The sequence below is a fragment of the Arvicanthis niloticus genome, chromosome 2 (assembly GCF_011762505.2).
Source record: "Arvicanthis niloticus isolate mArvNil1 chromosome 2, mArvNil1.pat.X, whole genome shotgun sequence".
In the NCBI taxonomy this organism is placed as follows: domain Eukaryota; kingdom Metazoa; phylum Chordata; class Mammalia; order Rodentia; family Muridae; genus Arvicanthis; species Arvicanthis niloticus.
In genome coordinates, this window is record NC_047659.1 from 59,682,956 (window position 1) to 59,968,930 (window position 285,975).

Here is a 285,975-nt window from a genome sequence, read left to right on the forward strand (position 1 = left end):
ACCTTGTCATAAACAAAACCAGAACAAATGAATTTTCTGGGACAGTATGGGCTGAGCTCAGCAATAGTCCTGGTTCATCCAGAAATCTTGCCTTCTTTTTCTTCACCTTCCTCCCACAGGTTCAAAATGGTCTGGCTGTGGTGTGTGTGTGTGTGTGTGTGTGTGTGTGTGTGTGTGTGTGTGTGTAAAATATCTGTGTTTTCTATTTCAGGAGAACGCCAAGATGAAATTCCCTTTACTTCTGGCTCTTCTAATCGGGGGAGCATCAGCTCTTCATCTGAGTGAGTTGTTCATTAGTACCTTAGGTCTTTCTCTCTCTCTCTTGTTCCTGTGTGTAATAGATGAGATCGGAATCACATAGCCTGTACCATCACTTATCATTCCCAATTTCAGAATCCCTGTACACCTGTAGAGCAGGGACTCTGCAAGACTCCCAAGAGCATCTGTTATGTCTGTAGCCTTGACTCTATCATGGTATTTCCAATTTTGTCCTTTCTACTTAATGCTAACATCTTTCACAGTAACAATGGCTTCTTTTTACTTTGAATTTACTGAGCATTTTCTCGGCATGTTATGTCCTTTAATCCCCAAAGTACCCCATGAAGTCCTGGGGGTTGTATATTAAATTCACAAAGAAATCAAGCTGATAGTTGCTGGGTCCAGAACCCAAACCCACAACGACTGGACTCAAAGCTATTGTGTTTAGCTATCTTGACCTCATGTGTGAAATGGGGTGTCTCTTTATGGAGATGTGGTTGTAAGTTTCTTTCTAGACAGGGTTGTGCACACCAGTGTTCAGGGAGTGGGGCAAGAAATGCCCAAGCTCTAGGGAGAGTAGGGGAAGGCATGAAGGAAGTATACTTAAATTTTCTACTTGCCAGGCTCTGAAATGTCTGACTCCAAAAGCCCACTACTGGATGAGAACTTGCTTCAGGAGGCAGAGATATCAAGACAGGAAGTAGAAGAATGTCCTCCTGAGGAAGAGCTGATGCCACTGGAGGAAGAGGAGGAAGAAGAAGGTTCTGGAAGTGAAGGTGGTCCTGGGGATGAGGGTGCTGTCTCAGGTCAGGATATAACAAATGTGGACATTCAGTGCCCCAAGGAAGAAGACACCACGAGTCTGGTGGCTGACTCTGGATGCAAGACCTGTCGCTACCTCCTAGTTAGGAGGGCTGAATGCTTTCCCAAAGCTCAGGTAAGTGGCCTGTGGCTGAGGCTGGAAGCAGGGACAGACAGGAGGCAGGTGGGGAGAGGGTCATGTACTGTACTTTGCTCTACTGTCTTCTAATGGCTGTAGCGAAGGAGGGAGGGGAAAAGAGTGGGAAGGAAGGACAGAGGATGGGAGGGAGGAAGGGAATGGGTTTTGGAGACTCAGAGACCATGTGAATTCCTAGTGGAAGAGGGACACTCTCTTCTTCCTCTTTTGTTTTATTCTGCAGTTAGTTTGCCGGAGATGCTACCGGGGCACCCTCGCCTCCATCCACAGTTTCAGTGTTAACTTTCAAATCCAGTCCTCTCTCAGGGGAATCAACCAGGGTCAAGTCTGGATTGGAGGCAGGATCGTGGGCTGGGTAAGAGGAATACCAGACCTGAAGGGCCCCTTGTGGTCCTATCTAGTATTTACCTTGCTGCAGCTTTGTCTGTATTTCCACTTTAGTATCCCCTAAAGAACTAGGGACAGAAGACCACCCAGGCAAGACATTGAGGTGCCACAAAGGGTTTAGAATCAGATTGGGGTGCAAGTTCCTTCCAGTTTTTCTATCTTTGTGGCCCCGGGGCCTGTGTTGCACATTGTTTCCCTTGCACCATTTTTGGTTTGTGATACAAGGATGATCATGTCACAGAGATGAAGAGAAGGGGGTGGAGATGATCACTGTGGACCATTAGTTCATTTTCCCAGTATCTATCATGGTCCTGTGGTCAAGGACGTCAGAAGGAGTTAACAGGAACAGTGCTGGCTCTGCCTCTTTTCCTTCCCTTATGTATGCCTTTGCTTCCTACCTTCTCTAGGGTCGCTGCAAACGCTTTCAATGGATTGATGGAAGCTCTTGGAATTTTGCATACTGGGCTGCTGGGCAGCCTCGCTGTGGTGGTGGCAGATGTGTGACCCTGTGTACCCAAGGTGAGGCAGGCTAGAGATGAATGAAGGGAAGGCCAGGGAGAGTCAAGAAAGAGTGGCAGGAAACGAGCCTGGCTACTCAGGGAGAATCTTCCTAGGTGAGGTGTAGAGCTGATGGGAACAAGGACCTTCCTGGTATCATGTGAGGGTAGACAAAGGGGCTGAAGCTCTCCTATTCTCTCTTCACAGGAGGCCACTGGCGTCGAGGCCACTGTGGCAAGAGCCGTCCCTTCATCTGTTCGTATTGAGCTGGTCCCAGCTGGGAGTTCAAATTCATCTTTCCCTGGTAACTGCCGCTTTTTTCCTGCCAGATGTCCCCCTTCTTTTGACTCCCTAAAATAAAGCTGCTTTACTTAAACAGACTCCCTTTTCCTGTGAGCATTGGTTGCGCTATCTCATTTTGAGTGTTCTGCCTTCTCATCTCACTCCACTCCATACCTTTTATGAAGGAGCCACAATGTTATCCCTCTTCAAGGAGTGACGGTGCAGTGGGGTCCAAGAAGCATTCTGATAATAGAGAAATGAGTGCAGATGTCTCTTAGGTGCTCACTGAAGACCTAATTACATAGTTTATATGGATCGGATATTGTCAGGACCCCACCCACAGCTTTTAGACATGTGAAGGTTTTGGGTGGCCTCTCACCTACCTGGGTGTTCCCACTGTGTTAGTTGCTTTTCCTGTTGCTGTGACACAACTCAGGGAGACAGCTTATTTGTGTTCACAGGTCAAAAGTACTGTCTATCAGGGAAGTCCTGGTAGGGGGACTCAATGCAGGTGGTTCCGTTGTATTCATACTTAGGAAGCAGAGAGATGAATGTTTGTGTGCAGCTAGCTTCTTCCAAACACAATCCAAGATGCAAACCCAGGGAAAGGTGGGTCTTCCCACCTCACTTAACATAGTCAGGATAGTCCTTCCCAGGCATGCCCAGAGGCTTGTCTCCTAGGTAACTGAAGAGCCCATGAAGTCAACAATAATATTAACTACTACACATATTAAACAGAACAAACACACAGTGTGTACTAGGCACCATTTCTCCGTTATCTATTAAGCTGACTGACATTACAGCATACATTTTATTGGCTGCTTGCCTCTCCCAAGATGAAGTCTCTCTTCTTCTAGCAATGTTTCTGCACTTCCCCAAATTAACTATAGGATGCATACTCAAATCCTTGTCTCAGGCTCTGCTTTGGAGAAAACCCTATACTAAATTCTTTATTATGAGTCAGACCTTCAATGAGGCCTGGAGATATAAGACACAGGTGGTGTGTGTGTGTGTGTGTGTGTGTGTGAGAGAGAGAGAGAGAGAGAGAGAGAGAGAGAGAGAGAGAGAGAGAGAGAGAGAGAGAGAGAATGAACATGTGCTGGTTGTTACCTCTTACTGAGTACTCATGCGCTGTGACGAGTGTCTCACATAGCTCACACTGTGCCACCAATCATTATTATCCCTGCCATGTAGAAACAGACTCAGAAAAGTTATACTTGGATGAAAGACTTGCTCAAGACAGAACATCTAGATGTTCCTGATGCGGAGATTTGACTTTCTTAGCTCAAAGCCTGCTCCTTTATCTATTGTGTTTCCATGCTTGGAAGTCCTGACTGACGTCCCTCACTCTGGACTTCACCTTGAGGCACAAAACTCAACCCATCTGGAGGCAAAGAAGCCCAATTAAAGATGGAGATGGACAACTCTAATATTACCAGGGAGATAAACAGGATGAGAGAACCCCCTTATTTCAGGAATTTTCCAACTCTATCTTGGTCCAGGGTCCTGGGGAGGCAAAAAGATATGCAAGTTTTTGAGTGACTCAGAGAAGGGGAGCTATTTGTTTAAGGTTAGTTCCTCAGCAAGCTGAGGAAGAGACAGCCACATTTTGGTCCATGCAACCATTGTGCCATGTCAGCTGTTGGTTTTACACATGGTAGACTTTGGAAATCTATGCCTTTGGGTCTGTGGTGGGTGCTGTGAGGACATAGCTGAGGTGGAGCTGATCCACTCACGCTCAGGGATGCTGTGGCACAGCACTGCTGTTTTTGTATTAATATTAATAATACAGATGATGAGAGACTGGGACCATAACTTCATGGTAGTACAGCTGCCTAGCATATATGAAATCCTGAGCAGGATTTGAGCATGAAAATAAGTGAACAGCTAAATAAATGCACGAATAAGACAAGACACGCCTCACCATCATTTGCTAGGTATCTATTACATTCTGGACTCCAGACTGAGAGTTAGGGAGACTTTTGTCTTGCTTCTCAGAAATTTCCCTCTTAGTGGGCTTTGTGACTCCTCCTCCATGAAGGTCTCTTTAGAGGATACCAAGGAGAAGGCAGGAGGAACCTCCAGGGGTACTTGCCTATGTTCTGCATATAGGTTTGGCTGTGGTTGTATACATACCATGACTATAGTTTTCCTGCTCCGTTCACTCACAAATGCTTCAGGTGTCCTTCTCTGTAAATAAGCAATAGACTACACTTACTCAAAAGGGCAAGCTCCTACACATTGCTTTGACCTTGTAATTTCATTACTTATCACAATGATGTTAAGAGAATCATTCTTTTGGTACAATGGGGTTGGACTGAGTTTTAGGACAAGATGAAGAACTAGCAACCCACATGAAGAATGAATATATTATTAATACATAATTAATAATGCCTTTTAGAGTAAGGTGGGCCTGAGGATGTAGCATGATTGGTAACGCGCTTGCCTAGCACGCATGAAGCCGTAGGTTCTATTCCCAACACAGGAGGATCAGAACTTTAAGATCATCATCAGCCACATGGTGAGTGTGAGGGCCAGCCTGAGCTACTGAGCTACATAAGATCCTGTTTCAAAAAAAAAAAAAAAGTAAAGTTCATGTAATAAATAAAATAAGTAGACTGGTTTTGTATCCCAAGAGGTAGTTTGTGTGAGCATTTTTTCTTTCTAGCAAGATTTTTTTTTTTTTTTTTGGTTTTTAGAGACAGGGTTTTTCTGTGTAGCCCTGGCTGTCCTGGAACTCACTCTGTAGATCAGGCTGGCCTCGAACTCAGAAATCCACCTGCCTCTGCCTCCCAAGTGCTGGGATTAAAGGCGTGCGCCACCACAGCCCAGCCTCTAGCAAGATGTTAACGAAGTTCTATGCAGCATAGGTCATCCTTTGGGATGGAGTGCCCAGAGCTGCTCCACTACAAAAAGCACGGGACAGGGAAGCCCAGCCTCCTGAACAAGAACAGTTCATCCCCCATTCTCTGACAAGGGCCATGTGAAGCTTGAAGTGCCTCATCTCACAAGGACACCCCAGCTCCACAGGCCAGGTAATTCTCTGATGGCTCTGCCCCAGCTGGTTTCTTTAGAGGAGTGATTCTCAACCTTCCAAATGTTAGGACCCCCTAACATTAATATAGTTCCTCAGATTGCAGTGACCCCCAATCATAAAATTACTCCATTGCTACTTCATAACTGTAATTTTGCTAGTTATAAGCCATAACATAAGTATATGCAGGATATCTGATATGGGACCACTGTGAAAGGTGTATTTCCCCTCCAAAGAAGTTGTGACCCTTAGCTTGAGAACCACTGCTTTAGAGGAGGATCTTGTCACTGTCCTTTTTGCAGGGGTCACCTCTGACCTTGTGATTTCATTACATATTATGACACTGGCTTCTCATCATCATGGGACTCATCCTTTGGGTAAAATGGGGTTGGACTGAGTCTTGGGATAAGAGGTTGATTTAGAAACTCATTTGAACATAAATGAAAGCAGTGGTTCTGAGTCTTGGACGCACTGTGCATTGGATAACTGTCAGGGTGACACACTTGACTGTGAACAAGGACTTTCAAGCTGTGAGAACTGGAACAGTCATTTACTTCTATTATATTATTTTAAAGTAAATTTGTAAACTTAAGATGGCCATACCCAATTTGTAGGATGATTTGTTAGGATTACATATGGAAGTAATGGTTGTAAAAAAAAAATCTTATAAAAACATAGTGCCTGGTCTGGAGTAAAACTTCAAAAATGTTACTTCTGTTTTTCAATTAGAGAGGAGTCCCTGTGAACAGTGGCAAGGTTATTGAAGCATCAGGATGTCTTTTGTCAAGATTTTGAGTGCAAGAAAAACAGGATCCACATAAATGAATGAATGAGTGAATAAATGAATGAATGAATGAATGAATGAATGAATAAGTGGGGCAGGATAAGAGAGGATCCATGAGAAGTTTGCTATGGAGTGGGTGAGGGGCATAGAACCCTGGGCTTAGGCTGGTCTCTGACTTGCCACGGGATTTTAGGCAACTCTTTTAAACCTGTGGGGATTTGTAGCGAGAAGCAACATGTGCAAGGCTTATGGTGGTGCTAGAGAACAGCAATCCATGGGGTTCATCCCAGCCATCCAGTGAAATGTCACCACTGTATGGACCCCAGGGTGAAGGAGAAAATTGACAAGGGTATCTATGCTTTTCCTTTCCTCACTGGGGCAATCTCAAACTTAAAAATTGTAGACCAAGTTTTGAGGGTACTGGAATTGACCAACCTTCCCAGTGTCAGGTAGATAAGCGGGCGGTCTGGTCTGTTGGGTGGAGAGATAAGAGTCAAGACCGTTACTCTGCAATCAGGCCAGGAAGTGACCTCTCAGTTTCTTCTTCAATTGTAGGTCCTTTGGGAGAGCAGAGGAAGACAAGGCATCCAGGCTATTTTGCTCTCTAGATGACCTGTGTCTGCTTTTTTTGGAGGTGTGGGCCAGTCCAAAAGAATATCTCCAAAATGCATCAACCTCACTTCCAACAATCTACAGCTCAACTTGACAGGCAGATGTGGCAAAACCAAGGCTATACACTCACTGTTTTCTCTTTGGCCAACAGTAGATGAACTGGAGCTTGGTTGTTTAAATAAAATTAGTCATTGTGAATATATTTGCATTCAATTTGATTTTAAGAAAGTTTGCATTAAAATATTACTTATATTTAATATTGAAACTTCTAGTGTCTTCTTAAATTTGTGGTCTGAGATTAGCATTGCATTGCTTGATTCTAGTCCTAACCCTGGTGGTATCAGTGGGCTGGTGGGAGGTAGGAAGGGAGGGTAAGGTGATCCACAGATTGATGGAAGATTTAGCGTGAGGTTTTTCATCTCAGTTCCTACTTCTTTGACGTCCCTGGAGGTATGTCTAGAGGTCAGATGAAGTGATAAAGTCTAAGCCAGTGGTCTCTAAACAATCCAAAGAACATTAGGAAATGAAATCTGTGGAAGTGGTTGTGATTGTCTCTGTCTCTGTTTCTCTCTCCCCTCCCCTGCCTCTGTGTGTGTGTGTGTGTGTGTGTGTGTGTGTGTGTGTGTGAACATCAGACATCTAGCGGATATAGATAAACAGTGCTATTAAACTTTAGATAATGCATAAGACAGCCCCCACAACTAATATGTGGTCCTAAGTATTAACAACAAAATGTTGAGAAACAATGCAGATACATAGAAACTGTCTGCATATTGAAGACGAGAACTGGAAAGGGCCTGTTTTGTGAAGAGGAAAGAAGGCAGGGGAGAGGAAAGGAAGAAGGGAGTGGGAGGGAGGAAGCGAGGGAGAGAGGGAGGGAGGGAGAGAGAGAGAGAGAGAATGTTTAAGACTTAGAAATCCCCGCTCCCTGACTTCTTATGAATCGTAGTTAGGGTTTTTATTGCTATAACGAAACACCATGATCAAAAGCAACTTGGAGTGGAATGGCTTATTTCACCCATACTTCCATATAACTGTTCATCACTGAAAGCTGTTAAGGCAAGAACTCAAACAGGGCACGGACCTGGAGGCAGGAGCTGATGCAGAGACTCTGCTTACTGGCTTGCTCTTCACGGCTTGCTCAGCCAACTTTCTTACAGAACCCAGGACCACCAGCCTAGGGGTGGTACCACCCACAATGGGCCCTCCATATCAACCACTACTTAAGAAAATGCCCTGTAATTTTGTCTACAGCCTGATCTTACAGAGACTTTTTTTTCCCAATTGAAGTTCTCTCCTCTCATATGACTCTAGCTTTAGTTTAGTTGACATAGAAACTAGCCAGGACATCAGGTAAGCTTGGCGATCTTTCCTCCTCTGAATCCTATTGTTTATATCTGTGAGGCAGGGAAATCCTATAGTCTCAGTGGGAATAGGTGAAGGTAGGCATTGGGGGATGCTGCTTATGAAGCACTTCATGTGGATGCTCAGGCTCCCCTCCCCCCACTTCCCTCCATGGTTCCTAGCTGCTTCCTGGGATCTGCATATCACGTCCTAGAATGACTTTGGAAGGGTGTTTCCAAATTAAGGGCTATCTTTTAGGATGGATACTTTAGGAACACTAATACTACTAATTACCTCTGGTTGATAGGCATGACGTTACACATGCCTCTGAAATAAACTGATGGACATGGACTTCTATCTAGGGCCACAGGTCCCTGAAAGCAGGGCTCTGCCATGTTAGCAGAGAGCAGGGTCTAGGGTGAGAAAACTGAAGCAATTTTTATCAGTTCCATTATCCCCAACCTTGGCCTGGGGCAATCACCCTGGCCCCTTCCTACTTCCCCAAAAACATAGTATAATAGGGGCTGACTGTGGGGCAGTAGCCACAACCACTGAGAGTGGAGGCCATAGACCCTCGTGAGGTGAGTGTTGTGCTCACACACAGCACAGGCCAGGGTCATGGAGAAAATGGGAGGACACTAGAAAGAAAGCAGCTGGGGGGGAGCTGTTTTTAGGATCACCATAGCTACCATCTTTGTTTCTTCTTTCCCCACATAAGTGAGGTCAGCTCTGGCTTGGGGATGACTTGTCGCTGCAGGTCAAGAACTTGGGTATAATGTGAACTAGGGGACAGCCAGGAAGATCTTAGGAAGAGTGCCCATCCTGCCCACCCCTGATGCCTGTTTCAGACTCCTGGCTAGGGTCTATCTTTAGAAGAGGAGGAGGAGGAAGAAGAAGAGGAGGAAGAGGAGGAGGAAGAGGAGGAGGAAGAGGAGGAGGAAGAGCAGGAGGAGAAAGAAGAGGAGGAGGAAGAAGAGGAGGAGGAAGAGGAGAGACAACAGTAGATCTTTGGCCCTCCCTTTTATCTGGTAGTTAAACAAGTATCATGCCATGTGCTAGAAGCTGTGTTGGACAGAAAAGGACAGCTGTGAGGACGAAGGTGGAATTGCCTCTACTACAGGATCAAGTAGACATGAACCAGCCCCTGATCCTGTCCTTTCTCCTGCTGGGGATGGTTTCTGCTTTTCATCTGGGTAAGTCTTTCCCTTTTATTCTCACATCCATCTTCCTTCTTTTTCCTCTATCTCACTCTCTTGGTCATTGTTGTTGTCATCAGAGAGCCAGGGTTACAGTGTGTTCTTTTCGGGTTGCTCACACATCTCTGGTTAGATAACTTTCAGGCTCAGAACTGGCTTCTTCAGAAGGAAAGAAAAACAAAAGACTTATATATTAAGACGAAGGGCCACTGATGATTGAGGCTTCTCACACTAGGTCTTCCCACCAGTATACATACATGTGGTGTCAGTCAGAGTTCAGACTGTTGTTTACCTATGAGTCTGGTTTAAAATATCTCTTCTTACCTAACCTAGAGGAGTTTCTTCCTATTGGGCGGCCCCAAATTGGCACCCAGGAAAGCTCAAGAGGACTGTTGGAGCTGTCTGAGGTGCTGGAAGAATAGAGCCTCTCAGGTGATGGCAGGTTACCTCTTCTCCCTAGAGACTGCTCACCCTCATCTGGAGACTCCCAAGAGAGAAGAAGACCTGCAGCAGGAAGCAGATGGTTCGCGGAAGCAGTGGAGAGAGTTGGTTCTGACTCAAGAGAGAATGCAGACAGAGGGAGAGGAGATTGAGGGTTCTGAACATCAAGACATCTTTGAGGATGAGGAGGCAATGGAGTCAGATTCATATGCCTTAGATGAGGACTTGGCATGCCCCAGGGAAGAGGACACAGCTCATTTTCATGAAACTCCCGAGTGTAAGAGCTGCCGCTATGTGCTGGTGAGGACTCCCAAGACATTTTATAAGGCTCAGGTAAGAGACAGGAAGACATGGTGAAAAGGTCAAGGGGAAAGAAAGGGACTCGATTAAAACTTCTGTTCTCTATTCATTTAGACTAGTGTTTCTCAAAGCTGCAGAATTGCCTGGATGTCTTCTTAAGATATAGAGTTTGCAGCTCCACTTTCACAGTCTTTGAATCAGGGGGCTTGGGGGTTGTTCTGAGGATTGGCATTTGTAGCAAAGTCCTGGGAATAGAGATCTTCTTGGTCTGAGAACAGTACCTTTAGAGCCATGGATCTGTATAAAAACCACTTTGGTGATAGAAACACTTGTGAGGGGGAATAGAATAAGTGTAAGAGCCAAAGACTGGGGTGGGAATTAGGGAGAAATAGTGTTTTCTGGATATGACAAGAGTGTTGCACTCATGAACCCACAAGATTACACAATCTTGTGCTGTGATTGCTTACACAAAACCTGCACAAGACCAAGCTAGTCAATATTCCAGCATGAGTGTGAGGGGTACACAAGCCTTCATCTCTGGATGAAGAGTTATTGACAATTGATGGCTACTGGGAAAAAGTCAATTTTCTTTAGGGGTGTGGCCACTGGTAGGTTGATTATGGTCATACATGTTTGGGGAACATTAATTAGTCCTTGTGGGGAACATCTTTGCTAAAAAGAGGATATGAAGTTGGGAAGGTGATGTGTGTATGTGTGATTCAGGAGGACCTAGAGGAGGGAGTGGGGAGATGAATGATTGAAACACATTCTATGTATGAATGAGAACTTCACAATAAACAAAATGTTACATCAAAACCATATAAATCATCAAAAATTAACTCCTGTAAGAGGAAATATTTAAAATGACAGACCTACCCTTTTACACTTGTCAATACTTCTGTGTAGCCCACTGTAGGGCTTGTGTGTGTGTGTGTGTGTGTGTGTGTGTGTGTGTGCATGCATGTGCACATGTGCATACTAACTAGGAAATCTCAAGATTTGACAACTGCACTGAAATGAATTTTAAAAGAATAATCTTATCTCTAAAAGGGGAAAGAAAAGAAACCCCTGTATTAAATATCATCTTCTTTCATTGACTATTGACTGTTTTCTGGGCAACTCTGTTTATCTTCCAGAGATCAGGCTTCTCCAAATGAAGACATGTAGTTGTCCCTTAGTCTCTATGGGATTTTGGTACCAGCACCCCCATAGTTGTCACCAATATCTGACTATGTTCAAAGTGCTTACATATAAATGGCATAGCATTTTTAATTTTTATGCTTATTTATTTATTGTATGTTTGTGTAAGGATGCACGCATCATGACATATACATGTGGGCCAGAAGACACCTTTCAGGAGCTTTTTCTCTTCTTCCTCCATGTGGGATCTGGAATCAAACTCATTTACCTACTCACTGAGTTATCTCTCTACCCATCTTCTATTTGTTAAACCATCTCTACATTATTTATAATATCTACTGCAATGTAAATGTAATGAGAATAGTTTTTATACTTTATTATTTGGAAACTAATGTCAAAGGAAAGAGTATTACTCAGAGTCATCATAAGTAAAGAAATATATTTTCAGGGGTGATGGCTACGTGGTAAGTGAGCTTGATCTGCAAGCATGAGGACTTGAGTTCAAATCTCCAGACCCATGGAAAAATCTATGACAGTGCATGCCTGTGACCTCAGCACTGAGAGCAGAGACAGGTAGATCCTGAGAGTTCACTAGCCAGGCAGCCTATCTCAAGCTTCTAGTTCAATGAGAGACCCTGTCTTAATAGAGGACACCCCACCCGACATCCTACTCTGACTTTTGCATGTGTGCAGCAGCACACTCACACGCACACACCACTCCCACAACCTCACATACAAACACACAGGAGATATTTCCAATGGATGGCTGGTTGAGTTAGGTGGGCAAGATAGCCACACAGAGGGAGGGCTCACTGTACGGTAGCATTGGTTTTGTTTTGTTTTGTGGTAAGGGTCAAAAGAGACATTGCATGTGAACCATCATGCTAAACAGTCTGTACATGGTGTTTATAGTTATGAGGATTATTACTTCCTGCAAGGATGTCCTGATCACTGATAAAGAAGCAAAATATAGGCTTGAGGGAAGCAAGTGGATCCTTTATGTTGAGTCTGTGAGTAGTTGTAGGGATACTTCTTGGAGATTCAGGATCTTGAGGCAAAAGAGAGAGAATTCTCTACCCTACTCTTCTCTCTGCAGAGACTCTGCAGGAGATGCTACCGAGGCAACCTTGCTTCCATCCACGGCTACAGTTTCAACTCCCAAGTCCAGAGCTTGGCCAGGAAGATCAACCAGTCCATCATCTGGATTGGAGGCATCCTCAGGGGCTGGGTAAGTTAGGACTCAACTAAGCACAGAAAGTTTTGATTATATTGAGGGATCATTTGTTGGCTCAGTAGTCAAGGTGTCTTTTAAATGATAGGCAAATAGGATGGTGGGAATGGCCTGTATTGTCTTGGGAGAATTGGTTACTCATATCTTTCACTAATTCCATGTTCAAAAACTTCAGGCTTGTGGTTCAAAATTAGCCATGGTAAATTTATACCAATAACATTGGCCATTATTATCACTTAGTTAGCTGTCTCTGTGACAAAATGCTTGAGGGAATCAACTTATAATGAAGAATGACTTATTTTGACATATAGTTGCAGAATCTTCAGTTTACACTCGCTTGCCGATGTTGGTTTGGACTCGACACACAGTATGTCATAGTGGGAGTGTGTGGTTGAAGAGGACTGATTATTCACCTGTGGTGCAGGGAAGCAAAGAAGAAGGGAAAGATCCAGGGCCCTAGTATCCTCTTCAAGAGCATGGCCCAAATGGCCTAACTGTCCCCAAGTAGGGTCTGCCTCTTAAAAGTTTTATCACTTCCCAATTCGACCATGAGTTGGGGGACACAGACACTAGCATATAGTCTTAGAGAGACACTTCAGATCAGAATTAGAGCATGTTACAATAAAGATTCCTTTTTACTTCCCTCTCTTCTCTAGATTTGATGTGTGTTTGTGTGTGTTTGTATGTGCATACGTGTGTGTGTGTTTTCTATGTGTACCTGAATGTGAAGACGATAGACCAATCTCAGGTGTCATTCCTCAGAAGCTGGTTAACTTATTTTTTAAGACCTGGTGCTCTCTGATCAGGTAGGCTGGCTGACCATGAACCCCAAGATATCCTTTTATCTTTCCTTTTCCAACACTGCTACTACAAGTGTGAACCAACATGCTTGGATGTTTAATGTGGGTACTAGAGATTCCCCGGTCCTCAAAGCTGGTTTTTCAGAACATGTGGTCATATAAAACTGAAGTGAGGAAACAGATTCCAAGAGACTGGCTTAGGGCTCATCTCAGTTGTTCACTAGCTGAGGAGCTTTCTCAGCTTTTCTTCAGCTGTAAAATGGGGCTCTACTTCCTTAGGAGTAGGCCCAAGATTGTGGATAAATGAGCCAGCACCGTCAGCATCAACTGGTAGCTTGTTAGAGATGTAGAATCTTGGGCTCCATGCCTGATCTCCTGAATCTGAGCCTGCTTGTTAGTAAGATCCCCACAGTACAGTTGGGGAAGCCTGCCCTACATGGTGTCCAGGAGCATTGGTTGTTTTCCACTACACCCCCTGCAAACCCTGAGGGATGGGTGTGAGAGCATGCATGCAGCTTCCTGGCAGCCAGCCAGTGGGGAAGTCAGCAGTGGCTTGGATTTATCTGCCTCTTTTGGTTCTCTGATCTACTTCCTTTCTTCTCTAGTTCTTCTGGAAGAAGTTTTGCTGGACTGATGGGAGCTGCTGGGATTTTGGATACTGGGCCCCAGGGCAGCCTGGGAACGGGAGAGGACACTGTGTAACTCTGTACACCAAAGGTGAGAGGAATAGGCTCCAGCCAAGGAGATGCATTGATAGAACAGAAGTTTTGCAGCTGTTCCTTTGAGCTGCTTGGACACACCTCTCCAAACCTACTCTCTCCACATGGAGAACTCACACTTTGGTCTGTGGGGAGGGCTGAGGTCTGAGGACTTCTCAGGGCATGCCTTGTAGAGGAGGTAGCTGGGAGACCCTTACCACCTCTGATACGTGGTTGACAAACTTGAATGACTTGTGTGATCAACAGACCAGCAGATATGAATAGAAGGTGTGGATGTAGGAATAAGTGACAGCTGAGACTGTAGTACATCTGTAGTCTTCAGCTACAGATGTGGGGAACAGCATTTGTGACAGATGTGAGGCACTTTAGTGTAGTGGCAGAAACCATGCATCCTGGAGGAAAAGTGCTGTGATTCACATCTCAGCCTAGCTTTCTACCTACCTGCTATGGTATACCAAGTTATTGCCACGAAGTCTGTTTCATCCTCTGAAGGTGATGGTAGCCAAGGAAGGGGACAGAGTGGTATCTGACAAGTGTGGAGTGGAACTCAGTGCAGACCCCAGCTAGTTTATATCACCGTGTTCTCTGCTGCAGGGGGCCATTGGCGAAGAGCTTCATGCAAAAGTCGCCTGCCTTTCATCTGCTCCTTCTAAGATGGATCTAGACCCTACTTGGAACCTCCTGTCTTCACAGCCCTTGGCTACTCATGCCCCCAACCTTTGGCATTCAGTTCTGTCCCCAGTCCCTCCTGGTCATAAAGTCAGGCTTTCCATAGCATCCCCTATGTCTTGTTTCTTCATTGCTTTTTTTTTTTTTTTTTACCCCTGCTTGTTGGGAACATTCTGGAAGTAAAAGATGGTGGTGGGGCTAGGCAGTCTGGTGCAGTTAGGGAGCAGTGACAGAGTTTGGGGCACTGTGTGGTGGCAGCACTGAGTCACCTGGAAGCTGAGCAATGCTCTCTACAGTCCTGTCTTTACTGGACTCAGATTCAACCTTTCTACACAGTGAGAGGAGAGCAGAGAAGATTCCCATCTGGTGGGGAGCTGGTCCCACCTTTGCTTGGCATCAGTATGAGGTGGGGGGGAGTCGAGCGACTTTCCAAGATGGATGTGAAGAGACTTATTCAAGAGCTAGTATGCAATATTGAAATTGAGTATGGACACACCCTGAGGGGATGGGGTGAAAGCTCCCTTTTAGGGAAGCCTGCTCCTTTAGTGCCGTGTTTCTTGGCATCCTGCAATGACTCATTTTCCATTCTCCTATGCCCATCCTGGGAGTCCCGAGAGGGGGGTGGGCTGTCCTCTCCTCCTTTATCCCCCACCCTTTCTGTAGATAGGACACAATCTGTAGATTTTGAGATCTGTTCCCCACCAATCAGGTCAGAACCCAAAGGCAAGCGCCTGGCAAGAGCATAAATCCCATGTTCTATTATCTTGGGCCTCAGCATTCCTTCACCTCACTTTCCCAGACCTGGAGAGACTAAGAGGGAATATCATTGCTACCTTTAACTTTATGGCAGCTGGGACACTGGGCTAGAAGGGTCTTGCAAAAAGGATTTAGAGTAGACAGAACAGGAGGTTCAGTGAGACTGGGTATTAAAGAATATAAAGAGAGCCACAAGTTCATTCTCTCTCTCTCTCTCTCTCTCTCTCTCTCTCTCTCTCTCTCTCTCTCTCTCTCTCTCTGTATGCTTATGGTAAATTTCTGTACAAGTACGAATGCACATGTGCATTTTTGTGTATGCATAGATGTGCATATCTGTGTGTGAACCTACATAGATGTGTGTGAATTGTGTGTTTGTACTGGTGTGCTGTGTGTACATTTTTGAACCTCTGCATATTTATGGATATTTTTTATAGATGTGTTTGTCTGTATGTGCTAGAGTTTGTGTATATCCATTTATGTTTACCTTTGTCTTTAGTCATATGCATGTAGGTGTGTCAGTGTATGACTATGTATAGGTTCATGTTTGTATATGTACCAGATACAACATGGCTTCAGGAGCAAAATCCAGTATTCTACATATTCTCTCTCTAAGGGGTTTGAGGCAACAAGACAGGGATGAGGCACAGTCCTAGACAGTGGGTTGGGGAGAAACAGAATACATAAGCCCTTTGAACGTGGATGTTTTGGGCAATTGATTAATATGCCCTGGAACCTATGACACCCCACTGATGCTGGATCCCAGGGCTGTCTTGGTAGAGGGATCTTGGCCTTAGCTCCTAGTCATGACATAAAATCTGGTCAAGAGGTAGAGCTGCCTAGGAGTGGGGTATCATATAAGTACTGCATTGAACAGTGCACTAAGTGGACCCTTAATTCAATCCTTCTAAAGAGACAGTGGAATTGTAAATGGAGGTGGGAGAATAATCATCGAGGAAGACATTTCAGGGGTATATCAGTCTCCTGATGCTTTTCCCTCCCTCCCTTCCTCCCTCTCTCCCTCCCTCCCTCCCTCCTTTCCTCTCTCCCTCCCTCCCTCCCTCTCCTTTCCCTCCTCCTCTCCCTCCTCCTTCCCTGACAGAATGGCCTCTAACCAAGTAGCCCAGGACCCTAATGTTTAAACCACAGGCAGAGGTGTGCGTCTGTGGTGGGGACAAGCTCCTTGACTAAAGCCTCTTTAGGGCAGACCTGGGCTAGTAAAATGGTCCTCAAATCTCTGGCACTGCTTTTGAGTATCTCACTGTCTTTATGTAGTAATCTTGCTGGCTGTTTAACACCCCTTCCACTCTTGCTTAGCTCTTGATTAAAAGGCAACTAGTCTTGAGAGATGACACCCCCTAGAAGCTATCCCCAGGAGGTTAACTGGTAACTTGCTGAGAACAGGTGTTGTGAGAAGGGACACAGAAAGGAAGGGTGTGGAACTGTCAGGGTATGGTGGGGATCTGGGGGAGAGAAGGGAAGCAGACTGCTGGTCTACTATCTTCTTTTCCTAGAAATTCAAGAGGACAGCGTTGGTATTCCTTCAGCAAGCTGGCTCTGTAATATGTCCCTGCTTCTGCCTAATGCAGGTTTGGGCACCAGATGATTCTTCAGATTCCCCAGCTCTTGGTTTTCCTGCCACCGGGAGTCTGTGTGTCTTATCCTGCCTAGCTGCTTCACTTAGAATTTACTCATTACTGCAGCAAGATACTGCTTAGCCCAGGAAACATACGTAGATAAGTCAACATTGTAAAATGATGATTAAATTAAGTAATGCCTGTCATACACTGAGCCCACAGCCTGCCGAAGGTGATACACTCCACCACTGAATGACAGTGTGTATACTGAGCAATGGAGCCTTGAGAGTGAACACAGAGTCCATCTCTGGTTCCAAGAACTGTCTATTTGTTTTTCTTCCAAACAAGCTTAATAACAAACCACAGAGAGCTCCCCAGGTGTGTCAGGGCCTGTGTGATCAGGTTAGTGATGGCGCTGAGTAAAGCCCAGTGTGTCAGATACAAGCTGGCTGTTGTAATTTCTACTATTAGCTTACATCTAGCACATAGAATGGACTTGGTTCAGACAAGGGTAGTACAACATGGGGTTTACACACTTACTGAAGGCCCAAAAGAGGCTCAGGCACCTGGGGGAGAATTTACCCTAGCCTGGGTACAGGATCCTCTTAGGACACAGTGTCTCCATTTTGTTCTAGAGAGCATCTTGGTGAACTCAACTTTAGCCCGGGGGGTGGGGGGCACTGTAAGCCTCCTTCTTGGAGGCTGTGCTTTTTCCTTTGCTGAGGTCTCTGCTGGAGAGATGAAGCCTGGCCAGGTCTCTGGATACTACTTAGGGCTTGACCCTGGTGCTAGGGAGACAGTACCCCATCACCCATAATGATGAAATTGTGAGCAAGCAGAGGGAAGGAAGGATTGATGAAGCTGGTGGGAGGACTCTTACCCCTTCTCCCCCTGGGGTGGGGATCATTGGGGTTAGGTCTGTGTGAGCACTCCTGTGGTCCTCCTAGACTATCCCTCCCCCACATCTCTCTGTACCTTCCAGTGAGGGGCCAGCCCTCTGCCCACCTGCATGATCATCTCTGCTAAGCTCTCAGCATTGTGTCCATGTTTAAGAGGCAGATTGGCCCTGATGCTAATTAAACTTATACCTCAGGCCCACTCATTTGCATGCACTTTTCTGATACCTAATTATATATTCTTTTTAAAAAGATGCCCCCAGCTGTATGATGGTACTTGCCTATAAATCCCAATATTAGAGAAGAGTTGAGTTGAGGGAGGAGATCTGTAAATTGAAGCCAGCCAGGAATACATAGGGAATGTCTTTACATCAAGACCAACCGACCAACCAACCAACCAACCAACCAACCAACCAAATAAACAAGCCAAACCAAAGAGCCTCTGAAGCTGCTTCTCCCCTAAACCTCCATCTGTCCCTGAGCTTTGCCCTCTACAATTTAGAGCTTCCTCTACATCTCCTGTTTTCTTTAAAAACTCAGAAAGAAGATGGTGTATCTAGGCAATGGAGACAATGTGGACTTGTCTTCTGCTCGTAATGCACAGGGCGCCTCTCTTGTGTCCTCTCTTGGTGCCTCACAATGGACAAGGCAAGCCATTTTTCATTTTTGGCCTCAGGGTTAATAATCCCAGCAATAGGGCTGGACATGATGGTTTCTGAGGTTCCTTTAGCTTCTCACTAATTACCTGTTAGGATCTTATGAAAACAGGCCTGGCTGACCTGCTGAATGCTCACAGGGTATTGGATCTTACTGGGCCTCCCCACTTCTTTTTTTTTTTTTTTTTTTTTTTTTTTTTTTTTTTTTTTTTAACAGTTTCATGGGGCCCCGGCTGGGCTCAAACTTATTGTGTTGCCAAGGATGAACTTGAGCTTTTGATTTTCCATGTTTACCTCCTGAGTGCTGGGATTACAAATGTGCGCCACCATGGCTGGTTTATGAAGTACTACAGGTTGGCCCTAGGGCTAACATGCTAGACACACACTCTACCTCCTCAACTACATCCCCAGCCCTTAACTGTGGCTTTTCCAACAATGCTGTAAACCAGGACAGCTGATGTCCTAGGGCATAATGCTAGGTTTAGAAATTGCCTCTTGTCGGTCATGTAGGTGTGTGTTTTCTGTCTAGATTCTGAAGTGAGGGTCCAGATGTGTGGATGTGTGAGGACCTCATGGAAGAATAAAGGTCTATTCCTCAGCTTGAGCTTGAGATACACGGGGTGAGGCAAGGAAAAACCCACTGACAGTCACACCTCCTATTTCCTTCTGAAGCTGGACTTGGCCACATCAAAAATGAGAGTTTATATTGCATTTCCCTGGGGTCCCCTAAAGTGGGGTCTGCATTCCTGGGAAGGCAGGGAAAGGCAATGGACACAGAAGAGTAGACACCTAGAGAGTTCATTCTTCCATCATGGATGTGGGCAAAGGGGTTAGAGCTGGGTGTAAATCTCACTTCCTAGCTACATGGCCTGGGGCAAATGACTCAGTCTCCCTGGGCCTTTGCTTCTCTTAAAAACAAAAACAAAAAACAAAAAACCCAGAAATCTACCCTATAAGATTATTTTAAGGGTGCAAAGAGATAATGTGTATGGAAGGGCCTGGTACGTGGTAGGCCCTACGGATATAATCTTAGCTACCATTTTCACTATCCTTTGGAAAGGGATGAATGCTGCTGTCCTGGGACGGGGGAAGCAGATGGGAGACATGCATGCAAGGGGTAAAGGCAAGATTCAGGCCCTAGTGGGAAGCATTCCTTGTCTGCTGAACAGTGAGGGCCTAGATACCTGGACATGGTCTTTGGGGTGTACAGCAGAAATAAGAGCCCCTCTTCCCCACCCCCCATCTGCTTAGATAGAGTGGCCTGTTGAAGGTTCTGCAGCCTAAGGGTGAGCATGGGACTCTGGGAAGAGACCCTAGTGACCAATAGAATAGGCTCCCGAGTCTGTGGACTGCTTCTCCACAGTGGCCTGGTCACTGGCGAACACTGGGTTGGTTGAGGCAGTACCCTTCAGTGTTGTCTCAGTCACCTGCAAGCAGAAGGGTTGGCATTGTCATATCTGACACTGGGCAGGAACTTCCAATGTGACCCATTTGACAGAATCAGCAGTAGGGGTGGGGAGCGGCTGGTCATTTATAGAGGTAGAATAAGTCTCTGGGAATCTAGAACTTTGTATGCGCTCTTAGGGCAAACTGTAACCCAGGCCACCACCAGGCAGGATCTGTTCTGCCCTGCAAGTGGACATGTTGACAACAATGACCCACAGAGCTACCCCCTCCCAATAAAGCCCGTGGCTTTGTGCATGCTAGAGAAGCACCAGACCCCTGAGCTACAACCAGCCCCAAATCTCCAGAGGTCATTCTTAGTTGAACCCTCTCTCAGACTCCATAGTGATCTTCTGGACACCCTGGACAGTAAGCCACAAAGAGTCCCCAAGGTCCAGCAGCCCTTCCTGCCCTGCTTTCCCCTCATTTCAGCCTGTTCCCCAACTCACCTCCTCAAACTTCCTGGCTTTGTAGTGATCAGCCCCCTTGAGGAAATTGAGCAGGATGATGTCACAGAGAACAGTCCCCTGGAGGAAGAGGACCAGTGTAAGCTCACACAGTGGCTTGGAGATTGGTGGGGCTCATGTGGCCTCTTCTGTTGCCTAGCTCTTGGCTAGGACTACCTTCAGCAGACAGGTCCCCGAAGATTGTTGGGGGAGGGGGCATGTAGGGGTGGAGTCTTCCAGATGGACCTGACTGTGCAGCTCTTCTCAGAGAAGGCCCAGAAGCTCTGCAGGATCCTCTATGGCCTACCTTTCTAGCTACTGAGAAACATCATTGGATCACAGGCACGGATCATGTGATGGAAGAAGCAGAGGGAGCTGAGGGAGGAGTCCCAGGGAGTGGCCTTTGTCCCCACCTTTCCACCAAGGTTCTATTCCTCACTAAGGCATCCTAGGACTGTGGAAACAAAAAGTCTCTCCCTTCCTTTACGGTAAGAAGCAGGAATGTTTTTACAAGTGGAATTACCTGAAAACAGAAAGGCAGTCTCTGGAGGCCACGAGCTTTGGGAGGGAATGTCGAGAAATGCCCAGACCAGGGTTACTTAGCAGCAGGCATTGGAGGCCAGAGGAAGGGCTTAGGGGAGTTGCTTAGTAGCGCTGTGCGGAGCTGGGCCCCACCCTTCCTGCCCTGTGAGAGCCTGGAAAGACTGATGGTGAACTTACCACTCCCACAGAAGTGAAGGCGGCCACCGAGCTGATGATGGTGGGAATGATGTTGAACTTGCCAGCCTGTATGTACAAAGACCAAGGCATGTAGACACAAGGCACAACAGGAAGGGGTGAGGGCTGAGTCTCAACCTGGACTCCCTGTCAGAGAGGCTGTGGAGCCTGGAGGGGTTCTGGTGGATCAAAGGGTTCTACCCTACATAGTATAGGAAGCTGATGGGGGATGTGGTCAGTTGGCCTGGAAAGCTTCCCTCCCCCCTCCCCCCCCACCCCCCCCCCCGCTCCCCTCATCCGATGGGTCCCAGGACTCACATTCCCGTATACCAGCACATCAAAGCGGATGCCAAAAGCCTTCAGGAGCGTGCGGTACTCACTGCCATTCTCCATCTTGTAGTACTTGGCAAATCTGGAGGCCAGAGGTGAAAATGGATCTGCCTATGGACTCTCCTGCCTGAACTCTTAGGGTTCTTTAGAGCCCCATAGTCATTATCAAGCAACTGATGGTTGGTAAGATGCCTGCCATAATTTTTCCTGGACCAGTATGATGGAGATTTCAACAAGCAGATCCCTGGGCCTTACTGGACTGTACAGAATCAGCATCTTTGTTGGTGAGAACTAAGACTCTCCCTCTTTAAAATAATTTGTCTACATGGCTAGTGTGTGTGTACATGTGGTGTGATTTTATGTAACTGCGGGTGTGGATGTCATGGCCTATGTGTACGTGTAGCTTGAGGTCAACATTAGATATCTTCGGTGATTATTTTCCACTTTATCGTCTGAGACAGTGTTTCTCACTAAACTGGGAGCGCATCAATTGGCTAGGCTGGCTGGTTAATCCCAGAACTCATCAATTGGCTAGGCCGGCTGGTTAAACCCAGAACTCATCAATTGGCTAGACTAGCTGGTTAAAGTGACCCTGGAAACCCCTTAGCTCTACCTTCCTAGCACTGGGATTGTAAAAACATGTGTGGCTTTTTAAAATGTGAGTGCAGGGAGTGGGATTCAGGCCTTGATGCTTGAGCAACACGTACTCTACCCACTGAGCCATCTCTGAAAACCTCTCTCCCCAAGGTTTATGTGTGTAAAAGCTTGGACCACAGCTGACCACAGCTGGCTCCAGGCTTCTGCAGGTCTACTTGCTTGGTATCACAGGACCCAACTTCAACCTACTTGGCTTCAGAACCTGACTCATAGAACCATTCACCAGTAATTTAACCTTCCGGAGACTCAGCGGTTGCATCTTGCTCAGGGTTGCCATGAGAATCAAAAGCACATGTGTCAGTGTTGTAGAACAGTCCTGGGCACTGGAACATTTACTGGTATTGGCCATTGTTATTTGCTGAAGAATTATGTTTACATATAACTGAGAAAAGTGTTTCCTGATCCCTTACCCCATGCTACCTTTGCCTGTGTCCCTTGGTGAAGGGAAACAATTCACTTTTCAGAGGACACTCTGCGAGGTTAAATGACTCACTCAGGATTTCCCATTGGAACTTGGCCCTACATCTGCCCCAGTCCTTTGCCCAGTCCTTTGCTCCTCAGCTTTGGCTGCTGGGTGCCTTAGAATGAGCCAGGGACTTAGAGGGATGATCACATTTCATTCTTCCCGAGGACTCAGGTGGTGCCTGCACAGAAGGGTGGTGTTCACACCCTAGTTTTTGCAAATGCCTATGGCAGGGAAGGGAAATGCCTGTGGCTTGGCAGCTCCTAAGTTCTGAACTTGGGACTGGAATTGCATTGGACTTCTGGACTCTAAATCAAATATGCTCTTCCTATGTGGCTCTGACTACCATGGGCCAGTACCACGGGTCAGGCTCTAACATCAGCACAATATAATCTCTTGGGCAAAATTTCACTACTGTGAAATGGCTTCCTGATGTCAGGATTAAGTAATGTAATGGAAATAAGACTTCCGGAAGGCTAGGCAGTGGTGACGCACACCTTTAGTTCCAGCATTCTGGAGATGGGTGGAACTTTGTGAGATCCAGGCCAGAGCCTCCTCTGCAGAGCTAGTCTCAGGATAGAGAAGGTTACACACAAAAAAATCCCTGTTGCAGAGAGGGGTTGGGGGAGAACAGACAGCCAACAAAAACAAACAAAACAAAAACAATCGTGTAGCAGCATATTTTCCCCACAAGTTGGGAGGAGCTAAGGTGGGAGGACTAAGGAGAGGAAGAGGAGGAGTAAGAAGAGGAGCTAGGAGAGAGAGAGAGAGAGAGAGAGAGAGAGAGAGAGAGAGAGAGAGAGAGAGAGGAACATGGCAGCAGACGTTCTAGTGTCTGTAGCAGTCAAAGGTAGTTGATATATCTAGGTTGGGTATTGGGTTACACTTCTAATTGTGTGGGCATCTTGTTATTGAACATTACCAAATATATAATGTCTTTGGATAATCTAAGCATTAGAGTTTCATTTCTACCGGGCACCGAGTGGATGGCGGGATAGTCTGAGCTCAGCCCAGCCTTGTGGAGACAGCGTGGAAAATTGGCAGGGCCATCTCCCATGCTGGCGTCTTGTGGGTGGCAGGGCTGGTGTCTCTGGCGGCCTGAGCCAGTGGACTGAACCGGTGGGCCTGAGCTGTGGCAGCAGCAGCAGCAAAAACACTCTGCTGCCCATGACCTCAGGCCTAGCCTAGTCAGAACATGGAGGCTCCGTAATACAAGACAGATCGGGTGCCGCCATTTTAAAATATTTCTTCAACACAATCAAACAACAACAAAACAACCAACCAACCAACCAAAGAGTCCTGAAAGTTCTAAGTGTGAAGCCAAAGATGCTCTTGTTCAGTGCTGGGTCTTCCTAGTCAGCACAGATCCCTATGCCCCTGCCTGCTGGTAAAGGTGTGTGTATGGGGTGGGGTCTGAGAACTCAGTCCCTGAATGTGTGCAATGGTGGACGCTGTATCTCTCTCCCATGGTTGTCTACACTTGCAGCTGTACAGATGGAAGACAAAAATGCATAACCCAAGTGGACCAGAGCTGGAGGATGAGAGGTGCGGAAGGAAGGCATGGTGAAATGTCAGCTTCTGCTCTGGCTGACTTTGAGGAGCTCTGTGGTCAGGCAGAAATGAGTCTGGATCCTATAGCCATCACCTGCAAATAGTGTGACCTTTAATGTTTCTTAGTCCTCAGGGTGTCAGCTTCCATGTCTATAAAAATAGGGGCGCTCATGTCCTGACGAAGCTCTGTTGGCAGCAGTGGGTGAATACTCACTGAGAACAACTCTTTGAGGTAAGCACTGTTAAAATCCCACGTCAGTGATTCTGTCTACTGGATACTGTCTTCCTTTGCCCCTTCTCTGCCCAGCTCCCTGCCCAGGGAGCCTTGCTGTTGCTGTCAAGCAGTCTGCTTAGCTTTTGGTCAGGTTCATCCAACAGGAAGTATCAGCAGGAGGGCAGAAAGGACAGAGTGTGTAGTCTGCTTAGCTGCCCACACAGGCCAATGGCTTACAGAACAGTTTCAGCTTCATCTAGATTCTGTGCTTTTCTCTCTTTGCTTGCCTATGCCAGCTCCAGGATAACAGCTTCCACAGGCTGCCAACCTTGGGGTCCTTCACTACGTAGACTCCCCTTGTTCCACATGTACCCTGGTGCAGAGTTCCTTCATGTAATTACACCTTTTGAGGCAGGCCATGTCTCCTTGGGAATAACCTAGCCTATGTGCCCCCATTTTCCAGAGGAGGAAGCTTGGGCCCAGATGCTTCTGTCATGATGAAGAAACAGCACAGGAAAGCTCAGGTAGCAGATTTCTGGCCCTGCCTGTGCCTGGGCAAGCTGTGAGTGCTGAACCTGCCGAGTGGAAATATTCTCAGGGGTGACTGACTCAAAGGTGATCCGTGTGGATTCTGCAGTTGAAGAGGCGGAGTGAGGGAAGGCAGCAGACTCTTCTCCAGAGAGTGAGACCCAGGGGAAAAATAAAAGTGACCCAGTAGGGATGATGAACGAAGTAGAGCCACTGAGCTGGAAGAAAGGAAGGCCTGGAGGTCAAGGAAGGGTGTGAGAAACAAGACCATCTTTAACTCTGGTAAGTTATGCCTGGCCAACTCTGGTAGGTTATGTCTCCTACTGGGTAATGGTGGGAGCATGCTACACAGGTCAAGGCAAAGCAGAATAAATTTAAGTTCACAGCAGCAGGAGGATGACAGAATAGACAGCAGGAAAGAGTCTGTTTATGTCCTGGGTGAGACCCAAGCAAGAACCTGGGACTCCAAGGAGACCTCCAGGGAGATCTTGAAGAAGTTAGGAAAAGAAGTATTTGAAATGGGTAGAAGATTTTACAAACCTGTGGCTTTCAGGCTGGCTTGGGGGTCTGAATAGACCATGACCATCTCAGTACCCACTAAATATAGAGACCCAAAATATATGCAGAATACCTCAGATAACCTCATGAATAATGCACTATTATTGACCCATTTTATAGGTTTGGAGAGAGAAGAGCAGGTGACTCGCTTGAGTCTGATGACTTTTGATTCTCTGACTTCACAACCCAAACTTGGAATCTCTGAACCATCTGTCTTTAGCTAGCTGTTAAGGATACAGGCACCCTGGTGCAAGATCTCAGAACCCTTCTAAATTTTATGTTCTCCTACCGCTGGAGAATTGAAGAACTTTGTCACACAGATGTCAAACTCATGGCAACTGGGCATGGAGGAATCAGATGAATCACAGATATTTGAAGCAGGGCAGGGGTTGGGCCTGTGGTCCTGTGGCCTTCATGCCCAGCCTACGTCTGCATCCATGACAAATGCTCTGACATGGACTCAGAGAACAAGAAGTTGGCATCCTAGGCTCCACTGGTTAAATTTATCCCGGGAAGGAATGTGAAGGGAACAGGGAGAAAAATCAGAGCGAGCTTGGTTTTCTTCCAGCACCTGCCTTCCAAGAGGCAATAAGCGTGGTAAGATCATTACATTGTCTCACCAGCCACCCACCCTCAGGAGGGTTGGCAGGGAAGGCTTCTCTTCTTGCTGGGAGGGGGGAATTGCAGAGCTTATGGAGGAGGGTGTAGGCTACAGACGGGTACAGCCCCGGAGTCCAGACTCTGCTTCAGGGAAGCCAATGGAGATCACAGAAGCCATCACCTCCCTGTGACAGGGGATGGCTCGAGTCATAAGGGCTTGGGGTATCTTCTCTCTTGAGGCACACTTGGACCTTTTTCCCATCCCTTCACACTTAGCTGGTGCCCCATCATTGGCTCTTATAATGGAACGTGGGCAGAAGTGAAGCTTGTTACCTGGTTCAGTGCTGTGTACCTTACCAGGATTGATTAATGCAGCAGTCCTGGAGGAGACTGGATCAAGATGGCAGCGGGCTAGAGCCCAGAATGGCTGCACGGAGCTCTCCAACCTCACTGAGCCACAGTGTTAAGCCACTGATGAGATGAGAAGACTGTTTGTTAAAGCAGTTAGCAATACTTATCCTGCCTGTTACAACCCTCCCACTGGTTTTATCATTGAGAAGACTGAGGCACAACTTGAAGAGCTTTTCCAAAGGACAAAGAAGGAGTTAGAGTCGAGAAAAACTAGATCAAAGTGGTCATTACTAGAAATAAGATCTCTAAAAAGGTCCAAAAACCGATAGCGCCCCTTGGCTCTGCTTAAACTAACATTTTGTCCCTGAGCACATCACTCTGAGACTTACCTTTATGAAAGGGGGAGACGCTGTGGAGGAAATGAGTTAAGAGTTAACTGTTTTATCTTAAGGCCAAGATAAAGACTACTATCACAGGCTGGAGAGATGGCTCAGTGGTAAAGAGCACTGACTACTCTTCCAGAGGTCCTGAGTTCAATTCCTAGCAACCACATGGTGGCTTACAACTGCCTGTCCAATGCCCTCTTCTGGTGTGTCTGAAGATAGCTACAGTATGTTCATATAAATAAAATAAATAAATCTTCAAAAAAGAAAGTCTAAACCATAAAAGTCAATAGTTGGGAGAGCAAAGCTGGAATTCAAATCCAGTCCATCCCAGAGTCCACACTCTTAGCCAGCATTGTGGTTTAAATATGGCTTGTCTTCCCTGAAATGCATGCTGGAACTGAATTTCCATGGCAAGACGTTAAGAAGTCGTATAGGCAGGACTAGGCCCTACCTTCATGAGTCTCTGTTCCTGTGATTAGTGAACTAAAGGCTTGTAGCAAGAGTGGATGTGCTGGGGCTGAGGAGATGGCTCAGCGGTTAGGAGTACTTGCTGATTATGCGGAGAACCCAGGTTTGGTTCCCAGCACCCACATGGTGGCTCACAACTCTCTGTAACTCCAGTTCCAGGAGATCTGACTCCCTCTTCTCACCTCCACAGATTCCAGGCACTCATATGGTGTCATATATATATACATATATATGTATATACATATATATGTATGTACATACACTATATATATACACACTATGCATATATATATGTATATATATACATATGTATATATATAGTGTATGTACATATATGAATATCTATCTATCTACACACACAAAATACTAATAAACATAAAATAGAAATAAATACAACTTAAAAAAAGAAAAGTATGGCCAGGTCTTTAATTATAGTATTCAGGAGGCAGACAGATCTTTGTAAGTTTCAGGCTAGCCTGGTCTACATAGTGAGTTCCAGGACAGCTGGAGCTATATAGAGAGATCCCATCCCAAAACAAACAAACAAACAAATTAAAGAAAAGCCCCCCAAAACAAAAAGCCCCAAACCCAGAAAACACACAAATGAACAAAACAAAAGGGTGGGTGTGCTGTAACAACAGGTCTGGTGGGTCTCTTAAACACTACCTGACTGTCACTGTGATACCCTGCGCTGCCAGCAAGAAGATCATCTCCAGATGAGTCCCTTCTACCGTGGCTCAGAATCCTGAGTTAAAATAAACCTCTTTTCTTTGTCCTTACGAAGCTACAGCATTGTTATCAGCAACAGAAAATAAGGCAGGACAGCCAGAATTGTTCTCCACCCCTCGCTCCCCCTCCTCGGTTTCTCTTAGGTCCATCATGCCTCAGGCCAGTTCTTTCAGTCCTGAAGCTAAAAGGATGGACTGCATTTGCTAGCCTCTGGGTACCTGGTATCACTGAGTAGGGCTAGCATAGGAAGCTCAGGAGAGCCACTCAGGGGGAGGAAGGACCCCAGCCTCTTCATCTGCAAAGGGGAATGCTGACCTCTGCTCCAGCCCATTCTGATACCTCTAGTTTTGAATTTCTTGGCTAGGAAGTGGGGTTGATGACAAGGACACTCACTGCCACCTTGGCCTGGAGTACAGGCCCTCCCAACAGGATCAGCTCTGCTTTCCACCACACACACCCTCCCTGCCATAGCACATCCTGCCTTCCTGCAAGTCCACATAGCCTTTGGAGCTTTGGCTCCTGCTGTTCGCCCTCTTCCTCTCTACCCTGTGAATGCCTATTTATTCATTAGGGCCCAACTTCAGACAACTTGTCATGTTTTCAGTGGACAGGAAATGCTTAGGGTACCTACTATGTGCTAGGCACCACTGACACTCTTAGAGGAAGAGGTGTATCAACCATTCATACCATCCAAAACGGGACAGAGAAAAGCGCTGGGAAGCTGAGGAACACCACTCTAAGAGAACAAACAGTGAAGACTCTTGGCCTAGACTCAGCTTCAGAAGGACATGGTGGTTTGGAGAAGCTGAGTGTGTGACTTGACTGGAGGGTAGAGATGAACTGAAGGGGCTGTGGATAGATCCACCCGCTCTGGCTAGGTAGGACACCTAACTATGTGTACACCTTCCCAGTTTCATTTTCAGTGACTTGATCCTTGTATCTTGACCACAGTGTAGTATCTACACTGCAGACAATGGCATCCTATACCCCAGAGAAGAGGCTTTCCAGTGCAGAGAGCTGTGGCTGTGAAATGCCCCTGCCCTACTTATCTAGGCCCTCTACTACAGAACATGGACTCCGACATAGTCTGTGGGCTGTGAAGCCTATATTACCATCTATGTCTGTCTGATGGTCTGGTGATCACAGTGAAGGACTGAGGAAACACTTGCTGGAAAAGCGAGTTAATTTCTCAGATTCTTAACCCATCAAAGATTAGCTTTCTCAGTGCTAGCCTCTGGGCGTCCTTCTGCTGGCTGGGCTCCTCCAGAGTCTCCTGATTTGGCAGATGGAGCAGGGATGGTGGTAACAGCATGCTGTTTTCTCTCTCAGACAGAAAACATTGAGATCCGATCGGCAGCTGGCTAGGTAGAAAGATAGATGCCACTGGTGGGGGACATATGGGGAGGAATGAGGACATAATGTATGTGGAACACTTACACAAGCTCAGCCCAACCTAGAGGCTTCACTCCCATGACTACCTTTAGCCCTCACAGGGTACTGATGGTGCTAGGCGGCATAGGGACTTACACATAAGATAAGCCTAGGGTCTGAGTCCTTGTTTTACTAATTGACATCCGTTATATGACCTTGAGAATGACCCCCCCAACCTGCCCTGTCTATCTGCATATCAGTTTCCCCATCTGTAGAGACATCAGCATCTAGTGGTTAAGGGGATAAATTAGGGTTGAGATAGGGAAGGAAATACTTCAGCAGGGTTAAGAGAGGGAGAAAGGAGAGATAAATAACACTAAGGATGCAGCTAGAGAGATGGCTCAGTGGGTAAAAGCACCAGCTCTTCTTTCAGAGTTTCTGAGTTCAATCCCCAGCACCCATAGGGTGGCTCATGACCACCAACTATGGGATCTGGTGCCCTCTTCTGTCGTGTAGGTGTAAGTGCAGACAGAGTACTCAAAACAGAAAGAATGTTTTTAAAAGCTATAGGGAAACACATTGTTTTATAAGCTTACTTAAAGATATATAACACTAATAAATATGTTAAATGGAGTGACAATGCTTCTCACAAGATACATAGACTCTCTGATTAAAATCCCAGTGCCAGGTATGAGAAACCTCACTTTGAGTTGCAGGTCAGGAGAGCTCAAGAGGCTCTTGTCATCGCCCTTGGTGTCTTCTAGTGTGAAGACACTAGACTGTGAAAGTAAGACTCTAGTGCGCTTCATACACAGGACTTAGAAGGATTCATCTGGAAGTGACCTGAAGCCTCCTTCCTGAGGACTTGCTCTCATAGTATCTGAAGGTGTTATACAGGCTTCCAAAGAAGAAAGGATCTACCCTTGTAATGCCTATGCGTCACGACAATGACTAGCATAGCAAGATAGCCCTAAAAGAGCAAAAGTGGTACTTATCTCTTGGTGCTAACCAACAGCAGTCTCATTGGACTTAAGGCTTCTTGAACAGGAAAGAACTCGTGAGTCATACTGTAAACCTAGCCAACTACCCACAGCTAGTGAGGTCACAGATTTCAGAGGAGCACCTACAACTGCCACTTTCCTAAGCTGCTATAATTCCTAACTGTATTCTAAGTACTAATCCTTATACTTCAAGATAAGAGTAGCTCTCATCTCTCCTTGAAGCATTTTCTCTTTGCAGCAGTTGGGGACCATTACAGAAAGTCACAACTAGTCAGAATGCAGAGAATGGCTGACTGTGGGGTGCCCAGCCCCAATTGATACATCTACAACACAGCCATTTTGTACACCTAAGGCTCAGAGAACATCATGGAAGAGGGGGGGTGGAAAGATTGTAAGAGCCAGAGGACCTCCTGTGGCTAGATAGCGTTTTTCTAAACAAGACCTGCAGGATGACAACATCAGTTGACATGCCATGTCAATGGGGGAGATTTCGCAAGGCCTTGCTCCGAGATGAAGAGCTACAGGAAATCAATGGCTCAATGACTGCTGAGAGAGGGAGAATCAATTTTCTCCAGGAATTTGTTCTCTGATGTGTGGTTCAATCCTAAATTGTCATTCCTAAACATGTACATAATAAGAGCAACACTAAATAGATTCAGTATGTGTGCGTGTAGCGTGTTTTAGTTTCCCTTCCTTTGTTTGCGTTTGGCACAGGGTCTTGCTATGTAGCATGGCTGACCTGCAACTCTCTCTGTAAACAAAGACTGCCGTGGCCATCTTCGTGCCTCTGCCACCCAAGTGCTGAGATTACAGGCTGTATATCACCATGCCCAGACTCTATCTTTGATTTTGCAAACCACAGAAAAGCACAACTCTTAGGTAAGGGGCATGGTTGAGATCTGAACTCAGGCTGCTCAAATGCAAAGTCTACTAATTCCCTAAACTGGAAACCAAAAGGGAGTTGACTGGAGTCTCGGGAGGCAAGAAGCTTGTTGAGTGGGGGCTTCCAACAGTTATCAAGGAAAACACACCGTGGCTCTGACTTGATGATGCTTAAGTATTAGAGGAGAGACGGTGCTCAAGCAGCTGCCAGTGCTAATCTGAGAAGGGGAAGAGGACGAAGAAGAAGAGAGGACACAAGGCTGTAGCTGTCAGGAATGGGAGACATCACTACCAGGCCTACCTAGAAAGGCTACTGATGCCAGACACTGCAGGGGGCTGCTGTGAAGCACTCCTCTCCTGCCTCTAGAGTGAGTCTCTGCTCTTTGAGGACTGCTCTCTTGCCCTCTGGTTTCTGGAGGTTTGGTTGATGCGAGGCACTGACTGGGGACCAGAAGGCAAGCAGGAGAAAAGGTGGGTATTTATTCTGCTTACTGCCTCCCAGTCCCATCTTGGTTTTGCTAGTAGCTGTGCCTGTTTGTGCCTGTGCGCTTCGTATGCCAGGGGTCCTTGTTCAAATCTACAGACACCCATTCCCCCCCACAGTGACCACACATCTAAGGCGGTAACAGCTCCCAGTTTTCCCACCTATCTTCCTCGGCTCCCACGTTGGTTCCTGGGTCATATATTTCTTCCCAATGTGCTTTCTTACTGAGACCTTCACAGAGACACCTGTTCTGTGACCAGACACAACAACATTCCAACACTGGACCAAATTGAGCCATTCTGAGAGCTGACAGTATGGAGAAGCTTTACACGTGGTCCCTTGTGCCATTAGCAGGAACAGATAAAGGATGAGTAAGTACAAACGTCAATTGCTGTAATAAATCATTTGTCAGAAGTGCTTCTGTGGGGCAGGGTTGAAGCTCCGTCCCAGTGTGACAGGGCTATAAATAACAGTGCACACTTCAGCAGCCCCAGCTTCCAAAGCCCTTCCCTGGCCACACCCCTAGACACCTATGTGTGTTAATTTAGGCTCTCAGAGTTTACAAAGGCTTTACAGCCCATTTTATATAAATGGAAACAGGTTTATAGAGGGGATGAGACTTGCTCTCAATCACACTAAGTGTCCCTGGTTTGAATCCATCCATACTCTAAGCTCTAACTAGTTCACCTTTATTTCATCATGAGGATGATGGTGGTGGTGGTGGTGGTGACGATTATTGTTATTGAAATAGGGCCTCACTATACAGCCTTGCCTGTCCTAGTTGCCTGGAGCTCACTATGTAGCCCAAGATGACGCACAGCTCACAGACATCTGCATGCCTCTGCAGCCTGAGTGCTAGGTTTAAAAGTGATATTGACTGCTGGTTTTTGCTTTGTTAGTCTCCTGTAGTCCAGCCTGGTCTCAAAGTCAATATGTAGCCAAGAATGACCCTGAACTTAGGATCCTCCTGTCTCAGTTTCCCAAATGCTCAGATTACAGGTGTGCACCTCCATGTCTGGGTTTGTTCTGGGTTGGGCATCAGAAACCAGGACTTTATGTATACTAGGCAAACAGTCTTCCACTTACTTATTCTTCGCTTAATTATTCGTAGTCATCTCTCGGTAGTCCCAAAAGCTTGATTCTAGAAGCCTTGTAGACACGAAAACCTATTTTATATACGACTCAAGCCCCTTATATAAAATTGCATAGTGTTTCTTTATAAACTATGCACATTGCTCTGCCTGTGTTAGATCCTCCCTAACTTACAATGAACGCCTAACAAACCGCACATTTTGTGCAAATAGTGGGCCTGCTGTATTGTTTGGGGTATCAGAAGGAAACAAAGCCTGCTCTTCTTTGGGGCAGGTATAATTGCTTCCTTAAATATCTTTGATCTATGTTTGATAGTGTCCACAGATGGAGAACCCACAGCTGAGGAGAGCTGCCTGCATTTTTATGTATAAACAGTTTTGCTATTTGGGTTCAGGTTTATCAGTCCCTTGATCACAGGAACCGGCCTCGGCCTCTTTCAGCTCTCTGTCCACCATGAAGCTCAGCATGTGATAGAACTAGAAGCTGAAAGAAACCTTCAAAGTCATCCCATCATTATCCGTAAGAGTTTTCACTCCTGAGGCCTGAACACTCCCGTGCAAGGAAGCAGGCAGTCAAATTTATCTTTGAGTAGCGCCAGCCATTACAAGGGCTTCCCCATGCTGAGCTGACATTCAGCAGTGTTCGCTGAATGGAGAAGGTTTTTTTTTTTTTTTTTTTAATCACCGTGCACAAATCCCTTGGAAGCACTCATATATCTGTTTAGAAATGATTTGTCCTCCCATAGAGTAGTGGAATCTCCTTCCTAAAGCAGGACCCAAAACTGTTAAACCAGCAGGAAAAACAGTAACAAACATGCGGGATCCGGGTTTGACTTGGGAGGGAAGAGTTGGGCCTGGGATTTGGGTTTCTCTGTGAAGGAGGTGCTGTTCTCAGCAAAGCTTTGCCTGCTGGGAAGTCATTTTGCCAGCTGAAATACACTTTTACAGTTGATTCTGTACTGATAGGAAAATATCTCCTGGCAGTCTCTTTGCATCTGGGACGGGGGCCACATCCTTAGAGCCTGCTGGGACTCCTCCCCTGAGAGACAGGCCCAAAGCCAAGTTTATTTACTTAAGAGTCTAGGGACCTGATTAATTGCAAAAGCAGCCATTTAAAAAGTCTGCTGTTGATTTTTAAAAGCGCATTACTAGCCGGCTGTAGTGGCCCACACCTGTCATCCAGGCATCAGGAAAGTAGGATCACTGTGAGTTAGAAGCTAGCCTGGGTCAAGTAATGAGCTGCAGGCTAGTCTGGGCCACATGGGGAAGCAGAGCATGGGAGGCAACCTTACTGGTCCTATTATCTCACCTGCAGCTGTAAAACCAGGTTGTGAGGCCAGGGGACAGCCTTTGAGTACCTTCTCTGGCACTATATAAGGTATGTGGCCTTGGCCAGATAAATGAAACTCCGAGGCCCAGAGTTCCTCAGAGGTGAAAAGATAACCCCCTTAGCTCCTTGGTCAGCACTCAACAAGTTTTCGATTCTATTAACAACATCAGTTGCTGTGCTGACAGGATGGACACACACATTAGAAAGGACTGTACCCACCCAGGACCACTGGCCATTTCATTGCTATTGCACAATGGTAAGGAGGGAAAGGGATCATGGGAACTGTAAACATACCCCACAGAAGAGGCCTTCCCACAGTATGGTTTTCTGTGAAAATGACTGAAGTGGCTGCCTTTAAAACACATATACTGTGGCGTTTAAAAGGAGGAGGGGAAATCCAGACTGGAGAGAGAGAGAGTGATGAAAGCCAGGGCCCACTTCAGCTCTGTCTCTGTCAGTTGGCCGAGGAGCTTGGTGATCTGTATGCTGTGATATGGAAGCGGAACCAGGCCAAATCTGAGCTTCATGAAAGCTGCTGTGGGTGCGTTTCCAACACAGAATGCCTGCTGGAGACACCTAGCACACGAGGAATATCTAGCAGATGAACAAGTCCCTTTTTTTTTTTTTTTTTTTTTTTTTTGGTCCCAGACACCAAGAGAGGAAATCCAAAAATTGAGCTGCCTTTTAGTAACAATGCTGTCTCAGAGGGGAACTGAGAAATCAGGCATCATTAAAACACTTCTGTTTGTAGATGGAGCTTGGGGACTGTTATGGAAGAATAGGAGGGAAGGATTGTGGACCCCAAACAGGATAGGAACTCCACAGGACTACCAACAGCATCAACTAACCTGGACCCGTGGGGCTCTCAGAGACTGAACCATAGCCAAAGAACATACAGAGGCTGGACCTAGGACTCTCTGCACATATGTAGCAGATGTGCAGCTTGGTCTCCATGTGGGTCCTGAACAACTGGAGCCAAGGCTATCCCAAAAGCTTTTGCCTGTCCATGAGATATGTTCTTCTAGCTGCGGTGCCTTGTCTGGCCTCAGTGGGAAAGGATTCGACAAACCTCACAGAGACTTGATGTACCAGAGTAGGGGTGATATCCAAGGGGGCCCCAACCTCTTAGAGGAGAAGGGGAGGGAGAATGGGGGGAGGATTGTGAGAGGGGGTGACTGGGAAGGGGACAGTGAGTGGGATGTAAAGTGAATAAAAAAAAGATTAACATACTAAAGTTATTTAATAAAGATGGAAATTACACACACACACACACACACACACACACACATATATATATATCTTACAGCTACTACATTTGTGTGTTGTTGGCAAGTCATAATAGTTGAAGACGTTAATAGAAATGAAGACAGACCAGGCCGCTGGCTTTAAGCCTTGGTGAAGGTGGGTTGTTTCTAACAAGTTTCAAAACCTTTCTGCGTGGGAGGGTGTGGTGATCTGTGAATGAGGTCAAAAGCACAGGTGTGAAAGAAAGGGTTTCACAGATTCACTGTTCAAGGCTCTTAATATAAGGACCAGAGGTGAGCTTTTGAGAACTTTGAAGACATAGAATTTTAGGTTGTATATATATAACGTATAAGGGACCGAAAGGACTGACCCGCCCTCATCTAGGATGCTAACTTCTTGTGAGGGTAACAGAACTATATGAGAGAAAAGGAGCCCATGTCACTACTTTCTGTGAGTCTTATAGTTGCAGACAAGTATTTTTTTTAGAGACATGCTAGGGACTGACCTCAGAACCAGGGCCTTGGACATACTAGGAAAGTGATCTACCACTCAGCTACATCTCTAGCCTAAAAAAAGTATCTTTTAAGGAAATTTATATTTGGGGGCTGGAGAGCTGGCTCAGTGGTTAAGAGAACTAACTGGCTGCTGCTCTTCCAGAGGTCCTGAGTTCAATTCCCAGTAACCACATGGTGGCTCACAGGCATCTGCAATAGGATCGGATGCCCTCTTCTGGTGTGTCTGAAAACAGTTACAGTGTACTCATAAAATAAATCTTAAAGAAAAGAAAATATGTATTTGTAGATAAAATGGCTTTTAAGAAATTAATTACTTTTGTCTGTGAGTGCCTGTTCTTTTACTGGGCAATGGTTCACACTTTCAGCAACCTCCACATGGTAGTAGAGGGACTTGGACTGGATCTCACATGTGCCTTCTGGTTCAAGCTTCTCCCTGTCTTGGTGCACTGCTTTGTCTTTGTTCGGGCTGCTGGTGGGGCTTCCCTCTCCTCACATGCCCACATCTCTGTAGCTCCAGCCCATGCTGCCTTCTGCCCTCTGTCCTGCAGACCTATGTCCTATTACTATCCTTGGGCCCCATGATTTCCCTGCACTCTGCCCACACTTTCAAATCAGCCCCTTTAGTAAGCTCTCCTCGAATTACCCAATTTGAGACTGCCATCTGCTTCCTGCTGAGTCCCTGATAGATACGGTGTTATAAATCTGTCATTAAATCATCAATGCCTACAGAGAGAGAGAGAGAGAGAGAGAGAGAGAGAGAGAGGGAGAGGGAGAGGGAGAGGGAGAGGGAGAGGGAGAGGGAGAGGGAGAGAGGGAGAGGGAGAGGGAGAGGGAGAGGGAGAGGGAGAGGGAGAGAGAGAGAGAGAGAGAGAGAGAGAGAGAGAGAGAGAGAGAGAGACTTGCTCAGACTTGCTCTCACTCAGCCTTAAACTGTTCAGTGGCTAACAAACACATGTATGCTCCCACAAGCTCACTATGGTTGCACATTCACAACACTCACAACAATGAACCCAGCTTAAAATCCTGTACTGGTGAATTGAATGTCTACCTGAGCTGCAAGACCCACCTCTCAGTCCTGTGTCTAAGCTACAGGATGCCACCTCCTGGGGTCTTTTATCTGCATTGTTGAACTGCTAGTTTTTATTTTTAGATACAGCTGCACTTTGTCCACCACGAAATCCAGACAATCCTAGCAACTGCACTCTCAATATGCTTGGAAAAAAAGCTTCAAAAACATCATGTTAAGGGATAATATTTACCTATGGAGAATAGATAAACCTAGGAGTGAAAATTCCACCAAATTGCAGGTGGAGACAGAACAAAAGCCTTTAGTGAGCATACACAAATTAATAGAGATGGATAATACAGATGGGTAGAACCAAGCATGTTAGGTAAGGATTGAGGGAGATGCACCCCAAGGCTACTTTGCCAGTAACTGAACCTGACTCATTACAGACAGGCCACCTTATGAAGTATCCCTGTGCTTGGGATTATGTCTTAGGAAGACAGATTGGGGGCATGCATAGAATGACATCTAGGGCTATGCTAAGTTGCTCTCACTATCTTAGACAAATCTCTTCCCCTTCAGAGCTTCTGTTTCCTCTCTGAAAGGGGACAGCTTTGTTTAGATGTGCCCAGTGGATCTTTAACACCTAGACAATCTCAAAGTCAATGATTCTGCAAGCAAAGAGCTGCAGAAATCGGGGAGTAGGGGCATGGAAATGAGCTGCAGACATGATTAGTGATGGAATTGCCGGTCTCTAGCTGCCCCTGGGTATCAGATGTGCTGCTTATAGCAAGGCCAATCTAGTCTGAATAATTCCACTCTCCAGAGTGAATAGCGACAATAGAGTGGAGAGGAGTCTGGCCCCTGTTGAAGAGAGAGACAAATGAACTTGTTTGGGAGGCAAAAGGCCAGGCTGTGAATTGTGCCGCTGGCATCTGCTGGTATTTTCACTTCCCTAGAACTTGGGTTCTTTATTTTTCAGCAGGGTGGAAAGTACCAACTACCCATACATGTCTCACTGAGGATTAACGAGTATGGATGTCCCTAAGCTTTCCTGGCTGTGGTAGATATCAGTCAAGAATATGTATTCATATCCAGGTCTCCAAATGTACTAGATATGTTACACTGGCAGCGAGTGAATGCAATGAGCCCATGCCTTTCCTCATTAGTACAGTGGAAGGATCGTAGCACCTACCTTTGAGAGTGGGTGAGGAGTAATTGGCCAAAGCATACAGGATGCTATGAACATGGGGTAATGAGTGTCAGTCCTACTGATATGTAGCTTTGTGAGATTTAAACAACAGCATAAGATCACTGTGTCACTGAAACCACAATGTGTGCCCTCTTCTCTTATCTGAACATTCAGGAAGATGACTCTCTCTGTGGCCTTTGGCCTTGAGTGTCAACTGCTGTATGAGAGTGGTGGTGGGGACCAGGTGGAGGGATGTGGTAGCACTTAGGCAGAGCGCTGTTAGGCATGGATGCCAGATGTCTCCTGATAGCACTTTTCTTTGAACTCTCAGAGAACATTACCCAGGGTGCAACTGGGTAGTTTTGCCTCCTTTGTACATCTGGCTCTGCTAAGAGAGTAAAGTTATCTGGGGGTCCTCAGAGGAGCCCATACCTCAGGTGGCTCCCCTAAATCTTGAGGGTTATACTGAGAGAGTCCTCAGAGATCATGCTTCTAGTCTTGTCTAAATAAACAATCCAACCTAATTTCTTTGTTTTTAGGCAGGGACTCATAGAGCCCAGGCTCGTCTCCTTATGTAGCCAAGGATGACCTTGAACTGATCTTCTTGCTTCCACTTTCTGAGTGTTGCGGTTACAGGCAAATGCCAGCATTCCTGCCTTTAGGTTTTGTGTGGTTTCTTGAGCTGGCGATGGAACGCTAGGCTTCTTGCATGCTAGGCACACACTCTACCAACTGAGCTACATCTATACCCTCAATCAAAGCTTATTTAGAACTAAGTGTATCTCAGGTCCTATTGTGTCTAGATAGGGCACAGTCACTGCATTATCAACTGGAGATACAGAACTCCAAAGCAGCTCTTTTTCAAATGAAAGGTCCTACTCCAACCTGAATGATACTAGTAGTTGGGGGGTCTTCATCATAGTCATGGTGTTTATAAGCCAAATGAGTCATTTGGAGGACTGAAGGCCTCCTAATGGCCAAAGGGGAGTTATAAGTAGGGAAACTTGTATTTTAGATTGAGAATTTTATTAAAATATATCACTATTTTTAAGCCACCATACAAATATCCTTTGTATTGATCTCAGTGTGATGAACTGACTGAATAAATATGCCAATTTCTTCCAGTGAGCCAAACAGTATTTTTAACCTACTTTAAAATATGTGTTGTTTCCTATGGTTTTTTAAACTCTGGAGTTGATTATGAAAGCAATTTCAGTTTTTAAAAAATTCTTCTTTCCAGAGAACATACATATATATTTTAAACTATCAAATGTAAAACTTAATGAAATGGGCCATTATTTCTTAAAGTTGTGAAGTAAAGTGGAAAAGAAAGTGGGTTATTGTGATGGTTAATCTTGAGTGTCAACTTGGTTAGATCTAAAATGCCCAGGAGACCAACTTACGAGCATGTCTTTGAGACTTTTCCAAAGAGATTTCATTGAGGAATAAAGATCAACCCTGAGTTTGGACAGTAAGTACCAAGCCCTAAAATGATGTAATAAGAGTTTGATGGACTTCTTTGATACCAGGTCTACAGTTAAAGAGAGCAAGCAAGTACAGTGGAAAAGCACGGAGTGTCCAGTGTGATGAAAAAGGAATATAAGCAAGTTTAAAGTTGACGACAAAGTAGGGGTAGAAAAAGCAGCTTTAGTTGTTGAAGAAATCAATACTCTTAAAGAGAAATTGGCACTATGAACTAGGGCAACTAGAAAGGTACCCTGAGGGCAAGACCTCACCCACAGAAAGCCCCAACTTGTGAAATGTAAATTCATTTGAAAAAGGAGGTGGTCTATACTAAGAATGCCACTACCAGAACAGAGGACAGGTATTCCTTGCCCCAAATGGCCACATTGAAAAGTGTTTCCCTAGAGTCTTCCTCAAAGGTCCACAAACGTTGTTGTGACTGTTGTCTAAGGGGTTATGCTACATCTTGATCTGGCAGCAGAACTCAGAGACAATGTCTATGTAGCACTAATTTTTGCAGGCATGAAAGATGCAGGAATTAAGGAGTCACACAAATGAGCACCAAGGTTCTTGAAGCCACTAGTTTCTAGCCAATCAATGTGTAGTTGGGTCAGGTCAGGAAGCATGAAGAGACTGTTGCATGAAGCTGAGAAGGGGAAGAGGCTCCAGGATACTGAAGGTGCCAGGCATGGAGAATGTTTTCTAAGAGAAACTGCAGGCATGAAGTAGAACTAGCCCAAGAAAGAGTCTTTGTGTCCTGTAGACAGCAGAACAAGGACTCTGCAGCTACCCAAGGCACTTACAGCTCAGGTAATGTCACCAAGAGCCCCGGATGCTATACATGGGACTACAGAATTTGGTGTTGCCCTACTGTGATTGAGTCTGGCTTTGGCCTAGTCTTTCCTTGCTTTATTCCCATTCTTCCTTTTTGGAATGAGAATTTCTTTTCATGCCACTGTATATGAAAAGTCAGTGAGTTGTAGGCTTGATTTTTTTTTAAATAGGGGCTCATGGCTAAGAGATGTCCCAAGTCTCCTAAGAGACTCCATTTATATTACTGAAGGTTTGGCACTGTTGAAATATTGAAGACGTATAGAGATGAACTAGATGTATTTTGTATTACAAAATGAATGTGAGATTTTTAGGGATCTGGAGTGAAATGCTATGACTAAAAACAATATGCTTGGGTGTCACCTTGACAGAATGAAGACTTATGATTGTTCATCTCGATTATCAATGTGGCAGGACTTCGATTGACCTAGGAGACAAACTTCTAGCCATGTGTGAGTGGGTGTTTATTTAGGTGGGAAGACACACAAGGAATGTGGTTGCATCATCCCACAGGCTGGAACCTCAAATGAATGAAGGGCAGAAAGTGAGTGGAACATCTCTGCTTCTTGACTGAGGATGTAATGTGACTAGCCACCTTCTGCTCATGCTGCTATGGCTGCCCCACCGAGGTGAACTGTATGCTCAAACTGTGAGCCAAAACAAACAAACAAACAAACAACCCTTCCTACACTAAATTACATTTGCCTGGTATTTTCTCACATGAGCAAAAGGGATACTAATGGGTATATAATGTAACATTGTATCAAGGGAAAGCTTGAGTAAGAGTAAGGGTTCTTTAAATAGGTAACAAATATATTCCTCTATGTATTTTGCCCCCACCACCACTACTAGTTAGTCTTCTTAGCTTTTTAGCATATAACATTGTCTACTTAATCAGGGTCTTTAAGAAGTTTTGGGATTTTTCAGAAACTTAGGAAAGGACTGGGGAGATAACTCGCATGACAAAAGAGCTCAGTGCATAAGCCTGGTGACCTCAGTTCGCATCCCCAAAACATGTTTAAGAGCCAGATGCAGTGGCACAGGCATCTGTTATCCCAGTGTGTCCCTATGACATGTTGGGGAGCAAAGGCAGGAGAATCAGAAGTGTGTAGGCCAGCTATCCTGACACGCAGTAATGACCAGGTGTGATCAAAGAACAGCAAAGTTTGTCCTTTACCTTTTGTACATATGCCACATCATGAGTGTTAGCATGTGTACGAGAGAGAGAGAGAGAGAGAGAGAGAGAGAGAGAGAGAGAGACAGAGAGACAGAGAGACAGAGAGACAGAGCGAGAAAACAAAACTGAAAGCCAAAGCAATTTATGCACTGTCCAGTAGGATGCACAGGCGAACAAGCACTTCACAGATGGACTTATTCAAGGGCTCAGCTATTCCAAACAGTTCACCCTGAGTTCCCCATTTTCCCTTTATCCATTAAAAAAAGTCTCAAAGTAAAAATCCTTTAGGGCACAAAGGCATTTGGAATATCAATCAGAACATATTTAGAAGCTTCCCCTGCCCCAGAAAAGCCCTAAAGAACTAGTGATCGATAGTTGTTGTCTGCGAATCATAGGATTTCCTGATTTTGGAAAGAAATGCCAAGTTACCATTTTGGAAAAAGAAACAAGGCCAGAGTGTGATTACTTTGTTGGAGTAAGAGCCTTAAAAATTCAGGCACAGGACAAGGAATGGGGCTGTCTGGACACAAAAGAGGTACATTGTATCGAAAGCAGGTAAAGAATTACAGAATCAAGTACTCCAGATGACCTTGGCCATCTGGTCTAATGACCTACCTCAGCAGATTTCTTGGTTGGATCTCTTATAAAGACATGAATTCATACCTTGTAGCACAACCCACCCACCAGGAATAGCTGTCAAGAAGTCCTTCCCAAGCTGGAAGCCTGATGGGCATCAAAAGGACATGAGGAATTCCCTTCCATCTGTGCACTTCTGCCTGAGACAAACTTCTCTGGGGCTGCCTGTGGCCTCTGCTCTTGCTTAGATAGTGGAGTTTACCTGAAGTTGTAGCCAGGGGAAACACTGCTTTTCTCAGAAACTCCATCCAGCCGAGTGAAGGAATATTTGGGGATGCACTGGTCCCAGGCCTTATCCAGATCGCACACCCAGCCGATCTTAATTCCCAGAACTCCACCCTGGAAAAAAACCAAAGGGGCCAAATATGAGGTCTCTCTGTGCTGAGGGTTTCTGATGAAGTGATTTCTTTCCCTTCTCTGGGTGGGAGGTGGCAGCAGGGAGGAAAGAGAGTGACTGGTAGAGAGAGTGTCCTTAGGGGAAGAACTTGGAGCCTCAAAGTCCCCAGGATACAACACAGGATTCAGAACACTACTGCAGCTCACTTGCCTGTGGTGTGGTGCTTTTCAGAGACCAAAGGCCTCTTCTGAGGTGAAATGGGATGATGGGAATGGGCAGCTGAGGCTAGGGGAGGTAGAGGCAAGTTCACTGGGGATGGATGGATAGGATTCGGGATCCAGGGATCTGCAGGTCTGGGGTGCTTCCACCAGGTGGCATTGTCTTGCTGCAGATCCTGCCCAGCATCCCAATGGCTTTCCCTGAAGTCTAAGGCAGGGCTGAGCTTTCCAGCTAGGTGGGTCACTGGGAAGGGATAGGTTCTCACCGTACGGGCCAGCTTGGCAAAATCCTGCCCAGCAAACTTAACCACATCCCCTACCCTCAAAATGGGGCAAAATGGAGCCTTTTCAGGGTGGAAGCGGCACTTCTTTATGTCTTTGTCGGTGAGGTTAGGCAGGAGGTTTCCCCTGGAGTGGATAAAGCAGAGTAGTTAGGTCCAAAATTAGAGTAAAGATGGTAATGTCTAAATGCTCTCATCTTCTTGATGCTTCAGGCCCTCCACATCCACGTGGAGGCATCTACCTGCACCATCTCTCAGTCACTTCCCATCTATCTCCCCTCTGTCCCCACATGGTTTTGTAACTCCCATCATGCTCCATCTCATAGTAGGACTATGTATGTCTGTAGCTAGTGTCTCCAAACTACCAGGCTGGGCCTCCTGGTGACCAGAGTCTCTCCTAATTACTTGGTGCATCTCTGCGGTGCCTGACAGGATACCAGGCAGTTGTTGAATGCATGAGTCGATGTAGTGAGAACTTCAGAAATGAAACAAAACAAAAACCCTCCACTTGAGGGTTTGAGGTAGGAAGAAATAGAAGTGGCAACTTCAGACTGCAGGGGGTCCCGGTGTCCACAGCCAGCTTAAGTTGTCTTTCCCCTGCTCCAAGCAGAACTCACATTTGGCCTCAGAGCTCTAAGGCAAGAAAACTAGCAGAGAAATTGGCTATCCGACATCTGGGGTCGAGGTTTATTGAGGGATAGGAGCTCCATGGAAATGGGTAGATGGAGAGAATGTGAGTGACCTCTATGGTGGGGTGAATAAAGGAAGGACCAAAAACTCACTTCTCAAAGTTGAAGAGAGGGAAACGAATGCTGTTCTTGATGAAAATGGTGAAGTTCTCAGCTTCCATCATGATAGGCCTGTGGGGGGAAATGGGGCTTCAGCTCTCCAGAGGAGGGAAGACAGGGCTTTTCTCAGGAATCTTTCTTTATAGGTGCTTCTTGAAAGGAGACATATAATAGATAGATCACAGGCCTGTGGCAGAGAGGGTGAGAGGTGGAGGCAGGGCAGGGGAGCTAGCACTCTGAGATCACATTCCTACCCCTAGACAGAACACTAGTTGGGGACCCATATAACCCTCCATTAGCTTCGGGATGCTCAGAGCCTTACATCTCCACAGTGTCCACCTCGGTGGGGCACCAGCCCTGGATCTCACAGGTCCGGAGGACAGAGCTGTAGTTCACGCAACGGCCAGTGAGGATCCCTGGAGGGCGGGGCTACATGAACAGGTGGCATCCTACCCCTTGACACTCCCATGCCCCTCCTCATCAGAGACCCTGGCAGACAAGCAAGACAAGCTAACCTGCTGCATGCATCATCAGGAGCCCAGAACCCTTCTTTGCCTCTGAGCCTGAGCTATCCCTTCTGCCTGGAATGCTTTTCACGAAGCTCCCTCTATCTAGCCGGCTTCAGATCATGTCTAGGAGGGCTTTGAAGCCACTTCTCTGAAACAGCCTTGCTCCTTTCCCTGCAGCTCCCACAATCCTTTGTGTTTCCTTAATACCACTTGCTACTCTACCCTACCACTGTAGTACTTAGACTAAAGTCCCGGGGAAGGAACCCCACCACCTCCACAGCCCCAGCTGGGTCTGAGCACCCAGCAGTCTTCTGTGACACTGGCAGAAGTCCATAGAGTAGGCTGGCCCCCTTTTCTGAAATGGGCTATCCCCATGGCGAATTCCCTGCCCTTTAGAGTCCCATAAAGGCTTGGGTTTGGGAAAGGAGAGAGGAAAGGGCTGCACTCACCCCCACCCGGGAAGCGCTCAGGCCCACACTGGCTGTCAGACACACAGCGGTACTTCTCCTCATTCTGTGGGGGGACAGGGTCACAGGTGTATGAAGACCCCTCCCTTGGCCCTGGTCAGCCCACTAATTCCCATTGCCTCCCACAAGTTCCCATAGCTGCAGCCCCTAGTGGGTGACAGGTGCAGTCACAGCTCCGAGGCTAGACTATGGGGCTCCGTTCACACCAGTTGCCCTACCGCCAATAGGCTTCCTTGACTTGTTCCACTCACCTCTGGACAGAATCCTTGCATTTGGTTTTCAGTAACGATCATTTTTGTGATGATGACAAAGACAGAGGTGCCCTGGGGAGGAGAAGGGAGAGGAAAAAGCCCAGTCCCAATTTGTGGGGCAGGAAGCTGCTTCCACTCTACAGAACAGGAATCCCTAGGTGGAATGATTTGGCCAAGGTGGCAGGGCTAACAAGGGGCATTTAAAGGAACTTGGCAGCAGGTATCCAATCTGACTCTTTCTAATCACCTGGTGGCCCCTCTTGCTTTAATAAGCACAGGCATGACAGGGTGGTGGTGGTGGGGGGGGGTGGAGTCCAGCTTCTTTATATCCAGTGCTGCATTTTGGAGGGCAGGTTCTTGTTTCTCCAACTGTACTGCTAGTTCGAGACACTTGCCCTTTGTCCCATTCTCCCCAGACATGGGCCTGCACAAGTCCCTGGGGTAGGGCACCATACCTGGGGTGGGGTCACATAATCTGACACATCCATGACTCTGTTGGCATAGCGTCCGAAGCCTTTCACCTTTGTTACCACTGAGGACTCAATGGCGGTGTCCCGCACTTGGTAGGCCTTCTCGTGCAAGAAAACCCACCTGCAACAGAAGAGCAGGGACACACAGAGAGAGAGAGAGAGTTCACAGGCTCATGAGACAGGGGCTGGAAAAACTCTCCTTCCTGCCAACATTAGAGTCATATGGCTGTGCTTGGCAGGGAGATGTGTTGGGATGAGTTCTTGGTTAGTTCAGTGAGTCTTCAAAAGCACCTCCAAGGAACACCCTTGGCCTTGTTTTTCTAATTGCTTCCCTATGAAAACTCTTAATACCCCGGCATGTGCCATGTGGGAAAGGCCGGAAGCTGAGAGTTGGCTTTTTTTTCCGTTTTGAAACAGTGCCTCACTGTGTAGCCCCAGCTGGACTAAAGCACATTTTGTAGACTAAGCTGGCCTTGAACTCACACAGATCTACCCATCTGTGCCTCCCAGGTGCTAGAATTAGAGGCACATGGCACCATGCCAGGCATCAGAAGTTGATATTGAGATAGACACTCCAACTCTATCACTGTCCGTCCAACTTATTTTTGAAACAAGGTCTCACTGAACCTGGTACTCAGTGGCTGGTTAGACTGGCTGGCCAGTCAGCCCTCTGTCATCTACACCTTCCTAAAACTAGGTTACAGGTGTATTCTGTCATGTCAGGCGTTATTTTTTTTTTTTTTAAGATGGCACTGGAGATGCCAGAATGCTCTGTCAATATTGGCCTACAGTCTCTGCCTACTTGTGATTTACACACAAAAAACCAGCAGATTAAAAAAAATGGGGGTGGTTGGGGAGGCCAGGCGGTGGTGGCCCACGCCTTTAATCCTGGTGGGCAGGTGGGTCTCTGAGATGGAAGCCAGCCTGGGCTACAGAGTGAGTTCCAGGGCTACACAGAGAAACCCTGTCTCAAAAAAAAAAAAAAAAAAACTAGTTATTTTTTTTTTCTAAGAAGGAATTTCTACCCCCTTGTGGCCATGACCAAAAGTAATTATTGCTGATAACTAACGAGGTCTCCTCTCTAGCAGACACCAAGGAAAGAGAAGACAGAGAAAGCCTCAGGCCATATCCCAAGCTTTATTCATGCTTGTGCCCCGTGTCAGAGACACAGTGGCCATTCAAGAAAGGAACTGATGAAAGGCCGTGGGAGCAGGGCAGTTGGCAGTCTTCACTGGACCAAGGGTCAACTGAGAAATTAAGAGGGAGAGGGCGTGGGCAGTGCATGCTCAGCCAGGGAGGTGTGTACTGTTGGGAAGGCAGGACACTAATCTTATTCCTTGCACTGTGCTTCCACCTAGTGCCCATTACCTATCTCCTGTAGTTTTTTTTTCTTTTTTTCTTTTTTTTTAATAATTTATTTACTTACTCACTTTACATCTCAATCTTAGCCTTCTCCTCTCTACCCAGTCCCCTTTCAAATAGCTCCTCCCCCTCCCCTTATCCTCTGAGAAAGGGGAGCCCCCTCACCCGCAGGTACCAACCACCCTGGCACATCAAGTCACTGCAAGACTATGCACATCCTCTTGCACTGAGGCCAGACAAAGGCGGTTCAGTTAGGGGAATGGGATCCACAGACAAGCAATAGAGTCAGGGATAGCCCCCACTCCATTTGTTGGGGGATCTGTTTGAAGACCAAGCTGCACATCTGCTACATATGTGCAGGGGGGGGGGGGAGTTGCTCCAGCCCACATAGGCTCTCTGGTTGGTGGTTCAGTCTCTGGAAGCCCCCAAGAGTGCAAGAGTTTGTTGGTCTTCTTGTGGAGTCCCTATCCCCCTTCAGATTCCCCAATCCTTCCCCCAAGTCTTCCACAAGACTTCCTGAACTTTGTCTAATGTTTGGGTGTGGGTCTCTCCATGGGCTGCTGGGTGAAGCTTCTTAGAGCACAGTTATGCTAGGCTCCTGTCTGCAAGCATAAGAGAGTATCATTAATAATGTCAGGGATTGGTTCTTGCTCACGGGATGGGTCTCAAGTTGGGTCAGCCATTGGTTGGCCATTCTCTCAGTCTGCTCCTTCTTTGTCTCTGTTCCATGTTTGTCCCTGTACTTCTTGTAGCAGGACAAGTTTTGGGTTAAAGATTTTGTGGGTGGGCTGATGTCTTTATCCCTTTACTAGGAGTCTTGCCTGGCTACAGGAAGAGGCCACTTCAGGCTCCATAGCCCCCACTGCTAGGAGTCTCAGCTAAAGTCTCCCTCATAGACTCCCTTGAGCCACGATTGGACCAAGTGGATAAGGCAAGACTCCTCCTCTTTCATTCCCTTATGCTTTTTCAGATCCTCCCAGACTTCCCTGCCTGCAGGGAGGGCCTCCTCCTACTGACTCTGCACATCTGTGAAAGACTTTCTCTTTGTGTGGCCACCATAGCCCTCAGAGTTCAAGATACTCAGTCTCTATAACTGTTCCAACTTGACACATGGAGGCATTTGGTCCTGGTGACACACTGGAAGACAAATACAGTTATCATCTTTATTCTATAGGTGAGAAAAATTTATTAAATAGGTTTGGGTAGAAATGAATGTTCTATACAACAAACTAGTAATATAAAATTTTAGCTTTACCAATATCACAATCATTATTATTATTACTATGGCTATTTATTGCAATGTTGAGTATTGGAACCTAGAGCCTCACCAATGCTAGGGAAGCCCTCTATCACTGAGCTACACTCCTAAGCCTTCCTGATCAGAGATACCAGTTTGGGAGAGAGAATTTCTGACAATTGGCAGAATTGAACAGCATACTTTGGAATGGCTGGGTTAGCATTTGCTGCCTCTACCAAGGAATGGGAAACCACATGAGGAGAAGATGACAGAGAGGATCTGAAGCAGTTTTAGCTTACAAGATCCCTTCTGTGGGGATCCCTGGCAGGGCAGCTGCAGAGGCAATACCTGGGCTAGGTTGGCATGAGGCATCTGAAAGGAGGCAGAAAGGATGTCCAGCCCAGGAACTCCTGTCATTGAGTTGGCATCAACTGCTGTTTCAGAAGGTGTTACAAGTGGTGGCTACTATATAGCTGCAAAGACTGGGAAGCTTGCTATTCCATGTTGTGTGTATGCTAAGAGGAGACATTTTTCTTGGGTAGAGGTTAAACTGTATGGCCTTTGATGTCATAAGATATCAGAAGATGCAGGAGGAATCAGCTCCAAGGACACTGATGGAGGTAGAGCCACTTGTAGAAAAGACAAGACTTACTGCAAGCACAGGCTGATCTTTGCATATGCCTCTTTGTTCAGTGAATGGTTCAGTACCATCCTCATAACAGGGCTTCTCTTACTGAAACTCTTGATTCCTTTACAATTAAAGATGTAGAGAAATTTTAATCCAGCAACATGGCTTATCTGGCAAGGGATCATATCCAAAGATATGACCTGGCTGGAATCCAGACACACCCTTAGCACACACCTTTAATGAAGGTAAGGTTAGTTTGTAAAAGGAAGCAGCCATGTTTTGAAAGTAATGTCTAATTGAGGGGCAAAGTGATGAATCAGAGAAAAGATCTGACAGAATGAACCAGAGCTAGGATACGTTCACAGGAGAACAGCAGAGCAAGAGAGGCTACTTAAGAGCAATGGAGGGAGACAAAAAAGGTGGTGGTGGTGGTGGTGGTGGTGGTGGTGGTGGTGGTGGTGGTGGTGGTGGTGTATGGCAGTTTTACAGAAACAGGTTGCAGAGGGAACAAGCTAGACACAGGTGAAGACAAAATGAGCCAGAAGATTAGAACATACTGCCAAAGTTAGTATGAGGCCAGGCAGAGCAATTCAGTTAGAAGCCCAAAGAAACTGGATTAAGTCAGTCAGCTTAGAAGATTAGATTGTAAGGAGGCTAGAAGCTTCTAGGCCTGGTTTAATTAGAACAGAGAAGAAAATGCTCTGGGCTTAGCCCAAGATGTGTATTTGCTGTGTATTTGCACAGCTTGGGTATGGCTCTCGTCTTACCTCTTCATCTGAGGAAATAAAAACGACATTCTCAGAAACTGTCTACTTTTTAATTAGTTATTTTGTGTGTGTGTGTGTGTGTAGATTTGTATGTGGAGATCAGATGACAACTTGTGGGAGCCAGTTCTCTACTTCTATTCTGAGAGTCTTGGCATGGTGGAAGGTAGCTTTACAAATAAGCTCTCTTACTACCCTAACCATCCCTGTACCTTGACCCATGCAACATGTGTTCATCATCCATCTGTCTGTCTGTCTGTCTGTCTGTCTGTCTGTCTGTCTATCTATCTATCTATCTATCTATCTATCTATCTATCTATCTACCTACCTACCTACCTACCTACCTATCTACCTATTTATCTATCTGAGACATGGTCTCTCACTTTTAACTGGAACTTAGCATCTAAACTAGATTGACTAGCCAGCAAATCCCAGAGTGCCACCTGTCTGTTTCTCCAACACTGGGATTAGAAGAATGTGCCACAATGCCAGGGTCTTCTCACACCAGTTCTGGGAATGGAACTCAGGTCCTTGTGCTTGCAAGGTGAGCACTTTGCCCTCCCAGCTATCTCCTCAGCCACTCTGCTTTAACTTATAATTGGCAGCCAGTCATTGTCTGTATCTATGGAGCACAATGTGAATGTTTTAGTGCATATACACATTATAGGATGAGTCTATTAAACTAATTAGCATAACCATCTCCTATTTATCTGCGTCTTTTTGGAGCAACATTCACTTGGATTCTGAAGGCTTTCTTGCATGAGAGAAAGAGGGTGGAGTCACAGATCTGCCAAATGGTTTCAAACCTGTTACCTGCTTTATTGTGGCTGCCTTGCAGCAACTGGCAAGCTGATTAATGTGCCATTAAGCCTTATCCACATGCTTGGAAAATGCTCTTCTGAGCACCACGCCTTTCAGAAGTCTGCAGTGCCGTTTGCTTTACCGCTCACTCTTGCAATAGTTTTCCTTTTTTTTTTTTTTTTTTTTTTTTGAAGGGGAGGAATTTCATTAAGTCTCATTCAGCATGTTATATTCTAACAGAGAAGAAGGCAGCATCTTGTTACAGAATCTGAGGAAGTTATCTGAAAGAACACCATTAGCTCATGGCCTCATGCCCCTCTGGAATGATGGGGAAAGAGGTCTGGGGCCCTGACTCTTTGATTCAGCTAAGATGGCGGCGGCTGCTGAACACTCATCAGAGAGTAGGCCACAGTCCAAATACAGGCTTCTGGAACTCCAGTGTGCCTTGTCCAGTGTGTCTTGATGCAGATGGATATGTTTCTTGCTGTTGAGCTAAAGAAATGGTTCTTTGAGCCCAGTCTCCCGTCTTTAAAGTCAGGGCACATTTGTAGATGCAAAGACCACTCAGAGTGTCATATCATACAAGCAACTCTATGATACTAAGTTGACCCCTTCCATAAAGCCTTAGTGAGATAGCTATATTATGACCATTATATCACATCTGGGGAAACAGGCACAGAAGGGTACGTGGACTTATCCAGAGTCACATGGCTGGGAAGCAGGTTCCAAACAGGACATTCTGCTCTGAATCACTTCCAGCCACCCCACTGTAGGGTCTCTTGCTTTATCTCAGGTCAAGTCCCTGCTTCACTGATAGAAATGCATCCCCTAACTCAGGAAGGTCTCAGGAGGAAGGGGCTTGGGATGGAGAAAAAAATTAACCAGTCTCTTCTTCCTCTTCTTCCTTTAAGACTCCTTGTATGCCCACTAGGGAGGAGAAGCCACATTAGAGCTCTGAGTTAACAAATGGAAGAATTTCAGTGTCCCCATGGGGCCGAGAACGTCATCAGGGTAGCCAGCAGTGGGAGGTGAGGGGTTGCTTCATTTCCAGAACGGAGGGGCTGAGGCCGTCTCTAGAGACTAGGACTTAGATGCAGCAGGACTGAGCCTCTGATTCTTGGCATTTACTCTGCTGCTCTGACTTCTTTTTTTTTCCCTCGCATTTCTGGTTTATTATTTATAGAGCGGAAGGCAGTGGCAGCTCCTTGGCAGGTGGGATGTGCAGGGAAGCGGCCCAAGCAGCATCTCAGCACCCTCCCATCTATCCCCAGGGAGTCAAGGAGGAGGAGGCCAGGGAGTGGGTGTGAAATGTGTGCATTGTGGGTGTCAGAGGGAAGGGGTCTCTTAGGAAGGTGTGAGCAAGAGGGAAAGAAGAAGGCACAACAGGGAGTCTAGGGACAATAATAGTTACCACATATAACTTAACACTACTGAGTCACCTTCTAGGGAAAGGCATTTGACGTATGTATGTCATCTAAGAACACGCTGACAGGAGGTACCCTTATACCCATTTCCTAGATCTTGGGAATTAAGATTCACAGGTCTGTGTCAAGGTGGTGTCAAAGCCGGGATGTTACACTGTGTAGTCTCCTTATCCTGAGGCTGTGGTCTAGGGAGAAAACAGGCAACAATGGGTGTCATCCACCTTTGTACCAGGATGAGGGATTCCAACTGATCCTCCCAGCATGCCACCTAGTGTGCTGACATGGAGCCTCAGGTGCTACCTGGGTGTCAAAAGGATGGTATCCCCAGCCTCTTGTACACCAAAGCTGAGTGGTATGTTGGTGTGAGTGTGTACAAGGAATACTCAGCTCATCTTATACACTTCCTAGGTGAGACTTTGTATCTTGTCTCCCTGGCAGAAAATAACAGGGGAAAGACTCAGGTATTAGTTAAGTGCCAACATCACAACATTAAATATCCTCTCAAGGGGCAGACTGGCCAGTTTGCTCAGTGGGGAAAGGTACTTGTTGCCAAGCTTAAGGACCTGAGTTTCATCTTTGGAACTCACATGATGGAAGGAGAGAACTGATTCCCCGACCCCCACCCCCCACCCCATTGTTCTCTTACCTCTGCACATACCCATGCTCCATGCCCCACCTCACCCAAACGTACAAAATAAAATGTAAAACAGAACAAAACAGCTTTAGAGCTGCAAGCTTTCCTACATCCACTCCTACTCCTCTTAATCCTTGGGCACGTCAGATTGCTCAGATCTCATCACAGTCCTCTTCCTCAGTCTTAGTGGCACAAATAGGTAGGGCAGGGTAAGTAATTTCCTTCTCATTCTTTATGTTCTTGTGGAAACAAAAGCTCTTGGTTCTCAAAGGATGCCAGGTCTGACCTCTGTGCTTCCAGGGAAGCACACTCTATACTCTACACGCTACACTCTAGCCTCTACTCCCATAAACTCTTTTTCTTCTTTCCACAGACCAGGGTCTTTCCCTGCACAGATTTGGGTCCTTTGCCTTAGGTGTTCTTCCATCTGCTCACCTGGTTGCCTCCTACCCACCCTTTAGAACCTGGGTTGAATATTTCAGGAAAACTCACCTCAGTTTCCAGATGAAGCCAAGTGACTCTACAGTGGCAGCTTTTTTGGTGTTGTGTGCATTTCAGACAGCATTGAAACTTTGCGCTTGTTTGTGAGGACCAGTGGATTAATATCAACTTCTTGCTATAGTTACAATATGATACTCACAGGATAAAGAACCTGTCTGCTTCTGCCCATTGCTCTACCCTCAGTGTACAATAATGCTTGACATGACGAGACGCTTGATGCACTTTAGTTAAATTAATCACAATGGCTTCATGGAGTCACATGGTGTTTGGGCTCCTATAAACAGAGATGGGCTTGGGCCAGGGGGCTGGGCTGTTGAGTGTGCTGATGTAACTGCAAAGCGCTGTTCCACAGGGAACTGTCAGGATGGGAGATGGATGGGGTTGCATATCAAGATGCCAAAGAGCCTCTCTCATGTTCCCTTGAGCAGACTGGACTCAAACCCCCAGCACTGGAGGATTCAATCTGATTCTGACGAGGGGAAGCCAAGAGCAGTGCAGGGCTAAGGAGGCTAGTCCAGGAGACGACTGTCTCTGTCTTCCATCAATGTCCTGCCTGGAGCCAGGAAATCGAGGGCAGGTTAGGAATGTGCTGAAAAAGCTTTTGTTTTCATTTGGACCAATATACCATCCTGTGGTTACCAACGATCGAGGCACTGAATATATATATGTGAGCACAGAAGGCTCAAGAACCAACCGGGGCTGTAGGTCAGTTGTCAGAGTGCTTACCTAATAAGCACAAAGCCCTGGGTTCAACCTGCCATAAAATGGATGTGGTGGCCCACACCTGCAATCCCAGCACTAGGAACATTAAGAATTCAAGGTCACCTTCATTTGTGTAGTAAGTTCATAGCCTTGGAAAGATAAGACTGTCTCCAAAAACAAAAACTAACCAAACTAACTAGCTAACCAAAAAGTAAACAGTTTTGAACCAAATTTGGAGAAAGGGATGTGGAACATCTAAACATCTCTCACAAAACTTCAACACAGGAAAATAGTTTCAAGGTCATTTAATCCCATAGCTCGAATTCCTTCTGATGTCCCCACAGTGTTATACCAAAGCCTACAGCTCTCATCAAACCCATGGAGCAAAACTCACTTTGGAAAAAACCACATCTGCCCAACTATCCACACACATCCAAACTCTCCACACCACTCCCACCTTTCAGCTCCAGCCACATACGCACAGGATATATACTCTTTGATTTGTCTGAATTAACTCATGACCTACTCAGTGGCTGTCTTTCATAAACACACTCATTGTCTCAAGGAACAGCAAGCGACCACAGACCCACAAGCCAGGAAAGAAAACCCTTGAGGTTTTTGCCTGCATTTCCTGGTGCCAGCCAGTGTGTAGAAATGACCGCAAGAAGGACAGACCTGTGCCTTCCTCCCAGCCATTGTTTGCCAAAGTCCCTTTGTATGTGTGCACGAGGGCGGTGTTGGGAACCTCGCTGGTCCTTGAACAACCCCTAGCATGAGTCTTATGACACAGGGTGAGGTGAGAATTTATGCTTTTTAACAATGGTTATCATTTCTGCATTCTTGGGGGAGCTCCCCACACTAAGTCAGAAAAGGTACTTTTCTCTTTGGCAGCTCTTTCCTTGAGTGTGTCTGTGCCTCTGACTAGCTTGGGGGGGGGGCAGTTCTCTCTTACCTTCTAACCTTTCATCATCTAGCCCCATGACAGGAAGAAATTCCTACATGTAAATTAAACTCTGCACTCTCCTTTCCTTCCTAGCTGGTTCTTCTTCTACACATCAGCCCATCTCTCCCTGGTTTCCATGCCTTCTTCCTGTGTTCCTTTATCTTTCTGAGACTCTACAGATTCAATGGAGGGGAAGGGGAAAATGCAGGGAGGGGTCTGCCTTGTTTTTTTGGGGGGGGGGTATGGGAAGATGGACCATATGGGTCCTTTCCTGACCAGGGAATAAACCCATATTCTTGGCGCATGTGTCTAGAATCATCTTCCAATCCTGAAAGAATTTCTGGGTAAAATAATGCACCTGAGGATGGGTCTGGATGGGAGTGGCAGAGGCTAATGATGAGGACATGGTTCCCACAAGTCAAAGTGTTGCCCAGAGAAGAAGGTCTAGAAGCTGCAGAACAGTCTTTGGAGAGGGAGGGAAGGACATCAGATAGCCCTTCTGTCCCAGGATCTGAAGGACCATAGACTCACCCCACAAAGTAGGAGATAATCAGCAGCTGGACGGCTCGGTTGATGATCCCAATGGTCCAGCTCTTCACAACCACCGACTTGGTAGTCTCGTAGGTGAAGAAGTCTGATATACAGTTCATACTGAGAAAGTGCTAGCAGCCACTCAGAAGGGCTGTGGATGCAGCCCAAGGAAAGAAAGGACCGCAGGACTGGGAGACAAAGATCAAGAACTGGAGTGGGCTGCTTAATGGGGCTTGAGGAAAAGAGCCAGTTCCTGTAAGCCAGGCATCTGTAGCCCAGTCCTAGTCTCTCGCCTTTACACTCTGGAAGCCAACAGTCCAGGGCCAGGACGGCAGACCACCTTTTTATTCGTTTCCACTCCACTCCCCTGTGATGTCACAGCAGGGGTGGGGTCTCCAATCCTGGGCTCCAGATTGCCCGAGATGCAGCTGGCTAGGGCCCTCTGGGACTTACGTTTCATCTGCACTCTGTCTACTGTTTCTATTCTGTTCTCTTATGCTGCATTTCTATCCCAGCTCACCAGCTGCTTTGTAGTCTCCAAAGCCCCTTGTAACTGCTCATTCTTGAGTTAGCTCATCTGCCTGAGCCAAGAACTCCACTTTGAGTGTCTGCTGATTTCTTTCTAATAGCACAAATAAGGAGAAAGGGTTCTCGGCAGTTCTGTGTCTCCTGGGAGGAAGAGTCACACATTTCTTACCATCTCCTCCTTTCTGCCCTCCAGAATCTCATTATGTTGTCTAGTTAGTCTCAAACTTGTTACGTTGCTGTTTCAAATTCATGATCCTCCTGCCTCAGTCTCCGAGTGTTGTGATTACAGGCTTGTAATACTGCGAAGTGGAAAGTCGCTTCTTTCTAACTCTAGTTGGCAGCAGTAGTTGAAACTCTTCTAGTTGTACAGAAATTACCAAATTCTTTCTCTCTCTTTTTTAAACCTGAAGTTATTCAAATCTTTTGTTAGGGTATGTGCTCCTAAAAGGTTGGGCTATTTCAACTATCTTCAACAGTTTTGTCAAATCCTAGGAATGTGCTGCATTAACAATAGGTTTTCATTATAAAATCTTAAGCCCAGTTTGACTTAGCTAAATAGTGCTACCAACAGCAGTGGTTAAAGCCCCAAGTACTGAATGACAGGAATGCATTTTTATCTATATCATATCTCAGAATTGAGTTAGTAAGTCAGTGCAGTGATTTTCAGGGAAACACTGGGTTTATCCTGTCTTTATGTAGGACATACGTTAGCAATCACTCAGTGATTGCTACCTTGGACCCTCATGCTTACAATGTTAAAGTCTGAATTCTGGGTTTCAGCTTTGATGCCAATGTACTGACACCCGGGGCAAATCTTTTGTGGTCTCATTTTTCTCATCTGTAAAATGAGGAAGGGCGAGATAAACTCAAGCATCTCTTTCAGACCTGGCTTCGGATTTTGCAAGATGCACTCTGGTGCTATGTGAGGCCATCCAGGCTTCTGCCAACACAGGCTGATGTGATTTCAAGTAAGTTCTAGCTCAAAGGTAAATCTGACACCACCACTTGAACTTAATGCAGCCATCTGCTAGGCTCTTCCCGAGAACCCACAAATTAGGGATATGGATGGGATGGTGTTGGGGGTGGAAGGTGAACTCATTTCAGAAAAAAAAATCTGATCTTCTTGCCAGGATACAGCTGGAGAGCAAGCACAATCACCGACACCCGCATTCCCTTTGCAGCTAGTGGGGGCGTCATTTCTGGCTACAGCTCTGGATTTTTCTTGTTCAACAGACTCCTTCCCAAATTATTTCACAGGAGGGAGGGACATGCATGATTCCAACAAACACACAAACCTGAAAGCCTAATAAAACCGCATAATTTCCCTTCGGAATCTAGTCTTTGAAGAGCAGTCTGTAACTTTCTAAAGAGCGTCCCCGTTTTCTAGTCAAGAATTCAGCCGCGTGAGATTCCACAGCAAGACCCTCGCTATAGCGTACGGGGGTGGCGGTGTGGGTGGCGGTGTGGGTGTGTGGGGGGGCGGTTTAACAGACGCTCTAGGCGACGGCCTCGTTGGTCGGCCCGGATGATCCCTTTCTAGCCAGGTTATCCTCTCTATGGTTTGTGCGCGACTTCCGGTGGCGGGACGCGAGACCGCGCACGCGGGAAAAGGTTCCCTGGCATCCCCTTCCCCGTATCCCTACCCCCTCCCCCGCATCCCCCTGCGCCCACCGCCCTCACTGTGTCGTCGCGAGGCTGCAGCTCGAAGAGGTGGGTGGTCGCGATCCCCGGGCCCCGGGTGTGCATGGGCCCCGCTCCCCCGCGGGACGATCGGATGGATCGATCCGCGTTCAAATTCGCGGGCAATGGGCGAATCCATTTTAAAAGAAGGGGGAGAAACGTAGATTCTTGGGGGCCTCGGGGTGGTGGGATCGCTGCGATCAGGACACTAGCTTCTGAGAGGAGTTGAGGTGTGCTCTCTGAGCGGGTCTCAGGTTCCGCCGATTGTTGCCGTGCCTGTCGGTGGAATGTACCGAGAGGGTGTCGGGTTGTGGTTTAAGCGCCACTATAGGCCTGGTTCTGCACCTAGGGTCCTGGGCCTTGGCCTCAGGAGCGCTGCAGAGCCGAGTCAGTAAGATCCCCAGGCAGTAGAGAACTTGAGACATTACCGGCACAGCTATTCATAGGTGAGCAGAGTAAAGTGGCGTCGTTTCTTGCTTATCAGTCTCCTTCCCGAATTAGATTCCCACCCTGCTGAACATCTTCACACCTAACCAGGAATTGGGGCCCAGCATCCAGAGAAGGGTTCGTTTTCTCTGGTGCAGCCTAGGGCTGTGTGCTCAGGCCACCACGGGCAGGTGAACATGGCAGAGACATTGGAGTTCAACGACATCTTCCAGGAGGTGAAAGGGTCCATGGTGAGAATGGCTTGGGCTTTTTACAGGCAGAGAGGGGAAAGAGTTTGTGTCTATTAACAAAAAGCTTAACTCTGTCTACACTTTTGGAAACAATGTATCATTGTATCCACCAAGCGAAAACATCAGCAAAATCTCAAGAGTTACATGATGTCCAGTTTGAAGAGATTGCATGTGTAGGCCTATCCTAAATCCTTGTGCTAAAAACAAACAAACAAAAAAAAAAAAAACCAGGAAACTGGGGCCCTTACAGGGTTTCTGATGCCAGAGTCAAGCTTTCAGTCTAGACTTAATGTCTCTTGTGTCTTTTGACTTGATTTCACCATGACCTGTTGCTTTTCTATTGAAAATCTGGCCATCCTGTATCACCATATGGGTGAGGGGTTGAAAGGACCTGCTACACACTGTATCCTGTTCTGATTTTGGGTCTGTATTTTGGGCAGAATGATGGGAGGCTTCGATTGAGCCGCCAGGGTATCATCTTTAAGAACAGTAAGACCGGCAAAGTGGACAACATCCAGGCTGGGGAGTTGACGGAAGGCATCTGGCGTCGGGTAGCATTAGGCCATGGGCTTAAACTGCTCACGAAGAACGGGCATGTCTACAAGTACGATGGCTTCCGTGAATCGGTGAGCCATCTCGTTCTGTGACCCTCTTGCCTTGTCTTGTTTCTTTTTAATCTTCTAGAGACAGTTGGTGTTCCTCTGATAATAACGTCACTGCTCGTTCAGGTTCCTCAGAGCTTGGTACTTCCCCGATCTCAGAGCTCTAAGATTTTGCTTTTTCCATTTTGAGCTGCTTTTGAGTGACAAACTCAAAAAAGTTTACAACTCTACAGCTCTAAAGTTTAGAAACTCAGGAAGGTGATAACACATATCTGGGGATTTAAGTTTCTTTACTACTCTTAGCCAGAGGCCCAGAGGCCCAGAAACAAAAGGTTTTTGTTGTTGGTATTGGTTTTTTTTGTTTGTTTGTTTGTTTTGTTTTTGTTTGTTTGTTTTTTTGAGACAGGGTTTCTCTGTGTAGCCTGGCTGTCCTGGAACTCACTCTGTAGACCAGGCTGGCCTTGAACTCAGAAATCCGCCTGCCTCTGCCTCCCAAGTGCTGGGATTAAAGGCGTGCGCCACCACCGCCCGGCAATGTTGGTATTGTTAAAAAAATATTTTCATTTGTTAAAAATTATTTTATGTGTATGAGGCTTTGCTAGCATGTGCACCTGTGCACCACGTGCATGTCTGGAGCATACAAAGCTCAGAGGCGGGCATTGGATCAGCTGGAACTAGAATTACAGACAGTTGTGAACCACTGAGGTGCTGAGAATGACTCCAGGATCTTCCGGCAAGAACAAGTACTCCTATCCTCTGGGTCATTAGGTCTCTAGCACTTAAAAGGTTTTAGGCATAAGGTTAGGAGAAGGAAAGAGGCTTGGAAGAAGGACATCCCCGAGAGGAGGGCTGAGGGCATCTAGGTTCTATCAACAGTCTCCAGTAACAAAGTAAAATTGTTTTAAACAGTTTCAGAATTGGTATACTAAGTTAGCTGAGGTTTCTAAGGAGGGTACATTGGTGAACTGAGTTAGAGAATCTCAGGACCTTTGTGTTCAGGCCCAGAGGTTTAACTGGGACTACACTTTCTCTGTTTGATTTACAGGAGTTTGAGAAACTCTCTGACTTCTTCAAAACTCACTATCGCCTTGAGCTAATGGAGAAGGATCTGTGTGTGAAGGGCTGGAACTGGGGAACAGTGAAGTTTGGTGGTGAGTGAGGAAAATGGATGTTTGGGGAGAAGGTGGGGTAAAGAAGGGCCTTGGACGGTACCTTTCTTAACTCTTTCCTTGGTTCCAATTTCTAATTTCAGTTTCTGTGTTTAGCATGAATTTATCCGGCATGTATGGTCCATCAGGCACTGTGCCTGGTTTTGGTATAGTGTGAACAAAGTTCCTCCAGGCCTCTGTCCTTGAGGACCTCAGGGCTGGTGGGAATGCTTCTGCAGACTCTCGGGGAGGAGTTTGTGATTTGACAAGCTCTTTCCTCACAGGACAGCTGCTTTCTTTTGACATTGGTGATCAACCAGTCTTTGAGATACCCCTAAGTAATGTGTCCCAGTGTACAACAGGCAAGAATGAGGTGACCCTGGAATTCCACCAGAATGATGATGCTGAAGTATCTCTCATGGAGGTGCGCTTCTATGTCCCTCCCACACAGGAAGATGGTGTGGACCCTGTGGAGGTAAGACTTCTTCATGTTGGGCTGTGGATGTTCCTGAATAGCCTTTGGCTGGCTGGCTTGGGAGTAGAGGCCCGCTGTTTGAATACCCATGTGTGTTCACAGGCCTTTGCCCAGAATGTTTTGTCAAAGGCAGATGTGATCCAGGCCACTGGAGATGCCATCTGCATCTTCCGGGAGCTGCAGTGTTTGACTCCTCGAGGTCGTTATGATATCCGGATCTACCCTACCTTTCTACACCTGCATGGCAAGACCTTTGACTACAAGATCCCCTATACTACAGTTCTCCGTCTCTTCCTGCTGCCCCACAAGGATCAGAGACAGATGTTCTTTGTGGTGAGTAAAAGCGCCATGGGGTACCTGGTTTTTGCCCAAGTCTTTAGTAGATAAAGGTTACTATTGATGCCTAGAGGTCCTTATTGTTTAGTCACCTGGGTTCAACATAGTCTTGTCCACTTGTCCTTATCAGATCAGCCTGGATCCCCCCATCAAGCAGGGCCAAACTCGGTACCACTTCCTGATCCTCCTCTTCTCCAAGGATGAGGACATCTCCTTGACTCTCAACATGAATGAGTGAGTGTGTCACTGGACTTCCTTCTGGCCATTATTTAAGCAGCAGGCAGGCCTGCCATTGGACTTCATTTTGCTTTGTTTGTAGGGAAGAAGTAGAAAAGCGCTTTGAGGGGCGACTCACCAAGAACATGTCAGGATCTCTCTATGAGATGGTCAGCCGGGTCATGAAAGCACTTGTAAACCGTAAAATCACAGTCCCAGGCAACTTCCAAGGGTAAGAATATGGGCTGAGGTCCTGACCTGCTGAGGACAGGGATGAGGTGGGAAGTATTGTCTTAAAAAAGAAGTCTTTGCTGGGATGGGTACACTCTAGAAGCCTGAGTGCACTTGTGGTGATAGTCAACACTTCTGTCTAAGCACCTTAGTGGGAGTGACTTCTGAGAGCCTGGCATTAGATGTGCCCTTGGGTTCTGCTGTGGCTGGTGCTGACAAGGCTCCCTGCACATCAGGCACTCGGGGGCCCAGTGTATCACCTGCTCCTATAAGGCCAGCTCAGGACTCCTGTACCCCCTGGAGCGGGGCTTCATCTACGTGCACAAGCCCCCTGTGCACATCCGCTTCGATGAGATCTCTTTTGTCAACTTTGCCCGTGGCACCACAACCACTCGCTCCTTCGACTTTGAAATTGAGACCAAGCAAGGCACTCAGTACACCTTCAGCAGCATTGAGAGGTAAGAGCTTCCTCCTGTTCCCTCCTGGCTGTCCTGACCCTAATCCCACATCTACTGGGAAGCTCTGCCTGGCCTGAGTTCTAGCTGACTGTTCTGAGTTGAATTTTTCATTCAGCTTCTCTGAGATCTTGTCCTTTAAGTACTCAGACTCTGGAAACATATCCATCACTTTTTTCTGTCCTTAGAAAAGTTATTTATTTATTATATTATGAAAGCTGTGTGTGGTTCTAGCCCGTTCTTCTTCATTTCCCCTATGGTGGAAATATTATCTTGGAATGAGCTCTGTGCCCAGGAACACAGCAGCTAATGTTTATTGAGTACTCAGCTGTGAGCTAAACATTTTACAAAATCTCCGTGTTTAACCCTCATAACAATCCTGTGAAAGATGAAGTGCAAACCAGTAAAAAGATGAAACTCTCCCCTCCTACAATTCCCGGCTCAGTGCCTATTTGGTGACTAGTTATACTTTCTGTCCAGAACTCTTCAGGGCTGTATCTAACCCACTGATGTCCTGCCTAGTGTAGTCATGATTTCTAGCTCCACCCAGCCTGACAGTATCAGAACGTCGGTTAGCCCTCCTGAGCCGGTCCCAACCATCTGTTAATGCTGTTTGTCCCTCCTCACAGGGAGGAGTATGGAAAGCTGTTCGATTTTGTCAATGCTAAAAAGCTCAACATCAAGAACAGAGGACTGAAAGAGGTATCTGTGGGAAGGATGTGCCTCTCTCCTGTTCTTTCTGTAGAGGAGAAAGGAGCAAAGACTTGGTGGCTTCTTTTTCACTCTTTCTTCTCTTCTTACCTTTATAGAAAAAAGAGGTGCGTGTGGCTCCTTCCCCTTCCTGAGCAGGTTCTCTCTGCATGGCTTTAGATCAGTCTATGCAGCCTCTTAGGAGCCCCTGTGGGGCCAGGAAAGGGTGGGGCTTGGATTAACTCAGTCTAGTAGGCCCTGCATGTTGGCTGTGTGGACATTCCCGCTCATGTACTTCTGGGAGCTGCCGTTCTGATTTCACAGGTGTGGGGAAATGCTTTGAGTGCTGAGAAGTGCTGGCTTGAACATGGTGGCTGACACTCATTTCTTCCCTTGCTAGGGCATTAACCCAGGTTATGACGATTATGCTGACTCTGATGAAGACCAGCATGATGCCTATTTGGAGAGGATGAAGGAGGAGGGCAAGATCCGGGAGGAGAATGCCAATGACAGCAGTGATGACTCGGGAGAAGAAACTGGTGGGCTAGTTTCTGCTGGGGGCTGGGCAGTCAGGCTCTACCTTTGGCCTAGGCTGGTGTCTGGCTAAGGGGTGGGACTTCCACTGGAGTGGAAATTGATGTCATCTGTGTTCTTTCTCAGATGAGTCCTTCAATCCTGGTGAAGAAGAAGAAGATGTGGCAGAGGAGTGAGTGTTGACTGGCCCTCATAGGGATAAGATTATGGCCTATAAACTTAAGGGCTTCTGAATAGTTCTTATGTCCCAGTGTTAGTTAGCCAGTGGTCCAAGATGGAAAAGTGACCTCCAGTGAAGTGATACATGAATGCATTTGTGAAAGCGTCAAGGAATTTATTAGTGCACATCATGCTTTGAAACCAGAGAACTGGGAAGAGAATGGGAATAAGCTAGTGCTTATGTATGGCTAGGGGTTCTCACTTGCAAATGACAGCAGTATCCTTGTGCTTCTGACAGTCACTTAACATTCTGGCTGTCCTTGTAAGAAAGTGGCTCTACAGGGTTGTGTTTTTTTGTTTTGTTTTTTAAGTTTATATAACTGGAGAGTATAGGGATGTAGTTGACTTTAGGCACTACTGGATCTGGGTGCTCAGAAGTTGTAGGGAAAGTTATCTTTTGCTTCTGCTTTTATTCTTAAGAAAGAATGGTCCATGCCCCTCAGAAATGCTAGGCAGGCTTAATGTGGATAGCTTAACACCCAGAAGCACCTGCTGGTGAACAGCAAAGTGAATAGTGTGGTCTCCAGCTGCCCCTTCCTGAACTTGAGACAATACATACATGCAGGGCTCTGATGGACCAGAACCACCCCAAACCCTGCAGCGGGAATGAGTTCTCTCCCTGCAGAAAACTGAAACTTAATCCAGAAAGATTGAGTAGCAAAATCAAAACCAAATTGTGAATATCCTTCAGAAGCCCACTGATTTTGCTCAGAAAGCTTAATGCACAGATGCTTATGAAGTGCCTTGGAAACCTTTCAGCAGTGGGCGGTGTCAGCAGCTGCTCAAAGGAGATGCGTTTTAGTGGACAGAACACCCAGACTCCGACACAGGGACTGGCTTCAGTTGAAGCTGGTTTTCCTCCCTTTTAGGGCTGCCTCTTTATCAGAAAAGATTGTAGTATATACAAAGATGACCACCTGAAATGGTGAAGTAGACTTGGTGTCTTGCAGGCCATCAGGAGACAGTGTTGTACAGTATTGGAGGGTGGAAGTGGAGTAGGATCTGCCTTAGAGCAGAAGAGCCCACTGAAACATTGGCTTTTCACTGATTTATTCAACAAATAACCTTTTGTGGTGGCTGCTCTGAGAAGGGATGTTGAAGCCATCTTAGTGAAGGGCAGGAAGCTGGGGTGGGAGATGGTGGTGGAAGCTGTCCCCAGGACTTACTCCCTTGGCTCTGTCTGGGCAGGTGTCTAGATTCCTTTCCTTCTACCTCTGTATCCTGCCTTCCTCTCCTGAGTCTAAGCCTCCCTTTGGCAGGTTTGACAGCAATGCCTCTGCTAGCTCTTCTAGCAATGAGGGTGACAGTGACCGAGAAGAGAAGAAGCGGAAACAGCTCAAAAGGGCCAAGATGGCCAAGGATCGAAAGAGCCGCAAGAGGTCTTCAGAGGTATTGGGAGAGACTGTGTGTGTGTTTCCATTTTCTATTTCTTTTCTCCTGTTCACTTCGGTAGATGCTGTTGATTGGGCTGCTTTTTGTAGGCTGGTTATGACCTTAGTAGACATTTTTCTTTTTGGTCCTGAGATACTTTATTTCATGAAGATATGGGGTAGGTTTATTTGTTTTTTAATTTTTTGCTTATTAGACTATTTTTAATATTTTTTACAATTTTTTTGTTTGTTTTGTTTTTCGAGACAGGGTTTCTCTGTGTAGCCCTGGCTGTCCTGGAACTCACTCTGTAGACCAGGCTGGCCTTGAACTCAGAAATCCGCCTGCCTCTGCCTCCCAAGTGCTGGGATTAAAGGCATGCGCCACCACCGCCCGGCTATTTTTTACAATTTTATACATATATGTAGTGTACTGTTACTTTCCTCCTTCCCCTTCCCTCAGCTCCATAATTGGTACCTATTTTACTTCTTTTCTGGTGAGTTTAGTAAGGATTGCTTGTGTAGTGGGTAAGCATGGGATGAGGGTTAGTTGTTGAAGCATAAGTAACTTATCAGTGGCTACACCACTGATGACAATGATTCACGTTCTCCTAGCAGCCGCTTACATGTGGCTCCTACCGAGGGAGTCAGCCCTCATGGATGCCTTTCGCATCTCTGGTAGAGTATCAGTAGGCAGTGCCCTTAGCTGTCGAGTGCTCGCAGTCGCAGCCACATTTCTTTGGCCTTGGTGATACAGATGTTCTGTTTAGGACTGAGCCCACAGTTGTTACTTAGTCTCAGCACATGACCAGATGTGAGTCTCTGAATCTGAATTAGGAGATATCCTGCCTCTGCCCCAGGAGATCTCTTTGAGGAGAAAAAAGTTGTCACTTGTGGCTTAGTGCTGTTGCCTGTGTAGCCCAAATCTGTTTGGTTCTTCCTGCTTCTTTTCCTTTCCCAAATAGTTTCTTTGGGGAAGCGTGGGATAGTTGTGGGAGGTTGACGGCTGGTGGCATCTGCTTTCTTCCATAGGTGAAGAAAGGTAAGGATCCAAATGCACCAAAGAGGCCTATGTCCGCCTACATGCTGTGGCTTAATGCCAGCCGAGAGAAGATCAAGTCGGACCATCCTGGCATCAGTATCACAGATCTTTCCAAGAAGGCAGGTGAAATCTGGAAGGGAATGTCCAAAGAGAAGAAAGAGGTGAGTAGCAGTGGGAAGGAGGGGAAGCAAGAATGGCTTTTTAGGGATGTGGGGTGTGCCACTCCTGAACAACTGTAGATGCAGATTTGCTTGCATCAGTCTGAAGGAGTACTTGTGCTTGTGGCAGGAGTGGGACCGCAAGGCTGAGGATGCTAGGAGGGAATATGAAAAAGCCATGAAAGAGTATGAAGGAGGAAGAGGGGACTTGTCTAAAAGGTGAGTGTTGGGTACAAAACGGCTAATAACTGCTTAACGCAGCTTGTGTTTTCCAGGTCAGAGTAGAGGATTATTGTACACATTTTGACAGCAGTTTGAGTAGTGCTTAAGTCCCTGAATGCCACTGTCAAGAATGGGTGATGCACTCAGGTTGGGGGATAAATATGGCCCATTTTCCTAGATCAGTTTTATTTGAAATAACAGAATAGTTCAGAAAAAATATTTTTGAGAAGCCTAATACAAAGTCCACATGAGCTTTTAAGTAAAACAAAAATGTCCGGTAAGTTCTGTATATCAGTTGCTTTAGGCTGTGACCCTGGTTCTTCCGAGTACTTAGGTATGTTCCTGTTCTTTGGGCTGACAGCCGACATTATATTTGTCATGGTGAGACTAGTGTGGCCAGTACTGGGGAAAGTCCTCATTAAAGCTAGGAGAAACGTGGCCTATGTAATAATACAGAGAGCCTAATCACGTAGCTTTTTCATGGTCCTAATTTAGGGACAAGTCTAAGAAGAAAAAGAAAGTAAAAGCAAAGATGGAAAAAAAATCCACTCCCTCCCGGGGCTCATCATCCAAGTCTTCATCCAGACAGTTGAGTGACAGCTTCAAGAGCAAGGAGTTTGTGTCCAGTGACGAGAGTTCTTCAGGGGAGAACAAGAGCAAAAAGAAGAGGAGGCGGAGTGAGGTGCATCAGCAATGTGGGGGTGCTGAGGGGTGTACGTGTCTGGGAGTGGGTAAGGTCCAGTTGTGGTTGGTCTATGAGAGGAATGAGTTAGTGGGGACGTGGACTTCTGAGGTTTGGTGAGTACAGGAATTGTGGGAAGAGCTAGGCAGTAGGAACCCTTCACCTGACTGGGAAGGCAGCTGCTATTCATTTACCCTAAGAGAAACTTTGGTTTTCAGGACTCTGAAGAAGAGGAACTAGCCAGTACCCCTCCAAGCTCAGAGGACTCTGCCTCAGGATCTGATGAGTAAAAGAAGAGAGCTCTTGCCCTTGCCCTCTCATGTCTCCAGGCTCCCTACTCATTTTGGTACCAGTCTCTCACATAGTCCTTGGATTCTGTGCCATCTGAGTAACTGCTCTTGGTGGCTTCCACTTCCCTAAGGCTTTGAGGGAAGCACTTAACCTCCACTGCTTTGCAAGGGAGGCTCCTTGCAATCTGGAGAGACTGGGTAGGAGTGTGCTATCGTCTACTCGCAATGCATTGAAGGATCCAAATCCTCAACCTACTTTCCTACTTTCCTGACTGTAGGGGTAAAGCTGCTTCCCATCCTGTTCAAGTTGCTGCAGCAGGGGTCATGCAAAGTCAGGCCTGTAGCTCCTAATAGGGGCCTATTTCTACTTTTATTTTGTATTTCTGGTCTGTGAAAACAATTTAATAAAGGGAACTGACTTTGGAAACGATGTCCTTACGTCTTCTTTCCCACTTTGCATGTGGTGTTTACCTTTCCTCCTGGCCAGCTGGGAAGCAAGTCTCCAGCTACATCGTGTCCTTCTCAGCTGGACAAGTGTTAGTTTTCACCCTTGTCTGTGGAACTGTGCCACCTGAGAGTCAAGAAATGAGTGCTGATCTGATTAGTAAGCCTCTCATAGCTCCACTCACGCCATTAGCCAATGGTGGGGGCAGCAGCGGTGGCGGCTCTGAGCTTTTTTAATCACCTTATGAGTCAAGGGTCTTACAAGGCTTGAGATAATAGAATGAGGATTGACTTTCTAGTGTAGAGAGTGGAAACCTGAGTCAAGAGGATTGGGGAAATGAGTTGTCTGTATTTGTGAAGTTAAGTATGAGAAGATGCTGGCAAGGAAGGGCTACAAAACTTTGTGTTTGGTAACTGTATCTAAAAGATCATTAAGGAGACATAACAGGAGGGAAAAAACTACCCCACCTGTCACAGTGGCTCTCAATCAGAATTTATCCACGTGGGGTGGTCAGGTCGTTTGCCGCTCACAGAGGATTCAGGTGTAACAGGAAGACTCCAGTCCGCCAACGGTTCCCTTCGTGCTGCCCGCGCTCTATGGTGCTGTAATCAGTGTAGGCTTGGGGAAAGCTGTCCAGGGCGGTTTCCTCTCTAGGCAGTCATCTCGGTGGCGCTGGGGTAATATTGCGTCAGTTTCGCCTAAATCTGAATCAGGACCGGCCCCTCATTTACAAGGTCATGAATAATTATGTGGGATCTGTGCTTGTTTGCGTACGGTGCGCCGGACTCTGCTTCAGCATCGTTCTCCTACTCCGGGTTTCCAACATGAATATTCATGAGCAGCATGGGGCGTGTCTCTGGGCGGGACGAGGGGAGGGGCCTCGGTGCTTGCACTGGCACGGTCCCGCGGTGACGGTGGCGGCGGCGGTCACTGGCGTCGGGGTGCCTCGCTGAGTGGAGCTGGTCCCGGGGAAGCGCGTGAGTGCGCGGCAGGAGGAGGGGGGCGGGGTCTGGGGATGGGGGCGGGGAAGGGCATGGAAAGAACCCGGCGCCTAGCAGCCTGATCCTCAGATTTGGGCGGCAGCGATGGGAGGGGGTCACCAGGAAAGTTTGCGAGGGCCTGGGGCTTTGAGGACGCTCGGGCTCTGCGGAGCTAGCGCGTGTGTGCGGGGGTGGAAGGCGTCCGTGCAGTGAGCCAGAAGAAAGCGGGGAGAGGCTAGGGTGGGGCGGGGCCGGGGGCGGGCGGAGCTGCTCGAGGGACCCCCTCCTTACCCTCACCGGCCCCCTTCCCTGGCTCCTACGGCACGCCCCCATCCACCCCAGGCCGCCCCCACCGAGTCCCCATCGCCAGTCCTCGGTCTGTTCCTTCGCGGGCTGCTTGGCATCTCGCGCAGTCTTCGGCGGCTGCCGCCCCCTCCTTCTCCACCCTCGTCTGCTCCTCCTCTTCGGCTAGCCGCTCGGTGTCCGTAAGCTCCCCACGGAGGCCTTCCAAACAGCCCCTTACCCTGGGCTGTTCCGTCTTCCTGTTAGCCCCCCTCTTCCAACACGTATCCCTCCTGACCGTACTAGCTGAACGTCCAGCAGGAGACCTTTAGGGACGACCCTGCTTGCCCTCAGGCCCTTTTCAGTGCCTGTCCAGGGCCGGAGCTACTTCGCTCCCTTCCATTCTTTGGGTGCTGCTTCTACTCCCAGGGCTGCCTGGTTTGCCTAGACCACTAAGGGTGGGGGAGTTCTTGAGGCATTGCGATTGTGCAGCTTATGGGCATGGCCTTGGTTACCTGGGGCTCCTGGCTGGGGCCTGTCTACTGTAGCCACCTCCCCTGTTGGGGGACTCAGAGCCTGTTTTCGTCTCTGCAGTTCCTTATAACCTCAGAGGTGTCCATCAAGCCCCCAGGTGAGAGGGGTTTTCTCTTCTGGACTAGTTTTCCTCCGTTTCTCACCACCCACATCATATCCCTTGTAACAATGTTCAAGGACAAGGAAGCAATCTTGTTTATATTTTTAATTTTATTTTATTTTTCTGTCATCTCTCCGCCCTCATACGTTATTCACCCACATACAAGGGAAACAGCCCTTGGTAGTTAGCTGATTGACATTGAAGGAGTGGAGTTACTGTCTGTGCCCTCTTTAAGCTGGGACAGGGTCAAGGGGACAGGGACACCTTTCGCAAAGGTTCGGCACCACAGGTTGCTTTTAGAATTGAGAATTGTCTTCTCAGAGCAGCTGGAGTGGGAGGGAACTTTGAGGTTGTAACCCAGTGAGGGTTGGAAAGGGTTGGGTTGCCCTCCAGGGCTGTCTACATTCCACGCGTTTGGCAGCTTCTCCTTGCTCTTGAACCAGAGGAGCAGTGCTCTCTAGTCACCATGCTGCTGAGCCTGAGGGGGTCTTGTGAGTGGGAGGGTGCTTCAGTAGCTGGGTGGGAACTGAGGGGGTGGAAAGCCTGAAGAATTTGGGGTGGGGGACATGAAGGGATGGTCTAGAACTGCAGCCTAGGGTAGGTAGGTGGAGAGGTAGGTAGAGGTGGTAACCAAGGATGATAGCTCACTGGAGACACTGATTGGAGGCACGTTAATAATGGCCAACTGTTACTAATCACTTCCAGGCTTGGTATTTTGCATGCATTGTTTGGCTTGAAACTCATTTAATACCCTATTTTTTAGATAGGGAAACAGCCTTAGATTATTCACACAGCTCTGAAGTGATAGACCCATTTAGTTGTTAAATCTTACAATATCAGATCTAGAGGCTCCCAGCACAGGCTAACTACCATGTGGCTATCATCTGGTTTAATTTCTTCTGAACCCTCAAAACTCCTTCAGGATGCACACACATTCCCATTTCACAGGCTTTGCAGGTCCCTCCCTGACTGCCCTGGAAGGGGGAACCCCAGGGAGTTTTCATCTCAGTTACACCCCCAACCCCCATGCAATCAAGCCCAGTCCGTCCTCCCTGCCCATCCTAGGCCGACTCCTCCTTCCCCTTGGCTAGGCCCTGGAAATCCAGTGGGAGGCCATTGCTATGGTAACAGGACTAGGCCCTGGCTTTACCTCATCAAATTCCAAGCTGAAGCCAAAACGATTGAGAAATTAAAGGGAAAAAAAATGTATTCCAGATGTTTACTTTTTATTTCTTATTTCCCTGTGTTTGGATGAGACAGCTCATGAGTGCTGGAGGGGGCAGGGATGTGGAAGGAGAATGGGGGGGGTGGGGGGGTAGGGAGCCACTCCCAGCCATAGAGGGAGGGAGGAGAATGGGAAGGGGGGGCCGGCTGTGGGGCGGAGCCCCAGGTTGGGGAGGAGCGGGTTTTTCCCGTCTCCCATGAGGTGATTCCAGAGACTTGAGAGTTTCTGGCCTTCTTGCTTTGCTCAGAGTGGACACCTCGAGTGGGGCTCCCTGACTCGAGAGGGTTGCCTCAGGAACTGTAAGTAGGGTATCACAGGAGGGAGCTTGGGGGTGCTGTGGGTGGAGGTGGCCCCCTCACGTGCTAGATCATTGAGGTTCAGAGCCAAGAGTTGGAGAGTTGTGTCAAGAGTTGAGGATGTGGCTGTGGGGACCTTCCCGGCCTCCTCCTGGAGTTCCCTCTTCCTGTCCCACACTGCCTGGGTTAGAAATAGACTTCCTTGGCTAAGCCTGTTGCCTCTCCCAGCTCTTTTCCTTCTCCACCTCTCCCATTTCCTGGGTCTTCAGCCACCCCAGCTCACACTGCTTCCCGTTTCTCAGGCAGGGGGTGCTGTATGTGATGAGAGGATCCACTCTCAGGGAAAGCGCAGCCATGGCTTCCCCACTGCCCCAGGATATGGAGGAGGAGCTGGCGCCCGTTGGCTCAGAGCCAGGTACCAATGGGTGATGGGTGTAGGGTGGGGCAGTGGCTGGGAGGAGGGCGGGGAGGGTAGAGGCTGCACCCCTATTCTGTCCCAGCAGGTAGCTGAGTGACAGTTGAGGTGAGAGGCAGCAAGTCTGAAATGACTGCTGAAGGGTCTTGATGCCTGGTGGGAGTGAGGTGTGGAAATAGAGCCTTTGAGACAGGTCCGGGGAGTCTTTGAGGAGACACTGAGGCACAGAAAGAGAAATGGAGTGCATTTCTCTCTCCCTGTCTAGACTTTTTAAATGCTTAGCTGAATGAGTGGGTGATACAAGATTCTATTATAGAAGGTTGTGGCCGTGAGTAATTCCCAAGGTCTTTTATTTGGCATTACAATGCCTTATATAGAAGGTAGATTTCTGCCCTTGATTTTTTTTTTTCCTTCTTCCTTCCTGTGGCAGATTTACTTCTGTTTGACATAGGTCAATAATAGAAAGTTTGCATACCTGATAACCAACTGAATGACAGAGGTGGCAAGAGGAGAGCAGCAGGGAGACAAGGGAAGCTCAAACTTCACTATGGAAATGTGCTTTAGCGGATTGTATAAAGAAATAGGGCTAAATTGGGAACACAGGCTGACTGCATGGTGGGGCCAAGTAGATGGATATGCTTCTTTGTTCAGTTCACTCATTTGGTAGGAACCTGTGTTAGGAGCGACATAGGATGCTAGAGGAATAAGGTGCCAAAGCACCCAGAGTTTTTACGAAGGGAAGTGGTAAATGTTGTAGGAATTTGGAGAAGGTAGGCTGTATAATGGGATGTGAAAAATCAAGGAAGGCTTCATGGAACAGGTGGTACTGACTTGCACCTAGAACGATGGGTTCTGAAGTTGGAGTGTGGAAGATTTGGTGCAGCAGGAGTCACAAGAATTTATGTTTCGTGGTTCTTCAGACAGTTCCTAATGCATCCTTCCTTCTGAAAGGTGACCCACGAGCCAAGCCCCCTGTCAAGCCCAAGCCCCGGGGCTTGCCCAACAAGCCAGCTCTGCCTGCCAAACCCAGCCTTCTGGTGCCTGTCGGGCCTCGTCCTCCTCGAGGTCCCCTGGCTGAGCTGCCTTCTGCCCGGAAGATGAACATGCTGGCAGGACCTCAGCCCTATGGTGTCAGCAAGCGTCCGCTCCCATTTACACCAAGGCCTACAGCCGAGGCAGCTACCGGAGGAGAAGTTACCCAAGAGTCTGGGAAAGAGGATGCTGGAAAAGAAGACTTGCCCCCTTTAACACCCCCAGCTCGGTGTGCTGCCCTGGGGGGTGTGCGGAAGGCCCCTGCCCCCTTCCGTCCCTCCTCTGAGCGGTTTGCAGCCTGTACAGTAGAAGAAATTTTGGCTAAGATGGAGCAGCCTCGGAAAGAGATCCCTGCCAGCCCTGACCGCCTCTGGGGCTCCCGCCTCACTTTTAACCACGATGGAAGTTCTCGATATGGCTCCAGGACCTGTGGTGCCTCCTGCCCCAGAGAGGAGGATAATAAGACTCCTGCCAAAGGATGGTCCAAGGAGGGGACAGCAGAGATTCCTGCAGAGTGCCAGGAAGAGCATAGTAAGACTCCTGAGGAAAGGTAAGGAAGGGCTAAGAGACTGTATAGGTCCTTGAAGTCTTGAAGGGGCTATGGAACAAGTGAGCTCCAGTCTGGGTTATCATCTTTATTGTCAGGTTACTTACGTGAATACAGGCAAACCCAGGCCAAGTCCCAAAGCATCTCTAGCAAATGGTGGTGGTGCTGCTGCTCTGTGTGTGTGTGTGTGTGTGTGTGTGTGTGTGTGTGTGTGTGCGCGCGCGCGTGCATTATTAGGAATTGAACCCAGGGCCTTGATCATACTGGGTAAGTGCTTTATCATTGAGCTACATCCCCAGCCTACTATAGTTCTCTTTACAGAGTTGATCCATGTTATGCTAGAGAGTCATACTGTTCAGCAGACTAGTTTGTAGTCCATTGTGTACATATCTGTGTTCTTTGGAGGAAGGGACTGTTAAGTCCATTTTAGAGATTGGAAAATCAAGGCTCCAGAGTGACTTCCTAGAGTCTCTCAGTTTAAACCAGATATGTATGATTCTGAAACCTGTGATCTAAACTGCTAGGTCTCACATGCAGAGCACCATGCTGGGGCCCCAGGGAGGGGTATGTTGGAATCTGTAGAGTACAGTCCTCGCCTTTGAGGAGTGTGATGGGGTTCAGCTAATTTCTGCATAGAGATTTCTTCCTTTTGGAGATGTTTTCCTAGATGCACTTCTTACCAATAGCTGGCTTGCCTGTAAGGGAAAGCTGGCTGGGAGGTGCTCCGTGGGTCAGTGGATTCAAGGCCTGGAGGGATGTGAAGGATTTGGCCACCTAAGGCTTTTCAGGGCAAGAGAGCACCAACCTGAAGAATGCAGAGTTAGGCCCAGTGGTTGCCTTTTCTCTACCACTGTGGAGGCCAGGCCCTGCCCTTCCCTACCCTGCCCTACCCTGCCCTACCCTGCCTTACCCTGCCCTACCCTGCCTTACCCTGCCTTACCCTGCCCTACCCTGCCTTACCCTGCCTTACCCTGCCCTACCCTGCCTTACCCTGCCTTACCCTGCCTTACCCTGCCCTACCCTGCCCTACCCTGCCCTACCCTGCCCTACCCTGCCTTACCCTACCCTCCAGCCTGCCTTGTTCTCACTGGAAACACCTGGTGGCTGTGCTGCACCCCCTAGGACCAGGGCTACTGGGAGGGCATCCTCATTCCCACTCTGGATGCCTCTCCATCTACGAAGGGTTCAGTCTTGGAAAATCACCCCCACCCCCATTCCACAACCCTTCAGGAAATATCAGCAGGGCTGCTGGGACCAGTTGCATTCTGGCCAGAGAAGAATTTTAACTCCTCAGGGACTAAGAGAGGAAGACATTATCTTCTTGGGAACCTCTGAGGGACCTGGACACACATAATGCTGTTCTATAAGAGAAGGGGGCGGATTTAACCCTTTGTGTACAGGAAGGGAGTGGGTGTTATGTTCTGGGCATTTGCTCCGTGGGCACAACCTTCCTTATCCCTAGAGCTTCCAGGCCAACTTCAGGAATAAGTCCTGAGGTGTTTAATCTTTGAGTGTTGTTAAACTTGCTTGAGAGGGTTAACTTCCCCTCTTTTCTATTTTGGGACAGACTTCAGCATTCTTTTTGTTTTGTTTTGTTTTTGTTTTTGTTTTTTTGAGACAAAGTTTCTCATGTGTAGAACCATGACTGTCCTGGACCTTGTTCTGTAGACCAGGCTCAAACTCACAGAAACTGGCCTACCCCAGCCTCCCGGTACTAGGATTAAAGGCATGCGTAACTATGCCCCACTTCCCCGCGAGCTTGACTTCTGTCTCTCTTTCTCTCAGGAACCTCACCTCCAGCCTGGCAATGAACGGGGACCTGGCTAAACTGGCTAGCTCTGAACCGCCTACCGATGTGAGTTGTCTTCTGATCGTGAGTACAGTTGTGTAGAGTGGAGTTGGGGCGTCCTCTGAGATCACTTCTTATTCTCTCAGTTTAGAAGGGGGACACTGTGGCCCATGGACTTGCCCAGGGACCTGCTTCCAAGACTCAGATTGATTTTTAACCTCCCAGGCCAGTGTGCCTGGTCATTAAGGTAGCTAAGTATGGTTGGTCGGTATGATTGATTAGGAGCAGCACTTATGATCCGCCTCCCATTGACCAAGCCCCTACTATGTGCTGCTGAGCAGGTCCTTTTGGTAATTCTAGCTAGTAGGCTTTGTCGGCCTCTTTCGAGAATGACAGTATTCAGGCTAAGTAACTCTCTTGATCTGAGGCAGGACCTGAAGTATCTGACTGTTGGGAGGTTGAATTCTCCCTGGCTGTGCCTGGGTTCAGAAAGGGGAAAGTCTGGGCTTCCTATTCATTCTCTCATCTTATGAAACCTAATTTTTTTTGAGCAAACTGTGTCCAAAATGGCCCTCGTTTGGAGAGCCATTGTTAGTCAGAGGCTGTCCCAAGTGCCCTGGAATAGAGAGAGAATAGAGAGAGATGACTCTTATGTATGTGTGTGCTGAATTGGAACACCAGAGAACAAAATACGCATTGCGTCTGCTGTAAGGACCGCACCTTCCAAAGGCAGGCAGGCAGGCCAGACACTAAGATAGACATCCTGTAAACTGGCAGATATATAAGGTGTTGCTGGGAGAATTGGGGAGGTCATGTGCTGAGTGAGGATAGTGGGAAGTCCTCACTATGTAGGTCAGGTAACCAGTGGTGTGGTGCCTGAGGAATAGCATTCTTGGCAGAGGATTCAGCGTGTGCAGAGGCAATGAAGCCAAGAGCTCTAGGGGTGTATTGAGAGGAGGACTAGGTGGTGGTGAGGACCAAGAGGTAATAGTACCAGCTGGTACAGTGGCCTGGAGGCCTCTAAAGACTTTGGCTTGAGCAAGGAGAAGATGCCATTGAACAGTTTGAACAGTTACAGGAGTGGCATCTGATGGCCTAGTTGTAAGGAGACATGTTGCTTCCTAGGTTAAGAAGAGGTAGGGAAGTCAGAATAGCATCAGGGATCAAGAGGATTGTTAGCTGGATCCAGGTGACTTGACAGATGAGGTGGTGGGATCTGGATTGAATTTGTAGGTGATTGGGTGGGGGGGGCATTCACGGTCTCTCCTGAAGTGAAAGGGAGAGAACAAGCAGAATCTAGGAATACCCCCAGACATTTGGTTTCCACAGCCAGAAAGGTGAGGTTCCCACTTACTAAAAGGAGACCTTTAAAGGCAAAGCATAGCTGGGAGACATATGAGGAGTTTGCTTTTGAGTCTGCTGAGTTCCTGATGCTCTGTAGACATCCAAATGGGAATGTCAGCTGGATGATTGGATGGAGTATGACATTTAGGGGAAGCGAGTGTGTCGGAAGGGAAGTCTTAGGACGTTGTCAATGTAGAGATGGTGGCTGAGACTGACTCAGGCCACCAAGGGAGTAGGTGATACACTGGAGGGAAGAGGCCCAAAACACAGCAATGGAGACAGAATAACTCTAGAGCCTGGCCAAGCAAAGAGTGTGCCACTGCAGGAGTGTGCCAGCAGCTGCTGTACTTAGGCTGGGTTGCTTCCTCTGGTTAGCACCAATTGGCTTTAGCTCCAGGAAGGTCCTTGGCAACCTTGGCAAGTAGTTAGGTGGACGGCATGAAGGAGAACGCCTGTTTGGAGTGAGTCTAGGAGAGGTGGGCAAGAGGAGCTGTGTGTAGTGAAGGTGATCAATACTTTTAAGAAACCACATGGTAGCTCGAGAGATGTGAGGCCAGAGTGGGCTCACGCTGTCTGTCTGTCTGTCTCTGTCTGTCTCTGTCTCTGTCTCTCTCTCTCTCTCTCTTTCCCCATCCCCTCCCCCTCTCCCTCTCCCTCTCCCTCTCTCCTGCTTTCTGTTAGACAGGAAAGTAGAGCAGTTGGTGTGCTGTGGGAGGGATCCGGTAGGGAGGGAAAAGTCAGTGATGCAGGAGAGAGAAGGGGGTTGACCTTAGCCTGGAGCAAGGACAGTGCCTGGTCAGGGAAAGGGAACCAAGCCCTTAGGCTTCCAGGCTCCTGGTGGTGTGGATAGGAAAGGTGCAGAGTGTTAGCTTTCTCTTCTGTTCTCAGAGAACCGGAAGCAAGGCCATTAGCTGAAAGAGGGTGGGAAGGAGGTGTTGAAGGTTTGAGGTTTGAGGGGAGGCTTATAAATATGTTGTCTGTGGGGTGAACAGAGTGGGGATGGGGTAGTGTGGGGTGGGATGCAGTAGGTTGGTGAGCACTCTGGAACCAGTTTTTAGATCAGTGATAAATCTGAAAGGGAGACCAAGTATCATTGCTGTGTGTTTTTCTCCAGCCATGTAGCTGCCCAGGTTCTTGAGCTGGCAGACAGCTGCATTTAAATAGCTTGAAACAGCATGATGGATAGAGAGACGGCATCAACGGTTGTGTTGTGTGAAAGGCAACTGTTGATGGCAGTAAAAGAGAGTTGAGGGCTACGAGGGGAGATGGAACTGCGAGGAGGAAGTAGGGTTCCTGACCTTTGCTTCCCAAAGGGGTTGAGGAATGAGAGAGCTGGGAACATAAAAAGAACAAACAGGACAAGTAGGAAGTGGGCTGGGCTGGTGGCCGACTTGAAGTAGAGACTGGAGACAGCGGTGATGAGAGTTACTGGGAAGGACTGGGGCTAAATGAATGACCTCAGAAGAATGCAGGGAACAGAACCAAATGCTAGAGTCGACCGCTCTTGGAACCACTGTGAACTTACGTAAAGTTGATGCTGGGAGGCTTTCGGTGATCCAGGGACTACTGTTTTCAAAGAATAAGTGGCTTTCAGGAGACTGACAGGGATGGGGCATTAATGATACAGTTTAAAGGCACAAGTCTGGGATTATTGCAGAGGAGAATGGAGATTGGGGTTAGGGGCTGGAAAAGAAGTAGAATTCTTTCCCAGATCCAGCAGGTGATGACAGCACTGCAGGCAGTGGCTAGGGGTCATGACCTCAAGTGGTGGGGAGTTCAGAAGTTGGGAAGTTCAGAAGTCAGTGTTCATTCAAATCAAATGAATCCACTTAATGCGTTTGGGGAGAAAGCAGAGTGGAACAGTGCAGGAGAACCAGGGGCCTGGTCCCACCTCTGCGTCCTTCCTTTCCCGATGTCGTCTCCTCTCTCTGTTTCCAGTAACCATAGCAGATTTTTCTTTTTCTATTATACTGGAGGCCAATATGCACAAATCTTTTTTAATCCTTATCTTACTCTGAGGTAGACATTGGTATCAGCCCGAGAGAGTACAGGTGGGAACCCGAGGCCCCTGGAGACCCCGTAGAAATTAGATGTTCAATTTATAGGAGGATTACTAGAAACCATGCCCCTTTCGTGACTCCCCTTATTCTTTGCTTGACTCCACGGCCTCCGTGCTTCCTTGAGGTGTACTGAGAGCTGTGGGCACACAGAGCAAAGGATGGAGATTCTTTCTTCCACTTGATGAACCTAAGAGATGCTCTGGGCTGGGAATGAACTTGTAGTTTTCTGGGGCAAGCTCTTTCCCTTCCATTCATGTACATGGTCAGCAGATTTCCTCCTTGTTCCATTTATAAAGCATAGGTTGCTTGTCGGAGAACTCTAATCTCTTGGAGGAGAGCCTTAAGTGAGCCTTGGGGTTGAGCCACTGAAATAGTGAAAATGTTGCCAAGTGACTAGAACGTGGCACCTTTTCTGGGGCAATGACCTGGTAGAGGAGCCTTGCTTGAATTCACCTCCTGAGCCTTTTTCTGTGTGAGCTTGGACCCAGCTGAGAAATGAGTGACAACTCTTGATCTTTCTCTTGCAGGTTTCCAAAACCCAGGTCACCTCAAGTGCAGATGTTTCAGAACATGGCCATTCTACCAGTCCAGTCCTCCCTGCTAAAGTCTCTGTCCCAGTCTCCGAGTCTCCTGGGCTTTCAAGCCACCAGGGTTCTTCCTGCCATTCTCAACTTTCTGAAACCCAGAGTCCTGAAGCTTCTGAGGCTTCCGTCCGCCTCCCTGTGACTCCAGCGTCCCCCAGTGCAGCCTTGCCCGATGAGCCTCCATGCCATTCCCCTAGCTCAGAGCTACCTGCTGAGGCAGCCCCAGAAACCCTCAGACCCAACAGCTCTCCTGTGGAGACAGTCTCAGGGCACCACAGCCCAGTACAGCCCCCAGTCCTCTTGCCTCAACCCCTGACTGAGGGGGTTGAGTTGCCAGACCTCACACGAACGTTCCCATGTGGGGAGGAGGCTGCAGCCAGGGGTCACACGGAATCCCGTCCCAGCAGCCTGGGTCAGCGCCGTTTCTCAGAAGGTGTGCTTCGGCCACCGAGCCAGGACCAAGAGAAGCTGGGAGGCTCACTGGCTGCTCTGCCCCAAGATCAGGGGAGCCAGTCTGCTCTAGATCGTCCCTTTGGTAGTGGGACAGAGTCTAACTGGAGCTTGTCACAGTCATTTGAGTGGACCTTCCCCACAAGGCCCTCAGGTCTGGGTGTGTGGCGGCTGGATTCCCCACCTCCATCTCCTATTACGGAAGCCAGTGAGGCTGCAGAGGCTGCTGAAGCTGGCAGTTGGGCTGTATCTGACAGGGAAGAAGGAGTGTCCCAGCTGGGACCCAGAACCCCATCAGCTCCAGAGAGCCCAGGAAAGCCTATTTCTGGGGTTCAGGGAAATGATCCAGGCATATCTCTACCCCAGAGAGATGATGGAGAGAGTCAGACTCAGTCCCCAGCTGTTCTTACCCCTACAGTTGAGGGCCCACCTGGAACACCCTTACTGCAGGCAAAGGAGAACTATGAGGACCAGCAGCCACTGGCGGGGCAGGAGTCCCCAATTACTTTGGCCACTAGGGAGGCAGCCCTACCTGTACTAGAGCCAGTGCTGGGACAGCAGCAGCCAACACCCTCTGACCAACCCTGCATCCTCTTCGTTGATGTACCTGATCCCGGGCAGGCCTTGTCTACTGAGGAGGAGGTGGTGACCCTGGGCTGGGCAGACACTACCCAGCCCATGACGGAGGCTCAGGAACCCTGTAGCGTGTCTCCTGAGCCTGCAGGCCCTGAAAGCAGTTCTCGATGGCTGGATGATCTCTTGGCATCACCACCACCCAACTCAGGCAGTGCGCGGCGGGCAGCTGGAGCTGAGCTAAAGGATATACAATCACCAACCACCTGCTCTGAGGTAAGGTGGACACACGGAGGGATAGGGCATCAGGGGTAGGGTTTGGATGGGCTTTATTCTTTTAACATGAACATCACAGAGGGCAAGGCAGCTGTGCACCCACATCTCGTTATCTGCAGTCACTAGCAGAACTGCATAGGATTGTGCTTAGGGTTCAGCTGTTAAGAGTTCTAGTCCTGACACCGGTATTCACTAGCTGAGCAGTCTTAGGAGTGAACCTTAATTGTAACCTTTGCCCTTTCATAAACGTGTGTGCACATGGCGCACACACATATATCGGCCAGATCAACCTCAGGTATCTTATTTTTTTTTTAAAAAAGATTTATTTGGGCAGTGGTGGCACACACCTTTAATCCCAGCACTTGGGAGGCAGAGGGAGGCGGATTTCTGAGTTTGAGGCCAGCCTGGTCTACCGAGTGAGTTCCAGGACAGCCAGGGCTACACAGAGAAACCCTGTCTCGAAAAACCAAAATAAAAAAAATTTATTATTTATTTTTATGTATATTAGTACTGTATCTGCATGTACACTCACATGCCAGAAGAGGGCATCAGATTCCATTACAGACAATTGTGGGAATTAACCTCAGGAACTCTGGAAAAGCAGCCAGCTCCCTTAGCTGCTGAGCCATCTCTCCAGCCCCCAGTCATCTTAGTTTTTAAGACAGGGTCTCATTGTACCTGCAGATAACCCATTTACCTAGACTGGCTGGTTGTCTGAGCTAGCTCCAGGGATCTTACTGTCTCTGCCTCCCCATTATGGGGATTAAAGACACATGCCAAAATCTTTCTGGTACGGGGAGCTGAACTTGAGCGCTGATGCTTGTGCTGTAAGCACCTTCCTTATGTAGCCGTCTCCCCAGCTAGTGAAATGGAGAAAGTGCCTCATGCGATGTACAGAACTGTTATTCCTGGGTATATTATGCAAGGGAACGTTGTGTGGACGTGGAGAGCCTGGGTTCGTCTGCTAGCGTAGGTCTGTAACCTGGGCTCAGTTGGCTCTACTAACTCTCTGACCTGGTGTGAGTCAGATACTTTTCTACCTCTTGCCTCAGTTTCTGTGTCTGTCAAAGGGTGATGACTGTGATGGGCTGTAGCTCAGAGGGTGAGAGGATTAAATGAGCTAGTGCATGTAAAAGTACTGAGGTTAGTGTTGGGCTCATTATAAATGCTTTGTAAGTGTTGGCTTTTACAACTGGAATTCCCGTTGAGTTTCAGAGCTGGTTTGGAGCCCAGTAGCTGAAGCCCAGAGGAAGTGGTGCCTTGTGCAGAGTTACCCAGCGAGTTAGTAGCTGGGCCTAAGCCAGGACCAGCCCAGCCGTCGGCTCTGTGCCCTTTCTCCTACCAGACTGCATTTAAAGGCTAGGATCCAGGTGGCTTTTGAGACATATTTTTTCAGTCCTAGACCGGACTGGTTGGGGGCGGAGCTGGAGGCAAGGAGGAACCCCCTCCCCCCCAAGCCCTCTGGAGTTTGGAGGAGGAGGGAGGAGGAGGAGGAAAGGGTTAACACCACACTGACTCCTGCAGTAGGTGTGTCTGTCCCAGGATGTGGGTGACTCAATTGGCTTCTGGGCGGGGCTGCCAGAACGGGCAACTGCTCCTGGAGTCTGGAGCAAGACCAGGACGGGCAGGAGCCAGAGCCGTCAGACAGGTCCTGGCCAGGGGAGCAGCCCAGCCCCGTGCCGGTACCTGGCTCACCCAGCAGCCCCAGGGTGGTCAGTGGGGAGGTGGGGGCATGGCCTGGCCCGGGGAGAGGGAAGCTAGCATGTCTGTCCTGGAACGGCTCCTGGCCAACGCGGCACTGCGGGACGAGGCTGGCAGGCTCCGAAGCCCTGAGCCCCAAGCCCGTCTGCCCTCTGGCTCTGGGGTGAGTCAGGGAAGTTGGGTGGGGGTGCAGGGAGTCTTGTGCCCTTACTTTCCTGGGCTGGCTGAGGGTGGAGTCTTCCTGGGGAAGGCTGTGCAGAGGGGAAGAGGGCCTGGGTGCTCACTGGTGCTAGAAGAGCTCTGGGTGCTGTCAGTACTTGGCTTGAAAGGTAAATTGTAAGTCAGTTGCCCTTCATTGACACTGTGCCCCCTCCTCTCAGTCCCATAGTTAGGCCTCTCCTTCAGGCAGGATTTCTTTTGGCAGCTAGCCAGGTATTGCCCAAGGGCTGTAAACATGACCATAGGACTGTCCCACTGTGCGTCCATGTGTGCCAGGCTGTTTAAATGGCTCTTGATAGATCATCTCACAAAGGTCCCATGTAGTAGCAATTACCTGTTTAAGAATGAGGATCCTTAGGCCCAGAGTAGTTAAGTGATTTGCTCAAGGTCACACAGCTGAAATCCTGGCAGCGTTCTTCTGCCAGAGTGGGGCTCCAAGCCACTAGGTAGCCATCATTCTCAATTTGGAATGACTCCCACCTGGATTAACTCTAAAATCAATCAATCCTTCCCTCCGTCCCTCTTTATCTTTTGTTTACTTTCCTTATTTTTCTTTTTTTTTTCTTTTCTTTTCTTTTTTTTTTTCCTTTTCTTCTACCCCTGTTTCCCAGGGACTCCTTGGCTGGGCCCAGAAAGACCTGCAGAGTGAATTTGGGGTTGCAGCAGACTCTCACCCCAGCAGTTTTGGTCCTTCCAGCTGGTCTCAAGATGCTTCTCAGAACTACAGCCTTGCGGGCAGGAGCCCCGCTGGAGATGCAGGTCTTGAAAGAGACTGGAGCAGCAAGTGTGGGCAAGGATCCGGGGAGGGGAGCACTAGGGAGTGGGCCAGCAGACACAGCCTTGGCCAAGAGGTGATCGGAATTGGCAGTAGTCAAGATGAGAGCGAAGTGCCTGTCCATGAGCGGGCAGTGGGAAAGCCGGCCCAGCTTGGTACTCAGGGCCTGGAGGCTGATGCACAGGAATGGGGATTCAGAAAGAGAGATTCCCAGGACCCTTACTCCAGCCATGACAAAGAGCTCCAGGACCACGAGTTTGGGAAGCGAGATTCCTTGGGATCTTTCAGGACCCGAGATGCTGGCCTTCAAGACTGGGAGTTTGGGAAGAGAGTGTCTGTAAGCACCAACCAGGATACAGATGAAAACGATCAAGAACTAGGGATGAAGAACCTCTCTGGTGGCTATAGCAGCCAGGATGCTGAAGAGCAGGACCGGGAGTTTGAGAAGCGAGATTCAGTATTCAGCATCCATGCCCAGCAGGACCAGGAGTTTGAGAAGAGTGCTTGGTTAAAGGATTACAGTGGTGGTGGCTCAAGGGCATTCGGCTCACAGGAGAGAGGATTCGGAACACGATCTCTGAGCTCTGGGTTCAGCCCTGAGGAGGCTCAGCAGCAAGATGAGGAGTTTGAGAAGAAGACTTCACTTGGCAAAGACAGGTTTTGTGAGGCCAGCAGGGATGTGGGTCCACTGGAGGGAGGAGCATCTGGGGACCTGCTGAGCCCCAGTGCACCTAATTTGCAAGATGGAGCTGCCAGGCCGAAAGACAACGAAGGCAACTGGCAAGATGGTGACTCCAGTCAGGAGATCACAAGGCTGCAAGGGAGAATGCAGGCAAAAAGTCAGAGCCCTACCAACGTAGACTTGGAAGACAAAGAGAGAGAGCAGCGAGGCTGGGCTGGGGAGTTCAGCCTTGGTGTTGCAGCCCAGTCGGAGGCAGCATTTAGTCCAGGGCGGCAAGACTGGAGCAGAGACTTGTGCATGGAGGCCTCTGAGAGTAGCTATCAGTTTGGCATCATCGGCAATGACAGAGTGAGTGGTTCTGGCCTCAGCCCTTCCAGGAAGAGTGGAGGTGGCCACTTTGTGCCTCCTGGAGAGACAAAGGCCAGGGCTGTGGACTGGACTGACCAGCTAGGTCTCAGGAACTTGGAAGTGTCTAGCTGTATGAGTTCTGAGGGCTCAAGTGAAGCTAGAGAGAATGTTGTGGGACAAATGGGCTGGTCAGACAGCCTGGGCTTGAACAATGGAGATCTGGCCAGGCGTTTGGGCACTGGAGATTCTGAGGAGCCCAGGGGCATGGGAGTTGGGGAGAAGGACTGGACTTCCAACATGGAGGCGAAGAGCAGAGATTCGCCAGGGCAGGGAGAGGTAGGAAGGCATAGCCAGGCCAGAGAGAGTGGTGTGGGGGAGCCCGACTGGTCAGGTGTGGAGGCTGGAGAGTTCCTTAAGTCAAGAGAGCGTGGAGTTGGACAGGCAGATTGGACACCTGATCTTGGATTGAGAAACATGGCACCAGGAGCAGGCTGCAGCCCTGGAGAGCCTAGGGAACTTGGGGTGGGTCAGGTAGACTGGAGTGACAATCTAGGCCTGAGGAATTTGGAGGTGCCCTGTGACCTAGAGTCGGAAGGCTCTCGGGGCTGTGGAGTTGGGCAAATGGACTGGGCCCAGGAATTGGGACTCCGGAACCTTAGGCTCTGTGGGGCCCCAAGTGAAGTTAGGGAATGTGGGGTGGGGAGAGTGGGCCCTGACCTAGAGCTAGATCCCAAGAGTAGTGGCAGTTTGTCCCCTGGTTTGGAGACTGAAGACCCCTTAGAAGCCAGGGAGCTAGGAGTTGGTGAAACAAGTGGGCCAGAGACACAGGGTGAGGACAGCTCGTCACCTTCCTTTGAGACTCCTTCTGAAGACACTGGAATGGATACAGGAGAAGCACCCAGCTTGGGAGCCAGGTAAGGCACTCCATCTTGGGGCTGGGAGGGAGGGGTGGTTGCTCTTTAAATAGGGGACCTCTTTGAGGAGGGAAACCAAGCTCTCTCTGTGGATTCTAGTGTTCATAAAACTCTCTCTCTCGTAAAACAGTCCTTCAGGGCTGTGATTGTTCAGTTCGACATTTTATATTTTATGATGAACTTTGAAACACAAAAATTAAACATATTCTATTTTAGAAGATGAATGTAAAATTTGAGGTACCATTTTGGGCTTTCTCAATGACTTGAGTTATGGCTGTCTAGGGAAGTAGAAGCTGCCACATCTTTTGATTTCTGGCAACTTTCTCTCTTTCTTTCTCTTTCCCTCCCCTCCCTCCCTCTCTTTCTCTGTCTCTGTCTGTGTATGTACAAGTGCACATGAGTGTGCAGGCACATCCACAAGCTTCTGTGCTTGTGGATGGAATGACACTACCTCTGCTGTCATCTCTGTCACAGTCTAGCTTTTTTAGGGGTACATTCTCTTACTACTCTGAAATTTGCTCGGTTGGCAGGCCAAGGAGCCCCAGGGGGAAATCACCTGGTTTCTGCCTCCCCAGTGCTGGGATTACAAGCACATACCACTGTGTCTGGCCTTTTTTTCTCCCTTAAAGCAAAGCAAAAACAAAACAAAACAAAACAAAAAAACCAAGAAAACATGGAAACTGGTCATTGTGCTCAGGTGTTCACTCCTACAAGGGCAGCACTTCACCAAGTGTTGTATCTTCCTAGTACAGTTTCTGATGAGCTCTGTAGGACTCAAGCTCTGATCCAAAATGAGCCCCTGGGGTGCTTTCACAGGTAGTGGAAGGAACCCTGTGGAAACCCAGGTTACCACAGCCTACATTATAGTGACTGACCAAGGGCTTGGGAACTCAGAGGTCTAGCCTGCATTTGTCGTAGTATCCAGAAGAGCAGTGGCTGAGGAATCTGAAGTTGTTGAGAACCAGCCCTGTGACCTTGACCCCCAACCCTTTTTGTATTCTTCCCCCTGGTTGACCTCAGATGCCCTAGGTAGGCCATGCTGGCCTCAAGTTCAAAGAGATCAGCTTGCTTCTGCGTGCTGAGTGCTGGGATTAAAGGCATGCCATTTGGGGAGAAGGGCAGGCTGGTAAGAACCAACCAGTCTGTCTCATGGATGTTCTAAAACTGACCGAGGTGGTTTCATACCTTGTGGAAAGGGTACTTACAAAAAGGCATTGCTTCTCGTTCATTAACATTTCATCCATTGAGATTTGGTTTTCTTTTCTTTGGTGTGGAGAACATTTTACCTTTTTCAGTCCCGTAGTGGGAGCTTCCTCCCATGCATGTGGGAAGGGAAGGAGAGGGAGGTGTTAGAGGGGGGCTGTTGTAAGTGGAAGGGCAGATGGCAGTGGGAGGAGAGCAGGAGGGACCAGGAAGGGGCTAGGGAGGCTCTGGGTGGGGGTTGAGAGAGACATTTGTCGTGGAGGGGGAAGAGGGAGAGAGCATAGTGTTAGGAAGTGAGCTGAGGAAGGGAGTTCTCAGTCTGCTTGTCTGGTTGAGAGGAGGGGTAGGACACGGAGTGGCTGAGATTGCACTGGCGACAGTGGGGGTGGGACTGTGCAGATCTAAGTGTTAGGGGCGGTGTGTGTGTGTGTGTGTGTGTGTGTATGTATGTGTGTGTGTGTGTATGTGTGTGTGTGTGTGTGTGTTTTCCTGTGAGCCTGGACTGGTTGCTGGGTTCTGAGCTTCTTCTGTTTTACCAGTTACCCTGAGAGGCCCAGGGTTCCAGCAGCAGCAGTCCTGGCAAAAGGGAGTACAGGTTCTGTGTCCTCAGTTTTCTTCCTGGGACTCAGCCCTCTCTGCCTGAGTGTTCAGCTGTGCATTTTACTGCATGGATCTTCACAGCTACCCCATGCAGCAGGAGAAGGATTTTGATCCTGTCACCTTGTTGAAGTGGAAAAAAGGCATTTTAAGATGGTAGAGGCTACACTAGACCCTTCTGACATTCTTCTGACTCCCTCTCATCAACTGCTTTCAGGTGTGGCCACTCTATTCAAAGCAGATTACTAAGGAATGGGGAGTCTGCTCTCTGCCCCACTGGGGTTGGCTCTTGAAGAGGGAGATGGGCATTCTCTTCTGTGTTTAGGATGGAGAGAGGGGGCTCCATGCAGGCTTAACAGGACAGTGGCAGCGTGAGGATGGTTTTGATGATGAGGCTGCTGGAGGCTTCCACTAAGCAGCCATGCTGTTTTGCGCACAGCTACCAGCATCCAACACGTGGTCACCTGAGTTTAGAGTTTATCCCAGACACAAGCATTGTATGTAACAGAAAACATGTTTAGTCGACAGCTGGAAGGAAATCACTGTTTGGGAGGGCCTGTGTACATGCCATGTTTTCTGATACATGTCCTTTCTGATACAGCCCCATGTTTGGAAAGAGTTGTGTGCCCTGTGGCCATGCATGTGACTTAGTGTCTACTAGCATTATCTACTACTTGAAGTTGAGCAAAGTTTTCCAGACTTACCTGACTAATGTCTGGGGAGCTGGTGCTATGACCGTCTGACATGGGGAAAGAAATACACTGTGGAATGCTTATCGTTCAAGAAAAATTTGGAGATTTCCTTTGTCTCAGGAAGTCCTTGAGAACGGGTCTGAGTAGTCTGGCTTGGAGCCCATCTGCTAGTCCTGATTGTCTATCCACCTCTGTGACCTCAGGCGAGCGACCTGAAGCATTAGCCTTTTCTCCTCATGGTATCTTTGGTCTTCTCACCTCAGGACCTGTCTTAGGTAAAATGAGAATTTACTCCAAGAACTCTTGGAGTTTGCTTGAAGAAGGTTAACAAATGCAAAGTGATTGATACAAACCCTGCCTCTCCTGTGCTAATTGCTCAAACAAACAAACAAACCAAACCCAAACCCAAACCCAAACCAATAATCTAGTCACCTGTATTTGTATCTGTTTTGCAAGTGTGGATGTGAAGGGTCCATAAAGGGAAGCCCCATGGTGACATTTTTGTCACTGTCCTCATGTTGAACAAGTACATCGTGGATGACAATCATTGGTCAGACTGCTGGCAGGAATAACTATGATAAATGAGTGTGGTGTGGGTGTGTGAGGGTGAGCTTGAGCTGATCCTCTGGATCTAGGGCCATCTCATCCTGGAGAACGTGGCACTTCTGGTCTGCCAGAGCTGGTACAGGATCCTTATTTTCTGGTCTCTTGGTCATTCCTTGCTCCTGCCCTTTGGACCCCACAATGCAAAACCTTCCCAGCCAGTTTGAAATCTTTGTAGGCTCTATGACTCAAAGGTCAGTCAGTCCAGCTACCTCATTTCAGGGATGGAGAAACAGAGGCCCAGAGGGAGAGTGTGGTTTACACAAGGTCCCACTGCTGGTGATTGTGAGTTCCTTTCTGTTCCTGTGGGCTCTAACTGTCTGAGCCCCCTCCATCTCTCTCTGGTGTCTTAGTCCCAGCCCCTGCTCTGATGCTTTCTCATTCCAGGTCTTAGAGTTGGACACACCAGGACGTGCTACAGATCTGTCCCCTGCATTTCCATCAGGAGCAGTAGTGGAGGGTAGTGTTGGGCAGTTTGGGTGGTAGCCACATTGGGTAGTGCATTTGGAGGGTTTAGGTGAGCCATCCTCTCAGGCTAGGAACCTCTGTTGAGGAGGACTATGGTAGCAATTTGTATCTATCAGGTATCAACTGTGTTGTGGGTACATATTTCTGCCATTAAGCCCAGTGAAGTTCTGGGACTTTTCTGACTCCTATTTAACAGATGATGAAGCAGAGGCTCGGACTGGGCATGCGACTTGGGACCAAGGCTGCCATGGGTGCAGGGCAGAGTCTGTGTCTCTGTAGGCCTAGCAGGCTCCGCACCCAGATTCCCGTCCTTCCTGTCCTGCCAGGAAGCCCTTAGGTTGTGGATGACCTGGGCTCCGAAGAAGGAAGGTTTCTCAGATGCAGAAGGCAGAGAGGCCCTTGGGTGGGTGTGCACTGCATTCCCTAGGGCTCCATGTTCCATCCACCCTTAGCGCCCCCTTGACAGAGTTCCTTACTGCCTTCTGCCGGAAGTGGGCTGAGAGTAGATCTCTCACTCTTTTCTCAGTTGGCTCACATTCTCTCAGTGGCTTTGTTGTCCAGGCTGGGTGGGGTACCATTGCTGCCGCCTGGTTAGAGTCACCTCCCTGACTCTAAGCTGGTTTCACGATGAGCTGGCTTTGGCTCCCATCCAGGCTTGCTCTCGAGTCCTTCGTTCTGCTGTACTGTATATCCTCTGCCACCTCCTCCCTCTCTCTGTCCCTCCCATCCTGCTTTAATTTCCATCTATCAGCAGCTTATGGAGGGACAGACTGACACATTTCTCCCTGTCCCAGTCTCAAATTCCTGGTCAAGATTGACTTACCTGCCTGAATCTTTACCTTCCTCAGTATCACCAGCTACTCGGCAGCCGGGCTTCCAGGCATTGCCCGCTAGCCTTCACTACACCTGTATGGGTTAGGGTGTGGCTCTGGGCTGTGCCTGTAGGTGTGGTGATTACCAACACCCATCCACCCCATCCTAGGTGTTCCACAAGTGAGCGTGTTTTAGGGAGTGGCAACTGGACGTGGCGTGAGTGGTGCCCTCCTGGTGTTTATGCCTGCCTCGAGAGAACATTGGGCAAAAGGCACATTGCTGTGCTGAAGTCCAAGGTGACCCTGCCTTCCCATCTTTTGTGTGGTCTCAATCTATGGGGCAGAGATGCCGGGGGCACAAAGACAAAAAGGAGACTTTCTTTGCCCTTGAGGAGCTCCAGACAGGCAATGGAAACAAACACACAGGATGGAAAGCAGTGGGAGCTGGAGGTTAGGGCCCATAGCTCTCAGGGATGAAGGGTTGTGTAAGCTTGGGGAGGGAGCAGGTGGGTCCATTCTTGGCTTATCCCAGGAAGTATGACCAGCACGTGCTCCCAAGTGGAACATGAACTGCAGTAACTTAGGGCAGCAGTAATAAATGCTATTTCTGGGAATGTCCTGAGTGCTGGATGCTATGCCGATGGGCTTAGATTTTTATTTTTTCTTCTCACTAATGACTCTATAGAGGAACACTGGGTATTTACAGGCAGAGGGACTCATGCAAGGGCTTAGGTACAGATACCGTTCCTAACTCAAAAATCCAAAACCCTAAATCTAAAACTTTAAAAAAACATTTCTTCAGATTCACATATTTTTAAATTTCGTGTGTATGGGTGGTTTGCTTGCACATGTATCTGGGTATCGTGTGTATGCATTGTCTGTGGGAGCCAGAAGAGGGTGTCGGATCCCCTGGAACTAGAATTAGAAATGGTTGTTAGCTGTCATGTCATCTCTCCAGCTCCATACAATCGGAAACTTTTTGAGCACAGTATGATATCACATAGAGACTCACACCTGGCCTTGGCCTGCAGGTACAAGGCAGATGAGACATAAAAAATGTTCTCTTTTAGGTTTTGTTCTCTGGGTAGCTTCTTCTGGGGCGAGGGAGACAGCTTCTCCGGGTAGCTTCTTCTGGGGCGAGGGAGACAGCTCAGCCAGGAGAGCGCTTACAGACTTGAGTTGGGTCCCTGGAACCCAGGAGAAAGGCTAGATATGTGATTGTGTGGTAGTCTCACAGCGGCGGGAAGGCAAAGAGGAGAAGGTTTCTGGGACTCCCTGGCCTGCCCACTAAGCTTACTTGAAGAATGTCCCAGGCCAGTGAGAGATCCTATCAAAGGAAAAGGAGCAGGGCTGGTAAAAGAGCCTACTGTCTGTCAGTGCTTCGTTATCCAAGTTTGATCTTTGGGACTCGCAGGATAGAAGAAGAGAAACTGACTCCCAAAAGTTATCCTTGGAGACAGACAGACAGACACCACACACACACACACACACACACACACACACACACACACACACAAGGAGGTAATTCTTTGGCCTCAACATACAGGTTCACATGCACTGACACACAAAGAGATCTTGTTCTATGCTTGTGCAAATATTTTAAAACTTGGAAGAATCCAGACTCTATAAGTAGACCCAAGCATTTTGATAAAAGCTGCCCAGCCTGTAGCACATGATAAAACCTGGACTGGGACCTTCCAAGCAACCAAGCATGCTCAGCCCTTTCTTTGTGTGCTGTATGCTTCAGGGAAGAGAAATGAGGTCTCACAGGTAGGTGAATGACTTTGGTTTCTGGCTTGTCCCTTTTGCAGCCCCAGCAGGTGTCTGGCTCGCTCTCCACCTTCTGGCTCCCAGAGCCTTCTGGAGGGGATAATGACAGCCAGCAGCTCTAAGGGACCTACTCAGAGGGAATCAGCAGCTTCGGGCCTCAGGGTTCTGTTGGAGGAGGAAGGAATTGCCGGTGCTGGCCAAGGGGAGCCCCAGGCGTCGAGCAGAGACCCTTTGCCTTCCTCGAGGCCTCAGCCTGATGGTGAAGCCAGCCAGGTAGAAGAGGTGGATGGCACCTGGAGTCTTACAGGGGGCACTAGGCAAGATGAGCAGGTGTCAGCCCCACCCCCTCGGCGGCCTCCCCGAGGACTTCTGCCCAGCTGCCCCAGTGAGGACTTCTCCTTTATAGAGGTCAGTGGAGAGTGAACTTGTCACGGTGGACGGGCTGTTGGAGGGATCAGGGTATGTGGGTGATGGTGTCAAAGCCCCATTCTCAGAGCTTTCCTGAGCAGTAATGGGAGACAGACACAGGCTGTGGGTTGCCTCTTGACAAGAAACTGCAGCAGTCTTCAGCCCCTGGGATGATGTTGAGGTGCTCCTCTGGGGTTAAGCAGGGCTGTGGGTCAGCAGTAGTAATGTTGTTGCTATTGTTTGGAGCAGGACACTGAGATCCTTGATAGTGCCATGTATCGGAGTCGTGCCAACCTAGGGCGTAAGCGGGGCCACCGGGCCCCAGCCATCCGACCTGGGGGTACCCTCGGATTGTCAGAGACAGCAGACTCGGATACTCGGCTATTCCAAGATTCAACCGGTACGATCGGTGTATTAATTGAATGGAGTCTGTGTCAATGTCTGGCTTGTGTGTGGTAAAGGTGGTGTCTGGCATGTTGCTCAGGTTTGGATACATTTTCCCTAACGTTTGCAGAGCCAAGGACCTCCCGCGTGCCATCTTCAGATGAGGAGGTAGTGGAGGAGCCTCAGAGCCGCCGGACACGGATGTCCTTGGGCACTAAGGGACTGAAAGTCAACCTTTTTCCTGGCCTGAGCCCATCAGCCTTGAAGGTAGCATCTGATCATTCAGCACACACACCCAGCCACCTGGCCTGCCAGCCTTGTGCAGCGTTTCCAGCCATCCATCCATCCATCCATCCATCCATCCACCCACCCACCCACCCACCCACCCACCCATCCATCCATCCATCCATCCATCCATCCATCCATCCATCTCACAGTCCCTTTCTCATCTCTTCTCTTACTGTGCTAAAGAGGGTTCCAGACGGTCCCCTTGTTCCTTGCTCAACTCTATGCAGTGTGCCAAGTTTGATGGAAGAAAGAACAGGGGTGTTCTTTCATCTCAGAGCTCCAGGGTCCTGGGTGGGGGTTGAGGGGTGGGCATAGTCTACACTCATGAGTAGCTCAGGTGAAGGGCGCAGTGTAGGAGTAAAGGGGGACTACATCGATGGGCTGGGCTGTTCAGTGAGAGGAGTTATTTCCTGACCCTGGCTGGGAATGGGAGGTGGCTTGGGTAGGGTTTCTTGTAAGCAGTTTCTCTTAATCTTGAGGTAGGCACAGGAATTAGCTCTGGGGCAGGGACAGAAAAGCAAAAGCATTGGTATGAGAAGTCACCCCTCTGTTCAGTTTTGTTCACTGAATTTTGTTCATCTGACAACTTTCTAATGTGTTCAGGGTGTGTCGATCAGCTCTGAGGGAGACAGATGTTTGACTATCATCTATAGAGGGTTTCAGGTCTGGTTCCGGGGACTGCACACTCTTGTTAAAGGCCTCGTCTTCTGAGTATTGCTGCCTGCTTATCTTTTATATGTTTCCTAGGCCAAGCTACGCTCCCGGAACCGCTCAGCTGAGGAGGGGGAGGTGACAGAGAGCAAATCAAGCCAGAAGGAGTCTTCCGTCCATCGTTCTAAGTCCTGCAAGGTCCCAGGGCTAGGGAAGCCCCTTACATTACCCCCAAAGCCAGAAAAATCCTCAGGGTAAGTTAACATTTCTAGGGATTTTTTTTTTATTTCCAAGGCTTTGGGTATTATCCTCAGGAGAAGAAACCTATTTTATAGAGGTGGAAAACTGAAATTAATTGCTTCATGGTAAGTAGGGGCTTTCAGACCTGCAACTGAACCCCAGGCTGCCTCTTCTGATTGGAGGGTAGATGTTCTTACCTTGTTCAGTTTCTTTAAACTTTGCTTTTGTGACCTTTGTACTTTACCTTCCAGGTCAGAAGGATCATCGCCCAACTGGCTGCAAGCCCTGAAGCTAAAAAAGAAAAAGATCTGATGGGGCCAAGGTAAGGATGTGCTCCTGGGTTTGGGTGAAAGTCGGGCCTGGTGTGGAGAACTTGGGAGGCCCTGTCCTGTGTTCTTTTCCAGCCTTTAGCTCTCCTCTTACTGTGAGAGGCTGGAAGACCAAGGGAGACCTGGTTAGGTCTCTTAGCTCCTCGGAGTTTATTCCTGAGGCTGGTATTTATCCTGGGTCCGAAGAGGGGAAGAGGCTTCCATCCCGGCCTGTATCCTATGTGGTGGACAGTTCTTCAGGTGCTGTGGTTGCCTCTAGTGTGCTCAGCTAGCCTGTGCAGCTTAGAGCTTCTAACTTGAGGTCCTAGCAGGGACTTCCTCAGCACTGGGCTCACATGAGGGAATCAGGATGTCCAGAGGGCAGAGGAAGCAGGAGTCTCATCTCTTCTCTGACCTTTGTCCTCTCTTCCATCCAATTGCAGGTCCTTCCCATCTGGCAGTCTCAGGCAGTGCCATTCCTGTGGGGTCCCCAAGTGAGGAGACAGTTGGAGCCCCACCAGGGCTCAGACTGCAGCCTCCTTTCCCCTCCACTTCTGAGGAGTGTCTGGGAGGCACATTTATGCACTTTGTATCACCGTCCCAACTTCTTGTACCCCTTCTGCCCCAGCCGGATTCCCGTCCCCAGCGGTGGGAGGTCTTGTCTCTTCCCTTTACCCTCTTTGCTTCCATCTTTGACCTCCCTTGGCTTTTCTTTTGATACCAATTTATAGCATTTTTATAAAAGCCTTTGATTTTTGTAATGGGTGGGGCCCCACCCCAAGCCCCACCCCAGGTCTTCCTCTGCCCCGCTAGGTGCCCCACAGAGACCAATGACATTTTACCAGTTGAAACAATGAATAAAGTTTTTTGGGAATTGGTGTTGTCCAGGATTGTGGTGTATGGCGAGGACTCGTGTTCCCCCACTGTGGGACAGCATTTGGAAAATGCGATTTCCCCACTGTGTTAGCTTAGCTTTTCCTTTCTGTGACAAACTACGTGCACAAACACCTCAATGGAGGAAAGATTTACTTTGTCTCATGGCTTCACTCCATCAGGGGTGGGGGTGGGGTATAGGAGTGGGGGGGCGGGGCAGGATAGAACAGAGCAGAGGCATTATGGTGTCTGGGAAGCAGAGAAACCCTTTGTTTTGGGGCTAGTGGGTTTCCTTTTGCTTTTATTCTACCTGCTTCTCAGGATGTTGGGTAGTACTAGGGACATTTGGGCTGAATCTTCCCTTTCTGGAAATGCCTCCTTAGACACTCAGAGATGTATCCTGATAACCTAGGCTCTTCTCCATCCATCGGACTTAGCCAGCATACTCCAGCCACCAGGAGCTTACTCAGATGTCTGTTAGATGTCATTCCGCTTCCACTCTCTGAGTTTAGTGTCTCTTCAGGAGGGTATTCCAGTTTAAACACCACTAGCCTATCTTAGTAGTTTAACACAAAAATTTTTATTTCTTGTTTATGGTACAGTCCTGCGAGGATTGGTAGGATTGGTAGTGGGGTGACTTGTGTTTCAGTCGTTTGGAGTTCAGGGTCCTTCCTGCCAAGCATTCAGAGGAGGGAGCAGGGAGAAAGTCTTATATCACTTTGGGCTGTTGTAACAAAATTCAATATGTCGAGTGGGTTAGAAACAGGAATTTATTTCTGATGGATTTGTCAGCTGGGAAGTCAAATCACAGTGCCGTCAGATTCCATGGCTGATGAGAAGTTAATTCATGGTGTACAGACAGTTCCATTTCCACTGTGTCCGCACACAGTGGAAGTGACCAAGCAGCTCCAGATTTTATAATCTACTGATCTCATGGGTGATGTCTCTACTCTCAGTCACTTCCCAGAAAAGGCCTATTATTCCTCATATCATCCACTTGAGGTTAAGATTGCAACAGTCCAGTGACAAGACATTCCAGACCCACATTCCAGCCATCCGAGATCTTTTCTCAGTATCACTTAATCAGCTATGGATGACAGTTCAAGGTGCTGTGTGCCCGGGAGCACATTGCTTTCCAGCTGTGAACCTACAAAAGCAGACATTTTATATGCGTCCTGATTACACTTACAGGACAGTCAAGAGCTGGACATTCCCAGTCCAAAGGGAGAAGTAAACAAGAAGGTAGGAGTGAAGCATCCTCAGAATGTCTGCAGTCTTTAACCTGGAAAACAATCTTTGTCTCAAGGCCTCTCTGGCTCACTGGAGTAGAGGTCACACCTTTTAGAACTTCTTGGTTGGTGGTCTTGCGCCCAGGATTGATTTTTGTGGCTTTCTTGGCATTATATGCCTATAGCTCACACTGATTATAGGCTAATGGCTCTTCTGTTGTGAGGTCTCGTGGAGCCCATGGCTCCACTGGACGTGGTCCTGGTGGGCTGTCTGATTCTAATTAAGTCTACACCTTCATTGTTTCCCTTCTGGGTCCTGAGACACCTTTGGCCATTCTTTGGCATTCAGGTGAAGGTAACCGTGTCCTGAAGACTTGTTTATCTTGCGTGCCAGCTGAAATGGCACTGTACAGATGCCACTGAAGTTGACCACCTGAACTTTCTGTTGTGAGAGCAGCCTTCATTGTAACAGGGCTCACTGGAGCTGAATCTGAAGAAGCAGGGAATACAGTGCTGAGAAGTGAGTAGAACCCTGGAGAGCAGTCAGTGTGCAGTCACCCTGTGGGTGCTCCTGAACCCTTCCTTTAAAATGGTTTTGTTGCCCAGGGCCTAACATTCCTGGCCTGCAGTGGAAGAGTCAGCCCCTTTCTGAAATGTCACAGGGTAGTTTCCCACTGTCTAGATGAGTAGCACTTGGCTGGTCGATACTAATATCCATATGGGATAATCACCTGACCACACTCTTGGTGTTTCCCCCTAAACACACCATGGTTTTTGTGTGCAATGGCAGTAACAAGGGAGGGTGGGAAAGGCTTCATTTGGCTCCTGGTTTCAGGTCATAGTCTGTCATGCTGCAGAAGGCAAAGCAGAGTGGCATGGCCCATGGTGTCAGGAATGTTTGGTGACAGAGTTCTCATGTAGAATAGACCTGGAAGCAAGGATAGCTAACTTAGGGCCAGGGCCAGCTCCCAGAGCCTCCAAGCTTTCAAAAGAAGCCCACAAGCTGGGGACAGAGTGCTCAAAACTGCATATATGTTTTGGGGTGGGGTGGGGCCGGCACATTTCAGATTAAAACTGTAACATCTGCCTCAAAATCTCATCCTTAAATCCCTTGTATGTTTTACTATAAGAATTAAACAAAAGTCAAGTTCTATCTTCAACTCTTTGCTTAGGGGCTCTTCAGCCAAATTTTGTGTCTTTTCACTTGAGCTTCTGACCAACAGCTGTCAGATGTAGCTCCTACAACTCTCCTCAGGTTTGATTCATTTGCTTGACTGTCTCTCAGAAGTCAGGGAGGCACTTAACTGGTTTATTGTGAAGGATGCTATAAAAACCATCAGTAAAGACGTGTATGGTGTGAGATGCAGAGAAGGCAGGTGAACCTTCTTTGTCCTCTCTGGATCCATCACTGTATTGGCCAGCTTTCTATTGCTATGCCAAGTATCTGAGATTAAAACAACAGAAAAGATTTACTTCGGTTCTTCATATTTAGCCCATGGTTCTGTTGCTTTAGTGCCTGAGGCCAGGTAATAAATATATCATGGTGTGGGTGAGTAGCAGAGAAGAAAAGCCTGTCTTGTGGTCAGGAAGGAGGACGGAAGAGGGGAGAGATACAGACAGAGATACACACACACACACACACACACACACACACACACACACACACACACACGAGGTGCCATAGGTGGTGGTGGAAAATGCACCAGGGACAATACATTCTCTTCAAAGGTTTGAACCTAATTGATCTACTTCCTCCAAATAGGCCCCACCTCCTAAAATTCCTATATCCCATTGAGCTATGGATACATCAATGAATGAATCTATTGATGAGCCTATAGCCTTCATGGTCCAGTCACCTTCAAAAGTCCTGCCTATGAATACTGCAGCATAGGGACCAGTCCTTCAGTGCATGAGCTTTTGGGAGTATATCAGATCCCAACGACAACAGTCATCCTCAGGGAACCTCCATGAGTTCTGCTGTCCGGAATCTCCAAACCCTAGTTTGTCTTTTTATGGAGACTTCACTGTATAGACATGATTGCTAACAGACTGGCTGCAGAAAGCTATCAGAGCGTCCTCTTTGGTGTTCCTTCCTTGAAGGGTAAAGCATAGGACTGCTGGGGTGAAGTCGGTTTTAGGACCTACAATCAGACAAGACAAATCAGATCATACTTTTATAGCCACTGAAAAGCTTGGAAAGGTGAGAATTTCTCCCTAGGGGAGGAAGCTACAAACCAGAAACCAGGGTTGAAAACCAAAATACATATGTCATGTATCACAAGCTGCCATAAGAAATCCTGTGAGCTAGATAGCGTATACACAACAGAGCTCAGTTTGGAAGGATAAAATGCATAAGACAGAGGCACTGAAAGATTTTGTATCTGGGGAAGACCTATTTTGTGGTTCACTTTGCTTTGCCTCACATGAAAGGAACAAGACAGCTGCATTTGGGCCTCCTGGTAGAGCACAGATGCCCTTCAGGAGGGCTCTGTCCCTGTGATCTAATCACCTTTCATAAGGGTCCACCTTCTATTGGCATCAATCACACTGGAGATTTTAATTTTAACATATGAATCTCATTGTAGAGGATGCAAACATTTGGAACTTAGAGACCTAGATTAGACCCTATTGGGCAAGATTCAACTCATGGCTCTTAGGAACTGCAAGGCAGCTGGGAAATGTAGTTTCATTATGTGGCCAAGAGCATGGGCTGGATATTGGTAGAAAGGCATCTATCCTTCTTGCCATAGGATTGGTTCCTGGAATGACAGGCTTTGTCTGTTCTCACCTAAGCCCCTCCTCTGACTCTACACTGTCAGCTCTCTGTCATCTAGATCTCTAGTCTTTTTTAGAGCCAGCTTTACTCCAGTGTGGTACTTTGAGTCTTGTATCTTGAGCATCCCTTGATGATGGACTGAGACCTGTGAACCAAATAAACCCTTCCTGTTCTGAGTTCATGTTCGTCAACGTTTCATCACAGCCATAGAAAGCCAACTAAGACATATGCCTTTATAAACTGTCTCAAATGTTCCTGGATTTCCCTACTTTCAACTTCCTAAAGCAATGGATTTCTTTATTTAAAAAAAAAATTAGTGATGAATTTGTTCATGGCATCTTTTTTTTTTTTCATTTTTTTTAAAATTTTTTATTTAATGTGTGAGTGCTCTGCTGCAGGCCAGAGGAGGGCATTAGGTCCCCTTATAGATGGTTGTGAGCCACTATGTGGGTGCTGGGAATTGAACTCAGGACCTCTGGAAGAACGCCATTGCTCTTAACTGCTGAGCCATCTCTCCAGCCCCAAAAGTAAGGTTTTGTTTTTGTTTTGTTTTGTTTGTTTGTTTTTTGTTTTTTTTGTTTTGTTTTTTTTTTTTTTCATTTTTTTTAAAATTTTTTATTTAATGTGTGAGTGCTCTGCTGCAGGCCAGAGGAGGGCATTAGGTCCCCTTATAGATGGTTGTGAGCCACTATGTGGGTGCTGGGAATTGAACTCAGGACCTCTGGAAGAACGCCATTGCTCTTAACTGCTGAGCCATCTCTCCAGCCCCAAAAGTAAGGTTTTGTTTTTGTTTTGTTTTGTTTGTTTGTTTTTTGTTTTTTTTGTTTTGTTTTTTTTTTTTTTCATTTTTTTTAAAATTTTTTATTTAATGTGTGAGTGCTCTGCTGCAGGCCAGAGGAGGGCATTAGGTCCCCTTATAGATGGTTGTGAGCCACTATGTGGGTGCTGGGAATTGAACTCAGGACCTCTGGAAGAACGCCATTGCTCTTAACTGCTGAGCCATCTCTCCAGCCCCAAAAGTAAGGTTTTGTTTTTGTTTTGTTTTGTTTGTTTGTTTGTTTTTTGTTTTTTTTGTTTTGTTTTTTTTTTTTTTTTTGGAGACAGGGTTTCTCTGTGTAGCCCTGGCTGTCCTGGAACTCACTCTGTAGACCAGGCTGTCTCGAACTCAGAGATCCACCTGCCTCTGCCTCCCAAGTGCTTGGATTAAAGGTGTGTGCCACCACTGCCTTCATGGCATCTTTATAGATATGTATCACTGTGCTTTGTTTTTCTGGGTTCCCCTTCCCTGCCTCCCATCCTTTTTCTTTGCTGCAGCTGTTTCCCATGTTCCTCTAGTTGCTTCACTCTGGCTTTTCTGTTATGTCGTCCATTACTTTACTGTCCATCTCTTTTTTCATCTTAATTCTAATTTCATGACCGGCTGCACATAGATAATGTTGACTGTATATGCTCGTGTGTGTGTGTGTGTGTGTGTGTAGATGCACAAGTGTATATGCATATGGAAGCCAGAGATTAACATCACTGACTCTATCGATTGCTCTCCGTCTTACAAAAGAGACTTGTTAACTTTATATGTATGAAATTTTGCCTGCATGTGTATCTGTGCACCATGTATGTGCACCTGGTGCTGGAGGAGGTCAGAAGAGGATGTTGGATCCCTGGAACTATCATTACAGAATGTTAGGAGCCACTATGTGGGTGCTGGGAATCAAAACCATGTCCTGTGCAAGAGGAAAAAGTGTAAATTGCTGAGTTATCTCTCTAGCCCCTTCGTTATGTTTTGAGACCAGATTTCTAACCAAACTTGGAGCTCACTGATTCAGGGAGGCTAGCAGGCCAATTATTCCAGGGATCCTCCTGTCTGTGTTTCCCAGCACTAGGATTACAGATACATGTTATTGGAATCAGAACTCAGGTTCTCATGCTTGTGTGCTGAAATAATGAACCATCCCTCTAGCATATATACGCATATCATTTTAAATTTAGGTTCTGCATATGTAAGAGAAGATGTGGTATTTGTCTTTCTGAATCTGGCTTATTTCATATAATGCAAGGTTTCCAGTTACATTCCATTTTTTTTTTTTTTTTTTTTGCAAAAGTTATGATTCAGTTTTTCTTTGTGGACTGCATAAAATCCACATTTTTCTAAAGCACCACTCTTTTTCCTCCCCCATCTTGTATGTGTGTTTTGGTGTGTGTATGCATGTTGGGATGTGTGAGGAGGGTGCGTGTGCATATGTGTTGGTACAACATGTGCATATGCTCATAGAGAGGGCTGGGACTGATGTAAAAAATCTTCTTTATTGTCCTTCTACCATATTCTTTGAGGCAAGGTATCTCAATCCATTCCTAAGCTTACAAGCTAGTCTTGGTGGCTTGTAAACCTGTCCAGGGGATCCTGTCTCTGCTTTCCAAGGCTGTAATTACAAACATGACCACCAGGTATTTACCTGTGTTTTGGAGGTCCAAACTTCTGCCCTTTTGGGGGCAAGTACTTTATTCTCTGAACTATCCTCCCAGTCTTTAAAGAATGATTTTTAAATCTTCACTGTATAATACTGTCTTCTGGGGTTCTGATTGAGCATTCCAGAACTGGGAAGTGGTTAAAATGCTTGCCAAGCAAGTTTGAGGATCCTCAGAACCTACTTAAATGTCTGGTGAGTTTGGCATTTCACCTGAAGTTGTAGTCTAGGAAGGTGGAGACAGAATCCATGAGCAAGCTGGCTATACACATGTGCATATGCATCCATACCATACACATACACACACACACACACACACACACACACACACACACACACACACACACAGTGGAAAAAGAACAATGTGCTTTCCTGGGCTCACCCCTAGGATTCCAACATAAGAAGTATGCCTAAGGAATGTGCATTTGGGGAAGTCTCTGAAGTAGAGGAGAAAGGAGAGTGCTGGGCCTCAAAGAGGTTGCCTGGCTGCACTCCTGGGTTGGTGTGTGTCAGGGAGCCTCTGTGCCAGTCCTCCCTAGCATGGCTGAGCCGGCACAAGCTCTGTCCCATTTTCTTCCACCCCCTCCTCTCTGTATGAGCAGGACTGGCAGGCACCCAAGCCAAACACTTAAGACTCATTAGGGGAACAAATGGAGCCTGGGTCGATCCCAGCGCCAGAGTGGGTGCTGGGGGGAAGGCAAGGCAGGAGCCCCTGGAGCAGAGTCTCAAACTTTCTTTCTCTAGCTGGGGAATAATTTAGGGCCTTTGTTAGGAGTCAGGGAGAGGAGATCAGTACACACACAGGGCTGTGGCATAAAGACAGGTATCTGCAATGCTACCAAGAAAATAATGTTGCTGTTTTCATGCAGCCCTTTCTCAAACAGTGCCTGGAGCTCTAAGGAGTGGCCTCAGGGTCATATATACTCATATTGGGAGAGACTTTGGGTCATCAAGCAGGCTGACCAATCAGAGTCAAGGGTGGCTCTGAAGACAATTTTTAGAGAATTGAATGAGTTCCAGAAGTCACTGGACCATTTTGAAGGCAGCAGCTCAGCATGTATTTTTGTTTTTTGTTTTCTTAAAAAAACAATCAGCCTCCTTTTTACCATTTAGAGGCCATTCTTCCTTGAGACTCCTGATGATAACTCAGAGAGGGAACTGGTCCTAATCCCATTACAATTAGAAATGCTTCAAACTTCTCCTCCCTGTCCTCTGCTTCGGAGGCCCATCCTTGCTGGAGAGAAGACCGTGCATGTGGGAACCGGGCTGCAGGATAGTGGAAGATGCTTCCAGAACTGACAGGTGTCTCTGCTGCTCTCTCACACTTCTAAGATCTAGGAATTGCTCTCTGAACAAGCTGGCCTTGGGGACATTTGTGGTGGTAGTGGCAGGGTGTCATGGAAGCCTGAAGGATTGCCACACATTGTGTGTGGCAATTTCCTTTCCCTAGCATCCTGCCTGTGAGACGTGGTTCAGCTATCAACTGTGCTCACACCTTGTTTTTAGAGTTTGTTTAGAAAAGTATGTCCCTCCTCTGAAGAGTTCAGAAGGAGTAATGAACAGATCAAAGTTCACAGCCTTGGGAATCCTCTTGGAGTTCAGCATTGAAATAGGTCTATGCCAGGTGTGGTAGGGCAAGCCTGCGCACTCAGCATTCGGGAGGCAGAAGCTGAAGGATCAGATGTTCAAGGCTAGACATAGTTGACTGAGAGTTTGAGGCCAGTCTGGGCACTGAAGAGATGGCTCAGTGGTTAAGAGTGTTTGCTGCTCAGTCCTGAGGACAATTGTTCAAAACCATGTTGCAGTGTATAGCTATGCATAACATCCACTTAAGAAAGTGAGCTACCTGGCACTGTCTTCCAGTTTTTGCTCCTGCATGGGTATATAAACAGATAAAATCATTTTTTTGTTAAAAATGTATTTATTTTTTATTTAATGTGTATGACCATTTTGCCGGCATGACTGTATGTGTACCGTGTGCATGCCTGGCACTTGTGGAACCTAAAAGAAGGTGCTGGATCCTCTGCAACTGGAATTACAGATGATTGTAAGCTGCCATGTGGGTGTTCAGAATGGAACCTGAGTCCTTTCCAAGAGTAGCAAGGACTCTTCAATGCTGAGGCATCTCTCCAGTCCAATAAAGTAAACCTTTTGTTGGTTTGTTTCATTTTGTATTGTACTGTTATGTTTTTTTCAAGGTAAGATGTCACTATGTAGCTCTGGCTGTCCTGGAACTTACTATATGGACAAAGCTGGCTTTGAACTCACAGAGATTCTCCTACCTCTGCTTCTGGAGTGCTGAGATCAAAGGTGTGCACCACCATACCTAATCCAAGAGAGTAAATCTAGAAAGAAAGAAAGAAAGAAAGAAAGAAAGAAAGAAAGAAAGAAAGAAAGGAAGAAAGAAAGAAAGGAAGGAAGGAAATGAAGGAAGGAAGAAGGAAAGAAAAGAAACAAAGGGAGCTGGAGAGGTAGCTCAGTGGTTAAGAGCACTGGCTGCTCTTCCAGAGGACTGGATTCAATCCTCAGAACCCACATAATGACTTAAGACTGTCTGTGATTCAGTCCCAGGGGATCCAATGAACCCTTCAAGCCTCAATGACCAGTACACACATGTGACATACATAAATACATGTAGTCAAAACATACATATAAAAATAAAGAAAAAAGAAAGGTGTATGATCACATGCACAAGACTTGCACAAGATCAAGCTAGCCCAAAATCCCAGCACAGATGGGGCAGGGCTAGCTGAGTTGCTATTGGCAACAGATGGTTTTTGCAGGAGTAAGAGTCAGTCTGCCTCAAATAGACTATCCATGTTCCAACAGGTAACCCTAATGCCAGGTACCTGATGGCAGCACTGGGTAGACTCAGTAGGTTTGTAAAAAATAGCACATGGAGCTGGGAGGGAAAGTGGTGGTGGTGGGGAATAGAGGAGGGATTGAGAGAATGGGGGTGGATTTAATCAAAAATGTATTTCTATGCATGTGTGAAGTGGTCAAATAATATTAAAAACAGATGAATAAACAAGGTGTGAGAAGAGAGTTAGTTTGGACTATGTGAGGTCTGAAAGGGGTGAGCACATGGATGAGCATCAGCTCATCTTGCCTTTCCTTTTGCTCACATAGTGAGGCCTGAGGACCATGTGCAGCCCTCCTGCCTCCTCGGCTGATGATACCAAGCATGCTGATGCTTGTGGGGGCTGTGAGATGGGATTTTCTTAGGAGCTGATTTAGCTTCTGTTCTGTCTGAGCCAGAAGGGTTGGCTTACCTGTAAAACCCTTTGGCTCTCTCAGCAGCTGTTCTTGCTCCCACCCTTCCCTTCTTATTCAGTGCCCATCACAGGCAGAAAAAATCCTGGCAAGGTTCGTAGGCACCCTGACCCGCCCTGTTGTGGGTGCCAAGCTCTGGTGGCCGGAGCTGTCTGGATGTGGAGTGAGTCTTAATCGAAGCCCAAGGAATGGGTCTAATAATACTTTTTATTTATACAGCACTCTGTCTCCTACGTCCTAACTTCCATTCATTAATTTTTCAAAGCAATATTTATTGACTATTTTTTTCTGGTGATAAACACAGAGCATATTCGTTGTAGACAACTGAGAAAACATGCAGGAGAACTGAGAAAAGATACTTCCTGAGTTGGCGGTGTAGCTCAGTGGGTGGAGTGCTTACCCAACATGCACGAAGCCCTATCCCCAGCATCACATAAATGTAATGAAGTGGTGCACACCGCTTCAAAACTTGGAAGATGGAGGCAGAAAAATCTGGATGTCAAGGTCATCCTTGGCTACATAGCAAATCCGAGGCCCGCCTAGGCTTCATGAGCTAGTATCTCAAGAAAAAGAAGTAAATAATTACATGTGTACTTATTAAAGAGGTTACTGGCTGTAACCTCTCTTTAAAAAGAGAGATACTTTTATTTTAGAATAGATTTCTATTTTCAGAAAAGTTGAAATGACAGTGGAGCATCCCCCATTTTCCTAGTGTTAATATAGTATACTATCATGGTATATTTGTTACAACAAATAAAATATCACCAGCACATCATTGTTAACTGAGGTGAGTAATTTATGTACAGTTCCTTACTTTCTGCCCACTGTTCTTTCAAAAAGAAAGACCTATTTATTTTTATTCTATGTGCAAGGCTGTTCTGCCTGCATGTGTGTATGTACCCTTGGAAGTCAGAAGAAGGCATCAGATTTCCCCCAGGGCTAGAAATACTGATGACTGTGAAACATCAGGTGGATGCTGGGAGCTGAACTGGGAGGGCAGCCAGTGCTCTTAGCTACTGAGACCTCTCTCCAGCCCTACCTAATGTCCTTTAAAAAACAGTTTCAGGATCCCATCTAAGATAGCACATTAGATTAGATGTCATGTCTTCTTAGGCCTGACTCTGACAGGTCCTCAGACTTTCCTTGTCTTTGATGACCTGGGTGCAATTGTAGAATGTTTTATTTGAGTTTGTCAGAGATTTTTCTCCTGATTAGACTGGGGTCATGAGTCTTTGGAGTCAGATGCAAGTTGACATTCTTGTATCTTTCACATCAAAGGCACCTGCTATCATAGTGATTTATCAGTTGACTTTATTTACTTTGACCAGATGGCCTGTGGACCCGTGGGTTGCTTGCTAATGTTTTCCACTGTGAAGTTATTCTTCCTGTCCCATTCCGTGTGTGTGTGTGTGTGTGTGTGTGTGTGTGTGTGTGTGAGAGAGAGAGAGAGAGAGAGAGAGAGAGAGAGAGAGAGAGAGAGAGACAGAGAGAGACAGAGACAGAGAGAGACAGAGAGACAGAGACAGAGAGACAGAGAGAGGCAGACAGAGAGACAGAGAAACAGAGAGACAGAGAGTCTCATGTATCCTAGGTTGGTCTCAAACTTGTTACATAACAGAGGATGACCTGAACTTCTGACCCTTCACCTCTCAAATGCTTGGATTACAGATGTTTGCTAGCCAGTTCTTTGGATCAAACCCATCACCCCCATGAGTACTAGGCAAGCACTGTATCAACTGAGCTTGGCAACAGGGACCTTTACCTGCTGAGCCATCTGTACTCTGCTGGCCCAACACTGTACTCTGTGGGATGAAGTTATGAAGGACTAATATTTTCATGCATTTACTTTCAGTTTGAACTTACTCTCTACCCACACCATTCTCCAAAGGAACAACATTCCACCACATACCTGTTCACCTCAACATCTATTCATTTTGCCAGTTGCTTGGACCTGGGTCTTAATCCTTTAATCTTATTTCTGGTGGTTACTTTGAAGCGATACCTACAGCCATTCTAAATGAGTCTATGCTTAGCTTTCCTTACAAAAAACAAAGTTACCCAACACTTTCCAGGTCCCAGGCTATTTTCTGTGTGTTTCCTTTCTTTCCATACCTTATGCAGTTACACATGACCCCAGGATGGATGTAATAAACACTTCTGCCTTCAGGTTGTGGTTGACAGCTGTGATGTGTGTAGTGAAGTCAGTTGCACTGTCTGCTGGACTTCAACCCTTGGCCTGTAATCCCAGAGTTTCGCACCAAAGCACACTTCAGCAGACAGGTTCAGAGAATCCTAGAGAAGAACAGTTCCAAGTACAGATGAAGCTTTGGGTAAGCTTAGTCAAGTCTCCATGGTTTTCTGACCCATTCAACTGGGACGATGACTTTCCCTCCTCCTAAGGCTGTTCGGAGGCTCACTGGCTCAGTGCAAGTCAGGATGAGGAATGCTATTATTATGCTATTTTTTCATTTGCACTTCTACGCAGTAATCTATCCACCATCTGTGTGTGCTCCCAGGAGCAGTACCACTTGTTCTCAAGCTGTAGAAGTTCTTAGCCTTTTTTTTTTTTTTTAAAGTATGCGTGTATGTGTGTGTCATAGGTTCTTCTGACAAGCTGATAAAATAAAATACCATAAGAAGGATGGCTACCCAGGAAGAGGAAGGTGATCAGTAGGTATGAGAGGGGGACAGAAAGTGTAAAGGATGTGTAAATATGGTCAAAATACATTATATCCCTTATGAAAACGTCATAAGGAAATCCATTATTGTGAATAATATGTATATGTTAACAGAACTTTAACAAATCAATTGTGCTGGGCGGTGGTGCCGCACGCCTTTAATCCCAGCACTTGGGAGGCAGAGACAGGTGGATTTCTGAGTTTGAGGCCAGTCTGGTCTACAGAGTGAGTTCCAGGACAGCCAGGACCACACAGAGAAACCCTGTCTCTAAAAACAAAAACAAAAACAAAACCCCCCAAAAAACAACAACAACAAAAAAACCCACCAAATTAATTGTACTGAAAAAGTTCTCAAAATATTAAAGAAATACATTTGTGATATAGTAGTGTATCCCTGTGCTCATTTTATGAATTTATTCAACAATCAAATCTAGGGCAAGTGAGACAGCTCAGAAGTGTAAACCCGAGACCTGAGTTTCATCTGAATCCACATAAAGGCAAACAGAGAGAGGTAACTCCATGAGTTGTCTTCTCTCCTCCTCACGTGTGCTGTGGCACAGGTGCTCCCTTCCACGGCACATACAAGCACACACATGTACACAATAATAAGACCAAGCAAAACAAAACGAAGATCTAGAAATTGTAACTTTGAGATAATAATGATGTTTTGAGAACTGCACGATGACCATAGCAAGCTACCTGCTATTATCTTGTTGTTTCAGATTTATTTATTTTACATGTGTGAGTGTTTTGTCTCCGAGAATGCATATGTACCACATGCAAATCTTGTGCCCACAGAGCTAAGAAGAGGATGTTGGATCTGTAGGACTGGAATTTTGCACAGTTGTGAGCTGTTATTTGGGCGCCAGGAACTGAACTTGGGTTCTCTGCAAGAGCAGCAAGGGTTCTTGCCAAGCTTCCATTTTTAAGTTTTTAAAAACCTATGATGTTTTTGCTATTTCATATATGTATGTAATTTATTTTGGTCATTTTTTTTTTTTACCTCCATTGTCCTTTCTCATCCTTCTCACTCCTGACAAACTCCATCCTTTTGTTTGTTTGTAGACAGGATGTGTCTGTGTAGCCCTAGCTGTCTTGGAACTTGAGATGTAGACCAGGCTGGCTTTGAACTCACTGATATCCGCCTGCCTCTGAAGTATGTGTCACTATGCCCACAGCCCGGGGGAGGGGGACTTGTTTTTTGAAACATGGTTTTACTATATAGTCCAGGTCAGCTTAAAACTCACTCTCTTCCTGTCTCAGCTGGTCAAATGCTAGGGCAGAGGCCAGTCTGGTGCTCAGCCTGTTACTCATAATGAGAAAGGACTGGGCCCTCCCGATTTCATAAGTGTCTTGTTGGCTACGTGTATGTTGAAAAGAAATGCTAAATTCCAGAAAGAGATGAGTGAATCTTTTATAGCCCCACTCTTGGCTGAATTTTTTAACATAGACTCCAGATAAAGAACGGAGCCGGGGAACCCTTGGGATCTTTTCCAGCTCTATGATTCTGAGTCTGACCTTGAGGAGGCCCGTGCATGATGAGAAGGACGCTGTGCTCTTCGGATGGTGGCCTAGGACACGCTTACAGAAGACCCTTTCAGCCACTGATTATTCTTCCCGCAGGGCAGCTGGGTTCCCAGGTCTAATAGAAGCACTGGGCCTCCTCTGAGAGCCTTCGCCCTGCTGATCAATAGCTGCTGTGGTAGATCTATTGACCCAGACCTTTGTTTTCCGGAAACAGCTCTTTCTCTTGTTAACCCCAGCCAGCCTGGCAACGGACAAAATGGCTTCTGAGAGAGAGGGGAGTAACATTCCATAGAAGAGGAGCCATCAATGCCAGACAGACCCTTTCATCTGAATGCCAGCCTCATTTCTTCAGTGAAAAGGCCCAAGCTGTAAACTAGGCCTTGCCAGACTCCGATATTGCTGTTCTTATTGCTCTCTAGAGTTCCAGAGGAGTCTAGCCCTTCCTCGATACACAGGTAGAATTTTTTCCCCAAGATTCAGCATTCCTTCTTCCCAACTCTCCTCTAGAGCTCCAGTGCCTAAGGACACATATGCTCTCTCTCTCTCTTTCTCTGTCCCTCCTTCCCTCTGTTCCTTCTTCCCTTCTTTCCTCCTTTCCCTTTCTTCTTTCCTTCATATCTTCCTTTCTTTTCTCTCTCCCTCCATCTCTTCCTCCCTTCTTTCGTCTCTCCCATTTTCCTATCTTCCTTTTTTTCTCCCTCCCCCGTTCCCCCCTTGCCTTCCTTTACCACTTCCTTTCTTTTCAGAGACATGTCATTGTATAGCCCACACTGGCCTCAGATTATGGATCCCTCTGCCTCAGCTTTATGCCGATGATACAGGCATGCCACATCACTATACAAGCTCACTTCTAAGGATTTGTAGATTGTTTAGGGATTGCTTTACCCAGAGTGAGAGGCAGGGAAGCTGTTGACTCAAGGTTTGTGGGTACAGATGGTGGAAAGGTGGTAAGGGCTTCCCCCAAGTCTGCAATGTTCAGTGCCTGGCATCCTGCATTGCTGCCATCACAGGCAACCCACATCTCTGGTTAAACACTGCTCTTCCTGGGGCTTCTGCTTTGTAATAGACACTCTCTAGGGCATTGCTAATTCTCCTGACCCTCTAGAATGGTCTTAGAATTTGCATAGGAAGATGAATATACCAAAAAGTGTGCTATGGGGTCTAATGTAGGAAACCCTGCAGGGAGAAGCTGATATTCTCATCAGACTCCCAAGTTCAATCCAATCCAACATTTGTTTTATTATTTCAACAATTATTCATCCTTGGGCGATGGTGAAGAGCCAGATACAACCCAGTCTCAAGGGTCAAAGTTGATTAAGAAAGGCTACAGGAGATAAACAAGAATATGTCATAGAGCTTTAGGATGGCAACAGATGTATAATAGTCTGCTTGTCCCTGGTTTCAATTTCTGTATGTTTATTTATCTGTAGTTGATTGTGGTCTAAAAGTAGTAAATGGTAGATTCTAGAAATAAATAGTTCATATGCATTAAATTTCACACTGTTCTGAGTAGCAGTATGAAATCTTGTGCTGTTCTATTCTGTCTTGTCTGGAACAGAATCATCTCCTGGTTCAGTGTATATACACTGTATAGACTACTCACCTCATAATTGTGTTCAAGTAACCTTTAATTTTACTTAATAACTCAGAGTACAAGACTGGTGATGCTGACAGGTTAGATATGTCAAAGAGGCTGGGAAATGATTTCCTTAGGTTTGGACATCATAAGAAGGTAGGTGAGTAGAGGCAATGAAGTATTTTGAGGGAGGAAAACTATATCTTTTATTACCGGTTGCTATCAACAATCCATATCAACTTATTGCTATTAACTTCTTACTACAAATGACCTGTAAACTAAATTCTCTTGTACATATATGGAAAATACAGAGTTCAATAGTGTTTGTAGTTTCAGGCATCCACTAGGGGCCTTGGAGTTTGTCCCCATGAATTAGGGGTTGAGGGGATGGCTGGACCATGGAAGGCTCATCAAATCAACTGTCTGACTTATGGAGCTTGAGGTGCTTGCCACTAATGAGTAAACAAGGAAGGCCTAGAATGTAGAGCTAGTTATTACATCAGAGGAGAATGGGGGAAAGAGCTCCCTGAGGGAATTCAGTTTATACAAAGGTTGGGTGTAAAAATGTGTAACTCTCAGAAGAGATAAAATGTGCAGACTTAACAGAAACTAAGTTCCTTGGTGACTCTGGAGATTAAGAGTTCAAGATCAAGGTGTTTGTAGGTTGCATTTCTTCTGAGACCTCTCCCCTTGGCTTCCAGATTGGGTGGGGGTGGTTCTCATTGTGCCTGGTGTGTCTCTGTATGCGTGTGTGTGTGTGTGTGTGTGTGTGTGTGTGCGCGCGCGAGCGCGCGCGTAAGCATCCTTAGTGTCTCTTTGTCCAAATTTCCTGTTGAATCTGACACCAGTTAGATTGGAGGAGTGCCTTTTCTAGCAGCCTTGTTTAATGGAATCATGGCTTTAAAGGCCTTGTCTTCAAATCTAGTCACATGCTCAAGGACTAGGGGCTGCAACATAGAAATTTTAGAGACCCCAACTGAGCTCTAGCAAGGTCACTATGGAAAAGGAGAAAGTGGATCTAGGCGGTAGTGACTGGGTGGAGTTAGATGAGGGAATGCCTCAGCTATCAGGATTGGGTTTCCCACGTTAGGATTTAAATGTGCTTGCTGCTGGCTTTGGCCTGGGAAAGCTCATTGGGAAAGCAAACTTCCTGTCCCCCATGCTCTGGCCACTCTGGGAGGCGTACAATCTTTCAAGCCTATGGCCACTGGTACTGGTCATTGGAGCCACACCCCAAGGAAGGGTCAGTTTTGGCCCTCTGCCTGGGCTGTATGGGATCCTTGCCCAGCTGGGTGGGTCTTGGAATCTTATCAGAAAGTTTCCAGAAACTCACACTTAACAGACGTGACTACACAAAGCCCATGCTGAGCACAGTTTCATGGGTGTAGAGGGGAAGAGGAAAACTGAGCATCGCCTTCTGCCTTTAGTAAACTCCCCATGTCTCAGAAGGTCCACGGCCAGTGCTGCTGCCCTGCGTTCCCACTGACCTCCCTCTGACCCATTGCTTACTGTTTTCCTCCTCCAGAATGAGGGTGAGCCTAACACAACTACAGGCCTGGCCCTTCAGGGGTCTGAAACCCAGAGGAAGTGGGGGTGGGGAGGGGCCATTTCCATTCTGGATAGAGGCACCCAAATTGCATCTTTCAGCCAGAGGGAGGCGGCTTGGAAATCTGCTTTCCTAAGGCGTGTAAGGCTGGTGGGGGAGGGCAAGAGTGGACCAAGAGTCATGTTGTTTTTTTTTTTTTTTTTTTTTTTTTAAGTAGAAAGTAGTTTTCTTAGCTCTTTGAGACTGTTGTACAATGTGCTTTAATCATTTAACATCCTTTTTATTTGCTTGTTTATTCACTTATTCTTTCACAATTTCCTACGTAATAATATACTTTGATCACATTCCTCCTCCGAGTATCTTCTCTTAACTCTCTCTCCCTTTTATTTTCTCTGTAGAAGAGCCTTGAACACTAGGCCTGTGCTCTGTCATTGCGCTGGGTCCCCAGCCCTTTCAAAAGCATCTGTATTTGAAGTATAAGGTGCAATGGCTGCTGCATGCGTTTCAGTTCAGAGCTTGATTAATTCTTCATGTATCATAAATATAGTAGGGAAGCCACCATTGCATGAAGTTCAGAGAAGACTAGCAGCTCACAAGCTCCTGTTTTGCCTTTGAACCTCAGGGGGGCAGCTTCTGTCTTTCTATGGATACTGAGAAAAGAAATCAATTGTTGTATACTCTTTCACTTCTCCTTTTTTTGTTTTTTGGTTTTTTTGTTTTGTTTTGTTTTTCGAGGCAGGGTTTCTCTGGCTGTCCTGGAACTCACTCTGTAGACCAGGCTGGCCTCGAAATCTGCCTGCCTCTGCCTCCCAAGTGCTGGGATTAAAGGTGTGCTCCACCACTGCCTGGCAACTCTTTCACTTCTCAATTTTTGTTTTAAGGTGCTCAGGATCAGTGTTAGGGTCTTAATTGCAAACTTAAATGCTGATGGTATCTGGATGTGGAGCCTTTCAGAGGTGATACTATGAAGGAGTACCTGAAAATATTGATACATTTGAAGGAAGCTTTGTCTCATGAGTGCTTTGTCTCAGCATATGATGCTATGCACCATGTAAAGATGTACCTTGTAAAGGCCCTTATCAGAAGCTGGTACCCCACTCTTGGATTTCCCAGGCCTCTGAAGTAGGAGATAAATTGTAAGGAACCGAAGAAGGCCTGAGAAACAGATGTCTTGGGTGAATATGTATTGTTGACATGACGCAGGCACAGCCATGACAAAGACAAAGATTCAAACCCATGGGAGATTGCCAAAGCCATTTCCCATATGGGCCAGGCTAAGATGGACGGTGAAAGGTTTCATAGAGATCTGAGTGCAAATACTACCAAGTGCAGCTTCCTTTCCTTCAGGGTGTTTCCATCTTGAGGCTGCTCATCTTCCAGTTTGAGGTGGAAGTAGCTGCATCTTATCAGAGTGAACACAGCCTTCCTGACTCCAGCTCTTTTGTTCAAGTGTCTCTCCTTTCTTCATTTCCTTACTGCCCCATAGTCAGAGTTCCAGGACCTAAGCCCTGTGGGTGGCAGTACTAAATAAACCTCTTCTTTTAATAGAAGCTATCCACTCTATGATATTCAGGCATGGTAACAGACAACAGAGCAAGAAAGCTACCATCCGAGAGCCCTTAGTATCCCTTAGGTTTTCATACTGTGAGATCAACTGCCTAGACATGTCAGTCATACACAGAAGCTTTGTAAGTCTTACTCTCTGGGGCTCCTAGAATATTCTCAGATAAGCCCAGATGACCTCAACCCTAGATTCAAACCATTCTTGGTTGTAGGCTTAGATTTTTCAAAACCTACTTTAGTAAGGGCTTTCAAATGCTTTGATCTCCCTCTAGTTCACCATCCAAGGGTAGGGGAGAAGAGATGGTAAACAGGACAAGGGGATGTGGACCTGTTTAGAAGTACTTCTTTGGGGGCTATATTAATCTCTATTTGTCAGGATACCAGCAGTTCAGCTTAGTAGTGTCATGACACTAACAGTCCTGTTCAAAAGTATAACCAAACATGAATCAGCAATGGTGGCAAGATCCAGCAGAAACCACCTGGCCGCCACCAAATTGGCATGAGTTAGCAGGAGCAGGCAGGACCAGCCAGAATGTCGGGAATTTTCTGCTGTACTTCTTTCAAAGATCTAGGAAGACTTGAGGCCAATGGAGAGTTGAACCATTAGCTATGCAAGCACCCCAGTCGCTGTTCAATCCTACTTAGGCTCTCCAAGCATCACGTGTCTTCTCATGGGTCTTGCCTCAGCAAAACATCACGTGAGTTTGCTTTGGCAAGGCATCTGGTGAGTCTGTGTCACATGACACAACTAGAAATCTCCACTTTACTTGGTTCCTGACATGATGGAGCAGAGACACATCATCCTTCTGGCTATATCATTCTTCTCTGTCCAAACTTCTGACCCACAGGATGCAGGTACAGAGTACAATGGCTACCGTAACTTGCTAAAATTTGGGGTAACATATGATGTAAGTATAAAAGGGTAGAAAGAGGATAGCTTCTAGAAGGGCCACTTTAATCTTCCTACTGGTAGACAAATGGAAAAACCTAAAACAAAACCAAAATTGCTTTCTTGACTGTTCTGTCTACTTGCCTCACCCTCTGACCATCCCTTAGAGGATCTAATTCCTTTTAGACCTGGTATCCACCTTCCTGTGCTCTGTTTTTGTCAACTCTACCCGAACTAGTAAGAGGAAGCTTCAATTGAGGTACTGCCTTAACCAGACTGGCCCATGGGCATGTCTCTGGGGGAATTTTCTTGATTAATGATTAATGCAGAAGGGCCCAGTCCAGCATAGGTGGTGTCATGCCTGGGCAGAGGGTCCTAAGTTGTATACAAAGCAGGCTGAGCAAGCCATGGGGAACAAACCAGAAAGCAGTGTTCCTCCATGGTCTCTGCTTAGGTTTCTGCCTTGAGTGCCTGCCTTGGCTCCCTGGATGACGTGTTATGACAGATAAACCCTTTCCTCTCCAATTTGGTTTTGGTTAGTGCTTCATCATAGCGAGAGAGCGAGGAGCTAGAATACCTCTGTTCTCATGGTCCTGGAAGCAGAAGGCATCACTTACAAGTCTTTGCCTTCTTAACAGAGCTCCTGAAGGGAGGGCACCTGGGGAGCAGAGTAGGTACATAGTGCTGGAAGGCTGACCCTCAGAGACAACCTTTCCTCTTGGTCACAAGATGTCCTTTCTGTAGTGCCTTGACAGAGTTCTTTTCTGAGGGCCCAGTTCTGTGTTCACTTCCTTTCCTGTATTACGAGATGCTATCTTCACTCTATAGATATGGTATAATGTGACACGTAAATGATGATTGCTATAGTGGCCTTTTGATTGCTATGTGACAATAGAGGTTGTCCGGCTTCCCTGAGCTTCAGTTCTCTTAGTCTTAAAAACAATGAACAGCCCGGGGTGTGTCTCGGGCTGCAGTGAAGATGCTCAGAGAGAATTGCTTATTTGCTTAGTGGCGGTGCAGCCATTATTAACATGCCGACTAAGCAAAACAAAAACAGAGAGTGGAGTTGGGGTATCAGCTTGCATGATTGACATCATTATTGATTTTTAAAATGTGTGTGTGTATTTTGTGTGTGGTATTGTCCCTCAATGTCATTCACATTATATTTTTCTGATTTTTACCTGAATCTTGCGATTCAGCTAAGCTGGAAACTGAGCCCCAGGAACCCACCTGTTCTCTCCTCTCCAGCACCGTAATGACAAGTATGTGCCACCACACCTGCTCTTTTTATGCAGGTTCAGGGGAATTGAACTCAGGCCCTTATGCTTACCTGGCAAGCACTTCACCAAGAGAACCACTTCCCCAGGCTATTTGTTTGTTTTCACAGAAAGTCTGGGGTCAGAAAGCTGGTAGAAGAAAGACAAGTAGTGCCAATTTGTGTCTGTCTATCACTGAGGTGCATGTCGCCTTCGCTTTGTCTGTCATTTGAGCAGGTGCTCATGGTTCTGAATGAATGGCCTTGAAGGTTGCCTGGATTCACAATCGTTCCTCAGGCTTTGTAGTTGTTTCTCTCACCTTGCGACAGACAGAGTGTGGATCCACTGTAGCACCACCTCCACCCTCACTGAGTCTGGATGTGTTAGTGATGACCAGGGAACAGCTGCAGCCCTGAAGGGCCGTTGGACACTGGAGGCTGCAGAACAGTGCGGCTGGCCTGCCTTCCAAAGGGCACAGCTTAGAGGCCTTTTTTTCTGTGATCCCTGTGGGTGGGGAGAGAGGGACTTGCAAACTGCTCTTTTTTTCAAACTGGTAATGGGAAGAAGGATTTGATTTATTTTATCTTTTTTTTTTTTTTTAAACTTTGTTGAGATGGAATTAATGTGTTGAGATAGAATAAAGCACCCATTGAAAGTGTGTAATTTGGTGGCGTTTGGTATATTCTCAAAGTGGTACAGCTGTCATTACAGGCAATTTTAGCACATCTTTATCATCTCATAAAGGTATTTTATACCTCTTAGCCATAATCTTCTCCCCACTCCAATCTTGTCTTCAGCCCTAATGCTATAGCCTTGTCAATTCTAGGCATTTCATATACCCAGAATTTAGTAATATTTTTTAGTGAGTTGCTTGTGCTTTTAATGCAATGTTTTTAAAAAATTTTAACTACATAAAAAAATTTAAAACCACTTTATTTATTTATTTATTTATTTATTTATTTATTTATTTATTATTGTATCTGTGTTTATATTTGTGGGTATGTACATGCCACAGTGCACATGTGGAGGTCAGAGGACAATTTTCAGGAGTTTGTTCTCTTCTTCCACCATGAAGTTCTCCGGGATTGAACTCAGGCTGTCAGGCCTGGCAGCAAGTGCCTTTACCTGTTGAGCCATCTCCTCAGTCCTCATTCTAAGTTTTATTCATGTTACCATATGTGTTAGTGTTTCACTACTTCTTCTAGGATGAAGGTAAAAGATACTGAAGGACTTGCTCATGATGGGTGGTGAGGACTCCAAGCTACACCCTAACCATTAAAATATGTTACTTTGAGATGGTCTTGCTTAGTGTTCCAGGCAGGCCTTAAATTTTCAGTCCTTTACCTTTGACTCCTGAGTAGCATTTGCTGTCACTCTTGGTGACTTCATGCCTTATATGCCAAAACCAGCCTATACTGTGACTACAATATGCTCTCTTTAGTGGGGATTTGAGCTGATTTCACCTTTGGGCTGTTAGGAACAATGCCTTTCTGTTGGAAACACTGGTGTATGCTTTTAACCCCAGCATTCAGGAGGCAGAGCTCCAGGCCAGATGGATTTAAGTTTCAGGACAGCCAAGGCTACATAGAGAGTCCCTGTCTTAAAAACCAACCAATCAACCAACCAATCAATCAATCAATCAACCAACCAACCAACCAACCAACCAACCAAAGAATAATGCTTTTTTAAACCTTTGTGTATATCCTTATGTGGGCATAGGTGTCTTTTAGGCAATGTACCTGGGAATAGAATCGTCAGGCCATATAAGCCTCTACGTTTAGTCCCTTGAGGGACTGCCAGGCTATTTTCCAGCACGACTTTCCTGTCTCTACCAGCAGTATAGTGGTCAGAGTCCCTGCATCTGGCGTGTCTATGGTTTCATGTGTTTCCCCAGTGGCTAAGGATGCAGACCACCTTCTGATTGTATGTTTGCCTTTTGTATACCTTCTTTAAAAACTTTTTAAAAGATGCATCTATTTTTATGTCTGTAGGTGTTTTGCCTACGTGTAGGTATATGTACATGCTCATGCCGTGGATTTTCCATGGAACTGGAATTACAAATGGTTGTTAGCTACCAGTTGGGTGCTGGGACTTGAACTCAGGTCCTCTGCAGGACCAGCAAGTGTGTGTGTGTGTGTGTGTGTTTCTCTCTATGTCTGAGTTACTTTTCTAATGCTGTGATAAAATACCATAACCAAAACAACCTATAAAAAATAAAAGTATTTCATTTGGAGGCTGTGGTTTCAGAGGGTTAGAATCCATGACTATTATGGTGGGAAGCATGGCAGCAAGCAGGCAGGTGTAGGTAATGGAGCAGTGGCTCAGAGCTCATATCCAGATCCATAGGTATGAGGTAGGAAGGTAACTGGAATGGCTTGGGCTTTTGAAACCTCAAAGCCTGCTCCCAGTGAAACACTTCCTCTAACAAGGTCACACCTTCTAATTCTTCCCTAACAGTTACACCAACCTGGGACCGAGTATTCAGACATGTGAGCCTATGAGGGCCGTTCTCATTCAAAGCACCACAGTGTGTTAAATAGCCTTGCCAGTCCTGGAACTCATTGTGTAGACCAGTCAGGCCCTGAGTTCACTGAGATTCCCTTGCCTCTGTCTCTCGATGGAGTTCTGAGATTCAAAGTGTGCGAGACCGCACCTGGTGAGAGTAGCAAGTGCCATCTGGCCAGCTTCCTGATACACCTTTGGAGAAACAACGACTCATATTCTTTGTTGCGTTTTCCTCTATTGTGAATTGTAAATTCTTTACAACCTCCCCCACACCGTCCCTCAGGTTGGTTTACTTTTAAGGCTGTTTAGAAAAGGCTATTGCTGAACTTCCTGGTTCCTGTGTTTACTGACTGGAGAACTGGCAGAAGATAAACATTGGCTGGTCCATGGGCACAGCCCACACTCTGAGGAGGCGACTGCTCACGTGCAGTCCTGGTGCTAGTGAGACAGGGCCCTCCAGTTCTCCTCCGAAATTCTTCTCCCTAGCTTTCCCTATGTGAGAAGGGCTGGCTCAGGGTGCAGAGTACAGGGGCTTGTCAGGATCATCTGTGGGATTCTTCCCACCCTCTCATGACTCACCTACCTCTGAGAATTGGCTATTTTTTTCTATTCCTCCCCTCTACTCTCCCCTACCCTCCCGTCCCCTCCCCTCCTTTTCCTTTTTCCTGTTTCTTCTGAAAATTATCTTAAGAGACACTTCTGAGGGTAGCTCCTGTGTGGTGCCAGGGCACCTGGTGGCCAGAAAACTGAGAGGGAGGGGTGGGGGTGGGGCAGTGCGGTCTGTGCTGATTCTCAGGCAAAGGAAGGGACATTGCCTTCTCACAGGCAGTGAAGCGGGTGAAGTGGCCAGGCTGTTCTCTGACCAGGCTGTTCTCTGACTTAGGCTACAGTGTAACCCTGTGAGGTAAGATCACACCCTAGGGAGGAAGGAAGAAGGGACAGTGGCCTCTTTCTGTCTCCAACAAGGATCTTGGCGACATCATTCAATGTTTATTAACCTCTAATGTTGAGCCAGGCATAAAGCGAAGCGTTTTGTATTCCTTATCCATTTAAATCCCGGCCGTAACTTTAAGGGTTAGCCAGTGATTCCTTAACGTCTCCAAAAAGGAAAGTGAGTCGGGATGAATAAACACGCCAGCTCCCACCCAGCATGCAGGTGGCAGAGCTGTCTGATTAGAATGTCTGTACTCTTAAACTCCTTTTTGATGCACAGAACACCCAAGTGCTGGAACCCAAAGCCTACACATGCTTGTTGCACACTGTGAATTTCCATCAGAATTTGCATGGGAGGTAGAATTTACCTGCAGAAGAAAGAGCCCTGAGCATGGATTAGAAACTGGTACTGAGAGCTGGGGAGACAGCTCAGTGGGTTAAGGGGTCATTGCAGGAGAATCTATACAGAAGCCAGGCACAGGAGAGTGTGTCTGGAGTTTCAGCATTCATACGGGGTGATGGGTAGAAGATTTCTAAAGCCCATGGGCCAGCTCACCTAAGGAGGGCAGTGGCAAATGACAAGAAATCCTTCCTTAAACAAGGTAGAAAGCAAGGCAGGGACTGACATCTGAGGTTGTCCTCTCATTTCCACACATGTGGGGGTGGCATGTGAATACCTGTAGTCACATGCACAAGAGCAAATGCTTACACGCCAGTCATCAAAAATTAAATAAACAAACCACTGGGAAGTGCCCAGACTGCACGGGTTTTGTGTGACGCTAGTCGGTTACATCATCCTTCTCGAAGTTTCTGTCCCATACAATGGAGATAACATGCTTAAGTCACAGGGTTATTGTGAGGTCGCAGTCAAGATTGTGACTGGGAGTATGCTTTGTCAACTACAGCGTTTTGAAAAGTCAGAGGTTGTTATTCTTGATACATTGTTCACTTGACTCAGGTCACATCCTGTCAGTAACAGTCCCAAATCTAGATGATAGGCGGTCTAAGTCTTAGCCAATGAGCTCAGTGCTGGCCCCTTCTCCTGAGCAATCCTCAAAACAACAAAGTGGGGCTGCCCAAGCCCTGGGTTTAGAGATAACTTTAAACAATGGATTTCTTTTATGTATTTATTTCTTTGTATATATGTATGTGTGTGTATATGGGTGTGAGTGACTGGATCTGCTGGTGCATGTGGAGGCGGATGTTTGGCCTCTTTCTCAGTTGCTTCTCTACTACATTTTTCTGAAATAGGGTCTTTTTAACGGAAACTGGAGCTCACTTCTTTCACCTTGTCCTCTGGCTAGCCATCCCCTGGTATCCTTCTAATTCTAGCCCACTCCCCTGAATGCTGGGGAAACAGGTGAATGTTGCCATACCTGGGTTTTTTAAATGTGGGTACTGGGGATCTGAACTCAGGTCCTCATGCTTTTGTGGTAACAATTTACAGATTCTGTAGCTTTGTTGTTGTTTATTTGTTTATTGTTTTTTTGAGACAGGGTTTCTCTGTGTAGCCCTGACTGTCCTGGAACTCACTCTGTAGACCAGGCTGGCCTCGAACTCTCAGGCACTGGGGATGTAGTAATTACCACAAGCTCCTGTGGTCCTTGACCTTTGGGAGCTGATAGTCTGGTGGTTTCAGGGGGCATCGGCCTTCTCAGAATGACCTGTGGGAAACAAGACAGACCCATGACACTACAGCTCAAATGATGGAGTAACCAGACTTGGCTTTGGGGGTCCGGGGAGACCTTTTTGAGGATGAACTGCTTCAGCTGACGTGGGAAAGCTCAGCAAGATAAAGTGGGCCAGGTGGGATGATGTGGTGGTGGGAAGCATCCGTGGTTGAGGGGGTCTGATGCTGCAAAAGTTCTATGGTGAGGGACCACGGGTGTGAGAAGCGCAGAGGAGATCCATGTGTGTGAAGCACAGAGGAGGGAGTGGGCAACAAGCTGAGGCAGGAAGAAGCATCACCCTTTGAAGGCCGCTGCTTTCTTACATATTTTTGGGTTTTGTATTGATTACTTTTGTGCCATTGTGACCAAAATACCTGACATAAATGATTTAATGGAAGAAGTTTGTTTGTTTGTTTTGTTTTTGTTTTTGTTTTTCCTTCACAAATTCTGAGGGTACTGTTCATGGTCACTTGGTATCATTGATAGAATGTAGAATGTCATGGGAGTGGAGTATGTGAGTGTGTGTTCAAATCATGGCAGAAAGGAGAGAGAGAGGGAGGGAGGTTGCGTGAGTGAGCGAGCGAGCGCTGGGATGATTTCATTGAGACTCACCACTAGTAACCCTGGTCGTTGACTCTGCTTCCTAAAGGGTTCACAACCTCTTAAAAATAATGTTATCAGTTAAAGACCAAAATATAACACATTAGTCTGTGGGGCACATTTCATATTCAAACCACAATAACTGTGTCGTTGAGGTGGCATCTGGGAGGATTTGTGAATGGACAATAGAATAGAAACAGGAAACAGTGTGTGTAAAGAAGGGAGTTAAGAAGGGACATGTGCACTGGGCTGAGTATACCTGGAGAGGTCAGCCCTAGCCAGCTCATAGTTCTGGTTGTCCCAGCCAAGAATGGAGACATTCTCTTGCTGGTTCTTGTCCCATCCTTAGCCTAATTAAATCTGTGTTCTTAAAACCTGTGGCTGGAGAGATGGATGGCTCAGTGGTCAAGAATGCTTACTGCTCCATCATAGGAACAGAATTCAGACACACGTACCCACACTGGGAGGCTCACAGAGTAAAGAGGCTCCTCACTTTACACATGCTGCGTCCTGTTCCTATCCTGTTGTCCATTCACAAATCCTTTCAAATCCCAACTCAAAGACAAAACCATTGTGCTTTGAGTCCAGCTGTAATAGTGCCAACACTCTCTTCTGGCCTCTGTGGGTACCACCCACACAGACACGAACAAGCAACATGCACACATACATCACACACACACACACATCACACACACACACACACACACACACACACACTCCGCACACTCACACTTAAACTCACACACACCACCTCTCTCTCTCTGTCTGTGTTTCTTTAATCTTAAGCCACCATCGCCCTCAAAGCTCCTCTTCCTCCAAGTAATATTTAATATTTCTGCTATTGGTGAAAAACTAGTTAATTTCAAACTGAATGGCTTAAATCCATAATGGTTTGTCACGAATTCTTCAAGATTCTGTGTAAATGTAGTGGAAGGTCCAAGACAGCTTGAGTGATGCCTTTGGCACCTTGATGCTCTTCCATCTGCCCCATCCTCTCGAGGATCCAAGACCAAGATTTATGCTACACTGTGACATTTGATGAACGTCTTCACTTCATGTTTCATAGGTTCAGTGGGAATGAGATTGTGTGCATTGTATGTGTGTGTAAGGGGGGGAGGGAGAGAGAGAGAGAGAGAGAGAGAGGAATTGAGAATTTTTTCTATGTGGAAAAAAGATGTTACAGGTTTTATATCACCATCAAACTCACAGAATGAGTCACCCTGTTGTTTAACTGAGCGGCGCTCATGTCCTTGATGTCGTAGCTCACTCGTCTCACTCCAGATGCCTTTAAAATCACTCAGAATGTCATCTTCCTCATCCACGAAACAGGACTATGACTCTCTCTTGGCAGGCTTATGGGGACAGTACAGTCAGTAAACTATAAACTATGACTAATAATCTCCATCTCTCCTTGGACACAGATGATGGACATAGAAAGAGGTCCTGGGAACACAGGTGATGGTGGGATAGAGGGAGAGAGGAAGGGCGGGGCCTGGGAACAGGTGATGGAGGGATGGAGGGAGAGAGGGAAGGGTGGGGCCTGGGAACACAGGTGATGGAGGGATGGAGGGAGAGAGGAAGGGCGGGACCTGGGAACACAGGTGATGGAGGGATGGAGGGAGAGAGGGAAGGGCGGGACCTGGGAACAGAGGGACTCTGGTCCTCCTGGTTTCTTCACATATACTGGTATGCAGGTGGGTGATGAGTGCTCCACCTTTATCATCACAAAAATGGGAATAGTGAAGCTGAAAAGAGGGCTTAATGGTTAGAGCATCCTGGGCTTGGTTCCTGGCACCAATGTGGAGGCTTATAACCACCTGCAACTCTAGTTTCAATGGATCTGAAGCCTTCTTCTGACTGTCAAGGCACACATGTGATATACATTCGTGTGCACACACACACACACACACACACACACACACACACACACGTTTAGTTGGTGTTTTATTGCTGTAAAGAGATACCATGACCAGGGCACCTTTCATAAAGAAAAACGTTTAACTGGGATTGGCTTCAGAAGTTTAGTTCATTATCATCATTGTGGTGTGTTGGCAGGCCTAGTGCTGCAGAAAGAGGTGAGGATTCTACATCTTGATCCACAGGCAGCAGAGGCAACTGCCACCCTAGGCCTAGCTTGACCATATGAGGTTTGAAAGCTTTCCTGTACAGTGACACACTTCCTCCAACAAGGCCACACCTCGTAATAGCATCATTGCCTATGGGGCAAGCATTCACACACATGAGTCTATGGCAGCCATTCCTATTCCTCGTTAAGGGCTTCTACCGTTTACCTGTGTTCTTCTCAAATTCTTTGATAGTGTTATGTATGTCCTTCTTAAAGTCCTCTATCATCATCATTAGAAGTGATTTTAAATCTGAATCTTGCTTTCCTAGTGATATGGGGAATTCAGGACTTTCTAGTGTGGGAGAACTAGGTTCTAATGATGCCAAGTACCCTGGATTGCTGATGCTTATGTTCTTGCGCTTGCCTTTCGCCATCTGTATCTCCTTAGTGCTACCTGCCCTGTCTCTGACTGGAGCCTGTCTTTCCTATTATTTTGGTTGTATCAGAACTGTGTGGGGTGGGTGTTACTACTGGGGTTAGAGCTGCCACCCGGGATCTGCTCAGTGTTTGGGCCCAGACAGGAAGGAACCAGAGCTCCGGGCCAGGAGTGACTTCCTAGGTCCCAGTGGGTCCCAGTTACTCCCTGTCTGGGGCGGGCGATGCTGTCTGCTTACCTAAGATACTGCCTAGGTTAGAGCTCCTGGGAGGCCTGCTTCCTTTGGGTTCTGTGAGATTGGGGGCAGAGCTGCCTCCCGGGATCTGCTCAGTGCTCAGGCCCAGACCGGAAGGCCAGCCAATCCTATTCAAACCATCACCACCACTACCACTACAACCACCATCCACCCACACAGGAGAGCAAAATACTCATACACATCAAAATTAACAACTAAGAAACTGAAGTGGAACTGGTAAGTACACTTGTCTCATTGGGTTGTCTTGAGATGAAAAATGCGTTTTGTTGAGCAAGTTCTGCAGGGCTGGAATTGCTTCCCTTTTAGAGAATCACTCATTGTGTGTATTTATGTGAGGGTGAGTGCTTGTGTATGTCTCTCTCTCTCTCTCTCTCTCTCTCTCTCTCTCTCTCTCTCTCTCTCTCTGTGTGTGTGTGTGTGTGCACGCCTGACACAATGTGTTGAGATCAGAGAACAACCTCGGGTGTCAGTCCACACCTTTCACCTTGTTTGAGTCAGGCTCTCTTTGCTGTTTGCTGCTGTGTAACGCACACTCACTGGCCTAGGAACCTCCAGAGATCTCTGCCACTCATCTTGCAGCTGAAGGAGTTACAGATGATTGTCAGCTGCCATGTGGGTGATGGGAATTGAACCCAGTTTTATTCATTGTGTGTATGTGCGTGCGTGTGTGTGTGTGTGTGTTACAAGTATATACAGGATTCTTATGTGTGTGCACATGCAACTAGAAGTCTGAGGTTTATGTTAGGAAGTGTCTCACTTCATGCCTCCACCGTATCCTTTGAGTCATTAACTGGGACTCAACAGCAGGTTAGGGACCTCAGTCTCTTTGCCTCCCCAGCACCGAGATTACAGGTATGCACCTCCACACCTGGCTTTTCATGAGTGCTGGTGTTCCAAGCTCAGGTCCTCATGCTTATGTCACAAGACATTTACGGACAGAGACTTCTTCCCAGAAACTCTGGTTTAACATGAATTGATCAAGATTCAGCTTTTGTTTTGGTGGTGGGAGTTTATCCCAGGGCCTGGAGCATGCTAAAGCATATGATATGCCATGAAGCAACATTCTCAACATTGAATTAGTTAAAATTAAAATGTCTGTATGTGTTTGTGTCTACCATGTTGAATGGAAATAGTACTGGGTTTTATTGCTGCCTCATTAAAGTTGAGTTTTAGACAATATCAAAGATGAGGAGACGAGGCAATCTTCAAATCGCCACATCTCCCGGAGACAAAGCTGGTACCCCGACTCAGTGCTTGGGTGTCAGCTCCGTGTTTCACAGTCTTGTCTCTTCCCTGATGAGCTGACAAAGATTGGGCCATAGCTGCACTTTCCTGAGATGTGACAAAAAGTGGGTTTCCCTATGACAGGAGGAGGTGGGCCTCTTACTTTCCTGATGGAAGGTCAAGCATCCCCCTTCTAGTCTCTCCTCCCCATCCCCTTGGCCTGACAAGCACCCAATTTCATCCCCATTTCTGCTTTCCCAGATAGGCAAAGAGAAGCTGAGGCAGGAGCTGTACCAACTGCCTGCATCGTCCCTGAGCTGGAAGCCAGGCTGGCTGGTGCTCAAGGTTTAATTAGCTGAAATAACTGCACATAATCATCTTTAAAATGATAGTGGTTAAAGCCCAGGCCTCAGCGTGGATGATTATTCAATCGCCCTGCATGAGCATTCCTTTGCCAGCTCAGCTGTGCCAATGAGGCTGCTAGCCTGTGTGCATGGCTCCAGTGTGCCCTACTGAAGCACCTCTCCTGCCGTTCTCACTCCATGCGATGGAGGAGGCAAAGCAGAGTGTGTGTGGCTTAGCCCTGCCTTTCTCCAAGGACAGAGATCACACCTCTCAAAAGGAGAGTGTTTGGGGATGGGGGTGGGGTCTGTCAGAGGTTCTGTAATACTATCAGAGTAGCAATCAGAGTGTCCCCATGAAGATCACAGACAAGGAGACACTGGCCCTAGCTGATGAATGACTATAGCCCAGCCTTTTATATCTGAAGGTCTGTTTCTTTGTTTGGAAAATGGAGGGCACTCACTTTAATTTCAAAAAATCTATTTTCTGTGTCTGGGTGTTTTGTTATCATGTATGTTTGTGCATCATGCCTGGTGCCTGAGGAGGCCAGAAGAGGGCACTGAAGAGCTTAGAATTAGAGTTACAGACAGTTGTTAGCTGTCATGTAGGTCTGGGGGACCTTAATCTAGGTCTCTGCAAGAGCAGCTAGTGCTCATAACTGCTTAGCTTTTCCGCCATGGAAAGGGAAGAAGTCTCACTTTTAAACGTGTCCTGGAGAGTATTTTGTTATTTACAATTATTATTTACAATTTTACACATGAATGCTTTACTTTCTGGCAACTCTCACACTCACCTCCCTACCACCCTGATACACACTCCCCACAAATCTCTGTTACATTCGTGTCTATTCGTTTTGTTCTGTGTCTCACCAAGATTAATCCAGGCCATCTGTGTGACTATAGGTCTGGAGCTATGCATTTAAGCTTGTTGGTCTCATAGAAGGTATACAACTAAAGAAAGTGATCCCCCTTCTTCCAGAATCTATTAATAGCCAATAGTCAGAATTAAAGGGTAATGCCCCATAAGCTCCTCCTCCTTCCTTGACTTATTCTTGATAGGGTTTGTCTTTTTTAGGTCCAGAGAATATAGCTACAGTTGATGTGGCATTTAAATATTAATTAATTAATTACAGTACTGGGGACTGAGTCTAGAGCCCAGTCATGCTAGGCAAAGAGCCTAAGTTCTACCCTTTGTCCCTGTACAAGCGACACTTGGGCCATGGGCTTGGAACACAGCTAGTTCTCTTCATCTTCCTTGTTTTCCCTTTTCTCTTTTGCCAGGTCTTTGGAAACCTTGATAGTGCAGAATGTGAGAAAAGAACTCAGTCAGGAGGTTCAAAGGAGCTGATGACCCAGAAATAGCTGTGTCCCCCAGAGTCACCAAGACTTCCTCCGAGAGATGCAGTATTTAGAGGATGTGTGGAAAATGGAAGAAGAGGCAGGGATCAGGTTCCCTCAAGGGCAGACCATGTATATTCTCCCCGAGAAATGCAAGCAAGGGAGAGTCCTCCAAAGCTACCGACTAATTTGCACAGGACAGTGAAACTGTGAGATGGAAGGACAGGAAACTGCTATTTTCCAACATTGAAGTCGGAGAAATGTAAGCAAGACTCATAATTATAAATACAGCCATTGGGTTTAACTTTATTAACTAGTTTATCTGCATTAAGTGACATGCTGCTCCTATGGAAGGGCTCATTCAATGACAAAAAATATTTTAATTCAGGAGAGAGGCTAACCAAACAGGATGTCACTCATTGACAAGTGATTTATAAAAAAAAAAAATTCACACATACATACACATTGGCAAACATGTAAGTGTATAAGCACATATGTATGCACAAAGGCATATGAATACACATATATACATGTACACACACACACACACACACATACACATACATACACACACACACACATACACATACACACACACACACACACACACACACATACACACACACACACACACACACACACACACACACACACACACACACAACACATTTGAGAACCTTTAAGAAACTATAAATTGCTTAGGAGTACATAAGTGCTCAAACTGAAGAATTTATTTTACATTTTAACCTAGACCCCATTTGCCATCAGACTTTTGCAGCATCGAGTCTTTCATAGGAAATAAAAAAAGACAAAAGAAAAATGATTGTAGGACTGGAAGGAGGGAGAGGGCGCTCCACTGACAGTAAATGGATCGAGCGGTGAACTAGGGGAGGTGTGTGGTTTTGACATCTGTCTAGAAGGCAATAGCAGCTGGGATAGGCAGATAGAGGACAGACCAGTGCAGACAGAAACAGCGCCACCTAGGTACGGGAGGACTCTAAAACAGAACAGGGTGGGGAGATTTCTCTGTCTAGTCAATTCAGTCTCTGTGACAGCAGACGTCAGCGGTTACTGGATGAGATAATGACTGAATCAGGGAAGGCTCCATAGCTCAGTGGGTCAGTGGTGAAAGTAAGAGCACCTGACGTCTGCCTGGACCCACGCCTGGCTACAGGGGCTTCAGGACTTCAGTCACCTTCTCAAAGCCACTAATTATTGGTGTGTGTGTGTGTGTGTGTGTGTGTGTGTGTGTGTGTGTGTGTGTGTGATAGGGTCTCACTATGTAGCCTTGGCAGGCATAAAATTCACTATGTAGCCAAGACTGGTCTTGTAAAGATCTGCTTGCCTCTGCTTCCTGAGAGCTGGGACTAATGGTGTATGCCACGATCCTCAGCAAGCCACCAAATATTTTTTAAATTTAATTTTAAAAATAGAAAATAAACCTATTTTCATAAAATATATATTATACAAAATATCATCGTCCTTATCTCTTCCTAGATCCTTGCCACCTACCCTCTCTCCCAATTTTATATCTTCTTTCTCTTTCTCTCTCACTCTCTTAAGAAGCTGTTGTGTAGAAAAAACAAGAATAAAACAAGATGAACAAACTAACAAACAGAAAAGAAAAATTAAAAAGGGAAAAATGAAACAAAGAAAGAACATGAGAAACACATATGTGGGCAGACAAAAAGAAGCACTTAAGCTGTATCGGTGCGAGTGTGTGTGCATGTGCACACACACACAAGACCAATAAAAACAAAATGGGGAACCATGATATACAAGCAAAAGACCAGTTAAAAACAAAACAAAACAAAACAACAACAACAACAACAAAACCCCCAAAACGATTGAGTTTATTTTGTGTTGACCATCTATGGCTGGGAGTGGGGCTTGTCTCTAAGTGTGACATATATCCAGTGAGATTCTATTGGGAAAAAATATTTCCCTTTGGCAGTGGTTGTTAATTGAAGATAGTTTCTTAGTTGGGGATGAAACCTTGTGTCCACCTCCCCTCTCAGTGCTGGGGCCCCATCTGGGTTGGATCTGTGCAAGCCCTAGCCAGCTGTGACAGTCTCTGAGAGTTCACATCAGTTCAGGAGTATCAGGAAGACACTATCTCCTTGGTGTTATCCATCCCCTCTGGTTCTTAAAGTTTTTCCACCTCCTCTTGCAGAGTTGAGTCTTGAGGGTTTGAGGAAGACATTCCATTTATTATTGAATGATTCAAGGCTTCTCACTCTCTGTACATCGTCCAGTTGTGGTCTTTGTGTTAGTTCCCATCTACTGCAGGAGAAAGCTTCTCTGAGTAAGGCCAAGTGAGAAACTGATCTATGTGTATAGCAGAATGTCATTTGGAATAATATTGCTATGTTCCTTTAGCAGAACAAAGGTATTTGGGTTTACCCTGGATCCATGGCCTATCTAATCTAGGTTCTCGGCCACCTAAACACCATCCGGCATGTGTTCTTTATCATGAAATGGGCCTTAAATCTAATCAGAGTGTATGGTTTCTCTCCACAATGTTTGTGGTACTATCACACCAGTATATTATACAGGCAGGTCACCATTGTAGACTAAAGAGTTTGTAGCTGTGATGTAGTGACTTTCTCCTCTGGTAGTGTGCAGAGTATCTTCCAGTACCACAAACACTAATCAGTAGAGTCGAAGGCTCTAGGTGGGCACCGGCTTGGTTTTTCCATGTTCAGTGAGGTATACGGGTGTTGTTTTCAGCAATAGGGCCTTACCAGTTTGTGGAGAGCAACCAATAGACTTATGTCTGAATTTTTATGTGGGGGAACTGAACTCAGGTCATCAAGTTTGTGTGGTCAGTAGTTTAGTGAGTAATGTCTTTGCCCCTTGGTACTCTTATTTTGATGAGATGTTTTCATCTTATTTTAGAATGAATGATTCCTGGTATCCTGTGAATGGGTGGTATCATTTATTTTTTTAATAAGATGCATTTACTTTATTTATTGTATGCACCTGTGCCTCCATGAGTTTTTATATGCACTACATGCATGCAGATACTCCAGAGGCCAGAAGGTACCAGATGGCCTGGAACTGGAATGACACTGGCAGTATAAGCCATCTGAAGAGGGCACTGTGAACTGAACATAGGTGGTACACAACTTTAATCCCAGCACTCAGGAGGCAGAGGCAGGTGGATTTTTCTGTCTGTGTATTTTTGTTACCCTAATTGGGCTACCTTGTCTGGCCTCAGTGGGAGAGGATGTCCATGGTCCTATAGATACTTGAAATGCATGGGTGGGGTGATATTCAGGGTGGGGGCCTTCCCCTTCTTAGAGGAGAGGGGGATGGAGGATGGGGGAGGATCTGTGGGGGGATTGGGAAAGGGGGAAGATATTGGGATCTAAAATGAATAAATCTCTCTCTTCCACAAGACTCTAGGTCCCATGAAGGCAGAGGTCTTGGTGGTGTTTTGACACCACTGGGCTTAAGCTAGAGACTTCCAAAGAGGAGAAACAGGCAGCACTGCTCACTGAATGGCAGGTGCCTGGAACTCGAGCTCTCCGTGATTGATGATTATCTCTGTTTGCCTCTGATTATCTCTGTCAGCACAGAGTGTGCTGAAGTTCTTATCGGAGTGGCCACAGTCAACGAAATAGGATACTACCATCTTAGTCTCTCCTCTCCTCCCTGTCCTTGTCAAGTTCCCGTATAGTGTTTACTTTTTCCAGAGTAAAGACTGGTATATCTTTGAATAAACACTGTCTCCCTGCATATATATTACTTAGACTAACTCAACACAGACACACCTTTAAAAATGCTAAAATTAGTAGGTACAGCACAAAAGACTCCAACACAAAGTACATGGATATAAAAAGGTAACCTCAGATAAAGGGCTTAGGAACCTAGGCCAAAGTGCTTAAGAACAGCTTTGTAAAAAAGTGCATTTAAAGATTATTTATTTATTTATTTTAAGCTCTCATACATGTGTATATTGTAAACTGGGCAGGCTTTGCAGAAGTGGAAGCAGAGTGCTAGTCTTAGAAGCAACCACAAGGGGGTGCTGTGAGCCCAGCGATGAGATTCTCGCCTTTGTGACTTCATGTTTTTTTTTTTCTCATTTTTTCATGTCATCTTTTTCTCACCAATTATCAGTTTAGTAGAGCAATTTCTCAGTCTCTTCTAGCCCATAATTTTCCTTAGTCAAGCAGTTTCAGTTTTCCTTTCTTGTGTCATCTTTGCAGAGTGACACGCTTAAGGAAGAGTCATGCATAAGGCTGAGGTTAATTCAACGCCTCCTGGTTTTATGCCTGTACTACCCAAAGAGAAAATAGTACAAGATTATTCCTTTTCTCTGTCAAAGTCATAACATAATAATGTGTCGTGACAGTGTGCTGTAACTACATTTCAAGAAAGAATAAGTACGTCAAAACCATGAATGGGGTGGAGGGGTGTGAGATTCTGTTTTGGGGGTCACTGGGACCTATGCTGGGACCTGGAACCTGTTCACCCTCAAAACCATCAGCTGATTTGCTTGTAGGTAAATCTCCTTTTTAAAGGGCTCGCTCAGTTCAAAAGCTACAAGATAGTGGGGTTAGCAGTTCCAGAGACCTGAGGTCCTTCAGGAAGAGAAGATGTCAGTAGTAGCAGTATTCTGGGCCTTATCTAGACAGGTCTGAATCCCTGAGGCAGGTTTCCGAGGCAGTGCTGCAAACTTGCACTGGGGAAAGGATGAGGCTGAATATCTGGACATGGCCACTAGAGGTCAGCATCACCAAGCAGTCAGAGGCACTGAAGATGCTCCCCAGGCTCTGTAGGGTGTTGTAGCAGAGCCCATCCAGGCCCACTGCCTTATTCTGTCTGATCAACCACAGCAGCCCTGAGGAGTATGGGCATAATGTAGCACTAGTATCCTGCCTTTTTGGCAAGATACATTGTAATTGGGTACCTGTGGTCTTGGAAGTGCCTGGGAATTGATGATGGGCAACTCACAAACAGAGCCTTCAGATATGCAGGGATAATTGACACAGAGTGATGGGTCAGCCTCCGGCTTGCTAATAAAGCTGTGGGTAGAGCTGGGTATAGTATTGCATACTTGTAATCCCAGGACTCTGGAGGTTGAGGCAAAAGGATCACTTCAGATTCATGGCTAGCCTTGGCTATGTAATGAGCTTGTCACAAACAAACAAATGAACAAACAAACAAACAAACAAAAGAAACAGCAAACAAGCAAAGAAGCAACAACAGCACAGTCATGGACAGACAGATGATACCTCTTTGTTTGTGTTACTTTAATTTAATTTTATTTTTGAGACAGTTTTCTCTTGTAGCCCAGGCTGGGCTTGAACTCTTGATCTTACTGCCTAAGTGCTGGGTTCTAGGCATGTGCCGCCATGCCTGGCCAAGGATGAAATATTTTGTGCAGAAGGAAATTAGGATGAAAAGTATCATTAAAAAAGGAAAAGCGGGATTTAAAAAATACTGTTGCTTTGTGAGTTGCTTCAGACCAAGAACTATCCAGCTCGACCGTTGTGACTGCAGACCTTGGGACCAATAGTCCCCGACTGAAATCCCATTCAGGTACTTGGAAGCGGAGGGACTTAGGCACGCTTCCTAATCTCTGTTCCCCAGTTTGTGAAGTTATAACTTGGGAAGACGATCATTTCAAAATCATTACCGACGCTCCCACAGGGTCGCTGTGAGGATTAAGTAAAATCACCGCAGCAGGAAGCATTGGCTGTGTGCTCACTCCACTCAGGCGGCAGACTTAAGTCCTCAGTTTTAGCATTTCATAATTCTGACAACCAGTATGTTCCATCTTGCAGCTGCTTAAACTGAGGTGTGGCTACATCGACGCACCTGAGTATGAACTAGTCGATTTCCTCTCCAGAGCCTGCTGCTTAGCTGCTTTAATTATCACTCTGTTTTCATTGAACAAACATTCAACAGCAGGCTGGGGAGATGGCCTGGTAGGTAATGTGCTTTCTGTGCTAGCCTTGGAACTTGAGTTCTGACCCCCAGGCACCCTTGTAAAAACCAGGTTTAGGGTGCAAGCCTGGCAGTCTGGTGCTGATGGCTGTAGAGGGAAGTATTAGAAATGATTGTCTGGCTGGCTCCCAGCTTAGCCACCATGTTCCCGCTCTAAGCCCATTTTGTCTCAGAAAGTTCCCTGGCAGGGCTGGAGGTCCCGAGCTGGTTCCACCAGGCTACTCTCTCTAGCTTGCCCCCATAGTGACCAGTCCCTCTGCTTCCAGCTCCAATTCGCTCGTCCCTGGAGCCTCTAGTTCCTTCACAGCCATAACCAGCCAGTTGTTGTTGGACCACCTTCCAGCAACCCAGTAAATCAAAACTCTAGATGCTTAAAGTTAACCAATGGATTTATATATATCAATAAAATCTCAATACACAAGATACCCGCACAATTTAGAAAATTATCCCAATTTTCCTAACCTTTAGATTTCATATCTACCTATTTACTTGAAACCACGTGGGCCTACGTTCACTGCCTTTTCGCCTTCCTCACGCTCCCCACCTCACTCTCAGAGTCTGTGTCTCTGCCACCCTTAGCTCCACCTCCTTTTTCCATATCTAATCATAGGCCTCCCGATGCAAATAGATTGGATAGAGAAATTTCTGCCCCAGATGGTGGGGAAGAGACAATGTGGGTCTAGGTGGCTTTCAAGCCAGACAGCTTAGTCAAAATGGCAAGCTCCAGGTTCAGTGAGAGTTTCTGTCTAAAAAAAGTAACATGAATAATCTCACTTTATATTTTTCCAGTATACCATCCAGAGATTTTTCCCACATATTTCATTTTCTTTACAGCTGAATACGATTCTGTGGTGTATATATCTGTACCATATTTTCATATTCAATAATTTGTGGATGGAACCTAGGCTGACTCCATTTTCTAGCTATAGTAAATAGGTACTCACAAATAAGTGTCTCTGTGGTGGGATATGCCCAGGAATGGAATATCTGGGTCACGTTTTAGTTCTAACTCTACCATTTTGAGGAACCTTTCATGGTACTACCCATAATGCTACCCCAGTTTACATTCCTACCAGCAGTGAATAAGTAGTGTTCTTTCTCCACAGCCTGCCCAACACTTATTGTTAGCTTTCTTGTTAATAGTCATTATGCCTGGGGTGAGGTGGCACCTTAACTTAGCTTTAATTTGCATTTCCCTGACTACTAGGGTTGTTGAACACTTTTACAAATACTTCTTGGCTGAGTTTCTTCTTTTGAGACCTGCCTGTTCATTTCACTAGACTATTTGTGCTTGGCAGTTTTGATTAGTTTGGTACTAAAATTTTACACTTCTTGTAAATTCTAGATATTAAACCCCTGTCTAAAGTACAGTTGTCAGATGTCTCCCATTCTGTAGACTATCTTTAAAATGAAAGATGATGTTTAATATCTTATGCTAATTAAAAATAAAAAATAAAACAGTAAGTTGGAGGAGCAGCCAAGAATGAGGTTGGGACACTATCTTCTGGCTTCCACATGCCCCTGCATGTCTGAGTACATTGATACACCAACACACCTGTAATTGTTACTACAATTATTAACTATTATTGTAATGGGGTGATCCATGGCCTGATCTTCATGTTTCTATTATGTAGTTACAAACTGTATTAGTCTTGCAATGTTTAAATTTGCATTTTATGTGTATGTATGTATGCCTGAATATATGATGTGCACCACAAGCATACAGGTGTCTGTGGAGGCTAGAAGAGATATTAGGTTCCCTGGAGTTGAAATTACAGTTGTACGTATCACCAGGTAGGCACTGGGAACTAATACTGGATCCTTTGCAAGAACAGCAGGGGTTCTTGACCACTGAGGCCTCTCTCCAGCCCAGATACCCTTTAACTGTTTTGCTGTGAGCTCTGGGGAGTTTGTCTTCATCCAGTCTTTTCATCTTGCACACAGTATGTGGAGGAGAAAGCAGACCCCGTCTATCTCTGAGACTTCTTGCAAATATTCTTCAGTAAGGCTGCAGCCACTCACTTCCAGGTGCACAAGCAGCTGGGTTGGAAAAATACTTCCTTGGAAACATAGTACTCAGTTTGTTGGAAGTCGAAGTCAAGATCTTTATCTTTAAAAAATATTATTTTAAAAATTATGTGTATGTATCTGCATGTGAGTGCAGATGACCCACAGAGGCAGGAGGTGTTAAATTCCCATGGGACTGGAATTCTAGCATGTTGTGAGCCACCCTACATGGATCCTGGGAACTGAACCCATCTTCTCTGCAAGGGCAGTAAGTACTCTTAGCCACTGAACCATCTTTCTAGTTCCCGGAAGTTAAGGTCTTTCCACTACTCAGAAGCGACATGATCCTGAGCCAGTGATGTTCTCAGTTTACCAATCTCTAAAGTACATGTAACTTTTTAGCATTTAATATTTACTTATTTTTTACCGTAATATATATATATGTGTGTGTGTGTGTGTGTGTGTGTGTGTTTTGCCTGCACGTATGTGCATTTTTCCTGCACATATGCACACATGGGCATTCAGTGAGCAAGAGGAGGGAGTCAGGATCCTGGCCTAGAGCTATAGATACCTGTGCGCCACCATATGAGTGCTGGGAATTGAACCCAGTTCTCTGGAAGAACAGCCAGTGCTCTTAACAGCTTAGCCATCTCTCCAGCTTCACTTTATAGTGTTTAAAAGACAGATTTATCTGGGAGCTAGTTCGGTTGGTATGTGCTCTCTGTGTAAGTATGAAGACCTGCACAGAGAAACGAGCCACGGACATGTGGCCCAGCAAACAGTATGAGTTGTGAGTGTAAAATACATGCTAAGTGTCAAGGACACCAAGTAAGAAAAGGAATGTAACCATGCCCCATCAGACGTGTTTTCACAGGCTCCTTGTAAAAATAATAATCAGAATAAATAAAACATAAAAATAAGGTTCACTTTTTTTTTCTATTTTCATCATTGGTGAGAGCACATGTTAAATATTTCAGGCATGGTGCTGCACCTTTGCTGAGGAGGTAGAGAAAGGTAGATCTTTGAGGCTCCTTAGACAGCTTAGCTGGATAAGTAAGGTCTAGGCTAGTGACAGATACTGGTTTGTTTTTTTTTTTTTTTTTTTTTTTTTTAAAGCATTCACAAGTTGGATAATATCTTGAACCTCAAGGTTTGCCATCTGGCCTTCATGTACATTTATTTGCACAAATGTGCCCTTGAACCCACATTTGCAGCTACATGCACACACATATACGCACACACGTGCACCCACACACTCACACATAACACAAAACAAATTAGACTGAAAAAAAAATAAGTGACTGATAATAAACTTAGTGTACCAGGATGCAAGACTTGGCCATCCCCAGTAGCGGCACTCTGGCTTAGAGAGGGAAGACATCACTTCTCTCTGATTCAGCTTCATGACAAATTACCCATGATTCCAAGATCCAAACTGCATCCTTTCCTTCATATTGGTTTCGTTCTGGAAAACTGTTCATCTTTGTTACAAGTCCCTTCCTTCTAAGCTACCACCAGAGACTGAAGCTGACATCTGATCCTTTATCTCATCTTTGTCCAATAGGAATATTACACAGGCCATACAACTGAGTCTACATATGCTCTCGCTGATGAGGAAAGTAGAAAAAAGAAGTGAACCTTATTTTTATGTTTTATTTATTCTGATTATTATTATTTTTACAAGGAACCTGTGAAAACACGTCTGATGAGGCATGGTCACATTCCTTTTCTTACTTGGTGTCCTTGACACTTAGCATGTATTTTATACTCACAACTCACACTATCTGCTGGGCCACATTTCCGTGGCTCGTTTCTCTGTGCAGTGAGAGCTACAGTGCAGGGATAAGCTGCATCTTATATGGGTTGAAATGATCAACTTTTCGGCCTTATCTAACTTTATACCCATACTCATTAGCATATATATTGGTTATATAAAGTTAGGAATTTCACACTGATATTTCTGTATGCCGGGCTGTAGCTTGCGTGTGGGCGTGGGTCCTGTTGGGCTGTGTTGTGGATCCCGTGTGTCTGTCATGGCTAAGAGAGGCAGAAGCGCGCTGGAATTTGACTGAGTTCACTCCATGTGGCGCTGGGCGGATGCTGGGCTATGAGAAGCCACCGAGCTGCTCTGTGCATGGGGAGATCTCAGTCTAAGACCGGAGGGGGCAGAGCTCTCCGGTTGGGGGTCTCCGAGCCCAGGTGGCAAGCCGGAGACCTGTGGTCTTGGCCCTTGGGCTCCCAGACGCAGCTGGAAGGCCACAGGAGGACCAAGACTGGGAGCACATGGGCTGGACCGGCCGGCAGCCGAGAGGGGTGAAAGGGAGAAGCTCCGGCAGTGTCCCTCGGGGTAGAGGCTTGGTCACGGTGACTCTCTTGGCTGGGTCATGGCTGGCTTGGCTAGCTTGCTTGAGTTAGCAGGCCTCCGTGGCAGGAACATAGAGAAATCCTCCAGGCTGGAGATTAGGCAGCAGAGGCTCATTAGTTGAAGGCCCCCTCCATGGTTCTCCATGGCAGGCCCCAATGACACGAGGAAGTCTATGGTTTTAAAAGCTTTATTGTCATGGCGGAAAGTGGATGAAGCTGTACCCTGTATCCTCAGGGTGAGCCTGAGGTTAAATACCATTTGTAAGGGGGAGGGTCTGGGAAGGAATGTTTAACTGGCTGTGCCCTCTGGCCTTTAGGTACTTCATTAATATGAAGATCTCTTGAGGCTCTGTGGCCTGTAGTCATGCCCTCTACCTGTGGAGGGGGCTGGTAGGGGTATTGCCCTACGTGACTGAAAGGCGCAGATCAATGGAAGTCTTTGGCCTCATGTCAGGAGTGTGGAGTCTGGGAGCGTGGTGAAATGCATGCTGTCCCTTGCAGGGATACCTGTTGGGTCTCTGGCCATCTGTAGCCAGTGCTTGACCAGAAACCATGCTATCCTTTCACGGTCCCACATCTGTATGTGCATACAGTGTCCTAATGAACTTTGACCCCAATCGGCCCTTTTTGGTCTTTCTCATCCTCAATCTTCCTCATCCTTTATGCTTTCACATCCCTAATGTTTTTTTCTCTCTCCCTTCCAAGCCCTGCTCCATGCCTGAATCTCACACATGGGAGAAAACACCATGTTTGTCTTCATGGAATTGGCTTATTATTCTCGACAGGATGACGTCAAGTTCCACTCACTAAGCTTTAAAAAACATCATTTTATTCTTTATGGTTAAATAAGATTTAATTGCCGATATATACCGCATTTCTTTAGTCATCAGCTGTTGATGTGCACCTGTCTGACTCTATACCTTGCTGATTTTGAGTTTGGAAACATGGCTTTGACTAGCTGCAGTCCTGTGACATTTTAAGCTCTTTCTTCTGTGTCCCTGTAACTTGGCCCAGAAGGCCATCAGCCATTTTCTGAACAGGTAATGCTTTACCTCACGTTCTCACCGACTCCTGTCACCAGTGTCAGGTGACAGAGATAGACACGCAGTCTCTAAAATGACGTCCACCTTATAGATGAGGAAACTGAGTCTTGCAATGGTTAGATTTTCAAGACTTCAAGTAGCAGCAAGGGCTCCAACTCCTTTGCTTTGAACGATGCTTTACTGATGGTGACCCCGTGGGAGGTGCAGGGCTGCCCAGACTAGAATAAGAATGTGCTGTCAAGGTCAAGAGTGAGCATCTGGTCAATTGAAGTACCCATGTGGTCCTAAGGCACCCTTCAGGATGAAGTAGAGGTTTCTGCTCTCCATGGAAGTGGGAAAGGCAGGGTGAAGATGCTTTGTGTAGCTTTGAGAATGTAGCCTGCTCTCTTTTCCTCAGGGAGACAGAGCAGATACTGTTGTCACTAGCGCCTGCAGGCTGGGACTTCCTCCTGTAGCCTTACAAGGCTAGCCTTCCCCCAGGCCCAGTCCCCTTGTACAGTGCCCGGGGCCTGATTGCGTTGGTCTTCTCCCCTGGAGGACCAGCCCCACATCCTCCCATTGTCAGAGCTGATATAGTCCCTCATTAATTTAGACTCGTGTAAATATTTTTGGAAGCATTGCTTTGCTGTCCTGAAGGTTGGTAGGGCTGAGTGTGAGCTGGCTGGGGTCTCACCCGCCTCTTCCTGACCTCCTTCCTGCTTCTGTTGTTTCCTGCCCTCTGCCTCTTGCTGGAGTCCATCATCACAACTAGACAAAGGCCACGGAGCTGTGGGGAGAAAGCTTCCTCTGTAGGGGTTCTTGGGGGCCTGGGAGGGGCAGAGTGGGTGGTCCAGGGACAACTGGGCAAAGCCCTTTCCTTCCCTGGACCCTGCCTTCCTCCCCAGTGAAACCCAATGTGTGGAATAGCTTAGTAGACTCAACCTTTCACCATCAAAGGCCAGTTTGCTTGCTTTCCTGTTCTTCCCTGGTGAGCTCCCTTCAGGGAAGAATTCTGTTTGTCTAACCCACACCATTTATTAAATAATAATGATTCTGTCTTCTCAGTTTTTATTCAAGAAAGGCCTGCTGAGCAGCACGGGAGGAACCAGAGCCACCACATGGATTTGCTAAAACCCAGGCTTGAGCTGCTGGTGTGTGGCATTTAGAGGTTTATCTTGTGACTGTGCCATTTCCAAAAGATTTGATACAATGCTGGTGCTGGCCTCATGCTGTCACTCAACTTAGGAACCAAAAGCCTCAATGGATTTAGGCATCTTTCCTGTTCCAGGTCCCAGGAGCTCAATCTCTATCCACACCATTCGGAGGAAGGCCCTGATCCCTCCCAAGGTTATACACATGGTGGTTATCTGATTCACGTGGGTTTGTTAGAGTTGTCATGGATGGGGTTCTGTGTCAGGAGAGACTTCCAGATTCCTGTGGATCCCATTCTAATCCATCAGACAGGGCTTGGTGCCATGTTTGTAATCTGATCCTGCATTTAGTGCAGGAGAGATCAGTTCACTGTTCCCTTTTGACCTCATTGGAAAGAAAGCCACTTGGTCAGCCGCTGTTGGAGCTGTTGCTACAGTTCCCAGAATCATAGAAAAATAGGTCCAGTGTGTCTTCATGTACAGATAGAGAAACTTGTTGGTGGGGGTAGGGGTGAGAGGTGTGGGGGGTGGGAGTGATTGAGGGGCTTGTTTGGGCTACAAAGACAGCTGACCATTCAAGCTTCAGACAAAGCAAGCTCATCATTCAGGCTTCAGCTAGGATGCCAGAGACCCCCACAGACTATGCTTGCTCAAACTACAAGCTTTCATTTACTCTCTGCACTATTACCCCAGCTTAACTCTCTTTCTGTTGTTTATCAGGTCCCCAGTGCTCTGCCTTCGCTCACCAATCACTTCCTCACCCCTAGCAAGTGCAGGGGATCAGAGACACAACCTTAATTATTTACATTATGTGCTCAGTCAACAAACACTTGCAGAGTGAGTGGATGAATAGCCAGGAGGGGATTGGAACTCATATCCCTGGGTCTCAGGCTGCTGCATTATTTCTATCCTTCCTGTCCAGGGTGCTCAAGGCACCTAGAGAGTTTGAAATAGGGTCATGAAGTTGGAAGTAGTACCAAATGGTGGAATGAGTTAGGGCAGGGGCAGTAGCAGGGACGTCAGAGCGGGGTGGAGTGGAGTAGGGGGAGATTTGGCTTTAATCGCTAAAGATGACCATTTGGTTTTGGTCAGATAAGGAGTAGGGCTGGGGTGGTACTGCAGTGCGGTGTCTGAAGACAATCACAGTTCGGAAGCTGGAGCCTGGAGCGAGGCAGGTAGCTAAATTTCAGCTACATCCCTGTTCCTACCTATCTCCCCTCCAATCCCCAGCTTCTTCAGATGACAAATCAGCTGTTAGGGACACAGCTGTGGCTGCCTCTTGGTGGGGAGGGGGACAGAGAGAGGAAGAGGGAGAGGGAGAGGGAGAGGGAGAGGGAGAGGGAGAGGGAGAGGGAGAGGGAGAGGGAGAGCAAGGGAGCGCTGGGGACAAGCCTGTTACCCTGGGTGAGTTTCCAAGCTGCAGAGTTCAAAGCAGACCTGTGAAGTCAGGGGCAGAGGGAGAGCTAGGAGGGGAGGAGGTGAGAAGTCAGTGAGGGGCAGGGAAAGGCTACACTTCTACTTTGATGTCCCAACACAGAGCTCGAGCCAGGTCTGGGTGGTGTCCCCGCAGATGGTTTTAGCTTTCCTCCTCAACTCAAAGCTTTAGAGAGAGCCAATTAACCACACTTTCCTGTCCTTTAGGCAGGATGTTTATCTAGTCCTCTGAAACTATGACATAGCTGTGTGAGTCCAGGGCATACTCTTACCTCACTGTATATAAGAAAGCATATTCCCCTACACATGTAAATACATATACCCATTTATTTCACATGCAAGCAAGGCACACCCTTGCACACATAGTGCCCATCATAGCTGCAGTCTGTTCACCAAGTATCCCTAGACTTCACATCTAAGTGGCCTGACATCGAGTATAAAGCCTGCTCTCATTATGTGCCCATCACAGACAAAGCTGTCTTTGTTTTCGAGATAAGGAGTCCGCCTGTGGGCAAGGTTGGGGAAGACTTCTGAACCCAGCTCTAGAATTTTCACTCTGCCAGCAATTTTGTCTCTTCTCAAACAGCATGGAACAGGTCCAAGACACTTTTCTGCCAGAAACTGTTTATCTCTGACTTGTCACAATACCTGGCAGAAATTACCTAGGAGAGAGAAGTTCCCTAGGAAACCTGCCTGTTCCTCTTCTAGGCCAACCAGCCCTGGAGACTCTGGCTAACAACCCTGCCTTACTTAGCCTTACTCTGCTTTACCACATGGCTGCAAGTAGATTACTTTGGATGAGTTTTGCAAAAAGTTGCCCATGCTATTACAGTAGAATGGTCCTGAGGTAAAGACCTAAGTTATCGCCAGCTCTCTAAGCACACCTCTAATGATTTCATTCAACAACCATTTATTAGGGGCAAAACAGAGAGGTTGGATACAGACAGATATCAGTCCCAGGGCTGGGGTATGTGTAGCCTCTGAGTCTTGGGGCACATTAGGCTGGTCTGTATCCTCAGTTCTGTTTACCAATCTCACATCTTCTGTGATGGATAGTGTGGTGGCAGACAGCACCAAGTTGGGTGAGGAGTGAGCCTGGCTGTCAATGTTGGGATCACTCAGGCCATCTGGCTCCAGCTTGCTCTAGGCTGGAGTCTGGATCTTATCAGCATCCCACCATTCCAGGCATAGATCACTGACCCCTTGTCCCATCCAGGCTCCCAATTCCCTTCCTTTTCAATTGAGACAGAGAATTAAGGAAATGCATCCATATTTTCTCCTATGGAGAACTCTGGGTTTGCACCTGGCTTGGAATCCAGGCAGGACAGCTGGGGGAGATAGACAGGAAGTCGATTTCAAGGATATTGAAGCTTTCATGTTTCCTTCCCTCTGTGTCCTCAGTTACCCAGGGTTGCTTCTAGATCTTTCTGGAAGCGAAAAAGAAAAAGAAAAGAAAAGAAAAGAAAAGAAAAGAAAAGAAAAGTGTGTGATGTCAGCATTAGTGTCTGTCATGGAATGGCTACAGCACAAGTGTTTACTGTCTATACTCATCTGGAGAAAATTACCCCCTGCCAACTATGTGGTCCCTTCTGATAGGCAAAGGGATCTGCAGAGGCTGACAGTTAACCATTTCTACTCCACCACACTGTCATTCTGCCACCTGTTCAGAAGAGGCAAGTGGGCTTGCATACTCTCAGGTTGATGAAGCCCCAGCTCCAGGCAGAATTGAGTGTGATGACTACTGTTCTGTAGAAGGACAAAGTTCTAGAGGCAGAACCATGTTATCTTTTCAATTAGCACAGCCAACCATCTGGCAGTGGTAGATACATAAATCACAGCTCTCCTAGCATTCTCCCGTATCTGTATAATGTTTAACATGTGACAGTTCCATTTTTTAAAGGGCTGAAGGACTTTATTTAGTGGTTGAGAGAACAAGTTACTGTATCTATCTTATGTCTCAGTTTTCTCATCTTTCAGCTGAGGCTAAATAAGAGTTTAAGGTCTGTCTCTCTCTCTCTCTCTCTCTCTCTCTCTCTCTCTCTCTCTCTGTGTGTGTGTGTGTGTGTGTGTGTGTGTGTGTGTGTTTATGATGTGTGTGTGCAGGTGTACTCACCTGTGCATATGAAAGCCAGAGTTAGTTATTAGGATGTTAGTCTCAATGGTTTCTCTATTTCTTGATTAGGGTCTGTCATTGAACTTGGACTTGATTGCCTTGGCTAAGCTGGCTCCCTGTCTCTGCTCTTATACTGGATTACAGATGCATGCCATCTTTCCTACTTTTATGTGTGTACTGGGTATATGATCTCAGGTCCTCATGCCATCTCCTTGCCTCTTCCTCACATTGTTTTACTGATTGACAGAGACAGTAAAACATACAGAAGGATGCCTGACACTCAGTATGTGAACAATGTATAGTGCTCAAGAAACCCAGACAGTGGCTCTTAGGAACTTTCTCATCTTTCTTTCCACCCATCTTTTCTGCATTCCTCCCTTATATCCTAAGACTTTCACCGTGGTTATTATTATTATTTTTTGTTCTTTGCATTTTCTGGTTTCCTTGTCTGTATATCCTCTGTTTCTTCTACTTCCTGTTCTCAGGAAGCTCTTCCTGTTCAAAACCTACCAACTGGAGATGCTACAATCTGCTTTACTTACCTCGGTTTATATTTTGATATGGGTGTTAATGCCTTGAACTCATTTCTGCCTCAAACTTTGTTTCTGCCTCTCAGTTGTTGGGATTATAGGCTTGTACTAACTTGCCTGGTATCTAGAATACATTTCTTTTTAAAATGGAATTAATTCCTCATGTTAATCAATCTGATATTTTCTCATGAGCATTCAGAATTAGACATTGTCTTGAAAAATCTTGAGGTATGGGAATGCTGGTCCACATTTCTGCATAGCAACCAGAGACCAGAACTGAGGAGGCCTTCTGTCTTATTTGAGACAAAGTCTCATTGTATTGCTTAGGTTGTCCCCAAACTTTTGGATGCAAGTGATCCTCCAACCTCAGCCTTTAATGTAGCTGGTACTACATGTACTGTGCCTGTCCTTTGATAGACAAACTCTACTTAGTCACAGTCTCTGACTCCCTGTTATCACAAACTGGCCGCTTTGCCTGAATACATGCTTAACTTATCCATGCAGGTATCTGGATTTGTCTACTTGAAGATTCCTGGGGATCTTTACTGACAAACCCTCCTTCCATGAAGTGGTTATCAGCTCTGTAAGCCTTTGCCTTGGATAACTAAGGCTCACCTAGTTTGGGCCCATATCATTCTGCCCCAACATTTCCCCTCCCTCTCTCCCACTCCTCTCTTCCTTCCTCTTCCTTCCTTTCCTCCTTTCTGTCTTCCAACCCCAGGCCCCAATGGGGAGGTGGGGAGTGGAGTGGGGCATGAATCCAGGGCTTCACATTTTACTATTAAGCTAAGCTTGTAATCTTCTTGCCCAAATTCAGGTAGCTTCCCTCACTTTTGGGAGGTGAAATAAAAAGAATGCACTTAAAAAAAAAAAAAAAGAAGATGAAGAAGAAGAAGAAGAAGAAGAAGAAGAAGAAGAAGAAGAAAGAAAGAAAGAAAGAAAGAAAGAAAGGAAGAAAGAAAGAAAAGAAAAAAAAGAAAAGAAAATCTTATCTTGTGCATCCTTCCTCTTCCTGCAGAGGCTCCAGGAACTGGGCCAGATGGGAGGGTGACTACAACATCTGTTGGGGGGGGGGTGCTTCTTTTTCTGCATCCTCCTCTAACTTAACTTCCTGACCCTATGTGGTCTTAGGAAACCTCTTGGCCCATGGGTACTGGTAAGAACCTGAGAAACTTAAGTTCATACTCTAACCACATAGTAATTCAGACATTTATTCTTCTCCTTGTCTTCCTCCTTTTCCTAATTTGTCCATTTACTTATTTACTCGCCAATCAGAGATCCCTGAAGACACACTAGAACTGTGTTCTATATGTGCTTAGAGAAAAAGAAAAGTAAACAATCAACCATAACAAAATTTACCCGGTGATCTTTGTCTTGAACCACTTATCTTAAGCCTCAGTTTCCCCATAGATTTAATGAGGTGGATAGAAGATATTTTGTTTCTTTCATCCTGTGACTCTGCCAACCAACTTTCTAACACTACTACCTGCAAACTACAAACCCTGGTCTGCCAGCAGCTTATGAACTATAAGGAAATTTCATAGTGGTTTTGTCTGCAAAATGCCAAAGTTCTCAGAAACAGGTTTGAAGCCAATGTGTAGAGAGGAAGGAACAAAGTGCAGGGAATCCCAGGGTCTCATCTGGGTGGGGGTGGGGTGGGAGTGCAGGGTCAGCAGGGATCATCCAGATGCTGGGACACTCCTGTGAAATATCACACCCTCTCTGCCCGGTGCTTGTCCTGGATTCAGGTCAAACTGGATTTCAATCTGCATAATTTGTCCCATTTAGAAGGGTTGGGAGAGGGTGAGAACAGGAGGGTGAAGACTGAGGAGGGGGATAGATACCCCTCCCCCGCTAAAAGGCAGGCATGAAGTGGTGGCCAGAGGAAACCAGAGTGAAGAGTCTGGAGTGAAGGCTGGTAGCAGCTAGAGAGAGGAGGTGGGACCAGGAGGAGCAGCAGGCTTGCAAAGCACAGATAATTGTCAGCCCAGCCCAGTAGGGGTCAATTTAGTCTACTTACCCGGTGGCAAGAAGAAAAAAAAAAGTGGGCAGTGACTTAAAGATCTTAAGACTCACTAGAGAGGGAGGGGTTAGCCTGGGGGTGGGAGGAGGGAGTGCTGAGTTTAGGAGGAGACAGAGACTCAGGAGGGTGCAAGGAAGTGTCTTAGCAGAGCTGGGCTAGGACGGGAAGGTAGAGGGGAGCCGCCTGAGAAGCACGCCCTGCAGGGTCTGAGCTCCCAGAGGGGCTAGTTCTGCATGCCGGGAAGGGCTCTAAGCACCTTCAGACCTCTTACTCTGAGGTTCAAGCCAAACCTTCACGGTGCTTGCTGAGTTGGTGACCTAACTCTGGAACTGGTGTACCTGGGACTCGCTGCCCAGCTCCATTCACCACCATGGAAGATGATGGTTACAACTACTATGGGGCTGACAACCAGTCTGAATGTGACTACGCAGACTGGACGCCCTCTGGAGCTCTCATCCCCGCCATCTACATTCTGGTTTTCCTTCTAGGCACCACGGGCAATGGCCTGGTGCTCTGGACCGTGTTTCGGAGCAGCCGCGAAAAGAGACGCTCAGCTGACATCTTCATTGCCAGCCTGGCAGTGGCTGACTTGACCTTTGTGGTGACTTTGCCACTGTGGGCCACTTATACCTACCGGGAGTTTGACTGGCCTTTTGGAACCTTCTCTTGCAAGCTCAGCAGCTACCTCATCTTTGTCAACATGTACGCCAGTGTCTTTTGCCTCACCGGCCTCAGCTTTGACCGGTACCTGGCCATTGTCAGGCCAGTGGCCAATGCTCGATTAAGGTTGCGAGTCAGCGGGGCCGTGGCCACAGCAGTCCTGTGGGTGCTGGCTGCCCTTCTAGCGGTGCCTGTCATGGTGTTCCGTTCCACAGACATCCCAGAAAACGGCACCAAGATCCAGTGCTACATGGACTACTCTATGGTGGCCACTTCAAACTCAGAGTGGGCCTGGGAGGTGGGCCTTGGAGTGTCCTCCACTGCTGTGGGCTTTGTGGTGCCCTTCACCATCATGCTGACATGTTATTTCTTCATTGCCCAAACCATTGCTGGCCATTTCCGAAAGGAGCGCATTGAGGGCCTGCGGAAGAGGCGCCGGCTGCTCAGCATCATCGTGGTGCTGGTGGTGACCTTTGCCCTGTGCTGGATGCCTTACCACCTGGTGAAGACTCTCTACATGCTGGGCAATTTGCTGCACTGGCCTTGTGACTTTGACAGCTTCCTCATGAATGTCTTTCCCTATTGCACCTGTATCAGTTACGTCAACAGCTGCCTCAACCCTTTCCTCTATGCCTTCTTCGACCCCCGATTTCGTCAAGCCTGCACCTCCATGCTCTGCTGTGATCAGAGCCGGTGCAGAGGCACCCCTCACAGCAGCAGTGCCGAGAAGTCAGCCAGTTATTCTTCTGGGCACAGTCAGGGCCCTGGCCCCAACATGGGAAAGGGGGGAGAGCAGATGCACGAGAAATCAATTCCTTATAGTCAAGAAACCCTTGTGGACTAGGGCTGAGACCAGAGGGAAGCTTGGTGCCTCAGGTCTCACCCAAACTTTAGCCTTACGCTCTGAGAACCAGGTAGCATGGCTGTACCTTCTCCCTGACTCCTCACTCTGTTCTCTGCCCACCTCCGAGCTCTGCCTTGCCCCTCTCTTCTCAGACGTTTGTGGTTTAGTGCAAACAGCTCAGCTCTACAATATTTCTGAGGTTGACCTTGCACAAGTCTCTTAACTTCTTTAAACTTCAGTTTCTTTGTTTGTAATAAGTGGAGGTAGGTTATATGGACCCTGAAGTGTTGAAGTGTGAGTCCTGACGGATTTGCTTCTTTTGGCTGCCCCCTCCCCCCAGGTCTCTGTCCCCCCCACCCCAGGTCTCTGTCCCCCCCCAGGTCTCTGTCCCCCCCCCAGTTCTCTGTCCCCCCCCCCGCCCCGTCTCTAGCCCCTCCTTTTTGTTTCCTCTGCTGCAGAAATTGTTTCTGTCAACTACTCACTTCCTAGATCTAACCCTTTCTCTTCTAGTCGGTTTCTCCCAGTCAAACATTTCTGCCTGTACCCCAGCGCCTTCTTCCCTGCTGGGCTCTGAAGGGTTAAGACTTCTGAACCTTGAAGGGTAACTTATCCTTTGAGTTTTTATCCTGTTTTCTGAGAGTCAGAGGGTGGCTGTATATAGGCAAAGAATTAGTGCTCTGGTCCCCAAAGCTGGGAGCTCTGGACCTTTCCAAAAAGTTGGATCAGTTCATTGTTGGTCCAGACACTAGGGCTAGACGGATTTTTTGAATAGAGATTTCTCTTTGACAGAGTCTCTGTGATGCTTAGTGGAGAACGCATCCTACCAATAACCCAGTATCCTTCCCATCATTTTTTAAAAATTGTCTGTGAGGATTGCAAGGCAACAGGGCTGAAGAAGCTGTGGATTGTCCCGTCCCTATGAAGGGGAAGTTGGAAAGGGAAAAACAGAGAAAGGGTCAGAGGGGAATCTGTGTTCAGTCTGTATGCTGCTTGCTTCCTCTCCCCCAATGCTCATCTTTCCACCTCCTACAGAACTGTGAACTGTAGAGCAGATCTTTCTCCTGTCTCCTCCCCCACCCCACTGTATCTATAGGTTTTGGTGCTACTTGGAACCAAGAGTTGTTAGATAAGGCTATTTGCTTTTTGTCTATATGGGTATATATACCGCCCCCCCCCACACAAGAGTATCACATAAACTTCATTGATGAAGGACTGGGGTGACCCCCCCACTCACTTTCCCCTGTGCTTCTGTAGGTCTCACAATCCACTTGGGAAAGAATGGACATATGGAGGACATAGGGAGTGTAGAATAGATATGGGTCCACCCCCACTGGATTTGGGGAACTCCGACGGCTGGTCCGTATTTCCGTATTTAGGAAAGAGGTGTATGTTTGTGCTAGGCTTTCTGTAGGGAGCTGTTTCCTCAGTAGCATCTGGTCCTAAGGCTGGAGAAGTCTGGAGCTGGGCCCCAGTTCCTCTTCCAGTTCCACAGTGGAAAGTCCAGACTTACAGACTGTAGCACGGCCCTTCTCGCGCCCTCCCTGCCTCTGACTTATTTCTCACCCCTCTCACTCTCTTCAGGGGTTTGTAGTCCTCTTCCTAAGGACGTTTGTTCTCCTTTCCATCAGGACTGAGCCTCTTGGCTTCTCTGGCTCCTTTAGCAGGGAGTAATGTTGGAAAAGTGGGACTGGAGCCGCTGTGTGGGTCTTAAGGACAGAATTAATAGTGGGGCCTTTGTAAGCTGGAAATGGGTGTGCGTATTCCGGGTTTTGTTCTTGGAGAGCTCTGGAAACCGAGGACAAGACATATGCCATGGAAACAGGAAGAGCCTGGCTCGATGCAGTTGGACCATCACCGGCAGAGATCCTGCTCCTGGGGCAGAAAAGGGGATTGTGATGGTGGGGGATGGAGAAAACAGCTTTTTTTAGCTGAGCTCTGCATGTCTCAGGCCAGAAACTTTCACACAGCTACTTTCTCTGCCAGGCCATCCTCAAAGCAGCCAGAACAAGCTGCAGGAGGCTTCTGGGAGACAGGAAACTCAACCATGGCATGGGACAGATAGCAGAGGAGGCAGCCTCTTTTCCCCACCCCCACCCCTTCTTCAGAATGCGCTTTTTTTTTTTTTCTGATCTTGTTAGTCACTGTGGTTCATCAAATAAAATTGTTTTGTGTAGCTGTTGTATCCAAAGCCTCCTCATTTGAAAGTACCTTGAGAGAAGTGTGAGAACCTGCAGTTGTGACTATTTCAGTAGAGGTGAGAGGGTGTATGGGAGGGGGGGCATCAGTGGGAGCCAAAGAGGGAGAATCTTCTGGAAAACCTGAAACGGGGCTGAAAGGAGAAACAGGCACCAGACAAGTGTAAAGATGGGTCTGGGAATGGACAGGGCATTGTAAGCCTCCTGCCGTGAAAACCACAGAACAATGGACACACATTTTGGAGAATACAGCACAGGTATATCTGGGGTAAAACAATATCAGTTACTTACTTCTCTCTGTCCATTAACTCATCTATCCTTCCCCACCTCCCTTTATCACTGTCTCCTACTGACTCAACCATTCACCTCTGTTAATTCGTTATCACTTGCTGATTGATTGCTTCACTCATCACCACAGTTTCTTTAAGTCAGATATTTGAAGCTCTGTTCTCCAATGGGAGCCACTCTGATAATCTTGAAAATGCCCGTTCCTGGATGTCACTCCAGACCTATGGAGTCAGAATCTCCTAGATCCATTCTAGGTGTTTACAGGTGCTAAAAACAGCCCAGGTGGTTCAGAGGGAAGGCGAGGCCTAAGGATACCTCATCTAGCTATAGTCTTCCTGAATTAAAGCAGGCACACAGACAAGAGAGTTGGGATCAAGAAAGATGACAATCTATTTGGAAGAGGCTGGACTGATCTTTGTGGAGGAAATATTAGGTTTAGATGTTCTTCAAAGAAGGCCTCTCTGGGGCCAATAATTTTGCAGATGACATAAAAACAGTCACCAGAGAGGGGAGGTGGGGGGAGGGGAGACTAATTGTAGCAGGAACTCATATTTATCCAGTTTTACAAGTGTGCTAAAAATTTTCCAGGCATTGTCTTGCAACCTTCCTCTGAGAGGGGCACTGTGCCACACTTTGCTGATAAGAAATCTGAGACACAGAGATTAGCAGTATCTCCTGACCACAGACTGCTGTGGGAAAGAGCTAGGCCTAGTGTCATGAATCTAACTCCAAAGCCCATAGTCTTGACCATGGGATGCTGTTGCCTCCCCCAAAGTACAGATGAGGCAGCACCAGATGGTTGGGAAGGAAAATGTAATCTCATCTGCAAGATGCCAGGTACACATGGAGACCAGGCAGGATAGGAAGTGCCAGGGAAGGGTGGGGATGCTCGAGACAGACAGATGGGGAGAGATAGAGAGACAGAGACAGGATATGCAAAAGAGATGGTAACAGACAGAACAAGGAGAGAGAGAGAGAGAGAGAGAGAGAGAGAGAGAGAGAGAGAGAGAGAGAGAGGAGAAAGGAGGAGAGGGACAGAGAGGTCACAGGGAGAGGAAGGCATACAGAAGTAGGGACAGGGTACAATGGGGACAATGATCCCCTTTTCTTCTTCAAAGAGAAAAGCTATCAGGAATTTATGACTATAACAAGGAGCTGGGTTTTTTCTTTTCTTTTTCATATTAATACTATTAAAAAGTCTCCTGAGAAATTTGTTAAGTTGCCCAGAATATTATAAAATTATGAAGTACTTAATGGTTTAGTTGTTCACACCTTACTTCGTTTATATACCAAGTGCTGGATAGGATCAGGGGACAGACTTCTGGGGCTCACAGGTTGCTGGTGGAGACAGTGCCAGAAAAGATGACAGCCAGAGGGTCAGCTCTGAGAGAGGGAAGGCTTGCAGTGCTCTGGGGATCCATCCTGGGGCTGCAGAATGAGAGATGTCCGAGCATGCCGGGAACCTGGTTTGTGGAGTGTGGTTGGTGAGCTGTTAATGAATATTTGGGCAGAGGAAATTCCCAGGGATAATGTAGAACACAGGCCCTCTGAGGAGCTGGAAAGGGCCTGCATCCTGACTTCATGTATGACCCCTCCAAGTTTGGGAGGTTGGCTGGTCAGAGAAAAACTTGTCTGATTTTCAAAGCATGGATGCCAGAAAGACTGGGAGCTAGGGCTAAAATATGGGTCCTTATATAAATTGGGGATGGAGAACAAACATTTAAAATTTTTTGTTTTATTGACTTGAGGCTTTGTGTGTCAGATATGAGCTGTCTTTCTCTGGTCATCTACCAGGGTACATTAACCAAGAACTGAGGAATTCTGGGCCATCTTATTCTGGTAATGTTGAAAAAAGAGTTCAAGAGGAGGCAGATGGCTTTGTTAAAAACCTCACCTCTGGAAGCCGGGGTGAAATCCCCCATAAAGATCTAGATTAGCTGGCTGCTCTATCTAAGTGCCGGTGAGTTGACAGCTTGTAAGTCTTGATCCAAAGGGTATAGTATAGTTTTTCAAAGAGGACTTTGAAACATTGAGTAGAATCTCATGATTCCTATGTAAAGTTAGAGTGTTAAAATGTTAGAGCCTTAGCTAGGTGTGGTGGCATATGCTTTTTATTCTGGCACCTGGGAGGCAGAGGCAGGTGGATGTAGGTGAAGGCCATTCTTGTCTACATAGTGAGTTCTAGGTCAACCCAGGGCTAAATAGTGAGACCTTGTCTTAAAAATAATTGACAGTACACACGTACACACACACACACACACACACACACACACACACACAGACACACACACAGACACACGTGTATATACAAATTTTACACACATATATATATATACATATATATATATAAAACTATGGCAACATAGAATGGACTGAAAACATGTATATACGTATAAATAAATGTATTTATTATAGTATAGTATATTTATTATAGTATATTTATTATAGTATAGTATATATATTTATTATAGTATAGTATATATAAATATATACATATTTTTAGTTCATTCTGTATTGCTATAGTAAAACACTCTAAGCTGCTTAATTTGTAAAGGAAATAGACTTGTATAGATAGATCATGGTTGTGGAGGCCCAAGAATATGATGCTGGCATTTACTTGTCTTTTTGTGAAACATTTAGTTGGTCTTTTTGTGAATTGTTTTATCAGTTCATAGTGGCGAAATAGAAGAGGGATATCTCATATTAAGAAAGGTCAAAATACAAGGAGTACCCTTTCTATATATCAACCCACTTTCCTAGTAACCAGTCTAATTCTACAAGATAGAAGTTGCTCTTCTTATTAATATAAAAGTGAGATTAATATTTTTACTCTCATAGGCATTGCACCTGTATAACACATTTAGGAATACAAGGCTTAGACCCAATCCTTCTTTAACTTTTCTAACTGATTTGAGATGGTTAGCCTGTGAGTTAAGGGCCTATAACAAATTCATGGCTTTGAATTTATTATTAGGGTGTTTTCTATATTTTATTTAGAAATAGCTGAGAGGAATTAACCTACAACAGTCCAGATTGCCTTACATGGATAGTTGTTTTCAAAACATCAGAAGTCCATAGAATTGACATTACAAACATTTCTGTATCAATGTTCATTTTGATTAGAGACCTGTCTGCTCCTGACAGCTTCCTGTCTTGGATTCTAAGAAGAAATTGAGCATCTTTGGAGTTACTCCAGTTGTGGTGAGATATCCACTAGGCAAGAATTGCCTCTTTCCATCTACAGACAAATCACTGTCCAGAAAAGGACACACTTGTAGAATAGTTGACTGATTATATCTGCCAAGACAGAGTAATCAGCCCTTAATAATTCTGCATCACTGGCCGAGCAGTGGTGGCACACACCTTTAATCCCAGCACTTGGGAGGCAGAGGCAGGCGGATTTCTGAGTTCGAGGCCAGCCTGGTCTACAGAGTGAGTTCCAGGACAGCCAGGGCTATACAGAGAAACCCTGTCTTGAAAAACAAAAAAAACAAAACAAAAAAAAAACCCCAAAAAAACCAAAAAACAAACAAACAACCCCCCCCAAAAAAACCAAACCAAACCAAACCAAACAAACAAACAAAAACTGCATCACTAGGTCTGTCAGATGATCCTGGGCCAGAAGGCTGAAGATCAGATGCGCCATCGTTTTGTAGTATAGGGACTGTCCAGTTGTTCAGTGGTCTCTATATATTGCCTAAGTTTTAGAAGCTATACTTTGTGCTTCCCATAATTTCAGTTAACTCACTCATTCTGGATTTCTGACGGGGTTGAAGACTTAAAGTCTTATAGCCAATCCCGGCTATTTACTTTGAGATAAAAGATTTGAGAGGATGGTTTTCAGATGACATTCATTCTAAAGCCAAGAAAAAAGCCAGGTTCAGAACCAAGTCTTTTATTTAGGAGAGATGACAGAGGTTCTGCTTAGTCAACAAAATGATGGACTGGGTATTAGGTCTATCTTGCACCTTACTGACATAAATTGGCATAGTTATGCTCTAACTGTATTTTGAGAGAAAAGTTTTATTTTAACAGGAAGGGTGATATGTAGGAGGAGCTAAGGTGGGAGGAGTAAGGAGAAGAAGAGGAGGAGTAAAAAGAGGAGGAGGAGAGGAGGAGCTAGGTGATGAAAGAGAGAGACAGAGAGAGAGAGAGAGGGAGAGAGAGAGGAGAGAGAGAGGAGAGAGAGGAGAGAGAGAGAGAGAGAGAGAGAGAGAGAGAGAGAGAGAGAGAGAGAGAGAGATGTCTCTGCCAGTCAAAGATAGTTGGTATATCTAGATTGGGTATTGGGTTACACTTCTGATTGTATGGGCATCTTGTTATTGAGCATTACCAAACTTATAAAGCCTTTGATTAACATTAAAAAAAATTGTATAAAAGCAAAAAGGAGAAGGCGGGATGGGATAGGGTTTTCTAGGGAGGGGAAATGGGGAAAGGGGATGGCATCTGAAATGTAAATATCCAATAAAAAATAAATTAAAAAAAAAGTTGCTCCCAGAAAACCTAGTCCAGTCTCAAGGGATCTTACCTAATTTCTTGAAAAAGATACTCGCCCATTCATAATGGTAATGCTCCTATGAACTTCTCAAAGACTCAATGTAAGCTTTGCCAGGAATCAAGTATGTTTAAACCCTATTATAGCACATTCATTCAAGACATCTTTATCTAGGACTGGCTTAAGAGATAAGGATAAGTGGTCAACCAGGCATCACCCTGATCTGTGGAACAATTTGAAAGGCTGTTTGCTTTCATTTTCTTTATTGACAGATAGGTGACTTAAGGCCCATCGAGAGAGAAAGGAGAATAATTTACACATGATCCCACTGTGGGAAAGTGGCAAGGCTGTGATTAGAACTCAGGTTTTTTGCTGTTAGGCAAGAGCATGTTCAGGCTTGTGAAGGAGATCTTTTTTTTTTAAACAATACATAAAGCAAGTGAAGTCAGACCAAAGATGAACTCCTGCCTGGGATGGGAGAGATGCTCGCTGGTTATCTAAAGTTTTGTTAAATCTTTTGTTTGAGAAGAGCTTCAGATTCACAGGATAACTGCTGATTTAGTACAGAGAGCTCTTGTACATTACACACCCAATTTCCCTTATAATTAATGTCTTACATTAGCATGATATACTTGTCATAGTTAATGAACCATGTTGGTACATTACTGTTAATTAATGCTCATTCTTCACTTAGGTTTTCTTACTTAAGAAAGGAAAAAAGAAGGGAGGAAAAAAAAATCAAACCAAAAAACCAACCCAACCTTAATGTACTTTTCCAGTTCTAGAATCTGAAGTGGCAATTCAGTCATCATATCGTTTAAGGTTCTTGTAGATCTGGAAGCTTCTCAGATACTGTATTTGATGCCTTTAAGAAATACTGGTCAGGTATTTTGTTCTATGGCTCTTTGTAAAGCAAATACCTTTTTAAAATCTCCATTTGCTAGGCATATGCTAGGTGATGAGTAAAAAATCACTGAATAATACTCAAACCATTCATGCTCTTTTTGGAGTTTGTAAAAGACTAATAATGGGTAGTCAGTGTCACTGCAGGAAAATCACAGGATGCTGTGGAGGCAAACATGTCTTCTCTCTCTCCCAGGGAGGACTTACAAGTTAGAGCTAACATACTGGCTGAAACATGTGTCTACTCAGCTCCACTAGGGTTTAAGTGTCTGGCACGCTTTCTCCTCTAATTCACCACTTTAAGACTCATTTTGTTGCCTAAATAAATGCAAACAGGAGTATGGGAGACAAAAAAAAAAATACTAGTATCTGATGGACACCTCACCCTATTGTCTCATACTGTGTCACTCAAGTGTGTGACACACCTCATGATTGTGTGTCTACCTGAAGCTGCTTTTAGATGTGCCATGGATTTCTTAAACCTGGTCGACACTTCCCATTCAAGCAGAATGCTACTTCTCAGCCCACATGCCCTGGGTATTAGGGAGAAGTCTCTAGGAGAGGCCTGCTTTTATAAAAGCTCCACATCCTTGACCATCCCATCTGCCCCATGGACAGCTGCTCTGGAGCAGGACCGTGTTTACAGATATTTGCTTTCCCACGTTCTGGGATGTAATAGGCACACACAGGCAATTTGCTTAAACAAGTGAACGGCTGGAATGAGAGGTGAGAAGAATTGCTAGTAAAAATTGTTTTTTATTTACAGCAGACAAGTCAATTTTTTTCCCCAAAGAAGCCAGGGAAATAAGGTAAATCAGGAGCCAGGAGAGAAGCAGGGGAATTGGAAACTGGACCTAATTAAACCAAATGGTTTTGTGTCTTGCAGCTGCTCCTGGGTAACACATGATTAGAACAAAGTTGGGTCATGGAGCTGGGGCACTTCTGGTAATTTCCTCTTTATCAATTATTTAAGATTTTCACTCATATAAACATGCATATGTAAATCTGTAAATACATGCATACATATACATTGCACATTGAGCATTTTCCCCCTCAGTTCTCCATTGTTCCTTTGATTGCCTCCCCCTAGTCTCTTTCTGACCCCCTAGACAGTTTTACTTTTATCTTTATGCCAAGTGTACATACACAATCTTATGTGTGTATGTAAAATCCAGGCTATCAGGGAAGCTATCATCTTCGTCTTTCTGGTTTAACTCCCTGAGTATGATTACCCCCAGTGGCCATTTTCTTGCAATCAACATAACTTCTTCTTTGTGGCTGAAAATAATCCTTTGTGTGTCTATATCATACTTTCCTATCCATTCTTCTGTTGCTGGTTCCATAGTTTAGCTGTTGCATGTAGTGCTGCAATAACCTTGATGTGTAAGTGTTTCTGTTACACACAGGACAAACTGTTTTTAGAGAAACCGCCATACTGTCTATATTCTATAGTGGTTGGACTAGTTTACATTCTTACTAGCAGTATATGAGGGTTTATTTTTGTCTCCATCCTCAACAGCATTTGTTACTACTTTTTTTAATGACTATCATTTTCACTATTTCAATATAGCCTTGGTTTCCGTTTCTTTGATGGCTAGTGAAGTTGAACATCTTTCTGAATCCTTACTTCTGAACTCTGTATACCATGGCTTCATAGCGATTAGTTCAGGGTTAATGCTGAAGATTGTATTTTCAAGTCTATTTGATTGGATGAGTGATTGCAAGGCTGGCTGGCTTCCTATCAGTGGCAGCTGGAGCCGGTACTGAGTCAGCCAAGCTGCTGGGAATCCATGTATAGCCACCTTCATAGCGGAAGAACTGCTCTGATGGAGGGGATGTACTGATTGAATGTAAAACAAAATCTTGGACTTCCTCTTCTACAAAACACTCAAGGAAAACCTTCTCTTCCCGTCACTGAAAAATCTGTGTCAGGGTTAAGGGCATTCAAGAAAATTTGGCAATCTTTCTTCTGACTCACAAGTATATCTACAAATTCAAAAGGTCTTCCTGTGTGATGGGGATGAACAGCCTCAGCCGATGACATGGATTGAGACTTTGCCTTAGTTGGCTTCAATCTGGTAGACTGAGGACTTTAGTAGCAGGACTCAATGACCTAGAGTCTAGAGATTGATATCCTAAGGTCTTACGATTGAAGAACATGGAAGTAACCTTTGCTCTTAGGAAAATGGACACACCAATATGGTGGCTAGATGGTTTCCGGCTGGAGACCTGGAAGCCCTCAAGTATTGCTGGGATCCAGCTGGCACTGAGCTCTGTATTGTGGGTGCTGTCAGGCTTTTCAGGGACCCTGGAAGATGGTGATTGTTTGCTGTGATAATAACAAGTTATTTTTATGCTTGAGAAAAGCCACACAGCTTTTACCAAAGGGATGATACAGGCTAGGAAAGGAAGTTGTCTCAGCTATGACCATGCCAGAAGTGATGAAAGAACAATGAGCTGAAACCACAGCATTATGGGACTGGAAGGGATCGCTCCAAGCCTCCTATCTCAATAGAGGAATCAGTGAAGCCCTAGCAGGACAACTATTTGATGAATGAGATTGCTAAGTAGTGTCTGGGATGTCAGGTTGCCTCTTTTCTGTGAAATAGACTGCTTTGGAAGAAATACTCCAAGATAGGTGGCCAACATGGTTTTGATGCTTACAGTTTGTGTTGGAACAACTTAATTTGTCTTCGTAAAAACATGAAATTTGTGTATCTCTTGTGTATTGTGTTAAGAGAGATTAAACTTGAATCTCAGTTCAGCTTTTATTGGGCTGTTTCATCTAGATCATTGATTTCCAAAGTTTTGTGTATGCAGAAGAATCATCAGCAAGTGCTATTAAAATACAGAACACAACTCAATAGATGTGGAGAGTATCTGAAACACCCTCTTTCATTTTTGTTTGCGTGGTCTATAGCTATGCATGTGTATAGATACTCATGTACTTGGAGGCCTGAAGTTGATGTCAAGAATCATCATGGATCACTGTTCAACCATATTTACTGAGGTAGGATCTCTTAGTTAAACCCAGAGCCTGACTGACAATATGACTAGGCTTCTTAGCCAGCTTGCTCTGGGGACCCTTTGTTCCACCTTCCAAGGCTAGAATAACAGGTGGGTTGCCACACTTACCCTGCTTTTATGTGGATCTCCAGAGATCCAGAATTCTAGTCTCATGATTACATGGCAAACTCTTAAGTCACTGAGCCATATCCTTAGCCCTTGAACATTTTATTTCTAAAGAAATTTTATCCATGGTAGAAGCTATTAGTCCTTGGACAACACTCAAAAGATCAAGGAATCAGAGCTCAACACCCATTATCTCCTGTAAAATAGAATAGTAAAAGGAGTTACCTCACAGGATTGTTATGAAGGTCACACAAGGTAATGTTTGCAGTGGCAAGCAGTCTCCTTCACATTAGAGGTAATCAATAGGTTTTAATTTTCTTCCGTTGTTCTCCCCTTGCCTCTCATGTTACAAGGGAAAGTGACTTGATGTACTCCTTTGCACTGTAGAAGGCTTGGAAGACCTCCGCATTTGAAAAAAGGGCATGTGACAGAAAGAAATGCTCAACTTAGGAAATGTGACATTGGCTTTTAATACTTCTTGAATTTAAAATAATTTTTTTATTGTGGTGATAACAAAATAAAGCTAGAAACATTTGACAGAAGTTTGCATATAAATTAATCTGGTCAAAAGTTTGTTGAAAAAAAAAGATCAAAAATAGTGTGCTACATAAATAGTTTTATATTTTAAAAATTCATAGCCTTTCAGATTTGTGTGGGTCTTAGTGTTACTGATTCAGGGAGGCAGGGTAGAAAAAATGTTTGAAATAATTCCAAACTGAAGATCCAGAGAAAAGATTCCTTTCTCAGCACTGCTTTAACTGTCTCCTAGAAAGCTATGAGATCTGCCTCAGTTTCCCATGTATAATATGAAGAGATTGAACAAGATTGGAGGATTACCACTTCCTATTAACTTATCAACAGAGCATGTCTCTTTAGCCAGTGTTTTGAAGGTTCTAGTCTATGACCGATTGCCCTACTTTCTCTGGGCAGGGTATGGTGGAAGGAACATGTGATAGAGAAAAACCACTTAAATCATGGTCAGGAATTAAGGTTCCTTAGTTCCCTTCAATGATACCCCCCCCAGTGTCTTAAATCCCTCTTTCCTAAGTGTTACACTACCCCCCAACAGTGCTACCTGGGTCATCAAGCTTTTAACTCATGGGCAATGGGGAGACACTCAAGATCCAAACTCCAGAAGGTGGAGATAGTCTTTCTCATCTGATGATAGTTCTAGACATGAGTATCTTCCAGAGAGCTGCATTCTGGGCAACTGAACTGGCAAATGTAATTATGAATGACCACTCTTATAGACTGGCATTCTGTGGTACAGAGAATCATTAATGATGAAATCTGAGGCCTTAGAGTTGATGGTGTCTCTTGAAAGATGACCAGGATTTTGGCAAGTTGAATGAGGATCTGGGTGGTAGGAGGCATCCAGACTGACGAGATAGTATGAAGACAGGCAAGAGTGTTGGAAAGGACACAGGGACTGTGAAGAATAGGATAGTTTGTGCTTAAGGTATACCTGCAAGAACGTTAGGTTTTAGACCATTGCAATGGTTCATTCATTACATCTATGAAGTTATTCTGAGAAATCACTTTATGTCATTCACTAGCTATTGAGATTATAATGGAGGTTAAGATAGACCTGGCATGTATGAAACCTAATATTTTCCTAGGAATAGATAATAGGCACATACATAAATGAAGAAATTGGACATCCTGATTTGAAAATGCTATGAAAGAAATAATATTCAAGGTGGAAAATAACACTGAGGGTACATTCAGATTAGGTAGTCCTGCAAGAGCATCTGGGGATATGACCTTAAAGGTTAGAGTGGGCCTGCTATCTGACATGCTGGCTAAGAGAGCAAATGCAGACACTGAAGCAGAAAAGATGTTAGTAGGTTCTAAAGTTAGGACAACTGGAAAGCTAATGGACAGGAAGCCAGGGGGAGGGTGGCATGAAACAAAGTTAGAGAGACAGGTGAGGGCAGGATCACAGGAAACTTTGAAGGCTATGGCAAGTGGAGAAGCTTATTCTAAGGGCAATGAGAAGCTGTCTCACAGGCCTTTGTAAAGAGACTGAATGGAAATGAAGCAGGAGGAAAGTAGAAGCACCAGATGGATGCTACTTCAGAGGCCAGGATGAGCTTGAAGGTGGGTCATGTAAGGGACATCCACAGAGCCCAAGAAGAGAGACAGATTTGAGTCATATTTTTTGATGCAGAACATGTAGTTACTTCTGATGGCTGGGATGCAGGCATATGTGAAATTTATCCAAGGTTTCAGGCTTGAATAACTTGGTAGAAATTGGTATCCATTAGTGAGATGGGTGTGGAGGAAGACTAGGAGAGCGGGTCTGAGAGTGAAAGACAGTGAGAGGGAGGGATGGGGGTGGGGAGAAGCATCCTGAAGGGTGTCTGGACTGGTAATAAAAATCTGAGCATTGTGGAGATAGGGCAGTGAAAAGTGCTAGTGTTGGGTTATTTGAAAATAAGCCAAAAAGCTCTTCCTGGGACTGTGCCACGGACGTCCTTGGTAATCTGGATCAGGGTAGTTACAGCATTGTATTGTTAGAAGGCACATAGAATGGTGTTGGTGGTCTGTAGAGAGAATGGTTGTGGAAACTCTAAGTTTTGGCAGGAAGGGTAGGAAAATGAGCAGTAGGCAAGAAAGTATGTGTGATAAAGGGAAAACTTAAAAACACTAGAAATGCAAAGGCAGATCTATACTAGGAGTGACCTGGGAAAGACCCACCCTACAAACCATAATGAGAGGAACAGGATTATTGAGGGTGATGGTAAAGAGATAATCGGAGGAGAATGGAAGCCATTGTGCATTCCCGACAATAGTTGTGGAACACAGGACCACTGTGAGGATGTAGACTTAGTTAGTGGTACTGGTAAAGAGGACAGCAGCAGAGGGGCACTTGCTGGTGAAGAAGAGGAGGTCATCAGGGATGGGGGGACAAAGAAAGGGTATTGGGTGAATGCGATGGAAATATATTACATACACATGTGAAAGTGTCCTAATGAAACCGGTATTTGATATAATTAATGTATGTGAAAATAACTAGAAGCTCAATACAAAAAAAAAAAAAAAAAAAAAAGAGAAAAATATGACTTTTTGTCTGTTTGTTTGTTTTTGTTTGAGACAAAGTAGCCTTGGCTGTCCTGGAACTTGCTCTTTAGATCAGCCTGGCCTCCAACTCAGAGATCCAACTACTTCTGCCTCTTGGGTGCTGGTATTAAAGGTGTGTACCACCACTGCCTTCCTCGAGACTTCTAATTCTTAAATGAGTTATAATACAAGACCAGCTGTGAACATGGTGAAGTGAGGAGCATGTAGAAAGCTTTGTGGGAATAAATTTTATCCTGGACAATGAAAAAAAAAAAACCCAAAATTTCCAAGAGACGATTTCCCCACATGAGATTGGTGTCCACGAGTTAAAAAATGAAATCACTTAGCCAGGTTGTGTGGGTTTTCTCTGGCAGCATTTAGCTGTAGTGTGATAGGCCTAGAGATGGGGCTGAGCAAATGTTGGAGTTTTCCAAGGTGACTGTGGCAGAGGAGAGAGACTAGAGAATGTTGAGGCAGCTCGCAGAGAGCCATTAAAACGTTTTGCAATGTGTGTAAGGAAGGCAATGTGTGTAAGGAAGGGAGCAGAAGACAGAAGGTCAGTGTGTGATAGGATCAGTGGGTGGTCAAGATAAAGTAAGAAATGGGGGAGGGACCAAGAGTGGAGGACAAAGACAAGGACAGAGCAACAGAGATTCTGGTCCTGTTGTAGTTTACAGTGGTACTGCTGAGTGGGAGACTGTATTGGTCTGAGAAAAGAGGTAGTTGAATGGGAGACATCAAACCAGACTGTGTGTCTGGATGAGTTGCACACACAGATACACAGACGTTTTGAGTTACTGCTAGAAGTGGGCAACAACTATGACTATAACCAGGGGCTAATGTCTTCAGAGCAGTAGAGATGATGGGGTGGGGCAAAGGCCTCCAGCAAGGAGTTGGGCAGACAACAGCTGTGAGTAGGGATGTGACAGGTCTGTTGTAAATGGGGACCCAATTACCTTCCTCTTGGTAGAAACAGGTCCTTCCAGTTTCCCAGGATGCAATATGGAAGTCATGGGCTGGGTTTGACTTACTCTTTAGTTGTGTAGCTTTTGCTTGGAGCATAGCAGAAATATCATATCAATATCTTTAGAGGCTGAGGGAAGACAGGGAAACTGAGGCCCAGAGAAGGGAAAATAACTCAAATGCATAGGGGGCTGGTGGCAACGTTGCAACTAACTCCTGTTTTCTTGACTCAGTGCTTTCAGTTGCACCCTGTAATGGAAGTGGTATTCTGGCAAAGTTTCAAAAATTACAAATTCAAAAATATGTTGTCCCTCAAAGTCATTTCTGTGGGAGGTGACAGACTTCTTTCTAGTGATGCTGCCATTGTTCCAGCCATTTCTGGAAACTCCTTCAGAGAAGTGATCTTTGGAGCCAGCTTCTGAGTCACAAGGACAGCCTACTTGCACTGTCAAGACTTATCGAATGCAGGGGTGGGAAGCGTCTCTTTCTCCAGTGCTGGGTCACAAGAGCACAGAGTGTAACCAAGGAAACAGACACCAGGGGTCTTACTGCAAGACAAATTATTCTCTATCAGTGTGTCCCAGACCTATGAAGACCCAGTCTACTGGGTGGTGGTGGTGGTGATGAGATGTTCCTGTGAGTTTAGTCTGTTCAAGTTTATTTTTGCTATGCTAGCAAGCAGATTTATATCCTTCTTGCATTTTAAACGAAGTCAACAGAACTTCCCCATTATTTATGCAGAAAACGAATGTGACAGAGGATGTCAGGTAGCTCACAGTCTCTAGAGTAATTCTTGAATGATCTGACTGGAATAGAGACATCTCCCTTGTGTTGTGAAGTCCTGGCTGGGATGGGATCCCCATATCCGCCACCATTGCTCTCTCTGAGACTTCAGACATTTAGTGTTCTTCCCCTCTGCTACATAGTTCCTCTGTTCTGCAGTTGAGGAGTTGTGTTCTCCAGTTTCTTTCAAAGTGAATTCTCATGTGTGCATGAATGACAGAGCAGAGTCTCTCAATGGGAGGATGGGAAAGGGCATACCAGTGTGTAACTTGAGAGGTTATGCTTATGTTGTGGGAAGAAGCATATGTCTTTAATCCCAGCACTTTAATCCCAGAGGCAAGGGCAGGTGGATCTCTGGGAATTTGAACTTACTTTCCACAGCAAATTCCAGGCCAGCCAAGAATGTTTAAAAATGAAATAAAATATCTCACATTTTATTTCTTTATTGTGCATGTGGCATATGTGCATGCATGCGTGTGTGCATGTGTGTGTGTGTGTGTGTGTGTGTCTGTGTGTACGGTCACACATATTTACAACACACAAGAACCATAGCACAAGCATGGAGGCCAGATAGCAAGTTGCAGGAGTCAGTTCTCTCCTTCCACCATGTGGGTCCCAGGGACCAAATTCGGGTTGCCAAGCTTGGCAGCAAGTGCCTTTACCTTCTGAGCCATCTCCTTGACTTTTTTTTTTCCAGACTTATGCCTATAGGTTGGAGGAAGCTGCTTCTTGTTGTGTAGTTGTGAGTGGGTTAGAGTCCTTTTTGGATATAGTCCTTATATCTAGTGATATACTTTCATAAAGCATTATCTCCACTTAAGAGATCACAGCATACTTAGGCTTTACAAATGGATGCTTTAAGGTGACACAGAAAGTTATTTCTGTGGGTACCTAGAAACAGATGTCTTTCAAGATCAAAGCTCTTCCCAGAGCATGTGTGTCTATAATGAAAGTGAAGACATTGCCAATGCTAGTCTTCTATGATCCAGAACCATTTCCTTTTAGTTTACACAATACACAAAAAGAAGCTCCAACGGTCCTCTGTGTTTAAGGGAAGCAGTCATCCAGGGCTTACTTGGTGTTGAGGGCCAGATTTGAATCTCAGCTTTAGGGGGAAATGGAATTAGCAGATGACTAAAATATACACTTTGCCTACAAGAATCTCAGTAAGAGATACAGGTCTGTGTTCGTGGAGTACAAGGAACAGGGGAAAAGAACCTTAGAATTTTAAAACCTTATGATCACGTCTTAGGCATTGTGCACAGGCTTTCTCATTAGTAAAGGATCATATGAAAGCTCATGTGGTTGCTTGAAAAGGCCAGTGTGAAGCAGTGGTACAGCTGGTACCTAGAGCATCAGTGGCATTACATGCCACAAGAGCTGTGCTCCCGACACCACACACTCACTATAAGGTGGGCTGGTAGACAATTCTCCTAGATAACAGACATGTCAGATGGAGGTAGAAGAGGATGCCTCAGGTGTTAGAAACAAGATCATTAAAACTATAGTATATTGAGCCTTTTGAGTGAGCCTGTGGTTGGAGATGTGAAAGTAGTGGGGAGGAGGCTGTCAGGGTGCATTGTTGGGGAAGAACTGAGGGGCTTCATGAGCTATACTCAAGCTCTGAACCTTCCATGTTCTCAAAGGCTGGATGGCTGGTGAGGTGTTTTAGAGTAGTGGTTATTCTGGAAATATAAAAGCAGTTGCTTTTTGAGTGATGGGAAGTTTTTGATCTGGAACTGCTCTGGACTTTGGAGCTCCCCACAAATATACTTTGAGAGAAGATGGGCGAGCTGCTTCTTCTACATTCAGCCTGAGGATATACATGGTTAGATACGCAGCAAAACTTAACACCATTACTATTTTAAATAAAAGCCATAGTAATTCCATCTGTTGAACATCTGCTTTTCTCACACACTGCCAGCCCCAAGCCCTCTGAAAAATGTTAAAGAAAAACCATTTTGAAGGCAAAACAGAAGCTCCCCAAATGTTAGAAATATTGTTTGAAGTCATGAGCCATTATCTGGCCTTGGATACAAAGTTACTTTGTCTTATTGTAAAATCTATATTGATTGCACATGCCACATTACTGTATCTCACTGGATTGTCTCTAATTTACTTGCAACTTGGGCCATGAAAATCCTCTATTTATATATCTCTGTATATCTTTCACTGAATCTCAATCCATCATGTATGTATATATGTATAAATATTATCTATATCATTTATCAACTATAAATCTATTATCTCTCTATATCATCTATCTATCATCTATCTATCCATCTATTCTATTAATATATTACTATGTAGATACATTAGTTACTTTCCTTCTTGCTTTGATAAAGTATCTGACAAAAACAACTGGAGGATGGAAGGATTTCTTTAGGTTCACAGTTCAAAGGTACAGTAAGTCCATCATAGTGGGGAAATCATGGCTGCAAGACCACAAAGTAGCTGCTTACATTATGTCTGCAATCAGGAAGCAGAGAGTAAAGAATGCTAGTGTTCAGCTAACTTTGTCCTTTTCAGTCTGGAACTCCAAATGTTGGAATGGTACCTACCACATCTGGAATCTGTCTTCTGACTTCCTAAACCCAAATATACAAACTTCCTCCAAGACATGCCTTTGGGTGACTCTAGATCCTGTTGACAAAAAGTACTGCAATTAAAGCCCCCTAGCATTGTCCTTGTTTGTATATCCATATGTCTATCTAATAGCATGCCAAAACATTTTCTAGTATCTGGGAACCTCTTGTCTTCCTGTCTCCAAATCTCTGTCAGACCCTAGTTATTCTTCTTTCTGAATGGGAAGCTGAAATATGCCTAATTATTGCCATCAAAAGTGTTTTTGGGTGAGATGTTCTGCCAGCAAACCTCAGTCATGCACAGAGAAGAACAGATGCCCCCTCAGCTTGGGACTCAGAAGATAGACTCCTTCAGAATAATGAAGCTGGGCAGCTGACTTAAAAGACATGAGAGAGTGTTTTCAGATCTGGTCTCTTATTACAGATTTCTTTAATCCCCCAGATAGTCTAGAAATCTCTCTATCTCTAATGTATTGTACAATGGTGTACTTGGACACATATAGTGTTAGATTCGGATAAACTCAGTTGGAATGTTAGGCTGTTCTCACCAGTGCTTGGAATGTCTGGTGAACTGTTAAGTGCCTCTGAGCTCCTATTGTTGGCCAAGAAGTTATAGTTATTATACTTACAAGCTTGAGAGGGTGAAATGAAGCTTCTGTAAAATATTGGGCACATGGATGCTTCTCTTTAAACTTGTATTTCCTGGGGTGAAAATGAATTAAGCCTTGGTAGTTATTTTGAAAAGATACATGGACTTAAATCATAATGACACTTTCTATGGCCTAAAATATGTGCAGAAGTGTAGCATAGAAGGGAAAAAGAATGAAGAGGACTTATCAGAAGTAAAGGACAGTGGCTTTGTACATTTTAGGGGAGGTGGGGTCAAGTCCCACCACCACAGCAGCTACAGGAAGGTAAGGGTTGGCTCTCCATGCTGTGTCTGGAAAAGGAGGAATTGAAATCTTTCTTAATACATCCCGTAAAAGGAAAAATGCTCTCCACAGGGGTGACGACTTTATTTGGGTTTCTTGGGGGTAGGAGTCAGCTCACAAGGAACTCCTGGCAGGAAGCTGTTGGTGGCTCCTGGCCAGGCCGGTGCAGCCCTCTGACCTTTTCTCTGGTCTTCAGGAACTTCTGTTTCCCTGGGAGGAGGAAGGCGGGAGGGAGGAGAGGAGGAGCAACTTTAATTTTCCAGAAAAAAATGGCATTCAGGGAACCAAGGTGAGCAGGAAAGCCCCAGGGGTTGTGAGGGCTCTTGGTGGTGTTTGCGGCTCAGCTCAGTGCCTTTTGTTGTTGTTGTTGTTTTTTGTTTTTAAAGAATTACTTATTTTATGTATGCAAGCACACTATAGCTATCTATCTTTAGACAACAGAAGAGGGCATCAGATCCCATTATAGATGATTGTGAACCTCCATGTGGTTTTGGGGAATTGAACTCAAGACCTCTGGAAGAACAGTCAGTGCATCTTTCCAGCTCCTTTTACCCTCTGTTCTTTTGTGCAACTTGAAGTAATTGAGTAATGAAGAATCTTTGAGTGTCTTCCCCCCATTTTACTTTATGCGGCAAACCCCTCAAAAAGAGCAAGTTGGTTTCTCAGAACCAGTAGGTTTTTTTTTTTTTTTTAATCACCTTTCTTTGCTCTCTGATATTCTTTTACGATCCATTTACTTTAGTCTCAGATGGGGTTACTAATAACAACACAAGTCACAGTGGTAGCTAAATGCTGGGTAAGATAGATACTTCTTAGGTCAGAATATTTCATTGGTTTTACCTATGCAGGTACTATTGTGATTAGCTCCATTTCATGGATGAAAAAAATTGAAGGATCAGAAAGATGAATTACAAATTAAGCAGTTGCTTGAAAGTAGTTAGGATTTGAATGTGGGTAGATGGGACGCATGACCTGATAATTTCTTTATAGCTGGATGGCAGTAATGGTGTTTTCTTCTTGTCTTTGTGTCTTCAAGACTGGTGTACAACAGTCAAATTGCTTAGCAGACTTGTTTTTCCCTTTTATATTCCTGTGGGATTTTGTGTGGACATATTTATGAGTATGTGTGTATGTGTGAGTAGATTTGTGGAGGCCAGAGATGAACGGCCAGCATCTTCCTCTCCACCTATTTTTTTTTAATTGATTAACTTATTTCTTTTTTTCTCACATATTATATAGCAACTGCAGTTTCCCCTCCACCCTCTTCTCCTCTCTCTCTCTGAGATCCACTCCTCTTCCATTTCCCTTCAGAAAAAAAGCAGGTCTCCCAGGGATATGAGCCAAATATGGTATAGCAAGTTACAATAAGACTAGGGACAGACCCTCATATCAAAGGCGGATGAGGCAACCCATAGGAGAAAAAGGTCTCAAAGTCCTCAAAGGCAAAAAAGTCAGAGACAGCTCTCACTTCCATCGTTAGGAGTCACACGACGAGACTAACTGGGTCATCTCCCCATCCTTAGAGTGTCTGCTTTTCTGATTTTTTATCTTTTTATTTTTTTGATTTTCATTTGTCAGCTCTGGTTGGGTCTTAGATCTGAGAATCCGTATGTACTCAGTACTCAACTGATTGGTTCAAAAATTAATTTTGATGAATATATAGAAATTGGTTATAGACTCTTGGCATGAATATATACCTTTCTTGCCCTACAAAATATGACCAGATATGGTCATTTTACCTTTTTCCAGTACACTAAAGAGACCTGCAGGACTGAACCAGTTTGTGTCAGGCAGTATAGTATTTGCCGTCTCACAGTCACTGCAGTTACCTTGGGGGAGTCGCTGTATTATTACATATTATGTATTATGATGACTGCATAACAGACGGAATTTATAGTTGCTATCATTGAATGTCAGATTAGGCAGTTGGAGAGTTACAACCTGAGACCCCTATGTCAAGTTAACTTTCAGGTAGGATAACCTTTATTAAAGGAGAAATAGGTTTGCACTGCATTCTCCATGCTGGGGTGAGATTTGGTGGTAGAAGAGCATGGTCTCCTTATTTCTTACTAGAGATAAACAATGAATCAGACTTTGTAGGGATCTGGAAGGCATCGATTCAATGGGCTTGAGCTGATGAGCCTCTGTGTTTCCCCACTAAGGACCTCAGAAATATCTGGTCTACCCAGCCCTGTGGATTGGGAACTAATCCCTAGCTTACTTTATTTGCTAAAACATTAGGTTGAAACCACAGAATTACCCACAAGCAATCTAGGCTTCCTGCAGTGGCTGGCAGGAGCCACCTGGAATGCTTGTGCCTTGCTCTGCAAGAAGGGCTGCCTTCCTAGGTTCACCTGTGAGAACTTTTTGAAATATTACTACAACTTGGAGGATTTTTCTCCAAACTGAATCCACTGCTAAGGGTTTATGTCTCTAAGCTGGGACTCATCAGATTGAGGGACGGGTGTCTCTTTCCATTCCACTTATCACCTGTCCTCTGTCTTCACACAGGATTGATGGCTTCTGCTGTGGTCTCCTGGGGAAGGCTCCGATGGCCTTCCAGCCTTCAGCATTTGTAACTCTGCTGTCACCAAGTGTTATAGAGGTGAGAGGCAAGTTTTTAATGTTATTCTTGAGACAAGCGGCTGGAGAGACAAGGTGTTGGGGGGAAGCAGGCTGCTAAGGGGCAACAGCTCCCAAAGGTCAGAAGGGTATTTATACTCTGAGAACTATCAGGGGCTGTTGTAAGTGCAGAATCATGTTTGTTACGGAAGAGTTGCTTTCATAATGGATGGTTCCCAGCTGCTGCACCAGGGAAGGTGGGGCTTGGAAGCTTGTATGTATGTGTGTGTGTGTGTCTACATGACTATGTTTAACTGTACATGTGTATTAGATATGTACATGTTTCTGTGTAGGTGTATGTATTACACATGAAGGAATAAGTGTATATGTGTAAATGTGTGTGAATATGTATGCATGGATGTTTTTGTATGTGGTTATATGAGTGTGTATGTAAGCATGGGTTTTGTGCGTGTGTTCCTTTAGGGCTTCTAGGTCATATTTGGCTTAACTCTGCAAAGCCCTTTAGAAGTGGAAATCAGAAAACTCAGCTCATCCTTCCCCTAAAACAGATCCAGGCATGAGGGTCAAAACATTCTTCGGCCATTTTCTCACTTTCATACAGCCTCTTCCATCTCATATATAGTAACACAACGTTGCTGTGAGAGACCTCTGGCTGCTAAGTCTTCTGGTTCCCATGGAAACCATAAGGCCCACTGGAAGCAGGAGGGAGAAGAGGTCAGGAGAGAGAGCTGGAAGCAGCAGCCTTCCTGGGAGGAGGTGGTGGGAGTCTTCATCTCCCACAAAGAGGCAGAATAAAGTCTTGGGGGGAGGGGCAGGAGAAGTGTCACCAAGGAAGAGATTTATTAGCCTTTCCCCTGGCCCTCTGAATTGATTACTGAATAATAAAGTCCCAGGGAATGGAGGGGCAGGCTGAAGGACCAGGACAAAAATGAACGAGTTTATTCTTTCCCAGAGTCATTGCCTGTACAGTCACCTGAGTTATCCACGACTGCCACTCAAGGCACCCAAACAGAGCCTGCTCCTGGATTTTCTCCCTGACAGCCCTGCAGGAGACTGCCAGTCTTGTTTATCTAAGTTGCTCTAGAGCAACTACCTTATTTAGTCAGCATCTCCCATGGTTGAGCTGTATACATTGGACAAGTGTGTATCCTGACTCCAGTACATACAGCTCAACCCCTGCTGCACACTCAGTCCCCACAGCCTGGTGACTTCACTTTCTGTATGGCTTGTATCCTTTTCCAGTTATCGACTGAAGATACTATGATGTTTACCCAGGGCACACTCATTACTAAGATCTTCAGAGGATGAATATAGTTCCCTGGCTTACAAGTGTGTAATATCTGGTTTCTCTGAACATCTGTGTCTGTAGTTAATCATGGTCTTTTTGTTTATAAAATGCAGGCTTTTTTCCCATCCCCTTGGAAAGGGCACACGGCTCTGGTAAACAGTAAGACTCATCAGTAATTCAGATCCTATTATGAATGTTTGCATGCAAGGTATCATTTGAAGCAAAATATAATTTGGCTCTGTGGCTTGGCTCTGTGTCTATTGCTTCTGAACTTGATCAAGACATTTCAACTCTCCGAATTCCGGTTTCCTCACATGGAAATAAGAATCATAAATATCATAATAGTCTCCTCATTAGTTTGTTTCAAAGATCATAAGCACTGTTAGTCTGAACAATGCTTTGAAATCTGGGTTGGAATAATATGAGTTATTGTCACTGTTCTTTAACAGCAGACAGGTGTTTTACACTGTTATTTATGTCACATGGATCTATTCATGGATTTCAATTCATGAAGCCAAAAACCTCACATTTGCTTGAATCCAGGTAGAGGTGTAAGGCCCACAATGATCTTTAGTATATTTAGAGGGATTTTCTTAGGCAACAAATCCAGAGGTCAGTTGTCGCAGACTAAGATGTTTCGATTATTGAGAGAAACTTAGGAGAAGGATATAGGAAAGCTTCAGAAATTTTAGAGAGAGGAGGCTAGGACAATGGTTCCGTTGGTAAAAGTGCTTGCCACACAAGCACGAAGGCTTGAATTTGGATCCCCAACACCGATGTAAAATCCAAATGCCCGTGCTTGTAATCTCAGAGCTGGGAGGCAGAGATTGGGAGCTCTTATAAAGATCCTTGGCTGGCCAACCTTGCTGAACTGGTGAGCTCCAGGATCCATGAGAGATCCACTCTCAAAGAGATAAGATAGTGTGGAAGATAAGCGATGCCAAAATCTGGGCTTCTGCAAATACATTTGTGTGCACGTATACATGTTCTATCTCTCTCTCTCTCTCTCTCTCTCTCTCTCTCTCTCTCTCTCTCTCTCTCTCTCACACACACACACACACACACACACACACACATGCACTCACGTGTATACATAAATAATATTAGAGTGTGAATATAGAGAAGCTCAAGCTTGGGCATTTGTTGCCTGTTGGAGGCCTTTGCTTAGCAATCACTCTCTGGCTTCGTTTTCACACCCATCCTATCAGGTAGGTACCCCAGTTTAAGGGTGAAGCCACGATACTTAAAGATTTGCCTTGCCAAGACTCAGGACCATCTCCCATCTCTGTGGCTCTGTTTTTTTCCTTTCTGTTCTTGGTCTGGCCTCTGAGGTCTCATTGCCTCAAAGCTGAAGTTAGATGACCTTTGACAGTCCTGCTGAGTGGTCCTGGGGGAGAGAAAAACAATAGCAGTGGTAGCTATAGGGAAACATTTGGTTGGACATCACAGCTTGCCATCCAAAAGTGAACTCGCATCAGGGAGATGAAACCCAATAGATAGAGCTTCCTGTGTTATTGTCAGGGTGGTCTGTTCCAGGCAAGACTGCCTGTCTGTTTAACTAACAAACATCCTACACCAGGATGGGCAATGTGGAGAAGCCAGGGAATGTGGAGGGGGAGGGGAAAACCCCTGGCTACTGGGACAGCTGGCCTCCTTGGCCCCTCTCCTTCCCTCCCAGGGCTTCCAGGTTTACAGGGGGCAGGGGTGAGTTTGATTAAGAACCTTCTGTCAGGACATGTCTACCAGGTGCCTAGTGACCTCTGAGGCAGTTTAATGTCCAGTAACACAATGTCTGTCATAACCTCTGCCCTGTCTGTATGGTTGGAGGATAGAGCTTATTTTGAAGAGGAAGTCATCTTTTAAATAGAAACTGGCCACCTTGGCCTGCCCCTCTGGCTTTTCCTGCCACTTCAAGGCTCTTGTTGGAAGTCTGGAGATATGTGTTTTCCTTCTTCAGTTGAGCCAAGAAAGGGGCCAAGAAAGGTGGGGGCTTTACCAAATGGAGCGTACCACTGGGAACAGTTGTCTTAGATTCCATGAAAACATTTTGATGTCCTAGGAAATGGTTCATAGAGATTATCCCCTTTTATGAAGGAAGATCTCTCCTGTTTTCTTATTTTTTTCTGTGATCATGTGTGTGTGGGGTGTGTGTGTGTGTGTGTATGTGTGTGTGTGTGTATGTGTGCCACTGAAAAAGTTTGGAGGACATCCCTAATGTTGGCTATCACCTTTGATATTGTTTGAGACAGGGCTTTTGTTGTTCACGATAGGTTAGCTGGCCCATGAGCTCCTGCAGATTCTCACATGCTTGTCTCCCATTTTGTCACTAGTATGTTGGGATTACAAATGTATGCTTCCATGTTTGGGTTTTATATCGGGTCTGGAGATCTGAACTCAGATCCTCAGCCTTCTGTAGAAAGCACTTCACTCACTCAGTCATCTCCCTAGCATATGACCCTCTTGTTTTTGTTCTCCTGCTTGTTATCTGCACACACTTTGAGGTAGTCTGTGCTGGTTATTCATCACACATGGCCACACAAAGCTACATGCTTATTGTATCAGTGGAAATAAGCATTTCAGTTCATCAGCTCCACTGGCTGTATGTGGTGGCTAGGGCCCACCACACTGGACAGTGTTGATATAGGGTTTAGGGCTGTGGCCACAAGGCCCTGGTGACTACAACATTCTTAGAAGGTAAGCTTTATTTTGTGTTGTAACTTAGGAAAACAGAAATTCAACAAAAAGTAGAGTGCTTGTCTATTCCCATCTCCATGAGTCTAAGTGACGGCACTGGTCTTTTCATATCTGGCCTGGGTGTTTAGAGGGGGAAGAGTTGCTGTGCTCACTTCAAACCATTAAGTGTGTGAGCTGAGCAAGCTTCCAGACTTCTTAAATGTAAAAGTTCTTAATTTAATTTATTTATTTACCATGTGAGCATGTGTGTGGCAGCACATGTGTGTGAGTGTAAGAGGACAATTTGAGTCAGTTCTCTCCTTCCACTATGTGAGTTCTGAGGATTGAACTGAGGTCATTAGACTTGGTGGCAAGTGCCTGTCCCTTCTGAGTCATCTCACTAAAACCTTTTACAGTTGAGTTCACTTATAAAATGGGAACTATAACAGTATCTACATATGATGCATGTTGTAGTGGTTGATTGGGATAACACAGGTAAAGAATTCTGATGTCCTTCAACAGAGGAATGGATACTGAAAATGTGGTACATTTACACAATGGAATATTACTCAGCTATTAAAAACAATGAATTCAAGAAATTCTTAGGTAAATTGGTGGAACTAGAAAATATCATCCTGAGTGAGGTAACCCAATCACAAAAGAACACACATGGTATGCACTCACTGATAATTGGATATTAGCCCCAAAGCTGGCAATATCCAAGATACAACTCACAGACCACATGAAGCTCATGAACAAGGAAGACCAAGTGTGGGTGCTTTGGCCCTTCCTAGAAGGGGTAACAAAATACTCATGGGAGCAAATATGAAGACAAAGCATGGGGCAGAAACTGAAGGAGCGGTCATTCAGAGACGGCTCCACCTGGGTATTCATCCCTTGTGCAGTCACCAAAGGTAGACACTGATGTGGATGCCAGGAAGTGCATGCTGACAGGAGGCTGATATAGCTGTCTCTTTAGAGGTCTGCCAGAGCCTGAAATATACAGAGGCAGATGCTCACAGCTAACCATTGAGCTGATCATGGGGTTTAAAATGGAGGAGTGAGAAAGAAGACTGAAGGAGCTGAAAGGGTTTTTGACCCTATGAGGAGATCAACAATACCAACCAACCAGAGCTCCCAGGGTCTAAACTACCAGCCTGGGAGCACTTAAGGAGGGACCCATGGCCCCAGGTGTATATGTAGGGGAGAATGACAGTGTCAGGCATAGGTGGGTGAGGAAGTCCTTGGTCCAGTGAAGGCTGGACACCCCAGTGTGGGGGAAATCATGGGTGGGGAAGTGGGAATGAGAGGGTGGGTGGGGGCATATCTTCATAGAAGCAGGTGGAGGGGGGATGGGATAGGGGGTTCCTGAATGGGGAGGGGGAAAGGGGATTACATCTGAAATGTAAATAAAATATCCAATAAAAAATTTAAAAAAGAGAGAATTCTATATCATTTTATAGGCACCAGGTAAATGTGTGATAAGTTTGCAAAGAAAACAGGCAAAAAATAGAGCTATGAATGGAGATCTACATTCTACCTTTATCCTGAGACACTTCTCTCTGTCCATCTGTCTTTGCTTTCTCCTGAGATCCAGATATATAGCTTCTGTTCCTCAGGGAGTATGGATCTAAATGCTGGCTGTATGAGAGTTTGTGGGCCAGAGGGACTCAGCAGCCAGCTTGCCTCAGGTCTAATGTGTTAGAGGGCTGCAAACACAGCTCCAGTAAAAGTAACAAAGGACAGTAGTAGAAATGACAATAGTTCAGCTGCCAATCTGAGAGTAAACTTCAGGTACCATGCTAAGTGCTTCACATAACAATTTGCTTAGTTGTCTCAGCAAACCAACGAGGAAGATGTTAGTCCTTTTCCCTCTTCCTCTACCAAGAAATACAAAGTAATAGAAATCAGAGTTGCTGCGTAGTGGTGCTACACACCTTTCACCTGCCTACAGGCAGGCAGATCGTTTTGAGTTCAAGGCCTGCCTGGTCTACAGAGTTCCAGAGAGAAACCGTGTTTCAACCACTCCAAAAAGAATCCTAGAGTTGTTATAATATATATCTATCTGTGGTTTTATAAGCAGTAATTATTACCAAAACTTGAGGTTTGAACCCTGGATTCATGCCCTAAGACTGTCACTCTAGATTGTTACATAAACAAAGCAAGCAAGCAAACTAGCCGTGGAATAGAAGCAGGATTCCTTGTACGCTTCACAGAATTAGGCAATTCCCCTTATATGGAAACAATTAGATTTCAGGCCCTTGGAGGATATCGCTGTGATCTAGCTGTAAGAGTTGAATGAGTTGTTGGAGAAGCTTGGTATGTTAAACATCTTAATTTTTTTTTTAAATTTTTTATGTGTATTTGTGTGCCCCCAGCATTCGTGTTTATGCAACGGAACCCACAAAGGCCAGAAGGAAGCATTAGATAGATCTCTTGGAACTGGAGTACGGATGGTTGTGTGCTACCATGTGGGTGCTGGAAACTGAACCTGGGTTCTCTCTCTGCAAGAGCCCCCAGTGCTAAGCCATCTCTCCAGTCCCAAACCATGGTTGTTTGAATCTCACGTTTCTTTTCTGCCAGGTATAACATCTCCTAAGAACTTCAACCTGTTATTTCTAGTTTTGATTATCCCCACTCTTTACCTGCCTTGTCCCATGAGTGACAAGGGCTGGACTGCCTCTTTCTACATGAGTAGAAATCCTGGGATTTGGTTAAGGCTTGAACAAACACAAGATGGGAGTTATTTCACCTCTCATCTAGTGCTAATTATTTCCCAGGGTTGAGGGAAGAGCCTGTGACCTCGAGATTCCCTTTAGGGAGATTCTGGCTACTGGGAAGTCTATTTCGTCTTAGTTTGCTGCATTTCTCTATGAGCATTGGAGGAGAACAAGCTCATGGCTGAGGGAGGCAGCAAGGGGGAAAGAATGCTCGAGTCAGACAGATGTGCATGTGAATCCCTTTCTGTTTTCTTTGGGATGTGTGACATTAGGCACATTTAAGAAAACAACTCCCTTCTTCTTCTTCTTCTTCTTCTTCTTCTTCTTCTTCTTCTTCTTCTTCTTCTTCTTCTTCTTCTTCTTCTTCTTCTTCTTCTTCTTCTTCCTATTACTATTGAGACAGGATCTTTCTGTGTCCTAGGCTGGCCTTAAACTCACAATCCTCTTTCCTTGACTTCCCGAGTGCTGGGATTATAGTACTCAACTCAGCTACTAGGGCCTACATTTTCACCTCTCTAAATCTTGGCTTGCTCTATTGTAAAAGTAAGAAAAATAATGAGTCCGACCTTACATGATGACTCTGATGGTTGAGTTTAGCCAGTGGCTGTCAGTGCCCAGATGCACAGGGGCATTCAAATGGGAGCCATCTATGATCACAATTGTCAGTCAGCCTGAAAAGTGTAAAAACCTAGGGTTGAAGGGAGAACTGTCTCCATCCTTCTGGAGGTGTTCCAGGTCCCCTTTCTCTCAGTTTTATTAGGAACAGAGGAAAAGGCGTGTTGGTCCCGGAGAAAGGACAGAAGTCCTTTAATGAGCTCAGGAAAGACCATCTCCTGACAATAAGCCCTAGAGTCTGCAATAGCATCCTGTCAGAGGCAGCAACAGGATATATGTTGAGGGTGGCAACCCTACTGCACATGTGGCAGCCCTACTGCACAGCTTCCTGCCCATCTACACCCTAGCCTATGAGCTTCATAAAGTAGTTGCCAGAAATCAGAGGGAGATGAAGACTTCCCCTCCACAGGGATCCCAAACTGATAGTGAGGCTGGAGTCTGGGCATCCTTGTACCATTTAGCCTTCTTCATGAGCTGCTTCTACAACCGTTGTCCCTGCTTTAAGTACAGATGTCTGTTGGGCCAATGTTCATCAGCCTCTGATGTTATGAAGTTAAGAAGCAGAGGGGTAGTTCATACTTGCCAATCAATGCTTTACCAATAGCATGGCTAAAGGTTCCCTGATTTCTGGTAGCAGAGCTTTCCAGTAGAAACACAGTAATAAAGAAGAGAGGAAATTCTAGTCTAGGCGAGTTCACAGTTTTGTGGACTGGTCTGAAGGAATGCTGAGCTTAGTGCATATATAGCCCAGGATGTATTGGATGTTGTATGGGACAGGAAGATTAGCAGGGAAGACTTTATAGAGAAAGAAGATGGGTAATCACAGTGGAAGGATGAGCAGGAGTTGACTAGCCAGGGAGGTAGGGAACGTCTTTCGGGTGAGAAGTGGTAAGAGTGTGGTTAGAGTTGGAATGTGCTAAGTTGGGAGCTATGGCTCAGAGCTCTGTGGTCTGTGTCTGCAGAGGAAACCAGTGCCTGGGGTTTTGGAGAACACACCCAGAAGGATGCACTTATCTCAAGGGTAGAGTGCAGGCACTGAAGCCCTTTAATCAGAAAAACAACACAGCCCAATCTGTGGTTTAAATCTTGGCCTGATTCCTTGCTTCTATAAACCTCCACAAGGACCTTGTCTGTCCCCAAGTTTAGAGAATTCCAAGGACCACATGGTGATCTGGAAAGTCACTTCTACCCTCTGGAAATCAGGTTGTACAAAAATATGGAAGCAGATAAAGCCTAAAAACCTTTTCACTACCTATAAACGGCTTATTGTGTGGGGTTGACAGATTGAATGATAGCATGGTGATAGGATGCTTGAGTCTTAGAAAATGCTTAGGTGGAATGAGGGATGGGAGAAGGACCATAATGAATTTCTCATCAATTTTGCTGATGTATAAGATCAGCCTTACAGCTGATAAGCAAAGGACATAACAAGCTATGTCTCCTTTTCTCTGGGAGCATCCAGGAATCTTATTTTTCGGATTCTCCTTAAAGAGGTGATTAATGTTCCCATAGGCCTTTGGAGGTCCTGGTCCTGAGAGTCATTTTGAGGTCCATCCCTTGAAGGCAGAGGGAAAGATGTTGACTGGGTTAAATTTCTGGTGTTGCCAGTGAACCATGTATCTATGACTTTGGGGGAATATGTAATTTCTCCTCTGTGGAATTTAGTCTTCTCACCTCTAAAGTGAGTTTTTTCCAAGTGACTGTTGTTTTCAAGGCATTGGGTACTCATGATAGAGGATAAAGGTCTGGGAAGATGGCTTAGTCAGTAAGCTACTTACTATGCAAACATGAGAACATGAATCCTATCTCCAGCACACTGATAAAAATCAATCAATCAAACTATCAACTGATCAATTGATCAATCAATTAATCAATCAATTAATCAATCAAATAAACAAGGCCCAATGGCTCACACCTATACTTCCAGTGATGGAGAGGTGGAGACACAAAAATTACTAGCCAGTAGGGATTAGCTGAGTTGGTTCAGTGATAGAAACCTGTTTCAAAAAGTAAAGTAGAGAGCAATCAAGGAGGACACCCAAATATTGACCTCTGCTTCACCAGTGCACATGTATGATTGTGCATGTACACACACACACACACACAAACACACACACACACACACACACACACACACACACACACACAAACACACACACACACGCTCCCTGAGATATAAGACTAGGTCACTTTGGTTGAGCAGCCTACAGCCTGGTTGGGGAGACAGATTCAGAAACATAAGCACTTAGTGTTTTGGACTGAGCACAGTGCTATGGGGTACTTGGGGTGGGGATGTAGAGGCATAAAGACAGAGCCTTAAGTATGGCCAAAGAGATGCAGATATACTTCCTGAGGGAGGAGGCTGCTAAGCACTGTAGCCATCAGTGGACTCAGGGTTGGGCTGGGGAGAGCAGGCACATCATAGCTTTCTCATCATCTTGTCTTTCCATGAATAAATACAGTCTCACCTCAATCTCCAGTCTGATGCTATTGGAGCCATTGCTCTGTGCTGCCCACTCGTTGGGAAGGCAGCCAGCTCCCAAAGGTGTCAGGTTGAACTTCTATGTATTCTCTGCTGGAATGAACCTTGAGGACAGCCCACAGTTGACTTTGCATCTCAAGCTTGCTCTAGGCACAGTTCTCCAGCATCCAGCAGAACTTCTCTTGGGATGCCTCAAAGGCATAGATCAGAGTATTCTGAGCCTCTGTGTCTGCCTGAGTTCATTTTAGGAGATGCTATGCTCATCCTAGGGACTTCCTAAGGGCAGAGCATCCATCTCCACCTATTCATCTTGGAAGCATTGACAGAGGGTAGACAGCAAGGTGAGCAGGAGCGGCGGAAAAAACAGTACTCTCCCCCACAGACTGCATATCAGACAGGAGCAGAGCAGCAGTGCTCTGTAGGAGAGACAAAAGTCTGGCTGGAGAGTGTAGCCAGGGAGCTCAGCTAGCTGGGCACATTCCAGAGAGGATTTTTGAGCAGGAATGTAGGAGGCAAGATTCAAGAAAAGGAGGAAATGTGCTTGGTTAAGAATGGGATGGGGGAGAGAGAGAGAGAGAGAGAGAGAGAGAGAGAGAGAGAGAGAGAGAGAGCAGATCAGTGTACCGGACTTATGAAACAGTGTGAGAAGAGAGCCAGGTGGCTGTGCGCAGACATGGAGGGTGGTGAGACACAGAGCAGGGTTCTTTATCCTAAACGAGATGAGAACCTACACCAGTGGGCTAATGATCAGAACTTATGAATACATATAAGTCTCTCTCTCTCTCTCTCTCTCTCTCTCTCTCTCTCTCTCTCTCTCTGTATGTGTGTGTGTGTGTGTGTGTATGTGGCAGGTACACATATATGTACTTGTATGGGAGCACTGTATGGCAGCCTGGGAGCAGCCTGAGGTGTCATTCAGGTGCTGTCAATCTTGTTTGTTGAGACAGACAGGGACACTCACTGCCTGGGAACTCACTTATTAGGTTAAATTGGTTGTCTAGTGAGCCCCAGTGATCTTTCTGTGTCTCAACATGCCTAGTGATGAGGTTAAAAGTACACACACCATACATAAGCTTTCATTTTAAAATTATATATATATATTTATGTGCATGGGTGCAAGCATATACGTATGTGTATGTGTAAAATATGTCACAGTGTAAGTGTAGAAGTCAGAGAACAACTTCAGGGATCAGTTCTCTTTCCACCATGCTCATAGTCCCAGGGATAGAACTCTGGTCATCAGGTTGGGCAGTAAGTACCTTTACCCCAGAACTGTCACAGAACTATGCTGCTGGCTCCTGACTCCTCCTCCTCCTCCTCCTCCTCCTCCTCCTCCTCCTCCTCCTCCTCCTCCTCCTCCTCCTCCTCCTCCTCCTCCTCCTCCTCCTCCTCCTCCTCCTCCTCTTCTTCTTCTTCTTCTTCTTCTTCTTCTTCTTCTTCTTCTTCTTCTTCTTTGTTTTTAAATATGGGTTCTGGGGAATTGAACCTAGGTCCTCATGCTTATAGATTAAACCCTTTACTGACTGAACTGTCTCCCAGCCGCAGCACATGTTTAGAAACAAAACAACCAATACTCTGGATGCCTCTGGGATAATGGATGAGGCACGAGATAACGCATATTGATGGACATATTAGGAGGCAACTGTTATCACTCAGGAGGGAGATCAACATGGATCTAGCTAACAGGTGGTGCTGTAGGTGCTGAGATGGGGTCATGTTTTAAAAGAAGAGGATTTGGTCATTGAGTACCTACAGGAGATAAGGGAGAGAGCGTGCCAAGGATATTTCCTGATTTCTGTGGAGGTCTCAGAGATCATCTATTTTCCCTCCCACGGATCTAACTACACAAGGAGACTGAGACCCAGAAATAAGGAGGGACTTTCCCATGCTGGCAGAGCGAGGCCAGTATTTAAGCCAAGTCCTCTTGTGTCCATCCTGTTCCTTTACAGTAGGATTCTACAGTCATAAGAGCAAAAGAAGGAAGTAACCTTAGAAACCATCCAGCTTAATTCCTACATTATTTTATAGATAAGGAAGCCAAAGGGAAAAGCTTTAGCAGTCTGGCCAAAGGCCACCCAGGGAGTTAATTAATTAATGAGAGAAATAGTTTAAGTATATATAAACATGGCTGTGTTGACCCTTAGATAGTGAGACATGTTGTTTGCTCAGGAGGGAGATAACTTGGCAGAGGTCCCTCCAAATGGTTTCCCAAGCATCAATACCCTGGCTGGATAACTTCTTTCTGGGCCTGTTGCCTGGGGTTAGGGAATCCAGATGTCTGGGACCACAAAAGCCAGATGGATTTTTCCCATGCCATGGATTCCCACTGCTTGGGCTCTGTAGATCAACAGTGATGTTGTAAGGGGTGTAGGTGACTGCGAAGGATGTCAGTTTGTTTTCTCGGTGAGTTCTTTGGCTACTTGAGTTTACTATTGAGAAGGTTTTTCTTTCTTTCTTTCTTTCTTTCTTTCTTTCTTTCTTTCTTTCTTTCTTTCTTTCTTTTAGTATCCTTCTCGCTTGGGCAGAGCCCTGCAGCTAAAGCTGGTACTTAACAGTTGTTATCTTGTGTTAAACACAGGGATAGCATTCTTTAGAGTTAAATGTTGTGACAGGGTATGACAGATGTTATTAAATATTGTACTGTTTGCAGATGTGAATGGTCCCTTGGGAAGGTGATAGTTTGCAGACCAATATGCTAGAATTTTTGTTCTCTCTTTTTTTTTTCTTCCTTTCTTTCTTTGGAGAAAAACAGGCAGAACACTTGAAATTAAGATTGTGTTAGAAAAATTTTAAATATATATTTTTGGTGGCCTAGCTTTGTCCCCTTGAAAATTCAAATTTCTGCAGAGCTGGCCTCTTGATCTTTCTCAGGAATATTCATGAAGGGGGTGGGGGAGATAACAGCTTTTGAGGTGGCTCAGGTGGTTTGAAAGAAGGGTATGGAGTCTTTGAAATCATGCTGTCTCAGAGATGGGCTGGAGCACGGCTGTGTCCTGACTTTACCACTCCATGTCTGTGTGACATTGATGAGCTCTCTGAAAAGAATCAGTCTTTTTTTTCTTTTTGTTGTTGTTGCTGTTGTTGTTGAATGGGAATGAGGATTTTAGTCTCATGGTACCATTGTGAATATGAAGCCAGACAATTGAGACAAAGCACCTAACATCTTGTCTAACCTAGAAACAAAAAGTGTTCAGCAAATTTAAATTGTTATTATCTCTTACTTCAGGACTCTCAAATCAAGCAAGACTGAGTCAGATTGATTGAAATTAATGGAACTTTCCTTTTTAGCTCTGGCTACTTCTAGGTGCCTCTTGGGGTTCACTGTCATGGAAACGGGTTGGTGGACTGGTGTGGAAGTTGATAGGGGAAACTAAATAGCCAGAACACTGCCTGGCCCTGCTGGCGCCAGAACCAGAGTGATGTCTGATTAATGCTTGCCTGATCTCATTGGCTTTATTTCAGGTCACCCTGGAGAAGATTCTTGCTCAGGGACAGATGGAACCTCACTCATTGGGATGAGCCAGGACCCTGGTCAGTGGGCACAGTTACAGGTGCCGAGGAGTCTTAGAACTATCCAAGCAGAACAGAGCTAAAAGGGACCCTGTAGTTTGGTTATTCTGGTAACTTCTCTTTATGGCTGACTAAAGATCAAAATGGGTAATGAATGTCTACCGTGTGCCCAACAAAGTATGAAAATCTTTCCCCAAAAGGAAATCCCCTATGGAATATGTGTAATTATCCTCATCAAGGAGGTAAAGCTGGGTGGGGATGGGGTAGCAGAAGACATGAAATCTGATTACAGAATGCAGCTAGTGTTTGCATCCTAGACTTCCCCTTTCTTATTTCTACTCTCTCTCACTGTTCACTCACATGCTGTGGTTTAGGTTTAAATATGTCTCTCAAGGACTCCACAGGAAGACCAACAGAGACAACTAATCTGGACCCTTGGGGGCTCCCAGAGACTGAACCATCAACTGAAGAATGAGCATGGCATGGACCTACCTCCCACCCCTGCTCATATACAGCAGATGTGCTGCTTAGTCTTCAACAACTGGAGTGGGAGCTGTCCCTGAATCTGTTGCCTGACTGTGGATCCCATTCCCTTAACTGAGTTGTTCTGTGGGAGAGGTTGCACTAAGTTCTAGACCTAGTGCCTGGGTAGGGTAGGGTGGTGTTGGTGGTGTTAGTAGTACTACCTTGGTGGTGAGGGGTCTCCCTTCTCAGAGGAGAAGAGAGGGAGATTTTGGGGGGAGGACCTGTGTAAGATAAGGACTGGGAGGAAAGGGGGGGCTGATTGATACTGAGATATAAAGTGAATAAATACATTAATAAAAAGAAATAATAGGGCACAAGTTTAAAAAAAAAAAAAACTGTCCCTCATAGCTTATGGGATAGTAATAATCTCCAGTGCAGAAATTTCAAGGATTAAAACCTTTAAGAATTCTAGAGTGGGTCCTTCCAGTTTGTGTCAGTGCCCTGCATACCTTGGGCTCCAACACTGTACCCAATCCCATAACACCTACCCAGAGGACACTGCACTCCCAGGAGCTCTAACATACCCAGGACCATAGTGAGGAGGCCACAAACACTTGCCTCAAACCAGGAGTAATTGGGACCCCTGGGGACCCAGGGACACAGGAACCCCTGCCCAGCCAGTGGCATGGGTTCCTTCCTGTCTGTGCCTGTGCCCTGAGCAGACCTTAGGTGCCAGTGCTGCACCCAATCCCACAATACCTAGAGGAAGCTGGACTCTAACATGCCCAGAAATATAGGATCATAGGATCACAGGATCTCAGGAGCTTGTTCACATGAGGATTTCAGGATCCCAGAGGCAGCCTGACTGCTAGGAGCTCTTGCAACCAGGAGCTCAGGATCACAGGATCACAGAGATAGTTGGACTCTGAGGAGTTCTGATACAACCAAGATAACAGGAAAGACAGGCTCCAGTCAGAGACAGTGAGTACAAGTGCAACTAGAGTTAACCAGATGGCAAAAGGCAAGGGCAAAAACATAAGCAACAGAAACCAAGGTTACCTGGCATCATCAGAATCCAGTTTTCCCACCATAGCAAGTCCTAAATACCTCATCACACTGGAAAAGCAGACTCAGATTTATCATCACTTCTCATGATCATGATAGAGGACTTTAGGAAAGACACAAATAACTTCCTTAAAGAAATACAGGAGAACACAGGTAAACAGGTAGAAGCCCTTAAAAAGGAAACACAAAAATCACTTAAAGAATTACAAGAAAACATAACCAAACAGGTGAAGGAATTGAACAAAACCATCCAGGATCTAAAAATGAAAGTAGAAACAATAAAGAAAACACAAAGGGAGACTACCCTGGAGAAAGAAACCTAGGAAAGAGATCAGGAGTCATAGACGCAAGCATCACCAACAGAATACAAGAGATAGAAGTGAGAATCTTAGGTGCAGAAGATACCATTGAAAACATTGACACAACTGACAAAAAAATGCAAAATGCAAAAAGCTCCTAACCCCAAACATCCAGGAAATCCAGGACGTAATGGGAAGACCAAACATAAGGATAATAGGTATAGATGAGAGTGAAGATTCCCAACTTACAGGGCCAATAAATATCTTCAATAAAATTATAGAAGAAAACTTCCCTAACCTAAAGAAAGAGATGCCGACGAACATACAAGAAGCCTACAGAACTCCAAATAGACTAGACTAGAAAAGAAATTCCTCCTGTCACATAATAATCAAAACATCAAATGTACAAAACAAAGAATGTTAAAAGAATTAAGGGGAAAAGGTCAAGTAACATATAAAGGCAGACTTACCAGAATTACGCCAGACTTCTCACCAGAGACTATAAAAGCCAGAAGATCCTGGACAGATGTCATACAGACCCTAAGAGAACACACATGCCAGCCCAGGCTACTATATGCAGCAAAACTCTCAATTACCATAGATGGAGAAACCAAGATATTCCACGACAAAACCAAATTTACACAATATCTTTCCATAAATCCAGCAAAAATATTTTTTGATAAATCCTACAAAGGATAATAGATGGAAAACTCCAATACAAAGAGGTAAACTACACCCTATAAAAGCAAGAAAGTAATCTTCTTCCACCAACCCTCCAAAAAGATAGCCACACAAACATAATTCTACTTCTAAAAACAAAAGTAACAGGAAGCAACAATACTTTTCTTTAATATCTCTTAACATCAATGGACTCAATTCCTCAATAAAAAGACATAGATTAACAGACTGTATATGTAAACAGGACCCAGCATTTTGCTGCATACAGGAAACGCACCTCAGTGACAAAGACATACACTACCTCAGAGTAAAAGGCTGGAAAACAATTTTCCAAGCAAATGGTCCCAAGAAACAAGCTGGAGTAGCCATTCTAATATCAAATAAAATTGACTTTTCAACCGAAAGTTATCAAAATAGATAAGGAAGGACACTTTATACTTGTCAAAGAAAAAATCTTCCAAGATGAACTCTCAATTCTGACCATCTATGCTCCAAATGCAAGGGCACCCACATTCATAAAAGAAACTTTACTAAAGCTCAAAGCATACATTGCACCTCACACAATAATAGTGGGAGACTTCAACACCCCACTCTCAGCAATAAACAGATCGTGGAAACAGAAACTAAACAGAGACACAGTGAAACTAAGAGAAGTTAACAACCAAATGGATTTAACAGATATCAATAGAACATTTTATCCTAAAACAAAAGAATATACCTTCTTCTCAGCACCTCATGGTACCTTCTCCAAAATAGACCTTATAATTGGTCACAAAACAGGCCTCAACAGATACATGAAGATTGAAATAATCCCATGCATTCTATCAGATCACCATGGACTAAGGCTGGTCTCCAATAACAACCAAAACAACAGAAATCTCATATACACAAGGAAGCTGAACAATGCTCTACTCAATGATAACTTGGTCAAGGAAGACATATAAAAGAGATGAAAGACTTTTTAGAATTTACTGAAAATAAAGGCACATCATACCCAAAATTCCTGTGATTCAGGGTCTCCAAATTAATATAGACTATTGCCATTCCTCTTGTTGTCCACCAGAAATAGATGATAAAGTCTTATTGCTGAAGATACAACATATCCTGGTTGCAAGATATAGAGGAACCCAGCTGGAGCTGAGCTGGAGGTTTTCCTTCCTGCTGGGTAGCTCTCTCACTGCAGGAGAACGCTCTGTAGACTGCTTAAAGAGATAAGGCATCCGTGACCTTACCCAGATGTGAACCCTAGTAACTACAATGCTAATCTGCCAGGCAAGAGGTGCCCACTGGTGAAATAGTGGCACAACTTTTAAAAGAGTTATTTATTTATGTATGTATTTATTTATTTATTTATTTACATCCTAAGTGCTGCCACACTTCTGGGTCCTCCCTCACAGACACATTCTCCCTCTCCTCCTCCCCTTCTCTTCTGAGAGGATGGGGTACCCCCAAGTATCCCCCCACCTTGTTGCATCAAGTGTCTGTGGCATAACTATTATAGTGAACTCAGCTACTCAGGTTGGACTTGAGGCCTATTTTGGAGGAGGAATACATGCTTAGTACTGTAAACTTTGTCAACAGACAGACAGACAGACAGACAGACAGACAGACAAAATAACCTATGACTGGAGCGGCCTTAGACCCTAGGAGGGACTTGACTACTGTGGTTTAGCTAAATTGACACAACACCAAACTGCAATCTATTTTTCTGTCTATACCCACAGATAATTGCTACTTTCAGCCTTAATAAAGAGAAGCTTCTCTTTGCAGTAAATGGTGGCAAATCCAGAGACTCATGGCTATCAAAGATGCTTAGAATAAATGATGGTTTGATGCTCAGCCCTAAACAGGATGCTTATTTTACTTCTTCTAAAGCTCAGAAATCATTTTGAAAGAGGAATAGAGGGAACAATGAAAAGAAGCAGAAACAGAAGCAGAAGCAGAAGCAGAAGCAGAAGCAGAAGCAGAAGCAGAAGCAGAAGCAGAAGCAGAAGCAGAAGCAAAAGCAGAGGAGGAGAAAGAGGAGGAGGAAGATCAAGAGAAGAGATGCAATCTTCAGGGCACAGCACAGTCTTTACAAACATGATCTCACAGCAGATGCAGTTGCCAGCATTCAGTTTTCACAAGTCTGAGCTCATTAACAGTGAATCATGGATAGGTAGAAGCTCATGGGTCCAACTCTTCTCCACTGAACTTTTGGCAACTGCAGGGTTCTAGGAGAGGCACAGTCATTGCTTTCAGTGTGCACTAACTGGTAAGCCCTTCAGCTTCAAACGCACAGCACCAAACCTGTGGCTATATAGGCAGACCTGGTGAAATCAGATGGATCATCTGTGGATGGAGAGGAGAATCCACTACCATTGTGTTACTAAAATGATGTAGTATCCCACTACCCTCTAAATACTCATCCTTCGTCAATTGATTAGTACAACTCTCACTCTTCACTAGAGAAGGCTATTTTTAGAAGGTAGGGAGGTTGTTACAGAGAACCACAAGCAGGTCAAAGTGTACAGAATAAGTGACCATAAAGGGACCATCCTCATATAGAACAGCTATAATGCATCTCCTTCACCCAAGGCTTGAAAACATCGTCGATGAGGGGCAGAAAGATTGCAAGAGGTAGAGGACCAGGAGGACTGCTGTGAAGTCCTGTCTTCTATACATAATGAAGATGTTGCACCTACAGACTCTCAATAACTATAGTGGACTGCATAGGACTTGAACAAAATCACACTAGTCAACATTCATGCACAGATGGGGAAAAGGCTCTCAAGGCTTCATTACTATTCTAGACACACACACACACACACACACACACACACACACACACACAGACACACACACACACGAGAAAAGAAGATGGTGTGGATTTGAGAGCAAGATGTGCCTGTTACATGTAGAGATATGGAGGAAGAAAAAAGGAGTCATGATGCATTGTGCTCATAAAGGAAATTCTGAAAAAAACAGGGGGCCATGAACGTGTGGAGGACCTCTAGGGAGGGGGGATGGATAAAAAGGCTGGGAAGGAGATGCAGAATCCATAGAACTGTCAAGAAACAGAGGAACCTAGAGTTAACTGTCCTCTGAGAGGCTCCACCCAGCAGCTGACTGAAACATATGCAGAGAACCACAGCTCAGGAAGTCTTGTGGAAGAGCTGGCAGAAGGATTGAGGAACCTGAAGGCTACAGGAACTCAACAGGAAGACCAACAAAGTCAACTAACCTGAACCCTTGGTGTTCTCAGAGACTGAAGTACCAACCAAAAAGCATACATGGGCTGGACCTAGCCCCCCTAATATATGTAGCAGATGTGCAGCTTGATCTTCATATGGGTCCCCCAACAACTGGAGCAAGGGATCTCCTTAAAGCTGTTGCCTGTTTGTGGAATACGTTACCCTAACTGGGCTGGCTTGTCTGGCCTCAGTGGGAGTGGATGTGGCTAACCCTGCAGAGACTTGATTTGCCTGGGTCGAGGGGGGATACTCTCTCAGAGGAAAAGGGAGAGGTGTGTGTGAAGAGGGTAAAGCCAGGTAGAGCAGTGATCAGGATGTAAAGTAAATAATTAAATGAATAAACAAGATAAGTTTCTCTCCTTGTTCACTCTTTCATATTATTCTTTTTGCCCCTCATCTTTGTATCTCTGCATTTGATGACTCAATGAGAAATCCCTTACCAAATACTAAGCTCTGGTTATTTTGCTCCCTTGCCTTTAAATGTATGAAAAACACTTTTCTGTTCATTATAAATTACCTCGTCTTAGTTCTGTTATACCAGCAGCACAAAATGGACTAAGACACTGGCTCTCTGGAGCTTTTTGTGTTATCCTCTGTTCTATTCCTCCTGCTTGGTGTCGCAGTCTAACAGTGCCTCATTATAAACATGCTGAATAAATGAATTGCTATATATAATCATGGCACCATTTCTGAAGGTATGATTTGTTTTGTTTTTGTTTCCCAGGACAGGATTTCTTTGTGTAGCTCTGGATGTCCTGGGACTCACTCTGTAGACCAGAGCTTGAACATACAGAAATCTACCTCTGCCTCCCAAGTGCTGCAATTAAAGTCATGCACCACCACAGCCAGTTGAAGTTTAAAGATGGGGCAGAGAAGTGTGTGTGTGTGTGTGCTTATGCACACGCAGGCATGCACACATACACACACACACACTTGAGCGTATGTATGTATGTATTTATTTCTGTATGTATGACATATCTATCAGATGCTAAGAATGGGAAAGAACTAAGCCTCAATAGATACAGCCCTCACTTACATTTTAGATCCTCCACAGCAGGCTCTTCTCTGCAAATATCTTTGTTCTAGTTATCTGGATTCCACTCTGAACAGACACTATTCCACCCCATGTATGCCTTCTCTTGGACTTTTCACCTACTTGGAATTGGCCCATTTCCATTCTCTTTAAAAAGATCACATTCATCTTCAGATAATTCCATTTCCACCAAGTTTTCCTTGTTGCTTTTAAAAAATTATATACTGCCGGCGGTGGGGGAGCAATCTGGATGCAAAGTGAATAAAGAGATGAACTAATGAAAAAAAGTACCATAATATTCTATAAAATTTTAAGACACGTAAATCTGTTTCTTATGCCCTTTATTGCTTCTTCATTATGATCTGTCTTCTGTGACAATGGTTCTTTGGTAGTAGATCATGAGCAATTGGATGGTCCTGACCCTACCTTATCTTGCCATCATCTGGGGCGTGTAGCAAATCAGCACCTGGTAATCATCATGCACATTATTGGAACTGGATGGTATGGTCTTGTTGTGGGGAATAAAAAGTTGGTACTGAGTTGAATTCTTTGAGAAGTCAGTACAGAAGAAGTAGGGATGAGGGACTGGATCTTCATTTGCTTTTTTTATTTCAGTGTAGACTGACAGCATCCTTTTCCAGCGATGACTTATGACCTCAACTGACCTTCACTAGGTCTGTTTTCTCATTCTCTTGGATCGGGCTGAGAAAAACAGGAAGAATCATTAAGAGACAGAGACTTCAGAGCCAGCAAAATCATTACTGATTCCTTTTACAGACACCAAAAGCTTTGTTTATACAGTATGACAAAGGAGTGGGCCTTTCCTGCTGGCCTTAGGGAGACGCCTCTATCGGCCTCTTGGATTCATACCAGGTGTCACACCCATCCCCTTCTCAGACTTTCTCCTCTGTTTTGCAGTCTCTACCATCACATATACTGTAAAATGCAAAAGTTGGAGGATTCATTGATTGTATCCAGCCTTTCTTCCTGAGAGATAGCTAATATCTTCTTATCGTATGCTCCACGTACCAGTGATGCTGGAGGTCTGTCAAGAGTGCAACTTCCAGGTGTTTCCTGGCCTTCTGCTTAGAACACACACTGTAACAAGATCCCCAAGGAGGTACTATACTTGTAGAAGAGTGAGAGATTCTGCTGTGATCCACTTAAGTTATTTTCTTAATTAAGTGGGTACATATAAAACCTCCAGAGAGGTAAATTAACTTGTGAATTGGTGGCAGGATACATGTTGTTTATTAGACACTTGTAGGAAACGACATGCATGGCCCTGTGGATGCCGTTCTAAGTTGGAACATCAGGTTTCTTTGGTCTTCAGTCATTCAAGTGACTAAACATGGTGGACTTGCTTCACACCAGTCTCTCAGCAAACATTTGTTGAACAAATAAATCTTTTGAATTATGACCTAGGGCTTCTTCTACAACACTGTAGCTGGCTCCTGTAACTACCAGCACTCTTTAGTATCACAAAGTACTTTCAGAAAGAGTAGGCGGTGTCCTCATTTTTTGTGCCAATCTTTGGCAGCAGAATCCCAAGACCCAATGAAGTAGGGCTCATACAATTGTAATTTGTCCGTCATACATGGTACAAGAGGAACTTTTCTGCCCTCAAATTCTCTGTGTAGCTATGGGTGCCTTTGAACTTCTGAGTCTCCTGTCTCTACCTTCTGAGTGCTAAGGGTCATAGGCATGTGCTGCCATGCCTAGTTTCATGCAGTGCTGGGAATGAACCTAGGGCTTCAGGATGTATCAATTGAGTGATATCTCCAGTGCATGCATGGGCTGCACATCTTTGATGTGACACTACAGGACATAAACAGGTAAACACACACACACACACACACACACACACACACACACACACACAGAGAGAGAGAGAGAGAGAGAGAGAGAGAGAGAGAGAGAGAGAGAGAGAGAGAGACTAACCAACAAAAATGCAGTGCCCACTTCTAGCTCACCAAAAGTCTAGTGAGAATTTTCATGTTGTTGGCTAGTGATTCCATTCTGTCTAGACTGGTTTCGTTGTTGCTCTTATGCTCTGAGATCTGGTTTTGCCCATGTCTTTTCCTTCTCTGAAGGTGTTTGTTATTGATTGACCATCTGCTTAAAGGAAACTTTAGCTAGTCCTCTTATCCTAAGGAAGACTTTACTTCTTTCTGTCCATCAAGGCTGTGGCTGGGTAGTTCCATTGCATTCTTCTGTGTGTAACTTACTGGCTCAGTGTCATTCTTATGCCTCCATGGGCTGCTGCCTTATGTCCAGCAGTTTATAATCTCTGGCAGCTCAATAGCTTCCACTGTTGTGAGGGTGAGAGACTTCTTTCATTTCATGGAAGAAGTCACATATTACTCTGGGCCCAAATTGAAAATGACTTTTCCTCTGGGAAAAATGCCTGTGTGATAAATTTCTGCTATAATGCTATTTTGCACAGTTGCTGGAGATGCCAGGACTTTTCAAGACCAGTGCGACAAGAGCTGTCATTCTCTCATCTTTGTTAATTTTGTTGTCCTTGCCAAACAAGGTCTTTTAACAATAGTTGCAATATTTCGCACAGGACTTTCTTAAGGCAAAGGAAAATTTAGACAGATTCCCAGCAGCAGCTCTTGGAAGACAGAAGCAGGACTTAAGATCGCACCATTTCCCTGCATAGGCCAACTTGACTAATTTATAATTCTGAATCACAATGAAAACGGAAGCTAGTCTTGCATTGAATTTTTACTAAGTGTCAGGCACTATTCTAAGCCCATTAGCATGGATTATTTCTTGTATTACTGCCGTAATGCTATCAGGTAGGTCATGTTTTCCTGCCATTGTGATATCAAATAATTTAATTATCACTGGTAGGGGATGGACTTAAATTTCTGTGGTTATATTCCAGAGGGAGGGCAGTTGCCTTTTACAGAGCTTCTGTCTAGAGTAGGATAGTCATTCTAGATTTTAATCTTACGTCCCTGTATACTTTATGTTCCCACGAAGTCGTTTTCTTACAGATTAGTATTTAAATTTTGTATTGCGGCTGAACAAATTGCCAAAACCACAGAGACTTGATTAAGCACGGAAGAAACGATTGTCACTGTAGCTTTGGTGGACAGTTCTTTGGCTGATGATTACTTTTAGGTTCTTGTGTTAGATGAGGTTAGAGGGTGGATGGGTCTAGAATGTTCAAACTGTATCTATGAATGTATCTGGTGCCTTCAGGTGGTGGGAGAAAGTTGGTCTTAGCTGGCACATTTGAAGGGCTGATACTTTTTACCTCTTCATGTGGATCACCTATGTGGACTTGCATGTGAACGAAAAACTTACTGTATCAGAGGTGGGCTGGGGAAATGACTCCATCTGTAAAGGGCTTGTTGTGTAAACATGTGAACCTGGGTTTGATTACAGCAATGAGATGACAGAGAAACACAGATCTCTACGGCTCCCTGGAGAGTTAGCCTTGCCTAATTGGTGAGCTCCTGGACAGGAAGAGACCTTACCTCCAAAACAAAGGTGGGCAGTTTCAAAGAATACCACCCTAGAGTTGGTCTCTAGCCTTCACATACAAACACAGGTTCACTTCTGTGTGTATACACGCAGACATGCACAACAAATACACAGATCTCCCTGTAGGGGAGGGAGGAGAGAGAGAGATATGGGATGGAGGGGGGTGGAGAAATGATGTGATAGATGAGATCAGGGCTCTCAAGAGCACACAGCAGAAGCTGTGCCAGCTGTGCTTTGGGCCAGGTCTAGAACTGTCTCAGCCCTTTCTATCCTTTAGTTTAAGTTGATCTATAGGACCAGCCCAATGCAATTGACACGGATACTTGAAGCACAACTGTTAAGTCCCAGACTGGGGGTGAGGGTGGGGGTGGGGTGGGAAATAGGTCACCTATCTGGAAAAGGAAAGTATTTTTAGGACACTGGATGTGAAAGGCAGATGAAGCTCAAGCCCTGGCTTTCACACATTCCATCTCTTTGGTGTTAGGCAAGTTAAACATCTTTCAGCTTCTAATCGGTTCCCAGAAAAAGAGGGATGATCCTACCAGCCACTGTTGCTCATTGAATATCACTCCGTGCTAGGCATTGTTTTATTTTTCTCTTGTCAGTGGCTTCATGTACACTTCCCAGAGGACCTATGAAGTCTTTACCATATCCTATTAAATTTATAAGTGGTCAAACTCAGGGCACATAGGATGACATCTCCTGTTCAAAGTCACATTTCTGGCAAGTGGCAGTGCTGGAACTTGAACCCTGGCAGTATGGCCTAGTGCACACCCTTCATTAAGCTCTGCATTTATCAGTAGTATGTGTCCCCCCATGATGGTTGTAAAATATCAGTGAGATATTGTAAGTAAGGTACTTAATGTTGTGTGTGTGTGGTACAAAAATTACAGTGGCTTTGTGTATTTACAAAGTTATCATCCCGAGAGGACCAACTCACCAAAATCCCTGTCTCTCCTTAATATTCATGAGGACAGGAAATTTGTTCCCATTTTTCTTTATGTGGTTGGTTCAAGATGATATTTCTACTTCAAACACAACCGGGCCTATTTCAGTTATTGTGTATCTCCTGGGTTTTCTTCCTTGTCTACAGCTGAGGGATGTTATGCCTTCCTTCACAGATCAGCTGTGGGTTGATACTCTGCCTGTGGCACGTCACTGTTGCTTTTTGTTATAAATGCCCGTCCTCAGAGCTGCAGTGTTAGGTTAATGTCCACTGAAACACCAGAATGAAATTGTACTGTGTTTAAATCAAGGCTGCATGGTTTTTGTTTTTGTTTTTTTCTTTTTTTTTTTCCTACCTCAATCTCTGAGTGCCCAGGTTTGGGCTGTTTCCTGACATTATGCATTTGTTTGTATAATCTGCTTCCTTTCTCCCCACTTCCAACTTACTCATTGGGATTGTTGACTATCTACTGGTCCCATTTTTAAAAATAGAATTAAGCTATCTTTTCATTATTTGGTTTTCATTATTTGCTGAGTATGATTGTAGCTGAAGTAAAGACAAAGAAACATTGGGAGGTATTTTTGATTATTCGTATGTGTTCGCTTTCTCAATATCTGGTGCCTCAAAATCCCATTGTTTCCCCCTCAAAATGTATCCCCAAAGTCCCCCATTCGCATCAACCCCTGCATCCTTTCAGAAAACATTCCCCCTGGATTCACACTGGAGGTTCCCTTGGCATTCCAGCTCATATTTCTCCTCACCTTTGGAATATTTTCTGTTAAGCATCCAGAGAAAAACAAAACAAAAAAAAACCCCAAACAAACAAAAACAAAAACAAACAAACAAACAAAAAGGGACATGATCATGCTGATAAACTTCCAGTGCTTTCCATTTCGACTTACATAAAATATAATGCCAGCCTAGAGCTTACATTGTCCTACTCAAAGGAGACTTTCTCCTTCAAGCTCACCCCAACTCTTTCCCCTTTTCCGCAGCACGTGTCATATGGGATTGGTATTATTTTTTTTCTGATCCACCCCCATTACCTACTCTTTTATCCCAATCTGGTATAAAGAGTTGGTGTGGAAGGACAGCGACATTATCATGTTGATTACCAGAAACCCCACCCTGGCATATGGAGGGTACAAGCAATTTACTTGGATGAATGAAGGCAACATATTACCTTTCATAGGGGAATCAAACCCTTGGCCAGATTTAGTTTTGTTTTGTCAAGTCTTTAAATTGATTTGGGTTTTAATGTACATATAGAAAAATGTTGATTTTGGTATAGAAACAGGGTCCTTAATGTCACAAATATCAGCCACTTTGGTATAGGACTTCATGTTGTGTCCTCTTGAATGTTTCTATGAACTAAATGTAAAGTGACAGTGACTCATGTGGATACTCTTTTTCCTGCAACCCTGTCACAGTGGCATTCATTAAAAAAAAAAAATTGCCTTACTTCCTGACATAGTAACACACACCCATAATTCCAGCATTTGAGAGGCAGAGGCAGGAAGATCACAGAAAGTTTGATGCGAGTTTGGTCTACACAGCAAATTCTAGGCCAGCTAGGGCTATATAGCAAGATGCTGTCTCAAACAAAAGCAAAATCTCTTTTTGATCTTTGTTGTCTAAGTCTAGTGAGTTGAAAGTAAGGGTCAGCAATACTTCCCCCTACAAGCCACCTTCTAATCTCCACCTATTGTTAGTTACTCCAGTACAGACCCATCCCTGTGGTGGACCTTCCTTCTTCTTCTCCCTCTCTCTCCTCCCTCTCTGCTCCCTCTCTCCTCCCTCCCTCCCTCCCTCCCTCCCTCCCTCCCTCCCTCCCTCCCTCCCTCCCACTTTTCCCCTCTGCCTCTCCCTTTCCCTCTCCCCCCTCCCCCTCCCTCTCCCTCTCTATCTTCTTTCCCTCTTCCCTGCCCCTTTCTCAGATTAGTATATGTGTGTGAGTCAGTTCCCTTCTTCCACCATGTGGGTTATTCACAAACTCAGGTTATCAGACTTGGAGACAAGCATCCTTACCCTCTAAACCATCTTTCAGCCCTCTGGTATCTTTTCTGCAACTTCAAGGGCACAGGTTCACCCTGTAGCTTGGCAGTCCTTCCTTTCTTACTTTCCTACTTCTCATCACGACCGAGTTCAACAAGCTATTTGTCATCTTCACAAAGTTGCATGTTGTACAATTCCACGTGGATTCAGATCAAATGGATCCAAATTTGGTTTTAAAAATGGTTTAATTAGTTTTCAAGCAGCTTAAACTACACAACTAAAATGTTCTGAATCAAATGGAGAGATAAGTGTGAGAAAGTAAAGCAAAACAAAACAAAACCTTCCCAAACAAACAAACAAACAACCCACAAAAAAACCTAAGGGATTGGAAATGCAGAAAAGTTGGCTGTTTCTAGAACTATATGAGATCAAAACTAGCAGATACTCAGGACAAGTTAGCCAATTAGAAAGGACAGGAATGGGGGTGCTCTATTCCCAACTATTGCTTCAGATACTTGTAGTGTTGACAGTCAGAGGAGGGAGACAAGAGAGGACAGTAAAAACATCAAGGTGGGCCTGAAAACGCCTTTTGGAAAGACCTTTATGCCTGTGTTGAAACAGAACTTAAGAAGAAAAATAAGCAGAGTAAAATTTACTAACATGTTAAGACAAGTAAATTGCTAAGGAAGCACAAACCTGGTTTCAAAAAATATTTTAACTACGGAGGCCTAAAAATGAATCTCTGGCTGTAATGCTTTGCATCAGCAGGAGGCTGGCTGTAAATGGAGTGACCTCAGGCCTTTAAGCTGCTTCCCCAGTGGGATCCCCCAATTGCAACAGACCTAAAGATGCTGTGTGGCCCCTGTGTTCCAACTCTGTTTTAATTTGCAGTTATTCTGTTCCTATGTTGCCAGTGTGTTGAGTGTATGTCAAGTGGGAGGGCTTGGGCAGTGACAAATAACCTTCCTTTGTTGTTCATAGGTCACTGGATCACCAGGATGTTTGACGGAGAGAAGATGATCATTGTTGCTCTGCTTTAAGCTGGGTATATTGTGTAAAGGACACTGAAATAGGCATTTGGTGACTGCAGACAATGTTAGAAACTGGCAATGCTGAGTAAAGTCTTTTCTTTGCCTTCTAGATGCATAGAAGTCCATATCCTTGAAGTAAGTCAGTAGACTGTGTTTGGATGACTAACAATGGTTGGAATTGTTAATAGTTTCAGCTCTGACTTTCCACATTTCCCTGGAGATCTTCCATAAGGCAGAGGATTTGGTAAAAGTATCAAAAAATGGGATACCCACAAGAGGGAAGGATTCTGGGTCTCTGAATGGTTATGTGGAACAGAGACTTTGACACGCTTTGAAATACCATGAGTAAGAAATGTGTCTACTGTGTTAAATGCTTTAGTAAACAAATGATTATTTTGTTGAGATTTTGGGAATTACCTGTTGTATACCTTATAGCCTGCCTGGAAAAATACATTTATTAAAGCGTAGGATGTTAGTTGTTTTATTCATCATACTTTATATTACATTTATCTATCATCTATCTTATCTATCAATCTATCTATCCATCTATGTATCCACTATCTCTCTCTCTTTGCATTCTCTCTCTCTCTCTCTCTCTCTCTCTGTGTGTGTGTGTGTGTGTGTGTGAGAGAGAGAGAGAGAGAGAGAGAAAGAGAGAGAGAGAGAGAGAGAGAGAGAGAGAGAGAGAGAGAGAGAGAAAGAGAGAGAGAGTCAAAGGACAGTTTGTGGAAGTTAGTTCTCTCCTCCTATCATTATGTAGGTTCTTAGGGATCAAGCTCAGGTCCTCAGACTTAATGGCAAGCACCTTTAACTGCTAAGTCATCTTACTTGTCTATGCTCTTCAATTTTCTTTCACCCTGTAGAGTTGTTATTCTCTAGCTTCATGCTTCTCATCTATAGACTCAACTGACTAAGGATCAAAAATATTAAAATCTCTGTTGCTTCTATACTGAATACTGTATAGATTTTCCTATGGTTCTATGAACAATACTTCATAGTGACTATTTATGCAGAGTTTATACTGTATTAGGCTTTAGAGGCAATCTAGAGATGACTTAAGGTATAAAGGAAGGATGTATATAAGGGATTCAATAACCATGAGATTTGCTATGCAAGAGTGGGCATCTGGACTTGATCCTTCATGCATACCAAGACAACAGCAACAACAGGGGACTTTTGTGACTGAAAGCTTACTTCTGATTAAGACAGAAACTCCTTAAAATTCTTCTGTTTTTCTTATCCTAGGAAGTCAGTAGTCATGTGCAATATGTTACTCTCTAAACCCGGATCTACTCATGCAAGTTACATATGCTATGTGAATATTAATATGCTACATCAGTCTCCTTATATATAATGTTGTTAAGATAATAGAACTTAGCTTTTTCTTTATTTTGTTTTGAGACAGGATCTTGTTATGTAGCTTAGACTGTCCTCGAACTCATGACCATGAGTGTTGAGATTACAGTTGTGTACCACTGTACTTAGCTTTTATCCTGGGTTTTTGAGAATCAAATGAATGAATCCACATATAGTGCTTTGCATAGCAGCTGTCACAGAGTCAATTTACCTGTATATCCAAGTTCCCATCTTTTTTATCCATGTTGTTGGCATGGGCCATCTCCCTAGCACATGCTTCTCAGGGAGGCTAATTAGGCAAGTACTCCCACTTGCCTTGGCATGTTTTATGGATGACCCAAACTGCAAACACCAACATGTCTAAAACATATGCTGTCTGCTTTGTTTAATTTCAGATACCAAAATATGCCTACACATAGGGGTATGTGCATAAAAAAATGCATGTACTTTTTTTTTTGGCTTGGTAGAAATAGGCTTCTGTGATGTGTCTTTTCCTCCTCCCACACATGCCCCTCCATGGCTGGCACATCTCCTAATTATTCCCATCGACTCCCTCCCCATAGACCTTTTGTGTGTATATTTTGGCACACATTCTTTTGGTTCTGCTTAGCTCCCTTCTATCTCTCCTCCCCCCCCCCCATTCTCTTCACAACTCTTTAGAAAAATTCGTTAAACTATACACTTTTTTATTATTAATGTGCATTTATGAAAAATTCTTCACAGTTACAAAAGTGCATGGTTATAAAATAATTTCCATACAAAGGTTGGCATCTTCCCAACTCCTCCCTAACCCTCCCACCACATCAGGGCTTAGGAAAACTGAGAGGTCTATGGACCCAGCTCCCAACCAGTGCCGAGATTTACAAAAGTTTTCTGGGTTTTGCCTCCTTTACTTCCTTTTGCCTCCTTCTGGAGTATACAAAACAAGACAAGGTTCCCCAGCTTTGAGGAATGAACAAGATATCTTTTTGTGCTCTTCTATAACTGGAAAGAATGGCAGCATATATATATGAACGGAGACAATGGAGCCATTGGCCTTAAAGGTTGCAATGAAATACATGTCCTGATCTCTTCAAATACATTACATCAAACCTTTAACCGAGACCATGGAAACTCCATAGCATCTCTGGGTAACCTATTTCTTCATGTTTCTATTGGAATACTGGTGAAAATGGAAAGGGAGTTGGTATCCTGAGGATAACCAGAGAGGCATGGTCCAGAACAGTGTGGTGCAGATGTGGGATCTTTTCTCAAGAAGAATTTTATTGGCTAGCCCTTGGCCACCATAATCTTGTTGGTTAGTTATGACCTGATATCTTCAGACACAGCATAAAGAAAACCTCTGTGAGGGGTAAAAGTCTCTAGGGGACAGAGGAGAACAGAGGGAAATAGGGAGGAGCCAGGTTCTCATTAGATTGTTTCTACTATAGTATTGGCTCTTTTCATATTTCCTGAGCAGCTAGACAAATGGGTAGGGTTCATGTTTGTGTACCAACTTGATAGCTGAGTGTACTGTGTCAGAGTTTGAACCCAAGTTCCAGAGGAATATTCTCCAAGTCAGCAGATAGCCAACACAAACGAACCATAGGTACACATATGGACAAACAAATGATCCCACATTTGCCAGTGTGGAAAAAAACTGAACAAAACTTCATGGGGACATCATAATGGGCTTGTCATTACCAGGATATGTAAACATTTGCCTTAAGGATTATTAGACTATTTCTAGACACTTAGTTCTGACAGCCTGAACAGGATGGTGGTAGTATTATAATTCCACGTTAGTGTGGAGGCTGAATGTCTCTCTTCTTGTGCCTTAGTTAACTGGGGACCTTTTAGAAGCTGAAGAAACATTGTCTTGATATATCTTGCTTAGAAGTCTTTGCCATTAATGGAGATCAAATTGTGCCACTCAAAAGAACATTTGATCTCAAGAGGCATTTGGTGTCTTGTCTGGTTCTAATTCTATGTAAAACAGTAGTATATCTTAAAATATAGTAACTATAATTCAGTAAACAGTAGTGTTCAGGAGATTACTATAAGTGAGCATGGTGTTCTTCTATGGAGAGTTAAATGATTTTTATCAGAAATACTATTTCTATAAGTTCCTTTCCAAAACACTTTATGCAATAAGCTTAGCTTGTGGATAATAGCTGAAGTCTACCATTGTTGGCCACAGTTGAGTGGTCAGGAAGAGCAGGGCATAGTTCTATGTCATATTTCATGGGAGCAGAGCTCTGGCCTAGGCATTAAAAGCAAGAGTGAGGGGAGAAGCTTCCAGGTTCTCTTTTGGTTGATTAGATCAATGCAGATGACTTAGAATATGATATGTTCTCCTTCTCCATGCATTTTAGGGCAGCTGGGTGGGGGAGCGGATGGTGGATGCTTGCTAGGGTTGGAGCCAAGATAGAAAGCTCTTGTTTTCATTTTTTTACCCAAGCCAGTTTTGCTAACAGAACTGGACCTACTCAGATGGGTCTCCCCATCTCCTGTACAGGGGTCCTCACCTATCATTTTCTCAGATCCTTCAGTTTCTCTTGCAACACAACACAGTAGGAGGTACATCTCCTGTTTTCCAAAGATCTGATTGAGAAAGAAAAAGACAGTCATCATAGCCACCATTCTAATGATGTGCTCATACTGTTAAAGAGGCATCTTCTGTTTAGATATCACTTGTGGTGCTTTTGTTTTAGAGACTGAAGTTGCCCCACTGGGAGCACAATCTGGGCACAGCTGGGCTTTACTGCCTTTTAATGTTTTTTTTTTTTTTGTGATTATTATTGTTATAATGAGTGCTGAATTCTAGAGTCCTGCTATGCAAGCTTCGAGAACATTCTCTTTCACCAGGTGCCTGAGGAAGCACTGGAAAGAGAACCATGACCGAACCGAGTCCAGCCTTAGGCTGAAGGCATACCCAACCTTTAGCCTCTGTTTTTTCATCTGTAAAACAGCATTTTGATTTGTTCCTCACACAGGAGATGAATACAAAAGAAGCATCCTAGACTTTCCAGTGCCCAGGGAGACAGGGAAGATCACGATGAAGCAGGTGACATGGATGAGGAAGATGAAGATGATGACAAAGACGGTGAGCATCGTGTTTCCCACAGAGTCCTTAGTGTCTGACTGATTAGATATAAATTTCCTCAATGGAGTCACCTGTCATACTCTTTGTTTATACAGATAATTTGGGTAAGTGCCCCGGCTCTCCGCAATGAATTCAACTGGAAAGTGGGAATGACAAAAACTCCTTGGCTGTGAGAATGGCAAGAGATGAATCAGAAAATAGAACCACGCCCAGAGGAGTGCCTGGTCCTTATCAGCAACTTCATTAGCATGGCTTGAACTTGAACTTATGTAGCTTTAGAAAGAATTGTGGTGAAGGATACTGATTTTATTTTGATCAAGACATAGCATGCTACCTTATCTTTTCTGAGCCTGATGACCTCATCTGCCAAATGGGAACAATAAATCCCTCTGAAAGGCTGTTGTAAGTGTGAAAGGAAACTGTTGAGGAGGGAGCTTATCACACTGCCTGACACTGGCAAGAATCTGCAATTAATAGCTATTCTTCCTTTATGCTCAATCGAGTGAGTTACTAAGGAGAGAAGACATACCATCCTGTGGGTATGAATGTGGTGGCTTTGTCCCCCTGCCCGGGACACTCTCATGCTAGGATCTGTACCCTACAGTGCACTTTCCTGGTGAGTTCCTTTGGTGTGAGCACCATGGAAAGAACAGTCACATAAATTGGGGTCCCAGGGTGCCAGGACTTTTGCTGCCTTATTGTGAGGCATCCTGCCTTTTCTTTGAAGATAAGGCTTGAGTCAGAAGCAGAGACAGGGACAGGAGGAAGGGTGCTGAGGGTGATTACCTCACAATTAGACTGTAATTGGGGCAGTATAGGGAAGTCACTAGGAGGTCCTTTCACTCCGAAGCTGCTAGTGGGAGAAGGTCAAGGTGTCTGGCATGGAGGCTATCTCACTCCTGGTGGAGGCTATCTCACTCCTGGAGGGCAGTAGCAGGCAGCAGTGGGAACTGAAAACCTGGGTGTCAGGGGAAAGCTTTGCTTTGCACATATCTTCTCTTTCCACATACCTCACATACCACAAGGAACAGTGTGCTGCTCTCAACACAACCTGCACACTTTGTTCTATCATTTGCTATGTTTCCTCCTTCCCTATCTACTTAGCAGATAATTCCTGCAATTCTTCTTGAACTTTGTGAGGCACAGATGATGGACCCTCCAACTTGTGTTCCATTACTGTGTGCTCAGAGCACTGGCATTTTGTCATAAAAGGATGTTTTGGAATTGCTTTTCTTTATTAGAAGTAAGTACCTCAAGGGCAGGGACCGAATTGAATTTGTCTTTCATTCCTAGTTGCTAGCACAGTGCCTGGCTCAAAGTGGATAGATGCCCATACAAAGTTAGCTTTCCAACCTTGTTTGAGCTATGATGGAGGTGGCCAGGACACCGTGATACAAGGTGTCCAGTGGTCAGAAGCAGTGGCAGCAGCATGGAGGGATGAGAGGCACCTGTGTCAAATCTCTTCTTCTTCATTGGCCTTGCTCCAACGGTGACAGCAGTTGGCCGTGATGCCCAAGAGGAAGTTGGTGGCTACAGAAGCGATGGAAACCACAAAGCCCACAAATGCGATGAAGAGGTAATCATCCAGGGTCAGAGTCAGGTGGCAGGCCTTGAAGCTCTCTTCAGTGAGTGAAAAGAGGGGCGCACCCTCAACTTCAGGGGGACCCCGACACTCAGCCAGCTGAGAATCTGCAACGCAGAACAGGGATAGGGTGAGACTCCTGTGGGAGAGAAGTGATGGAAAAACTTCCTACTACCCCGCTTCCAGAGAATAGCTGAGTCTCTTCCATGTGCCTCAAATATACTTACCATCAATAACCCTCAAAGTTTTTTCCCTAGTTTTATAGATGTGATAAATTACTATTCCTGGAGTTTAGCATCTGTGAAAAGTCTTATAGCTACTTCCAGTGGTGGATCTAGAACTTTCGTGAGACATGAAGGCTGGAGTCTGGACATGTTACTCTCTGCTTCATACATTCTTTTGACTTCTCATTTTTTTTTTTTTTTTTTTCAGAGAGGAAGCCAACAACCCCTTTAGGGTGACAAGGACACTTTTCCAGTCCTTTATTTTGCTTTTTTATTCTGCTCCAGAGACACATGTCTCTATCATTTCTCCATGGCCCCATGCTTGTCTCTTCTTAGGAAGTACCTCTGTATTTGCCCCTTGTGATAGTTTCTAATCTATCTCCCTGTGTAGCCCACTCTCGCACTTCCTTTGTGACATTATCCAATGCAACCTGCTTAGTGATGCCTTCCCTTGGGAAAACCCCATGCCTGCTTCTCTTACAGACCCTATCACAACAATTCTGCTTTATTTTTCCCTGTGGTGTCCTTGCCTGACAGTTTTATTACTGTCTTTCTTCTCTTGAAGATAAGCTTCTCCCACAGTACTAGAACAGCATCCCTTCATAGTAAGTACTCAGTGAATCTTTCTTAAATAAATGAGGGACTTCACCTAACTCATGTGTTTTTTTCCAGATATATAGACTACAATGTCAACAGTGTAGCCTCTGGAACTACTGTATCACCTGAGTGTGAATCTCTCCTAATTCTCATCAGTTGTGTGATTGTGGATATTTAGTCCCTCTGTATCTTGCTTTTTGTTTCTTGTTTTAATCTGTCAAGTGGCAATAATCATAATATCTGCTTTCTGGAACTGTGACCAGGATTCAGAGAGTTAAAGCACACAATCGTTTCTGATGCATAATAAGCATTAGGTGAATGCACACCTTTTATAATGATCATAGTTGGGTCTCTCAAGTGTCAACTGGAGGGGTCTTATTCTATATACAGACATCTGAGGGAAGAAGCTGCTCCTTTAGTGGCATGGCTTTTCTTCCCAGCATTGTGGAATTGTCCTTCAGGATTACTTCAGTAAATGCTTAATGGTTATCAGTGGTCTAATCTTAGTCTTAGAAGTAAAGTATGGCATCTGGGGGTGGTTCCACCTAGAAACCTGGGCAGTAGCTTCAGGAGTAATGCCATATGCCCTTGCCCTTGGTAAGGATGTAAATATGAATCGAGCTCTAACCTTCAGCAAATCCTGTTTATTTTTTCCTTTCTGTCTCTCATGTGTCACCTTTATAAGAAGGGAAGAATCCAATCTAAATTTTCCAAGCAAGTCATCATGAGGCCTTAAAATTACAGTGTACAAAATATAGCCTGTGTCAATGCTATCTGTTAATTATGCATTTTTCTTTTTTTAGGGCAAAGAACAAAGTGATGAGTTTAGACTGATCCTTTTGGATGTTGGATATGCATACATATTACCATCTTTAGATGTGTGTGTGTGTGTGTGTGTGTGTGTGTGTGTGTTCATTCATGTTGTGGATAAGGATGTGATTATCTCCAAGTCATGGGTTGAGTCAATCCTAGTAGGCTGTTTGCATGGGACCTGACTAGGTCCAGGTCATGTACAGAGTTGACTCACAAGAAGGTCTCTGTTGGAAACTAGAAGACAATTAACTTCCAGAGTTGATTGTTTATAAAGTTTCAGTGGGACAATGCATATCAGCTAGAGGAGGCTGAGAGTACACAGCTACCATACAGGACTGGAAGCTATGGGCTGACAAAGTTCTATTTGAGTCAAGAGACCAATCTTGAAATCAGATTGTATCCCAGGAGCTCTCTCAAGCCTACATTTGAATCCTGCCTCTCAGCATAGATAATAGGAGATTCTCACACGGAGAAAAGAAAGAAAGTGATACAAAATTGTCTAGAGGGGTGACATCATCCAGTTCTACCTGTTGTGGCAAGATTTGGTCTCCAAGCTGAACCATAACAATTCCTCTGTGGAAAAGAATAGGGGCCTGAGGACAGTTCTCTGGAGCTCAAGTACCTCACCTGCAGTGATGTCTGAGGCTGCACTGATGAGACCTGAGGTTCTTCTCCTGTCTCCTGGAGGTTTGGTCCCTTGCCTGCATTGCTGTATGAGCCATCACGTATGGGGCCTCTCTCTTCTGCTAAGAGCTCAGGTCCCTTGCCTGAATTGATGTATATAATTCCTACCATGATAGGAAATGACCCCATGTCCTCCCTAAGGCAGCCAGACCCTCTGTGGGGGGTAGCAAGGGTATCAGAGATCTCTGCAGAAGAGGCATCCCTACAGTGAGGGCTTAGTATCCCAGAAGGCTCTTTCTGTCAATAGTGACAAGAAGGAGGGAGGCACAGCTTGCAGAGACATTGAGTTGGTAGGGAGATGGCTCTATGCAGCCTCTCCATCCTAGCCCCCACCATCACCCCATCTCAGCCTCCAGCTATTTTGGTACTGGAGAACTTCCTCCCACAGCTCTGTGGAAACACTGAAATCGTGACCCACAGCCCCCCTAAGTTATTTTGGTCCTGGACTCCCCACTCAGTCCTCTCCCTCTTGCCTCATTCAGCACTGTTTAAGCCCCCTAAGCATGCTAAACTTTAAGTTGTAGGGAATCCCTGGGATGGGACTCCAGCAACTCCTACTGTTCTGACACCAGGGGCTTAGGCCAAAGCTTGATGCTAAACCAAAAGTGAATTGGTGGTTGGGGCTATGGTTAAACTTTATTGCCTATAGGCTAAGCTTTAGTAACACTGGGTGAGAGCAGGGTCCATCAAACCTTCATGACACTGGCTCTTTAAGGACTCAGTCTACTCTGCTTGGGATTCCCCAGTTTAACTGTCTCATTTCAGCCCCTTTCCCCAGATACAACCCCCCATGCATAAACCTTGAAGATTCTGCTAAGGCTGCCTGGCCAGCTCAGAGTTTGACTTATGTAGTTCAGGATCTTATTCTTGACACTGTGGCCAGAGAACAGCCAGACTGCCAGGATTTGAATCTTTACTCCAACACCGGGTAGCTGTGTAATTTTGACCAAGCTACTAGATTTTCCTATACTTCTGTTTCCTCCTCATCAGGGTTCTTATGAGGATAAGAGGAGCCGACACATGAAATATGCTTAGAATAAGGACTGGCACATAGTAAGTACTAAAATAAATAGGATTAGTCATGATTGTTTCTTTGAGTTTTCTCAGCACTGACAAGAGTTAGAGTAGAGTAGAAGTCAAATGAACTGTGTTTTTATCTCCGGCTCTGCCAGTTTCTAAGGGAACGACTCTGGGGAAGCCTTCTTAGTGGTTCTATTTCTCAGCCTTTTCACCTGTAAAATGGGGACAATAAAAATGAGGACTCATTGAGATAATGTATGCCAAGGTACTCAGCACACCGCAGTTCAACAAATACCACCAACAGCTTCCACCACTCTGCTTGTGCGTCTTCCTCTCTATCACCATAAGTACCATACAGGTAAGGTACGTCTGATTCTTTAGCAAATCAACTTCTTTAGTGTGTGCCTTGTATATTCAACAAATACTTGTTGAATAAGAGATGGCACATAGTATTACCACTATTATTATTATTAATTATTATTAATTTTTGGAGGTATTACTTCTGGAAACCTTCTGCCTAGTGACCTGTCCAGTCATCTCTCTTACCCGCTGTACAGCGCTGTATCCGATTCCGCAGCCACTTCAGCAAGGGCTCCATGGTGCAGCCACATACCCATGGGTTACCCCCGATCTGTAGGGTCACCAGCCCCGGGAGGCCCTCAAGGGCTTCAAGGCTCAGAAAAGCCAGGCCTCCATAGCTGAGGTCCAGGTCTCTGAGTTGCACGAGGCCTTGGAAGGCCTGGGGATGCACCCTCCGCAGCCAGGGGTTGTGGCTCAGGTCGATATGTACCAGTCCGTGAGCCTCCCGGAACATGTCAGCAGGCACGTGGCTGAGGTTGTTGTAGCTCAGGTCCAGGTGTGCTAAGCGCTTGGCATGAAGAAAGAGGCCAGGGGGGAGCTCCATCAAGGAGTTGTTTCGTAAATCCAGCACGCGGAGTTCCATGTAGCATGTGAGATAGCCTGGCGGCACGGCTGCAATGCGATTGTGGGCTAGGCTGAGGTTGCGGGTGTCCATTGGCAGGTCCGGGGGTACGGAGAACAGCCGCTGGTTGCTGCAGTCCACTACTTGGTTACGGCATGTACAAAGGACTGGGCAACTGGTACCCGCATCAGAGTGCATCACCCCAGCTGCCAAGAGGAAGAAGACCAGCAACAAGGCTGAGTGGGGAGGCCCAGGCCAGGGAAGCTGGGCCCAAGTGTCACCCATCTTTGGCAGCTGGCAGCAGCAGTGCTGTAGGGAGCCCATGCTAGCAGTGTCCCTAGGTCCAACAGTCAAGGTACAGGGATGCTGCTACATTAGAGGCCTGAGCCTGGAAGGTGGAGCTTCTGAGAGAGTGCTATCATGGTGCAACACTTCCTTGGGAGCCTCTAAACACCCAAGGACTTCCTAAGATCCATAGGATGGCCCTTTGTAGAGCCTGGGGAGCAAGAATCCAGTTGAGGTACCCCAGGGTCTGAAAGGATGATCAAAGCTTAAGAAAAGAGGGGAATAAGGATGGAGCTGGAACAGCTGTCAGCAGGTCCTGGAAGGGTCCCTGCAGATCTTTTGTGCTTTGGTCACCCATGCCTGCTGGATGCTTCCTCTTGTGCTGTGTCTGACAGGTGGGGCAGAGGAGGATGTGAGGGAGATGAAAGGTGCCCTTTAAAGGTCCTGGCACTTCATCTAAGAAAACTTAAGCCCTGTCCTAGGTCTGGGACTGATTAGGAAGTCAGAACGGCACCTTGATCTCCAGCATTCAAGGTCCCAGAGGCCATTTTTTCTGGTGGCCCAGTAGGCATGAGTTCACAAAAGACCTGGGGCCAGAGATTTAGGATGGAGAAGTATGTTCCCATGGGCCTCCCGAAAGCCTGACTATTCAGTCTCAGTGGCCTCTGGAATCTCAAGGAATGCTCTTTGCTTCCCAGAGGGGGGTGAGTCCCAAGTGACATCCACTGTCTGGACCACTGAATCTGGAAAATGCCATGAGTCTGGAGGCACAGGTAGGGGTCAGTTAGAAAAGCATCATCTATGTCTTCAAAGCTGTCACCATGCTTAGCTGTGCACTCAGCAGGCAGAGGCAGAAGTCACTCTGTCAACAAGAAAAGCATTCAGGCAGAGAAATACAGTGTCCCTACATCCCTGTCCCCTTGCTAAGTTCCTTTGTCTTACCTCACTCCTCCTTACTTCTCTCTTCTTTCTTCTTTGAACCTTATCTGTCCCCAACCACAAAGTTCTTTGCTTACTATCTTTCAAATGAGGACTACAGTGAGCTCAGAGCCCAGTCTACAGCCACCTACTCACTCTATCTACCTGACCTGAAATCCTTCTCCTAGGTTTCTGTCCGGAGTTGGGTGCATTTTCTTCTATTGCTCATAGCTCCACCCTTGTGAGCACCAAATACCCGACCCTGAGCAACTCCCCAAGAAAAACATGCATCCAAATTCTAGCAGTTTGTACACCTCTCTTTTCCACTTTCAGCATCCCCCTACCCCCACCCCACCCCGTCTCTATCTTACACACACACACACACACACACACACACACACACACACACACACACACACTTTCACTGCCCCTCCCTCAGCTTCTTTCTACACACTCCCTACCCCAGTGTGCCCCAGCATCTTGTACACCATGGCATAGCCCTAACCACAGCATCCTTTTATCTTCTACTCTCCAGCTCCCAGCCTCCCGCTTAAGCCCCCACACACACACACACACTTGGTCTGGCAAAGAGATGGAGAACCTCATCCCACCCAGGGCCTCACCCCGCTGCTCATCCCTCACTCTCTGTGGCTTCAGCTTTTCTTTTACTCACCTGCTGTCCTCACTTACCCCCACCCCTTTATCCAGTCACTCGGTCATTTTCCCACCCAGTTCCCCACTGCTTCGTAACCTCAGTCTCACCCACTGGCAAATCACCCCGGCATCCCCTTATCCAGACTAATTTTTCTCAGCTTCGGGGTCTTCTGCTATACTCCCACGGGCCCTCAGGAGACTACTCACTCTGTTCCAAGGACACAGACATCAATCTGCCGCAGACGAACGGCTCTGCCTCCCTCATCCTGGAATCCCCCGCTCCTTTGCTTGCTAGCTTCCGAACAGATTGCCTATCCGGCTCTTCCCCTCCCCCGACTCTCCTCTTCCATGTCTCCTGGATCCCAGGCCAGCATCTTCTGCGGTTTCCTGTCCTGTGGTCCCTGTGCCCCTTCTTTTACGCTGAAAGGAAATTTGAGAGAGGATGCTTAGAAAGTTCACAGAATCTGAATGCCTCTTGGGAAACTCAGCTGGTGCCGAGGCTGCCTTGGTGTGTGGCTTCCGCCAGAGCCAGGTCTTTCCCTCCCTCCTCCTCCTCCCTCTCTCTCTTTCTCCCCCTCCCTCTATCCCTCTCCCCTCCTCTCTCTCTTTCACTCCCCCTTTTTTCCTCGAGGGCCAGGTAATGACGTTTCACTGTCTCTTAGCAACTGCCTCCACATCTCTGAGCAACAGGGGAACTGGCTATAGACCCCACCAAGATGAGAAGAGAGAATGAAGTACTCCTGGTGAATTTGCAGCCACCCTCAGAGTCTTAGTGGGTAGGGAAAGAGGAAGAAAGGAGAGGAGGTTAGGCAACCCCAGAACAGGCATTAGGGGAGAGGAGCAGGCAAGGGAGAGAAGGCAAGAGGGCTCACCTGGAAAGGTTTGAGTAGATAGAGCATTGGTCTGAAATCTTAGAACACGGAGATTTTAAGTGCATCCGATCCCACAGAGATAGAAGAGAGGGCGTAAAATGGAGGGAGGAATTTAATGGGGTGGTAAAAATCAAAATAGATGAGAGCAATGAAGGCAAGCATAAGGATGGTCAGAGGAAAGAAACATGGTTGATTCTCAGTGTCTGGTCATCTGATGGGCAAACATTTTCTGTTTAGCTGCTTTGACATCTGTTTCCAGGTCAGAGCACCAAGTGATTGGATGAAGCTTGCTTATTAGGAAGAATTACAGGTGAATTATTTCCTCTGCTCCTTGTTTCTGAGCCCTTACCCCGTGAGTTATCTGGGGCTAGGAGATTCAGTTGGAGTATCATTTGAGCGTAGAGCCCTTGGGATGCAAAGAAGCAATTGCCTAGTTCAGGTGAGGGTACCTGGACCACTGTAGACACTTGATTATATCCTTAGGGAATGGAAGTGACCAGCAAAGTATCATAGTCCTGGGTTGGGGTGATGGCTCATTGGGTAAAAGTCCTGCAGTACAAACACAAAACTGGGATCTTGAGCCTCAGCACCGTGTCGTGTCGCTGCCTGGCACTTGTGGCAGCCTCCCTGTAATCCTAGTGCATGGAACATAGAGACGAGATCCCCACAGCCAGCTAACTAGAAAGACTAGATGATTTTGGGAGCTCTGGGTTTAAACAAGAGATCTTGACTCAGTGTGCAAGATGGAGAATTATTGAGACACCTCTGGCTTCCACATGCATGTGAACACATGAACATGCACACACGCACACACATACACACACATCTATGATCAAAAAATACGACGCTTCTTTCTTCTTTCTAAGGGCTCTAGGAATCCCTTTTGTTCTGCTCCCTTTAAGATTCTCATTCTGTTGAGTTCATATGAAAGTGAAATTTCACACCATCTCTTGTCTTGAGCAAGTCTCTTGTTCAGTGGGTCATAATTTGCAAATTGTCTTGGCAAGTTGGTTTGATTAAATAGCTGGTTTCGCTTTCCCTTCTTCCCTTCCTTTACCCTCTCCTCCCCTTCCTCTCTCTTTCTCTCTTCTTCTCCTCCTTTCCATTCTCCTCTCCTTCCCTTTTCTCTCTTCTCTTTCCTCTCATCAGGTGTCTTGCTATGCAGTCCAGGCTGGCCCTGAATTCTTAATCTTTTTGCCTCTGTAGTGCTGATGCATTACAACAACCACACTTGCTTTTTTTCCCCTCTTTTTTTGTACATTTGCCATTTGCTAAATAATTCACCAGATGGTAGGTTTATAGCTTAGGAGAATCATATAGGAACGGGGAGATGGCTCTCTTGGTAAAGCTCTTTCTGTACAAGTATAGAGGCCTGAGTTCTACCCTTAGCATCCAAGTAAAATGCTTGGTGTAGCGCGGCAAGTGTGTAATCCCAGTGCTAGCTCAAAATACTCCCAAGAATAAATGACACCCAAGGTTGAGCTCTGACTTGTACACAAAATGTACCTGTGCACTTGCTCAAGCACACACACACACACACACACACACACACACACACACACACACACACAAGCAGACACACAGATGGATAGAGACAACCCCTTAGAGGTCTGACACTGCCTCTATGCTTTCAGTCTGCTGACCTGGATGGAGCTTCTTGTATCTAAAGGGTATCTTATGTTTTGTGGGGAGGGGGGAACAAAATGATGCTATAGAGAAGAAATGTGAATTTACACAGGTGCTGGGCATTTATGAAGTTCTGTAGGTCACTGACTTCATCTTGTTTACCAGAACTCCCCTTTAAATATGCTTATAGAAGATCAGCTTCCCAGCTCTCTCTCTCTTACAGTGCAGCGTTTCACCTTTCATAGTGTCTAGTGCAGAGCAACACGGCAACCCATTTGCATAAACTTCTCTATGCTGAATGAGGTTATCAGCTCCTCCATGCTTAAAGGAGTGGTGGCGGTTGTTAAATCTCATCTTTAATGTTAGAAATAAAATACTGATCTTATTTTATTTTAGTTTTGATTTTTCAAGATAGGTTTTCTATTTGTAGTCCTGGCTGTCCTAGAACTTGATCTGTAGACCAGCTTGGCCTTAACTCAGAAATCTGCCTGCCTCTGCCTCCTGAGTGCTGGGATTAAAAGCGTGCACTACCACCACCCAGCTAAAATACTGGTCTTAACCCAATAGTAATTGAGGATGGTTTACCTCTGGATAGCAAAGCGAGCATTGGTTTTCATTAATTGAAAAATGCTTGGAGACAGATTCGCACTGGGAAGAATCTTGAAATGTAACTATGAAAGGTAGAAAAGGGTATTCGCAGCTGAACATTTAGTGTTGGCTGAAAATAAGACAAGAAATTTAGAATTTTCTTCCTTTGCATGATCTGAAATTTGCAGTTACAGCAAGAACTAATGTGGTTAAGGGAAAAATATAGTGAGTTTCCTTAAGAGGTAGAGGTCGGGAAGAAGGCTCAATGAATAAAGCTTGCTCTAATGAAAGCCTGAGTTTGGATTCTCAGCACCCATGTAACAGATGAGGTTCATGTTTGTAACCCCAGTGCTGGGTTGGCGATATTGATAGAAACAAGCAGCTCCTGGGGATCCTCTGACCAGCCAGTTTGTTCAAGTCAGTAAGCTCCAGGTGCAGGGAGAGACCTTGCCTCAAAAAATAAGGTGGTAAATAATAGAGAAGACACCTGATCATGATCTCTGTCTTCCATACGAACATACATGGGAGAGTACACTCACGGGGGCACATATGCGTACAACACACACACACACACACACACACACACACACACACACACACACACACAAAACCTAGGCAGTTGGAAACTTCAGTTTTGTACTTGTGGACTAGAATAATAATGACACCTGAGCCCCAGGGCATCTCACAGGTATGCTGTATTAATAAAGCATTTAAATAGCATGTAACACTACAGATAGGTTTGTCAGGTGAACAAATTAAAAAAAAACCAGTGAACCATTGCTGAATAGTTATGCAGAAAGGAAAACATTAATTTGCATGGAAGTAGGAGACAAAGGAAAACAGTTAGGTTGGCTGACGAGTCAAATATATGCTTATGCAAGGTAAGCCTCAAGATTTACAAGAAACCTCCATTAGCGAACATGATGGCAGCATGTAATCTATCTTTTGTAAATGTGAAGTTCAATGAAGTAGAAATATTTTAAGTGTCTTTTTACTTTTAATCATTTTTGACTCATTAAGAGATTCTGAGAATCCTAAATTGGTGTTTTGTGGCACACAATGTACCGTAGGGGGGAACATGCTTGTTCTCAAATAAGCTTAAGAAACAGTGCCTTCAGTAGTTCTCTGCTGTATATGTGTTAGGTGCCTTGAACCAGTTCCTGTCTGCTGCCTGGTTGGTGGCTCAGTGTCTGAGAGATCTCAGGGGTCTGGATTAGTTGAGACTGCTGGTTTTCTTATGGGGTTGCCCTCCTCCTCAGCTTCTTCCAGCCTTTCCCTAATTCAGCCACAGGGGCCTGACTTCAGTCCAATGGTTGGGTGTAAGTATCTGCATCAGTCTCAGTCATCTGCGTGTTGGGCCTCTCAGAGGACAGCCATGCTAGACTCCTGTCTGTAAGCACCTAGCTCTTATCAGGCCTTAGAGCCTCCCCTTGAGATGGATTCCAAGTTGGACCTGTCACTGGACTGCCTTTCCCTCAGTCTCTTCTCCATTTTTGTCCCTGCAGTTCTTTTAGACAGGAACAATTCTGGGTCAGAATTTTTGACTGCCTGGTCTGGCCTCCACTCTTAATTTTTTTCCCCCTGTCAATCCTTCTTTCTCTCCTAAAAGTCCCTTTCCACATATGAGTTGTACTGTTTTGTGTGGGGCCCACAGAAGTTTAACCCAGGGCTATCCTCATGACCATGAGTGTGAATCTACTCATTGGAACCTGTTGCATTCACCAGAGGGTGCACAACTGACAATGACTCCCCAAGTACTTAATCAATGGCCAAAAGGCCTCATGAGCCCTTTCCCCTCCACACGGACTGAAATGAGAGTCTTCCATGAAGAAATAACAAATCCATATAGAGACACTGTGCTGGGTGGTTACCTGTTTCTTCCGGCAAAGCAACAATCTTTTACACAACAAACAGTGGGGGTTCAATTAGCACAACAGTGAATCATGACATCAGATCTTTTCAGGCTTTCTTTCAAGTTGTAGAGATTCTGGACTGCCAAGAATTTCATCTACCCATGGGGTATAACGCAACCGACAGTGTTGGCTGAGCACGTATGAACCCCTGGATTTGGTCCCTATCATCTCATACTGGGCATGGAAGTATTTGTCTGTATTCCTAATACTCAGGAGGTAAAGGCAAGGTCATCATCACTTAAAGTCCATACCACATGAGACCTTTTCTGGGAAAAAAAAAAGTCTTATTCTATTGTGAAAATATGTAGAAATCAGGCAGGGAGCTGTAGAAAACGAAATAAATTGAAAGTCATTTTCATTATTCTGATTTCTTGAATGCATGGCAAATTAGTTGTAATAATGACAGAAAACTTTTCAACAGATGAGAATTAATTTAATATACCACGTCCAAAATTTGTTCAGCCAAAATTATGACACGTTAGGTTAATCATGACAGGGAAGAAAATGGAGAGCTGATTTCTTGTATTGCTGGAAAGGTTTAAAAATAGGAAAACTGGCTGTTGCTAGATTATCATAACCTAATGAAGCGTTTAGCAGGAACTGGGGACTGGAAATGGAAGGCATCTGGGGAAAACCCAGCCAAGAACGCACAGCTGAAGTTATTAAGACAATGGTGACGATGACAATATTGGGACACACTTAGAGTAATGACAGGAGATTTGCTTAACTAAAAGGTTGAAGTGCAGACTGCACACCAAGAACTTCTCAGCAGTATTCTTCAATATGACTGCTTGGAGAAAACCAGCCACAGACATACCACGCTTCAGCAAGTGGTACAACCGCCAGGCAGAGTATGAAAGATGAAAAACAAGCCAACAGTGCCGAACACAATCTCAGAATAAGAAACGCTACTGAGACACCAGTTTCATGCTTCATTTCCCCCCCTCTATACAGGGGAGACAACAAAAGCAGAAGCCAGGAGGAGAAGGAGCTGTACATTAATCCCAGTGAGAGGAGACATCATCTTGTGCATTGAGGAAATAGTGTCATTAGGAACAAGATTGCATTTGTCAAATGTACAGCATTGAAAGTCAAGGCTTTACAGAAGGAGCTGTGATAAAACAAAAGAGAATGGAGAGAAACGTGATGGAAAATGGATTTTAGGCAAAAGTACTTGAAACGACACATACAAAAATATATTGAGAAGTGCCGCAAATGTATTTTTTTTTTTAAACAAATAGATGCAACAAACACTTTGCTCTGTTGTAGATCCAGAAAGTAGTACACACTACACACAGTACTATTTTCTATCCTTATGGTGGGGAGAATCATACCCGCGCATCTGTAACCTTTTAGGGCACACGGGGCTTTGTAAATGTGCTTACATGAAGGTAGGAGGATTGTTCTGGATGATCCATGTAAGCATCAGCAAAGGAAGAAAGAGGTAGAAGGGTCAAAGGAGGAAAGGGAAGGGTGAAGCTGGAGATCGGAAACATCATACCTTTTGATTTGAAGATAGAGAAAGAGAGCAGGAACCAAGAGATACAAGTGGTCACTAGAGGCTGAAGAGAACCACAAAATAAAGTCTTTTCAGATATCCCAGAATATAGTCCTGGTGTCCCACCAGAGGCTCTGATTTCTAGAACTGTGAGAAAATAATATTACTTTTTAAAGCCATTAATTTTTTTTTAAGTACTTTGTCACAATAGCCATAGAAAACTGACACAGTCCTGAGAATGTCTACTGTCTGGGTGGGGTGTGTGGGGTGTGTGAATATGGTAGGATGTTGCTCCTGTGATTAAATCAGCTGACTTCATGCTAGGCACAGGGGGATGGTAGGGACCAGGGAGATTGCTCAGTCTATAAAGTACCTGCCACACAAGCATAAGAATCTGGCTTCAGATTCCCATTACCTTTGTAAAATGTCAGGTATTGGGAAGGTTGAGACAGGCAGGTCCCTGGGACTCAATGACCAATCAATCCAACCTCATTGGAGAGCTTCAGGGTCAGTGAGAGACCTCTAAAAATAGAGTGTAGTGAGGTCAAGGAAAGCACCCAACATTTACTTTTGGCCTCTACACACACACACACACACACACACACACACACACACACACACACACTTTCTTCTCCTCACTTAGTCACCCCATATTAACACCATCTGATGTTGCGGCCCACTCTCTGACCCACGCTTTGGAGCTACTGTGTTGCAGACCATTCTGCCTCACGCTTGGGGGCCAAAATGTCCCGGCCTGCTCTGTTGCTCCGGTCCGAGGGTCAGGGCCTAGCAAGAGACTGAAGAATGGAGACAAGACAGGGTGTGTGATCAAGTCCAGCTTCTCGTTTATTGTCTCTCTTCATGTCTCTCTTATTGTCTCGCTTCTCTCTTATTGACTCCCCTTATTGTCTCTCCTTTTCTCTTATTGTCTCTCTCTCTTATTGAAGGGAAGACCAGGGTATTTATACACTTTGTCACATGCCTTGTAGGCGAGTGGATACCACGTGCCTTGCAGGTGTGGATATGACTTATGCCTTATAGGTGTGTATAGCGTGGCTAGCACGTGCACCATGTGCCTTGCAGGCGTGGATACCACGTGTGCCTTGTAGCTGGGGGCACTAAACAGCAAAACAAGATATGAGGGATAAACAAGATATTTATCAGAAGGTGCTCAGCTGTTGTAGGCTGTTGAAAACCAAGTCTCTATCAGGGTATATGGCTTGAGATGGCTGCAAAGCTGATAGCCGCTTTCTGTTAAAAGTTGGCTCCCGAACTCCCTTTGCCAAACATTAATAGTCATTAGCTCTTTTGAAGGGGTGTGGTCTCATGGGCATCTCCCCAGTCTCTGATGAAAAGATGAGATTATGCATGAGCAAGTATCCAGTGTGGCTGTGTGTTTATAGTTGCAAAGACCATGTCCTATCTGGATGGCCACATTTCATGGCACTCCTTCCCATCCTGTCTTAAATGCTTTCTGCCCTCTCTTGTGAGCGAGCATCTTGGTTATTTGAAAGAAACACCAGTAGAAGATTAGTTGTGTCCATTGAGCGAGACTGAACAAAAATATGGAGAATCACATTGATGAAGCAGCATCAAGTGACAATCAATTACTCAGCTTGCCACTCACTGGCTCTGTGCTCTCAAACTGGGACTTGTCCTCTCAGTGTTCAGTTTTTTTCACCTCTAAAATGAGGTTAGGCTTGGCATGTATCACATATGATTGCTGGAAGAGCCTGGAAAGGCAACACCTGGTTCTCTGTTCTTTAGAAAAGTTGAATGAAACACTCCTTTGAGTTTTGCAAGTATCATTTTATGGAATTGAACTGGGGGCTTCTGTTGCTGATTTCTTAGAACCTCTTGCTTCATCTTGGGAGGTAGCAGAAAACAATTGTAGGCTACATCACCATATAGTGGTTATAAGTAAAGGCTTTGGAATAATAATGGTGATGATGAGAATGATAATGATGATGATAATGCCTGACTCAGGGTTATTAACTAAATGAACCACAAAACACTTAGCATGGTGTCAGGGACTCAGTTAAATCTCAACAGACCTTGGTTACTAGCATCATTGTTATTATTTGGAGAGGAAGTTAGTAGAGGTGAACAGGGAATCACAGTCCAAATGACTGCTTTGTTTTTTTATTTGTGACCAATTTCCAGTTTCCTTCTTTGGCTCCTAGATTTGGACTCCAGTTTTTCAGCTTTGTTGTTGTTGTGTGTGTATGCATGTGTGATATATGTATACATGTGCATGGTATGTGTTGGAAAGCCAGAGATAGATAACTATCTGACTCTATCACTCCTCATCTCAGTTTTTGAGACCTTGTCATCCAAAAACCTAGAGTTCAGCAACGTGGCTAGACTGGCTGGCCAGCAAGTCCTAGAGATCCTCCTGTCTCCCTCCCCAGCACTGGGATTATGGGTTTGCACTGTTGCTCCCTGCTTCTCATGTGTTGGAGATGTGAACTGAAGTCTTATGTTCGGGGCAAGCACTTTACCACTTAACTATCGTCTCAGTCCAGTTGTTGATCTTGGTGTTTTTTTTTTTTTTTTTTTTTTTTTTTTTTTTTTTTTTGACATTTTCTTCTGCTCCTGCTTTGGCAGTTCTCTAAGCTAATCCTTTGGCATCAGATGTTGGCATTCTCTACAATTCCTGTCCACCTGAGTGCAGGTGTGTGATTGTGGGCATGCATACATATGCACTGTGAATGTACATGCATGATTGTAAATCAGTGTCCATAGGTTTGTGTGCATTGTATACTCTGGATGTGTGTACAAAAGAGTACAGGGAAGGTGGGCATGAACTGTCTTGGAAGCATGCACAATTCATTTCATGTTTACCTATCTCAAGGAAAGGGACCTTTATACACAATGTGGTAAGTATCTCTGCTCACCAATCCCTGCCTCTATCCCCACGAAGAAAGGCTAGATGGGAAGTGAGAAGTAGCTAGAGGGTAGGTACTTTCACTGCCAAGAATTCTTTTGGTCAAATCTTCCCTGGAGTCACTTTCACTATCTTGTACACCCCAGGCAGCTCTGAGACTTAGAAATGTTCCCAGAGACACAAAATTGAGTTGGTAAGTGTTTCTCTGAGAAATTAATTTTACTAACACAGAAGTAAGACACTATTCTCAATGTGATTGCCTGTTTATCTGCCACTGTTCTAGACTATGAGTAATCTGTGGGAAGGTATAGGGGGTTTTCTTTCTATTTTTCTCTCTCCCTGGTTTAACACACAGTAACTATACAACTGTCTCCAGACATTCGCTGCAGTAATGGGTGAAATCCATTTTGAGCATCAGGCCAGCTGTATTTGCTTGTGTCTCCACTTAGAAAGCCTCAGGAGATGTAGTGGCCAAAAGTTTATGTAGTGATACTACTGTTGTCCACTGGTGGACAAGACAAACAGATCTCATTACTTCTAGAAGGAAGAGAGATGGATTGAAGGGATAAACAAAGAGATAGGATAATAGGATGTAGAAATGACAGACTCCATCACTCTACTACCCTGTAGAAGGAGGTTATCTTTGTTCTGGAAGAGACAGACTGGGGCCAGAAGAAAGAGACTGACTATTCCTTAGCTGACCATGTAAGACTACTATGGGCATGGAAAGAAATCAGTATATACATAGACACTTTTTAGGAAGGGTAGCTTGCTTCATCTACTTATTGAGTGTCTTGCAGGTACTAGATGTGGAACATCAAATGCTGTAGTACAGCCAACTTTGATTAGCTTTGAGTGCTGTGTGTATCTGTGTTTAGATTGGTCAGTTTCCAGGAAGCCCAGTTAATTATTTTGGCCGCATATCCTCTTTAGTGGTTAAACCAAACAAATTGCTGTTTGCTTCAGTCTTGGTTGGAAGACGCAGATAATAAACATACAGAGAAATACACAATGATTTGATGAATAAGTGCTGTGGATAAAAACAAATCAAATCAAGGCATAGGAATGGAGGATAAGTCATACAGCCTGATAATCTGTAGCTCCTAAGAGGCAGAACCAGCATTTGTTAAATTGGAGAGCTGACTGATTGACGTGCTTGATCTGTGACCAAGAGACTGTGGAGCTTCTGGCCATGAATCTCATTTTCATTCCAACTAAGGGGGTGCTAGAAAAAGAGACCTTTTCATCAGTTAGTCACATGTTTACGAGCCCTTGCTATTCATCAGGAACCATGCTGAGCGCTGGAGATGCAGCAGACAGTAAAGCAGACAGGCTACTGTTCTGGGAGGCTGGAAGCAAAGAAGACAGAGCTGAAACACTTGAAAAGGTACAATGTGCTTCAAAGGGAGAATGCAGGATGGGAGAGGAGGCAAAAAAGCAGGGCTATCCTAAAAGAAATGAGGTCAATTTACCAAAGACTTTTGTGTATTCCCACGCTCATTGCAGCGCTAGTTACAAAGCCAGGATTTGAAATACACATAAGTGTCCACTGAATGGGTAAATGTAACACATGCATGCACACACTGGAATATTATCATTGGCAGCATCATGGAAGATCCTGAAGGACAGTATGATAAATAAAAAAAAGACACAGAGAAAGGCAGATGGCACATGGTCTGAGCTCTGTGTGGAATATATAAATGCTAGGCTAATAGGAGCATAGAATGTTAGTTGCCAGGGACTGGGCAGGATGGTGGATTGGAAGATGTTGGCCAAAGCATACAAAATTTCAGTTAGTACTAATAAATTCTGGAGGACTATTGTACTGTGCAGCAATTAAGTAAAATTGCCAAGAAATTAGATCTTAGATGATCTTTATAAAAAATTGGATGTCTTGTAATAGATACATTAACAAGCTTTACTTGATAATTTGATGACAAAGCACCATGTTAAACACATTGTTTTAAAAAAAACAATGACATGGTTATCACACCCACAAAGTCACAGCAGCTGTGATTACTTGCACAAGACCTGCACAAGATCAAGCCAACCAAATTTAGGCATTGATGGTGAAGGTACCCTTCAGGTTCTGGCAATTATTGAAGAGCTATTTGCAGAAGGGAAGGGGGAATCATTCATTTTTGAGGGTTTGGCCACTGATAGTTTTCCTATGACCCAGTGGATGGCCCATAACCATGTACATAGGATAATATTAATTAGACTTAAGTAGACTGTCAAAAAAGAAAAGAAAAAAGGTGGAGATAAGAAGTTGGGAGGGAGGTGTGTTAGAGGGATATAGAAAGATTTGGCAAGGAAAATGAGTGGCAGAGATGATACTTCATGGTATCCATGAATGAAATTCCAAAAGAATGAAGCAAAAAAGGACTATTCTCAGCTGGGTGCTGGGGAATATATTTGTGAGGAAAGGTGTTGTTCCAAACTTCTTTTCTTGCCCTGGGAGCTGGTATTGGTAATAAGTTTGCTGATTTTGCTGATCAACCCCTCCTGTTTGGTTCCCTCCATTTGCCTTCCTCTGTGTATGTCTGCAGAGACTGAGTCCTTCCCAGCTATCTTGCATCTATTATTTTGATGCTGTTCAGGGTGCTTTTAGTCTATCTACTCCACAGTCCAGACCCAGGAGCTATTTCTATGGCCACTGACTCTTGAGTTATGCACATGACCCATTCATTCAAGGTGAACATATTCTCTCGGGCAACCTGAGAAGTGTGAGAAAGGGATAGTGGGAGGGAGGCATGCCAGCTCCTGCCTAGGAGTTTTCTGGGAAAAGAAAGCTTTGGTTTCTAAGGAAGAGGGGATGAGAAGCAGGAATCCAGAAGTGTAGCATCCTTCTGGACCTGTTTATAGGACAACTGTCAATTAGATGTTGCCAACCTGAGATTTTTCTAAAAATACCCTGGGACCGAGTGGCATGCTTACTTCCAGGACCCTTTATTATCTCTCATCTGCCCACATGGAGAAACGTGTGCTGACCCTATTTTGAATAGGGTACTGAAAGCTGTAACAACCAAAATGACTTATTCTTGTCTGCATTTGTGACACCCCTACCATTAAGTTCTTCCTTTTATTACAATTATTGCTCTCACCCAGGCCTTGCTGCATTGGAACTACAAGAACAGACTTAAAGCTATAAATGGTAGGGATGGAACACTGGGGTCAGGCTTTTGAGTATAGCCAGGCTCCGGTTCTGGTCATGTTCCTTGAGTCCTGATTCACCATGGTGTGATGAGGAACAGCATCCCATGCTCCCATTATCATGGTCAGCCATGATGGACTGTATCTTCCAGGATCCAAGGATAAATTCTTCCTCCAATAAGTTGCTTCTGTCTGGTATTTTGCCACAAGAAGACAAAATGTAACCCAGTTTTTCTAATAGGAATTCCACTGGGATATTTAAGACAACCCAACCTAGCTGCCAAGACTATTTCTGTACCAAACCTCATAGGCTCTTGTGTAGCACAACTCCTTTCCATATGTAAATACACAGCCTTTCTCCACATCTTTGGAGACCAGGCCTCTGGTTCTTTGCTCTTGAGGACATTAAGGCACAGCTAACATTTTAAAACATTTTTCATGCCAAGCATGAGACTAAGTGCTATGCAGAAACTATGGACTATTTTATTTAATCTTACAGTACTCCTATAAAGAATGTTTCTATTTCATCTTTCCAGATTATAAGTTAAAATGTTAATTTATTTTAAAATTTAGTTTTAAGCATGTGGATGGGGGGGCGGTGTTGTGGACAGGGTATGTAAGCACACATGTACATGGAGGCCAGGAGAGGGCATTGAGCCTTTGGAGCTAGAGTTACAAGAGGTTGTGAGTTACCTGTTATGGGTGTGAGGAATAGAGTTTCCATCATCTCTAAGAGCAGTATGCACTCTTACCTATTGTGCTCCAGCCCTTAAATCTTTCTCTCTCCTTCTTGGCTAAGAGAAAGGATTGCTGAGACTACTGTGGCTGAGAACAGAGATATTAACATGATCTCATTGTAGCAGCTTGTACAGAAGATGTTAAGAATACCACAGAAAGCTCTAGCTCTTTTTCTTTCTGGCATGAACATGGGTCAATCTCCTAACCTCTCTGAGCCTTGGCATCCTCCTGTGGAAATGAAAGCATTTTCTTCCTCAGTGAATTTCTAAGAACATCTTATGGTTTTGAGCACATATCTTGTTAAATTTCTTTTTTGGATCATAAGCAAGACATGTTGACTTCCCTCTTTGAAGGCTTCTAGGTCTGGTCATAATACCAGAGGCTCTAAGGACTGAAGGAACAAGCGGAGGTAGATGTAGAAGGTTCTGAGATAGCTTTGCTCTAACTAACTGTTCACTCAGTTGCCATTTCCCCCACAGAACTTTCTTTGTACCTGACCCTGGGTTCTTCAGTGCTGGGAGGAAAAAGGCCTTTTGTTTTCCCTGATAGGAGTTTGTGGTTTTAGGTGAGGAGACATGACTAATGTCAACTCAGAATGATCAGACATGCAATTCAACTTAGCACTGTCTGAAAATGGAGTTTGGCAAAAACAAAAGTGATGAAGAGATGAATGAGATCTGGGAAGGTCTCCTGGCAAAAGTAGGCTAAAGGGGCTGAGAGTAGCAGGAGGTGTGGTAGAGTCAGTGATGACACTGTCCATCAGTCTGTGCTGTGCAGACATTATCATCATCATGGTACTCAATGACACCGAGAGCTTACAGTATCTTAGACATGGAACCAAATTCACCGTCAGTCCCAACCCACTGCGGATGACATCATCATACCTCATTTCTCCAGATGGAAAACAGGCAAATGGAAACTCATGTGTCTTAAGTTAAAATCAAGGGCAGAGATAGTTTATAATTCTGGTTTATTTGATATATGTAGAGTCTATGCCTTAGTCACAAAACCAGTGTATGAACTTCTATTGTCTACCCAGACAGACAAGGTATGGACAGTAGGAAGAAGGCTGAGACTTGTTAAGAGCAGAGAAGAAGGGAGTTTTTTTCTTAAGTGCTTTTTTGTTTTGATGTCTCTCTGGAAAGAATTTTGAGGCAAAGATATTTTTGCCCAAGTAAGAGACAACTACCCTGGAGGAAGGACCAAGATATAGGAATAGAAAGGGTAGATTCTTTGGGTTAACTCAAGTTCTGTCCAGAAAGAGAGTGGGGACATCAAGGCTATACTGTACAGTTCTCAGTGTAGTATTTGAGGATAGGAAATGGGAAATCATGCCTGAGGCTCTAGCATGGTCTTTATTGGGAAATTTGAGCACAAAGATCTTGACTTGATCCATCCAGCGAAACATGCTTCAAAAAGTAGACAACAATGGGACTGAGACTGAGAATCAGATCACATTCTAGTACTCAACAGCCAGGTGAAAGAGTTCTGACACCAAGTCAGGTGACACCAAGGTCTCCTTCAAGTTTTCTGTGGAACACTGGGGGCAAACCATATCTTCCCTCTGCCTTCAGCTTCTCTATCTAATAACATGGGTGTTTGGACCAGATGAGTGCTAAGTAGGTGTCAAGTTTCAGTAAGGATGATGACTAAGCATTTGCCAAGATTGGAGATGCTATTTAGAAATTTTTGTTTCTGTAATGGGGTAGTTATCTTTGGCCTGACTGCTTAGCTTAAAGTCTTCAGCAGCAGACTCAACATTAATTAGTTAGGACCTAGAAGGAGGTTGGAGACATCCTTCCTGCCCTAGAGGAGGGACTGTCAGGGCTGGTGTGATGGAGCAGTCGCTGCCTGCATCCCAGAATAGCTGCAGCCTCCTGGCATCTGCCATCCTGGCTGCAAACTCCCATCCCATTGGCTGATGCCTCTCTATGCCATCTGCCAGGTGATGCTTTCCAGGTTTTTGTGGCACCCGCTAAGCAGTCCTGTGTATGCTATAGCATGCTTTCTGGCTTTTTATCTCCAAGTGGCTAGGACCATAATAGCAGCTCTTGTCTGCTTCCCTCACTTCACCTCATGGTGGCTGAGGACAGAATAGTCACCCGAGACAGTGACAAGGAGCTCAAAGTTGATGTCAAGGGTTACAAATTCTTTTTACTGGATAGGCACAAGTCTGTGCATTTCTCTTGACTTTGATATCATCACCCAAAAATTAAATTCTAGTTGAGCTATTATTCTGCTGTCTTTTCTGTGTGGAGACAAATTAGGTCTTAACATTTGACTCATTTTCACTCATACAGCTGAGGTGGAGCATGTCCTATCCCAGCTCCAGCTGGGCATGTTAAGGTGTACCACTAAAAACACTTCCTCTCATGGTGGTGATGCTTTAGATGGACCAGTTGGATTATTTCTCTGAGCATATTCTCATTGGAGAGACTGGGAAATGTCCTTCAGTGAGTCATGAAAATGACAAATGCGTCTTCTGTTTTGGTAGGTTGGAATTGAATGAAGCAGAGACAAAAACCAGAGACAAAGACCAGAGGGAACAGTCTTGATGATATTGAGTGCTGTCTCTCACACTGTTCCCCAGTCCTCTTCTTTCTACAGCTCCATCTTCAAGCAGAGTGGAGAGTAAAGGGTAGCAAGAGGTGAGACACACTTCACAGTTTTAGTTTTAGTGATCAGGGAAAGCTTTTACTTAGTGTAATCTTAGGATTGAATAAAGCAAGAAGGTGATTTGGGCAAATACATAGTCTGGAGAGAGAGGGAGTAGAAAGTTCAAAGCTCTTCAGGTAAGAGGTATCTGGTATCTTTAAGGAATAGTAAGTGTATCTAGTATGGATGGGAAGTCAGATGGTAACTTAGGACTCCTCTTTTGGGTGTTCAAACTGTGGTTACTTTTTTCTTGCCTGCACCAGGGTAGAGGTGGTATGTAAGCTACAGTTTCATAGTGTTTGGTGGTTGTAAATTGAGGGGCCAGAAATGTCACAGGTCATCATTGAGGCCCATTCTATAGCTGACTCTCTCTGTCTATTCCCAAGAGACAGACTTTCCCTTGAGTATGTTTTCTCTGATAACTCCGTAGAATCTGTCAAAACTACTTCTAAAGGGCTCCAGAGGACAAGACAATTCTCTGTAGACAGAAAAGCTTCAATGGAATGGATTTTTTTCATTACAATTGCTGAGGTGTGACATTCCATGAACACATGCCAATTTGTTCACTGTGTATTTGTTCCTTTCTTCATTCATTTAACAAGAATTTATTGAGTGTCTGATATCTGCTAAGGTATACAGAAAGGCACTGAATCTACAAAGATGAGTCAGCTGTAGTTTCTGTTGTCAAGGCTCTCAGCCTGGGGTGGGTGTGGAGGAGGCAGCAGTGTAAATAGACAATTAGAGAAAGCCATGGCAGGTACTGAACTGAACAAAGTAGGAACTTAGTGCTATCTCAGAAGCCCCCTGGAGGGCTGGTTTTGTGAAGAACCAGGGTGGTCTATTCAAAGGACATGACTTCCAAGCCAGACTCTGAAGATCAAGGGAAGTTTGACAGTGGGGACAAGTATGGAAGAAAAGCATATGTTAAGAACATGCCATCACCAGAAAAGATGGATTAGGAAGTTATGAATAGTTCCAGATTGCGTGTTCAACCTGTGGCTTGTGGGCCTCATGCACCCCAGGGTAACAATGAGTATCCAACACAAAACTTAAAACATTGTGAAATGTACGTCTGTGTGTTTGTGTGTAAGTATACATGTACAAGTGAACATGTGTGTGCGTGTTTTGTGTGTGTGTGTGTGTGTGTGTGTGTAGGTTAGAGAACATTTGTCAGGCACTGTTCACCTTTTATTTTGAGACAGGCTTTCTCAATGGTCTGGAACTCCCCAAATAGGCTAGGCTAGCTAGTTATTAGACCCCAGAGATCTGCTTGTCTCCGCGTCTTCAGTGCTGGGATTACAAACATATGGCTCCATCCAACCGACTTTATATTTTGAGGACCAAACTTAACTCCCTTTTCTTGTAAGGCAAGCACTCTACCCAACTGAGCCTTCACTTCAGCTTTCTTATAATATTTTTTTGTCCTAACTTAGTTATGCAGTTCCAGAGTGTAAACCTTGTAGATGAAAAAGGCATTATCATAAAGTTGCCAGGCTCAACATGTCTATGAGGGCTTTTCTGACTTCTCAGATAAAAGAGAGGAAGAAGGTTGAGGGCTACCTAGAAAGCATTTGGTGTTTTGACTTTGTTGTGTTGATTTCAAGAATCACTGGGGAACCTCTAAGACAGCAATCAGTGGAACAGATTATATTATAAATAATATAGTAGAGGTAATGTAATAATGGGGGCTGACCTGAAGAGTGAATGCTTAGTTGTTTAGATTGATGCAGGATTACACACCCAGTTACAGGTCCCAGGCAGGTGGCACAGGAGACAAGGTCATAGGTCTTGCTATGTCCTTACTCAAAGGAGGGCAAAGGCTATTCCATCCAGGCAACTGTTGTCCCAGTGGAAGCTTGGGTGTATGGGTGCCACCACAGCTCCTGAGTTTTCAAGAGCAGCTGGAAATCCAGGTCCTTATGTAAAAAAAAAAATCTCACCATTTTTAAATACTGGCACGTAATTTAAATTCTACAAAATGCTATGTAGGCCAAGTGTAACACATCTACCAGGCTCATCTGCCTGTGGGCCACTGCTTTGTAACTTCTAAGTTGAGGAAAGAGTTTTTCTTTCTTCAAAAGAGAGAACAAAGTGGATTTAGGTCTCAGGATTCATGGCTGTCTGTCACCCTACTCTGAGCAAAATCCTAATCATTACTTACGGGTTTGTAATTCTGTGGATGCTTTCTCTGTTATTCTGCTTCTTACCGTTCTCCATCTTTCCTAAGCTTTCATCATTTTTCTTTGTGTTTGTGTCTTCTATATCATTTACACATCTTGATATCTAAGAAAGAACAGAAAACAAATGGAATGAAATTAGAACAGGAGAAAAGCCAAGGCCAGAAAAAAACCACAGAACTTAGAGTACAGACTTGAGAGGAGAAATGGGCTAGCTTCGCAGTTCAGGTTCTCAAGGTCTGGAGTTGTTGTGTGACAGGAATGACCTGGGGATGGAGAGAAGCAGACTGGATCTGACTGGAAGGTGACACCCAAGAAAAGAGAAGATCCAAGGCTCAACGCTGAGTTTCCACAGGTTTTAACTTTTACTCGAGATGTGGACTATTTTGAGTCTGTAACTACATCTATCTTGAGCTATTGCTGATGTATCAAGATTATTGAACCCAAGACCCAAAGAGTGCTATCTATCTATCTATCTATCTATCTATCTATCTATCTATCTATCTATCATCTACCCATCCATCCATCTATGCATCTATCTATCCAGATTTGAAACTTTCTTCAAGGGTTTGATCCTTGGAGAATTGAAATCTAGAGCAACTGGCAGTTACCACAATGTCCTGTCAGGGGAGTCAGAAGTGTCAGAGTTAGAGAGAAGTCAGGCTCAGCACTTGAATTGCTGATCAAATGGTGCCTACGGTTGGTTGGCCTTAATTATTTATATTTTTTGTTAGGTAGTTTTGTGATTTTCTTCCTTTAAACTAGTTTATGTTTTCTTTCATCAGTTGTGACCAAAGGGAGCCTTTCAACATCAAGGAAGGCATGAGGATTCCTTCCATGAATAGTCTTGATAGGTAAAGCATCTCAATATGTATTCCTTCCATTGTCCAAGTCTTCTGTGAAGGTGGTAAAGCAGGTATTCTTACTCCATCACCTAGGGAAGGCACTGGGGGATTAATTAGGCTGGTGTCCAGAGGAAGACAGAGTCAAATGTCAGGATAAAAATCCTTTTCTTTTGAGTCTGGTTCCAGAGTTTCTTCTCACCGATAATGTACTAAATTAAACTTCAATAATGTTGAATTAAATTACTCTAAAGTACCCCTGGAAATAGACTCTTGGAGTCATAATCATGCAGGGTAATTACAAAATAACTTTCTTCTCATTATTTCCCCACTTACATACCTCCAAGGGAAGACACGGTGACAAATGTCAGAGTTGAGACAATTTAGATAATTATTTGGATGTCTGGCTAATGGATTCCTTTTCTCATAGTTACTACAACCTGACTGCTTTTAATATTTGTGTGACAATCAACAAAAAATGGAGACTGTTCATTTCATGTCCCCACATAAGTAACATTTGTTAGTAAAGAATTATAAGGCCAGGGAGATGGTCCAATGGGTAAAGGTGCTTGCTGACAAGCTTGTAACCTGGGTTTGATCATAGAAATCTCTATATAAAAAAAACCCAAGGTTCAGAGGCATAAGTCTGTAATCCCAGTAAGATGTGAGAAAAGAGAGGAATAGCACAAAAGTGCTCAGACCAGCTAACCTGAAGTATGTAGTATAGCAGCTAAAATGATAAGAGCTCTTGTCTCACCAAGGTGGGAAGTGAGAACAATTCTAAAGAGTTGTTCTCTGATCTACACATAGCCACTGTGGTGTGCACAAGCCTACACAGACACCCACCCACCCACCTACATACACACATATACACCCTCACCACATCACCCACATACATATACACACATACACATGTATACACAAACACACAAACACATACACACATGTGTGCACACACATACACATAAGTAAATAAAAAAAACCAATTATTGAGGACCTTCCTCATGCTACTCCATATTCATGGAATGATTTTCTCATTACACCCAATTGTTGAGGGCCTTCCTTATGCTAGTTCATATTTCTAGAGTGATTTTTCTCATTACACCCATCTCATGCCTGCTCTTTTGGGTCTTGGGTTTGATAATATTGATGCAGTATAGTCTCACTCCATAAGAAATAATTTTTAGCCTTCTAATATCCTCAGTTTTATGCACCTAAGGATGTGTTCTAGTTTTCACAGTTCTCACCACTAAAAATTTTCTTAAATGTCCTTTATTAAATTATTTATAATTTAATTAATTACAAAATAAAAATTATTTACAAATAAATAAGTATAACTGTACAGGCCTCATTTCTGTATCTCTGACACCTAGTTCAGTGCCTGGTGTTTTCTCAGTAAATATTTGGTTCTCAATAAGTATTTGGTGATTGAGTCGATGGCTTAAAGATTGGCTTATCCAAGGGTGTCTTAGAAAAGGTGGTCCCTGAACCAGGATGAACATACAGAGGAATCAAAGCTGGAGAGTTCAGTTTGGTGGTGTCTGAAGTAAGGATGGATTAGGCAGAGGGAGGTTAATTCTGAGAACATGAGCATTTTCAGAAACACAACACTGGGCAGGAGAATAAGAACGACAAATACCAAACCCATGGGGCTTAGAGGAAAAACTGGAAGACAAGGCAGGAAGCATGGGTGGCTACAGCTAAGAAGGGAGCTGAAGAGGAGCAACATTCTAAAGCCAGTCCATGGTGGGGCTCCCGGAGAAGAGGCAGGGTCAGCTCCAGTTTTCTGAACCTCTGTGAGGGGCACCTGATTCACACTTAGCTTACTTTTCAAATTATTTTTACTCTGATTGCAGCCGTTGGCAGGTTTCCAAGTGGCAGTGTGATTCTTGTTTTCTGACTGCAATTCTCACCTCTCCAGGTTAGCAGGCACAGGAGTCCTCTGACCTTGCTGGTGGAAGTGGCACCTCTCATTTTAGCACCGTTTGTAAATGTCAGCTGAGATGCTTCACGCTCTCTCCACTGAGTCTTTAGGAATAGTCATGGGATCTGGGGCTGGGAAGATGGTTCAGGGGGTAAAAGTGCTCACTCCGCAAACTTGCGAACACGAGGATCTGAGTTTAGACCCATCCACCCTCTGTCCCCAGTACTCAATGTGGAAGCTGAACATGACAGCTTGCACTTGTCACAGTTATTGGTTTGGGGTGCTTATATTGGGCTCAGCATATCCTAGTTTTTTATACATGGTTCTTTTATTTAATCTTCCCTTGAATCCTATCAGGTCTTTAATATTGGCTCCATCTTACAGGTGAGACAATTGAGACTCAGAGAGGTATGACAGCTTCCCGAAGTCACCATGGAATATATATCATGGAGATGGGTATGCAACTGAGGTAGAGCTTTCTTTGTGCCCATTGAGTAGGTGGGGGGCACTGAGCCATTCAAGGTACTTGATGGAGACTTTGTCACTGTAATAGGCTAATGAATCTCTGGTCCTGTACCTAAATGCTGGAGAGAGACTGAAAAACAAGTTTGTAGTTAATGCAGCTCAGGGTTGCTGGTGGGGGCAAAGAACTTCCACTCAATGGTTTATCTTTTTAAAGGAAAAAGGAGAGTGTTTCTCTTCTGAATATTAAAACAAAATTTAAGCCAGGAGGAGAAAATACTATTTTAAACAAGATTTAGCAAGGCTATTTGTAATTTTCCACCGAGAACAATGTTTTTGTGTTTTATTGAAAATTAAGCGGGGGGGCAGGGGGATATCCTCTGTGACTAGGTTGAGGGATTTCTGGTATTCACCGCAGGGCTGCCTGCTCTCCCTAATAACATCCCAGCTCCTGCCAGGGCAGATGAAGGGCAATCAATGAAGCAGCCAGAGAACAGCGTGAATCAGGAGCAGATGAAAGCTTCCCTCCCAGGCTCTTTTCTGAAAGGAAATGCATCTAGACCACATAAAACAACATCCGAGGAAGCTGTGGACTTGCACTGGTTGAGGCTGCGCCCATCACCTCCCACTCCTTGAGCTCCATTCGGCTAGTCTGACGTCACAGTGAGGACGATGGGGAGGTGAGACACAGTCTGGTTCAGTGATTTCTTCTGTCCCCATCCATCTTCTCTGTTATAGGAAACAGTGGTTTAGAAGCAGGAACCCACTTTGCATGCGGGAGCCTGGTTTCCATCATTCCTGATGTCCTGCATCCTTTGGCCATCCTTACTTCCGTGTGGGGAGGCTTGACAGTCTCATTTCTGTCTCATCTGCTCTGCTCATGCTGTTTGTTTCCTTTAAGCTGCTAGAACTCTGCACCACAGAAAATCAGGTTCATAGCACCACATGACCCACTCCTGGATTTCCCCTTTGCCCTTCATTTCCCCGCTTCTGGTGCTGTTGACTGTGCTCTGCTGCTTCCCCAAGAATAGCTCTCTAATAGGGATACGTAGAGGCCTTTAAGAGGTGATCTCTCAGATGTGGTTTCCTCAGCTTGGTTTTTCAGACCTTTTGAATGGCTCCTGTTAACGGAGCATCTATCCTGTTGGAGTGAAGGCCTTTTGGTAGGGAACTATTTAACCCACAAACCTGTTCTGTTCTGTAGTACCCTGCACTTTTTATCTAGCAGTACTTACTAAACTTGTAAATATTGGCTTGATATTTATTAGTTCTAATATTCTGTGTTTTTGTTTTTGGCAGTACTGGGAGTGTGGACCTATGGCCTCATTTGCACAAGGCAAGCATTCTTCCACTAAAATACAGTATCAATTCTTATTCCCAATCCACTGAAACAACCAAAGGAATAAGAATGAAAACATATATCTACTGCTTTCACAGTGTGTACTAGGCTCTATACATCCAATTGAATCTAAAACCAATGCTATGAAATAGGTGGTATCACTTCTTTGAATTTAAAGGTGAGGCACGAGGAGGTCAGGGTAAGAGCTGTAAACAGTGAGGACAAGTAGAAGGCCAGGGTTGGATATCAGAACAGACTGGATGGGTAGATAGATGGTCCTTCCATTCTCCCTTTCTTTTTTGAGGCAGGGTATCACTATTTAGCACAGAATTTCTTGAATCATGTGATCCTCTTATCAAACTCACTTTCCAATCTTCCCAGGTCTGACCCTCCCACCCTTGTGAACTCCTCCATGCCCCTGAAAAAAACAAACAAACAGAAAAAAAGACCAATTTGTGTTACCCATATATTCACTAGAACATGATCAAATTCCCAGTGGGCAAACCCTTAAAGAAAACTGAGTCCTCTCCAAACACCCACCCCAGCACATCCCCGCCAGAAGCCACGGAAGAATTTTACAGTAGTAAGAACTCTTGGGTCAGCCGCTTGGGCATTTGTCTGTGGCTTGGTCTGAATGTTGGAGAGGGGACTTAAGCCTCATGTGGAGCATAGACAAGGTGGGCTTTAAGCTCTCTTCCAACTGAAAAAGTGTGGGTTGCTTTATAAATCTTAAAGAAACTAATAAAGCCTTTTGCAAACACACAGCAGCCCAGCCTTAGTGTGCTGTTCTTATTAAAAGCAGTCGAGTGGATGTTCATGTTGGAGCAATAAATGCCAACCTCAGTAAGACCTTAAGCCCCCTGGGGATTAGTATCAGTGTTCAATCATCTAGGATTTGTATTAACAACCACTGGTATTTATGGAGTGCTTACTATTTACCAACCAGGCCCGTAAATTCTATGCATGCATAAACTCAATTCTCATAACAAACCTGCACGATCATAATATATTAGTCAGGTAAAGTTACAATGGCAAACTAGTCCAAGTTCTCAGTAGCTTAGCACAATCAAAGGTTCATAGATTCTCTCTCTCTGAGTTTCACATGATGCACCCCAGTCCCCCTCATCTTCCTGTTCCCTCATATCTGCTCCTTGCCCTTGCAACCTCCTCCCCAAAATAATACACACACACACACACACACACACACACACACACACACACACACAAACACACACATATGCATAAACACAAAACCAAAGCATGGAAACATCTCATTATGGAAGCTACAGTACATCACCGTGTGTCCCACAGTGTATCCCTCTGTCCATACGTCTTCACTTGTCACTGTGTGTCCCACAGTGCATCCCTCTGTCCATACATTTTCACTTGTACATATTCATTGCAAAGAGTCATTGGTCTGGTTCAAGATCTCTGGCTTCTGTGACAGGACTTCTCCCAGTTATCCTGTCCTTGCCCTGTCTCTGGAACAGCAGGACTGGCCCTTTCACTTGTCCCAGCTGTTCTCAGATTTTGGGTGGGTCAGTTCAGAGCCCGGGATCTGGGCCTTGGTGGTAGCTGAGCTGGTCAGTTCACTGCCTCTCCCTTATGTTCCCCCAGAAGGGCAAGCTTTTTAGCACTTCTCCAGCTAGGCCACCCAATGGCGACATCAGCAAGAAGCACGGTCAGCTCTCCTGCTCTCACACCATCGGGGCTGGCTCATTTGCACCCATGCCTACAGAGCCAGCTCAGCTATGCTGCCCATTTGAGATGTGGAGTTCACTCCTCTAAGTGCTGCAGCCTGTGAGGGGCTGGGCCTGTTCACCTGAGTACTATAACCAGTGAGGGGTCAGGGCTAGGTCTCCTGTTTTCATGCCTTTGGTGCCAGCAAGGTGGGGAGGACAGTACCTTCATGCTCTTGCCACCTCATGGCAGGTGAGTGGCGGATGAGAAGTGGGGCTCTCTCATACTCTCACTGTTGGGGCCAGCTCACCTGAGCCCTCTCCACTAGGGCCAGCTCTACTGTGCTGTCCAGGTGAGATTCAGGGCCTGCTCTCCCAAGTGCTGCTGCTGGTGAGGGGCAGGGCTAGCTCTCTCAGCTCATGATCCTGTGGGCAACTGTTCTGACTGCTAGACGTGGCGAGGGGTCGGGGAGGGGCATCACTTGTGTTCCTGTGCCATCCCACGGCAGATGAATCGTGGGGTCAGCTGTCTCACATTCAACGCCCTCTGGGTGGCTCACATCTTCCCACCATCAGGGCCATCCACTGTGCTGTCTGGGTGAGAGATGGGGTCATCTCTCCAGAGAGCTGCATCTAGTGAGGGGTGGGGCCAGTTATGCACAGCCCCTGGACCTCCAGGTGGTTCCACCAAGGACATTCCCATGTTCTCTAGTGGTAATGCCAACCTTGGACATCAAAACTGACCCATGCCACTGTGTGTGTAGCCACAAATTCAGACATGGCCCTCAGGGGCTTCATCTTGGGCAGGGATCTCACCATTGTCTCAGGTGACAAGGCTGGCCATTCACAACAGGCTGCTCCTCTCCACCCTGGAGTCTTCAGTTCCATCTTTCTTCATAATGCTGGAGCCGCTCTACTTCTCTTTCTCTCCCATCTGACTACCACATCCTCACATATGGTGGTGGCTCAGCTGCAGGCTGACTATGTGGCTATGGGACCCCAGGTGACATCCTCCGTCCACACTGGGTGGCGTGATGGCAAGCAGATGTCTATGGCCCACTTGTGCCGTGCCTTGGAGGGTATGTCTGTGGGAGGCATGGCGGTTCTCAGGTCTTTGTCTTCCTCCTTTCAAGCTGTGCTGCTTGGATTTAATTTGATTTGATTTGATTTTTATGCATCCTAGGCATAAAACAGCTTTGGTCACCAAGCCAGGCATCCAGCTAGAGTGAACAAAGGACGACCGTCTGCTCTGCTCCTGATTGATATAAGAACAACACCAACAGGGTGTCTCTTTGCCCATTGCTGGAGGACAAAGCTTTTTTCTTTTCTTTCTTTCTTTCTTTTTTTTAAAGTGCAAAATGGTTGGGTTTTTTATTTATTCATTTTTAACCCTTTCTGCCTGAAATATGAGAAAGATAATGGCAGAAGGTCCTGGTTGGAGCACAGGGCTCGTATGTGATAGCCCAATGGGAACAGAGAGCTTGCCATAAAGTAAGTGTTGAATAAAAGGTAATTGTAACGGTAATGATGCTCATGGAAGCCGTGGGCAACTTTCCTAACTTCTAGACGTGGTAAGGAGGTGGGAGATGCCCACCTCTGCCTTAGAAATGATAGGCAGGAGCCCAGATGTGGGATGGGTCAAGAAGGAGGATTTTACACCATTATACCAGCTAAACTCTTTGTGCTCAGATTTCTTCATGCCTCTATCAAGAAGTTCAGTTTAAAACCGGGCGGTGGTGGCGCACACCTTTAATCCCAGCACTTGGGAGGCAGAGGCAGGTGGATTTCTGAGTTCGAGGCCAGCCTGGTCTACAGAGTGAGTTCCAGGACAGCCAGGGCTACACAGAGAAACCCTGACTCAAAAAACAAAAACAAAAAAGAAGTTCAGTTTAGAATAAATTGTGAGGTCTTTGTCAACAGCATGCATTCCAGTCTCTTCATTGAGGTCAATGTAGCTTGGCATTCTGGTTCTTCCTTTAGATCATTTATCCATATCTTTACATGTCTGTCTGTCTAGCTGTGCTGGGGCTGGAAACATTTCCAAGTCCTTGACTCCTGGCCACCTTTTCTGGCCTTTGCCAGAGCTTGGAGCTGTGTGATTTAGTAGGGTGTGTGCTGTCTCATCGGCTTTCTCTGAACGTAAGCATCTGTCAGACAGCCTCTTCAGTTCATGTGCCTTGTGTCATCTGTTAAGACAGGTAGCCTTTACTTACTAGTTTTCATGCATTCAAGTTAAGTCTTCCTTCCCTTCTCCACACTACCTGGGTCTGTATGGACGAAGGATATGAGAGATGGGGAAGGCATGCATATTTATTCAGAAACAATTTTACAGAAGGATTGCAGACTTCTTCTGTGGTCAGACTGACTCTGCTGTTTCTTGATAAGTGATACTGGCCAAATTACTCATATTTCAGTTTTCTTATCTGTAAAGTGGGGATAATAAAATTACTGAATTCAGAGGATCAAGAGGATTAAATGAAACAATCCTCATAGACTGAGAAGAGCAGTAGCCATTATTTTAGGTATAACAACAAAACCACTTATCATCATTATCCCAACCCAAATCAGTCACTGAAATGTCTGATTTCACCCTACTGTGCATCACCAAGGATCCCTTTGATGCAAAGCTTGGAAAGAGTGACTGATTTTTCTCTGCATTCTCATATATCTGCAGAAGGGTACTTTTAAAGAGGCATTACTGAAAAACATAGCAGGTGGCCAGATGGTAATGACTGAAAACAAGGTCCCTTCTGTGTAGAAGAACAACTGAGTGGCATTCGGGTATATAATAGATAAAATGCACATAGACATCATATGTGATCCAAGTGGAAGGAGAGCAACCTGGACTCTTGCCAGAAGGTGTGAGATTAGGGAAGAGAGCAGAACCAGACGATTGAAGGATGTTTTGCTTCCCAACTGTCACATCTGGGAGTTTAGCATCCTAGCCGTCACATCTGGGAGTTTAGCATTATCTTTTTCTTCCAAGACTGTCCTTCAGAGGACAGAGAGGAGGAGGACACCTTCTGATATATTCTTGTGATTTACTCTCCTAAGGGTATCACCCATTGTTTACTGAATCACAGCCATTACAGAAAATATCATAATGACTCTGGTCCCTGTGAAAAAGGACATTGTCTTGGTGCTGGCACTTTTTACTGGAGAACACTTTATTTCTACTTTTTCCTGAGAAGATAAGGTAGAGCTAGTGGTATGGTTTTCATTTCTCAATTGCTTAGAAATCATTCTTTTCCCAGAATTGTCCTCCAGATCTTCATGGTAAGTTAATCTTCTGGTGTCTGTGTCTGGCTCGATGGATGAGCAATTTCTAGTGTTTCTCTTCTGTTTCTGAGGAACACAATGAAGAACTGCTGCCTTCCTTTCCCAAAAGTGGGCACATATTTAAATCCAACAGATACTTCTGTAGGGCTTTCAACACTAAACCTGTGCCTGGAGGTGTGGGCACAGTTAGAGAGATAGTGGAAGACTGAATTGGAGTTATGGACAAGCACAGGCTTGGTTTTAACCACCGAGGCTGCTTCTACTTTGACTCTCAATCCAGATAATACATAAGTATGAGAGGTGCTGAGGGGAAGGGTGGAGGAGAGGCTATCACAGAGTGCAGATCTCTCCAGAACCTAGTGTTTAGATCCTTGCTTGAATTGGTCCATAAATTCCAACATTTTAGCACCCAGATCTGACCCCTTATAACGATTCTTGCTCCCAAAATGGCTTCTAGATCTTTTGTTGGAAGATGGACTTTGATTTGGGAATCAGGAAATCAAGTCTCCACGGTAGAGCCTGTGGGAGAGGGGCTTAGAACTGGGGTTTACCTGGCTTCAGGCTATCTCAGCTTAGGTCACCTGAGTTCAAGTCCTCTTGTCCTACTTTGTGAAGGCCACCAAGCTGTGATTAGAAAATGGGAAGAACCTGCACAAGACACAATTTCAGTTGATACCAGGAAACACTGGTCAGCAGACTGAAAGCCAATACTGAAAGAAGGATTACCAGAAGGAACTGTATGTCTTAATCACATGATAATACAAGCATGAGCTCAGAGGTGCCACACAGAACCTTCCAGTAAATAGGGAGAAACATATTTCTTTCCCTTTAAGCACCCAATTCATGGCTTCTGCTCATAAAATGCTGGCTTCAGTCAAAGGATTTGACTTCAGTTAGATTTAGTGTTGGGAAAGGTAATATTTAGCCCACTATCCATTGTCCAGGCATCTATTTACAGGAGAAAAGAAAGATAACCATGGCTTCTTTATGGCATTCACAAACATTTCTTTCATCACCTAAATCATCCTGGACTCTCTTACCAGTCTGAGTCATGCTGCTAATAGAATTGGAGGGGCGAAATGATCCAATCCAGGTTCTGCAGGAATTTCTCATGGGGATTTTTCAAGGCTGGCAGTGAGCTGACCATGTCTAGCCGGGGATCCAGAGCATTTCAAGCATGTCTTCCCATGTGGCATTATCTACGCCTTCTCTTTTCTGTTTCCGTTATTTGTGGTTTGGCCAGCTGAGCTCAAGGGAAGACCCTGTAACCTTTTTCAGCAAAGATTTACCTGAGCTGAGGCCACTGTCTTTAAGACGGAACCCTTCTAAAAGAGCCAATCTTAGCCCCAGCTACCAATTCCTGTTAATTCTGTTTATATTTGAGTCTCCAGACTACTACTAAGAGAAGAGAGTAGATATTTGAGAGGTCATCCATGAGGAACCTGTCCACAAAGTGGGCAGTTAGCATCCTGTCTCTGGAGAATTGGTACTTAAAGTAGTGGCGAATTAGTTAAACCACTTGCTTTGGCTCCCAGAGGTTCACACACATGATGCATCCACCCAAGAGCTCGGGATTCTTGAATGGAAGACACACACACACACACACACACACACACACACACACACACACACACCCCACATATGCCAGTTAATTTTGCTATGCTCTGACTACCTCAATGACTGGGCACTTCTAAACATCCCTGTGGCTAGCAAACACTCCCCTCTAGCATTCATGAGTTAACATCTTTTAAAATCTGTATATCACCTCTGCTACCCCAGACTCAATCAGGGAAGTGGCTCCTAGGCCAGTTTCCCAGATTCTTACTTGCTGTTGGGCCTTTAACTTTCAATCTTTCATCATCATAGTGTTTCTCCTTCTCTTCCCCCCTCTCTCTTGGTCCCTTGCCCGTGTAATCTAAAAGTTTCTCCCAGTCTCTCTGCCCAGCCATGGCTCTACAGCAATTCTTTATTACCAATTGAAGCCAGCTGAGGGTAGGGACCCTCAGGTCTGAAAGTGCCACTTTTGGAAGCTGAATAAGACAAAGCATTAGAACCAATTCCCAACAGCTTAATGCTTAGACTTAACTGATTTTTGAACCCAGAGGTTATATAGAACTGGAAGTGGAACTCCTGATGTGTTACAAAGATGTGTATATGTGTAATGCAACTCCCTGAACTTCTTAGATCCTGGTTAATGAGGCAGAAAGGTATGGGCAGTATGACTGAAGGAGGAGGAGAGATACACACACATACCACATACACACACACACACATGGTGGGGGTTTCTTCATTGCTTTATATGTCCCTTGGTGGCTTAGTGTTGTAAATAATTAGGAGATATTAGAGGTAACTAAATTATAGACTCAGATTGTTACTCATATCATACCTCTGTCTTTTAATACCAAACCTATGAGCAAAGGAACAAGTCAAATCTCAGCACACCATTTATTAAAGAGAATTTAAAAGCTATTATTATTGTTGTTTTTTAAAATGATTTCATAGGTTAACATGAGAATAACTTAAGGAATATGAAAGTTAGCTTGCTAAAGTCCTGTTTTCTTTCTTCCCCAATCTTTCCATTCATTTCCTTTTCTTGTTTTTTTTTTTTTTTTTTTTTTTTTTTTTTTTTTTTTCTTCGTTGCAATCAGAGATTCAGGACGAAGGGTTTGCTTTCTGAGATGCTTGGCTAACAATGTTTCTTCTCTAGTCTTTTGAGATATGAACTTGCTCTGAAAATTCATTTGCTAATTGGCTTTCCTGGAGTTGATTTGACTCTTTCCAGAGCTCCTATCTCACCTACCTTCCTCTTGGGCATGACAAAACTAAGACCTTATAGTCTTATTCCTCTTCTAGGGAGTTGCAGTGAGGGGGACAGACGCTGGTGTCCTGCAGGTGTTGACTGAGCCCAGGGAACTCCCATCCCGCGCACTCAGGCATTGACACTACTCCTGCAGGATAGCTTGGATCTCCCTTCTCTTTCCTTCCTCCACGATGTGCCTCCTCCCCCCACCCCCCACCCCCCCCAATCTAGGAGGAACTGAAGCAGGGCACTTGAAAAGCTTTTCAGAAGGCCCCATTAGTGAATTCCTATGTTTTCTCACTGGAACAGTTGGGACCTTCTGATCTCCATATGCAAAGAGGCTGGTAACACTAAATCAGCAGCTCTCAGGTCAGTAAAAATAGATCAGTTGCTCCCTCCCTCCCTCTCTCTCTGACTCCCTCCCTTCTTCCCTTCCTCAGAACTGCTACTGTCTCCATGTTTTTGTTTTGTTTTTGTCTTCCTGTTCCTTGAGCCCATGTCCCTCTCTATGTCCTTCCCTCCTTGCCTTTTTCTTCCCTTCCGCTCTCTTTACCCCCTCCACCCCATGGCCTCCCCGTTTCCTGTTTTTTCCCACATTTCCTTTGTGCCTTCTTGCTCTTGCTGCCTTCCAGATCAGGATGTGGGTGGAACCATGGATGTTGCTCACCAAAGTCTGGAAGCACAACATACTGATATCTGCAGGAATCCAGAGGTGCTTTGGTTACTTGGTTCCTATGTTAGGGCATCAGGAAGGCAGGAAAGCTCATGGCTTTGCTAGGGGCTGACCTTGGGCAGGCAATTCTACCCACAGAAAGATCAACATTAGATGGTTGCTAGGAACATATGAAGTAATGCGGATGTCTATTTCAGAGAAATTGAATTGGCCAACAATTACCAGCCATTATTCTCAAAGATAACTACAGTATAGTCCCAAGGCAAGGCCCAGGCATAGATGAGTGAACAGGCTTGGAGCTGTCTGGGAAATGCTATTTTAATTGATTGCGTATGACAACCAGAGATGACAGGTTTGGGGGGAGGGTGCTACTGGGTAAACACAAACTCCTGGCTCTGTATTTTCATAGCTGTATAGCTCAGGTCTTATCAAAGGCATTTCCAGACCTCAGGGTCTCCATCTGCAAACTGTCATGGAGAAGTACTGACTTGATAGTACAGGCTTGAGGCTTCCCTGCAGTGATCACACACAAGGTGGAGCACAGAGGCCCACTGCATCAACAATGTATAGTTTTGTGCTGTGTGATGGTCCTGTAGAAAGCATCTGTCACTAGAACAGTGTTTCCCACTCTTTCTTATTATTATCTTGCAGGCTCATTTCTCCACACTTCTCCTCAGTCTCCTCCACTCCATGGATTATGTTTTTTTATTACATTATTTATTTTCTGTGCATATGAGACGTGTGTGTGTGTATGTATGCCATAGTATATGGAGAACAACCTTGGTTATCTCCTTCTACCATGTGGGGTTTGGTATCAAATTCAAATCACCAGGCTTGACCTGTGCTTTATTTTCTGTGCTTTTGATATAAAATGAATAAGATAATTTATCCATCAAGAACTGGCTGTCCCTTTGGGGACAATCGTGTCCACTGAGAACAATAGTCCACACTAATGTTCTCTCTCTCTCTCTCTCTCTCTCTTCTCTCTCTCTCTCCTCTCTCTTCTCTCTCTCTCCCTTCCTCCCTCCCTTCCTTCCTTCCTTCCTTCCTTCCTTCCTTCCTTCCTTCCTTCCTTTCTCTTTTTCTTTCTTTCCTTCCTTCTTTCCTGCCTCTCTCCCTCCTTCCCTTTTTCCTTACTCCCTCACCTTTCTCTTTCTTTTCTTTCCATTTTCTTTGTTAGTGTGGAACAAAGAATCTCCCTAAGCCCTGAGCAGAGCTGGTTTAATGGGGTTCAGATATCATGGTGCATCTGTGACAGGGTGACTCAGTACCATTGCTCTGGCTATGTCCTATTTGCTTTGATTCTTTAGCTGACGAATTCAAATCTGGCTTCATTGGGGGGGGGGCTGATTAAAATAAATTTATTTATATTTATTTATTCATGAGAAAGACCATGAAGTTGGGGGGGGGGGATCTAAGAGGTGATTGGAGAAGGAAAAGAACATGATCCTAACTAATAAAATTATCAAAGAACAAATAAAAATAAAAAGTTCAATGTTCTCAAAAAAAGAGAAATACTGTAATTTTCAGGGTTTTATTTGAGGTAACATTAATAGGGCATAGGGACTACAGAATCCTTTGGGAAGATCTTTTTCTGGTTAGGAGCAAGGCTAATCCTTGTATGGTAATGATGGTCAGTAACATTTCTTTCTTTCCCTGGACTAAGGAATTCTGTTTACATTGCAAGCCTCTGAGGCAGATACCATCCTCACCTCTGCTCTACAGTCAGTAAGGCTTAGGGTATTTAAATAACTTCTTTACAGTTGTGTAGGCAGTGAGTACATTGTCTGGAATTGGAACTCAGGGCTCTAGACTCACATTGAAGTAGACTGCCTCCTAACAGTAACACAAGAGAAGCTCTTTTAAATGTCAGAACTATAGTACTATCATATGACCCAGCTATAACTCTCCCGAGCACACACCCAAAGAACTCTGTTTCCTAACACAGAGATACTGTCATCTCTGTATTTACTGTTGCTCTATTCACAGTATTGGGAAAAGGAAAGCAGTGGATGGGTGAGTAGTCAAAATAGCGTACGTATACATCATGGAATTTTATTTTAGCTGTAAAGAAAAATGGAATCATGAAATTTGCCGAGAAATGGGTGGATCTGGAAAGTATAATATTAATCAAGGCAGTTCAGACTCATAGAGACAAAATCAAATATTGTCTCTCATATGCAGATCCTGGCTGTGTTGCTTGTGTATATGTATGGCAGTGGTGTGAGTACAGGTGTAGGCTATGGATCTGGAAGGAGACAATGAGAGCAGAAAAATGGGGTTGGGCAATGAGGGAAGGCAGCGGAACACAGGTGACATGAAAACAGAAAAGAGCAAGCCTTATGCATGGGAGAGCGTAAGAAGGGGTCAGGAGGACGAGAGAGAAGAAAGATGGAGGAGAACCGACACACAAAATGTTGCTTGAAAATGCTGCAATGAAACCTAGTATTGTGCATGCTAATTAAAGCCTAAGGACTAGCAAGCTGAGTCAGCAAGTAAAGGGGCTCACCATGTAAGCCTGATAACTCCTGTAGAGCAGGAAGGAGAAACATGACTCCACAAAGTCACCCTTGTTCTCCACAAGCACGCTGTGGCACATGTGACACCCCCACTCCTCCACAAATCATGTTTCTATGTAATAAGAAATTAAAACAAGTCAAATCGAAAAGAAAGTCCCCATTGGTTAAACTAAAGCAAATGCCTGTGGTGGCATGGCTGATGTGTTGTGGGAAATCAGAGCCTGGAAGGGAAAGACTGGCATTGGGAAGGCCCGGAAGGATGCCAGGATGGGGCAGAGGGACATAGGGTCAGGGGAGAGGTGACAGCCTGAGAAAAGACACACAATTGGGAAATGTCAGAAATCTTCCTTAGAGTCAGAAGGTCACAGAGGGCCTCCTGCGGGGCAGTGCTACCAATAAACTAAACTGTGCCCTGGTTTGTGGCACAATCATAACAATTAGCAGCGAGGGCTCGATGGATGGCTGTAAATGGACATTTGAATGGCTGGTGGCCACTTTGATTCCAGAGTCTGTCAGTGTTGGGGTTGTGGACAATCTAGAAAAAATGAGTCCATTTCAAAGGCTGACTTGTGCATCATTAGATGTGAGTATTTAGTACCATTTCTGCCTTCTTTCTACCCATGGGGAAGGACTCAAAATGTGTCCTGGCATTGCTAGATGACTCCTGAGTGGTGCCAAACCAGCCTTGCTAATGAACAAAATGGGGAAGCAGGAAAGTCAGCTTCTCACTCTCCTGAGTTAACGTCATGTGACTTTTGGCAAAATATTTCCTGCCTCCAAGCCTGGGTTTTCTTGTTCAAAATGTGAGGCAGCCATAGGCTCCCTCACTCAGGAAGCTGAGGCACAAGGATTATGAGTTTAAGACCAGTCTGTGCTGTATACTGAGATATATCTTTAAAGAAAAGTGGCCAGGCTACAGTTGGTTGGATAAAGGTCCCTAAGGACCTTTTAAATTTAGCTACTCAGCATTGGCTCCAGAAGTGTAGCCATCACCTCCTGCTGCCTGTTGCTCCTGCATTATGCAGTGAGGATGACACCCATACCTCCTGCTGGGAAAGCTGGCAGCAGCTGGCTCTGTGCTGAGCCCAGGGCTAATCTACTGCCTTCCAGAGCAGGTGTGTGAAGGGTCCTTGGTGTCACTTTGCACAGCAACACCCAGGTGACATCTTTAATTATAGTCATGGAGAGTAGAGCTCGGGAGGTGGCAATGAGCAGTTCTTGGGTGTGAGAAAGTGATTAACACCAGGACTTCGGCCAAGTGGAGCCACTGAAGTCATTTCCTGAGGTCCCAGTGGAAAGTTTGGCCTTCCTATTTCCTTAGAGGACTCCGTTCTCGGCTCCCTTTGTCTTGGGGACAAAGCAGATGTTCTAGAGAAGGGGATGGTTGTTGTTGGCAAGAGCAACAAGTAGGGTTGCTGCTACTTTGCTGTGTGGGAAAAGAGGGACTGCTGGGGTAGACTTTGCTATTTTGCAAAAAAGAATTAGAAACTATGAGGGTGATGGAGAGCAGAGTGGGAGTTCATAGGGACCTCTGTGATACACTCCTGTCTGTCATACACCACTCTTTGAGGCAGGTATTCTTAAGCTTGGTTTTACAGATGAGCATTAGAGTGAGGAAAGCCATTCGCTTGGTGATGTCTGTCTCTTAGTCTGTCTCAACAGTCAGAGGGAGGATGGGGTAGATTCCAAATTCTATGCTCTGATTTGTTTGTGAAGTCAGGGTTTGATTCTAAGAAATCCTTCTTCTGATTCTGAAGTCTGACACTCTGTCCTCCAGCCTGTCCATCAGAGCCTGGAATGCAAGCTCTGAGGTTTTGCTGTCTTGTTTTCTCTTGTTTTGCTTGTCTTGTTTTGCTGTCTTCTCTATCCAGAAGTAGGAGGAAACAATAGTGCTCTCTTCTCTCTCTCTCTCTCTCTCTCTCTCTCTCTCTCTCTCTCTCTCTCTCTCTCTCTCTCTCTCCCCTCTCTTTGTGTGTGTCTGTTTCTGTGTCTGTGTGTCTCTGTGTGTGTGTCTGCGTGTCTTTCTCTGAGTATCTGTGTGTCTGTGTGTAGGAGATAACATGATAAGAAGACAGTGATGGAGAGGATAGTGTAGGATAAGAAGCTGGAGAGCCAAAAGGAAGCAGACACAGGTTAGTGGGGTTGGGGGAAGGGAAGGTGAGATAAGGAATAGAAAGAAGAAAAGGGTTTTGGGAGCTGGAAGCTGGGTAATGGAGAAGAGGAACATAGGGTAGATAAAGGGAAGAGGCTTAGGCATTAAACAGAGATGTAGATAAGAAGACAGTGGGAGAGAGACAGACAGACACTCACACACAGATAGACAGAGAGACACATACAGATAGACCAGATAGACACACATAGAGAGGGAGGGGAGAGGGGGGAGAGAGATGAGAGAGAGAGGAGAGACAGGAGAGAGAGGGAGGGGAGAGAGAGGGGAGAGAGGGGAGAGAGAGGGAAGAGAGGGGAAAGAGATAGGGAAGAGAGAGGAGAGGAGAGAGAGGGGAAAGAGGGGAAAGACAGGGAAGAGATGGGAGAGAGAGGGAAGAGAGAGTGGGGAGAGAGAGTGGGAGAGAGGGGAGAGGATAAGATAGGGGGGATAGGAGGAGAGGGGGAGAGAGGAGAAGAAGAGGGATAGGGGGGAGAGAGGAGGAGAAGAGGGACAGGGGAGAGAGGGGGGAGGGGGGAGGGGGGAGGGGGGAATTTGGTTGGTTAGAGTTACTGTTTCCAGACAGCTGAGCCTTTTAAAGAACCTGAGACACCATCTTGATTTCTACTGTTAAAATGAATCCCGCGGCTCTACTCTGGCAAGAGAACCTTTCAAGGCTGTGGTACCCCACGAATAAGGGGGCTGGTCTTATTCCCTCCTGCATCCCCTGTTTACAGGAAAGATTTGACCCACTCCCTCCTTCTTTTTCATTTTATTCTTCAACAATTTTATTGAAAAATTTTGTTTCAAGCAAAAAGGAAACCAGGGCAATGGAGGAGCCTAGCAAGAGGGGGTGGAAAGGGCCAACGGGAAGGATTGGGAGCAGGTGTATATGACCCAAGTGCAAAAAGTTACATGTGTGAAACCGGACATTCTGTACGATGCATACATATCAGCTTAAAAGACTGCTTTTTAATTTGCAGATACAGTAAATGTTGCTATTTGTTTAAGAGGTGGAGACTAAAGATTCATAACCAAATATGTAAACGAAGTGCTTTGACACGGATACTACTCTTATAAGGAAAACAGAGTTGGGTACCATGTCAGATAGGTGAAATTTTTTTCCAGGTTGACTAGTTAAAGAAGGCTTTTGCAAGGATGTGACCATTTAGCATGAGACCTGAAAATGGGCAGGAAGTGGTCATATGACTTTCTGAGCGAGACCACCATAGATAGGCAGAAAGACTGGGACCCTCAGAAGACCTGAGGTAGGAGTGTGAGCATGGCTTGTAGAAGTGCAATATGTCAATGAGATTGGAGAAGTCGAGGGGCCACAGTTTACAGGCCCTTGGAGTTCAGATTTTGTATATAATAAGCATGCAGAGAAAGTTGGTGGAAACTTTGAGGATCAAGGAGCGTCTTGTCAGGTGGAGGCTGTGGAGCCTAGTAGAAAAAACAATGGGCTGGTCAGAAGGCACGTTGCACCTCTGATTGATGTGTTTTGACCTGTTTATTGTCAGTTCCTTTCTCTGAGCTTCTGTAATAGTTGTCTGTGAACCGAAGTCATAAGATTCAGAAATCTTGAAGGCCCACTTGGCTTTAAAGTTCCATGGACATTCGAGCAAAGTCAATGGCGGCTACCTCACAGGCTCCTAGACTTCATCTTTCTTTCCTGGTTTCATTGTTTAGGTACCAACAGCTCAGATCTCGACTCTGGCACTCAATTGGTTCATACCATTGAGTGAGGGTCTCAAACTCTTTGAATTTCAACCTCCTTGTCAATAATAATGTTTACCTCATGAGGATATATTTTGAGGGAGGAAATGAGTTAACTATGTAAAAGATTTAACTCAACTTCTATGAACAATTAGCTACTTAAACCAGTTCTAAATATTTACTATGAGGTTAGATCTGTCACCAGAGCATGGGTGACAATGTCCACCCACTGACTGATCACTTCTGCTTCAGACCTAATGTCCTCCTGCTGGACCCTCCAAATAAACATAAACACAAACTCACTCCCTGTTCCCTAACCCCTTTCCTTCCGCTCAGGTTCCTTATCTTGATTCATGGGACCATGATATTCTCTGACCCTAAATGCCAATCTCAGGATTATCTTGGACTCATTTTCCACATCCAATCACTCATCAAACCTTATCATTAAACTACTGTGGTCTCATCCATCTGTCCGTTTTCATTCTGTTCTGTCTTTCCTTATCCTTCACTTAGGCTAATCTTTGAACTGGTCCCTGTGCTGTTTCTTCCTTCTCCCCCATCTATTTTATGCATTATCACCACTTTCCAAACACTGTTGCAATCAAAGTGACTCTTGCAAAGTCACTTTTCAGCTTAGATGTCTCACTATCCACTCTAGGCCACCAGATAAAGCTCATCATCCCAGGTTCCTTTCAACAATTTTCAAAGATTGATTTGACCTACTTTTCTAGGGTCTTCCATTTCCCTGCACTAAATTTTAATAACACTTGACTTCTCAACCTTCCTGACTGTGAGTCGTTTCTAAAGAATTTTGTTTTAAGGTTTTCCATATACTTAGAGTCTATCAATACTTCACTGTGGCTAATTCAAGGTTATCTAAACTAAGAATGTGGACTGCAAACTGCACTACTCCATGGAGCCTCACCAGATGTCTTTGCTCTGCCAACGTGTTGGATCCCACTTAGACATCACTCTACTCTATTATCTTTTTATACAAGGCACCGGCAAGTTTTTCTGAATTCCTGTGCAATGTTCTTTCCTAATATATTTATTGATTCCTGGAGGATGGGGACTAAGTTTTGGCCATCTTTTTATTGTTGACCAGAGTTAGTAAATAGCTTAAGAAGTCTAAAAAGCCTCATAAACTTCATAGAGCCAAAACCACTCCCTGGTTCCATATTCACTGATATCTTACTCCCTGATACATACTACTCATTTCTCCTTCCCCCTCTCCCTTCTTGGTAAAGTATCGTCATCAATCCAGATGCTCGAGACCCAGACAACAGATGTTAGTGGAAAGACCATTGTTCACACTCTTTCTCTTATTGTTCAGTTAGTACATATTATTTTGAATAATTCTCTTCTCTGTGCTTCAGCCATTGTTATTTGTGAGTTGGATTACTGAGACCCAGTGATCTTGAAAGTACAAAAGTCCAGGATCATCCTTGATTCTTCTTCATTTCCCAACACAGTCCAGTCCAGTTCATTGCCGGGTTAGCTCGACCTCTAGAATTCATCATAAATTTGTCTTCCTTTCTTCACATAACGTGACTTTCAGGAAGCCTCCTTAACCTCTGCTCTTATTGCCCCTAGTCTCCTACCTAACGGGAAAATCCTCTTTTAAAATGTTCATCACACTTTATTACAAAGTAAATTAAGACCCATCAGAGGCTTCCTGTCATAAGGAATAGCATGTTTGGTTTATAGATCCTCCTCAGTGTCTGTCTCTTGTTCTAATGTGATATGTGCCACTATTGATTATTGTTTGTTCCTGTGTTTGTGATGAGTAAACATCACTTGCTTCTTTCAAGATTCGCCTGTCTCTGAATTCAGTTCTTTGACTATGACTAGGTGTGGATTTCCTTGTGTTTATCGTATTTGGCACTAGTTGAGGGATTTTTAACCTATCACTTCTTAAAACATGTTTTTTTTTTTTTTATTTGCTTCTTTATCTCCTTATAGATTTCACTTTACCTTTAATGGAGAATAGCCCTGCTGTGTTGTGATATCTTAGTACATGCTCTGATGGTTCATGTAATGGTTGATGTTGCCAACTTGGAAGGATTCAGAATCTTTTATGAGATGACCCATTTTGGCATTTCTGTGAGGGATTTTTTGCAGATTGGTTAATTGAAACAGGAAGCTCCATGCTACCATCCTGTGAGTTGGTGTTCTAGAGCAAATAAAAAGGAGAAAATGAGTTGAACACCAGCACGCTTCTCTTTGCTTTCTGACTGGATACAGTATGGTTTATCACCATGACGTCTCTGCCACAGTTGATTTTTATTTCGAAACTGTGTGCCACAGTAAACTCTTTCTTCCTTAAGTTGCTTCTGGTCAGCTATTTGGTCATAGGAATAAGAGAAGTAATTAATATATGCTCTGTAAGCAGTTTAACTAGTGTGACCAAATCTTGATTAACCATTTCCCTTTCACCCCCAGTAATGAAGGGAGATCAGTAAGCTTCATTGGGAGGGCCAGGACACAGGCTCTTATGCTTCTTGTTGACTTTCAGGAGAAGGTCATGGGCTTGGTCTCATTGTCTTTTGACCTTGATCTCCTTCCTAAGAGTGGCTGACTTAGGTGAGTGTCTCCTAAATCGCTGACTGTATTTAAGAGGAAGCTCTTTAATACTGAAGTAATGAATGGCCTGAGTAGCCTGCTATCTAGGCCTCCTGATTGGTTGGTGGTAGAGCTAGGCACACAGGGTGTGCCTAACACCACACTGGCTAACCTGGCTTTTGTGTGCCATTGCTGTCTGCCCACAGATCTGACCTATGTGAGATTGTGCAGCTGCTGGAGAGGTTCCTGTTGCCCACTGTTGACAGAAGGTTGGGATGCTTGATGATGCCTCTGATGGGTTAAACATCATTCTTTGAAGAAGGTGATCATGTATAAATAAATAAATAAATAAATAAATAAGTAAATAAATAAATAAATAAATCTTTCTGTTATAAATTAAGAGGAAGTTATGCTGGGTCATTTGGGACTCTAGTGGTCAGTGCTTTTATAAGAAGGGGGAAGTTTGGCTAGAAAACAGAGGGAAGATGACTGAAGACATGGTGTGGGGGAAGAGAACATGGGATGGAGGTGATGAACTTACAAAGCACTGTGAGGATTGCCTGCAGCTATAGAAGCTAAAAGGCAAGGAAGGCGTCTCCCCTTTAGTAGTCTTAAGACAGAGCACCAACCTACGAACCCATGGCCTCCATTTTGTAATAGCATACAGAATGGTGAAACTATAGATTTCTAATTTTTAAAGACCATCCCGTGTACGGTACTTTCTATGTACAGTGTATATCAACTGTAAGAAATAAATACAGCATCATACAACTCTCTGAACTTTTAAACTCCAGAATATTATTGGTTTTAAAAATAATTTCCAGCTCATCATTGGGCTTCTTTATTTGTCTGATCATTGTCATCATTTTTTCTTCATTCTTTAAACATTGTTTCTTGTAGGTCTTTGAATATACTTTTTTATTTGAATAATGCTTGGCCATTAAATCCAACATTTGCATCCATTCAGAGGTCATGCCTATGGAATTATTTCTGTCCTGATTATAGATCATCCTTTCTTCTTCCTCCTTCCCCTTCCTCTTCCTCTTCTTTTTTCTTCTTTCTACCTCCTTATTTCTCTATATTTTCTTTCTTTCTTTTTTTTTAAAAAGCTATATTTTATGTATATGAGTACACCATAGCTATTTCAGACATACCGGAAGAGGGCATTGGATTCCATTACAGATGGTTGTGAGCCACCATGTGGTTGCTGGGAATTTGAACTCAGAGCCTGTGCAAGAGCAGTCAGTGCTCTTATCTGCTGAGCTATCTCTCCAGTCTTATATCTTCTTTTTTGAGGCAGGATCTTATGTATCCTAGACTGACCTTGAACTCTCTATATAGTCAAGTATGACCTCAGCTTTCTGGTCCTCCTGCTTCCATCTTCCAAGTTCTGGTAATAGAGACAAGCATCACCTTGCCTCATTTATGGTTTGCACAGTGCTGGAAATTGAACCTAGGGCTTCAAGCATGCCAGGCAATGTACTAATTGAGCTCTGTGTCTAGCCTGTGCTTTCCTATTTTTGCATGCTTCATAATTTCTTATGGATGAGACTTGGATGATTTAGGTTATATACTGTAGCAATGCTGGATTTTGATCTCTTTCCAGTTTTTTTTTGCTGCTCTTTTTTTGTTTAGTCACTGATCTGGATTCAGCCTGTGGGTACTATATCCTGGTAGTATATGGCTGCTGACATGGCTTTCTGGTTGTTAAATGTCTTTTTTTTTTTTTTAAATTTAAGCTTGGCTCCTCTACTTCTTCCAAGTTCAATGGTCAGCTAGTGTGTGGTCATGAGTGTTGTTGTTGCCTGCTGCCACATTTTATTATTAAATGGACAGAGGTGTATTATTTACAATATGTTAGAAGGCACAGGACACATGACTAAAATCATGGCATCACCAAGGGTGTGACCTTTGGAGACTCCACTGTAAGAATGCATGTCTTTGATCTTCCAGTTTATATGGGAGCTCTAGCCCTTCACCACACTGGCCTGCTTCCCCCATTTTCACATCCAGCAGAGAAGGTCAAATCCTTCTCCTAGCATCTCTCCTTGACTCAGCTGAAAACATTCTGTTCATTTAGGGAATCATGTAATTAGATCAAGCCTGCCTAGATGAACTATCTTCTCTCCATTTCAAGGCTCTTAACTTTAGTCGCATCTGCAAAGCTCCTTTTGCCATGGTAACATGTGCTAGGATTAAGATCTGGACCTCTTGGTGAAGTGGGTAGGTGAGGAGGACATTTTTCTGCTGACCACCTATCTCAGGACAGTAAGGCAGTTCTGTCAGCTCTGTGAGGGCTATCTAAATTTAGGCAGTTTCAAGTCTTGTATCTTCTCTGTTTGTGTTTCAGTGTCCTGGCTAGCCACGGCTATGTGAAAGTTTTTGTCAAGCCTCTTTAAGACACTTTTATCTCTTGGTTTATTATTGGTAATAATATGATTCTATTAACTTTCAGATTAGTCCTTCAATCAGTCAGGATTGCAATCTCGGGTTGGCAGAACTGATGCTTTCCTCGTGTTTTCATGCCTCTGTCGTTGTTCATGTTACTGTAGATATTGTGGGCATGCACTAAAAAATTCCATCCCCAAGCTCTGAGTCACCTCCAGCAGTGAAGTTGCTAGTTCTCATGTCCAGTCCCACTGGCGTAGAACCACATTGCGGCCCAGGCTGGATGGAGTCCAGGAGGTGACGAAACCAGTTCTCAGCCTCAAGCTCAAACACCACAAACTCACGCAGTTCTTTTCTAAATTTTACTAGTTATTCTGCTTGTTGTGTGTCTTTGGCTGGTTTCCAGAGCTCTCCAATGGTTGTTTTGACAACTCTGTTTTTTGGGATTTATGATTGCTTTTGGGAGAGGATTTATTGCTCTTTCCCTCTGCCTTCAGAAAAGCCTACTACTCTCTACAAGGTCTAGTCCACTTGTGTTTAGAATGATTAATGATTCTGGTGAGGCTGCATTTGGGCCGTATATGCAGATCTTTAGCATGGACGATAGGTGGTAGAAGGTAGTGTCTGAAGGTTTTCTGAAATAGGCTGTCTCAGGTGTAGGACAGTATTGTCACAGAGAAAAGGGATGGGCAGAGATAAAGGAGAGCAGAGAGTAAGAACTAGTAAGTGGGTACAGGTGAAGGTGGGTAGTAAGTGTTTTAAGTGCTCACACTACCGTCTACCCCCTACCATCTATGCAAGGACTATGCAAGGATTTTCTTAGAGTTTTGCTTGCCCAGGTGTTTTTTTTTTTTTTTTTTTTTTTTTTTTTTTTTTTTTTTTTTTTTTTTTTTTTTATAAGAAAAAAACTTATAAGGAGGACTGGACTGATGCATTAGGTTACTTTTTAGGGGCAGCCTTTCACAAGAGAAACATTTCTGGTAATACGCTGGGACCTCTTCTCTCCTGTGTTTGTTCTCCAGGTCTATTTTCCTCATTTGCTCCCATCCTCTGGTTCCAGGTGGCTTGGCTGAGGGTTTGATTGTGGGCCCACGCTGCCTCCTTGTGCTCAGGTCGTGCATAGCACTAGCGTGTTTGCTTCCCCGGTGGTGGAGAGCTCCGAGAACTGGGCTCGGAAACATGGTTCTTATCACTGTATTAGGTCTTTTCTTTATTCGGGCAGGCTGGCTTTCTTTATAATGGTGAACACTCACACTATTCAACAAATAGAGACACACTGAGGACCTGCTTCCACCAGCCTCATGGTCTGCAAGACAAGGGATGCCTACAGGGTACCCTGACTCCATATAGTGGCACCCCATTCCTTAAGTTTATTATCATCATCATCATCATCATCTTACTAAGGGAAGTGATCTTTTAAAAAATTGTCTATCTTCCTTTATAACTTTAATGAGAGTTTTGAATTAATTTCTGAGTCCATGAAAGCATTTACCATGGGCTGATCAGGCCTATGAAGATGATTTCGATATTGTCTCTAGCTTGTAGAAGCTGTCTCTAATGTTCACAACTCTGGACACTGGAGACGTAGTCCAACCACCCATTTAGGAAATGCTGTACCACTGAGCTATGCCCCTTGTCCTTTATGGTCCATCTAGGTGTGGTTATGACTTGTTTTCCACTTTCTGTTCTTGGCATTTTCCCTGTATCCATCCACTGATTTGGTCAGAAAGCATTCCAAATCCCTGTATTTATTTTCTATCCCTACAAAATGCTTCCCCCCTCTCATTTGTTTGTTTCTTTGTTTGTTTCTTTGTTTCTTTCTTTTACTTAATGTGAGTGGAGAGGTTGGGGCACTTGCCTTGTATGTATAGAAGCTAGGGGACAGTTTGCATGAAACATTTCTCTTCTTCTACCAAGTGGACCTAAGGGATTGAGCTAAGGTCATTAGGATTGGCAGAATTGATACAGCACTTTTACTAGAAGAGCTACCTATGTATCTAGTCCTGGAAAAAATGTTCCCTATTCCTGTGTTCTGGTACATGTCAATACTTCCTGAGAGCTTCTGCAACCATGTCCATTTTTTTTTTTTTCAGCAAGTCTTCCCCAAGCCTGACTTGTTCTCATGATTTGTGCACATCTTGCTCATGTTTGTGGCTCTAGCAGCTGACATAGTGGCTTGCTTGTCATACTGGAGACTCTCAGGGATTTGTTTGTGGGTGAAGTGCTAAGCAACCCAGGTCTATGATTTGGAAGTGGCTAAGAAGAAAGCTGGAAAGTGAGTTGAAGAGGTGGGACTTTAGAGACAGGGAGTCAGCAAATCAACAGCTCTGTGAAGTACCTTAAAGCCTGGGTTCACTTTCCGTCCCTCACCTACACCAAGGTCTTCCCACTCCTTCCTTTTGACTAACGGGATGTTTTCCTCCTGCTTGGGCTCTCCTTCTTAGTTCATGCCCACTCCTATTCTCAGCCTGGGGTTGGTGTTGGAAGCCAGTGTTATTGATCATGGTGAATCCCTGAGTATTATCTTCTTGGGGTTCAAATACTTCAGGTTCAGATAAAAGATCCACAATTTATTTTTGGTTCAAAGTCTTAAACACACATATTCACCCCTCAGAGCCCAAGTTTCCTTGATTTTTAAATCAACATGGTAATTTTTTTCTCTTTGTACTCAGTCTGCCTGTGTGAAAATCACATCTGATTGGCAGTCGCAAAGAGCTTCATGGTAATGCAGTAGATGATTGCCATTATCATGATAATAGGTAAAAATCAGATGCATGGCATATTGCCATTGTTCTCTGCATGCTTTCATGAAAGCTGAGACTTAAAGAAGGGTAGACTCAATGGATCTGAGAAATATCACATTGGTAAATGTGCTGAATCAACCAGAAGAAGTAAACAGATAGTCAGGACTTCTCAAACCACACATTCCTATAATAGAACAGTGTGGGCTAGTTTCTGAATCCATGAGATTTTTTTTTTCTAGTTTCTCACATCCTATGTCACCCTGAAGGCTGCGTAGCATAGTAGTTAAAATTCTGAGGTTCAGGGATTCGAGAGATGGCACAGTGCTTGCCGTGCAAGCATGAGAAGTGGAGTTCAACTTCCCACAACTCATGCAAAATCCTAAGAGGGCAAGGTGGCCCACCATCTTGGGAAAGAGAATAGGGATCACAGAATAAGCTGGATATTGAGACTAGCCCACTAGGCATATCAACCAGCTCTGTGGTTGATTAACAGGTCTTGCCTCAGTGAATAAAGTGGAAGAGTAATTGAGGATGATTCTGGATGTCAACCATGGACATCCATATGTACACACACACACACACACACACACACACACTGACACATAGACAAGTGCACTCAGGCATGAAAATGGAAGAAGGAAAAAGGAAAGCATGGGGTTCAGAGTCAAATAAGAGTTGCTTAAGCAGTAGCTTAGTCTCGGTGAGCCTCGTTTTGTTAAAATGGGAATGATGATAATGGTCCTTATCTAAGGAGCATGCTTCTACTCAGCACAGCAGCCTTGGGAGGCACTCTGAACAGTGGCTGGTGTACAGTAAATGTCAGCTTTGATCAGATATGCTCACTTCCTGCTCGTAAAGGTTGGCTGTTTTGCTTTTGTTCCCCTTTCAAATAAGATAACGAGGGCTGAGTAATGACCTGGTAGAAGGTGAGATAATACATCTAATGAAAAATTGGCTGGGAACCAAGGACAGACAGGAACTCAGCAGCTCTCGGTCAGTTCACTCATTTTAAAAAGTGGAAAGAAAATATTTTCCCCAAGGTTGCATAACAAATCCAGTTCAGTGTATTGACTTTTCCCCCCTTTTGAAAAATGCCTATTATATACCAAGCATTATTCACATTTCTGTGAATAAGTGGGTGAATGAGAAATAGTTTTGGCTTATGCAGGAGATTTTCCAAAGTGTAACAGATGCAAACTGAAGTTACTGTGGCTAGAATTTAATCTAGAAAACCCCAGGTTGAATAAAATAAAGAAATGTACTTTTTTGTGATGTTGAGACTTGAACCCAGTCCTTTGTTTAGGGTGGGCAAACACTTAGGGATAAGGATGTTCACTGAGCTAGCTACATCTTTAGCCTTAAAGAAGCCTTTTTGCCTTGTGCTTTGCTCCATCTCAAGAGGGAGGTTTCCTTGCATACAAAGAAGAGGCTTCTGTTTCTGTTTCCTTGTGGTTCATCTTGTAGGGTTTGTATTCTATGGCATAGTCAATAAAAATATGAGCATGGTTTTAAGTTCATAGGCTTAGTGAGCAGGAGATACATGGAAACACATTAACAAGAAGTTCACCTGAGATGAGGCAGAAATGGAATACAGACTGGAGATCAGATGGATTTAGTGTTGAGACTAGCCCATCGGCATATCAACCAGCTCTGTGTTTGATTAACAGGTCTTGCCTCAGTGAATAAGGTCTGAATAGTTGAGGATGATTCTGGAAGCCAACCATGGACATTCATATGCATGCACACATATGTATATGCCCACACATAGACAAATGTGCACAGACATGTTAGCCTTCTTCTCGCTATCCAGTATTTTTACACAGATGCAATGTCTTTCCAAGGAACACCGAGACACTGATTTAACCAATGCCTAAGGGCATAGGACAACAACTGGACTGAGGGAGCTAAAGTTTAGTCACGAGCCTGCTTGCCCAGTGTGTTTTTTGCTTGTTATACTGTCTCAACTCATGCAATTCTTGTATCAACCCTTTGAGGCAGTAATATTGTTCTCCCCCATTTCTCCTATGAGAAAACGGACATGAGCAGTTCAGTAAGTTGTCCAAAGGTCATTTAGCAAGTAAACAGAGGAGGTAAACTTTGAATCTGAGCAACAGGATCCTGTCTGGGCTTGGGGCCATCTCTAGCCTTGCTTTGGATGTGACGTGTATCTGTTTTTGCCGGTATCCTGTGTACAGGCAAAGAAAAGACCTTACTACTCAGGAAGTTGTGCTTTTTGGTCACTTTGATCTGCTGTTGCCATCACAGTGGGATGGGGGGATAGAGCTTGGCATGCACAGGGCTACTGTTTGCATGGGCCACCATGTGTGGGGATTGCCATGGCTGCCCCTCACTAAGGATTTGCTCAGATATTACCTTCTTTCTGTTAGGAGCATCTCTGTACTCACTTCATTGTTTCTGCCACCTCAGGTGCTTCCTGTGTTGTGTCTCCTTTCTAAGATACTGACATAGGTCTAAGATGTTACTTGACTAACCACAATTGTTTGGCGTGGGGCAGTTCTTATTCTTATGAACATATTTCCCACCCCAGAGCTTTGCTCAGTTACTATAGTCAAGTGAAAAATATGACTGAACTCAACACCACTTATCAGTGCTGGCAACCTTTCAGATGTCAATATCATATATACATATATACACACACACACATATATATGATATCTATATATCTATATATCTATATATATAATATACATATATATTATATATATTACATACATATATGATTGTCATTGTATTGTATTGTTATTGTATTGTATTATACATTGTAAATATATATACGATTGTTATTGCTCAGTAAATGTATCTGTGTTCCCATCATTCCTGCATATGAAAAAAAATGGTTTTTCCTTACCTCTTTTGTAATAGATATGAACCTTTAAGCTGCACTGGGAATGAAAGGTGAGTCAAAGGATTGTGAGTATGATGTCACATGCCACACATGTTCTCCGCCATGATGCTGACAGAGTGCCAGACAGTGACCTCCCACAGCCTGCACCTGGTTGTCTCCCACTGTCCTGACCTTATAGCATAGGTGGGCAGTGAACTTTGTTTCTACAGCACAATTCCCCTAATACAGACTGGTAACTACTGAGACAATCCTATGTGATGGTCTTGAAAAATAGAATGCCACTCTGGTCAAGGCGTAAGAGAGGAACAGGAAGGAAGTCTGAGCTTCAGCTGGAAGCAAAGTCCCGCTGTGTTCAGTTCAGGATCAGATGCTGGGAATGACAGAGGCGTAAAAGTGGTGTAGTATTGGGCACCGCAGTGGCGCTCCATAGAACTGGAAGGGCCTTTGATCTACAAGCTCTGCCAAGGGAGAAGATGGATGGGGAATGTGCAGGGTGATGTTCAGAACAGACTAATGTATTCTAGCCTGCTCACACATTTCCCCCCCCTTTTGTCCACACATTAAAAATATTGGCACTAAACTAATTGCCATTATTTAAAAGTCCAGGGCTGGGGCTACAGCTCAGTGAATAAAGTATTTACTGTACAAGTGGGTGGGCACCAGAGTTTGGATCCCCAGCATCCGTGTGAAATCTGGGTAGACATGGTGGCCCATCTGTAATCCTGGCACTTGGGAGGCAGAGACATGAGATCCCTAGGACAAGATGCCTAGCTAGCCTAGCCAGAATGGGTGAGCTCTGAGTCAGGTCAGAGAGACTCTGCCTCAATAAATAAAGTGAGCAGTGAATCAAGGAAATAGCCAGTGTCATCTTCAGGCCTTTACAATTGGGCACATTTGCCATTTGCATAAACTTGCATAATAGGCCCAGATTTCTGAGTTTTCTGGTTAAATCCTAAGATGGAGTGATCTTAAGACACTCCCTCTTTAGATGGCAGATGTGCTATATATATGTCCCATCAGTCAGTTTGGCCTGTGTTTGTTTGTTTGCTTGCTTGATAGCTGTCTAATATTGGAGTTATCAGACTGGAGACTTCTACGAGATTTGAATGTGGGCAGTCTGATCGCATCTCACCTTACAATGATTGAAAGATTAAATCTTCCTAAGTGCAATTAAGCATTGCACTTTCTGGCTCATTTTGATAGTAACTGTTTTTCTCCAGTACTAGTCAGTTTCAGGGTCCCAGAAGAACAAAGACACGTGTAAGCGTTTGTAGCACTTTGTAGCACATGAGACAAAAATGAATCTGGGTCAAAACCAGGAAAATTTCAAAGGCAAAGTGGCTTCGGCCAGAGAGACTGGGGAAGCCTTGGTTCTGCTCTGTTTGCAGATTGGGCCTTTCTTGGTTGGTTTCTGTAAAATGGGCCAAATCTAGAGAAGATAAAGGTCTGGAGGCGGCTGCAAGAGAAAGTGGAAAGTGGGCAGAGAGGACTGCTGGAGAGGTCTGAGCATGGAGGAGAAAGTTATATAAGGCTTCAGAGAAGGGTGGAGAGATTGTTCCTGCTCTGCACATGAAAGAAGGTGAGGAACAAACACCGGGAGAACAAAGGCAGCAGAGGAAACCCAGGCGCACCAGCAGATAAGTCAGGGGAGGAAGACAAAGGGAGCTAAATTTAAATGGGAGAGAAAAGATGCCTCAGCGGGGCCAGGAGCAGTCTATAAATACCTTGAAGGCAACGAGCTCCAGAGAGAAAGGAAGAATTATTCACTGTCTTCCCAGATGTAGGACAGAGACTGGGGCCAGAAGGAAGCTGAGCTGGCGTCAGGTCGCTGGCCCCAGGAGAATAAAGTGATGTTTGTAAGAGTGGTCAGGACCATGTGGTGAGTGGAGGAGGCTCCCGCCTCCGGCTGGCTGCTTATTGTGGGATTGCCTCCAACCAGCGGAGCTTCAGGACCCAGAAGTCCCTTGCATATGGCTTCTCTGCTATTACGGAGTTCAGCTGGAAGGAAGGAATCGCCTGTGCCGTGGGTGCAGAGGCCGATGGGCATCTTTCCAAGCCTTTCATGTCTTTCCCTTCTATCTTCCTTTTAAAATAAGTGCTGTTTGCCAAACAAAGGCTGGTGTGAGAAGCAAACAAAATTTTCTGTGTAAAGGGGTGTCGGCAGCTATGACAGTAGTGTCTGTAAACCTCCTTGCCTTTGTTTACCTAGAATCTCTGGTAGCTGGCAGGGGAAAATCAGAGGGTATCAAGAGCTCTTCACTGACCTGGCTGACTGTACTGTTCATCTCTGGCTTTGTTTTGCAACTGCATTTACCTAGGGTTCTAGAAATGATAGGATTGATTGGTGACATTTTGTGACAGGGCACCAAAACGACTGCCAAGCAACAGTGAATGTCTCAGGACCCGTCAGCCCAGATGAGATCACCCCAAATGAGGGCAATTACCCTGTGATGGGAACCGAGGCTGCTCCCAGAACAGCAGCAATCAACTCAGGGAACCAGATTGCTCTCCCTCTCAAGTGATTAAAGTAATGAGACCATCTCTAGAGCCAGAGCTGAGATGAACAGTCAGACCACTGGTCCAAGCCGCACTCCTGCCAGCTGTATAAATCTCATTTTCTCCTTACTTTGTTTCCCTGTCCATTGAAGCTACAAAATTCTGTTTATCCCTTTAGGGGCAGAGCTAGTGTCAGTGAACCCCTTCATCTGTCTTTCCTATGAATTCATATAAGTCTTCTCTGGGTGCCACAGAGTCAGCAGCTAAGCTATGACTACCCTAGGAACAGAGGCACACATCACTGAGTATCAGTGTGGAAATAGGAGCAGCACACAGTGCCTTAGGGAACTTCGCCCAGTCAGGTGGAGAACATGGCAGGGTTTACAGGGGTGGTTATGCAGGTCTTACTGGCTTTGTTAATAGAGGGCTTGCTCCAGTGAAGAGCATGGAGTTGGGGAATCACACAGTGATCTTTTCATTAGGTCAGTGGCCTAAGCAGCACATTGCCATGTGTGTGTGTGTATGTGTGTGTGTGTCTATGTATGTATGTATGTATGTATGTATGTATGTATGTATGTGTATGTGTGAGAGAGAGACAGGCAGAGAGAGACAGAGAAATACACAGAGAAAAACATGCAAGAGAGAGATAGAGGTAGAGAGAGAGAGAGAGAGAGAGAGAGAGAGAGAGAGAAGAGAAGAGAAGAGAAGAGAAGAGAAGAGAAGAGAAGAGAAGAGAAGATCAATTCCCCAGGACTGACCGACCTTGAGGCTGAGTGGATACTGATGGGAGAAGATGTTAATTAGCTGAGGATAAATGTCCATGAAACTGTTGCTCCCTCTGTGAAAGATAACATACCACTCCTTCCTCTATTTCTCCTGGGGAGAAAACATTATCCATGGGGTCCAGCTTTCATAATTAAGGATGAGGGCCGGATGCCTCCCTTCATCTATTTTTACCTGTGTATTGTGTTTAAGAAGTGGAGTGGGCAGGATAGAGCAATGCCAGCACTGAAGCGTCTCTGAAATTTCATGGTGGAAGAAAACTTTCCAGGAGTCTTGCTGCAGGCAGCTTTTGAGGTCTCACTTCCGTCAAGCACCCCGAGAGCAGCAGTATTTCTGCCTTGTAGTTCTCATCCACACAGGAGGACATAGGCTCTACAGTGTTTTTACAGTTATCTTTTCTTGCTTCTTCAGTTATAGCCCATTAGACAAGAAGTTGTGTGATGGTTTGTATGTGCTGGGCCCAGGGAATGGCATTATTAGAAGGTATGGCCCTGTTGGAGTAGGTGCATCACTGTGGGTGTGGGCTTTAAGACCCTCATCCTAGCTACCTGGAAGCCAGTGTTCTGCTAGCAGCCTTCAGATAAAGATGTAGAACTCTCAGCTCCTCCTGTACCATGCCTGCCTGGATGCTGCCATGTTCCAGCATTGATGATAATGGACTGAACCTCTGACTCTGTGATCCAGCCCCAATTAAATGTTGCTCTTTATAAGAGTTGTCTTGTGTCTGTTCACAACAGCAAAACCCTAAGACAAATGGACATCCCACTTAGGAAAACCACCCAATTATACCTCTCCTAAAAGTTTCAGAATTAGCTTATATAGACAAACCTGTTTAGCTTCCTGTGGACTTTTGGCCCACATACTACAGACACTATGGAAGTGATATCTAAGGACAAGTCACCTTGGGCCCATGGTCCACAGTGTGTGTATGTGCAAAGAATATGTAGAGAATGAGGAAAGTTCTTTTACTGAGAGAATGGATTAGAAACAAATCAAATGATTTTGTAATGAAAGAGTGAGAAATGCGAAGAGAAGGAAAACAGAGGCTGGGGGAAGGGGATCACAGAAGAATGGTATGTTTTTGCACTGTAGAAAACAGTGCCAGTGTATAATTTTATCTTGGCTGAGAACACAGTGGTCTCTTCTACATGAAGGCAGGGGGCGGCAGGTTTACCAGCTGGACAAGGGAACCCATCGCTAATCACCAGATTTATTGCTCATCAGACTTTCCAAAACCATTTCACTATATTGGATTTAAGGACTTTTAGGAGATGGTGAAAAGATAGAACTCAAATTGAAACATTTTATGACCTTCAGGACTTCCTAGCTACCTGCAAATATTTATGTTTCCTCTGACAAAAAGTAAATAAAACTAGGTTTCACACACTGACCTCATCTTACTGTGGCTTTGGCTCAGCTACTGAAACTCCTTAAGTGCTGCTATTTCTTTAAATGAGACTAAAGACAGCTCTCTACCAGTGTTAAGAAAAGCAAGTGGGTGCTTCATTTTGTACTGTCTATACTTAGAGAACATTTTACTTCTGATACTAGATGTGTTGTTTTTATCCCCACACCAGCCAGTTTTCCAACTCTCCAGATACCAGTAAGGCATCCCACATTAATTTCTGACACTTTGGAACTGAGTTTTAGAACATTCAATCACCCAAGCCTGCCTCTACTTTGGACAACATCCCCAAACCTGGGCTTTCTACCCTGTTACATGCTAGAAGGAGCCTCATGCAATTCTTCTTCGACTTGCTAATTTTTTTAAAAAATGTGTGTTTCAGAGCTCAGGGATTCACATTATTGGTTTATCATAAAGATTTGATCAAGGATATGGACAAACAACCAAATGAAGGTTTAACTGTGGCCAGGTCGGAGAGCCTGAGGACAGGATTGTGTTGTTGTTGTTTTGTGGTGCCTTCCCAGTGTGTGAACACATTTACTAGTCCTGAAGTTGTTCAGTTTTGTTCAGTACCTCCAGGTACTATGTGGGGGCATCATCATCACACAGGCAAAGTCAACTGTTAACTCTCTAACCTCTCTCTGCTTCCTTAGAGTTTGGGACATGGGATTGGCGGGTCTAAGTTTTAGGATTGATTTGATCTTTCTAATGATCAACCCTTGTTCAAAAAGCCAAGAACTGTCCATTATAATAAAAGATATTCCTATCGACCTTGAAATTTAGAAGCTTTATGTAAGGAAACTGGGTAATGGTCAAACACTAGAAAAAAAAAGATGCTTCCAGGACCTATACTGTTTAAGGGATTATAACAGATTTCAGGATCTTTGTGAAAAAAATAGGGAATGGAATACATGTTAGTCTCTCATAGTATCGTACTACTTCATAAAAATGTGGTGGGTGATGTTTAAGCTTGTTTATCTCATCTCGATTGTGGCCAGCAGTCTTCAGAACATGACTTCCAGGAAGTCTAAGGGCTGCAAAGGATCATGGGCCAGACCTACTAGCATGCCTTTAGCTATAGCAGCAGACGGCTCTTCTCCTGGCTTAAATAAAAAGGAAATTTTTTTTATCTGCCATCACTGCAAGGCCTAAAGTGGGAAGTGCTGCAGATTTGCCCAAGATAGCAGTGTGAAGTGTCATCACTCATCTTTCCTCTTTGCCTCTGTTAGGGAATTGTCAGCTTTCACGCTGGCTTCCTGCTAGGTCACAAAATAGCTGTAGACGTTTCAGGTGTCCTATCTAGACAGAAATTCTTATGGGAATCAGAGACCATATTTGCTATGCCTCTCCACCAAGAGTAAGAAAACTTCCCAGGAGCCACCACAAGGTTTGTCTCATTCCTTCTGGTCTGAATTTGGTCACAAGCATGTTCCCTAAATAATCACTAGTAAGAATGGGCTGTACCAGCTGCTTGGGTTATTTACACTGTTTGGTGAGCCCAGGTAAGATCACTTTCCGCTGTCACACACAGATTTTTTACATAAAAGTAAGCTACAATTAATAAGAAAGTAAAGGGAAATGGACATTAAGTTGGCAACCAATACTTTGTAATTCAGGTTATTTCCCTGAATTAGTTTTCTAGCAGCACCATAATAAAGCACTAGAGACCAGTGACTTAAAGGACAGAAATGTAAGCTTTTACCATTCTGGAGACTAAAAATCTAACATGAAGGTGTTTGGTGGGTTTGGTTTCTTCTGAGGCTTTTCTCCTTGGCTTGCAAATGGTTGTCTTCTTGCTGTATTCTTGCATGGTCACAACTCTGTATTTCATGTATCCTAATTAGTCTTTAAAACAAGCATGAATGACTTTGGGTTTTGTCCCCTAAAGAGCTCATTCAACCTTATTGTCTTTTATGAAAACATTTTTATTATTGTTTGGCAATCTTGCTTGCATAATGAGTTTTAGCACCTTGGAGTCCCATTTCCCCATACTCTTCTTGCTAAAACTCCTCTTCCCAATGAGTCCAACTCCTACCTCCATGCTGCCTTCTTATGAACCACCACCTACTTTAAGTCTTTTGCCCTAGAAGAAATGGGAGGTTATTTCCTGGAGCAAGAACAACTTATAGTCAATGGCTATACCATGGAATAAAGTGACACTCCTTCAACCACAGTTAACTGTCAATAGTCCCCTAGAAAGAAGTTGAGTCTCATGGGCCACTGCTCCATTTATGATGAATAACAAGGAGGTAAATCTTGTGCAGAGATCCACAGTGAGTTCATGAGTAAAACAGAGGGTCCACAAAGTATACATTCACTATCCACCTTCTGACTCTTACATTTTTTCCTGCCATTTTCTTCTGTACTATTTCCCATGTCTTAGAGTGGGTGAAACAGCTGCCTCATTTTGGGTTGAGCATACCACAACCATTTATTCTCTGTACTTTAGCCAGTTATGGGGTTCCAGCACTAAACATTGCCAGATGTAGTAATGTTATGCCTGCTTTGTGAACCCCAAAAGACCACCAAGGAGCCAATTCCAATGCAATCACACTAGGGTTTTTATTTAAGCTCAAGATTGGGCTACACTGGCGTCTCTGATGCAGCAGGATGGGAGGGTGAAGCCTTGAACCCAGTTTTAGGCAAACATTTATAGAGGTAAGCAAACAAGTAAGGGGGTTTTTAGCCTGGCACATATCTGACTGGGGGACTATTATGAAATTTTGTTGTCCTTTAAAATGGTGCTGGGAGCCAAACCATAAACTTCTGCTTTCCTTCTGTTGTTGGGAGGCTGAGTGCCAGGGGTAGGCTTGTAACCTGGAAACTGGATGCTGGATGCTGCCTTGTTGGTTAACTTGAGTTTAACCTTAGGTCAGGTTCTCTAAGATGGAGTTTGAACCCAAGATCTGGTCCCTCAGTAAGAAGCTTCTCTAATGAAGGCTGCATGCAGCACTAATCTGTGGGTATAAACACGATCATTTAGAAAGCAGTTTGACAGTATGATTTAACAAAACAATGGTAGCAGGCTCCTGGATAGGGACTATGACTTCCCTAGCCATGAGCTCTTGACCAGGTTTACAGAACCAGGTCCAAAATACCCTCCTGTGACATGGGGCCTCAAGTCAAAGCAGAAAGTAGTTGGTTTTCCCCATATCTGTCATGCCACTGTTGCACTGGGGTCATACCTTACCTGTTAGGTCATTACTGGAGAGAAAGAGAGAGAGAGAGAGAGAGAGAGAGAGAGAGAGAGAGAGAGAGAGAGAGAGAGAACTGCTGAAGAACTCAATGTATTTATATACATTATAGGACAGAGAAAAATCAAGTTGCAGCTGAGCTGGAAGCTTCTTCTGTATTCAATAGTTTTCATTTCTAAGCTGCTTTATTACTTTATTACTCTTTAAAAGGTCCTGTTTCTAAAAATGCAAAGCATATTTTCAGGTATAGGGACTAGGATTTTACTGTATTTTTTTTTTACATTTATTTGTTTATGTACTTATTCACTTTATATCTTGATCATAGCTCCCACTCCCTCCTCTCCTCCCAGTCCCACTGTCACAAACTCCTCTCTTCATTACCACCTCTCCCTCTCCTCAGAGAAGGAGAAGCCCCCCTCCCACCCAGCCCTGGGACAACAAGCTGTAGCAGGACTAGACTCATCTTCTCCTACTAAGGTCTGACAAGGCAGTCTGGCTAAGGTAAGGGTATCCAATGGCAGGCAACAGAGTCAGAGACAGCTTCCACTCCAATTATTAGGGGGAGGGGGGATCTTTAGGATATGTCAGAGACCTGGGATAAGGGGAGGCCACAGGGTGTCTATGGGGGTGAGTCTCCTAGCAGTGGGGGATATGGATCCTGATTTATTTTGCCAGCTGGTGTGGCAAACTAGATACTTAAACTCTTACTTGATCCAAACTATAGTCTTAGTTATCCATTAGATTTCAGAGTTCTTTCTGTGAAATCCCTTCCTTTGGTATTTCTTTTAAACATGTAGGTTGGTGGCTGATGTGGTTGTGAGTGTGTGTGTGTGTGTGTGTGTGTGTTTGTGTGTATGTGTGTCTGTGTGTATGTGTGTGTATGCTGTATCTCCCCTGTACGAGGGAAAGTCTCTCACATAATACCAGGGGCAGATCTATATTCTATTACTGTTTCCTTAATAACAGCATAATTTGATTTCTCTGATATGACTTTATAGTATGCTTATGTAGTGAAAGATAAGAAACCCATAGAGGTCAACTGATTGGATCTAGGTGACAGTGCTGGTTAGTGACTTTGATGGTTTGTATATGCTGGGCCCAGGGAGTGGTACTATTAGGAGGTATGACTTTGTTGGAGTAGGGGTGGTCTTGTTGGATTAGGTATATCATTGTAGGTGTGGGTTTTAATACCCTTGTCTTAGCTGTCTGGAAGCCAGTCTTCTCCTAGTGACCTTCAGATGAAGATGTAGAACTCTCAGGTCCTCCTGCCTCATGCCTATCAGGATACTACCATGCTCCCCACCTTGATGACAATGGACTGAACCTCTGAACCTATAAGCCAGCTCGAATTAAATGCTATCCTTATAAGACTTTCTTTGGTCATGGTGTTTGTTCACAGCAGTAAAACCCTAAGACAGTGACTAAGGCTGTTCTTCTGACTCTTGGTCAAGTGTGGTCTCCTCAGTACAAGGGCAAATGACAGTGCACAACCCCATTGATGAGCATTTTTAAAAAGTCTTTTCTCAACCCATCTAAGAAATAATTTAATAGAAAACCTGTCGGGAGCAACCTTGTTTATACACTGAAGGCCTAAATCAGCTATAGGCCTAAGTCAGCCATACATGCCTGCTAACACAAAGTGTTGGTCTCTGTGGAAAAACACTGACCCTAGAACAAATAGCTATAGACTTTGTGGACTAGTAGCCTTGGTGGAAAACTACCAGCCTGGATAAGAACAAGTAGTCATAGGTCTTGTGGATAGGTAGCCTGGATGGAAAGTGTCAGCTTGGATAGGAACAAATGAATCATAGACAGAGTCATAGTGACCTGTTCCCCATTTCTTCACCCAGCCAAAACCCTGTTCTGGAAGATATCTGCACTCCTCCTGAGAACACCTATGCTCCTGCGTTATCCCCTTCCCCATATCCTGCCTCTATGTGTATATAACCCCTGTGTGAAAAAAAAATAGCAGTTTGATTAGACTATAGACAAGCCGCTGTTCTTTGCATCTCCTGTCCTCCAGTTCTCTCTTCCAGGTCCTCTGGAACCCAGGTCAATGCCCCATGGGACTGGGACAAAAACCTAATATATTACATGGATTTTATTCTCTACTTTACAATTTAAAAAATTATTCACTCATTTTACATCCCAATATCAGTACCCTCTGTCTTCCAAGTAGCCCCTCACACAGATCTTCCCCCCATTCCTCTCTCCCTTTCTCCTTTGAGAAGGGGGAGCCCTTTTAGGAATTAACATATCAAGTCACTGCAGGACTAGGTTCATCCTTTCCCACTGAGGCCAGAAAAGGCACTCAGTCAGGGGAACAAGATCCACAGGGAAGTAACTGACTCAGGGATAGCCCCCACTCCAGTTGTTGGGAAACACACTTGAAGACCAAACTGTGCCTCTGATACATTTGTGCAGGGGGCAGAGGTCCAGCCTGTGCTTATTCTTTGGTTTGTTATGATTCAGTCTCTAAGAGACCTCTAAGGTCCAGGTTAGTTGACTCTGTTGGTCTTCCTGTGGTGTCCCTGCAATCTGAGCTAAAGCACACACACCTTCTAGACACAGCAGACTTACACAGTCTTCCACAGTTTAGACAATCATTTTTTCAGCTTTTTATGCTATTGTTGGAAACCTTAAGAATTAAGCCTGTATTTGCCATGTACTGACAAGCTTAATTTCTAGCTGATGAAGTCTTGGTGGGAGGCACATGTTGCTTTGCCACACAGGAGACTAGGCTGGTAGTCTAGGCATGTTGGTTGATTTGTGTTTTGAGTCTGTTGCTTTGCTTGGAAGATGTCCATCAGATCTTAGAGAATGTCTCTACTCTAAGGAAGTGTCACCTGGCATGAGAATTAACACTTTCCCACAAGGGAAGAATGTGGTCTGGAACTTCTAACAACTCCCAACAGTGGCTTTATCTGCTTGGTTAAAATGGCTTAAGTTAAACAGTTGTATAGTCTGGAATTAGAAGTCCTAAGCAGGGTTAAACATCCTTTCACTCTATTCCTGTGCTTAGGCATACAATACTAATGCTTTTGTGGGTGTATCAATAAAGGGGAACACAAACTGCAGCATTTTTGAAAATGATCATAGAGTTCTTTCATGTACTTTTAGAAATGTGAAGTTGGAGCTTCACACTGCTCAGTGATAAAGGTGACTTTAAAGGCTGTGGCTGTTGTGGTCCAGTCTAGCTGCTCTGAATGGCACAGTAACTGAAAGACAAGTCTAAACTCTTATAAATCCATGAACTCCATTAGGGTTTCCACTCTCCTGATCTTATCTAATCTGAATTGTTTCTCAAAAATCTCACTTCAACTAACATTAACATATAAATTTGGGGATTCAGATTTCAGCACAGGGGTGCCTCAAGGGATGCCTTCAAGCTATAACATCTATACCAACGAACACTTGGCCTTACGGAAACATAATCAGGAAAATTTGCTGAACAGAGACCTGTGATGTATCAGAGAAATGCTAGGGTCTGGCAACTAAGGGAACAACAGAATGACTTTATGAGTCGCCTACCTACAAGCAGTGTTTATATTCCCATTGTTTGCAGACTGGTCCTGAGAGTACAATGCCCAGCCTAAATACTTGTAAGTGACTAAGATCAGACATTTAGTACCAGCCTCCTTCTCTTCTCATGTCCCGTCGTCACCACCTTTGTCACAAGCTCTCTGCTTCCTGACTGGCCAAGTTGGAATAAATAGTTCTGCAAGCTCACATCACTGAAGATGGCACTCTGTTTGTCATGGCTTTCTTGTTTGAAACCCCTTAAGCCATGAGCCAAAAATAGTTCCTTCAGTCTGTTAATTTTTTTTTCTGTTAGGTATTTAGTTGCTGTTACAGCAGTGAAAAAACCTGGGTAAACTTTCCAAACTTCCTCCAAACTTTTGTTTTCTTCCCTGTGAGAGGGGATAGCAATAACTTCTTCAGAAACTTTCAAACACCATATACAAAGCATTTGAAATGTGACCTGGGACAACTTAGTATAAGTAATGTTCAGACTCTGTAGACACTAACTATAAAATTTTTGAATGAGTTAATAAGGAAAGAAAAGAAGGCATTGTAGGGGCAAACCTAGATTTTAGTGGTCAGTGATGTATCATGCCTAAAGATCTCAGGATGGAGAGGCAGAGGTGCTGAATTGAAGTACCAATGCCATTATTTCTCAGTGTGTGGTTTTTGACTCCTTGCTTAGATATGAAGGCCAAAAAATAAATACAAATAAATATAGAGAATGTTGACGTGAGCACTTACAGTCACCAGTTACTACTCTTGAGAAAGTACAGGGATGGTGTTGAAAAAGTTATTGTTAGTAGTATTCCTGTGTAGGGAGTGATTCTGATGCTAAGGTTCCCCAATTGGTTCTTAATCGGTCAATTAAGATACCAGGGACCAATTGCTTGGTGGAAGGAAAGAGGTGGGACTTCTGGAGCCATGCAGGTAGGCTAAGGGATGCAGGGGAAGAAAAGAGATTTCGCCATGCTTTGGAGGGAGAAAAGGTGACCGGTCATGTGAGATCTCCGGCTAGTGGCCATAGCCAGGTTTCCCAGGTAGGAGATTAGAAACATGACTAAAGCTGAGGGCAGTTTTGTGTTGCTGAACAAGGAGAAGGTAACTGACCAAGTAAAGCTGAGGGCAGATTTAGGATACTGAGCTAAGAGTATTGGGAATATCACCTTAGCCATGGGAGATGAGGGAGATTAGAAGTGCCCAGCAAGTGAGCTAATAAGGCAGGTTGAAAAATGAGCTAATATGTGTGTATCTTTCATCTGCAGATCCAAGGGAACCTGGGCAGGGCTGGCAGTACAGTCTGCCCAGAGCTTAAAGTGGGGTAGCAAAAACTACACACTACAGTCCTGACCTCTTAGCATTTGAAAAGAGAAGAGTACAGGAACTGGATAAAATTATACAAACAAATTAGTTCAAGAGTACAAAGCTTTGGTTCCTTTTCTGTGTTTGTGGGTTTCTTTTTTCTTATGATATAAAGTTTCTTCTATTATAATTTCATACATGTATATAGTGCATTCTAGTTACCTCACCCCACTGTTTCCAGTTTTCCTTATTAATCCTTGTTTCCTTACCAGATACATCTGTGTCATTATGTTTTATCTTGTGTCCCACTGAATATAACTAGAGCCGTCTATGTGACCATTGGTTACAAACTATCCATTAGCTCCTGGAGGGCTCACATGAGGTGGAGGGCTCACATGAAGGAACACAAGTGAAGATAATTGCAATCTTTCCCCCAGAATCCACTAGTAGTCAATGATTTAGTGATTTGGGGTATGATACTGTGAGTCCCTCCTCAATCTATGCTTGCCTGATGACAGGTCCATTTTATGCTGGCTCAACACAGACAAAATTCATAGCTCTTGAGACCATGATAGTAATGGTGGTGTCATGCCAAGAATACAGCATTTCACAGCCCCTTTCTTCATATCCTGACTCCTACACTTTACACTCCTTTCCTGTGACATTCCCTGAGTCTCAAAGAGTGTAGTATAAATGGGCTGAGAACTCAACTGTCACTTATTCTTGGGAAGGTACAAGTCTCTGATTTTATTGCACTTCATTGTAAAGGGAAGCTTCTCTGGGAAAAGCTGGGTGTAGAATTTGTCTATGGGTATATAAAAACAAGCATTTAGAAAGCAATTTTATGTCGTGTCTCTTAAACTAAAGGACAGTTATGTTTACTTCTAAGACCTAAGGGTTCTTCAGCTATGTTTTTTTTAAATGGGTCTACAATAATAGTCTTGGATGTCTGTGACTTGGTCTGAAAATTCAGTCATAGAAGGATGGTTATGGCTATAACAGACTTGCCACTATTGCACCAGTGGGTGCATCTTGCTTGGTAGGTTAGTATTGTGTGAATTAATGTTTATTATGAACATTCCAGTTACTCTAAATTATATTCAGATTTATAGCAGGGATCTCAGGATAAGACTTTTCTAAGACCATAAGAATAAGAGAGTCTAGCTAGCACAGTCTTTCAACTCTTATCTTTGGTATGGTATATGATAAGAAGAAAAGTCCCCTTGCTTTCATTCTTTCTCTTCATTGAATTCCTGTGAAGATATTTAAATGATGAGGATGCTGAGGCTCCTAGCACACAACAATTACTTAAGACAATTTAGCTACAGGTCTACAGGCTAAAGAACACCCTAACCTCTGAGTCCAGTGCTAAAGTCTCTCTATTCCCATCCATTGATTAGCCATATGGAAAGGGGAAGAACCATGAAATTTTGGTATCATTTCTTCCCTGAAATAAAACACAGTCTAATACCTTAGTATTAGTATTACCTTGTTATCTCCTGGGAAGAACTGACTTTCTCAAAGTTTTTGATTTCTGTTATATGATATATGGGTTACCACAGTCTATAAGGCAGCTGTACTTAATGTAGGGCTGATCAATTCTAAAGCAATTGAAAAGGCAAGTATCTCTCTCTGGAAAAAGACAATTGTCTGTTATTGAATTTTTTGATCCTCAAGACATCATTTTCCTTCCGTTAGCAAATGATGAATTGTCCAAGTACAAATTCTGTTCCGAGGTAAGCTTATGTCATGGTTGACGCTCCATACAACTCAATGTAATATAGAATTGGCCTAGGATTTATTTATTTATTTTATTTATAGAATCGGCCTAGGATTTATTTATTTATTTATTTTATTTCAGGGAAGAAATGATACCAAAATTTCATGGTTCTTCCCCTCTCCATATGGCTAATCAATGGATGGGAATAGAGAGACTTTAGCACTGGACTCAGAGGTTAGGGTGTTCTTTAGCCTGTAGACCTGTAGCTAAATTGTCTTAAGTAATTGTTGTGTGCTGGGAGCCTCAGCATCCTCATCACTTAAATATCTTCACAGGAATTCAATGAAGAGAGAGAATGAAAGCAAGGGGACTTTTCTTCTTATCATATACCAATGTAATATAGAATTATGATGAGTATTTTGTGTGCATGCTATATTCCATTGTATATGTTTTATTTTTTTCTAGTTAAAAATTAGAATTGTTTAGCTTAAGTTCTAGGTACTATGTGAAAGAAAAAGTAACAACTTATAAAGTTTTTGTTTCTAGTTGGGCCCAAATAGTGGATACTTCCCCAAATGAGGCATGTGTTCTTTACTTTGACAGAATCCACTGCATATACACTAATAACACTTCCATTTCACTGATGATTTGATGGATGTTTGTTTTGTAATTCTTGCAATAAGTTGGAATAGCACTTGCCGTGGAAAGGGAGACTAGAGAACTGGTTTTGATGTTAGAAAGCTACAATGATGTTGGGTAAACCTCTGAAGCCCATTAGATTTCATTGATGGAAAAGAATTATCATCTCACCACGTGAAGGTATCTGGAACAGCCTTATTAATCAAATCAATTATTCATATTTATTAAATATATACCTCATGCTTGTTGATGCATATGCTAGTGGCTCAGATAGATATCATATGCTTTCTTAGTTACTGGAGAGAGAAACAATATGCTTTTTTTAAGTTAAAAACTACAGGGTATGTAGAGGATACCTTTTAGGGTTATGTTATCCAGTCTAGAGCTCAAGGGAGTCTTTCAGGATGAAAGAAAGTATTGAGACTTGAAGAATGAATAGTGACTTGTGGGTAAAGAAAGAAAAACAACATACCAGTCAGAAAGAACAACAAATTATATGAATTAAAATGGAGAAAGCAAGGCATATCTGGGAAATTTAAATTAATATAGCTAGAAATAAGGGGGAGGGGAGTAAAAAAATTGGAGCTGGAGATACAAAGAGAGACCACCTTATAAAGACACGTAGAAAGCTCATGAGGTGAAGAATTACATTAAGGACTTTTCGTTCTGGAGGTTCAAACTAATTTATTTTGAGTCTGTCTTGTCAGCTATTCAAGGAGAATCAGAAATGATAGTAGAAGCTCATCCAAAATACTACGAGGGGCGTGTGGTAAGATTCAGAGATAGCATAACAATCAAAATCATATGACACTGGCACAAAACAGACATGTAGACTAGTGAAATAAAATTGAAGACCCAGACAGAAGCAAATGTAACTTCAGTGACTTAATGTTTGATAAAGATACCAAAAACATAAGCTGTATAAAAGAAGGCATCTTCAACAAATGCTGCTGAGAAAATTGGATGTCCATATGCAGAAGAATGAAACTAGGCTCATATATATTATCTTGCAAAAAACTAGCTCCAGATGGCTAGAGACCTAAACCTGAAGCCTCAAATACTGAAACTGCTAGAAAGAAAACATAGGTAGTGCCCTAAATGATGTGGGTATAGGAAAGGATTTCCTAAACAGGACTCTGTTTGCCCAAGAATTAAGGTCAACCATTGACAAGTGGGTTGTCATAAAACTAAAATATTTCAGCATAGCTAAAGAAACAATCATCTGGGTGAAGAGAAAACCCACAGAGTAGCAGAGAATTTTTGTCAGCTATATATCTGACAGAGGATTGCAGATATATAAAAAAATAAAAAACAAAACAAAACACCAAACCAAAACCAAACCATAGAGTAAAAAGCAAGCAAGCAAACAAACCAAAACCCCAAACCTCAGAAACCAAAACTCATTCTAAGAATGAGTCTGGGACATGAAAAGTTCTCAAAGGAAGGAAAAAAAAGGGATTTTTTTTTTGGGGGGAAACATTATATATTATTTATATTATTTTCCAGTACCACATGGCTTGGGTGTGGTGGCACGTATCTGTAATCACAGTATTCAGGAGGTAGAGACAGGAGAATAAGGATCCAAGGTCATCTTTAGTTACCTAGTTTGAAGCTATCCTGGGTTACATGAGACTCTGTCTCCAAGAAGCAAGGAAGCAACCACTCAAGCACACGTTAATAATATATTTAATAGGATAAGTTACATTTAAAATAGAAAACAAAACCACCTGGGTGAGCTCCTTTTGTGTAAGGTGGCTTGGCTGCACTATATGGTGCCATTTGGCTGAACCGCTTGGGTCAGGACATCTGAGAAATTAATCAGCTTCCAAATAGGTTTCCCAGAAATTATTTCCTAGCAAACTTGTATTAGTAACTATAGAAAATGTTGCCTAGGCGACTTTTAAACACAAAGATAGTAGCAGAGAAATCGTTACTCAGGGCTCTTAAAGAGACTTGATTAATGTCCCTGAAAATCTAGGCCTCATCATAGTGTAATGCAGACATTAAGTCTTACCAGTTTCCAGTTGAAGTTTTGTTAAGTCTCCACTGATTTCCAGTTGAAGTTTTGAAGATAATTGAGTGAAGAAACTTTCATAGTACACTCTAGTTATTTTGAAGAACTTTTAAAAGAATCAGAACTTATCTTACTATGGTAATTGCTCATGTGGATATGAATAGAAAAATCTCTCTGTTTTTTGGTGTGTGTATGTGACACAATTTCTCTCTCTCTCTCTCTCTCTCTCTCTCTCTCTCTCTCTCTCTCTCTCTCTCTGTGTGTGTGTGTATGAATGTGTGTACATCTGACTGGGGGCAACCTGCTACCCCTGTCCTTTGCTATGGGGAAATGAATATGCTCACTTCTTCCTTCATTAATGTCAGTCTTTGGCTCCCTTCCAATCTGACTGCTTGGTTTAAAATGCAGCAGAGTATGAGGCATGCCTTCCCACACATTCTAAAAATTCCTGTTTAAAAGGATTATCTATACTGTACTGCATAAAGTAAAAAAAAAAATAGCACCCATTTCTGTTTTCCTGGACTATCCAGATTGATTGTAAGTGGTTAAGCTGCTCAGGCTGGGTTAGTTTGGGTGAACTGTTCTCAAAATGTGGCCAGAGAGGCTCATGATAATGCACTGTGTAGGTCTCTATTGGCTTTCTCTGTAGGTAGGTATTCATATATTAGATGCTCTCTTTTAAAAATAGGCTCTCCCTCCCCCGAGGAAAAGTAGAACCAAATAAATACACCCAACAACATACATCAGACATCTACTATACGCTACTGTATGTGTAAAAAATGGTAAATTGTAATGAACACTAAGGAAAAGCCACACCTCATCCCTCAGAAGCCATCAACTGTCAATAACTTCTACTAAGCCGCTCTCACATCCATGCTGGAATATTGATTGGCTTGATCTTGTGCAGGTCTTGTGCAGGCAACCACTGCTGTTATGATTTCGTGAGTTCGACAGCCCTGCCATGTCTCAAAGACCTTGTTTTGCCTCAGTTTTGTCTTATTTCTGTCTTTTAAATCCTTCTACTCTTCTGCAGTATCCCCTGAGACTCTTCAGGAGGGTCTATAAAGCAGATGTCTCATTTATGGTTGAACACTACACAAACACTTCTTCTCTGCATTTGGACTAGTTGTGAGTCTCTGTATTAGCCCATGTCCACTGCATAAAGAATATTTAAAAATTGTTTATTGTAAAATACATTTAAAAATGTAGGTTACAGTTTTTTATATCTTCTTTTATTGAAAATAGATTTCTTAATCCAATATATTCCAATATACTTTCACCTCCCTCAACTCCTCCCAGACCCTCCACACTTCATCTCCTACCCAAATCCATACCCCCTTTCTCTTTCATTAAAAAACGAACAAACAACTAAAAATAACAATAAAATAAAATGAGACAAAACAAAACAAACCAGAATAAGAAGCCATAAAGAAAACAACAACAACAAAAGAGAGCCAAAGAAAAAGCACAAAAACATGTCTAGATGTGGAGACACACATTTGTACACATAGAAATCCAATAAAACCACAAAACTGAAAGGCTAAAAACACCAAAAAGCCCCGACAAAGCCTTATGAAACAAAGAATCAAAAAAGCCTTATGAATCAAAAAATGTCAGTGAGTTCCTTTTATTTTGCCATCTGTTGCATCTATGGGTCTATGGGGCCTGCCCTTTATAGTGGTTTGTAGACCCAGTGAGAGAAAACCAACTTCTTTCCCTTCCAGCCCCATGAGTAGTCAGTGGGGGTAAAGGCTCTAGGTAGTCACCAGCTTGATTTCTCCATGTTCAGTGAGGTGTGTAAGTATTGTCTTCAATAAAAGGACCTTATCATCAGTTTGTGGAGAGCAATCAATAGTCTTACATAAAGAAGATTGTAAAAAAAGTGCAATACATTTTTGTCTTTTTTTTCTTTTCTTTTTTTTGTTTTGTTTTGTTTTGTTTTGTTTTGTTTTTTTGAGACAAGGTTTCTCTGTGTAGTCCTGGCTGGCCTGGAACTTACTCTGTAGACCAGGCTGGCCTCAAACTCAGAAATCCGCCTGCCTCTGCCTCTCAAGTGCTGGGATTAAAGACATGCACCACCACTGCCTGGCACAATACATTTTTCTATGTCTAAATACAGGAAAATTAAAAGCAAAGTAACTTAAAATATATTTTTAAGCTCTGGCACAGTTTTGTTAAAGGAAAACCTTCCTGGGTTACTTCTCAGCAGTCTGTTCTGGCATGCTTCTCATAGTATGAGAATCAGCTGGGTCAATGATAGCCAGTGTGCATACTCTGTAGTATTTTCTGAATGCTGTACCCAATTCAATATTACTGCCACTGTAATGATGGACACCAGTTTTAGCCAACATGGCATAGTATTCTCTTTCAGATTTCCTCAAAGGTGGGCAGTTGTTTGTGAGGATAACCAATTTTGCTTTGCTTTGACTGTTCATATTCAGAGTCTGTATCTCAGCATGTGCTTTCCACTTTTCTCCACTAAGCTGGAGTCTAGAGACTTTTTCATCTTCTTTACAGCCACCATTTTCTTGTCTTAGGTGTGGGACAATCCGCAACCAAGATGAGCTAGCAAGATGGCCCAGGAGTGAGAGTTTAAAAATATATTCAACAGTTAAATGTAAAAGCATGGCCTCTGTGTCTAGACACATTATCATGTTTCTGTGTACTGACTACCTCCAAAGGCAGCTCAACATTATATTCATGTAATAGAGATGCAAGTACATCCAGAGTGTGGATAATTTCTCCAAATGATGAAAATTTCTTTGTAAATTCCCTAGCCAAACAAGACATATTTTTTTCCTCCACCTACATGGAAGTTATATTCCATGTAATTCAGTTTATAGTAAAATTGTAAAAAAAAAGCACCTGTTTATTCTAAAACAACTTTCATACTTGTAATGATAATGGCAAAATGATAAAGTTTTAATTTCTGTGATATTAAGGTACATTTAAAAATTTACAGGGGAGGTTCACTATTTTTGCCTGTGAGAGATCATGTTATAGTTTTGCTGACGGTTGTCACCTAAATAGAGGTAGTGACAACTGATAGTAGTGTGTCCTTCATAAGTTTTTTTTTTAAACAGTCCCCAGGGAGCTGGGAATGGAGGCATATGCCTATAACCTTAGCTGAGTCAGGAGGATCATAAATCAAGAATGGACTGGGTACACCAAAAGTTCAAGGTAATAATGAGCTATATATCAAGATGCTGTTTCAAGAAAAGAAAACCTCAGGAGTCTTTACTACCAAATTATAAACAAAGATAAAGAGATTAAAATAAGAAAAATTCAATAAAGCTTTCTTAAAGAGCCCCAAGTATGTTTTGGAAGGTAGATAAACAAATGAGCTGTGGAATTCTGTGACGGGCTGGTAGAGTGATAGTTACTGCAGGAGAGCAACCCAGCTCTTCCTGTGCCTAGAAACTCAAGAGATGGGGGAAGGATGAGAAGAAAAGGTAGAATGGGCAAGGCAGTCCTACTCTCCAAGATTCCAGAGTTTTGAAGCTCTCTATCATTCTAGCAGTGAAGAAACTCACTCATTTGCACATATAAAAGCATCACTAGACACTGTAGTGTGGAAGTGAATTAGAGTACTGCTGGTGACTAAGGTGTGTCACACACGGTGTACCACAGCACTGCTTGAGAACTTATCAGAAATACAACTTTTTGGACTCAATCTTGGACATACTTATGTTTACTGTATGTCTGTCATGGTGCCTTTAAGCTAGTAACAAGCCATAGCCATTTATTTCTTATGGTTTTGGATGTCAAGAAGTGCAAGTTCAAGGTACTATCAGATGGTGGCTAGCCAGAACCACGTTGTGGTTTATGTAAATGAGAAATGCTCACACGGGAGAAGGGATTCTCTTTTACAAGGCACTGATTCCATTCACAAAGACAGAGTCCTTACAGCTTAATTAACTTGTCTTACCCTAGTGCTTTATTATTGGAGGTTAGACTGCACAGTTGAGTTTTAGGAAGAGACAATCCTAGAAACCTTAGCAATCTATCGTGAAGAAGTGAAAAACTTTACTGTGATGCTCATCAAAACATCCCAAGCACCTGGTCCTATGCCTGTTCTGTTTTTTTTTTTCTGCTCAGTAAGTCTGTAATGAGTGTTAAATGGGCAGCCAAAAGCTTATGAATGACCAACCTGGATTCTGAGCCCAGAACCGACATTAATAAATCCCAACAGTGTCTTTATTAGGACTGTGCTGAGTTCAGCAACAGTACTTAACATTTACAAATTAAACGACTATATTTCGACTATATTTGCTTTAATACATCATTTTATTTTAAAATGTGCCCTTATATTTAAAAATTACATTTGTTGATTGGCTGATTGTGTAGGGGGAAGTGGTACACTTGCCACAATGTGTATATCGAGGTCAGAGGAAAACTTGCAAAAGTTTTTTCCACCATGTGCGTTCCAGGGATCAAACTCAGGACACCAGGCTTGCCTTTTATCTACTGAGCCATGTTGCCTTTCCTGATATGATATTTTAGTACATTCCATTGTGATATCAGAAGAGATAATGACCATGAAGAAGAATACGTTTTAGGTTAGAATTCAGTGTAATGGGCTTGCTCATGACATTTTCATACATATGTGTCATTACACTGTGTTCTCATCCATCCCACTTTCCCACTGCCTCCCCCCTGGCTGCTGTATCCTTCTGGCTGATTATCCTCTTCTTTGCTTTTGTGTAATATGTATTCAATTATCCTTGTTTCCCTCCTGAAAAAGTATTTTGAATATAGTAAAAGTGCCTACAGCTGCTAGTGCTGGGGACAGAAAATGTGGTACATTTACACAATGGAGTACTGCTCAGCTATTTAAAACAATGACTTCATGAAATTCTTAGGCAAATGGAAGGAACTAGAAAATATCATCCAGAGTGAGGTAATCCAGTCACAAAAGAACACACATGGTATGCACTCACTGATAAGTGAATATTATGAAAAAAGCTTGGAATACCCAAGATACAACTCACAGACCACATGAAGCTCAAGAAGAAGGAAGACCAAAGTGTGGATGCTTCAGTACTATTTAGAAGGAGGAACAAAATAATCTTAAGATGTAGAGGGAGAGAGGGACCTGAGAGAGAGGGGGAGGGAAAAGAGGAGGGGCAGGATCGGGTATGGGAGGAGATGGAGAGGGTCAAGAAATTGAATGGAGGTGTGTGTGTGTGTGTGTGTGTGTGTGTGTGTGTGTGTGTGCAGTGGAGGATGGGGAACTGGGGTTAACTACTAGATAGTCTCAGATGCCAGTAAAGCAAGAGGCTCCCAACAGGGATGACATTAGCTGAAATACCCAACAAAGGGGGGAGAGAACATGTAAAAACCATATCCAGAAGTTAGGCACAGTCTCTGGTTGACCTATTGATGGGGCCACCCACTCATTTAAAAAATATTAACCTAGAATTGCTCCTGTCTAAAGGAAATGCAGGGACAAAGAGTGGAACAGAGACTGAAAGAAAGTCCATCCAGAGACTGCCCCACCTAGGGATCCATCCCATCTGCGGACAACAAACCCAGACACTTGCTGATGCCAAGAAGTGCTTTCTGACAGGAGCTGATATAGCTGTCCCCTGAGAGGCTCTGCCAGAACCTAACCAACACAGATGCAGATGCTTGCATCCAACCATCAAACTAAGCATGGCGACCCCAATGGAAGAGTTAGGGAAAGGACTGAAGGAGCTGAAGGGATTTCGACCCCATAAGAAGAACAACAATATCAACCAACCAGATGCTCCCAGAGCTCCCAGCGACTAAACCACCAACCAAAAAGTACACATGGAGGGATCCATGGCTCCAGCTGCATATGTAGCAGGAGTGGGTGGGGGGAGCACCCTCATAGAAGCAGGGGGATGGGGATGGGGATGGGATAGGGGGTTTGCAGAGGAGAAACCAAGAAGGGAAGTAACATTTGAAATGTAAATAAATAAAATAACCAATAAAACAATGAGACAAAAAGATGTTCAAGGACATCTTTAGCTAGATAGTGAATTCAAGTCTAGCTTTGAATGTATGAGATCATGTTAAGAATACATGAAGTACATGAAATAATATGCATTTATTAAACTTAAAGGGTCTGCACCTGACTGTAAATCTCATCTACCATTTCGGGTATAATGCATTGCTTGTGGAGGCCTGGCCACTCTAACAGTCTTTGGACTATGGCAGAGCTTGCAGAAATGAGAGTGATTTATAGGATGATCGCTTTTGGGCTTTCTTGTGATTAATAAAGAAGCTAAGCACGCTGCTCTCATTCCATCTGCTGGCATAAGTGGTTGTTTCAAAAGTGCAAACTTAATTTTATCTCCAGGAAAGACATATCCACATACGCAGAGAAAAAAACTTCAGAGAAGACTAAAGGTTAAGTGCATCCATTTAATACGACAGTCCCTAAAAGTACGGGTTTCTCTAATGAAGTGATTACCTATGAATTCAAGGCTTCTACCTAGTCCTTCTGAGCTGGGAGGATCATTAGAGGTGATGTATTTCCATTAGGTGGAAGTTTAATTGCTTCAACAAAGAGACCCCAGAATGCAATCCTCACCTTTCCTTTCAGGGTGAGGATTAGACTTGCTTTATGCCACCAGTTAAGCACTCCAGTGAGCTCTTGCATCCTGATGAGTGTCCTAATTACCTACATGGCTCAGTTGGTAGAAAAGGAGTAGAGAGGAAAACGGAAAATGCGTATCTCTGGTTTTGATGGCTACAGCACAGAATGCATGTTCATGAACCACATACCATGACTAAAAACCTGGGTGCATAGACACCCAAGGCAACTTTGTGTTTTTTACAGAAGAAGGAGAAAGCACTCTTCTTCTTCTTTTTTTTTTGAACAATCAACAGTCTGTGTCACATGATCCTATACTTCTCTTTAAAAAGTGGAAGAAGTAAGGACTGTGGAGGTAGCTCAGTCTGCAAAGTACTTGTGTGAGGATCAGCCCTGGTATCCTTGTGAAAAAGCTAAGGATTGTGGTGTGAGTGTATAATTATCAATGCTGGGGGAAGTAGAAACAGGGGTGTCCCTGGGCTCCCTGGCTATCCAGCCTAGCTTAATTGATGAGTTCCGGGCTAAGTAAGAGACTTAATAAACCATGGTTGATGGCCTTTTCCCTCTCACATCCACATGAATGTGCATACATATGCATATGCACCTACACACAGATGTGCAAACCACACACACTTGTGAACATGTGTACTCTCCCCAATAAAAAGGAACAGATAAAAGCCCATAGAACAAAATGACTCACCTCTACCACCATGTCATCTGATAGATATCAAAGTTACTCAGTTTATCATCCAGCTCTCCCAGCATCCTCTCAGTCGTTATCAACTGAATGCTACACATTGCTCCTAGCCAGGAGGTGAGATAGACAAGCCTACTGTACTCAAAGATTTTATCCTCAAGCCAGAGGAGGCAGAATAAACAAATGAAGGAAATACAGTAATTTCAATATCACAAAAAAAGGCCAATGAGAAAGTAACAGAGAGGTGTTCATAGGGACTTCCAGGCTTTTACTCTTTGCCTCCCTCGTCCTTCTGGGTCTTCTGTTAATCTGAGGTTCAGCAGAGTACCTAAGGAAGAAGAATCAGCTATCCATAAAACATTACACCAAGTCTAATCAACCACATGCTTTTTTTTTTTCTCTATGTTTAGCAAGGCCTGAATGGCTGTGACTGCTAATGGAAACTAGCAACTTTCAGTATCAGAATTTTGAATTTGTCCCAAATGAACATTGCTGGCAAACAACCAGTGATTATCAGGTGTCTGATGTGACAAGATTTTGATGTCTTAATTTAGTTCCTAGTGGGAGGATTACATGTCACACAAACTGCCTAGTGTCACAAGGAGAAAAAAGAGCTGTGTATAGAGGCAGAAGCTGTAGAAGTACAGAAGCTCAGGAGGCAGATAGATGACCCTGTAGACTGTGCTGGGCACTAAGGGTAAGCGCTATAGCAAAAAGCTAAAGCTTATCATCTGAAGGAAGGCAGGCTCCTTATCGCTAAACACAGCCCAAATTCTCTAATTGCCTTAGAGAAATGCTTTTTATTATAAAGGAACATCTGAAACTCGAGTCATCCACTCAATTAATGAATATCATTTAGCTGGGCAGTGGTAGCGCATGCCTTTAATCTCAGCACTTGGGAGGCAGAGGCAGGCGGATTTCTGAGTTCAAGGCCAGCCTGGTCTACAGAGTGAGTTCCAGGACAGCCAAGGCTACACAGCGAAACCCTGTCTTGAAAAACAAACAAACAAACAAAAAAATCATTTAGGGCAGTGGATTTCAATCTTCCTAATGATGTAACCATTTAATACAGTTCTTCATGTTGTAGGTACCCCCAACCATAACATTATTTTTGTTGCTAGTTCATAACTACAATTTTGATAATGTTATGAATCATAATGTGAATATCTATGCAAGATGTCTAATATGTAACCCCTGTGAAAGGGTCTTTCTACCCCCAAGGGGTTACAACCCACAGGTTGAGAACTGCTGACTGAGGGGGAGAGCAAATTATATAAACGGTTCATTTAGAACTGAGAATTCCATAATGTCTTATTTTCTGCATTTTAACCAGTTGTGAAACTTTGCATTAATCACCATGTGCTTCAAAGAGAAGCATCTCTAAGCTATAGAAGTCATGTTGTAGATGTAATTGTGACTTGGTTCCATAGATCTGCATTTTGATGAGTTGTGCATCATGGCAGAAGAAGGGGTCAAAAGATTGTAAGAGCCAGAGGCACAGGAAGTTTGCTGTGAAACTTTGTCTCCTAGAAATGTCAGAAGCCACACGTAGGAATTCTCACCAACATGGCTGCCTAAACATGAACTGAACCAGAATGGCATCAGGAAGCATGTTAACATGGAAGCTAGGGAATCTCAGGAGACCACACTCTTAGACAAAGATCTATAATCAATGAAAAAATACAGAGTTTCCCCCAGAAAGGAGCACACCAATTGGGTATCCAATGTTCATTACTGAAAACATTATGTGTATGTGTGTGTGTGTGTGTGTGTGTGTGTGTGTGTGTGTGTGTAGTTAATAACAAAAAGAAGCTATAAGTTATAAATTAGAACAAGAGCAAAGAGGTAGTACATGAGAATACTTGGAGGGATGAAAGGAAAGGGGGAAATGTAATTATATTAATATAAAATATTTATAAACTATACTTGGGACATGGTTCAGTGGTAAGGTGCTTATTTAACATGTGAGGCCATGGGTTCAATCCTCAGCACTTTAGGAAAGCAAAAGATCACATATAAATATTCCTAAATATAACCTGCTCAGTCCATGTAATATTACTTGTATGCATATTTTCAGGGTTGACTATTTGTCACTGGACAAACTGACTGGTGTGCTCTTTCCCAAGGAAAAACTGTCTCTCTGACTCCTAGTTTTTCTGGATTTACTACAGTTCTTTGTAAGATCGAGGACCTCTTGGGCCTTTCCTGTCTATTTTGGAATGTCCACTGGTGTCATCCTTATTCAAGTCACATTTGGACAGTCAGGTTGATGAGACTTATGGGGATATATTCTGACACAATATTACAAGAAACTCCTTGATCCTCTGGCTCTTACAATCTTTCTGGACCGTCTTCCACAATGTTCCTTGATCCTTAGGTATTGGACTATTTTGTAGATTTATCTATTGAGACTGTACTCCACAACCATATTTTGATTGGATTTGGTTTTCTGTGATGATCTTTAGCTCTTGCAAACAGATTTCCTGGATGAGGAGGGAGGGACTACACTTATCTATGGGTATAAGGATGTTTATATTGTCGTTAGAGATTATGCTGGTTTGGTAAATTAGTAGTTGTAGATTCTCCTCTGATAATTATGACTTCACTAGCACTGAATTGACTAGGTTTCCAGTACCAGGCATGGCTTGCCTCTTGTTTAGTGTGTCTTAAGTCCAATTAGAGAGCTATTAGTTACTCCCAAGGTAAGTGAGCTAAAACTTAGGGTTATCATCATGTTGGTTGTTGATATGATTCATAGGTGTCATAGCTGGGTAAGACTGTTGGTTGCCTCACTTGGAAGCTTGTATGGTACCTTCATGAAAGCTTGTCCTTAGGAGTGGACATTCAGGTCAATTACAGCTCAGAGGTTTTTGGGCTTTTTTTTCTGAAATAAATGGTTACTGCTTGTCCTGGGGAAGATGTTACACACACATCTACTAACCATAGGTAGGGAGTCTATAACAAACCAAAATACAGATACTGCCAAGTTTACCTTGGTGAACCAATGAGTTTTATTTGAGTTACATACAGAATTATGGGTGAGGGGGCTACTTACCAGGCCAGAAATGACTCAAAGACAGCTGCATCACCAAAACTTACTTCAACATGAGTGATAGCCCAAAAATTTGGGAACACAGAATACGCTACATAGCCTACAATCAGCTGCTTGGCTTGTCTGAGAGTAACTCTCAGAAGTCTTTATTGTTTACCTTGTCAGGGAGGGGCCTAGTGAGTTGCTTCAGGATCTCCCTGAAACCACTTTGAATTGTTTACCTCTTGCTTACTGAGCTTTCCTGAAGGATGGAATGTTTCAGTCTCAGTGGAAACTGCTAAGCAACAATGATGTCATTATCAATACAGCATCTTCTATTTTGGGAGGCAAAAAAATGATGCTAACAAGAGCCTATATATTTTGGGAGTCTCTTGGAAAGCTTTGACCAACAAGTCAAGAGAAGACTTCTTATATTCTGCTCTTGGGATTTCTCTTAGGTGCTCTTTGGCTCTTAGAGAAGCATCATCAGCCCCAGCAAGAAAAGTTCACTAAATCTATATATGTATATCTGTACACAAAATTATGTGTATTATAGTTTTATGGGGTAAATAGTTAATAATATGATTTCTTATGGGTTTTCAAACATTCTTAGTATTGTTTTCCTTCCTTCTTCTTTCTTCTGTATTTACTTACCTCCTCAGCCCTTTCCTATTTCTTTTATCAGATTGCTTGTATCCTGCTATTCCCTCTCTATTGCTTCTAAACCACCTGGCACTGGTAGCATATTACTTCTTTTTGCAGTAATTAAGGACTATGTACTTATATCTGAAGACTTGGAGCTAGGAACTTTCAATGAGAGAGAACATGTGATGTATATCTTTCTGAGTCAGGATTGCCTTAGTCAATATGTTCTTTCCTAGTTTCATCCACTTACCTGCAAAGTTTGTAATTTCATTTTTCTTTACAATTGAAGAATATCCTGCAGTTTATATGTATCACATTTTCATTATTCATCCATCAGTTGATGTACTTTTTGGTTGTTTCCATTTCTTAGCTACTGTAAATAGAGTAGCATGGTTGAGTATTTATCTGTGGAGTAGGATTGGAGTCCTTTGGGTACATGCTCATGAGTGTATAACTGTATCTTGAGTAGATCTATCCTCAGCTTTCTGAGGAAATACAATGACCTCCAAGTGGCTTACAACGTTGTACTCCTACTAGCAATGAGTAAATTTCTCCATTTCTTACATCTTTAGAAGCATGAATTTTCATTTGTTTTATTGATCTTGGCCATTTTGAGTGGTGTAAGATAAAATCTGAAAGTAGTTTTGATTTGCATTTCCCTGATGATTAATGATGTTGAACATTTCTTTACATCTTTCTCAAGCATTTGTGTTTAATCTTTTGACAACTCTTTGTTTAGCTATGTACCCCATCTTAAAATTGTGTTATTTTTTCCTTGATGTTCAGTTTTTGTAGTTTTGTATATATTTTAGACTCTAACCCTCTATCAATATGTATTTGGTAAAGATTGTTTTCCTATTCTATAGCCTCTGATTTGTCTGGATAATGGTATCTCTTGCCATATGGAAACTTTAAGTTTTTTGAGGTCATACTTATTATTGATTTTAGTGCCTGTGTTAATGGTGTTTTATTCAGAAAATATTTTTTCTGTGCCAATGAGTTTAAGCCTATTTCCACTTTCTCCTCTATTAGATTCAGAGTATTTGGTTTTATGTTGAAGTCTTTAATCCATTTGGAGTTGAGTTTTGCACAGGGTAATGAATATGGGTCTATTTATATTCTATGTGTAGCCATCCAGTCTGTCTAGCACCATTGTTGAAAATGTTTTTTTTTTTTTTTTTCCAGTGTGCATTTTGGCTGGGACAGGGGAGGCTCCTGGGGGTCTATGGGGCTGACCCTAGCTAAGACTCATAGTAGTGGAGGATGTGCTGCTGATGTGGCTACCTCCTGTAGCCCGGCGGGACTTCCAGTGGAGGGATGGGGACACCAACCACCCACAAAACCTTCAACCCAAAATTTATCCTGCCTACAAGATATGCAGAAATAAAAATGGAACAGAGATTGAAGGAATGGCTAGCCAGTGACTGGCCCATCTTAAGACCCATCCTATGGGAGAGAGCCAACCTTTGATGGTATTAATGATACTCTGCTCTGCTTGCAGAGAGGAGCTTAGCATAACTGTCCTCTAAAAGGCTTCATCCAGATGCAGAGACCCACAGCCAAAGATTAGGTTTGCAAGTGTTTTATTGAGAGAATTTTTGTATCTATGATCACAAGGGAAATTGGTGTGTAATTTCTGTCTTTGTTGGATCTTTGTGTGCCTTAGGTATCAGGGTAATTGTCATTTCTTAAAAACAACTAGGCAATGCTCCTTAAATTGCTATTTTGAAGAATGTGAGGAGTATTGGCATTAATTCTTTGAAGGTCTGGTAGAATGTCGTGCTGAATCTATCTGGCCCTGATCTTGTTTTGATTGGAAGACTTAATTACTGCTTCTATTTCACATATAGGACTGCAATAGCCTCTTCGTGGATTTTTCCTTTGATGAGTATGTGATGTCTTGCCCTATATCTCCTGATTAGTTTTGATTTGAAGCCTATTTTGTTAGATCTTAAAATGGCCCACTTGCTTGCTTCTTGAGTCCATTTGCCAGGAATACATTTTTCCAATTTGAAAAATTCATTGTTTAGCTCTGTATTTTATTTTTCAATTGGATTATTTGGATAGTTGGTGTCTAATTTCTTAAGTTCTTTATATATTTTGGATACTAGCCCCTCTGTCAGATGTAGAGTTAATGAAGATCTTTTCCCAATCTGTAGGCTGCTGTTTTGTCCTATTGACAATGTCCTTTGCCTTATAGAAGCTTTTCATTTTCATGAAGTTCTATTTATCAATTATTAATCTTAGAGCCTGAGCCATTGGGGTTCTGTTTAGGTAATTGTCTTCTGTACCAATTTGTTCAAGGCTATTTCCCACTTCCTTTTCTATTATATTTAATGTATTCGTTTTTATGTTGAGGTCTTTGATCCATTTGGACTTGAGTTTTGTGTAGGTTGATAAATATGAATCTATTTGCATTCTTCTATATGCAGATATCTACTTAGACCAGCACCATTTGTTAAAGATGCTTTCTTTTTTCCCCCATTGTTTGGCTTTGTCTTCTTTGTAAAAAAACAAATATCCATAGGTGTGTGTGGGTTTATTTCTGGGTATTTGATTTGAATCCATTGATCAACCTGTCTGTTTCTATACCAATATCATACAATATCAT

The 285,975-nt window shown here is 44.7% G+C and overlaps 7 protein-coding genes, 3 long non-coding RNA genes, 1 other non-coding gene and 1 pseudogene across 22 annotated transcripts in view; 7 read left to right on the forward strand and 5 right to left on the reverse strand.

The window, feature by feature from the left end:
• The window catches only part of Prg2 (proteoglycan 2, pro eosinophil major basic protein), a 3,184-nt gene extending 703 nt beyond the window's left edge, over positions 1–2,481 (forward strand). For all 3 annotated transcript variants that reach the window (XM_034496151.2, XM_076928994.1, XM_076928993.1), the window contains exons 2-6: positions 212–281; positions 882–1,195; positions 1,440–1,571; positions 2,011–2,122; positions 2,309–2,481. In XM_034496151.2, the coding sequence (XP_034352042.1) occupies positions 224–281; positions 882–1,195; positions 1,440–1,571; positions 2,011–2,122; positions 2,309–2,367 (675 nt within the window). In that variant the 5' untranslated portion in view covers positions 212–223 and the 3' untranslated portion in view covers positions 2,368–2,481. The remainder of the gene's footprint in view (positions 1–211; positions 282–881; positions 1,196–1,439; positions 1,572–2,010; positions 2,123–2,308) is intronic.
• Positions 2,482–8,707: 6,226 nt separating this feature from the next.
• Positions 8,708–14,761, forward strand: Prg3 (proteoglycan 3, pro eosinophil major basic protein 2). 4 transcript variants are annotated; one of them, XM_076928997.1, is made up of 6 exons: positions 8,708–8,738; positions 9,217–9,350; positions 9,814–10,127; positions 12,331–12,462; positions 13,871–13,982; positions 14,579–14,761. In XM_076928997.1, exons 2-6 carry the CDS (start codon positions 9,290–9,292, stop codon positions 14,635–14,637), a joined length of 678 nt encoding a protein of 225 aa, XP_076785112.1. In that variant the 5' UTR covers positions 8,708–8,738; positions 9,217–9,289; the 3' UTR covers positions 14,638–14,761. The 4 variants fall into 4 exon arrangements, with proteins under 4 accessions (XP_076785112.1, XP_076785110.1, XP_076785113.1 ...); XM_076928995.1 differs by having other exon boundaries at positions 8,710–8,738; positions 9,190–9,350; XM_076928998.1 differs by having other exon boundaries at positions 8,715–8,738; positions 9,220–9,350.
• A 4,557-nt stretch (positions 14,762–19,318) lies between these two features.
• On the reverse strand, positions 19,319–55,368 carry P2rx3 (purinergic receptor P2X 3). Its single transcript, XM_034494637.2, has 12 exons — positions 55,050–55,368; positions 45,508–45,643; positions 45,053–45,124; positions 44,784–44,847; positions 44,148–44,241; positions 43,820–43,897; positions 43,023–43,164; positions 42,404–42,540; positions 21,460–21,553; positions 21,145–21,210; positions 20,428–20,505; positions 19,319–19,962 (listed from the first exon to the last, which is right to left on the reverse strand). Exons 1-12 carry the CDS (start codon positions 55,166–55,168, stop codon positions 19,849–19,851), a joined length of 1,194 nt encoding a protein of 397 aa, XP_034350528.1. The 5' UTR covers positions 55,169–55,368; the 3' UTR covers positions 19,319–19,848.
• Positions 21,630–24,959, forward strand: LOC143441359 (uncharacterized). The gene is made up of 3 exons (XR_013108677.1): positions 21,630–21,755; positions 24,269–24,374; positions 24,820–24,959. It is a non-coding gene; the product is annotated as an uncharacterized LOC143441359 (long non-coding RNA).
• Positions 55,369–57,133: 1,765 nt separating the features above from the next.
• Positions 57,134–67,028, forward strand: Ssrp1 (structure specific recognition protein 1). The gene is made up of 17 exons (XM_034494636.2): positions 57,134–57,287; positions 57,759–57,934; positions 58,375–58,560; positions 59,582–59,687; positions 59,969–60,159; positions 60,262–60,492; positions 60,626–60,729; positions 60,815–60,943; positions 61,179–61,400; positions 62,027–62,099; positions 62,488–62,626; positions 62,748–62,793; positions 64,100–64,229; positions 65,240–65,410; positions 65,538–65,626; positions 66,125–66,311; positions 66,530–67,028. The coding sequence occupies exons 2-17, from the start codon at positions 57,881–57,883 to the stop codon at positions 66,599–66,601; spliced, it is 2,130 nt and encodes a 709-aa protein (XP_034350527.1). The 5' UTR covers positions 57,134–57,287; positions 57,759–57,880; the 3' UTR covers positions 66,602–67,028.
• Positions 67,029–67,886: 858 nt separating this feature from the next.
• Tnks1bp1 (tankyrase 1 binding protein 1) lies at positions 67,887–93,474 on the forward strand. 3 transcript variants are annotated; one of them, XM_034494255.2, is made up of 12 exons: positions 67,887–68,023; positions 70,766–70,878; positions 71,830–72,460; positions 74,243–74,312; positions 78,178–79,533; positions 82,065–84,172; positions 90,359–90,725; positions 90,975–91,125; positions 91,240–91,376; positions 92,145–92,302; positions 92,540–92,610; positions 93,040–93,474. In XM_034494255.2, the coding sequence occupies exons 2-11, from the start codon at positions 70,785–70,787 to the stop codon at positions 92,598–92,600; spliced, it is 5,133 nt and encodes a 1,710-aa protein (XP_034350146.1). In that variant the 5' UTR covers positions 67,887–68,023; positions 70,766–70,784; the 3' UTR covers positions 92,601–92,610; positions 93,040–93,474. The 3 variants fall into 3 exon arrangements, with proteins under 3 accessions (XP_034350146.1, XP_034350147.1, XP_034350145.1); XM_034494256.2 differs by lacking the exon at positions 67,887–68,023 and adding an exon at positions 68,383–68,939; XM_034494254.2 differs by lacking the exon at positions 67,887–68,023 and adding an exon at positions 70,323–70,466.
• A 552-nt stretch (positions 93,475–94,026) lies between these two features.
• Positions 94,027–107,573, reverse strand: LOC143441360 (uncharacterized). The gene is made up of 3 exons (XR_013108678.1): positions 107,406–107,573; positions 105,322–105,501; positions 94,027–95,188 (listed from the first exon to the last, which is right to left on the reverse strand). It is a non-coding gene; the product is annotated as an uncharacterized LOC143441360 (long non-coding RNA).
• Positions 107,574–112,852: 5,279 nt separating this feature from the next.
• Positions 112,853–200,100, forward strand: Aplnr (apelin receptor). Of its 3 annotated transcripts, XR_013108679.1 has the most exons (5): positions 191,098–191,202; positions 195,119–195,182; positions 195,279–195,303; positions 199,500–199,609; positions 199,705–200,100. XR_013108679.1 is itself a non-coding variant. In XM_034495930.2 (3 exons), exon 3 carries the CDS (start codon positions 144,582–144,584, stop codon positions 145,713–145,715), a length of 1,134 nt encoding a protein of 377 aa, XP_034351821.1. In that variant the 5' UTR covers positions 112,873–112,954; positions 142,693–142,771; positions 143,006–144,581; the 3' UTR covers positions 145,716–146,084. The 3 variants fall into 3 exon arrangements, 1 of the variants encoding a protein (XP_034351821.1); XR_013108680.1 differs by lacking the exons at positions 191,098–191,202; positions 195,119–195,182; positions 195,279–195,303 and adding exons at positions 112,853–112,954; positions 167,566–167,659; XM_034495930.2 differs by lacking the exons at positions 191,098–191,202; positions 195,119–195,182; positions 195,279–195,303; positions 199,500–199,609; positions 199,705–200,100 and adding exons at positions 112,873–112,954; positions 142,693–142,771; positions 143,006–146,084.
• On the forward strand, positions 179,597–181,819 carry LOC143441154 (uncharacterized). The gene is made up of 3 exons (XR_013108379.1): positions 179,597–179,818; positions 180,878–180,946; positions 181,300–181,819. It is a non-coding gene; the product is annotated as an uncharacterized LOC143441154 (long non-coding RNA).
• On the reverse strand, positions 199,273–225,517 carry Lrrc55 (leucine rich repeat containing 55). 3 transcript variants are annotated; one of them, XM_076928999.1, is made up of 4 exons: positions 225,400–225,517; positions 207,516–207,728; positions 205,076–206,598; positions 200,700–201,298 (listed from the first exon to the last, which is right to left on the reverse strand). In XM_076928999.1, the coding sequence occupies exons 3-4, from the start codon at positions 205,773–205,775 to the stop codon at positions 201,063–201,065; spliced, it is 936 nt and encodes a 311-aa protein (XP_076785114.1). In that variant the 5' UTR covers positions 205,776–206,598; positions 207,516–207,728; positions 225,400–225,517; the 3' UTR covers positions 200,700–201,062. The 3 variants fall into 3 exon arrangements, with proteins under 3 accessions (XP_034349440.1, XP_076785114.1, XP_076785115.1); XM_034493549.2 differs by lacking the exon at positions 225,400–225,517 and having other exon boundaries at positions 199,273–201,298; positions 207,516–207,853; XM_076929000.1 differs by lacking the exons at positions 207,516–207,728; positions 225,400–225,517 and adding an exon at positions 206,679–206,963.
• Positions 225,518–232,831: 7,314 nt separating this feature from the next.
• Positions 232,832–232,971, reverse strand: LOC117704757 (small nucleolar RNA SNORA48). The gene has a single exon (XR_004606290.1). It is a non-coding gene; the product is annotated as a small nucleolar RNA SNORA48 (small nucleolar RNA).
• A 41,653-nt stretch (positions 232,972–274,624) lies between these two features.
• LOC117704503 (large ribosomal subunit protein eL30 pseudogene) lies at positions 274,625–274,953 on the reverse strand (annotated as a pseudogene).
• Positions 274,954–285,975: the final 11,022 nt, after the last annotated feature.

Coding starts and splice junctions, on each gene's coding strand:
- Prg3 (XM_076928995.1), top strand. CDS start 9,203: ATGCCATGTGCTAGAAGCTGTGTTGGACAGAAAAGGACAGCTGTGAGG. Junction 9,351..9,813: donor GGTTTCTGCTTTTCATCTGG/GTAAGTCTTTCC, acceptor TCTTCTCCCTAG/AGACTGCTCACCCTCATCTG. Junction 12,463..13,870: donor GAGGCATCCTCAGGGGCTGG/GTAAGTTAGGAC, acceptor TTTCTTCTCTAG/TTCTTCTGGAAGAAGTTTTG.
- P2rx3 (XM_034494637.2), bottom strand. CDS start 55,168: ATGAACTGTATATCAGACTTCTTCACCTACGAGACTACCAAGTCGGTG. Junction 43,898..44,147: donor GAGGTGGACACTGTGGAGAT/GTAAGGCTCTGA, acceptor TTCCCCCCACAG/GCCTATCATGATGGAAGCTG. Junction 21,211..21,459: donor ATGTGCTGGTATACGGGAAT/GTGAGTCCTGGG, acceptor TTGTACATACAG/GCTGGCAAGTTCAACATCAT.
- Ssrp1 (XM_034494636.2), top strand. CDS start 57,881: ATGGCAGAGACATTGGAGTTCAACGACATCTTCCAGGAGGTGAAAGGG. Junction 58,561..59,581: donor ACGATGGCTTCCGTGAATCG/GTGAGCCATCTC, acceptor TTTGATTTACAG/GAGTTTGAGAAACTCTCTGA. Junction 60,944..61,178: donor GTCCCAGGCAACTTCCAAGG/GTAAGAATATGG, acceptor CCTGCACATCAG/GCACTCGGGGGCCCAGTGTA.
- Tnks1bp1 (XM_034494255.2), top strand. CDS start 70,785: ATGAGAGGATCCACTCTCAGGGAAAGCGCAGCCATGGCTTCCCCACTG. Junction 84,173..90,358: donor GCACCCAGCTTGGGAGCCAG/GTAAGGCACTCC, acceptor TCCCTTTTGCAG/CCCCAGCAGGTGTCTGGCTC. Junction 91,126..91,239: donor GCTATTCCAAGATTCAACCG/GTACGATCGGTG, acceptor TAACGTTTGCAG/AGCCAAGGACCTCCCGCGTG.
- Aplnr (XM_034495930.2), top strand. CDS start 144,582: ATGGAAGATGATGGTTACAACTACTATGGGGCTGACAACCAGTCTGAA.
- Lrrc55 (XM_034493549.2), bottom strand. CDS start 205,775: ATGGGCTCCCTACAGCACTGCTGCTGCCAGCTGCCAAAGATGGGTGAC. Junction 201,299..205,075: donor GATACAGCGCTGTACAGCGG/GTAAGAGAGATG, acceptor TCTGCGTTGCAG/ATTCTCAGCTGGCTGAGTGT.